At 44.6% G+C, this 281,000-nt stretch overlaps 19 protein-coding genes and 1 pseudogene across 41 annotated transcripts; 9 read left to right on the forward strand and 11 right to left on the reverse strand.

Moving 5' to 3' along the window:
• The first annotated feature begins 7,630 nt into the window (after positions 1–7,630).
• Positions 7,631–32,210, forward strand: sh3pxd2b (SH3 and PX domains 2B). 4 transcript variants are annotated; one of them, XM_040181067.2, is made up of 15 exons: positions 7,631–8,063; positions 10,070–10,150; positions 15,141–15,216; positions 18,814–18,890; positions 21,450–21,541; positions 24,576–24,601; positions 24,893–24,928; positions 25,891–26,022; positions 26,194–26,295; positions 26,974–27,057; positions 28,157–28,274; positions 28,431–28,636; positions 28,727–28,773; positions 28,893–29,018; positions 29,162–32,210. In XM_040181067.2, the coding sequence occupies exons 1-15, from the start codon at positions 7,992–7,994 to the stop codon at positions 30,689–30,691; spliced, it is 2,805 nt and encodes a 934-aa protein (XP_040037001.2). In that variant the 5' UTR covers positions 7,631–7,991; the 3' UTR covers positions 30,692–32,210. The 4 variants fall into 4 exon arrangements, with proteins under 4 accessions (XP_040037001.2, XP_040037003.2, XP_040037002.2 ...); XM_040181069.2 differs by lacking the exon at positions 26,974–27,057; XM_040181068.2 differs by lacking the exon at positions 24,893–24,928.
• Positions 32,211–32,641: 431 nt separating this feature from the next.
• On the reverse strand, positions 32,642–59,819 carry stk10 (serine/threonine kinase 10). Its single transcript, XM_040181066.2, has 20 exons — positions 59,083–59,819; positions 52,800–52,964; positions 48,388–48,436; positions 47,620–47,769; positions 46,274–46,346; positions 45,103–45,297; positions 44,939–45,020; positions 41,844–41,978; positions 40,136–40,453; positions 39,618–40,052; positions 37,621–37,745; positions 36,786–36,909; positions 36,455–36,634; positions 36,205–36,297; positions 35,836–35,965; positions 35,269–35,393; positions 34,917–35,105; positions 34,702–34,827; positions 34,470–34,583; positions 32,642–34,171 (listed from the first exon to the last, which is right to left on the reverse strand). The coding sequence occupies exons 1-20, from the start codon at positions 59,239–59,241 to the stop codon at positions 34,031–34,033; spliced, it is 3,108 nt and encodes a 1,035-aa protein (XP_040037000.2). The 5' UTR covers positions 59,242–59,819; the 3' UTR covers positions 32,642–34,030.
• Positions 59,820–62,351: 2,532 nt separating this feature from the next.
• Positions 62,352–112,888, forward strand: stk32a (serine/threonine kinase 32A). The gene is made up of 14 exons (XM_040181076.2): positions 62,352–62,558; positions 62,682–62,920; positions 64,156–64,640; positions 68,775–68,830; positions 70,030–70,181; positions 84,290–84,463; positions 94,740–94,777; positions 99,183–99,272; positions 101,023–101,126; positions 102,790–102,906; positions 103,871–103,996; positions 105,093–105,221; positions 109,993–110,057; positions 110,282–112,888. The coding sequence occupies exons 3-14, from the start codon at positions 64,589–64,591 to the stop codon at positions 110,397–110,399; spliced, it is 1,221 nt and encodes a 406-aa protein (XP_040037010.1). The 5' UTR covers positions 62,352–62,558; positions 62,682–62,920; positions 64,156–64,588; the 3' UTR covers positions 110,400–112,888.
• Positions 112,889–114,792: 1,904 nt separating this feature from the next.
• On the reverse strand, positions 114,793–142,499 carry dpysl3 (dihydropyrimidinase like 3). Of its 6 annotated transcripts, none has more exons than XM_078106811.1 (15): positions 142,253–142,499; positions 141,565–141,924; positions 130,243–130,331; positions 128,843–129,027; positions 127,266–127,430; positions 127,113–127,174; positions 126,145–126,225; positions 125,359–125,427; positions 124,853–124,973; positions 123,777–123,933; positions 123,308–123,449; positions 121,736–121,906; positions 119,118–119,297; positions 118,152–118,305; positions 114,793–116,534 (listed from the first exon to the last, which is right to left on the reverse strand). In XM_078106811.1, exons 2-15 carry the CDS (start codon positions 141,913–141,915, stop codon positions 116,437–116,439), a joined length of 2,025 nt encoding a protein of 674 aa, XP_077962937.1. In that variant the 5' UTR covers positions 141,916–141,924; positions 142,253–142,499; the 3' UTR covers positions 114,793–116,436. The 6 variants fall into 6 exon arrangements, with proteins under 6 accessions (XP_077962937.1, XP_077962936.1, XP_040037007.2 ...); XM_078106810.1 differs by having other exon boundaries at positions 118,134–118,305; XM_040181073.2 differs by lacking the exon at positions 142,253–142,499 and having other exon boundaries at positions 141,565–142,149.
• Positions 142,500–145,557: 3,058 nt separating this feature from the next.
• jakmip2 (janus kinase and microtubule interacting protein 2) lies at positions 145,558–160,363 on the reverse strand. 2 transcript variants are annotated; one of them, XM_040181081.2, is made up of 24 exons: positions 160,120–160,341; positions 156,392–156,641; positions 155,317–155,571; positions 154,969–155,211; positions 154,493–154,702; positions 154,112–154,210; positions 153,868–154,014; positions 153,625–153,765; positions 153,331–153,387; positions 153,007–153,129; positions 152,773–152,901; positions 152,066–152,149; positions 151,585–151,647; positions 151,250–151,348; positions 150,831–150,932; positions 150,651–150,704; positions 150,495–150,560; positions 150,328–150,396; positions 150,010–150,087; positions 149,771–149,821; positions 149,395–149,547; positions 149,204–149,269; positions 148,851–148,927; positions 145,558–147,817 (listed from the first exon to the last, which is right to left on the reverse strand). In XM_040181081.2, the coding sequence occupies exons 2-23, from the start codon at positions 156,518–156,520 to the stop codon at positions 148,877–148,879; spliced, it is 2,469 nt and encodes an 822-aa protein (XP_040037015.1). In that variant the 5' UTR covers positions 156,521–156,641; positions 160,120–160,341; the 3' UTR covers positions 145,558–147,817; positions 148,851–148,876. The 2 variants fall into 2 exon arrangements, with proteins under 2 accessions (XP_040037015.1, XP_077962938.1); XM_078106812.1 differs by lacking the exon at positions 148,851–148,927 and having other exon boundaries at positions 160,120–160,363.
• A 1,535-nt stretch (positions 160,364–161,898) lies between these two features.
• On the forward strand, positions 161,899–168,345 carry LOC120821939 (sodium- and chloride-dependent GABA transporter 2). Its single transcript, XM_040181082.2, has 14 exons — positions 161,899–162,336; positions 162,437–162,571; positions 162,875–163,015; positions 163,228–163,315; positions 163,821–163,953; positions 164,135–164,269; positions 164,371–164,474; positions 164,719–164,843; positions 165,321–165,433; positions 165,531–165,668; positions 165,969–166,071; positions 166,156–166,256; positions 166,425–166,595; positions 167,387–168,345. Exons 1-14 carry the CDS (start codon positions 162,153–162,155, stop codon positions 167,537–167,539), a joined length of 1,824 nt encoding a protein of 607 aa, XP_040037016.2. The 5' UTR covers positions 161,899–162,152; the 3' UTR covers positions 167,540–168,345.
• Positions 168,346–173,526: 5,181 nt separating this feature from the next.
• slc37a2 (solute carrier family 37 member 2) lies at positions 173,527–182,113 on the reverse strand. Its single transcript, XM_040183257.2, has 18 exons — positions 181,521–182,113; positions 180,369–180,450; positions 179,924–180,014; positions 179,204–179,282; positions 178,956–179,091; positions 177,951–178,027; positions 177,258–177,424; positions 176,826–176,863; positions 176,465–176,620; positions 176,104–176,194; positions 175,940–176,002; positions 175,607–175,692; positions 175,259–175,307; positions 174,845–174,918; positions 174,668–174,746; positions 174,335–174,432; positions 174,149–174,213; positions 173,527–173,804 (listed from the first exon to the last, which is right to left on the reverse strand). Exons 1-18 carry the CDS (start codon positions 181,577–181,579, stop codon positions 173,789–173,791), a joined length of 1,506 nt encoding a protein of 501 aa, XP_040039191.1. The 5' UTR covers positions 181,580–182,113; the 3' UTR covers positions 173,527–173,788.
• Positions 182,114–182,468: 355 nt separating this feature from the next.
• Positions 182,469–187,666, reverse strand: ccdc15 (coiled-coil domain containing 15). The gene is made up of 10 exons (XM_040183258.2): positions 187,243–187,666; positions 186,244–186,393; positions 185,838–185,966; positions 185,224–185,340; positions 184,984–185,100; positions 184,027–184,143; positions 183,815–183,918; positions 183,371–183,562; positions 183,063–183,211; positions 182,469–182,962 (listed from the first exon to the last, which is right to left on the reverse strand). The coding sequence occupies exons 1-10, from the start codon at positions 187,417–187,419 to the stop codon at positions 182,913–182,915; spliced, it is 1,302 nt and encodes a 433-aa protein (XP_040039192.2). The 5' UTR covers positions 187,420–187,666; the 3' UTR covers positions 182,469–182,912.
• A 437-nt stretch (positions 187,667–188,103) lies between these two features.
• psmg1 (proteasome (prosome, macropain) assembly chaperone 1) lies at positions 188,104–192,974 on the reverse strand. Its single transcript, XM_040183259.2, has 7 exons — positions 192,735–192,974; positions 191,768–191,871; positions 190,812–190,957; positions 189,682–189,744; positions 189,206–189,404; positions 188,389–188,519; positions 188,104–188,252 (listed from the first exon to the last, which is right to left on the reverse strand). Exons 1-7 carry the CDS (start codon positions 192,851–192,853, stop codon positions 188,175–188,177), a joined length of 840 nt encoding a protein of 279 aa, XP_040039193.2. The 5' UTR covers positions 192,854–192,974; the 3' UTR covers positions 188,104–188,174.
• A 6,685-nt stretch (positions 192,975–199,659) lies between these two features.
• Positions 199,660–201,949, forward strand: LOC120823158 (uncharacterized protein C11orf87). Of its 2 annotated transcripts, none has more exons than XM_040183260.2 (2): positions 199,660–200,021; positions 200,444–201,949. In XM_040183260.2, the coding sequence occupies exon 2, from the start codon at positions 200,541–200,543 to the stop codon at positions 200,952–200,954; it is 414 nt and encodes a 137-aa protein (XP_040039194.1). In that variant the 5' UTR covers positions 199,660–200,021; positions 200,444–200,540; the 3' UTR covers positions 200,955–201,949. The 2 variants fall into 2 exon arrangements, with proteins under 2 accessions (XP_040039194.1, XP_077962939.1); XM_078106813.1 differs by lacking the exon at positions 199,660–200,021 and adding an exon at positions 200,097–200,248.
• A 3,872-nt stretch (positions 201,950–205,821) lies between these two features.
• Positions 205,822–216,803, reverse strand: mybbp1a (MYB binding protein (P160) 1a). Its single transcript, XM_040183263.2, has 27 exons — positions 216,448–216,803; positions 215,822–215,917; positions 215,458–215,541; positions 215,295–215,369; positions 215,098–215,205; positions 214,741–214,931; positions 214,351–214,521; positions 214,077–214,194; positions 213,304–213,596; positions 213,104–213,214; positions 212,896–213,021; positions 212,538–212,744; positions 212,278–212,386; positions 212,075–212,174; positions 211,649–211,803; positions 211,454–211,558; positions 211,026–211,193; positions 210,590–210,763; positions 210,203–210,360; positions 209,838–209,972; positions 208,943–209,033; positions 208,590–208,721; positions 208,437–208,505; positions 208,225–208,338; positions 207,261–207,362; positions 207,025–207,149; positions 205,822–206,432 (listed from the first exon to the last, which is right to left on the reverse strand). The coding sequence occupies exons 1-27, from the start codon at positions 216,622–216,624 to the stop codon at positions 206,069–206,071; spliced, it is 3,858 nt and encodes a 1,285-aa protein (XP_040039197.2). The 5' UTR covers positions 216,625–216,803; the 3' UTR covers positions 205,822–206,068.
• Positions 216,804–217,126: 323 nt separating this feature from the next.
• On the reverse strand, positions 217,127–221,062 carry tbl2 (transducin beta like 2). Its single transcript, XM_040183264.2, has 7 exons — positions 220,769–221,062; positions 219,896–220,017; positions 219,507–219,691; positions 218,994–219,145; positions 218,486–218,612; positions 218,029–218,181; positions 217,127–217,726 (listed from the first exon to the last, which is right to left on the reverse strand). The coding sequence occupies exons 1-7, from the start codon at positions 220,893–220,895 to the stop codon at positions 217,267–217,269; spliced, it is 1,326 nt and encodes a 441-aa protein (XP_040039198.1). The 5' UTR covers positions 220,896–221,062; the 3' UTR covers positions 217,127–217,266.
• A 583-nt stretch (positions 221,063–221,645) lies between these two features.
• Positions 221,646–230,308, reverse strand: pom121 (POM121 transmembrane nucleoporin). 2 transcript variants are annotated; one of them, XM_078106814.1, is made up of 14 exons: positions 229,653–230,271; positions 229,219–229,428; positions 228,763–228,909; positions 228,151–228,231; positions 227,890–228,061; positions 227,714–227,802; positions 227,553–227,632; positions 226,612–226,733; positions 226,424–226,523; positions 225,867–226,133; positions 224,600–225,686; positions 223,767–224,563; positions 223,423–223,527; positions 221,646–223,129 (listed from the first exon to the last, which is right to left on the reverse strand). In XM_078106814.1, the coding sequence occupies exons 1-14, from the start codon at positions 230,228–230,230 to the stop codon at positions 223,029–223,031; spliced, it is 3,936 nt and encodes a 1,311-aa protein (XP_077962940.1). In that variant the 5' UTR covers positions 230,231–230,271; the 3' UTR covers positions 221,646–223,028. The 2 variants fall into 2 exon arrangements, with proteins under 2 accessions (XP_077962940.1, XP_040039196.2); XM_040183262.2 differs by having other exon boundaries at positions 223,767–225,686; positions 229,653–230,308.
• Positions 230,309–230,976: 668 nt separating this feature from the next.
• On the reverse strand, positions 230,977–233,514 carry LOC120822910 (G protein-activated inward rectifier potassium channel 4-like; annotated as a pseudogene). Its single transcript, XR_013468066.1, has 3 exons — positions 233,508–233,514; positions 231,510–232,474; positions 230,977–231,226 (listed from the first exon to the last, which is right to left on the reverse strand). The product of XR_013468066.1 is annotated as a G protein-activated inward rectifier potassium channel 4-like (transcript).
• Positions 233,515–234,344: 830 nt separating this feature from the next.
• On the reverse strand, positions 234,345–241,451 carry zw10 (zw10 kinetochore protein). The gene is made up of 16 exons (XM_040179595.2): positions 241,156–241,451; positions 240,182–240,316; positions 239,966–240,067; positions 239,650–239,727; positions 239,266–239,425; positions 238,465–238,617; positions 237,975–238,172; positions 237,760–237,896; positions 237,448–237,630; positions 236,956–237,179; positions 236,780–236,851; positions 236,507–236,676; positions 236,145–236,275; positions 235,822–235,953; positions 235,279–235,481; positions 234,345–234,999 (listed from the first exon to the last, which is right to left on the reverse strand). Exons 1-16 carry the CDS (start codon positions 241,258–241,260, stop codon positions 234,879–234,881), a joined length of 2,304 nt encoding a protein of 767 aa, XP_040035529.2. The 5' UTR covers positions 241,261–241,451; the 3' UTR covers positions 234,345–234,878.
• Positions 241,452–242,505: 1,054 nt separating this feature from the next.
• Positions 242,506–247,874, forward strand: mks1 (MKS transition zone complex subunit 1). 4 transcript variants are annotated; one of them, XM_040179597.2, is made up of 18 exons: positions 242,506–242,851; positions 243,131–243,252; positions 243,616–243,671; positions 243,800–243,967; positions 244,152–244,252; positions 244,486–244,614; positions 244,816–244,920; positions 245,129–245,237; positions 245,374–245,430; positions 245,578–245,620; positions 245,718–245,780; positions 245,882–245,952; positions 246,056–246,125; positions 246,251–246,358; positions 246,630–246,763; positions 246,861–246,943; positions 247,092–247,189; positions 247,409–247,874. In XM_040179597.2, the coding sequence occupies exons 1-18, from the start codon at positions 242,775–242,777 to the stop codon at positions 247,510–247,512; spliced, it is 1,698 nt and encodes a 565-aa protein (XP_040035531.1). In that variant the 5' UTR covers positions 242,506–242,774; the 3' UTR covers positions 247,513–247,874. The 4 variants fall into 4 exon arrangements, with proteins under 4 accessions (XP_040035531.1, XP_040035532.1, XP_040035533.1 ...); XM_040179598.2 differs by having other exon boundaries at positions 244,155–244,252; XM_040179599.2 differs by having other exon boundaries at positions 243,619–243,671.
• Positions 247,875–248,797: 923 nt separating this feature from the next.
• On the forward strand, positions 248,798–263,032 carry ap2b1 (adaptor related protein complex 2 subunit beta 1). 5 transcript variants are annotated; one of them, XM_040179592.2, is made up of 22 exons: positions 248,798–248,989; positions 250,610–250,664; positions 250,775–250,880; positions 251,177–251,312; positions 251,536–251,781; positions 253,281–253,471; positions 253,738–253,959; positions 254,209–254,329; positions 254,500–254,595; positions 255,028–255,143; positions 255,397–255,562; positions 256,161–256,259; positions 256,476–256,735; positions 257,073–257,265; positions 257,649–257,690; positions 258,284–258,436; positions 258,814–258,959; positions 259,147–259,276; positions 259,439–259,523; positions 259,719–259,805; positions 260,387–260,541; positions 261,017–263,032. In XM_040179592.2, the coding sequence occupies exons 2-22, from the start codon at positions 250,628–250,630 to the stop codon at positions 261,089–261,091; spliced, it is 2,862 nt and encodes a 953-aa protein (XP_040035526.1). In that variant the 5' UTR covers positions 248,798–248,989; positions 250,610–250,627; the 3' UTR covers positions 261,092–263,032. The 5 variants fall into 5 exon arrangements, with proteins under 5 accessions (XP_040035526.1, XP_040035528.1, XP_040035527.1 ...); XM_040179593.2 differs by lacking the exon at positions 248,798–248,989 and adding an exon at positions 249,032–249,474; XM_040179594.2 differs by lacking the exon at positions 257,649–257,690 and having other exon boundaries at positions 248,855–248,989.
• Positions 263,033–263,373: 341 nt separating this feature from the next.
• On the forward strand, positions 263,374–267,883 carry LOC120821227 (hepatic and glial cell adhesion molecule). Of its 2 annotated transcripts, XM_078106819.1 has the most exons (8): positions 263,374–263,654; positions 264,954–265,295; positions 265,903–266,085; positions 266,160–266,441; positions 266,554–266,647; positions 266,790–266,863; positions 266,983–267,056; positions 267,233–267,883. In XM_078106819.1, the coding sequence occupies exons 1-8, from the start codon at positions 263,570–263,572 to the stop codon at positions 267,371–267,373; spliced, it is 1,275 nt and encodes a 424-aa protein (XP_077962945.1). In that variant the 5' UTR covers positions 263,374–263,569; the 3' UTR covers positions 267,374–267,883. The 2 variants fall into 2 exon arrangements, with proteins under 2 accessions (XP_077962945.1, XP_077962944.1); XM_078106818.1 differs by lacking the exon at positions 265,903–266,085 and having other exon boundaries at positions 263,425–263,654.
• Positions 267,884–268,644: 761 nt separating this feature from the next.
• Positions 268,645–270,911, forward strand: styxl1 (serine/threonine/tyrosine interacting-like 1). The gene is made up of 8 exons (XM_040179603.2): positions 268,645–268,883; positions 269,013–269,074; positions 269,285–269,384; positions 269,541–269,674; positions 269,886–270,031; positions 270,106–270,203; positions 270,420–270,532; positions 270,636–270,911. Exons 1-8 carry the CDS (start codon positions 268,781–268,783, stop codon positions 270,765–270,767), a joined length of 888 nt encoding a protein of 295 aa, XP_040035537.1. The 5' UTR covers positions 268,645–268,780; the 3' UTR covers positions 270,768–270,911.
• Positions 270,912–271,647: 736 nt separating this feature from the next.
• LOC120821226 (transmembrane protein 120A-A) lies at positions 271,648–277,680 on the forward strand. Of its 3 annotated transcripts, none has more exons than XM_040179600.2 (12): positions 271,648–271,866; positions 273,064–273,182; positions 273,422–273,553; positions 273,833–273,892; positions 273,991–274,086; positions 274,806–274,895; positions 275,230–275,295; positions 275,440–275,501; positions 275,867–275,959; positions 276,563–276,627; positions 276,810–276,878; positions 277,277–277,680. In XM_040179600.2, the coding sequence occupies exons 6-12, from the start codon at positions 274,834–274,836 to the stop codon at positions 277,388–277,390; spliced, it is 531 nt and encodes a 176-aa protein (XP_040035534.2). In that variant the 5' UTR covers positions 271,648–271,866; positions 273,064–273,182; positions 273,422–273,553; positions 273,833–273,892; positions 273,991–274,086; positions 274,806–274,833; the 3' UTR covers positions 277,391–277,680. The 3 variants fall into 3 exon arrangements, 2 of the variants coding, with proteins under 2 accessions (XP_040035534.2, XP_077962946.1); XM_078106820.1 differs by having other exon boundaries at positions 271,668–271,866; positions 273,856–273,892; XR_013468392.1 differs by lacking the exon at positions 276,563–276,627 and having other exon boundaries at positions 273,856–273,892.
• Positions 277,681–281,000: the final 3,320 nt, after the last annotated feature.

Genomic DNA, 281,000 nt, shown 5'->3' on the forward strand with positions numbered 1-281,000 from the left:
GTTTACTGCGCTGTTGCGGCACCTTTTTTAGTCTGGCACAAATAATTGGTAGTGTATTTATTCATTAAAGCTTTGTTGCAGTTTATATTTCAGACAAATGCCTGACATTGATATGAAGATAATCAGGGCAGAAATTTAGCTTACCACTAATGCAATTGCGAAATGAAAATATTTGCTACGTAAATAAAATTTCTATGAGATTGCTTGATAAAGTCTTTAAAAAATGTATACTTCCCTAATAATATCATGAACATAAAATGATTGCATTGATTGTTTTGAATAATGTTGCAGAACTGAAAATACATTAATTATATATATATGTGTGTGTGTGTTTGTGCTGAAAATAATGTAATTTACTGTATAAGAAAGAACAAATAACCTTGAGACAAAAATGTATGATCGAGATTCACTGAATTAAAGCCGAAATGTTACATGAGATTGAAATCAAATGGGCCTCTGCTGTTACTCAGTCAAAACTAATTTCAGATGGATATTTGTTTTTGTCGATAGCGAACTCTCTGTAACTTTCAGAGCAACAAAAAGTCAATAAAGTGAGCCTTCTCAGGCGGGTAAATGGGCATGTTTTCAAAAGGCCAATACCAATATTGACAGTTGGGGAACTTCCTGGTCCGACTGCTGCTTCCACGGCGGGCTGCTTCCCAACACTCGCTGCTTTGTGTTCCCATCCACTGCACCGCACATCACAAGCCCCGTGCTTAAAGCTCCGGTTGCCCTGATCTGAACATTTGAGACAGATACACTACTGTATGAAGTGAATAAGTGTGCGGGAAGTGGGAAAGAGTTTGAATCTTAGGATGAAATGTGCACGTGTAAATAACCTTAGAATGTATGTTACCCTCTTGTGTTTTGCAAGAGATATAAAGACCTACATGAAATGTCGATGCACAGATAAACAGTCTCTTTATCAGTTCTTGTTTTCTCCTGCAGATCATTTTGAAGTCTGATCTGACGAGTGGAGATGCTGCTAAGCTTCTGTGTTATTGGAGCTCTACGAGCCGGGCCGTGACTTGCCTACTGTATGCAACATTTCCACGATTCAAGTTCACCGTGCATCATAACATACACAGTGTGCCCGCAGTAATTATGGAACGAAAGTGTGTTAACACAAACACCGAGGCACATGCACCAACAGCTATTTTCCATTCCAGAGTTCACTAATAAGATTCCTATTACAGAAACAATAAATGGCCCCTGGAGATTATCATGAACCGAGTCCTATTAGGAAACACAGACCTCGGGGGCTTCTCGGGCCTGTTGCTGATGTGTGTTGGCGCAAGCGGATGAGACATTTAAGGCATGATTTAATGCTTAATGCAACATTACACGATTGCATCCCGCATGCAAAGGCTGGAGGCAAACTCTGACGTTGAAGGACTGTTGAGCGACGCAAAAGTGAGACGCTTAACCTTCTGCAGAGAGATTTGTGCGACACAGTGTACGCAAGCCTCACCGCGCGGTTCTGGGAGAGGAACCCAAAAGTACGTATGTCTCTGTTTATACGTTATTCTGCTGATGCGCTCTACGGAACACCACTCGCTTCAAAGGTTAACTCTCTGTAATAACTCAGCCACACTCAACACATCCCACTGTCAAAGTAAAAGTATGAAACAATCGCTTTATCTCCCACTGCCAGCCTTCTTTTGTGTGGATATTTCATACATGTACCAGAAAAATAAATAGAAACATAGAAGTCGAAGCTCACACTGACAATTTAAAGAAAATTTGAATGCATGATGACACTTGTACTGGGTATCTTTGATGATGTGCATGAAAGTAAAATGTTGGCTTGCCACAACCAACACATTGAGAAAAATGTTTTCAACCCAGAGGATATTGCCCCAAAATGCCCCAACACCTCAGCAAGCACACTAGCAACCATTCAGCAACTCTGCCGAGCAACGAATCAAATTCACAACACAGCAGAATCAGGACATCCTATTAGGCAACCATAACAGGGATACAATGTAAGCGCCAAAGCCGCCCCACGGGGCAGCAACAACCTAACAACCACTTAGCAAACACCAGTAAATCCCTACGCCACTGTATTCAAGCTAAGGAAAGAGGCACACTGGTTATTTTCTAATTTTAGCTCTCATACTGAGGAAAATCGCTTTTCTATGCCAAAGCCACGCGTTCCGCCCCCCCCCAACTTTTCTCCCAGTCATTCAGGCCTTCTGGCGATAAGCGGCTTCTTTCAATCACTGAGCCCAGCGTGTGTTTGTGCGTGATTGAAATATTGTCTCTGCCTTTTGAGGTCAATGGAGCTAATGAAGATCAGAGACTCACGGCTGGGCCGCATAATTAGTCTTGTGTCAATTTGAAAAAGTCATAGAATAACCGAACAATGGCTCGGCCCGTCTACATGGACCAGCAGTGGGCCAGGCGGTGGGACGTTGTTTAAAATGAAAGACAATGTACTGGATTACCGGCTCTGACAAAGAAATTCCACAGAAATGATCCGTGAAGTTTTCCCCTAATCATCCATCAGTTGTTTACGGTGAGACCATTTCTTTCACCTTCTTTTTATCACGCAGTTTCATGGAATTTGAAGTTTATCTGCATAATTGTCTCAAACATGCTTCAGCGTGAGGACCTTTTTATTCCTAGTTTATTCTTTATCAAATTCAATTCGCGTAATTGTTTATTGAGCCCTGAAATTAGTCTGCTTAACTCCAACCCACCTACACACTCTCTTGACCTGAATGTATGATTGTGAGGGATATAAATGATGAGTATGGTAGATATATACGGCATCTCTGTATAATAGAAACGAACACTCCAGGTCCAACCTTCATGAAGGTCGTATCTGACTGTACGATCATTCCAACGGCCACAGTTTGTCTACGGCTGAATTGTATCACGGTTTTATATCATTTTGTCCGCCCTATTATGCTTCCTCGGCTACGCTGAATATCTCTGCATGATGCAGAACGATTCAGGCAAATGAAACCTGAAGTGTCGGTTGATATTTTGAGTACAAACAGTGACGTTATCTCAGACCAAGAGGTGACCGCAGACTCTTCCAGCCTGACCGTAACGTCTGCCGGGGGCCTGTACCTAAAAAACAAGAGTTCAGGGGCCAAAACGAGGCGTTTATAATCTATAATGACTCAACCACACATGATTGCAAACACATTTTTGGTGCAATTTTCATACTTTTTGGGGTTTTGGAACGAAATGCACCAACAAGTTGCTGCTGCATTCTGGAAAGACACATCTCAGACAAAAACATGACTTTCTATCACGTGACGCTGTGGTTGCAGCCTGGAGCGTACGGTGGTCACCATAACAACAGAGTGAGGTCATGTGATACGCCCGGCTGAGGAACGTTCGGATCCAACCGGCGATTCTTTCGGATTTGACTGTTAAAGCCTGTAAAAAATGATCCAAGCTGCCACACGGGAGTTTACAATGCAGCATTTCTGCTGTCGCATCTTGCATCTAACTGTTCCCTGCGCAGCTTGTGACGTGTCTCACCATTAACCTGGTTATGTGGGTCACAAAGAAAATAGATTAATAAGTATCTTAACTTTCCCAGCTGTCTCACTAACGAACTACGTAGACGGAGAGACATTAGAATTCCTTTACTTGAAATGTGACTAATTACAAAAAGGCGCTTTACCATCTTTGAAATTCCATCTCTGTCGCTCCTCTTGCAGCGATAAGGGGAGTAATGACCATGTATTGTCAACGCTCCATTCTCAGGCTCTCTGGCGGGTCCAGTGAGTCGGAGAAGGCTTGCTGGGAATCGGTACAATGAGGTCAAATTTGTCAACGGCGGTGACGACGACGAGACGTCAATACAGTACAGTGCAGCAGGGGGAAAGACACTTCTGTCCATTATTAATCACCGTTTACAATTACAATAGAGGAAAAGTCATGTAATCATCAAGGTCATGTAGGCAATAAAGATATCTGTGCCAAATTTCATTGCAATCCATCTTACAGTCGTTGCGTTAATTAAGTTGGGATCCAATTGGTGGACCAACCCGCCGATGGCCATCCTTGGTGCCAGCTGGGATAAAAAACACCGGTCTGATCAGTTCTCTGGAAGCGACGTTCTCAATTCATACTTGTATTTCAAACAACATGAATGCTCATGAATAAACAGAGAGCTTCCAAGCTGCTGTAATCTTGCATCATTAGCCTGCCAGGAAACTCCCGTAATGTTTGCTGGTGTGCGCGGCCACGGCTTCAGGGCAAAGGTGGCGTTTAAGGTTATTACGGCTTCAGGGAGTTGTCGGTGGGGAAGGAAAAGAAGGAGCGATTTATAGGGATTAGTTGAGGTGTTGGTACTCATTGAACTCTTGGTTGCCTCTAACACCACGAAACGGGCTGCATGTGAGACCTCATCAAAGGCTGTTTTTGAGTAATGACCCCCACCGAGGCGTCGTCACAGAACAAAGCTGTCACACCGCGGTGAAATTGTCTGTTGTTTTACTCTGTGGGGCATTTTGTCTTGTCATTTACGGTTTTATTTTGAAATAATAACTCCTCTCGTTTCAGGTCACTTACCCTTCCTCATGTGTCACCAGTCTGATTGTCTTCCCTGATTCCTGATTGTGTCCACCTGTTCCCCATTCCCCTCCATGTGTATTAATAGTCTGCGTCTCCCTTTGTCCTGTGCCAGTGTGTTCGTCATTACCCATGTGTTCTACCTCGTTCTGCCACGTCACAGGTTCCTTTTTGTTGTTATTCAGGATCTTCGATCGGCCCAGTGCCTTCACCTCCACGCAGGTTGTTTTTTGGTTTTGCTTAAGTTTTGTATTCCTAGGTTAGATGCAACATTAATCTTTCATAGTTCTTTGTTTTTCCTCCTATAAGGAGTGATTTTGTTTTGAGACGTTGCCTCCGTCAATAGAGTGCGTTGGTTACTTTGATAAATTTAAAAGCCTTTTGTTTTCCTCCTAGAGCGGAGTGATTTTGTTTTTGATAGTTTTATAGCCACACTTCTTCCTGGTTTATTTTATCGGAAGAAGTGTGACCTAGGATAATTTCATAGCCCGCTTTAGACTCTGTCTGGAGGACCTTCGCTGCATAAATAAAGATCTCCTTTCCTACCTGAGAACCCTGCGCCTGCTTCCTATCTTCCTCCCGGGGCTGACAAAAGCCGAGCTTCAGCGCGTCCGCGGGTACATACGCCTTTGCAATGTACAGTATGTGTGTGTGTGTGTGTGTGTGTTTGGAGTTGATGAGGCACTGGAGTGATGAGTAAACATCATTAGTCCTCATCCTGCCTCGGCCGCTGATTGAAGTGCATTATCGGAACACATGTGCCGTCAGCTCCTTTCATCTCAGGGTGAAACACAGACATGATTAGACATCACAGGGACGCATTACCTCGCCGGGATTCCAGCATTAATGCTGAGACGGTGATCATTAGGAGCTCGGCGCTCTTAATGATGGTGTTGGGTCATAGACCAGCCGGCTTTGAGGTTGTTTGTTTCTACGTTGGAAGCTAACTTGTTGCTGTCTAGAGAAGACCTGGAGGCCTACGTTGATGTTGAATTTTAAAGGGGCAATAAAAGGTGTCTTCACATGTCCTGTTTCTTTGGAGGCCTGACAGCATCTTCATTGACACCGGTGTAATATACATTTTTACAATTCTACATCATTTATATACAGGAATTCAAAGAGGAGACTGCCAAGGGAAATAGGGTTAAAACCATGAAATTCTCCCAATTTATTACGTACAGTATCTTAACACCATTGGTTTACATTGGTTACCCTAAATATTTTTTAATTTAAAAAAAGTTGCTTTATATATGTAAGTGAGGAATGATCTTGTTGAATATGTGCTCACATACATGCATTTCCAGAACATCCATAAAAAATCTAGGAATAAAATGCTCCTTAAATTAGGGTCTTAAATGAAATATGGGCAAACTCCTTGTCAGAAACTTTGTAACAAGGGAATAGAGGAATATAACAGAGGAAAGAAACTCGGTAGAACTCAAGGAGAGATGTCTTGCTGGCAGGTGAGAAAATAATCAGAGAAACCAGCCTTTAAAGATATGTGTGGTAAAGGTCTATGACTATAAATATAGAAATGAAGATACGACTCCATTCCCTGTAGGGTAGAAACAGCTTCTTTCAAGTCATTTCTAACAATTTTAAGGCGTGAAGGTAACGTCATGATAACATCCTGGCAGAGTTTTAAATGAGTGAAAAACATCCTTGGTGGTATCAGTGAGTGGAATTGAGTCACCGTTTCCTTCTCTCACAATAGTGTCATTGATACCTTAAATAGTTAAATATTGTCGTAGAAATAGGGCATTACAAAACTATGTTTGTGTTTATTTTCTTCAGAGCACCGTGCAAAGATCTTCCACGTCCGTCCTTCCCGTTACGCTGGACTCAGGGAGACAGAAGCTTTGGGGCGTCTGGTGCCGCTGCAGGAACGTTTCACCGCCATCGCATCGCACCTGGAGGTGCAAACATGTGGCGGCGCCGACCCTTCACCTGTCATATGGCGTCCGAGTCTTTACCTTAATGACAATTCATACGGCCATAAATTATTCCGATAACCCTTTAATGTGACTACTGACTTCCATCATTCATGAAACCATTTCATCTGCCCTGCAGATGTAATCCCTATGACGGTAAATGTTGCTTCAAACTTTTCTGTGGCCTGAAAATGAGCATTTATGAATGAAAAGGTTCACTTCTATCCTATTTAAAATATGGCCTATGATTTACCAATCCTAACGTTTCATCCTTTTTATAAAATACATCCACGCTAAACAATCTGATCCATCTGTTGACAGGATTTCAAAACCATGTCTCAGATTTCCTCTAACGACAGCCATTTACCTGCATCATTCAAAGAATTGTGTATTATTAGCATCTTTCCACTGAATGACAAGTTTAGACTTATGCTTCATAAGGGACATTCCTAGACATGGCCTCATACACCAATCAATAACTCTACAGGTCCCTTTGAATAATTACTATCAAGTTCATTTCTGCTGTTAATTCAAACGGGTTGTATTTCTGATTATCCAGTGGGAAAATAAATGTAGGATGTGATCATTTTAAATTGTGAGCCCCATAATACCACAACATGTCTGTCAAAACAGAAAAAGTTGTATGTAATGAGTAAAACACGCCACAAGATAGAGCTAGTTAGCAACAAAAGTGAACTTCAGTCATAAGCCTGTATATTATATGAAAGCATCATATTACAGAAGACCACAGTTAAAGTTAAAACTTTAAAATGCAAAATAACTCATAACATATTAAATGGGAGGGGGAAATGGCAACTTTGTAATAACAAATGACTCATTTTTGTATTTGAGTGGAGGTATGTAAAATGATATTAATTGTTGATTAGTTACTATCCATAAACGAAATGGGTTTCAGTGAGGGGGGTCAAAGGGTCACCTGACAAAAAGGCGCTGTGTTCTTAGAGAATGCAACAGATTCACTGACATAACTAAAAGCAAAATTCAATTAAAATTCCAAAAATCCATCGTGCCGAAGTCCACTTGGGCGAGACGCAACACTTTCAATAACCATTTTCTCCTCCTTTAAACGCATTAATGACACATCGGTGCGCGTGGGTCTCCGTCCCCGTGGATGCAGCTTTAAGAGAACTCCGGAGAGCCCCGGCGGCCCGGGGCGAGGAGGAGGAGGAGGGGGGAGGCAGGCAGGGAGGGACCGGCTGGGTGGGAGTGGGCGGGCCGGGATAGGCTGGGAGTTCGGTCAGCGCGACGGGACGAGGCACGAGAAGAGCCGGAGGCAGACGAGCTCCTGTTAACTTGTGTCTTCCGCGCGGCGGAGAGAAAACAAAGCGTTAGTTTGCGCCCGGAGGTCACAGATCGCGACCCGCCGGATGACAAAAGAAGCGTCCCCGTGCGAACTTTCCAACCAAAAAAAAAAAAAACGGGCTTCGACCGCTCGTGAGATCCCCAACCGGGGATCCGTTTTGTTTCCCGGTGTAACGGAGGCGTGAGGAAGCAGAGGACACGATGCCGCGGCGCACCGCGCAAGAAGTCCTGGTGCAAGACGTCCAGAAACGGAGAAATCCCAACAAACACTACGTAAGACGACTTTTCTTATCGCTCGGGCTTTGTTTGTTACGACTCGCGTCTCTTCCCCGTCCGGGAAAAGTCAAAACAAAAGAGGGGTGTCAAGTTACAGATTACCGAGACCAACCGGAGGAAACACGGTCGGATGTTTTATCTTCATTATTTGTTTGGGTCTGAGATTCGAACCCACAACTTTTAGAGATCTGTTTTGGTTGTTTTGGATGAGGTCATTGGAGCACCCAAATGGATGTGGCTCACGTGACCTTTGACCAGGTCCGAGTCTCTATACGTCCCAGCGACTGTCCTCCATCTAGTATACCTTCGTGTGTGTGTGTGTGTGTGTGTGGATTCACTATTGTCCCCATTCTGCCACAGTCTGCCGTGCAACAAAAATGACTCCAGAGTGCTTCTCGAAGGCCTTCTGCCTCACGTCTGCCATCACGAAACACGCCGACGGGCAAACCGGTCCAGGCAGCAGCACATCCGCATTAATCCCCCCCCCCATCAGTTCAAATGAGGCACTTTGAGCTTTTCATGCCGCAGAATCTCCCAATTTACTGTACGAAAAAGCACACGCTTCAGGCCGGGAACCAGGAAGCAGAGCTCCTAAGCTCATCAAAGGAGCCACGTTCTCACTTTTGTTACCTTAATTATCTTAAGACACCACACGAAATGTTTTGTTCACGCTACTTCCACAGAGTAGCCGCAGCCGCGTCGCGTTGGGTAGACGGAGACGGTAAAAAGTGATTCGCTTTCAGGGCGGACGAGAAAGAGGAATAATAGAACCATTGTGTGGATGTGTTTTTCATCCCCCACTGCCGCTCTGAACTTGTGTGGGAGACAAGAATCCGGAGAAAGACAAAGATCCATTGCTCTCTTTGCTGCAGAGGAGCTTTGCTCGTCCTGGGGGGGGAATTCGTCGGCCACAGTGAATGCTGTCTGTTTAAAAGTAACACATATGTCATCGTGTCCAGAAGGCCGGCGGTGGGAGCCTCTGCCAAGGCCTCAGCAGGTGTTGGTGTTTGTTCTGTGTGTGTGTGTGTGTGTGTGTGTGTGTGTGTGTGTCTACATCGGTTTGCATTTGTGTGTGTGTGTGTAAATGATGCCCGGGTTGAAGGACCAACAGGCCTCATGGGGAGTGTCAGTGGTCAAGGACACCGAGTTATTGATGTCCCGCGTCTTGTCCACCTGTCTGTTTGCTCTCACGCTGTCCATGACTCTGGTGCTCGCTGTGCACGTGCAGGCGGGACACCTCGATTCTTCCAGAACCCTGGAGGTGCAGGTAATAGTACAAAAAAAACCAGCTCCTCTCGTGCAAGAAAAAGAAGGAAAAAAATCCCATTCCAAAGACAATATGAAAGCATTTAATTGCCAGAATTCTTGTTTCAATGAACCAAACAGACCAGCGGCAACACCCTAAAGGCCCATGTTATTGGTTAAGGTTTTAACACACTGACACAAAACTGTTTGTATTTGATGAAGACAACCCCCCCCCTGCTTGTCTCTGTGGCTCCTGTAGTTGGTCCATCCGTGGCCTTATCTCACTTCACTGCCCCAAAAGAGGGAGGGAGGCCAGAGAAGGTCTGGGAGGGAGGCCAACGGCATTCAGCCAGACACGCCGGGCCAGATTCCCATCAACTGCCTGCCCCTCCCCTCTTCTCATAGCTTACATATATAATATATATATATATATATATATATATATAATGTTGTGACGTTATTTCATATCGAACTCCTGCAACAACGTCTCCGTTGCTGCTGCAGGCGATCGACTTCGTCTTCGGCAGGAAGTGATGCAAATTATTGGGGAAATGAAAGAATCGTAAATCCCCGTTGCGTTGTAAGGATGATGATGACGGCATTGCGCCCCGGATGACGCCCCCCCCCCCCTTCCTACAGGAGTCACCGCCGCTTCCTGGCACCGTGACTCAGGAGCGCTTAGCAAGTGGTTCACTGCTTTGGATCTTTGTCCAACCTTTGTTTGTCTAGACTGATTTTTGTCCTTTTTGTCATCGCAGGTTTACATCATCAAAGTGTCCTGGAGCGATGGAAGTACGGAGATCATTTACAGGCGCTACAGCAAGTTCTTTGACCTGCAGGTATGTGTGTGCGAATGCTTTACTAGTTTTTTTTTTTTTTTAATATCTTGTTTTTATACCACAGCAGGTTGTGCGGTCGCAAGTTCTAACCTTTCCACTAGTGAAGACTCTCATATGCCCCTTTTCCACCAAGGCAGAACTGGTGCTAGTTCTGAGCCAGAGCCTATAGTTTCAAATCGGTTCTTTGGTTTTCCACCACCAAAGCACCAGCTCCGAACCAGTGAAAGTGGGTCTTAAGTAGCACCATATCATTGCTGGTCTAGAAGTAAGAACCGCTTACGTCAGCGGCTGGGGGCGGGGTTACCGTGACCAACAAGACAAGAGAAACTTTGTGATCCGCCATTCTTCGATAGCAGCTAATCGAGCTAACAACAACACAATGGACGCTACTAGGCTAAAAGGCGAGCCGCGCGAACGTGTTTGATCCGCCGTGTTTGGATGTCGATGTAGGTCCGCAAAGCCATGAACATCAGTAGCAAAGCAACGGCCGCCATTGTTGATGATGTTTTCGTGTTTGGCGCCGCCGCGCTAACGTTGCTGGGAAAGATGAGACGTAACTGTGACGTAGGACTTGGCTCTGCGCTGGCTCCTTAGCCTGTGGAAAAGCAAACCGGTTCTTTGGAGGCTCGTCAGTTGAACCGACTCCGAACCGGCTCTAGCTCTGGCTCCGAACCAGCACCTGGTTCTTGTTGGCGGAAAAGGGGTAATAGAGAGCACGCAGTTGGAAAATGTCCCAAACAAAGTCAATGGCGGACGGCGATGAGCGCGAGGACCCACTGCTCCTCTGAATCATTCCCGCGCGTCACGCTGGCAGCGGGGAGGGAAGCTCATTGGTATTCTTCTAGTTTCCGTCCCTCTTTGGAAGGTGATGGATCTGAGGCCTTGGCCGCCTCTCTGCTCGCAGAGCATCGACTCCAGGAAGCCCAGAAGGACGACCCGCTTTTAATGAGCACGTAGTCAATTCAGGCGCAGCCCACAGGCGACCCTAATTGAATTAAATTCCTTTTAATTGATTGGGATGGGCAATGAAATAGAGAATTATAATGTTCCGCCATGTTTCTTCTGTGGCCGCAGAGCGTCGTGTTGACTAGAAGAATGGAAACCATTACGATGTGTGTAGTTATGGACACGGATCTCTGCTGTGGAGTCAACACATTCTGGCTTAAAGAAGAGGCTGTTTGCTCTCAACTGGTACTATTTTAAAAGGGTCTTTAAGTCATGAGTCTTTAAGTGACTTTTCAAAGCTTGACATCTTCGCAGCGGATGAAGAGCGAATGTCTCTGAATGAAATGTCTGTGCGTACTTTGTGACGTCGCCGGAGGCCTTCGGCGTCAGATCGATGGCAGCGAACTAGATGAGCATGTGGTGGATATTTGCAGCAGGGGGATTCCCCGCTGGTCTTTGCCCTTCCATCCCATGCAGCTGCTTCCTGCTGTGTTGACAGCCTGGTGTGGGGGGGGGCGGGCGAGGGGGGGGGGGGTTGACCGATACACAGCCGATCTCTTATCTTGTGTTAGATTTGGCATTCGCGTGCGAGAAGCCACTTTAAAGGCTTTGGCGTTTCTTACAGAAAAGCGGCGCCTGGCGATTATGTGATTTAAAAAAAAAAAAACAGCTTTGTTTGAGCTATTGTGGCGCTTTGACCCCCGCTACTCGGGTCGCTCTAATGCGGAATACGCCTTTTGGCGTGACCTCATCGCTCGGCGTCTCAGGTTTCCAGCTGTAGGACTCGATCCTGCAGCTCAGTCGGTAACGTTTTACGCTGCGTTGGATCCTCCTTTGCTTTTTGCCTTATTCTCTCTTTTCTGTCGACCCAGGAGCCGTTTATATGAAATACGAGAAAAGGACACAAAGTGGTCACACCAAAAAGCTCCAGAGCTCGACAGGAAGTGTTAGTCACCACATCCTGTCAAACACAGCTGAACTCAGCATCCGGGGAGGCGGATGATATTTGTGGAGCACGAACCGCAGACTGTTTGTTCTCCCGGTGACTTCAATGGGATTTCTTCAGCCCTGAGGGTTGTCCGCCATCTTGCTCGAGAGCTTTTTGCTCCTGGTCATCAGCTTTTTTTCCCCCTGGAAGCTCACGCAACAGGCTCTATGTAGCTCCTCGTAAATAGCACCAGGGAGCTAAGCGTCCACAAGCGAAGGGCGCAGCGATCGAGGATGTGATTCGTTAAGAGAGCAAACTGTGCAAACGTCATTTTGGTGCGGAACCTGTGCTTTCCGCCCTCCGTTATAGTGTTAAATTTTTACCAAAAATAGTGATCTCGTATTTCCATGGCGCTTAGAACAGTTTCCGTGCTGCACACGTGTTCACTCGGCTTCCCAGACAAAGTATTCCAGCATCCTCGTGTCTTTTGGAAACAGAATATACTTTCTTTTCTTTTTTTTTTTGACTTGGCTTATTCGCAGCTGCACAGCTGTCACATATTTTCCATCCACAGAATTAAGTCACAGCATTTTTTAAAGGGGTTGCCTGTTGTGCACATTCCACCAAGAGGCGACAATCTACTCATTTCCTTCTTTCACGCAGTAATTATCTGCCAATTTCAGAATGAAATGTGCATCCTTAAGCTGTGTCCTTTTTCTTCCGCGAACAACGATACACAACATGTGTTTTTAGTAAAAACCTTTACTAAGGGAATACTGAAAGATAGGCACACCTTACTGAAGTCCTATTAATAATATTTGTTTTGGGGATCTAGTTGGTGTGGACTGAAATATTGTGAAAGAAAATCAATCAGATGATATGAATTGTGTCAACGTTTTATTGCACTGGAATCGCATTTGGTTCTGCAGATGAAGACGAAACTGTTTCTGCAACTATTCTTCATATTTCAGTGAAGTGAAAGGCCAGAGTTCACCGTGGAACACTGGTTTGCTTTAACTCGCTCCTCCATATGTGTTTGATTATGACTTCTGGGGTTGGAAGTGGCTACAATAAGCAGTGTGGCGGCAGCGGAGTGAGATGAGACCTGTTTTGTTCCTATTGAAGTTAAACCGATAGTTATTTTCGCTCAGCCATCCATCATTACCCAAACCTGCCTGGGGATGACACGGAAAATGTCCTTATTCTCACTACCTAAGACCAGCGGCCCAAGTAAAAGAATCAGAGGACCACCGAGCAAGTTGCAAAGAGAGAAACTATTGTTCTCTGGCATTCTGATCTCTCATTGAAAAAAAAAAGGTCCGTCTCCGATGTTTCCTGTACGGAGCCATTATCTGCAGGCGGACGGTGTGGTTGAAGCGGATATGGACTAGACAAATCAAATCACCCTCAGGAGAAACGGTACACAACAGTGTGCGGCACATTATTGGGCATATTAACAAAATAGTGACGTGACATTTTGACCTGGAAAGATTTATTTGAACTGTAGTCGGTGAATGAAGTGCGTGAACGGACACGTCGCAGTTAAGAGTTGTAGTAAAATTATATTAACTTGGAAAGAAAAATAATGTCTACATTTCAGGGTTTGAACTTAAGTATATATATAAATTAGTATGGAACTGATGAGTTTTGAAATTATTATTTTTTGGCCTATTTCTACTACAGTAATAATAGTCTTGCCTATTTAGATTGATTCACAGTCATTTCCAATAACATACTTGTTTTCCACCTCTCGACTGTCATCCTGCTGCCTGTGGATTACGAATATTTAAATTTTGGTTTTCGTGATGTAACTGGTGTTTTCAAGAGACGTCTATACTTTCTCCAGAGGCCTTTTCTTGTTTGTGTGTCTCTGATTACAGCGCAGATACACGGGTTAAGAGTAGACACGGAGACTCGGGTGTGTCTCCTCTGCACTCGGCCCGGCTCACACATGGGAACAATTACAGCGTGTGGGGCACTGGCTGCTTTGTGTCTGTCTCCCTGCCTGCGTCTGCCTGTCTGTGTACTGTGTCATTCTGAAGTATCTGACTGATAAACCAAGTAGATTCGGGAGTTTTCCCTCCTTTTGTATCTTTTAGAACAAACAAGATTAAAGACTATAAAGTGGACTGAGCCACCGGACTGCCGCCGTTCTTCTCACCGTCGTCTGTGTAACACGGGGGAAGTAACTGCACTTTTGCAGTCTTGTCCAAGGACGAGCTCTACTCATTGATGTTGCTAGACAAGTTGCCATAGCAACCACGCGATTACGCCAGGAAATAAACATCAGAGACGTCAGATAAGCTGAATCACAGAAATCCCGGCATGAGCTTTAATGAACAACCAAACCAATGTTACAACATCCGAGCCCATAAAGGACAATCTGAGGAAAAATCCTTCTGAGATCTCAAATCCAATCTAATCACTGGGAATAAACATAGCGAAGCGCCGACGGCAGAACATTCTTGTCGGTTATTGCATGTTCTGCATATTCCAGAAATGACTCCTTCATACCAGTCAAGGTACAGCTACATTTCTCAGCAGGGGGGGGCGATGAAAATCCTCCCTGGCTCAGACGTTTGTTGTGACCGCTGCGTGTCTCTGTGCAGCGCGGCCGTGACAGACTCGATTTTATCAGGCTGACATTGAACAGACCCTGTTCAGAAATGCACTTAATCTCGTGGTCCTGTTGTAGCAGTCGTATGCAACTATATGACTCAGAAAGACGGAGTCTTTTAAAGAGGTGGAAAAGAACGATCGAGGGAAGCGGCAGATCGGAGTAGCCGCCGCTCTCCGGCCTTGGAAACGCTCGAAACCGAAATGTTCCACTGTGTCAGTGGTGCCTTGCAGACTAACAGCCCCTTTTTGCTGCAACAACATATGCAGCGAAAGGGGAAAACCATACCATCTGCTCAGGACATTCCTAATCATTGGCAGACCTTCCTTTTATTGGCCCGAATTCCTCGTAGGAACTGCTGATTTGTAAAAAAAATCGTGAACCCTTCCTCTCCGGTCTCCGCCGTCCCGCGGTGTGTAATGTAAAGGCCGTGTTTACTTAAACGTGTGGGCGTAAATGCTTTGTCTACAAACAAGTCTTCATTTATTGTCGTTTTACAGATGGAATTGCTGGACAAATTCCCCGTGGAAGGAGGCCAGAAGGACCCTAAGCGTAGGATCATTCCTTTCCTACCAGGTAAGGACAGTGTCCTCCAAGGCCCCTTCAACACACACACACACACATGCAGAACATGCACACGACTGGCGGGCAAACAGAGGATGGATCATTTTCATGTTATATTAAGTAGTTTAAAGTAAAAAATGAAACTTGACGGGGTTTGGGGCTTTCTCCTGTTTATACTAAATAGGTTGGACAAAGATTAAAAGATGAATCCATTTATCTAGAATAGTTCAATTCAATTGTTTGTGGTATCTATGATGAAAACATGCACACAGCAAATCTCTCATTCATATCACTCATTCTGGACACTAACTCACATTCTGAGAATAAACGTAGAGAAGCAAACTATGTTCAACCCGAACAAACCGCTGCAACCGTCAAGAAGAGATGAAGAAATGTATAATTCTGCATCTGCCCTTTTAATCGCTCAGGCAAAAAGCATGTATGCAATTATGTGGAGTTTCGTTGGAGCCTTTGGGTGAAACATTAAACGTTTTTTGAATTTCACAAAAGAATACTAAAACCAAATGGAGCCAATTCACCACATTCATTACGGGCTGTTTTCTTGGCTCAGCTGCACTTTTGTCTCTGCTGAATCATCATTTTGCTTAAAAACCCGACGGGCCAAAACAATAGTTTCTCCTTTTTAGTTTCCATCTCTCTCTTACACAGACAGGTGGCAACAAAGCTTGTTTGGGACGAGGGCTTTGTGCATGACTGGCTTTTTGAAAGGGTTAACGGCCCCGCTGAAAGCAATCCCTCAGGGGGAGTTTGGGAGAAAGCCTCACCCGACCCCAGCCACACCTACCCTACCAGGGGGGGGAGGCAGGACTTTATTTTCTGGCATCGCAGGTCTGGATCTCATTCAGAGAATAGTATGGCGGCATCGGTCTTAATGTGCCGGCAATGGTGGTAAACGACGGTTGTAGCTGGTTGTCATCTACGGTTACAAAGAGGTGTCGTTTGTGTTTTGACATCTCATAATTTCAACTTTCAATCCACTTTCTTTAGTGCGGAACTGGGCCTCTATAGTTGTGTGACTGCATCACTCCAGCCAATCCAAAGACGGGGTTTGTAACCAATTAGATGTAGAGATACCATGGCGACTGGCCCCGCCCCCTTCACTGTCAAGGGCAGCAGCAGCGAGCGCGTAGAAAACATCGTTTAGGGACAAAGTAGAAGTCTGGCCCGTTGACTGAGACAAACCCAACAAGTGGTTTTCCTTTCACTGTTTGGTCTGTTCAGGGCCTTTTTTCCCCCCTTCTTTGGTATCTCCACATCAGCAATGTGGCTTGTCTGCGTTGGAGTTTCTGCGGCCCCTTTTTGCCTGGTGAGCACGTCACAAGCTCGCCTGCTGCATTTTACTCGCTACACAACTACATGAGTGTCCTAAAAAAAATGTTAAAAGAATCTCAAACCAGGACATTTTAAACCCAAACTGTTTTTTTTTTTTTATCCATATGCCGTTTTTCATCCCCACAATCTCTCACGTTGCTCGATTCCTTTTTGATGGGTTCATACGTGACATTTAGATAAAAGTGCTGAATGTGACGTTCGCCCCAGAGGCTCGAGCAGCGCTCTGTAGCACAGCACCAGCAGGTCGGCCTGTGAAGAAGAAGAAGAAGAAGAAGAAGAAGATACCAAGGATCCAAAGCTGCGCTTGTTAAGGAAATGTTTCCCTCAGAATATTACATCTACTGTAAGCTACTTTTCCAGCTCTTTCCTTGGCTCGGGCCTCTCCCCGCCTGCCACAGTAGGCGGGACGGTATGCCGGTCGGGTCAAACGCATCACCGCTGGTCAGAACCACGCACTCTGCAGTCGGGCCTTCTCTGAAAGCTCCACACGTTTTTTTTTTCTTCCCTTTTTTGAAGCAGAAAACAAGCAGAAAACTCCCTCGCTCTCCTTAAGAAAAACAAAGTAGTCCGATACTCTTGGTCGCGCTATGAGACCGGCCGTAAAGTCCACACTGCCTCGGCCACGGGCTCCGAGACCGCAGTCCTCCCTCCCCCCATCCTCCCCCGCCCCCTCCTCCCTTCCTTCGTCCCCAAACAAGCCCTTTTTTTTTCTCGGCTGCAACCAGGAGCCGCCCCGCATACAGAGTGGGCAGTGTTGAGTCAGTGCTTCTCTGCTGACCCCCGAGCGCTCTGGAAAACGGTCAAGAAAGCTTTCTGTTTGAGGCTATGAGAAGGGGGGGGGGGGGGGGGGTTGAAGTACTGTAGGTGACTTTCCAATGTCTCTCAGGTTTGTGTGTGTGTGTGTGTGTCTCCGAAGGTGATTTCTGTTGTGATTTCTTGGTTAATGGAATATAAATTCATAAACAGATTTTACAAAATATAAACAGGCTGTAATGCTCGCGTCATTATGTGGATAAAAAGTTGAGGTTTAATGTTTTTTGATGGTTTCAGAGTAAAGCGTGTGTGAGCAGTCCATCCAATAATGGTCAAGATTTGTGTGAAAGGGCCGGGCCAATATGATACACAAGCAAATCATTAATACCTGTAAGCCACATGCCAATCCAAGTAAACACAGTTGACATAGTTTGCTGTACAGGTGGACATTTTGACCCGATAGACATCGGTGTACCTATTTTCGATGGTAATAACTGTTTGAATACGAAATGGTCACCCTGGTCGTCAAAAGTCACGTAAGCCGCGTAAGTTGGTGACTCTGCAAAAAAACAACTCAAATGCTGTTCAGATTTGTTCTGGCAAAAAATCTCATAAGCCACAAGAACATCCACTAGTTTGACTATCCGAGTATCCTCTCCAAATAGACCCATTTATAGCAAACGGATGCCCTGATCCACCAGGTGTACCGCACATTACACATTGCAGTAAGCTACACTCGACACATTATTAGTGTTTGAATGGGATTTCCTATATTATTTTTTTTACTTTGTTTTTGTCCTGTGACACAGATTCATCCTTCAGCATTCCCGCTCTAAATATTCTCTCAACAAATCCCATAACCCTTTTTGAAGGCGGTGATACGTTTTGTGTTCGGGGGTCTCGACTCCCCGGCAGGTTCATGTGTTCGCGTAACCTGGCAAAACTTCAGTGGCCAAAACCAGGAGAAAATAAATGCTGGCTCTCAAATTCCCAACATGCCATTGAGTTTTAAACGGCCTGTTTCTATCCACTTCTAGTTCTTGTTTTTGGCCACCCACCATGTCTGTGCCTGTTGTTGTTGTTGTTGTTTCACCCTCCAAGATCGGAGCAGGACATTCGCATTCAAGCCGTCATGGACACATAATGTGCTTTCCCAAAATCATTTATTCGTGACTTGGAAAGGCCGGCCATTCCCCTTCGCTCCTTTCCCACCTCATTGTGCTGTCGCTGATATTGATGACCCGACTGTAATGTTGCCTGCATGCTAATTCATTAGCTACGTTTGGTAGAAGCCACTGCGTCCTTATTGTCCCTCTGAGGACTCTTTTTCAATGTGGCTCCTGACGAGAGCATCCAAAACATTGTTTATTGTATGCGATGACTGATGATTAGAATATATTAATTTGTATGCTGTGGAATACTGGGTGCAACACTAGTATCAGATGATACCATTATTCTTTTCATTCTAAATCGTTCTTTTTTTTTTTTCCCGCTGTGTTACAGGGAAGATCTTGTTTAGGAGGAGCCATATCAGAGATGTGGCCATGAAAAGGCTGAGGCCCATCAACGAGTACTGCAGGGTGGGTACATGGACGGTTTATGAAAGCCACACTGAGCATTTGCATCGTCTTTTAGTACTTTGTACTAAAACCAAGGTAAAGAAAAATAACCGTCTTGCCCACGTCGTGTCAACTTGGTCAAGTACAGGGAAAAAAACGCCACGTTCATGCCCCCTGTGTGTGTGTGTGTATGAGCGGTTTCTCTTCAGTACATCTGCGAAAATCACAAACCCTCAGCTTAACCCCTCAGACATTCCAATTCAAATATGTGCTCATATTCATCAGATCTAAGCTCGTGGCCACACTAAAGGAGAGATTGTCCGAATGGATTTATCAGGTTTCCTTGTAACAAAATGCAAATTAAATGTACTTTAATAATACCTCTCGGAGGTACAGTAAACATGCTGACATTTTATAGAGCACAGAGCTGTGTCGTAATTAATTAGTGGTGTTTAAAAACACTGCAGCAGTTAAAACGGAGATAACGTGAAACCCGCATCATGCGGCCCGTTACACGGCTTTTCACCAAAAAGACGAATCACTGAGAGAAAACATTTAAGCACATTTTCAGGCTCCACTGTGGCAGATTTGCGACCATAAAACCGCTAATTGCCGCATTCTGACAGAAATGTAACCAAAGGAGCCTTAATGAATAGAATATGTTTGATGTTCAGCTTCTGAGCAAAAAAGACTATTTACAAAAGCAGTTTTGTGCCCTCGAATTTACTTCAAAGTAGGTAAAATGTGTATTAAAATCAATCTTTAAGGCTTTGGGAGAGCCGTGCAGCTCGACTCCACCAAGTGTCGCCTGGGGTTAAAGGAATGTACAGCTGGTGTAGGTTTAACATCTTTAAACACTTATGGGGAAAATAAGCGTTGTACCTTTTTGGTTTCAACGGGTGTGGATGTTAATGTGAACAAGCTTAGACACCATCAGGTGGGGTTGCTGCAGTCACCGTTTTAAAGATTACATTTACTTGTTCACGATGGTTCATTTTGGGAGTTAGGTGCTGGTTGATTGACGTCTGTCATCAATTTCCGCGGAGTGACGTTGATACAAATGACCCTGAAACCAATGTGAGCTTTATTTATACGCAGATGCTTTTTCGTCCACCCTCACATGCAGCATGTTTGAAAAAGGTGAAACCTCGCGATTTTCTTGAGTCAGCCCTTTTGTTGTGCAGCTGAGGCTTCATCCTGAGTCATACGGAATTTCCCTGGTTGTAAAGTCCTGTGTTTTTATTCGAGTCAGGAAACGTGTTCAGAGAAGAGAAGAAGGGGGGAGGAGGGGGGGATAAAACCGGAGTCAGGGATCGTGTGCATAAACAAATACTAAGACTGCTGAGCTAGGTTAGCTGGAAAGTCACAGTTTGATGTACCAAATGAAGTATCTCAAGTCATTTGCCTTTTTCATTCCTGCGGTGAAATAAACAGACTAATTTTTCACTGTTTTTTTTTTCATCCAATATCATAAACCTCCTCAGTTGGTTTGTCCACATGATTCCCCCTTTTTTGCACATAGTTATTGTGCAAGAATACAGTCACCCTGTACTGAACCATATCGGAGGGAATAAGTAGATCTCATTTCCATTTACTACTTTTCCTTAGAGAGAACACACACACACACACACACACACACACACACACAATTACCTTAATGCTGCCCGCGGTAAAGAACACCCATAAAGTCCATTTGCTGTAATGTACCCCGCACCCCCCAGTCTCCTCCCTGGGGAGAATTGTAATGAGCGGCCGGGCCACAGGCTAACACGAGGAGAGGAATAAATCCAAGGAGAGCCGGCTGCCCCGGGATGCGCGTTCACCTCCGGGAGCAGGGCGGCGTTGTGGGCGGCACGCCTCCTAAATCAGCTGCTGGGCGACCACGGTCTCCGGGCATGGGTGAAGCCACTGCAGGGGGGGGCTTTTGGGGGTCGTGTTGTTGCATATCAAGGCATCAGCATGCTAATGGAAAGCACACGTTCTACTCGGCCCTCGGCGGTGGTACTGCTCTTTTCCTTCAGAGGGAGCTGCTGGCAGCGATCTGTGGCAATAAGGCAAATGTGGCACATGGGACAAGGGCACCTTAGTTGGGGGTTTTTTTTTTTTTTTTTTGGCTTCCCCTCCATATCTGTCAGCCCGGACGTTCTATCAGCCCGTGTTCGACAAAGACTGGGCTCCCTTAAAGGACAGAACCGAAACACTTAGCAGTATTAAAATCAGAGGTAAAGGCCCGAAGAGGAAGCGTGATGAATAGCGTCGAGCTTTACCTGCCAGCGAAGAAAAAGAGCGGGAGAGAGAGAATCAACTCGGGGGTGTTGGCGGCAGTTATTCTGTCTTCCGGTTCGGGGCATCAAGCTGTTGAGGTGATTATCTGTGTCACTGCCGCCCTTTAGTGGCTCGGTTGGAAGAGTGTGGGAGAGATCAGTGTGGACATTATAACGACATGAAAAACCCGAGGGAACATGTGTCTGCACAGGCGGCGCGATCCAATAAGTGTATTATTCTAAGAAGAAGAAATGAGTCCGATTCACATTTCAGAAGTAGAGGAACAGCGTTCATTGTTATCTTTTGTGCCTGCAGGCCCTCATTCAGCTGCCAGTCTACATTTCCCAGTGTGAGGAAGTCCGAGTGTTTTTTGAGACCAGACCTGATGACCTCAACCCACCCAAGGAGTAAGTACCGCGCGTGGGCAAACACACAGTGGGAATACACCTGTCGTAGTTCCCCGCCCCCTCCCCCTCCTCCCAGGCAGGCTGCCGGTAATGAGCATTCATTACACCCTATAATAGAGATGATTTCACACTGTTGCACAATCTCCTGCTTATTCACTCTGGTTATTCTTGCAGAAATACACTTCGTGAGACGCTTTCTTTTTTTTTTTAAAGCTGAGTTTGCAGCTCGGGCTCCAAACAGCTGAGGCTGTACGGTTGCTCTGAAGACGCGTCGACCTGCTCTGTTGCCTCTTGTAAATCATTTTCACGTTTCCAGCGCTGACGGCTGCTGCGTGCCGAAAACTAAGACGTCACTGAGCAACGGACAAAAGCCGGCGTGTTGACAGGCACATGCGTTTTTCCCCGCCGGCCACGTTGACTAATGTGTTGTCGGTGAGGTCAGCGGCACCTGCTGGGCAGTGGAGGTCACGGGTGGCCGCTTTCATAGAGACCACCGTTAAGAGCTCGCATTTTGACCCAGGAGTCTGTCATCGCGCTCACATGAGTGGCACCGGGAGGCGACGTCGAGTTGAGCTACTGCAAATTTTCTATTTTCGTACTAAACTGCAGCGATAAATACATAACATTCGTGTGCACCAATACCATGTCACCATAGGACAAATGGAAGTACTTTAGCATGTTGTACTACTACCACTACTGCTAGCAAACAGTTAATGTTATGACATTCAAAGTAGCCGTTAAATGGAACAACAGCGACTTCAGTGTGCACGCCGACACTTTCAAATATACCTTCTGTGTTCATTTGGCAGCGTGGAACTCGTACTCACTCCTCATACTTTGTTTTGTGCAACTGTCTTAACAGTGTGGGAGTGAGTTTCACCTTGACATTTACTTAAGATGCAAAATGTAAATGAATGGATGCGTTATTACGCGCGTGGCTCCTGGTGCTCCGGGGTGTGTAGACGAAGGGTTTTTTCATAGTGAGATTCTCAACATTCTACACATTGTGGCCTTACAGATGATTTCGACTCCTCTAATAACGTTTTGCAATGTCGTTTTCATCCCATCTTGTGGCAAGCAGCTAATTATTCTCATTAACATTAACATTCTTGGTAATACGGTAATGTCTGTTGAGAGCGTGCGTGCGTCCACTGATGGAGCAGCTGCGGTGTCTCAAGGACAATTAACGGGACGCGTCGCTGTTGTGGGGATTGAATCATCTGCGCATGCGTTTCATGGCCCTTTTTTGGTCAGGTTGTTGATAACCGAGTTTGCTGTATTGCTCCAGCGCGTAACGATGACATCAGAATTGTGTGAATGTGTCACCCAGCGATGTTCCTCCTGTCCAAACGTACCTACCAGCGTGAAACCCAGAATCCTTTGTAACACCTTTGCTTTCTCTCTTTAAGGATTGTGCCAATACCTCAGTGTTCTATGCACATCCAAAAAGAATCCTCTAGCTGTCTAGTTTTAGGATTAAATTCCGAGGAGGTAGGAAACGGGGCGGGGCTTAGGGCATGTGGACATAGGAAAGACCTTGGTTTGTCTTCATTGGAATTGGATTACTGCTTTCTGCCAGTGCAGCCTGTGGCTTGGCTGACTGACAACGGGCCACAGCACATTCATCACGGGCCTGTGAATCTGCACCGAGGAGGAGCGCGTTGGACCTTCTCCTTAAGCAGCAGAAGGAAAGGGAGGAGGATCCGCAGAGGAGCGTTTCAATGTAAAGAGGATGTCGAGAGTTAAACTGGTCAGAAGGGGGAGGGAGTCTGTTGAATAGAGGAAGTGTCGTAAAGAGGAGGAGGCGAAGGAAAGAGAAAGTGGAATAAATTAAAAAAATGAAGAGGACAGCAAAATATAAGAGGAGGAGAAAAGGAGACGAAGGCAGGGAGGAGGGGAAGAGGGTCCATCTTGTACGTGTCCTTGTCCTTCATGTTCAGCGTAGTTTGGCTCCAGGTGTAGAACCAGAACCCAGAGTGAAGATGTCCACATAATCTCCAGCAGGAGAAGGTTGGAGACACGTCACGTCCTTTCTTTAACTGGAACCATGTGTTGTCTCACTCGTCATGTGGCCGCCTCATGACTCGAGGTAGTTTTTTTTTTAATTTCATCATAACCAGAGCAACGCAGAAATCTATTTGTGTGCGATTGGATTCAATCCCGTAAACCAGTCACCGTAAAATAATCACGTTGGGCCAAGGATCCGGGTCACTGGCTTCGCCCCGGTGCGTAACATGAACCCGGTTTCACCTCTTTCCGGAGCCCGGAGCCCTCGGCGCCGCTTCCGTTGGTCCGGCCGGGAATGTCTTTTTATAGTACGTTAATGGGCCGGCTGGTGGATTTAGATTTATGGAGTCTTAAGCCTCTCTCAATTACCAGCTCTGCAGATCGAACAATGCTTTCTGTGCCTGAAAGCATTCCTGTGGATGCGGGGAAACGGGCTTTAGTTGCTAAGGAAGATGACGGGAGGGAGTTAAGTAGACACGGAAGGTGCGAGGTATAAAAAGGAAGGCGACGGAAGGCCATTGAGCCGGGAGCAATATTTAGATAACAAACAATAAGCGGGAGCGGGAGAGTTAAATGAAATGCAAAGCACAGACCACCGTTGACTTTTTGGGCCATCTGGACATTGAATCAGCTGCTGACTGCTGCTGTGGGCCTATTTATCTGGCTAATGTCTAAACCAGAGACAGCGGATTATTGAATTTAACATCAGACTCAATTTCAGAGATCAGCTGCAGAGGCGTGTTGTCCACATGGAGGAGGGCAGAGGGGGCCGATCCCTTTTGCGTGCGTTTGTAGCGTATGTGTAGCTCTGAAGTGGTAACAATAACTTACGGGATTATAGTTAAATCCTTGGTGGAGTCATCGGTGTTGTTCTGGCAAAACAACGTAAACTATTTGGAATCTGACCAACTTCCGCAGCAACGCTACTGGTGATAATATGATAATATCAGTAGTCTAATAAAGTAAATGCATTCTGATTTTTTTTTTAATCTCCTTTGTGTAACGTAATGATTCTTTTCTTTAACAGGGAGCCTATCGGAAAGAAGAAACCAGGTAAGAGAGCTTTTCTTTGTGTAGCAGAAGTGGAAACGGGTCTAGTTGGCACTGCTCACGGCGTTTTGTCATTAAATTGAAAGTGTGGAGGAGAAATAGAAATAGTGCAACGTTGTCTCCATCTAGTGGTCACAATTGACGCCACAGGCGCGTTCTGTCTGAACTCAAATGACTCAAATGTTTTTCCCCAGAGTCACCACATTATTGCATTTATCCAAAACCACCTTTGCCTTCGTTTCACTGTTTCTCTTCACCCGTCTAAAATTCTTAAGTTGTTTTCCTTTCCATTAGGGGTTGTGGAGAGAGCGACTACTTTCCTAAAGCGAGGTAGTAAACCCTTGGTCGTGCTTTGTGTGTGTTACCCAGCGGGTCACTAGGGGCCTGACACCCCCGCCAACCCCCTCCCCTTCCTACCCTGGCCTGGGCAGGTGGGATGGGGCTGTGTTCAGGGCTTGGGGGAGGGGGGGGGGGGGCGTTTACGTTGGTCCCGCAAAGGACCCACTCTGTATTGGTGATCTCCTTCATCCGCTTCCTGTCCGGCTCATTTCTTGGTCGTATTGAAGTACGTTGGGGTTCGGGACGCAGAAACGAAACGGCAGCGATTCGCCGTCACACGTCTGAGCATCAGGAGAAATGAGCCACAGCGGCGTGCGTCTGTGCCACTGGTTGTCTCGTGGGCCGTCGAGTGTTAACATAGATGTTTCCTGGGGTTCCTCCGTGCTAACACTGGTGGCGGGTCTTCGTGGTGCTGATTTTGTTTTCGTGTGGAAGTCGCGGCCATGTGGATGATTTGACGTAACCGCCTTCACTCCCATTCTCCAAATCTCTCATTTCGTCTCCAATCACATCCGCTTCCTTCCTGCGCTTCATCTGTGGGTGGATCTCCATACTCGAGATAAGCCTCTCGCTTTCATTTTTGTTGAAGTGGAATCACTTTTGCCAAATAATGACTTTTCCGTTACTAAATGCATTTTGGCTGCTTTGTAAAGGCTGTGATTAAATTGGCTTTCTAGTCAAGTGGCTTTAAGTGAAAATAAAATCTGACCTTTTTAAAAAGGTCAGTTTTGCTTCCGTCTGTGAGAGCGAGGGCATTTAAAAGGTCAACGTCTCAAAGCCATACAGAGTCCACGTTCATGGACATTCATTTGATAATCCCATTAACAAATATCGGCAAAGACCCTCACAGAAAAGTGAGTAGAGGCTTTTTACACTATTGAGATTTCACCCACAGCCCACCTGACAAAGAGCAGGTGGGACAAAAAAAAGCTGAATGAGCTCGTGTTCAACAGGAGACTCCACCTCAGCAGACCCGCTCTTCCTCGACCAGTATGTGGCAGTGACCGACTACGAGAAGGCGGAGAGCTCCGAGGTCAGCCTGCACGTGGGTCAGGTGGTGGAGGTCATTGAGAAAAATGAATCTGGTGAGTTCCGTTCACTCCCCTCTGGGCTCTTTCACTCTCATCACCCCCATCGTTTTGCGTGTCTTTGACCGAGATGGTGCGGAATAATGAGGAAGCTGTAGACGGACTTGTGCATTTCTTTTCCTTTTAGTCGACTGAATTGATTTTAATGGAGACGTCTTTCTTATTTAGGGTGGTGGTTTATTAGCTCAGACGATGCCCAGGGCTGGGTCCCGGCCACCTGCCTGGAGGCTCAGGATGACCCTGATGACTTCTCCATTCCAGGGGAAGAAGGTACAACGATTTTTCCACCTGGCTGCTTATGTGAAATCCATATATAAGAGGCCATGTAGCATTTACTCAGCTGTATGCGCCTTCCCATTTGAATCGGTAGAAGTTAAATTGTTCATGCAATTTTGACAAACGTTTTGTGCGGCGGCCTTTCCAATCATGTCTACACACCAGTGCTACACACACCGTGCACAGCGCCATGTCATTTGGCATGCAGCATTTGACCCTCGTAGCATATACCAGACATTCAAACTCATAAATAACGTGTGCATGTGACCAAAACGTTGTTTGTTCTGGTGAGTTGATGACGGCCAACCGGTGCGGGTGTTTCAAGCTAGTTGTGTTCACCTAAACTTATTCATGCAAGCAAATCGTTTAAGTTTAAAGCACTTTAGCGTTGTCTTTACTGGACCCTGCCTTTTGAGGTATATTCTACTGGTGTGTGTTTCCTCTAGGCAGCAGCGATCCAATGTGGTTAAAAAACTGCAATTATAGATATACTGGCATACTAAGGCGGAGATTCCATAAATGCAGATGTTGAAAGATGCTGTAATGGGAGTAGAGCACATAAAGATCCACCAAAACTGCTATTCAGTTAGGATTAAAAAAAACAAACCTTGTCCAGATGGAATATGTAACATCCACTTCCTATCTTCCCCACTTACTGTGCTGGGATGGCAGTGCCGCGCAGATTCTGGTCACTGCCGAGGCATTTTGGTCGTCGAAGAACTTTAGGGGATCTGTTCAGCACAGGCTTTGGGCAAGGTGGAGCGCATGCCTCTCTTCTCCCTCTTTTCTCAGTGTGTGTGTGTGTGTGTGTGTTTGTGTGTGCATGGGTGCACATAGCTGTATAACGGAGCTGTATGCATGTTTGTTAGTGCACATTTGCGCATGGAATGTTTGACAGATGAGAAGTCCGAGCATGTAACTTAAATCATTGCACGCAACATGGATGGTGAGTTAATGACTGATTTATTGACACTTATTATTTTTCGGCTTTTTTCAACAAAAAAAATATGTTGCCACTTTTTTCCCAACATTTTTGGCCTACGATATTTTGACTTTGACTGTGATTTAACAAATATTTACTTTTTTTAAAACATTTTTCGACCTGACATATTTTTGGAATTTCTTCTCAAAACATTTTTTCGTTTTTTTTTTTTTTACATATATTACAACATATATTTCCTAATATCTTTGACTTTTTTCCCCCAAACTTTTTATACTGTATAAATACTATATTTATTTGACTTTTATTTCCCTGACATTTTTCGACCTAACAAATGTCTTCTGTGTGTACTGTACCCTCTCACTCCACAAGATGCTGCTCAAGCGTTGCAAACCTGTTAAACCCTCTGACATTTAAAAGAGTTACCAAAAATATTCAATCCAAATTTTGCCAAGATTTGTGCACGCTCGGCACATTTCAGGAGCTAGCAATCGAAGCTTGATGCTTACAAAGAAACCGAGACAACAAAAAGCATCAAAGTAGCATCTCTCAGTCAGACCAAGTCCAGAAAGACTGTATTGCATATATTGTATTATAATTTAGAAGAGTGTTCCATGTTTTAAAGGGATACACACCCTATGGGGGCGAATCTGCACATTTATAATTGTGCCGTGTGCATCTTCTTTTACTCTTAACCAGTAACAAATGCCTCCCCTTTATTATGACACAAAAGGTTACTTTGAAATGCTTCAAGCAATCTAAGTGTGCCACTCTGGGTCTCCCATGCCATTACTCCACATTCACGTTAATTTCTACAACTGTACATTTTATTATTTATTATTCTATTATAAACAATAATCTTCAAAGCAGTACTGTTTTTTTTTATCTAACAATATGTTCTTTATATGACTCCAGAAGAGAAGTATTCAGTGATTTACCCGTACGCGGCCAGGGACCCCGATGAGATCGACATTGAGCGAGGCATGGTGGTAGAGGTGATTCAGAAGAACCTGGAGGGCTGGTGGAAGATCAGGTAACTCCATCAATGACTAAAACAAAAAAACTATTTGCTTAAAAACATTGGATCTTAGATACTGATGGAGAAAATACTTATTTGGCGGAAAAAAACTGAGTACAGGTATCATTCCCACTGCAGCCAGAGATTTGACCTCTCACCCCCCCCACTCAGGTACCAGGGCTGCGAGGGCTGGGCTCCGGCCTCCTACCTGAAGAAGACCGACATCCAGGGCCAGAAGCCGCTAGCAGGCGCTGCTGCTCACGCCAGTGCCAATGACCTCGACGGGTTCTCTAAACAGAACCAGCAGAACAACGCAGCCAAGGAGAACCGAGAAAACAGCCAAAAAGAAAACAGGCTCTCGTTTTTCTCTGAAAAAAGTAGGGAGTGAATTTGAAATAACATAAATGCCTTTTACTCTTTTCATGAGAGGAAAATAACTGATTATTTAACGTCCCATCCCTCCACAGAAGTGGGAGCAAGACACCGACCTCCTCCTCGCAGAGACCTTACGATTGTAAGAGATGCACTTATCTATATGAGCCGATTTGTTTCGCATTGGTGAAATGCTCACCATTCCTTTATTTTATTTTTTTTGCTAAGTTAACATTCCTGTGCCCATCTCACGTTCCCCAGCCACGCGGTACAAACTTACCCAAGCCGCCGATTCCTCCTCAAGTCGAGGAGGAGTTCTACACAATAGCAGACTTCCAGACCACCATCCCCGATGGAATAAGCTTCCAAGCCGGACTCAAAGTGGAGGTGGGTCAGGCACTTGCCAAAGTTGTATTAAAATAAAGATTTTAGTTAAACGTATTTGTTGAAATAACCGTTTTGACCATTCATTTTCATTAAACTTTTTCACCGAAAAATCTGAGACAATGAAAATGTTTTTCACTTACCAGGTGGTTGAGAAGAATAATGGCGGGTGGTGGTACATCCAGATAGATGACAAAGAGGGCTGGGCCCCTGCCACCTTCATTGACAAGTACAAGAAGACCAGCAATGCCCTGCGACCCAATTTCCTGGCCCCTTTGCCCGACGAGATGGAGAAGCTGAGACTGGAAGATGGCGGACCTTCAAATCCTTCCGCGACCGACGACAGCTGGTCCAAACCTTTACCAGATGAGCCAATCGCAGCCCTCGACTCCTGTGCCCGGCCTAAGCTGAGAGATTGGAAGTCCAGCGGCAACAAGGGGCCTCCCTCCATCCCTGGGCCTCTACCTCCTGCTCCAGCAGCCCCCCCAGGCGAGGAGAAACCCGCTCTTCCGCCCCGAAGGGAGTCCATTAATAAGGGCTTCGAGTTGGACGTATCTGAGAAACCAAGAGCTGATCATTCCAAACCTTTGCCTCCTAAGCCCCCCGCTCCCGGGGTCATCGTGCCACTGGTTCCACCCAAAGCGGCCCCCTTCAAACAGGACAAACCACCGGAGGCCAAGAAAGAAGATAAGAGCAAAGCCCTTCTCCTTCGCAATGAAATGGGTCTGGAGTGTGGCCACAAGATCTCCGCCAAAGAGGTGAAAAAGTTCAGTCTGAAACCCGTACCGCCGAGACCAAAATCCGAAGCGCAGGAGGAGAAACCAGAGGCAGCCGGCCCGGCGGTGTTTACGAAGCCGAAGCCGGTGGTCCGACCCAAACCGCTTCCGGCCGCCAAGCCGGATCCTCCGGCCGAGAACAAACTGGACATCACCAACCTCAGGAGCAAGCTGAGGCCGGCGAAACCCGCGGATCCCAGCTGCGCGTCCGCAGAGGTCAGCCATCAGAATGGCACCTCGGGGGCAGCGACCAGCCCCCACCCCAGCGCCCCCCCGTGCGCCCCCCCCTTCCACATCCCCGCTCTCAACAACGGCAGGCACTGCGACGAGCCAAAACTACCCCCGAAACCCGTCAACGGTCACAGCCGCGAGAGCTCACCACCCGCTTCTGCCAAACCAGCGGTGCCTCCGCACAAAGAACCCCCGCAGAGGCCCCCCAGCATGGTTCCAAGGAGACCGCCTCCTCCGAAGAAGACCGACCCATCGAGCCCGACCGAGTTTAAACCTCAAGTCGCTCTGAAAGATATCCTGGATGTGTCCAAGGGTCCGCCGAGCCAACTCAGCAGACCGCCTCCCCCTAAACCCAAAGGGTTTGTTGCCAACAGAGAAAGAGAAGAGCCCAAGACGAATAAAGTGCCGCTTCCTCCCAAGCCGCAGCTGAAGGGTGAGAAGCCGGGCCCGCCCAAGGACAAGCTTCCGCCGCTGCTCCTGGAGCGCAGCAAGGACGATCTGTATTTGGCCGTGGCGGATTTCGACGGGGACGACCAGTCGTCCAGCTTCAAGGTGGGCACGGTGTTCGAGGTGCTGGAGAAAAACAGCAGCGGCTGGTGGTTCTGTAAGAACGTAGGACTGGAAGTTGAGAGCTGGATCCCCTCAAATTACCTGAACAAGAGAGCTTAGGCAGAATGTGCTCCCCAGATTGTGGCCCTACGAACGAAATGAGCAAACTTATGTTTTAAATGAGCAAAATATCACTGCTTTGTAGCTAATTAGCATTTCTTTAAGGGTACCTTTCGTTTAAAGCGACACGTTTTTTGTTATGTTGCATTTTGATAAGAATATTCGACCTAAACCGAACCAGCAATACCACAAGACCTTGTTTACCTTTTTCTATGTTTTCTTTTATATCTCAAATAAACATAAAAAGTGCTTTCCTTTCGTTGCCATATGCCGCAGCTTGTGTCCGTCTTGCAATAAGTGCGTCTCCGCCTATGCCTTCTATTATACCGTGCCTCTATATTATACGCTAAGTGCTAACGTGCTCTATATGCAACAGTAGATGTAGCCCTTGTTGGAATCAACACTAAAATCCTGCGGGAGACAAAGACTGCACATGTGGAGTTCACAGACCACATCTGGGCTTAAGAGCTATTAGCAATCACCAGGGTCTGTCTGTGCCAAGTAAAAGTGTTTTGTTAAGCGAGAGACATGCATATCAGTTTCAGTGCTATTGTGATGCTTTTCTTTGACTGCGTAATTAATGCTGTGCTCCTTTCTTACCGTAGTTTCAGTTGAGAAGGTTTGCACATGTGGAAGGGGAAGAATGCTACAGTGCATTTTATTCCTTAAATGTTTAATATTCGCTGTACAAATGATCCACGATGAGGCTTGAACAGCCGAGCAGACAAGTTGAAAACAAGTGCTCTGGATTCAGTATTTGAACGCTATCATGTTAAAATCGCACCCAAACAGTGATACGTTTAAAGTGTGAGCTGCAGAGCACTTCTGCATATCGGTACCAAATGTCTAGAAAAAGTAAAAGGTTGATGATATTCAGTGATTTGTGCAATCACGTACAGTGTTGCACGTGTACAGTTTGTTCTTCGCCAAAGTTTGGTGCTCAAATAACATCAAAGTATGAACATTGTAAAAAAAAAAAAAACTAATATTTTGCATCATGCTTGACTGGTCTCAAGTATAGCAAATGATTTTTTTTTTATTGTACAGAAATGAAAAGGCATATCTTAGCTGTTGTCACTTTTTCTTTGATGGGCCATCAGGTGTTTTACACTGTACTGATTTGGGGGATTAGAGGAAGGAAGAGCAACAATTAACTGGGTTGGTTAACAGGATTTGCTAATTGGAGTTAATACAGGAGGTTTGGGTGGTTTCTTTTTGTCGAGATGAAAGAAATGTGCAACCATGGCTCTTAACAACCAGACAAGACTACAAGCTGTTACACTGCTTCTAGTTGCTTTATTATAATCCCATATTCCACCCAGGTTAACAATTAAAGAATCATCTGTATTGTTGAGGATTATTTTACGAGGTCAAACGCAGGATGGTTCAGTACAGTGTAAGGCAAATATATGATGGCGTCATTTCAGTATTGTAGTCTTATTTACTTTTTTATTCTGTATTTTTCATTGCATAGAAGCTCATTTTCCTTAAATCAATAAACATTTCTGATTTCTCAGGACGCCTGTCCTACTGTCTCATTGTAAAAGTATTTGTTTTGCACCAATCAATATTTTCCAGATTATTTTTTTTTTTACATATACAATTTGCCCATTTATAACAAATTTACAATATTAGCTTTTCTGAAAAATAGTTTGCTTTTGATACAAATTGAGTAAGTCAAAGAACTTAACGATTCGCTTTTAAAATATGGCTGCCTGTTTCCTGTTAATCTCATGCGCAGTCATGTTAGCTAGACTTGATGGTCTATGCATCAGATAAGCGTAATCTACCCAGATATTATAAAAAAGGTCAATTGTATATGTATGCTTTTTGAGTATAGCTTTAGGTTTCCCACATGTCCCGACAGTTGATCTGCACACAATGACTCGATCTTGAATCAGTCGTTTAATTTCAGAAAGCAAACGCAAATACTCAGAGCCTGCGCCAAAATATATTAATTAGAAAATCTGCCTTTATTGAGAAAATGTACACCAGTGGTTTTCCTTCTTTTACAGTTTCATTCACACCCCCTCCCATACAAACAATATCATGTAAACTGAGGCAGACAGGAAGGCATTCATGATTCCATTAAACATGACAAAAGAGAATCTTTACAACTAATCTAAATACTTCTTAGAAAATGTATGAGAGGAAGAGATATAAAACTGTACCTGATTACTGACCTGGTTCAATTTGAATCTTCAGGCCAATTAAAAAAAAAAAAAAAAACCTAAACCTTTCCACTGAGGAACTTAAGATTCAACACCTACAGCCATCTTACATCAGGCTGAATTGTAACACTCCCATGACATGATATGAAGAGTTTGGTTATAAAATCAGATTTAAAAAAAAAAAAAAGTAAATCGCTTTCAAAATATTAATTTGTAACTCTTTGAAAAATAAGAAAAAAAGTTTTTTTAAATCTATTAAGTTAAACCATCATATAATTCCCCCTCTTAGTGCTAAGAAAAATAAAGCTCTTTAAGCTTAGCAAAGACATACATGTATTATTGCACTTTGGTTTGCAGGCAGTCCATTTACTGCACATAATAAATTTACACTTGGTAAATGTCTTAATTTAAATCCCCTATCCAACCTCTTTCAAAGAACAAAGATTTTGCTTTGGCTTCATCGGTTCCCATCCAGTGTGAGTGAAGTTACAGTAAAATTACAACACAAAAAAACAAAATGCCACAATAGCAACACGCTATGAATAGCAATGAGAATTAAAAAAAATGTATATCCAAGTAATCAGAAAAAGAAACAAACGTGTATCTTGATTTACCCTAATCCCCCATTACAAAAGACAATACAAAGCATTTACAGTGATGGTTGTTCTTGGTCAGTGAAAAATAAATACAATATGCTGCTATACAACTTAGGGACCAAACGGGTCAGTGATCCAAGGCATTCAGAAACGTGGAAAGAAAATGGTCAAATTGTGGGTGCGTCGCAGGCCATAATATTTGGAGGATGGCAGTGATAGTTAAAGGAAAAGTGCGTATGTACGGGCTCACCAGTGCTCATACGAACAAACATTCCTTGCTCTGCAAAAATAAATTGTTCCCATCAGTTTTGGCATCGTCAACTCAACGCCACTGGATTATATTACCGCCGTGGTTCGTCCGGGAGCGGATGTAATCTAAATCTGGTCATGCAAAGCACATGAGTTTTAAATCCATCGAAAACATTTTTTGTAAAACCATAAATATTCACTAAAATGATTTTAAAAAGGACCCAATGGAGGGATAGGTATGCTGCCTTCACAGGTAAAGCAAATTAAAGCTGATAACGCCAGTGGGAGAACTGGTTTGGTGGGTGGAGCCACAGAGGATGTTTTTATGTTGTGGAAGAGTCTTGGTACGGCACGAACTTGGAGAGTCTGTTGGGAGAACTTGGGTTCGGGCAATCCGAATTCCCACCCATGTTAAAGAAAGCCTCCTGTTCCCTTTTCTTCATGTTTAACTCATCTTCAAGGGTCTAGAGGGAGGGGGGTGGAAACCAGAGTACAGATTAAATTATTTTACCAAGCAAACTAGTTTTACATTTCTTGCCATACAGATGGAATATTCCCGTTCCAAAACAGGATCAACTATCAGAGCGTGTTTTAGTATTATGCAAACTGTATTGAATTTGGTCAACTGGGTAAACCGCCTATAGTCAGGTAATGAGTTGTTTTTGTAAAATATAAATAAAAAGACATGTTTTAATTTGTGAAAAATACCTCTTTCATTCATTCGAGCACATTTTACAAAACATCCCGACATGAAACTGGTACCTTCTTTCTGGGTTTCAGTTGGTCCCTCCAGTCCTTCATCAGCTGGTTGTGCGTTTCATCCAATTGCTTCAGTCTCAGAGTCTCATTCTCAACCAACATGTGACATTTTTCATTCTGAAGCACACAAAAAAAAAAAAAAAAGCTCTTGTACAAAATTGCAGGGCATTGCCACATTGAAACAAACCACATGATCTAGAATGTGAAACATGAGGAGGCCGTGGCCCTCACTCACCTGTAAATGCTGCAGCTCTCTGATGTTACTGTCACACCGGCCGATCATATCTCTCATCTGGCTCTCGTGCTTCTGCTGCAGATGAAGCCTCTCGGCCTTCTGCCGCTTGTCCTCCTGCACGGAGAACTAAACGAGACACAAAGGGAGCGCGTTATCGACCGATTCCCTTCTTGCTCCGACGTGTGGTGAGAGCGAAGCCCTCGCCGGGGCCCCACCTGCTTGATCTTCTCTCGGTCCTCCGAGGAGCTGCCCGTTGAGTTGATGCGCAGGCTTTTCTTGAACATGGCCATGCGGGTCTTCGCCTCTCCGCGCTGGATCTTTGGCTGCCGGTTCTTCTCCTGCTGCTGCCGAGCTTTCAGGATCTCGATCATGCGCTGATTGTAGCACTGCATCTGCTCTTGTTCCTGTTGACGCAGAAGGTGGATGAACTTCATGTGTTTGCAGGGGAGATGGGAGAACACACTTTGACCCCGCTCACACCGTGTAACAAACACGACTTTAAAAAAACGGAAGCTTTAACTAATTTAAGCTAATGCGAAATGATAAAATCTACAATTGTAAATGTACCTTCTCGTGCTTTTTGAGGAGCTGGTGCCTCTGCAGGAAGTACTGGTCTTTCAACTGCTGCTTCAATAACTGGTGTCTTTCGTAAAGGTTCTTCTCCTCCATGTCCCACACGGTCGCTTCACGCTCTGATCAAAGTGAGGAGGCGACACAAGGAAAGTCAATTCCGGGGTTCATTAAATAAATCTGATTTTTGCTTTTATCCTATGAATATATATATATTTTTAAGATTTAGACACATGAAATTCGCTGAATCTAAAGCCTTTAAAGTGCTCTCCAAATAGGGAAACTATTACTTGATCATTTACATGGTGGCAGCAATGCAAATCAGATATGCAATCAAATGTTAATATTGGTATATTATCTTGAAATCATTGTGCATTTGATACTAAATACTATACAAATCTTGTATAAATTGGCCCCACCTAATATGTTTTACTCTATTCCCCCATGTGTAGCAAGGGCAGCTCTAAAGTATGCATGAGGCAACACATCCTCATCGAAGACTCCTTCATAAATCACTGTTTATGTGGATTTGTTGGTGCATTTGATATAAATCAACACATGTACCTCTGATTAGCTGCTGTTTCCTCTCAAGGCATTGCCTCTCCGTTTCTGCAATCTCTTTCTTGTTGCTAGAGATGATTCTGCTTATCGTTGTGTCCATGTGGTTCTTCTGACCTGCCAAGAATTTCTCCTCCTACAGTTAAAAAAAAAAAAAAATTTAAAAAAAAGAAAGAAAGTGAACAATTGGCAGAAAAAAAACGAAAAAAAACCCCACTACAACTGCAGCAGTGGGCTCTTTACTCCCCACAACGTACCGACTGATTGTTGAACCTTTTTGTGTAGGTGATATGATCAGTTTTCTGTAACTTTTTTCCTTAATAAATGTCTAAACTAGTGTAGCATAAAAATACATTTAGTCCAAAAAAAACATACATCCTTAGTCTTTGATTCTTGGAAGGAGTTCATCCTCATCTTCAGGGATTCTTTCCGCTCACTCCTGGGCAGCTTATCAACAGAATGTTTTACCTAAATATATGAAAAGAAGAGACATTTGTTGACATGATTTTAACACACTTACACAAGGAGGCAAGCGGAGTAAACCAAGATGGGAAAAAACTGTTACTTCCATGTCTTTTTAGACTGAACACTGAAAGCATCCCCCACAAACTATTCTTCCATGTACCTCCTTTTTCTTTTGTTTTAAACCCTCCTGAAACTTCTGGAGGGCGCGCTCCTGTTCGGCTTTGATGCGTCTGGTCTCTTCCTTGAGTTTAATATGGTGATCACTTTCCATCTTCTCAATAGTTTGCTTTTGGTTCTTTTCCAGGGTCTCCAGCTCCACATCGTAGTGCTTTTTCTTGGTCTGTGACCAACCAGAGGAAACAAGCACAATGTTGGCAAACGCATACTAAACAATCACGACTTAAGAGAGAGTCAGCGTTCAAAAAGGATAGAATTTTGATAAATACATTTAGTGCCTGTGTGTAATGTATATGAAATATGAACTGACTCACATTCATGTCCTGGTCATTGCGTCTCTGCATTTGTTCTCTCTGTGTTTCCAGCTTGGCGTGCAGAGCAGCCTGAGCACGCTGCTCGTCCTTCTGCAGGTAACGCAGCTCCCGCAGCTCTTGGCGCCTTAAACACACGCAGACAGACTTTACCGTCTCATATACGCCAATATTTTATGCACGAGTTTTGACAGATACTTTGTCAATGCAGCAGCATTTATACACACACGCAAAAAAAAAAAAAAAGAGCATTAAATTGGATGAAGTTAAAATTAGTTTTATGACAAGACACTCAATTAATTATGATGTTTAAGTTAATACTGTGGAAAAAAATATGAGGTTATTTTTTGCTCAGCCATGAAAGGGGCACAGCAGTCACTCCCCAATGTGACCGGTCACTTGCAATGTCATATTCCAACCACTAGGTGGCACAAGTATGCACTTTGTGAGCTCCTTGTGAATGCTCGAGACAGTAAATGTGTTCACAAGGTTGTAACTCTACAAAAGAAATCCAGCAACAAATTATACATCTGTATTGCTCTTTCTATTTCAACATCTAGACCCAAAATACAGTCAACTCAGTCTTCACCTAAAGTAACTTTAGAGACATTTATGTGTCTCTTCTTCTTTTGTATTGATAGACATTAGGCTTTTTTCATAACGCTGTCTTAAGGGTACAAAGCCCAAAAGTTCAGGATTTCTAAAATAGCACGTGCAGTACCAAGCAACGGCCACCAGGGCACACGCAGTATCGCTGAACACACGAGCACATGGGGGCGACATCCCCAGAGAACGAAAACAGAAACCGAATGAGGGTTAAAGCGAGAGATGCACATACCTCAGGAATCTCATCTCCTCATCTTTCTTCTCATCATCCCGAATGATTTTGGAGGTGGTCACGCTCACCTCCACGCCGTCAATAAGAAACTTCCTGGTTCGCTTTAGAGTCTTACTTGAGAAGTCCTGAGAGGCGGACGGACAGAATCAATTGGTCAGAGAAAAAAATCATCATCTTTAAATTAAATCAGACTTTAAGTACAAGAAAAATGTTTGTTTGCATTGCGTGTCATTGCTCAATATGTGTTATAGGACGCACTGAAACTCTGCCAGGTGTCTATTGTCCCAGTTCGGTTGACAGTTGGTAAGTGTTGAGACATGCTGGGCATCAAAGTGTGGGAACTGCATTCAGATTCATTTTGTATTTATAAACTTGTGACGCTACATAAAGCAATTCATATTTTAAGCTGTAGGAGTTTCTCTTTTTAATCCAGGAGAAGAAGTCGCTGCGTTGGTGTGCTGACAAAAGCATTGATATTCCTGTTGATCTGGTTCTGCTTTCGCAAGCAGCAGGATGCTCCATCTGTCTCTTTAATGGAGCGTGCCGGGCAGGAAGTAACCACAACCAATAAACACGATAAAGTGCCCCGGCTTCTTCAGCTCCTCACAACAATGCTGGGTGAGGGCCGACTTCGTCCAAGGTTTACACTTTTATCCGAAAAGTCCCATTTGAGCTTTAACCAAAACACAATCAGCCCATTTCGGACATTTGTTGCGCCAACAACAGGCGCGAGAAGTTTTTTTTTTTTTTTGCTGCTCGATCAAAGTTGAATAAACTCCCTTATAGTTTGAACCAGTGAATCAATGTCGATAGATGATACATGTTTAGTACGAGTCGGAGCGGGAACCCATCTTATAACTGAAGAGAGAATAATCGTATCTAACGAAGCCCGTGTCCTCTATCTAAACCTTTACGGACAATATTTACAAAGCTGATATGACCGGGTTTACCCTGCAAACATTGGCTCGCTTAATAACCGGTTGTCATCATTTGTACTTGTTGAATAGTAAAGAGGTGAGGAGGAAACTGAACCGAAACAATGGGATTCATTTGGTTTTTGTCCCACAGTCGTCCATCCACAGCTGAGCAAATAGACAACATACAAGGGCGTCGCCTTGAACAGGATGCTCCTCTGGTGTCGATTCCCTTTCTTCACAACTGACACTTTTACAAAAGCAGCGATCAGAAAAACCCACGCAGCCTCCCCTGCGCACACATGAACCCATCTGATGCTCTCAATCACACGAGTGCTCGCAGCCTCCCGGCCATGGATCAAACAGGTAGGACAATCTTTCTCGTTCCCCAGGTTGCCGCTGAATAATCTGTTCCGTAAAAACCTCGACAGGCCTCAAAACGGACACGGCTCAAAGCGCGCAGCAGATAGGATTTTCATCAACGGCGAGACAATGAGCGGCTTAGAAGCTGCTCCTGACGCCAGCGAACGCCGGACTGCGCCGACAGAAAAGGGTCACGATGAATGGAAAATGTTGCATATTTTGCAGACAGACTTGGGGATGAATGATAAAATGGTCCCGGTCTTCTCAGCTTCCATCTCACTGGGTCCAAAGACAATCAAGTGATGGTCATGTAGTCTACGGATTAGAATAAAATCTCCTTTTTTATTAGGTGTTTGTCAAAAATGCATTATGAGAAAGCTAAATCCATATTCAGAAATCATGTTTAAGAGCATGAACTAGCATGTTCCTCCACAGCTTCCTTAAATGTGATGTAGTGAAAGCCTGATGCAAGACAGGCTGCCCTCTGTTTCGGATCGTTAACACCCACACGCCCCTAAACACAACACAATGCAGTTTCAGTTCCTCTGTGGGTGCTGAGAACGTTTTTCCAAGGAGGGGGTTTTCCTACAGAGGCAACGAGCTACGTGTCCATTTCCCCTCAAAGCAACACTTAATAAATACGGGCCGAGTCCAAATGTCATCGTGTGCATTTCAATCAGGAACCCCCCCCCCCAAAAAATGGAACATTTATAGACTTACCCTTGATGACATGTCCATGCTCTCTGACGCCACGCTGCCTGAATACGAGAACCGATTGTTTATAATCCCCCCGGTGATATAAGGAGACACCCCGTTCTCTCCCGTCGACGCCCGCTCTGGGGTGCGCTTCATTGGGCCACCATTTGCCTCCGACCGACGTGCATCCACTGGGGTGGGAGCAGCGGAGGGCGCGGGAGCGGCTGCAGGAGTGACACTGGGACTCGGGCCCGGAGTCGGTAAGCCTTCAGCGGTAATGGCTTTGCCCTCCTCCTCCTCCTCCTCCTTCTCCACCTCCACCCCCACCTCCTCGGCCGCCTGGACCGGCGGCGCCTCCGGGTCAGTCGACTGTATGATGATGATGTCCACGTCTTCCTCAGAAGCTTCCCGCTGGAGACCTGATGGCAGTTGATCCTCATCCGGGGTCCCCACGGCAACCTTAAGAATCATTTCAATCGCACAATTGATTACACCACATCGAATACAATTTAATTTTCTAAATATGAAGCGTGTAAGGGCACCTTCTCCTCCGATGTGGGGGTACTCTTCCCGTCCTCAATGCCCGAATCGGAGTTGGAGGTCTTGGTCGAGGCCTCGCTCTCAGATTTCTCGGACTCATTGAGGACTTCGTCGGTCAGCTTGTCGTTCAACTCCCCTGGATCCCCTGCAGGGAGGTGCCGTGGTAGAGGAACAGGGACCACCGCGATGGGGCCCGGCTGCCACTCAGCCCCCTTCCTGGGTAGCGGCGTCGGGGTGGCCGTGGTTGGGCTCGGCGTGTCCCCAGTCTGCTCTCCTTCCAAACTGGTCTCACTAGTCTGGCATGGTTCCTTTCCCGAGGCCTTGAGGAATGAGGAATAAGTTAATTATGCGCTCGTGTCACTAAACATTTGATGCAATAAGTCGTTGGTGGTCTATCGAATGTTTAGGTTCCTCTGAGATTGAACTGAGTGAGATAATGTATTTGGGTAAATATATTCAACAGGAAAGTTACTGTGAAGCGTAGCAGGCTGCTCAGTGTGACCAACTGCTCCAGAGTTTATGCTCCATGTAATAAATAATGAAGTCTCCATTTATTTTGAGAAATACTCAAATGCTATTCGGGCATCATGAAAACTAAAAACTCTTTTAAATACAACTGCTTTTGATGTCAAAAGGAATCAAAGGATATCCATTACCAAGAATTATGTGTGGCAAAATTAAGTAGCTGATAATCAAATTGGAAATCCAAGCCAGAATCACTATCATCATTGACTAATATGCCATAAAACATCAGTATAGTGTTTCTGCAGCGATAATTGAAATCCTCTGAAAGAGGCCGCTTCCACAGAAGGTTCCAGCCGTGCGACAGACACATGTGAATGATATGGTCTGGAGTTGTAAACACCGCTGAAAGAGTTATTTCTGAATTATGCGCGCAGCCATCAAACGGAGCAATTCCACTTCTCGAAATATTCCACTCAGGAGGAAAACAATCCCATCAGACATCTTTATGGCTGGACTCCGCCTTCCTAATGACTCTGCAAACACAGCGGTCCGGCCGCGTATGATATATAGGGAGAGATTAGTGTTCAGATAACGGCGCGCCACCAGTTTCCGGTTAACCAAACACGGGAAAATAGTCGGGTCGAGTGTTTTCTGTAAACCCAGAAGACTAAAACTGCAAAGAATACTTCTTCTTACACACAGTGCAGAACAACAGAACAATGAGAAAGCTTCAGGAATTTACTGCATCACAGGTTCTGCGCAGGATCGAGGACGTGAGCAGCACCTATTTTTAAACGTGTGTGGGTGAACGCCAGCACGCCGGTTTCCGGTCCGTTGTTTGTGCAGACGGCAGGAGGTAAACTTCACTTTCGCATGTCACTTTCTAGTCTCTAATCTTGTGCCTTTTGGGGAGGGCTTCTGCAGAATGGACCTTTAGTTGTTTGGCAGGAAGCCCATGTTCGCTCAGAGTGGTCGACAAGCAAATGCTACAAAAGCAGGGGAAGTGTAAACGGTGCAGGCCAACGCATAACTTTGATTATATGAATAAATGTTTCAGAAATACTCAAATAAAGCCACCAATTCATATTTGTCAGATTTGTTTTGTAAAAGTTAGAGTCCCTGCAAGTGTGCGCACTTAAACAAAAACGCAACACACGGACTTCCAGGTCTCCTTGCGGAGACAAACCGATGGAAGAGAAAATGAATGGACAGAAAAGAAGGGTAAAAAAAGTTGACATTTGGTACCACAGAAAGCTCCATGGTGTTGTCCTCCTCGCCTTCCTCCCTATTGTCCTCGATTTCCTCCATGACCTCCGCCTTGGCCTCGGCCACCAGCTCCCGCAACGGACGGTTAGACGTCACCGATTTCACGAAGGGGTGCTGTGGATATTGGACAGATGTGAGATCAATCCATTATCAGTTTGAATACACGGTCACCTGTGCTTAAATCACCTAAACACAACTCGTTTCATCACAATTCATGCATCAAATTCTGAGTATCAATCAGCTCGGAAAAAAGTAAACAATTTTAGCTTGAGCCAAAGTTCCATGGATGCAAATGTCATTAAACCACAAGACTATTGCTCCAGAGTTCGACTGACACTGAACATAAAGTACTATCAGATACATAAACTTGGGAGACTTCCCCCGCAGGGGAAACTCTACCACCTGCCCTTTAACAAGAGTGCAAACAGGGCACTAATAAGCTGAGTGCAAGGGGAATGAAAAGATTAATTAAAAGTCAAGTGCAGCTGATCATCAATTATTCAGAGGCTCTGCAATACCGTGTAATTTAATTAGAACAGCTGACAAAAGGGAAAAGCCTAAAAGTGTCACTGGACCATGAAGTGTGCTCGAGTTGTGATGTGTTTGCACATTTATTGATAGTTGTTGAGTGCAGGAGCTTTTCCTCAAGCACTGCATCACACGTCGGCTGACATAAGTTGGGCTCAGATGCTGGTCACTAGGTATTGAAGTACCACTAATATTGATATATCATTAAATATACAAGGCATCAAATATTATCTGTGCACCTCTTTTTCTATCCACTTAGGTACCTTTAAAAACTCTCGTGCTTAAGATAAACGCAGCTTCTTCGGGTTTATCAAAGGAGAAAAAAGAAACTGATATTTCTTCACTGTTAGATCCAGGTATGTGTTTTTTACAGCCATTATGGGTCAAGATGTGGATCAGTGGAGCCTGTGTCCTCGCTTTTAGGTTTCACGTTGCTTTTTGGTCCAAAGAAGCCTGTGATTTTGGGTCTTACACGCTTGGCTAGGCGTGAAAAGGTTAAATGTGAAGAATACGGCCCATTAGGGGACCAGACGAAGGGGCCGCATGAAGGCAGAATTACCTGTGAACCACTGACAACCGTGTGTGCGAGTGTGGTTTTTACCTTTGAGGATACATTTGAGTTTTAGACCATGAGTGAGCACATTTTTGGGAAAGGGAGGGAATTTTGGTCGGTCTTCACAGGGTGGCTCAAAGGTTAAGAATTCCTTTGAGGTTACGGTTGCACTTCGGGGCAGTTCTGGCGTTACACAAGTAGTCATTTTGGTCTACATGAATGAAATTGACATGACTTTTATTTGCCCAAGTTTTGAAATACCAGTATAATTCATAGACCACACAGAAACTTATTTTTTAACTGGAAAACTGTGTCAAAATGTCTGTTGGAGAAGAGTTTAAAACTAGATAACAGCAGCACCTGTTCACAATGTAACCAATAACAGATTGCTTTGGAACTTGAAAACTCCAAAACATGCAGTTTCTCATGCAGGTTCTGGAGTTAAAAGCGATTCAATAATTTCAGTGCATTGGAAATATCCTTCAATAAAAAGGTGCAGGTCACCAAAAATATATGCATGACGTCTGTTCAGACTTTAGTTATGACATCAAGAAGAGTACGAAGCGATGTCAACCACTATGTGGAGAAACAGAAAAGCATCTGATGTCACCAAAAACAGTGTCGAAAATCCTTGACATGAGAAACTGGGTGGGAGGAAAAGGTATTTTCAGTGTAATGAGCACAAGTCATCCAGATGGTCTCCAGCCAGCCACAGTGTCGTGTTGTAAAAAAGTCTTTTTACCAGCACACATGCGGGACAGACACAAGACAAGTGGTGCAAATGTGTTTCAACTGGATCCCACCTTAGAGACGCCTGATAAATAAAACTTTTATTTACTTTGTTGTCAGTTGCAGACACACACACACACACACACACACATCACAGTTTTGTACCGAAGCCCTTTAACTATGACACATTGTAATCCTCATGTTCACCTCCTGCACTACGTCCGTTTTCCATTTCCATTCCCACCAGCGACCAACGCGATCTGACCTAAAACCGGTCACAGAAGACTCACGGCGACTTCTAGTAAACTGAATGTCATCACTGCACAACCATCTCCGGGGAATCCTATCGGACAGCCGTTAGGAGCAGCAGTCATGATAAACATCTGAAACCTCCAGCACGGCACCAAAAAACGGGCCGCACCCGTCTCTTTCCCCCCCCCCCCCCCAGAGAGCATGTGCGGCGTTCCCAGCGGGCCCGGGTCCAGGGTTTTCTGCTGTGCCTCTCTCTAATTTGCCAGAGGTGGCGAGCTCAGGGTGTAATCCAGACATGCTATTGGCCGAGGGTGGGAATGTAAATAGCTGGAATTCCCTCAGCTGTGGGACACAGACAGGAAACTGTGGCTCTGAATTTTAATAGACTGTGCTGGTGCTTTAATCCACACCCTGTTTACTTTTCTCCCCTTTTTCTTGCTCTGCACTTTTATAATTGATCCTCATATTCGGGTCCAGCGGGGGCCGCCTCATATTAGAAATATCCTGGCATTCTAAAATCTTTGGCACAAAAATCAAATACCATCGCCCTTAAGATGAAATGTTTCAACAGGATGCCTCAAGAAATAAATAATTGTTATTGTCCTGAATGTTTATTCCCTGTTCCTTTCACTCAAGGTCTTTCTACTTCTCAGCGTACTCAATTTCTCCACCACTCTGTACACACACACACACACACACACACACACACACACACACACACACACACACACACACACACACACACACACACACACACACACACACACACACACACACACACACACACACACACACACACACACACACACACACACACACATTCTCCTTGCACTCCTCTACGGGGCACCGCTCATTTCCCTGGCATAGATCACTCCATTCATCTCTGAAAATAGATTAAAAGGGCCCTGTTTGTGTGTTGGAGCCAGATAAGGCCCGAGTGGGGACAATGCTCTATCATATATATCAAAGTGTGGCACTGTGCCACACTCGCAGCGTTGGAATTGCAGATTACCTCCATGAGTTGAGCTATAGTTGGCCGGGTCTCTGGGTTTTTGTCCAACGCTTTCTTCAGGAAATCTTTAAAGTCTTTTGACCTTGAGTAGATACAAGACACGAGTATTAATCAAAATGAAGGAAATAACTGCAAGAAAAACACTTGAACAAAACTTTGCTCACCATTTATGCGGCTGCTCCAGGGTGGGCGGCTCCGCCTTGGCGATCTTCAGCAGCACCCTCATGGGGTTGAGCTCGTGGTGCGGGGGCTCAATCTGGGCGAGCTCAATCAGAGTAATTCCCAGAGACCAGATGTCGGCCTTGTAGTCGTACGGAGCGTCCTTCATGGTCTCGCACATCACCACCTCCGGCGCCATCCTGACACGGAGAAAACACATCTTATTTAAGTATTTGACCGTTTTTATGGTGGGAAATGGATCCTCAGCTTTACTTGATCTGCTAACGAGTCAATAGTCTTTTAAGATGGTGAAAAATGACGGGCACGGCCACGCTTGTATCGATTTCCTGATTGATGATGATCTGTTGTAGTCAAAAGCGTAACTGGCTGCATAGTTGGGGAGAACGCCGGAATAAGCCGTGCTGTGGAGAATTCAAAAGGAATTCAAAGTAGAGGTTTCGGCCTGAAAAGAATGCTGCCGGAATCCTAAAATCAGAAAACCTGCGTTTTTCTAATGAAGGTCTGTGGTTAATACGCGAGAGATTAAAAGTTTGCCCTTCAATATAAAACCGGTTAATTAATATCCTAAATTAAGAATTTCAATGTTTTAAGTATGTCAAAAAAAGACTGCTGAACGTTACTAAATAAAACGTTCTTTTTAAATCATAAAAGCGGTTCATTTTCTGAAGATGATCTTGCTGAGCGCTCGTGTATAAGAGTCATAAATGTGTTTGCCACCCAGTTTATTTCATGCAGTATGCAAACATCCAGCTTCTAAAATTATATTGCTTTTTTTTTTAAACAGGAAATCAGTGCAACAATAACTTCCAGGGTTGGTCTACAAAAATAAGACATCCTGCAGCGCTCTGTGCGTGTATTCAACATCATGCCTTTTTAAGTATTACGGAAGTGTTGTGGGTGGCAGGAACTTTGTTCCCAAAAAGCGATAAGCCCCCCTCATATAGCTTAGGAATGGTCTTTGTGTTGGAGTTTGAGGATTTGCTCTACGGTAAATATACTTTTAATAGCGCGGGCTGTTTCAGTACGTTCCAGACAGACCGTTTTCATTGAGAGGATGTTGGATCAATGTGATTAAATACCTTAAATTAAAAGCAAAACTAAACTTTAATCCACTCGTACCCTTCGTGCTCGGATTTAGAGTAGTGTCCTACTTACCAGTACGGCGTTCCAATGAAAGAATCTCTTCTTTGTAACGTTTTGGTGTTCTTTGCAGACACGCCGAAATCAGCTACAAGAATGAAGACCAGAAAAAAGAAAAATCCATTATTTTCTTCCTTTGTAGTTTGCAACTTTTAAAACCGTCATTACATTGAGACACAAAGCCAATCATTACATTTAGAACGTTTAAGTTTCCCCAAACAAGCTGCCCTCATTTCCCGACCTCAGATTACAGGAGTGTCCTTTTCACTTTGGCCGAACATGGTTTTTTTGGAATAGTACGTGTTTGGCTCACGAGGCAGCAGGCCGACTGCTTCAATTACAAACGGGCTCGTTCTCTTCCTGGTACTTAAGTGACCAGATCGGCTTCTGCAGACTACAATTCAAAGGGATTGGACTTTAGTCAAATATACAATTTGGGGCTGAAGTCCTGCAGAAAGAATATTTAAATTAAAAAGTTAAAACATGAATATCCTGAATGATGGTAACATTGTAGCTAGAGTCCTACCAATAAGGGTCGGCTTTAGAACTACATTCTGGAAAACCGGCTGCATCACTGGGTTTAAACAACGTTCCCCTCAGTAATCACCAAGGGTGTGTGTCTCAGGAAGCTTTGTAATGACTACACACGCCTAAAAGCTCACCGCCAAGTCAGCAACGGAGCCGAATGTGACGAGTGACGTCACAGGACAAAGCATGAGTACGCGGTTTTTAAGTCGCTTGTGTTATCGAGAACAGCAGCATGAGCGGTTCCTTGAGAGGTTTACAAACAGGCGGTTCTGCGTGGAAGAACAAATAAAGTTTGCAGACTGTAAATAAATCACCTGCGTGTTACTGCGTTTAATTGGGTATTATTAGAACAGTGATGTCTGAGGAATGTAAGGCTGTGGAAATGAACTGGAAAATGCAGTTTCCCCTCCAGGGGCCAACTTGTGCTCCTCCTACAGCAAAGCAGGAGGTGATAAAAGGCCTATAATTGTGTAAGAGAACAAACATGAGGGAAAACCTGTAACCCTCATCTGGGAAGTACTTCCTCTTCCAGCATTTTGGCAATCAAATGGTTTCTTCTTCTTCTTGGACGGGACAAATTGTACCCAAATACTATGGTCATAGGTCATATTGTATGAACGCTCTCTGACGACTGTTGGCATGTTTCTCAGACTTTGTACATGTGTCAACTTGTTTAACGTGGCAGCGCTTTGAAAGGCCAGATGTCGACACATTGACTAGCAGCCATCGGGCCGAGGCGGCCCGCTTTCGAGGAACCGCTCGAGTTAAATGTAAACCACGTACAAGCACCTGGAACCCACGGGATCCTTAGGAACACAGATCTAAACACTCACCCAGTTTGATGTCTCCATCCAGCATGAGGAGGATGTTACCAGCCTTCAGGTCTCTGTGGATGATCTTCATGCTGTGGAGGTAATCCAGAGCTTCCAGCATCTGGCGACACACCACTTTGATCTGCGGCTCCGTCAGCCCTCGATCCAACTCTGATGAGGGCGGGGGGGGTGGAGGGGTTACATACGTTAGCAGGGGAATGAGAACACGTCGAAACCCTTTCGTCATGCCCACATTTACTCATTTAGTCCCGAGGGCCGACGTAGTGCGAGAACTCCGCAAAGAGAAAACAGAAGAAAAAAAAGAAAGGTAAGAACTGCGATGATATCAGAGGTTTCTCAGCTTGTTTTGCTGGAAAGGTAATCGCAGATCAGAGGAGCTTCATACATCCAAGTCTTTCCCTGCAGACTTTATTCTACCATGCCTGTGTTTGTTTAGCTGCAGTGGGGGCACGGACCCGTTATGAGGATCACACAGTACAAACAGACCAGGGGGGGAGGACTTGTCTGACTGCTTTGTGCATCGCTCAGACTGCCAGACAGGTGAAGAATGTAGACAAATATGCATTTAACGAATATGCTGACTATTCAAAGAACGGAGCGGCGCCTTATAAACGATAGCATGGACAGGCCGCACCTATTCGACCTGGTGTCTCTACACAGGACTGCTAAAGTCCCTGCTCAGGGGACAGGCGTCGCCCAGCACCGCCGCAGGTTTGGAACTATGTCTCTTGTGACGGGGAGGAAGGTGCAGAGCAGAAAGAGGCTTACCCAGCATGATGGCATCCACGGCACCTCCGGGGCAGAACTCAATCATGATCTGGGAGGAGGAGGAGACGGAGGAATGAAACTTGACCAGCTTTGTGATTATACAGCACAAACAGAAAACTGACAGCTGATAGCTCTTATTTTCAGGGATTTGTATGTTGCAACAGACACAACAAATCACTTCACACGCAACAATTTGTTTTTATCATCACGACAAGGCAAATTCCACATGTTTTGAAACATGGTAAATTAATCATTTGTCATACTGAGGGTAGTAACATTCAGCACGGAGGCACCATGAAGGTTTGGCACTTAATACAAGAGCCATTGCTGAGAACCTTTACGGAACGGCGGCAGTCTAATGAGCTCATGCTCGACAGGAGCGGTTTGCTGAGGAGGAGGAGGAGGAGTACAAACTGGTAGTGCAACTTCCGCAGTCTATTGCTCACTAACATTTATTGTGTTTCTCTTCACTCAAACACTCGACATCAGTGGTCAAAGTTTTACAATACACACACTTTGTTAAGTGAACAGCTGGATTAAGTGTGCGATGAGATGTTTGGCGCACACACACACACACACACACAATGTTCAGAGAGCACACTCCCTAAATGGTGTCTTGTTGGCAAACAGCAACTTCCAACTATTTCATTTCCTCTCCTTACATAGCCGGCCTCTGTGTGACACACACACGCACACGCCTGTTAGAAGAACCTCAAAGCGTTTCATGAAGCCACCCCGGGATTCCATAACAACCCTGTGCACAGCAGGCGATCTCGAGATTCTAAAATGACTAGAACTCAAGCCTAGTGGCTCTAAACAGCAAACACAGAGTGATGTCATTAATATTGACAACACTGTCAAAGCGTCATCCCGGCCGCGGTCAGGGTGTGGAGTTTCACTCCAGACAAAGCCTTCCAAACGGTGCAAACATCCGAGGAACAGATGACTGAGAAAGTCTGCATACCTCCATGCACACACAGCTGGACGCGCGCGCGCGCACACAACACACACACACACACACACACACACACACACACACACACACACACACACACACACACACACACACACACACACACACACACACACACACACACACACACACACACACAATGAGGAATGTCAAGCATGGCATGCAGCTCTCCTGGTCAAAACAATGTTCTTTTGTAAAGTTTGAAATGTCAGTATTGCGTTTTGTCACTAGCTTTCAATTATGTTGCATTTCACATCTTTACAGTCTCACAAAGATCAGGCCTCAAGTTTTATATGTTAAGAAACAGGTCAGAAACAAAGTTCCTTTAAAAAAATAAAAATAAAAATAAAAATGTCTTTGGATATTTGTGTGTGGTTTCACATTCTGATCTATTTCTTTCATTTGAGATTTGTCTAGAAAGATATTACATATTTCCCCCCCTCATCTAGTTCAGAAGAATTACGTTTTTTTTGTTTCATGTTATATCAACATCAGTGCAAACATCCGTCATGTAACAGGCCACTTGCTATGGATTACTTTACAGTAAAAAGACGTTTTTCACATAACCCGGACTAATTTACCTGGTACTTCGGCCACGTGAGACCCATTACAACTTGAAACTTAGATTGTTAACATGTGTTTCCAACCATCTGTCCGAATGAAATCTAGTTTTAAAGCACTCCTGGGTGTGAGATTTATTAGGTATTTCTGCTCACCACTAACCAAACACACCTTATTTCTAATTCTCCTCGGTTTAAGACTAGGCTCGTACCAAAGTGAACCTCCAGTAGAACATTACATTACAGTGCCGGAAGCCACTGGCTTTCGTTTCCCCTCCGTGTCTGTGGCCAGATTGTGTCGCTCTCTGCCTCAAAACCAATCTGTATGATGTGTTTTGCTGGCGTGAAGAATGTTCCCCGACTGGTCCGGCTGCATGTGAAGCATACCCACTGTGGGCTGAACACACACATGCGGGACTTCACCTGACTCGCACATGCAGAGTACAAGAACAAGAGACAAACAACCAAATTGGACACGAAAAACATCACCTGGTTTGGTCAGAAGACAGAAAAAAGGATATAAAATGCTATTTTCAAACAGTGAGGAGTAAAGAATGAAATAAGGGCACATAAAGTCTTAGTCACTCTGTGACTAATGTGTGTACGAGGTGGGGCCAAAGACGACTGCTGTCGATTCGCTCTGCGGTGTCATCAAAATATCTCCTAGCAACCACAGTCGGTGACATTCCGTAGAACCACTGCATGCAAATATTGACTAAGGTATAACATTTGTTTTACAGCGTTGCTACAGTCTTGAAAATTATTTAATCTTTTCATTTGTTACACTATTATATACACACACCATAAAAAAAGTATTTAGTTGGAAGCATGAATCATGGGGAGGAATATCTCAAAGTAAAACCAACGGGGCTGGGAAAATGGGTTCGTTTTGTCATTTGGGCAAATCAACGGCTTAACAATCCTTTTAAAAAAGGAGTGAAAGTGTTCTCCTGTGTTTATGGTCCCTCTCATCTGGTAACAGCTCCCTCTTCTGCGTTACGGAATATGCTGATGTCAGCAGTGGCGTCCCCGCGTTGAAAGGGCCTCTTTTTCTCACGCCGTGGGCCTGGCTGCCCTGCTGCCCTCCAGAGTGAGAACAAGACAGCCCTTCTCTCACAGTCTCTTTCTTCCTCAAATCCTTCTCTTCGGAAGGAGGAAGCAAAACTGGTGGCTCAGTACTGGAATCCATCATCTCAGCCCTGCGCGGTCCACCCAACCGGAGGTTACTGAGGCCCGACCGCCAGCCACTGGGGTAACGGTTAGGATAACACCAGCGCGCTCACGTTAGAAATATTCCTCGGACTTCTTCATATGGTCGTTTTGGCTGCAGGTTTCTTTACTAACCCAGAAAAAGTAGGTTGTTCTCAGAATGGAGGATGAATGACAGATTACGCAGAGAGATTGGACATTTGACAAACAAACAAAGTCTCAAAAGCCAGCAGGACATTCAGTGTGTGTGTGTGTGTGTGAGGCGTTTTGTCAGGCTTTGGGAATGCGACAGTCATGTTGTAATGTTGAGCATTCCTGGAATTTGTGTTATGTTTTGATGGTTTTCATAAAATAGCTGATTTGATCATACATTTTGATAATATTTTTTGCCATTTAAAGTATTAGGTTCCTGCAATTCTATCTCTGGATCACAGCTAAAAAAAATAAATATGGTGTGGCTTTCACAATAAATGATGCATGTTTGGTCTTCTAAAACTGTCTACAAAACATTTTGGGCGTTTTCTGCCAGATCTTTTTTTTGGAGCAAGGGAAGAATCAGCAGAGCTTTAGGACACCTCCACTTCACTGCTAGGTAATAACTTTACTGTAACCTGCGGTTGTGTCGAGGACTACTGGGGCTGCGCATGGCAGGAAGTCAGATCATCATAATAATAGACCTATTTAAAAACGTCTGCTGTAACAGAAACACAAGTGGCTCTTCTGTTGTATCTGTGACAAAAGTAGCTGCAGGAAATGTTTGCTGTATTAGTGAACCCAACCTGTTGTTACCATGGGAGTGTTGTAAAATCCACTGGACAAAAATTGTACATATTACTAAATAAGGGCAACTACTGGGAGACAAAAAAGGCTGCGTCTAAACTTTAAATCAGCTAATAATAATAAAAGCGAAGAATGAACAACCCAACCGAACTATCTTTAGTCTTTACTCTGCCTTGTAATTCCTCAGATATTCAAGGTCGTGCCCCGGCATGAGGTCACCATTATTTTTGTTGGCCAGATAGACCAGAAGATTACAGAGGGAGTCGAATACTTGACCCACAGAGGGAGTGTGGAGAAGGAAAATATCCCAAAAAAACACTAAACTTGAAAAATCGATTCTTGCTGTAACAGCGGGGTGAGGATGGAGTCATTTCTGATGCGTTACGTCAGCCTGGTGGGGGGGTTCTTCTGTCAACCCCATTTAGACAGTCCACTTGTCTTATCTTTCTTTATTCCCAAGAGCTTTTCATATGTAGGATAAATACACCCTGGATGAGACATGGAAATAAAACATCAAGGCTGTCACAGACTGAGACGAGCCTGCCAACATTTAAGAGGTCTGTTTTTCCACTTTCCACCCCGCTGATCGTAAAGGTTTGCGCGTTGTGGCTCTGCGCGGGAAGGGTGCATACAAACTCCTCAACACAGTGGGAAAGCATCCTTCTTGTGCTGATAAGGTCCCTTCAGTACATTATTGACCTTGACCACTTTCCTCATCTGTTTTACTTTATTCCTTTGATTTAAATGAAGCAGTGAGCATTCAGTAATCTGGCCAATGCATATTCAACTTATTATATTCGACTTAATGGTGTTCAGTTGGGGGAAGGTGAAGTCTGTGGTTTGAACTTGACGTTGGGGGGTGGGGGGGGGGGTCTTCCTGAGACGCTTACCCACAGATTGTTGTCATGGTAGAAGGCATCGAGCAGCTTGACGATGTAGCGGTGGTCACATTGGGCCAGGATGTCAATCTCCACGATGTAGTCCTCCAGCTCCTCCTCACATTTAGTCTCGATCACTTTGGCCGCAGCGAGAGCTCCCGTCTCCTTGTTCCTGGCCTGAAGAAACAAAACCAAAAAGAGAGGAGTTGATCAAATTACCAAAAGCATTAAATGCACCCAGCATGTTATCATTGCGCCATCCGGACTCTTGAAGCCACAGGAAATCCAAAAAAGGTCAAGAAACACAAGACAGCAATTAAGATGTTGACATTTAGAGAAAAGAAGAAACAGGAAAGGAAACTCCACACCCTTCTTGAGCCTCTGCGGTAGAAAGCAGAACCACAAAAAGCTCTAAAGTGTCAGTGTGGCTAAATTAAGGCAAAGACATTGAATCCTTGCAATTCTTAGATAAAGGAAGAAGTAAACATGGGTGGATTGTTCAGCGGCACCACAAAGGCGACTCTTATTGAGGGACAAACGGCAAACGCATGATCTCCGTCGCTGCGACACAGAGGGCGTTGTGAAAGTAGGCCGATGGGGGAGGAAGCGACATCAAGGGTCTGCCTGACACGACCACACGCCCAGCGCCACGATTGCAACAGCACCACCGGGGACGAGCAGAGACTTAAAGACAGAGTTCAAAAGGTGAGGCGGTGAGCCGTGCGGCACCGTCAGATCAACAAAAATAATCCAAACTGCAATTGTTCTTATTAGACAATTACAACCCTCTAAAAAGGGTCACTGCAACAGGTTGGAAGCTATGGTGAAAGGTGGCGCGTCAATGCGAGCCACAGTTTAATGTGAGAAACGGAGGACGGATTTGCACGTGGCCGCCGGGTGAACAGTAGAAACCACAACAGACTCAACCGCCTGTGGGGCTGTGGGAAAAAACATCTGAGCAAACACAACGGGCCCGCGGCGACTCACACATACGCCAAGTCCCTCCGGGTCCACGGGACTGTGTGCGTTTGTCAAACAGTGAGAGTCAACAGGACGTCTCCTCGTACTGTTAACAGGCCTGGACAGTAGACGCGGAGACACCCCAGACACTCGCACTCCTCCGCCAACATCTCGGCTCGGTCGGCAAACTCACTGCCTGGGGGTTTTACTTCCAGCAGAAGATGCATCACCGGTACTTGCATGTGCAACCCCGCATGCTAGTCGGGTTCCACGGAAAGTCCAGACCAAAAAAAAAAAGTTTGGTTGCAAGTTTATTGCAACACGACTAGTAATATTAAGGTTGCCGTCCGATCTGCTTCAGAACTTCATCCACTGACCCAGCTACACAAAACACACATACACCTTTACATCTCAGAGGGAACACAGCTGAGGAATGTGCCTCTGGCCTTCAGATGGTTGGGGGAGTGGACAGAGGGCACACGGAGCCTCATGCAAATAAGAATTTATATATATATATATTACACACACACACACACACACAAATAATAAAGTTTTTTTTAATGGTGCCTTATTTTGTGTGGCACAGGGAATTTATTACTTCAAGAGTGTGAATGAATGAATGTTTGTGTATACACAAAAACAAACAAATGCATAGTAATGCAAGAGTTTCTGTCAGACCTTAAAAACATCGAATGGACGATGCATCTTTACACGAAAGAGTACTCATGTAGTTATCCGAAACCGTCTGCTCGCAGGCCACAATCCATGAGCGAGAGAAGCTCGCCGGCTGATGCTCAAGAACTATAGAAAAAGCAGATGTTACAGACCCATGTTTGAGCACACAAACAAACTGTAGACTAACCAAACACATAAGAGCACACACTCCCGGCTTTGTGTGCATGCGTTTGTTATTTAGCACGCTGCCTTTTCAATATCAATCAGGCTCGGAATAATTATGTTTAATGTGTTTTCTGAGACGTTAAAGATTACTGCAGGTGTGTTGGCGTAAAGAAGAATGCAGACGGTTACAACTTCAAGCCGCAAAATAACCTGAAATATACAACATTTGAGATCTTTTTGTACAGATTACGCTTTCTCTGTGCATTTAAACTGGGTTGACAAGTATGGAATAGTTAATCAGAGTGAAAGGACCAGATGACCCCTTGAAACGGGTCACTGAGAGCTTTCCCCGGGGTCAGTCACCTCCAGGGTGAATGGACATAACACATGCTGATGTGTATTTTCAGCATGTGTACAGTGTTGTAGTTGCCACACACACACACACCTTTCAGGGGAATGATAGACCTTTGTCCCGTCATAAACCTGTAACCTCCCCTCCCTCTGAAGGCTCATCCAGTGTAACAGGAATGTGAGCAGCGAATAAAGCCTCCCCTCTGACAGCAGACGCCGGTGGAAGTGATGATCTCTCGTTTAGGTTGAACAAGGTGCACAAAGGAAACATGTTCAACAGCCTCAAATCAAATCTGTCACCGTTTTTTGTTTTTTGTTTTTTTTTATTTAACCAGGTAAAATCTATTGACAACAAATTTCCATTTACAATGATGACCAAGAGGCAGTAGCACAGTACACACAAGCGACACAATGCACAATGACAAACACATGGAAACAAATGGCTAAAAACAATGAGTTTATTAATATAGCTATGTACAGAAAAAAGGCAGGCAGGCAGTTTCCGTTTCAGTTTCATTCACTAAACGACTCTTGCACACAAGTCAGGGCTGAAAAACTGTCTGCATCTTTGGGTAAAATAACTAAAATAACTTTAATCAAAATATGCAGTGAAAACAGCTCTTTTTTTAAGTATACAAAAACAAGCAGTGCTGGCAACAAAGTATTCATTCATATAACATAGTAAATCAAAAACTTTGTATTTTAACTAACCCCAGCTTCAAACCAAGAAAGTTCTTATCAACTCCCAGCAAGCCACAAACTGCTGTTTGCGTGAGAAGGAAGAAAGAAAAAAAAATGAAAGTTGAAAGAAAGTTTTGATCAGCATTGAAAACTTCCCATTTTCAAGAGCTTGAAGTGAAGGCACACAGCAGGTCAGTGTGGCAGGAAATCCTGCTGAGGTCACAAGGAGCCTCAAAGAAAGCATCCCGCCCTTACGTGGCTTTCTTCAACTATTCTTGTAAAAAGATGAAACATGTATGACTCAGAGATTCAGAGGCAGGAATCTCTCAACAGATCCACTTTCTCATTACAGCTTCCAGTACCCGATGCGAACGCAACCACCCACTGACACCGCGTCACGTGAACGCCAGCTAACACGCGAACTTGAAAAAGAGAGGAACTTCAAAAAGTAACAGAAAACAAACACACACAAGGCTCTTCTGCGAGTGCCATCTGTGTGCGTCCACACCCACTGGTCGGGGCTCCTATCAGTAGCTTTGGACCCAGCTGGTCCCTGAGATTAGACCCAGAGTCTGACGATGGACATGCGTCTCCGTGGCACCGCCGCGTTTCTAAATTAAGACTGTGGCCTTTACACAAACTTTTGGGCTTTCCTTTGCAAAGAGGATGTTGCAACCGGTGACCCCTCCCCCTCAGTGCGTTTCTGAGACTTGTTGTAGGGGGAATAAAAGTGGTTCCTCCCGTCAACACTCAACGTGACTCATTCTGATTACAACCGATGATGCCGTTAGAAGAGAACCACACGGTGCACTAAATCCATTGTTGCAGTGTCTCAGTGTCTTTTCACCACAATCCACTCTTGCTGCAGTGACTGAAGTGTTTCACCAAGTTGCAATTGTGTACAGTCTGTGGCTGAGTAAACAAGGAAGCCCTGTAACCCAGTGTAAGACACACACACACACACACACACACAATGGCTTTCAACCCACATGCAAAATGTGACGTAGCGTAACCATACAAACTGCTCGTGTCTATGGAAACACTTTGCCAGTGGCAGCAGGGCAATGGGCTCAGCGGCACGTGTCCCATTAATTAGTGAGGGGAACCATACAACTCTTGTGTTTCATGCCTCGGCTGCAGACACACACACACACACACACTCCTTCCAACAAGTGCAAGCGTGCATAGGCCGACACGCAGACAAACAACAAAAGATATCCTGCGATACATGGCGTGGACAGGAAGTGAGACGCTCTCCTGCCACGACTTGAAGTAAGAGTGACTGAAGTGGTTGTGGTGAAGACTGCGCGGGGGAGGTAAAGTCCAGGACGTTGCGCAACATTTAGAGACAAGTGCGCTCTGTCAACGTCTTCCAGCAGGAATTTGTGAAGTGTTCCAATTGGAATGAGCCAATCCTTAAAAAACTGCCAACAGTGATTAACAACCGATCTGCGTGACAACACCCCAGTGACAGTGAAGATGCAATCTTGTGACAAAGAGCGCTTGAGAATGTCCACAGCAGCTTGTTTGTCTTTCCTTCTACGAAGCCCTGACATTTCAAAGTGATTACTCTGCATTTGGTTTCTTTACTCTGTCACATTACGTGTAAAGATGCTAAACACATTTACAGTGTGGGCTTTTTTTTGTCATGCAAATCCTTTTCATACATGTAGGATAAACAAATAAAGCGGAAAGTATTTGATAACAGAGGGATGGATTGCATCTCTGTGGTATAGACATTTGCACACAGCCTGCGCGATTCATCACTCTGCGAACCCCCCCCCCCTTACGCAACCGAGAGTCGTTGTTATTCTCCCAATAGGCCTTAAACCTTTGGAGAGTCCGTTAGCCAAGAGCACTCGGTCTCAACCAACGCTGTACAGTTAGAGGTCCGTGCTGAAACCAACAAAAAAAGGGCCATGCGAGAACTTTGCACAAACACACATAAGGATCCAGTCGTTTTATTCTGCAAACGAATCCACCGGCTCGCTCACGTGTAGCCCCCCCCAACCCAACCCATCTGATAAGCAGCGGCGGTCTATTGTCATGAGGTATCGACGCCCTCTTCGCGCCTGCTTCCATCACAGACTTTAACAACGGAAAACATGTGCAATCCACCACCCGAGACTTCTCCCACCCACAGACGAGCCGATAACTCGTGGTCCCCCCTCCCGCCCCCCCCGATGCAGTCCCACGGTTTCCCCTCCAGGCCATCGTCTGCTCCCACCATGCGTCCGCCTCCACCTGACAGAGGCCTCCTCCAACCCACTCGAGGAAACAGAAGCAGACACATTTGGATGAAAGAGGGGAATATCGTAGGGGGGGGGGGCGTAGGCGTCCCTCAACACTAACTTTTAAAGAACCCCCTGTGGATTTATACACGTCAAAGCACCTCGTGTCCAGTCGGTCGCTTCTTGGACCAGACAACTCAAAAGCATTTTTGTCTTCATGGCGTACTGGTTGCTTCACTGACTTTTCCCATTGGAATCAAAAGGCTTTCCATAGGACTCCTCACATGCTCGCTCTGCTCAAAAGACGCATTATAGGACTAGTTAGATAATAGCCAGACCTCGGGCTGGGAGCAAGGTTGTGAACGATTTTCTTTTCATTTCAGTGCAAACAAGTCAGCGTTGCACAGAGGGTCGCTTCAACTGCATGTTGTCCAGCTAAATACCTAAATAAAAAGGCGGAAAGAAAAACCCCATATGTAAACACACTAAGTTTTCTGTTGGGTGCAGAAGGCATCACTTCTTCCACTGAGGCGCCAGCTGCGTGAAAGACGCTCACTGTGCTCCGCTGGCCAGCGCGCACACTGCGCGCCTGTGCCCGGCTTCCCAGGAGGGACCGATCCAGATTAATTCATGTCTCAGCGACTGAAAGTGCTGATGCAGCAGGGGACGACTGGACAGAACTGATGAGGAGCAAGTGGGTGGTGGGGAGGGGGGGGGGGTATTTTACATATTAAAAAGTCTCTTTTTACTTAAAGTTTTGATTATTTTAAGTGAGGAAATAGGTAAGAAAAGCGATTAGACCCGATGGTGAAGTGGATCTCAGCAGGAGGATGTGAACAATCCTTGGCCAACATGGCGTGGCATGAACAATGGGCTTTCTTAACAACATGGCATTCAAAAGAAACCTGCCAAGTGACTACTGGAGTGGAACTCTGCAGCAAATTATTGACATGTACTAGTCACCACCTCAGCAGGGACGGGCTGACAAAACATCCACACGTGAGCAGAAGTTTGATCACTCCTCTACAATGTGAAATACGTGCTTAGAAAAAAAGAGCTACAGGTGGTTCCGTCCTCCCGGTGTGACTCATAGAACTTTAAATGTGCGGTATCATTCACCAGCTCGCTTAGTGAAAGTGTCGGGCGACAGGTGAGCAATCGACGACCGAAGGTTGGGATGAACCGGGCGCATGAGCACACTGATCCGGGTGACTTTAAAATCAAAACCTCACCTTGTAGACTTTTCCAAAGGCGCCGTCGCCCAGCTCGCCGATAATTTCCCATAAATCGTTGGGGTCGATGTCCCGGTGAACGTGCTCGTACTGCTTGAGCTTCTTCTTGAGATCAATGGGAGGCAGACGGAATATTTTGCTGAATCTAGCGAAGGCCATTATTTACAATTCCACATTAAAAAAATAAAAAATAAAAATAAAAGTGTCAAAAGGCGCAGAGAACACTACGCACGCGCGTCAATTCAGCTAAATTCACCACTATTTACGGTGCGCGTATCGGAGTGAGTCAAAAGTGAAACTGAGCGAGTTGAGAGCAGTCAGTGTTCTGTCCGAAGGTCGCGCGCTCATAGTCCCCGTCCACGATCCACGACGCGCCGTGACCACCTGCCGCCGGAGACACGATGCAGACCAGTGACCGCCTTCAGCGACTTGTTGCTTCCAAAGTGCTGGAAAAAAAACCCGCCCCGGCTCGTTACTCGACGACCCCTCCCACTGCCGTCATGGAACTGTAGTTTCTTTTTAAGGAACAAGGGCGCGCGCCCATCGCGCTGAGGAGGCAACGAGGAGTTCGTGTCCGGGTTGGTGCGGCGCGTGTCCTCCTCGCGACGACGCGAACAGCTGTGCAATTAACGAGCCTCGTTAACTTTAATTGGAGCTCGTGGGCAAAGCGGCTATTAACTTATTACGACCCCGGTTTTGCAGCTCTTTCGCATCGTACCGCATCGCTGTGACGTCTGTAGTTCTGCTTTTAACAATACGTGAGGGACTCGAATTTGTGTGATGCACCATTACAGTTTTTATGCTTTGGAAGTCGTAGAATACCATAATCAGTGGGTTTCAAATCACAAATGTGTTTGCAATGTTGCTGTCTTTTCATGTAAACCACATTATTTTCTCAACAAACTCGCTCTTCACCTGTGCAGGCGGTGGCAGCGCGCCCTCTAGTGGCGCGCGCAGCTCAGTGCAACGCCACCTGTGGAGCAGGTGGAAACCGACGTGAGAGAACACTCCAGATGCTTGACTTGAATAAAAAAATAGAAATACCATCGTCTAAATGAATATATGAATTCCTTTGATGTAGGAATACATGGTTAATTAATGTAATACTCCATTATTGTAAAAGGTAGTAAGAATGGATCCAAGTTTAATTATGTAATATTACATTATTGAACCCTTTGCTGAAACTCAACAGGAGACTTCACAGTTCAGCAGAGAAGGCTCAAACATCCACACAGCACCGACGTTTTTTAATAAACCCTGTTTATGAAACCCTCAGAGCAAACCATTAACCGGCAGAAGTGGCTCAGACTTTTCCCTTGGATACACTGACTAAGAAAAACCGAAATACAATAAAACAATGTAGCTACAGTGGGTGAAAACCAGACCACAGAGATCAAAATAGTAACAATTGGGTATTTAAGAGGAAAGGCGAAATTACTATATCGTTATTTAGTATAGAGCTGCGTTGAAGACAGTAAGACACCATATTTTCAGTTTAGGTTACATTTTCTGCAATGCAGCATCTGATATGTTAATGCATGCAGTGTATTACATGTTGTAATCTGTTTCATAGTATTAACTGTTCACATAGTGTCTCCCAGATCAAACTATAGGTGGTAAAACAGTGATGCTTCTATATTAACAATCCTACAACCCTATTCAGCCCCAAGGCTTCATCAACCATTACTCTGATTCACGTTTTCCTTAATGAAGCATTTTACATGGAGAATAAGGGCAGAGTTGATACTTTGACTGTAATATTGGTCATGAATGTAATTTATGTAGTACATGATATTCCCATTAGACCCTAACTGTATTAAACACATTGGCTGCTGTCACGTCTTGTTCCATCTCTTTTTATCCACTAGATGGCATTCATTCCCCAGATGTGATCTCCTCACGTCCTCCTGAGCGGTCTCCAATGTCCTCAACCGTTGTGTTCAATAATAGTGGCTTTCCTCAGTGGAAATCTTAATCAAGTAACGCCAAGACTATCTATGATTATCTATGACCGCTTCTATTTTCTGAGCATAACAAAACTAGGACAACATTGGAAAACACGTCAGGCCTCTTCTATGTTTTATAGCTTTAATCCGTTTCTGTCCAGGTGTGATAAGACACTCGTCTCCTCTAAAGGGAGAGCACAACTGCTGATGCTGTCGTACTGCTGATAAGAAGTCGCCCTGCCACTGAGTGGTGCTTGTCACCTCTTTGTTGAGAGTAGGTCTGACCCCCCCCCTTACCTCCGTAGGAAGATGGATGGGCAACACCGAGGGTGTGACGGAATGACCGAGTGGAAAAGGAGGAAGAATAAGGAAGCGTGTCTCCTTTCCCAGAGTTCCGCCGCACCGTCTTTCTCCTCTCGACCTTGGCCTGCTCCATTAACCAGGGGACAGAAGGGACAGTCCTCGTCGCGGACGGTGGTGTTTTACTATTAATGACCTCAGGATTGGACGCACGTTGAGACATTGGACCACAGAATGGTGGCCGAAATACAGCGGACTCCGATGCATATGCACCATGGAGCTGACACACATAACGCAAAGGGGACGTCTTTTTCAGATAACTAACCCACCTCCCCTACTTCTTCAGATAGTTATCCATTACTATACATTTTGGACGTCCAATACAACCACGGTACTCTATAAGAGTATACTTAAGTGCATACTAGCAGTACACTAACAGCTAAAGTAGCCATTGTATCCCCAAGTATGTGAGTATCCTGATAGGTCCAGTTAAGTACAATATTCCAGTTTTGACATCAACTTTATAGAAAGACATTTGATTTATACATAAAACCTTTATGAGATGGTGAGCAATAACTGTGCTCACAGGCCTAATAGGCACAAAGAGTATTCACACATACTAAAGGTTTATTACCTTGATTCCGAATGGGATTAAAATATAGACTCACTGTAGAACACAAGATACATTACTGCATGATTGCTATTTCCACATATGTTTAAGGGCTATCATGAGACGGCAGGCTTGTCTATAAAGAGACTGGTCCTCACCCAGAGCCCATTGTCGACAACCTGCCCTGCTGAAGGGCCCTTAGGCAAAGTGCTATGGTAGATTCCGCTGTGGGGGGTGGGGGGGCGCTGTGCTGCAGCTGATGATGAACCCTGACTCATGGCAACATCAGGAATTCCACGCAGGTGTAAATAAAGTATTGTGAGGCGGTGCCAATTTTAAAGTGATACATGCTGCTTGTTTTCAGGTTGTATTTTAATAGTAGCGCACAACCCGCGGATCTCAGACCACGGCCCAGGGGACAATCACTCCAAGGGACTCACACGGAACTTACTTCACCCGCGACGTCAATCCAGTCAGTGTCTTTGTGGACATTCATTAGAGGATGCAACTTTTTTTTTTAAAGGATTAATGCTGAACGACACGGCGGATCAGCCCGTGAAACCTGCGTCTCCAGAAGGCGCGCGGGTGTCCAGCGCATTGCCCACCGCGTCGATGTGGAGGTCAGTCTCTCACCAGTGTGCGACGCGCCACGCGCCACTCACCAGCCACCCCCCCTCACCCCCCCACACACATACTTATTTTTTAAAAACCCGTCTCTGCTCGCTGTCTCATCTGTCCTCCAGAAGCTGAGGCGGTTTCGCCATCGTACCCCGTCGCAAGTCAGGTCTCTCTGTGTGGTTCCGTTTTAGGGGAGGAGGGGGCGGTTCTTTGCGCACGGGCGTCCCGGTGCGTCGTCGCACGGACATCGAAGAAATGATCCTCTGAGCTGCACTGTTGCTCCCCCTGTGTCGCCTCACCTCTCTGCAGCAAACCGGCCTGGAAGCGGTCCCATGCGCCCCCGACCCACCGGGCGCGTTCTGAGGTAGGTGCCCACAGCTGTCCTGCAGGGATTCATTGTGTGTGTGTGTGTGTGTGTGTGTGTGTGTGCGTGCGTGTGTGTGTGTGTGCGTGTGTGTGTGTGTGTGTGTGTGTGTGTGTGTACGGGGAGGGGGGGGGGGGGGTACTTTCTATTCTGCGCATGTTTAGATGAGGGGCTCCGAGTTCGATGTCCTCTGCGTTTACCTCAGCACTGCGGCTCCCCCACAATAGTTCTTCGACACATATGAGGGAGGGGGAGTGTGGGGGGGGGGGGGTCAAATATGCCGTGGTGACCTTATCACGCAGTTGTAGGGATGACATTCATAAAAAGGGTTTCCCCCTAGCGGATTAAATGTTGCCACGATGACTCGAACTTTTTATATTGATTTCTAAAATGCATCTCAGCTGCTCAGTTCGGTCATTCAATTCCCCTGTAAGATATTATGGGATGTGCTGCGCTTCTTTTTTAAAGGATAAAGCAAACGTAACCGTGAAGCTGTGATATGAATTTTGTATTATCATAGGAGACTAGAAGCTCAGAATAGACACAGGGGTACTATTTTTCGATGCAGATGGATTTATTTCATTTTCCTTTGTGAACGTAGTTTAGTAGTTTCGTGTTACATCATGCACTTTCTGATATGTGTTTTCTTTTTTTGTCTACTACCGCAACAATACGTAGTAACTCGTGAAATGTCACGTCCTGAGGAGGGCAGCCTGAGGGATCCCATTCACTGTACCCAATGCCAGAAAACTATAAATCAACAGACTCCCATTTTGTGCTCTTAATAGAAAAAGCAATCATACCATTCATCACACATGCAGACGCTGCTCCCCCGGGATGAGTTTCTGAATAGAACTGTCAAAATTAAATAATTGATAAATGACAGATGAAGGAAGTAACGAGGAACAGAATGAAGGAGACTTACATGTAAGTCCTTGTAAATAATTTTCCATCAAGTTGATTACTGCCTAAAGTGCCGGTGTCATTGTCCCGTGGAGTTTAAGAGCCACGTTTCCTTTCTTTCCCCTTCGTCTCTTGAGAATATAACGCGTGTCAGTCTTTCCGTTCATCAGCAGATGCCGCGTACGAGCCATTTATACCTCACCGCCTCTATACCTTTCCACTTGTTCCCCCCTCTCTGGCTGCCTGTCCCTCCTCCTCCTCCTCCTCCTCCTCCTCCTCCTCCTCCTCCTGCTGCTGCTGCTGGTGTCGTGTGTCCCCGCCTCCCCTCGCAGGTTGGACCATCAGTCAGCGGAGGGTCACAGCCACTGAAACACAAGCCGCCCGCCTGGCGAGAGTCGAAGGTCTACCATCGTCCGTCCACACTGGGGTGAAGACACGCGGGAGACTTACACTGTAGCGCCACCGCCTCTGTGTGTGTGTGTGTGTGTGTGTGTGTGTGTGTGTGTGTGTGAGGTTGTGTCAAGGTGGGGAGTTGAGAGGAAGACGGGACCCATCCAAGTCAGCAAAACCCAGCCATCTACTGCGTATGTGTGTGTGTGTGTGTGTGTCAGGGATAAGCAGTGCAGCACTTGTGTGTGTGTGTGTGTGTGTGTGTGTGAGAGGGGCTGTTGGTGACCAGGCTATGAGTGCGTCTCAGTGGGAGAGACCGTTGGATGCTGAGCAGAGCTGAAGGAGCGGACCAGGAGAACCTTGAGAGGAGCAGCCATGGGGCTCGGACAGTCCAGCAAGGCGGCGCTCGCCGAGGACACAGACGAGGGTGAGTCCCAAAAGATCCGACGCCCTTGTGGGACTTCTCCTCTTTCCTTTGGTGTCTCCTACTTCTGCCACCCGGAATCTAGTGGAGATGCACAGGGAGCGTTAAACAAAAGGACACGTAGTTTGCAGGATTTACGACTGTTTATCTGCAGCCGTATCAATGTGTGAAGCTGTTTCTATTAGCTAATAAAATGAAGTGCACTTACAGGAAATGGATCTGCTGATCAGGGCGCCCACAACTCTTCCTCGGCAAATGTAATTGAGGGAAATTCCCTTTTGCGGCCACAGATTTAGCCAGCGTGACGTACTGTATGTCCACACAATTAAACACATAGTAGAGTGCAGTCATAATTGATGACATATAACTGATTATGACTTTGATTTCCCTTTTCTCTGTGACTTGGTTAGACAACACGATGTGAATCTATCGATCGGAGGCAGTGCCTCAAATGATCAAAAAGAAATTCCACTCTGTCTGCACGCAAAGGACTTCAAGAAAATGAGTGTTTTATGAGTCGGCGATTTAGTCAGAAGTGAGGCGGCTTTCCTTGGTAGTTTTTTGTTTGTTTGTTTGTTTCCTAGAGGACCTAATACGTTTGTTTATTTTTGTTACATTGTAAATCTAAATGTATCAGTTTTCATTTCAAACATTGGATGGCTTCATATTCCATCAGTCATCAAAACATGTCACTCCACCCGATTCAATCCGTACGCCGTGGCTTTCTCTCCCACACTGGAGGCGACCCCCCCCCCCCCCCCCCCCCCCTCCTTTCAAGGAGGAAACCATCATTCACAGTTAACCTTGCTGATCGGTCATCTAGTGTGCCACTCTGGAAATGTCGCTCATGACGGGGCGTCTGTGAACCCTGGATGTTAAACGCTACAGTGCACCTTACTTACTCACTGCCCCCCCCCCTCACTAAACAGCGAGGGCTGTGGAATAAATAAACACAGAGACACACTGTTATAAATTAGCAAGAGGCCGGCTCACTGCAAACAGTAACAGTAAGTAATCCCCCCACCGAGGAAACCCCAGCCGGACGTAGGCAGCGTTCTCTCTGGGGGGGTAAAGCGGGTCGCTGCATGTTGGCGCATCATGCACTTACCATCTAAGAGAAGCAATTAAGATGCAAAGTGAGTTTTCACTTCAGAAGCATCAGAGGTGGCTTCAGGGTAATATCGGCCACAAGGTGGGATTTTTGTGCGTTAAATTAATGGTAATAATTAATAAATGTTGACGTAACACAAAAATAACCCGATGAATGCAGCTGGTAGGGAAGTTTAGTCCTTTGTCTCTTATTTTCCCTTTGCAAGTTTGCAAAAAAGTGTCTCTCGCACATATTGTAGACATAAAATATGAATGTTAGAAGATATTTAGAGAGATTGTGATGTACATCATTATTTAATGCTGCTTTTTTGGCACAATGTAACCTCCTGCTGCAAAAACTCCTTTTAAATCGTTATAGCTACATTTTTTATTTAAATGAATGTAAAACAAAAGGGATAATTCACCCATACTACTGCCAAGGCATTAATATTTCAAAGTATTATTAAGAAAATATCAAAAGTAGCGACAAACTCAAAAGTACAGCGACAAAAACGTAGTCGATATAATAATATTCTTGTTGCTCGACTTATGTTAAAACTAAATTTCTCCCAGAAAAGGTTTAGAACACATTGTCAGAATATAGACGGCTTTCCGTATTCTGCAGTTCAACCCATATCAGTTGATTAGCAGAAAGGCCCGTGCACGAAGGTGAACTCTGTTAAAGACATGTTTATCTCCCCTGAGGATGACGTGGCTGACTTCCCCCTGAGCTACGGGCCTTTTTTCCACTTTGTGCAACCGGGACACTCTGGTTAATGGACAGGCCTCGTTTACTGCTGATCGTGCTCCCTTCAGCGGCGCGTGGACCCCTGGATTCGGTTTCAGTTCACCGCTGATGCTCCCACGTCGGTTAGTCTGCAGGTGGCTTCTGTGTGTGTGTGTGTGTGTGTGTGTGTGGTGGGGGCGGGGGCCCGACAGAGGGACTCAGTGCGTCCACGATGAGATGGCTAATTCTGGAGAAAAAAAAACGGAGTAACATCAGGAAATTGGTGTCAAGTATCGGTTGAACTGCTTTCTGCAAGTGCCTACTGTGTTTCGTGTTTACATGAGTATACCAAACTCATGATTTGATGGCTCCTCATTTACATATCTTCCCGTTTCAGAACTAAATAACTCTGAAGTGACTTGAGGGTCGTTTCCAAACCTTTTTTTTTTTACGGCTGTAAAAAGTTTTGTAACACAACGCAACTAGACGCAAACCCCGAAACTCACAACAGTGTCCGGCATCCTTTGTCTCTCACATTCATGTTTCAGAGGGAATGTGCTCGGGGCCGAGTGCTACATACAAGGTAGCAAAGTCCAAAAAATAAAGACAAACACAAGCCTGCTGCAGACAGAGCGTTGTCTTCATGCTCATTCTGTCGTTTTCCAAAAACCTGGATTTCCAGGTTCGCACATTGTGTCTGAGCAGACGGGACACTTGCTAATGTCTCCGCTGAGATTCACATAAAGGACAAAACCACCTGTTTTTTGAGCATATGATCGCGTCGGGTGTTGACAGAGGGCGCCATCCAAAGGCCGTTTGGCATAGCGTGGACATACCCAGGGGACAGAGACTGCTTGTGACGGACGGAGAAAACAGACAGCCGTACACGCGGAGAACGGTGTGACGCTGAGGCCACGCCGCGTGGCGCCAGGCTCAGACCCAACGGGCCCGATCATTTCGATGCAGGGCGGGTTATAGCGCGCGTCAGTCCAAATCAAACTGACAGGTTCTTCGGTTTCATCAGTTAGTTCCGGCCACGGAGAGAGACTGTCAGTCAACGCGTCCGCCGTCCCTCGCGCGCAGATTCAGTTAGTCATGTGCCACTCGTCCCTATGGCACATTAAACCATTCGAAGTTCCGCTGGTGAAATATGACATTCGGTTTGCCTCGCCTCCCCCCCCTGTTTTGTATGTCTGCCTCAATCTGTCTCTGTCTCTCTCCGGGACCACACAGGTCTGCCCTCTCCTTCACAACCGCGGCCGTCTCTCTCTGAAAAACCCGTCCAATCTTAAAGCTCAGCAGGAAAAGCAACATGATTATCTGGACGTGTGATGGGCATACATCATCCGTGACCCCGTGCGGCCCACGTGTGTGTAGTTGCTCATTAAAAAGCGGGGCCCCGTTATGGCCATTTTCAAAGTCGTTTGGGTAAAAAGCGTGATAGTGCGAAAGGAGGAACGTACCCGGAGACACGTGACGAACAGCGCACGCAACGGTAACCGCCACATCCGATAGATCTAGTGGCCGCGGGCAGCGCGTGTGTTTTGTGTCTATCCCCGCGTGTGTACTTGTGGTTGTATAAGTGGACACCAGCTGTTCCATCCTCGGGGAAAAGGACGGGCATTGAAAACCTTCTGTCCTGGTTGTCATGGTAGCAAGAAACAAACAGCCCCATCTGGTTCCAATTGGCGATAAATGTTGCTGATAGGTGCAGGGGAGTGAGATAGGGAGTTGCGCTCTGGTTTTAGGTTGTGTGCGTCTGTGAGTGCGTTCAATAGGAATAGAACGAATAGAAAGAGGCCGGGAGGATACGGAGCGGCAGAAACGTGCTCTTTTGTTCAGTGGCAAAGCGCACAACGTGTAGTGTGACGTCTTTATGTCAAGTGACCTGTGGTTGCCATGGATGTCTCCGTTGGCTTTGACATGTTAACCCTCACAAGGAGCCTACTAGAACTCTACTGACATTCATAAGCCTTTATCATTCCTATTTATGGAAGAAGAAAAAAAGGTTATTGGTTGAAATATAACAAATTACGATGTAACTTAAAATATAACGGTCCTCTATCATGGTGGGCTATAAAACAAGAAGTGTCCCTGCTGTCCTCCCAAAGGGAGAATTGTATTCCATCCATCCCATGTAATCCATTTTCTATGCCACTGATATCCAGCATTGATCCTGTTAAGCTGTATATTTGTATGTATATGTATACTTGTTTTGGAGGAGGAAGCTTTACTGTAATTTGAAGAGGAAAACCGCAAGATTTCAGTTTCAAATTTCCGATTTGTACTTAACAGAGATTTTCTGCTCTTCTCTTTCGCAGTAAATTTCGACAACTTCCAGATCCTGAGGGCAATAGGGAAAGGGAGCTTTGGAAAAGTAAGTCTCTGTTTGGAAAAGTTTACTGGAAACAGCTTTGCGATACACACAGTTCATTTATCGATATCAAACCAGTAAACCGGTTGAGTAAAACGTGATACCTCACAACGGACACCACAAACATTTCCAGGAAAAACGTAACACGTAAGCACACGCAGCAGCGACGCACGCTCGCATGCACATGCACATGCGTGCAGCGATCGCAGGCCCTCGAGGCATCTGCTCTCCATCAACAGATAAGCAGTCTAATCACAGTGGACGGCGAGTGATGCGATCAGGGTTTGGCTGATTAACGGGGCCGGCTGGTCCACGGATCGCTGTCTTAGAAGGCAGCAGCCACTGCGGCTTATGGACGCTCGTAACTCAAAATGAATCCTCGAAAATAGTGTCCATTCCCAGTCGTTGTCAAAAGAGGGGCAGTCGCGTACGATTTATATGTGTAATGACAGCAGAACAGATTGCAACAGGTCTGATATTCTGCATTTCACATCAGAGCCCTTTTTCCTCCCACTGATACACAAATACAGAGTGCTGAGTGCAGCTTGAAGGCATTTTCTATGCAACTTTGAAATATATGACTGATGCCAACACGACGTTTCCCATCGCTGAAATGCAAAATATTCGAGTGTGAAAAGTTTAACGCCTTAAAAGCGCCTTAACGGGGCTTAAATTCCTGATCGCACAGATTAAAGAGGGAGTTTCCCTCCAGGCTCGTTGGACCGTTATTGCAATATCGCAGGTTCGTCACAAGCAATAAAGCTTGAGACAAAATGGATGAATAATGGAAAAGACGCCACTATATTGCAACAGTTTGTAAAAGTACATCGTTTCTCAATGTCATTTTATGCATTTTATCATTTATTGCTCGTTGAAATCTGGCAAAGTGATAAATCTTACAAATCAGTTGAAGCATCTTTAAAAGGATGCTGATAGCAACCTTTTTTTCATGATGCATATATTCTATTTTTCTATAGTTTTGTGTGGCAATTTATGTGTTTCAGCATTGGCAGTAAGGAATTCGTTATACTTTTGGACGGTTATGTCTTCTGTTTAGAGTTCGAAGACAGCAACGAGTCCACTTTAACAGCCTTGAAGATGCTGATGAGACTGAGACACACAAGCACAACACCAATAAAGTATTCAGAGCATTCTGACCAGTGGAGTGAAAGAAACTACCCATTATGTAATCTCATCATCAGGTCTGCATTGTACAGAAGAAGGACACTAAGAAGATGTACGCCATGAAGTACATGAACAAGCTGAAATGCGTGGAGCGGAACGAAGTGAGGAATGTCTTGAAAGAGCTGCAGATAATGCAGAACCTTGAGCATCCGTTCCTGGTCAACTTCTGGTAAGCCGGCTTTGAATGCGTGGATCCAAAAGTGCATGTTTGTGTGTCACTTAGCTCTTTGAGGTTTTAAAGCCACTTTTGGAACTTACTTTAGCTCCTCTGTGAATTCAAACTAACCTCCAGCCGCCTTCAATTTAGCACTGATTGACTTTATTAGGATATGCTCCTCCGTTGCTTGACACAAAAAGCTGCTGTGTAAAATGATTTGATGATGATTTCCTGTCCATTGAATCGACCAATCAGCTCCGGGTCGTGTTTGCAGATGCATTCAGGCCGGTGTTGAGCATGCCGAAGGACGCTGTGAGGCCACCAATTCGCGTCATCTCGCCACTTGAAGTTGCTAAAAGGAAAACGTGGTTTGCTCACTGATCCAAATTCAACTTTCATGGGCTCAAGCCTTCGGTCCAAGCAGCTCCTCGTTTGCTTCAGCACATCCGGGGGTCGATGAAGTCTCTGCCTCAATACTCCACTTCTCAGATCAGGCCGCGAGTGCTAATCTAAGATGACTCATCAGGTACTTTCGGCAACCCATTCATCATGATTTAAAAAAAAAAAAAAAAAAACCAAGCTTATTGAGCAGCGGGAGTCGTTCTTTTTGAGATGCCAGATGAGGGTGGCTTGTTACGTTTCCATCTGAAGCTCTTCATTAATTCTTGATAAGCACCACCACTCTGCATCGGTTTGAGAGGAAGCCACCCTGGTTTTCTTTCTGCCTCGCTGAAAGGCGCAGAGGAGGGAATGTCAGCGGAGGGACGAAGAATAGCTCCCACAGTCATGTGATCCTGCTTTTTAAAATGAAATATTTATTGATATTTCAGTATTATTTATCATTTCTCTTCTTGATTAGCAGGTCTGCTTCTTGCTCTCTCTGAAATGTGAGTGATTAAATGGGACACTAAAAGAGGGACTTGCTCTCCAAGCAGCTGCTCCCGACCCTTTGTCCCCCCGGTCCCACTTTTCCATCCTCTCCTTCCCTGCTGCAACTTTCTCCCATTTTAATTCCACATCTACCACTCTGGGAAGAAAAAAAAATCAGTAGCTATCTTTTAATTACCAATTAAATAGAGGGGAACACAACTAAATCCTTCCGCCGTGGGAATGAATGAGAGAAGACCAAATGTACGGTCGGAAAAAAAGAGGGCAGGGAAAGGGAGGGAGGACAGCCACGGAGCCGAGGACGGAGAGACGTGTGCCGTGCAGCCTCATCAGACAAACAATGCCAGTGCTCGCTCTCTCGCCTGATTGCATGCTGTGTTGGACAAAAAAACCAGTTGGAAGTTAATGCATTTGGCAGCGTAAATCCCCCCTTGGGGGGGGGGGGGGTGATTTCCTCTAGAGATGTGCTCGGGTCAGCGCTATGCCCACTCTATCTCTCTCCCTCTCCCCCGTCCCGTCTCTTTCGCTGTGTTGAGTTGGCGGAAGTTGAGGTTTTTAAGCGCTCAAGGTCGGAGACGGGCGAGGGATTACCGCAGGCATACGGACCGCACCGGGATTTTGTTTTTCTGTCCTCTCGTCGTCCTCCTCTTCTTTCACCTTGCTCCCTTTCCCTCCTTCCCCACCTGCTCGTCTTCCCCTCTCGCTGTAGGCACACTTGGACTTGGAAGTCAGGAGCAAAACAGACGTATGAACTTCTAAATAAGTGGTTTTCCTCCAATGAAAAACTATAAAGTCTGATATGGAATGCTGATTTAATCTTCCCTGGCATCGAGCATGTGGTACGGTCAGCGTATTGATGGTAGCGCAGCCCGACCAGCCGCAGTCCCACTGTGAAAGGGGAGCCCTTACTGGCACTGCAATGCCAGATATATATATATAAATATGGTGAAGGAAACGTCGAGATGAAAGTACCTGCCCGCTGTTGGCTGGTTGCGCTGATCACACGTGACGTGTGACGTGCGCCGCGAGGGGCGCGTGGTGGGTTTTTCTCAGCAGAAGGCAAACAGCACGTGGTCCATTTGAGTTGCTGACATATTGAAATGGCATCTGGGAAAACCGTTTGGGTCCTGTTTACATTCTCACAACGTTGACGGAGACATTTTCTTGTTACTTTCTTTCTTTGACTTTGCTCGCGTGGCTGGATTTAATGCGCAACCAAACAGATCGCGCCGAAGACACCAAAAGATTGTTCATCGTTAAGCAAATAGCCTAACTGTGTAGATCTTCAGCTTCATCACAGAATAATAGCGACCCACGACAACTTTGTCTAGTCCGTGTTGAAAGCAGTTGGTTGTGAATTGTTCTATCGGACACTTTTTAACCTGTGTGACAAACACTGCCGTGGTGCAACGACGAGTAACCTTCAGAGGAAAAAACGCACACACACTTAGTAGAATAAAAGCTTCACTCGCTCGGGGGAGTCCCTCTTTATGGCTCAGTTATTATGCAATCCCACTAATGCATTTCATTTCCATGCAGAGCAAAACGTCTTTCAGGGGTGCATTTTTTCCTCAGAAAACCCAACAGAAGTGACGTAATGTCTCACGAAGGTAATGATTTCTACATGAAACTAAGTAATCCCTCCGGGCGCGCTGCCGTAAAAGCTCCGGCACACCAGATATGGAACACAGAATAGTTTAATCCAGACACTATTATTACAAGTGAGGAATAGTAAGAACTGCTTGTATCTGAGGTACAAACTACATCCTAGTAGAATTATGCACATCACACTATTTTTACTTTTAGCCTAAAGGTAGAAAGCAGCACGTTAGCATGTCGGGTACATCGCCGGACATCGAGGTCACCTGGTATACTAAAAGGTCATAAACAGGAGTGGGGATTAAGAACAGTTATTACACCTTAATGAAAAAAACACCAACACGCTCACCTTTTGTTGACTACAACATTTTAAAATGTGATATGTGAGATCATCGTGTTGGGGATGTGTGTGTGTGTGTGTGTGTGTGTGTGTGTGTTCTCAGGGAACTTTAGACACAGACTGATGGGAGCTGTCACTCGAGGGAGGTGATGGGAGATGGGGCGGGAGGACGGTCGGAGGGGTGTCGGCATCGATCCAGCATGTCACAGTCGGAGACGTCGGCCGGCCGCGAGGCTTTGTTTAGAACACGTGTGAAGGCGTGTGTGTAGGCGTACGCTGATGTAGCCTTTTCTGCTAGGGGCGTTCAATCAATGACTAAAAGCCATATATCAACCACAGGCCATTCACCAAAAATAATTATTTTCTCCAATTTAGTGCGACCCACAGCCCGTGGACCTTCCCCTTCTCCCCTCGTTGCTTTTTGGTGCGTAAATTCTGCACGGCGCAGCGACTCTTCTCCTGCTGTGCAAAATGTTCACGTCATAGAGAATTAAATTAAATCTTTCGTCAACGATTTCATATTTCATACCAAAGCTATTAATGAGAATGTTAATTGTTACGATCCCCCAATTCGCGGCAAGCACTAAAAGGTGTTTTTATGTCCCCTTTAAGCAGTACAATATCGCTGCATTTGAATAACTACTCTTTTTAGATATACTTATAGGCTACACTTAATAATACCAACTGTGCCAGAAGCTCTTCTCCTCTCGATTAATTAATCTGCTTTTCAATTCATTCAATTCGTTGAAATAGCAGCAGAATTATTCAAATTAACTGTGTGTCCTTACATGTGTGTCCATACTTGCTACCTTGCGACGAGTGAGCCCCCGTGGTTTCTGGAGACTATGGGGTGGGCCTGGGGACGCCCGTGTCCCTGAAAGCTCCACACTGGACGCTCCCCCCGTCAGACTGACTGGCTGGAGGCGACCAACAGGTCACATCGAAAAGCACGTGTGGCGGACAGCGAGAGAAAGACGAAACGAGACGCAGGGGGAGAGACGGGGAGGAAAACGTGGGACGACTAGAGGGCCCGAGAGAAAGAGAAAGGATGACAAGGACCAAGCCAGCATTAGGCAGAGGGAAGGCAGATGCCAGTAAGGATAATACGAACACAATGTACGAGTGCTAACTAATCCGCAGTCTGTGCTGTTCTTTACTCACCACCCAAAACGCTGGTGGAGGCATCAGCTGCTAATGAAGCTTGAGAACATCCCATCGCAGCTGCAGAACACAGATGGACACAGTCAACAACGTAGTGCTGCTGCCTCCCTGGCTGGCAGATCATTTTCCATTTCGTATTTGCTTATCCGTTTATATTTCTTCATCTCTATAACTGTTATTCTTTTGCTTGTTATTTTCTTTTAGGCATTAGTTATACGTCATAAAAATTGGGATACATTCTTAGGCTTTATTGTGTTTTAATCCTTTAGACAAAATCAAAGTCAGTGATATGATGCCTGGTAAGGCAGAAAATATAATGTTTTGTTATACGTCATATTCTTTTATTTTTGGAAAAATAAAACAGCAGCAGTAGCTCCTGCGCTCTGTCTGTGTCTACACAAGATGCCTTCAGGCGCTGTATCCAGTGTTGGTAAATGAAAGACTTCAACATAAAACAGGCTCCTTTTTAAATCCCATTAGAGCACAGAGCATGTTGAAGGTGTTATATTAAGTAACTTCCGTGACGCTGCTTTTGCACACGACAAACAACTTAATCGGAACTGCGTCCGATTCATTTTGACAGCAGGACAGTGGACAACGTTCATGTTCAAACACGTCTCGCCATGTGTCGCCACGCAGGGAGATAAGGAGAGAGAGAGAGAGTGTGAGAAGCTCTTGTTTCTAGGAGACATTTAGTTATGGCTTTTATTGTCATAGGAGACCACTCCATGCAGAGTGGAGACATGGATGAAATAGCATAAAACAGCAAGCTGAATTAGCACCAGGCCAGTCAGTCCCAGAGGGGGGATGTTGATTTGCAGCTTTAATTTCTAGCGGTGTGTGCAAATCACAAGACAGGATTAATAAGTGCAACAATGTTCACTTATGCAGATAGACCAGTGCTGAAGATGTCAGGCAGGAAGGAGGAGGACTCGGACGCAGAGGGTTCAGCTGATATTGCTTTTTATTACTAACAAGAAAAAACTGAAAATCTCTCTTAACGAGGAAACAAAGGTCGCGATCAAAGTTCAAAAGGAAAAAACTCAAAATCTCTCTTAATGAGGAAAAAGGTGGAGATCAAAATTCAAAAGGCAAAAACTCAAAATCTCTCTTAAACGAGGAAATGTAACAGGGATCAAAAGGACGTGACAAACGTTATCGGACTTGACGTAACTCGTGACGTGAGGGCTGGTGTGCAGGGCAAAACAACAAGACACACTGGCACAGGACAAGGGGCGACGCAGACTATAAGTACCCATGAGGGAGTTGTGGGAACAGGTGGACACAATCAGGAGAGACAATCAGACTGGTGACACATGAGGAAGGGCAAGGGACCTGAAACGAGAGGGAGTTAGTTTCCAAAATAAAACAGGAAGTCAAAAAACAACTGGAGACAGGACAAAAACGCAACTTGACATACAGGTGTGACATTACCCCCCCCTCAAGGCCGAATACCAGGCGGCCTTGGAATGTCCGGGTGTGCTCTATAAAAATCTCGAATGAGATCCGGGTCCACTATGAAGCTAGACGAGACCCATTGTCGTTCCTCTGGCCCGTAGCCCTCCCAGTCCACGAGGAACTGCCTGCCCCGTCCCCGCTTACGTACCGCCAGCAGTTTCCTCACCGTGTAGACCGGCCCCCCCTCGACCATTCGAGGGGGTGGGGGTGGCTTGGGGTTTGGCACCATTGCGCTCTCCTTCGCTGGTTTGATTTTGCTGACATGAAAAGTTGGGTGTACCCTCAGGGACCGGGGCAGACGGAGGCGCACAGCTGCTGGATTGATAATCCTCGAGATGGGGAACGGGCCGACAAAGCGAGGGGCCAGCTTTCGTGATTCGACCTGCAAGGGTAGGTCCTTGGCTGAGAGCCATACTCGCTGGCCGGGCTGGTACACTGGGGCCGGTCTCCTCCTGCGGTCCGCTGCTTTCTTCACTCTGTCCCCTTGTCTGATCAGCGTCTGGCGTGCCGCTGCCCAGATGCGGCGGCAGCGGCGGACCAAGGCCTGGGCGGAGGGCACAGACACCTCTGGTTCGGACTCGGAAAACACAGGGGGTTGGTAACCAAAAACGCAATGGAAGGGAGACATGCCAGTGGCGGAGGTGGGAAGGGAGTTATGGGCGTACTCTACCCACGTCAGGTGTTCGCTCCATGACGCAGGGCTCTGGGCCACCAGGCACCGGAGGCTGGTTTCCAGTTGTTGATTGAGGCGCTCCGTCTGTCCGTTGGCCTCGGGATGGTACCCCGATGTGAGGCTAGCTGTGGCTCCGATGAGCTTACAGAACTCCTGCCAGAACCGCGAGACAAACTGGGGCCCCCTATCGGACACAATGTCTCTGGGGAACCCGTGGATCCTAAACACGTTGTTCATCATGCAGATAGCGGTCTCTTTAGCGGTGGGCAGCTTGGGTAGGGCTAGGAAGTGTGCCATCTTTGAAAATCTATCCACCACGGTCAACACCGTGGTGTTCCCCTTGGAGGTCGGTAGCCCCGTGACAAAATCCATCGAGATCTCTGCCCACGGCCGGGACGGGATGGGCAGCGGCTGTAGCAAGCCTGCGCGGGCTCTGGAGGAGTTCTTGTTCCTGGCGCAGACGGAGCATGCCTCAACGTACTCCCTGACCTCCGGCTCCATGGACGGCCACCAGAACCTCTGCGTGATGGCGAACATGGTCCGACGTACGCCCGGATGGCAGGTGAGCAAAGACGAGTGAGCCCAGTGGATCACCTGTGGGCGCAGATTAATAGGGACAAACAGACGATTATCTGGGCACCCACGAGGTGGGGGGGTCTCACCGTTGGCCTGCTTCACCTTGGTTTCTATAGGCCAGGTAACCGCTCCAACCACACAGTGTAGTGGGAGGATGGGCTCAGGTTCCCTGGCCACGGGCTCCGGGCTGAAAAGACGGGATAAGGCGTCAGGCTTGGTATTTCTTGATCCCGGTCTGTAGGAAAGGGAAAAATCAAAACGGTTAAAAAACAAGGACCAGCGGGCTTGACGGGAATTCAAACGCTTGGCCTTCTTGATGTACTGCAGGTTCTTGTGGTCTGTCCAAACCAAAAAAGGGTGCTGTGCCCCCTCGAGCCAGTGCCGCCACTCCTCCAGCGCCGCCTTCACTGCCAGCAGCTCACGATCTCCCACGTCGTAGTTCCGCTCCGCTGCAGTCAGTCGTCGCGACAGGAAGGCACAAGGATGAAGCTTGTTGTCAGACTCTGCTCGCTGGGAGAGAATGGCCCCGATCCCATTATTGGAGGCGTCCACCTCCACCACAAACTGGCGAGCCGGATCAGGGAGCGTGAGGATGGGTGCTGTAGTGAAGCGCCGCTTAAGCTCCTGGAAGGCTGCGTCTGCCTCGGCGGACCAGTGAAACGCCACCTGCGGGGAGGTAAGAGCATGGAGCGGGGCTGCTGTCGCGCTGAAGCCTCTGATAAACCGCCTGTAAAAGTTAGCAAAACCGAGAAATTGCTGTACCTTCTTGCGGCTATCAGGAGTTGGCCACTCTACTACCGCGCTTACTTTAGCCGGATCCATCTGAACCCTCCCAGGGGCTACGATAAAGCCCAGGAAGGAGACAGTATCGGCATGAAATTCACTCTTTTCCGCCTTCACATATAACCCGTTGTCTAAGAGACGTTGCAGGACGAGTTCAACATGGTTCCTATGGGTGTTTAGGTCGGGGGAATAAATCAGAATGTCATCTAAATACACATACACAAACTGGTCTAAAAAGTCTCTTAACACATCGTTTATCATCGCTTGAAAAACTGCTGGGGCGTTTGTGAGACCAAAGGGCATGACCAGGTATTCATAATGTCCAGACGGCGTGTTGAATGCCGTTTTCCACTCATCCCCTTCCCTAATGCGAACCAGGTGATAGGCGTTGCGTAAGTCCAGTTTGGTAAAAATCTGCGCCTGTTGAAGCTGGTCGAATACTGAGGTCATGAGAGGTAGAGGGTATCTGTTCTTAACGGTTATGTCGTTAAGCGGGCTGTAGTCAATGCAGGGGCGAAGGGTTCCATCCTTCTTTCCCACAAAGAAAAAACCTGCCCCTGCTGGGGACGAGGAAGGTCGGATCAACCCCGCCCTCAGGGAGGATTCGATGTAGTCCTTCATGGCCTGCCTCTCGGGCCCGGAAACAGAGTAAAGACGGCCCTTCGGGATGGTGGAGCCGGGCAGAAGGTCAATGGCGCAGTCGAACGGGCGATGAGGTGGTAGAGCTGTGGCCTTGCTCTTACTAAAAACCTCAGCGAGGTGGTGGTAGCAGCTTGGAACTTGGGTCAGATTGGTGATCTCCGAGTCTGTGACAGGGTGAGTGACGACACGGTTTAGCGTGGGGTTCTTCCCTTGGGGGCATGATTCCCGACATTGGGTCCTACAACCCTCCCCCCATACCATAATGTCCCCGGTGCGCCAGTTTATGTGTGGGTTGTGATGAATTAACCATGGGAACCCGAGGATGAGATGGTGCAGAGGTGAGTGTATTAAATACAGCTGTATGCGCTCCCAGTGATTGGTGATGCGAAGCTCCACCGGTTCTGTAACATGGGTTATAGTGAACAATGCACTTCCATTAAGTGCGCTCGCTTTAACCGGTTTACTCAATGGGTCAACCCGAAGCCCCAGTCTTTGTGCTAACCCCCAGTCGATTAGGCTCTCATCTGCCCCTGAGTCAATCAATACCCCCAGCTCTAGGTTCTTATCCCGGTGCTTAATCCTCACTGTGGTCAATCGGCGTGGAGTAGGAGTTACTTCGGCGACTTGACTCACCGACTGGTTGGCCTTTACTGGACAGGCGGTGATGAGGTGGCCACGCTCGCCGCAGTAAAAGCATCTGCCCTCCTGGTAGCGTCGCTGTCGTTCCTCTTGAGAGAGCCGGGCCCTCCCCATCTGCATGGGCTCCTCCTCGCCTCCGGCGCGGGTTCTTGAGAGTCGCTCAGGGGAGGTTTGACGCGATGCGGCGCCCCAGAGCGTCGGGGAAGAGCCAGGTGCGGCGGGTGTCCCTCTGGGCCCACGCTGCCGCCTCAGTTCCTGTAGGCGGTTGTCGGTGCGGATGGCGAGGGCGATGAGGGAATCGAGGTCCAGAGGCAGGTCCAATGGGACCAAGAGGTCCTGGATCTGGTCGGAGAGCCCTCTCAGAAAAACATCGTAGAGGGACGTGGTGTTCCACCCACTCTCCATCGCCAGGGTGCGAAAACGTATGGCGTATTCACAAACGGACTGTCCACCTTGCTTTATCTGACTGAGCTCACGAGCCCTTTCTCGGTCTGTTGCCACAGGGTCAAAAACAAGTCTGAGAGCGTCGGCAAACTTCTTTGGTGAAGAGCAAACTGCCGAACTCCTAGCCCACTCAGCGGTGGCCCATGCCTTGGCCCTTCCCGTGAGATGGGACATCATGAAGGCAACCTTGGACCGTTCTGTGGGAAAGTGCATCGGAGAGTGCTCGAAGTGCATTTCACATTCAATGATGAAGGACCTACTTTGTCCGATGGTTCCGGAGTATCGTTCCGGAGGTGCCAGCCTCGTGCACGCATCTGCTGGTGTGGCTACGGGAGGGGGCTCAGACGGCGTGGGGGGTTGTTCGGGAGAAGCCGCGGGGTTCCTGGAGAGCAAGGTGAGAATTTGTTCTACCTGACTGTTTAGGAGTCCCACCTGCGTGGTCATGGCAGTCTTAAACCCCTCCTGGCTTTGAGCAAGTCCCCGAACCCCTCGATCGAGGTCAGCAACAAGGTCTTCATGCTGCGCCAGTCTTGATGCTTGAGCGCGCAGCGCCTCCGTCAGCTGGTCCTTCTCTGCCGAGTCCATTCTGGCCAGTGTGTACTGTCAGGCAGGAAGGAGGAGGACTCGGACGCAGAGGGTTCAGCTGATATTGCTTTTTATTACTAACAAGAAAAAACTGAAAATCTCTCTTAACGAGGAAACAAAGGTCGCGATCAAAGTTCAAAAGGAAAAAACTCAAAATCTCTCTTAATGAGGAAAAAGGTGGAGATCAAAATTCAAAAGGCAAAAACTCAAAATCTCTCTTAAACGAGGAAATGTAACAGGGATCAAAAGGACGTGACAAACGTTATCGGACTTGACGTAACTCGTGACGTGAGGGCTGGTGTGCAGGGCAAAACAACAAGACACACTGGCACAGGACAAGGGGCGACGCAGACTATAAGTACCCATGAGGGAGTTGTGGGAACAGGTGGACACAATCAGGAGAGACAATCAGACTGGTGACACATGAGGAAGGGCAAGGGACCTGAAACGAGAGGGAGTTAGTTTCCAAAATAAAACAGGAAGTCAAAAAACAACTGGAGACAGGACAAAAACGCAACTTGACATACAGGTGTGACAGAAGAAGCAGCACTTATTAGACCTGTTGACTCTACAGGGTAAAACGTTTCATCCATATACTGTGTGTGTGTGTGTTTTTACTTTTTACATGTAGGCATATATCTTTTGTAATGTATTTTTAAGACTTTATTAAAGTTTATTAAAAAGCAGCTAACTCGACAACAACAGATGTTTGGTAGCGATTTAGTAGGTAAATTTAGTAAATGTATCCTCATACAAGGGTTCATGTGATATCTGACAAATATATTCTTCACAGGAAATCATTTCAGGTTTGTGAAAAAGATTATTGGTTCGGTTTGAATAATTATGGCTGTACATTTACTGACACTGATGAGCACAGCTTGCATGCATCTGTGTGTGTGTGTGTGTGTGTGTGTGTGTGTGTGTACACAAATGACAGTAATCACAGAGTTCAGTATGCGCCTCACTGTGTGCATCGCCACACCAGGCCGCTGACCCTTCTGCACGCCGGCTTCGTATCCAAGCAACCGCGTGGGAGACTGCGGCGAGTCAGTCACTCTTTTGTTCTACTGGCCTTCGACAATGACAGTTAAGCCCTTTTTAGGGGTTTTAACAGCCTCGGCTTTCTGCTGGAAAGTCTTGTGGGGCAGAAAAACACAGAAACTCAGCCGAGCGTGAGAGCTGGTTTTTCCACTCGATTAACTCGAGTGTGCTATCGATCGACCTGATGGACTGGGAGTCTCCTTGATGCTCCATGAGCTGACCAATATGATGATGTTATAATACTTTGCATTTCCAGAAAAACATCTATTTAGACCTTTATTGCCAGTGAATATTGTAGTAACCAGTTGATAAAAAAGCTGATATAGTACATAAATAATAACATAATTAAAAAGGAAGTAAATAATACTTGTTAGCAGAAGAAAAACAAGATAATAAAGAAAAAATGTAAGTCTAATTACGGTCCCTGACCTTGCAGGAATTGTCTCACGCTATTATCTACTAGCATTTATATAAATAAACAGCCCTTTTCATTGAAGAAGCAGCAGCTGTTTTTCCATCAGCAATAAAGTCCTGTAAATGCTTGTGGCAGCAGCTTATTAAGGTCTTTACCACCTTAACTACTTCTTCTGGGTGAGAGGTATTTGCAATATATACTTGTATGGCTGTGTGTGTGTGTGTGTGTGTGTGTGTGTGTGTGTGTGTGTGTGTGTGACAAAGAGAAGCAACCCTGAAAAGAGAGGGGAAGAGTTTAGATGATTAATAGTACAATGGGGACCACACATTCTGCTGTCCATTTTTTCCACTAAGTAACTCATCTCGGTTTCGTTTTGTTCCTGACTTCTTTTAAGCTTTAAATAAGCCAATTTTTCATGAACATTCATCTTTGCGTTTAATAATACCTGTGGTACATATGTTTGCATGTTGTGTCTCACAGTACTGCCCTAATGCTGTTGTTATTTGAAGATATCATGTTATAGGGACCCAATATAGAGATACGATCCTGTAAGGGAACTTAGTATCTCCCCTTTAAAATACTGCATATTTGTATGTTTTAGTAGAATAAGCTACGAGACATGTATGACATTCTGATTTAATGATCGATGAGCCTTGTGCATTAGATATTCTCGGAGAAGCAATAGCCACCATCACATTATGCTCTCTCACACCCACATGCTCATATAAACTTAGCCAAAAACTTTAGTTTAGTGTCCGAAGGCGTGGCCGAGTCTTTTCTGCTTGCCTGAGTGATCGATGGCATTGCAGCGGGTCCCATCCATTCAGCTGTACTGTATCAGACACTTGGGGAGGGCCGGCCTCCTCTCATTTCTCTTCGTCCCCCCCTGAAAAAAAAAAAATTCATCAGTGGAGAACAGTTTGTTGGTTGTGCATCTGGTAATAAAACATCATTGTATTTAATGCATGTTTTGACTGACACCGAGGGCTTCAGCGCATATGCGTGCGTGCATCTCGTCACGCATTCTCGTATCTTCAGGAGTATCTACAGATAGCCTTTGCACACCCGGAGGCCGCTGGCAATCAGATGGGGATGTTGAGCGCTCTCAGCATTATCTGAGCCTCAGCGGACCGCTTTGAGTCAGCTCAATCAGCCCCCACGTTCACCGCGTGCAGAAAAGCACCAGCTCCAGTTCATTGCAGACGGGGGGGGGGGGGGGGGTCCACCGACGTGGCAAAAAAAAAAAAAAAGTTGATCCAGTCACTGAGCGCTGAGTTAAGGCAAAGACGGTGCTCCTCACAGAGAAGTGTATCTGGACTCCGGAGTGGGGGGGTAAACATGCAAACTCTATGTATTCCATTCATTGCAGGTCAGGAGCATGTTTGCTGCAGCCATTTAAAAAAAAAAAAAGGTTTATTGTGGAAGAGAAACCAATTAGCGCGAGGCTTAGCGAGGAGAAGAAGAAAAAAAAACAACAACCACTGTGACCCCAAATGGGACACTCAGCATGTAAAAATCAATGATGTTTTGTGCTTCTCAAATGGAAACTCGGTGGTCCGCACGCCGATAAAGGCTTGCTCTGCGCGACAGTGCTTGATGGATGGCCAACAGATGGGTGACCATGAGTACAATTACCACATTACAGCTGAGCTGTCAAAGCCGACGGTTCAGTTTCCCCTGTCTGTCCTTAAATCACTTACAGACGTAAAGAACATGTTTTATTTGAGATGGTCCGTTTTAATGAAATGTCAAGACACTAAAAAACACGTTAGCCCTTAACGGAGATAGAAGCCGGGCAGAGAGCCGTCAGTGTTGCAGAGTTGATAGAGAATAAATGAGCTCCTAGATTTTCATACCCGCATAATAATCTGTTTGCTGATCACTAATGTAATCACAAGAGAGATTATGTTTCCTCCCTGTTAACTACTCACATGTGATTCTGCTGTAAAAAGCAGAAAGCAACACAAGCACGATGCAACATTGTCGGTGATTTTAAAGATGTCATTATTTTTAACTAAACAGGTTCTTGTTGAAATATTTTTTAACAAGAGGCCTCGCAACGATCAGAGCCACTTGTGTAGGAGATGTTAAAATAGCTTCTCAGCCCTCCAGCCACGGCGACAGGATAATGCACATGACCTAGCCAACATATGGGTGCTCCCGCTGCCTTGAGTAACATGTGACGCATGCTCATCCTCTGTGAGTCAGAGCGGAGCGGAGCAGTATCTGCCCTCAGAGGCTCCTGAGGCTGTTTTGTCAGAGATCATTCATGGGGGTTGAAACACCAATGGGTGAATTTGTTGAACCGTTTGTACCCAGTGTGTACACGCGGTCTCATGCAAGGTTGCATCTCATGCATTTGCCTGAGGAGCACGCGGCTTCCATCAGTTCAATTTGCACTTGACATTTTATTTTCTTGCTGACGGCTATAAGTGTTCAATCTACAACGTTGCAGCATTGCAAAAAAACAACAACTTCTGTTCAGCTGGACTTCCCTTCCAGCCTGGATTCCCCCATTTAAAAATAAAGCTGGTTTTGTGTTATGGTCCTCTTTTGGGAACCCTTCTCATGTGAGATCAGGTCTTCTGATGTCTTACGTCTTCTGCCTCATTGAACTCTTATTTCTCTTTGGCTGTGACCTTCTGTAACTTCCAATTATTTGCATTTCCCTTCCCTTTAACCTTCCCTCTCAGCTGCTCTGCTTCCTGTCACCACTCGTATTTTTAACTCATCCACATTTTGGATTCCACCCCGCCGCCCGCTGCATGATTGCCTGTCCCTCTCTTCACTCTAACGTCTACGCAATTCAATTCATCCCCACCTGGCCTTGTCACCCTGTCACTCTGTCACTGCTGACAGCCTGTCTTCCTCTGCAGGTATTCCTTCCAGGATGAGGAGGACATGTTCATGGTGGTGGACCTGCTCCTGGGAGGAGACCTGCGTTATCACCTCCAGCAGAACGTCCACTTCTCAGAGAGCACCGTCAAGCTCTACATCTGTGAGCTGGCCTTGGCGCTGGGATACCTCTGTACCAAGCGCATCATCCACAGGTAAATTCCTCCCCGTGAAAGCTTTTTGTAGTGGAACATATTGTAGTTTGATTAGCAGCCTTTGATAATGCAACAGGATCGGTCAATCCTTTATTTCTCCTTCTCATGCTACAGTACGTGCCCCCTCCCCCTCCGTCTGTTCTCTCTCTTTGGTTCTTCACCGCCCAGCTGTGATTATTATTTACCCCGGTGTTCTTTTCTCCTTGGCTGTCCACTTCCAAATGATATTCTAATATGACTGCTCCACCACCGCGCAGAAAGGTCAAGCTGCGTCGACACGGAGCCAACGCCTGACACAACAGTTTACCCTGAGCTGCAGACCACGACCATCCTAAAATGCACCAGTTCTCTCCCCACTGCTGCGTAGAGGATTGAATTAATTTGTAAAAAAGCAAGCTAAGTGCTTTTTTGGGCAGGAAGACGTGCTGCTGTGGCAGAGCCTGCTTACACGGCCAAGAAAGACGTGGCTGTAGCCCAATATTATTACTTAAAGTGACTCAAAGTGTCATTACAGCCAATGACAAATGCCAAAATACTGTCCCTCTTTCCAATACTGGTATCAGCTAACAAATATATCGCTCGTATGGGGACAATGCAAATGCCCTGTCTAATACGAAATATTTTCTCATTTACGATGCCAAATATATTTTCAGCTGATTTTTCCAACAACTCAGACGGAGGTCGTCCAACGAAGGTCGTCACCGTAAAAAATAGAATCTTGGAAATGATAAAAAAACTTAAATGAGCAGGAAGGACATAAGACACAGAGACACATAAAAAACGACTGCACGCAACCAACAACATGATGACATGGCAAGTAGCCCATGAATGATGCTTTTCTCCAACATGTGGCAAACATGTGAAGTCAGTGTGTCCTTTGCTGCATTGACTTACTCCACTACCATGATGACCGAGTAACAAGTTGGACATATTAAACATATTACAGACATATTATCTGGCTTTTTAATTCTGAAAAAGAAAGGAGAGAGAGAGAGAAATCTGACAAATTATTTATTTCTGTTTTCCTTGAGTCCAGTGAGGGTTTCTGAATATTTAAAGGATGTTTTTCTATTTTAGTGCCGTAGAGGACAGACTTGATGCGCAGGTGTTGTGGGCGTCTGTTTTGACGGAATCAACATCTCTTGAATCTGCATTCATTAGCTTCAAATGGGAAGAGGAGCTGAAAGTAACTCTCAGCTCATCTCCGTGGAAATTGAATATATAATCATTTACTCCCCCAGATGTGGACACGTTGACGTTTGGTGTGGCGAGCGAATGCACCCGAAGCCTTCAGAATGTGTTTGGTGTGCATGTGTTATGCACCTGTGTGCATGTGTTTAAATGCAGGATGTACAAGTTCTTCCTACGTTGGTCTCTGATTATTTTGATGATAATAAGGGGAGTAATGATGATGGCATGGCAACATGATGAGATGGTAATTATGCTATTGCAGGTTTGATCACAGCGATGACAGAATATGCTTCTGCTAGTAGAAGTAGTACTGGTGGTTTGGCTCAACATAATGTACATTAGTTCCGCCGCACTTTATTTAAGACAAATCGGTCCGATTATGAACCTTTAACACTGATATTAAAAATATTAGTAAGTCCCTTCGAGTGTGTCTAACTACCATTTGAATACTCAGTTGTTGACTCTATATTTCTATAGAAGTATACACACATGGTGTATTTACAACCACTTGTCCACTTTACTGTCATTTTCTCTCTTTTCCAATTCCCAGTCACAGTCTAAGGACACTTAAAATTTTATCAAGATCAAATTAAAGAAGGTAATGGCAAACAAGGCCCCTTGTTTCTAATGCATGTGTTTATGTGTTGTGCAAACATATTTTATATTATTTAAAACAAGCTGAACATTAATATAAGGGTCATCAAAAGCAGATTGCAATTTGTTTCAGGTATAGAGAAGAAAGTATACATGACGGTGTCCTCAGCATACAAACTAACATGGAAGTGCTCGGCTGGAAAATATACATATTTATGTTTAGTTAATGATATTGATACTTATGGGATACCTTCATTAACTGTTTGAGAAAAACACTGGCAAAAATATCCTGCCCAGGTTCTAGGAAATATCACAGTATTTTTGACAAACAAAAATCAAAATGAATTAATCCAAAAACAAATAATTAAATTAGTTTAAAAACAGCTAAATACAAACATGGGTTTTCTGTAGTCGTGTACAGCTGGGATTGAGTCGTGTCTCCTTCTGTAACTATGATGGGATCCTTAATAACAACAGACATCTCCATGTTTAATATTGCCAATTATTTTTAATAATGAGCTCTTATACTGTATGGCGAATTGACAATCTCAAGGGAGTGGGCACATAACAGCAAGGACCTTAACAACAACAGCTTACCTCATCTAGCCGGAGCCTGTGTGGAAACTCAATACAGCAGCGTCATCATGGGCCATGCAGGAGCCTCAGAGCATAAAGTATGACGCAAGGTGGAAGTTCAATTACTGTGGGAATTGGTTTTACAATAAAGCCTACACAGTATGTGAGAAGTATTATAACACTCATTCTCAAATCTAATATAAGAGAAAACATAAAACCGTCGCAATAACCGGAGGTGTGCTTTGAATGAATGATTGAATACTCGAAGTAAAAGATGAAATGTTTGTATATGTGGATTTGTTTATAGTCATCTGGAAATTCATCACGCAACCATTATGCATATTACTGCAGTCCATTTCTAGTCTAAATAATCTGTCACTCGTGGGGAAACATATTTTGGTGTGCATATTTATATTTTGAGACGCTCTGGTCCTATTTTGATCAACGTCAGCAGTGTCATATATCTGATTTAGCTTATTCATATTGGTTAATTAGTGTTTTTAACCTTTAGATCTCTGAGGAGTTTGAATTTTTGAAAACAGAAGAAGTCTTTAGAGGCTTCACAAGTCTCTCCAAACAAGTGGAAAGATAAATGTTAGTGTGTGAGAGGGAAAGGCACATGTCTGCGTCTCCGTGTGTGTGTGTGTGTGTGTGTCCGCCTCACAACAGCTTCTCTCACGTCGACAACAATTATCTGAATCCTCAGGTGTATTTTGTTACTTCCTGTAATCCTCATAATGGAGAGACTTGCATGTTGACAGCCAGCAGACACACTAAAGTCGATATTCCTCACTGCGTCGTTTAGGAAACACACTTCCCACTAAAGTGGTTAAAGGACTAATCGCTCCTGACAGAGAAGGATGGACATCCTGCAGACACACGTCAGTTTCAAGTGGCGGTTCTGGTTCATTAGTGAATCTCATAATGCACATATAAAACACACACACACACACACGTAGCTTGTAGTTCTCTTCTTTATTTAGTTTGATCTGAATCCACCAGTTAATATGAGACTATGTACTTTCAACTTCAGCTGTTCTTCACTGATCTTCACTGATCTGGTTTCCTCCGTCTCTCTCAATCACACACACACACAGAACACCGTGCTTTTCCCTCATAATTCCCTATAATCTTTCATTATCGCTCTCCATTGCTGATCCCCCCCCCCCCCCCCTTGTGCTGTTTTATTATCCTCGTGCTGAACTTATTTTTTTCCCTCCTCCATCCTCATTTCGCTGGTGGCCGATCTTTATATTTCTCCGAGGGAGTGACGAAGGATCGCTCGCCTACAATTATCTAGATTGCACATTCATGCCCATCTCCTCTCGAGGCCTTTTCCAAGCTGCCAAAAGGGAATATGGTTTTAATTCACCTGCTTAATTGAAAATGAAAGAATAACAAAACAGTCAAAGTGGGTCTTACGGATGGTTCTTAAAATGGAGATTGCATGGAGGCAGAATAAATCATTACTCTCCACGAACTGCTCAAAATGGCAAGTCTTTTTCCCGTCTCCAAGTGAAGTATTCTTTATTCATGGAGCGTGTTAATGTTTTATTTCCCGGGTAGAAGAAGAAAAAAAAAAAAAAAGGCGGGGTCAGGAGAAATGATGCTCTCGTATTTCATAAAGGCAGATTAAGGTGCCAGCTGGTGCCAGCTGGTGCCAGCACTCTGATTCCCACCACAAAATGGTCAATTGAACATTATCGTTGTCGGAAAATCTCCCTGAGCTCAACCCGGCTCGCGACAGAAAATTAGCAGCCTGCGCTCGGAACAAAACAGATTGTTTACCAGCCAGTCTTCTCCCATAAGACAATTAATTACCTTCTTGTGTATCTAACTCACGCGTCTGCCTGCAGGTAAACACAGAGAACTATTTTAGCAGACAGTGACGTGTCTAAGTAGTCAGAATGGCGGACACGGGGACATGCAGGAGGAGCTACAGGCCGAGATACAAAAGACAAAGTGAAGAGAGCCTGATATGTTTTGCAACAATGAATTATTCATCGCGGGTGATTGTGATGAGATTTTCGCGGCCTCGGCTTTTCAGTGCCGACTCGCTCTGTCTCCCCCCCCCCAAAAAAAAATCTGCTCCAAATTAACCCGGCTTCCGTCAACTCGACGCACTCGGTGTCTGTTGATGAATAAGGGATGAACATCTACCGGCGTCAAGGTTCCTACTGTCACTCACACACACACACGCACGCAATGTTTACCCGTGTGAGTAGACAAGGCGACAGACACGCATGCATGTACACCTGTGCCACTCTCCCACCTGTCAGAGCTGCTTTTCTTCAACGGCAATGAGAAAAGGGTGAGCGAGAGACGCAGCAGTTGGCCGGTTCGGGAGCTGTTATCCTCTGTGGGTCTCGTTGGGCTTTCAGTTCACGTTCATGGGTACTGTGAGATGCATGTACTGGTAAAATATATTATAACATTGTTTTGTGCTAAAGCCGTGTCTCAAGTGTCCTGTGTCCTGTGTCGACCCTGACGCACAAAGAGCAGCATGATACAAAATGTTAGTTTGCAGCTGCGCACTGAGAAGAGAGGACGGTCGACTCGATCTCATAGACGCTTCAAAACAAAGGACTTCTGTTCACGGCCTTGGTTCATATCTTATTCGGTACGAAAGTTCCGGATCCACGTTTTTACTTTATGTCAATTAATTGTGATTTGCACCGGCCACTGGGGAGGATCTTGTGTGTGTGTGTGTGCTGCCTTCAGCTTCACCTGGGTTCTTATCTCAACCTGCTTTGCAGCTTCTCGTAACTGGCACAAAGAATCTCCTTCACATGTGTATAAAAACTCAGCGTTGTTACTGCTCGGAGACGCCATTACGCCGAGCGCTGAGATACGTGCTGGTGTGTTGGACCTCCTGCCTATAGGCAATAGTTAGAGCCAGATATCTGCGGAGAATTGCTCATGCAATCCAATTCTCTTCTAAATAAATGTTACCTTTTTGACTTTAATTGATCAACGTGTTGCGATCCTTCTCATCAACCAACTCGACAGTACTTACGACTGAGGGATTTTGACAGTGTGTCTATTTGCGAGTTGCTATACACAAACCGTGTGCTACCGAGTTCACATGTGTGTGGCTTGTTTTTGAGTGATAGAAGTAGCTTCGCGGGGCTTCCACAGCTTCTCCTTGTTGCTATCGCAGTTGCTGTTCCATCCTGAAGCCCGCAGGATTATAGTCAGTGTGTTGTGCGTGTCAGTAACACTGAATTCATCCGCTTAATGATAACCAGATCTGAGAGTTGGGTCAATTTGATTTCTGATCTCAATAGCTCCAAACATCTACATTTATCTATATTACATATATATGTGCTATGATTGCTAATAGCTTAGTTTCCACCTCTACAAAATGTACTCCTGTAATAAAATGCTTTAGAAAGGTCCTCTTTCCCCTTTGTCTGGACCCCATCGTGGTGCATTGGCAGGAATGTGTGTGTGTGTGTTTGCTCCGATATTGACTTTACATACGTGGTGGTTGGATGACTTGTGTGTGTGTGTGCGTGAAACCCTCTATTGTTTGGTGTGTTGGTCCGCTCCAGTATCAGTGCGGTGTTGTATAACCAGGTAACGGCTTCAGTTACCCCTCTTCCCCTGATAGAAAGGTGTAATGAGGCCATTAGATCCTACTAATGACTTGTAGGGTCAGTCAACCCCGAGAAAAGCCGAGGGGATCGGCTTGCACACAGTTCTCCCGGCCTTTCGCCTCACTTTTTTTGACGACACTTTTTTTACCTTTTTTCTACTGCTTCCTTCACTGCTTTTACGCTACTGCTCTTTATTCTCTCTCTCTCTCTCTCTCTCTCTCATAATTCACCCTTCGCTCTCTTCATGCCTTTTCTCCAAGTCGTCTCATTGACTCCCCACTTTCAATTTGTTCGTTCAGAAAAGCACTACGCATTTATTTTTCTCTCAAAATAATATCACTATCGTGTCTGCATCTCTCAATGTAGCTTGTATCTATTCCTCTTTATCTGTCTCACTCCATGAAGCATAACTGACTTACTCAGACTGAGATCAACCTCCTCCTACTTTCTACCTATCTCTCTCACTCTCTCTCTCTCTCTCTCCATTCATGTTGATATATTTCACACATGTGTCTTTCTGCGTCTCTTCTGCTTTTGGTGAAGTGATTCAGCCTTTTTGATTATCATTATTATCGCAGTGACCAAAAATGACTTAAGATCACAAATTTCCACCTCATATTTCACCCGACTGACTTCATAGTGTCTCAGTTAAGAGGCGGAATTCCAGTATTCTTCGTCACATACAACGGTTTGACCCTTTAACGTCGTCCAGCTGTCACCTCAAAAAGCAGATGGTTTGGGTGTCACCTGGTCAAACAGTCTCATCTTCACGCACGGCTTGTGTGACCGCGGCTGCAACAGACCCGTCTGTTTCTCAGCGCTCACGCATGTAGCGGACCAGTAATCCAAGTTAACGGACAAAGAACAAAACTAGCAGACCCAGGCTCTCACAAGTCTGAAGTTTGAATATTAATAATTATTTTATGTCAACGTTTGTAAAAAAAAAAAAAAGGAAAGGATCGATTTCAGTTTAAAAGATGATTCAACTGAATGCAACTCGACCCACTTTAGTGCACAGCCACCACAACGTGGAGCACATTCAAGGTGTCGGAGCCAATCTGATTTTATTGTTATACAAATACATTCTGTTATTCTCGCATCTTGTAAGGATGCAATTTCAGAATGTCTGTGTCCGTCAGATATTCAGCTTGTTTCTGCAAAAATAAATCACAAAAGGCATGACTCATCTGAAACGTGCAACTCGCCCTGATAGAAGTTGTCATCTCCCTTGGACCCGAATGTCAATGGAGATGGCGAGTGCAAAGTTCAAACAAGCTATGGAGGAAAAACAAGCTTGATTTTTCCTTTTTTTTTGTCTTTACAGTCACTTTCACTTAGTGTTAAATAGGATTTGGTTGTTAAATATTTATATCATAACTGCTGTACGTATTTGAGGTAAATGTGCATGCGTCGCTCTTAGATGCATCTTCCTGTCGGTTTCCTGTCCTCTTTTTTCAAAACGGACCCTTGCTCTTTAATGTCCATTGTCAGAAGAAAAGATCCGTCGTCATCACCTCTACATCAGTAGCTTGGTTATTACCATGCGCCCACGGAGCCCTGCTGCTTTACTTTATCTTTTGAGCCAGTTATCTCAACCGCTCCACGTCCCGCGGCTTCACAATGGCGGCGTGGCCTTTAGCTACGAAAAGAGAAGTTTACTTTTTGGTCTTTTTCCTTTTTTTTTTTTCTCGCAGCGACACATTCCCCTCCTCTCTCCCCCCCTAGTGCCGTGCTTTGAGGCAAATGTCAGCTAATTAAGGGTTACACGGTCGACCTTCCTCACCCCCAACTGGGCCCGCCACATCCTCCCCACTAAACACAGGTCAGCGTGGCCTTTGATATGTTAAATGTTGCCGGGCTCCTACAGGGCAGTGGACTCAATTAGAGGAGACACTGTTGAGCACTGAGGAAGCACGATAAGTCTGCCACAATGAGGACGTGTGTCTGTTGCAGTGCGACAGTCTCCGACTCAGTTGTGATTCGCCAGAACGCGCAAATTTCCCAACCATTGCCCATTTTGTTCCACTTAAGGCCAACAATCTTGTTCCGACAAACATACTGAAATCAGCTGCTGGCCTAACAAAAAGTTGCATATTGACCTCACAAGCCCTGGTAATCAACTCAAAAACAGGGAACTTCTCTCAATGTCTTTATCCTGCAATGTGTTGTGCGATTTTAATTTCAGGGTGTGGGCAGTTCTCCAAATAAGTGCTGCCTTTGACCATCGTGCACGAGTGGAACATTCGAGAAGGGCCTGAACACTGAGTATCGTCTCTCCGCTGCAAAGCGCCTTTAGAGCCGCAGGGATACGTTCCAGAGACGGAAGAACAAAGAGAAGCCGAGAACACGCTGTGCCCCTTTCTACCCTTTGGTCTGCCGCTTAACAAGAAACAGACAGTTTGGATGAAAAACGCTCCCAAATGTCTTCGGACACGGTGGAAATTAGAATCAGACACTGCAGAATACTTAAAGTGTGTGTGCGCAAGAGTCTCTGTTTGCTTGTAAACGGACACAGGTGGGGGCAAAGTGTATGCACGCACAGACGTCCTTTGGAATTAGTGGCCCAAACAATGTCATGAAAGAGAGAGAAAGTGTCAAGGACAGACATAAATAAGTGAAAATGACAAAAGAAATGAATGATTTTGCTTTGAATGGAAGTAAAAGGCCAGGAGGGAGGTCATTAAGCACTAAACTGCTCTTTGTAGTGGCTGACGGTCCTTTAAGGGCATTTGTACTCCGGTGCCTTTGTGACAATCTGGGAAAACTCAGTGTGTGTTGATGACATCTGTTTCAAAATGAATTCTCTCTATAAATTTACCTTTTTGTATTTCCAATACAGAGCAGAGCATTTCAGAAGCAACAGCACGTAACTGTCACGAGAAGAAAGGGTAATTCAGAGAGGAGAGCATTTATTGACAAATATGTGTCAACAAAACAGCAAAGGAGACGCGAGTGGCTGAACGTCACAAAAAAATGCATTGCAGTGAAAGTCGAGTGAATCAGAACAAAGTCTGCAGGCTAATGACTCATTCTCCCCGGCTCTGATGTGTTGAAAAAAAAGCTTGTCATTTCTATTAAAGCAAATTATTGCAGTAGCAGAAACAGAAAAACTTGTACTCGATGAAGTAGAAGTAGAAATAAGGCCCTTTTTGGGGCATATTGAGAATTTGATGCCATCGGTTTTTAAATCCCATTTGGTTTGATATGGGATTCCAATCAGATTCGCGGATGTGTCTTGTTGCGGTCGGATTTCAAAGTGTCTTCTCCATCCTCTAAACGAAATGTTTCCTTCAGCCGGTACTTTGCAGATAAGTCTCTTACTGCGCATTGAAGCACAGCCACAGTACACACCAGTATACGCAGCGTCCTTCTGCACGCCATTAGGACTTAGGTGGCGTCAAAGCAAGTAGGTAGTAGATGTAGAAAACAAAGAGAGAGGCAACGGGAGGAAGCTGCGAGGAAGTTTATATCTGGGTGTAGTACATGTGGATTTCTGTCACTTGACTCAACAAAACAGTGAGTCAGCCAACTCGCACATTCATCCCCGGAGAGCTTTTTTATTTGTCGATCCGTTCACACAGGTTTGGGCATTCCTCTGACACACAGGAAGTGTTTCGTTGCGAGCCTTGAGCAGCAGAGAATGCGGCTGGTGTAAAACCCTGATAACGGATAAAAGCAATGTAACCTCCCCGGCAGGACAAAGAACAGGGTTCCACCTACAGAAACTCAAGCGTCACCAGCGCCGAATGACACATCCGACTGCCGCCCACACGGTTTTGTTTACAGGTAGACTGTGTGGAGTGTGCTGCTGAAACACTGCTGACTTCTAACTTCATACCACAAATAGACATAAAAAATCGTGTCGATTACTATATAAATGCACACTTTAATAATGCACCTAATGCGTGACGGTGTGATGGGACTTAAAGGTGTCATCACAGTCTGACACCAAACAATATATTTGGTTGCTGTGAGCTGTTCGATCCTTCGACTGGCCGAATGGGGTAAATAAAAGTTCTCACGTCTAAACAACCAAACTGGCTACAAAGTCTCAGAGTTACACTTCACACTTCATTTTAATTCCCCTGAACAGACAGATGCAACAAAACTCTGCACAGAGTACAAACGCCTCCGTGCAGGCTCGACGCTTAGCGTTTTCATATTCTTACTCCACATTTTATTCTACACATTCTATTTCACAAATTTGCACGGAAATGATATGCAAACACAATCTGTTCCTGATTATACTCACTAAACAAAGAGACGGACTAATTCCACCGTTCCACTAATTATACCGTTTCTGTTCTCCCTTCCAGAGACATCAAACCTGACAACATCCTGCTGGATGAACACGGTGAGATCCTCTTTCTAATTATATTACGTTTCCAGCCACCGATGCGGAGTTGAGTGGGTGACATTCAAAGTCCAGCACAACAAGATTTGGCTGAAATTTTACAATGTTGACCTGAGTTGACTTGGCGTCCCACATTGAAGACGTAACAGCTTCTGACTCAGGATTTCACCGTACCTCAGACCTCTGGGGTTACTCACAGATCAAAAGGAGCAATGCTCAGCGGCAGGTTGCACCGCCGGGGCTTAAAAAGACCTCGCGGCATAAACTAAGAAAAGCCACCTAATTGTTTTTCATCATTGCACAAGGGGATCTTTATTTTCTGTCCACGCGGCGTTGGTTGAAGCTCTGTGACATTAACTCTGTGTTCTTTTTTTACTGAAATGTTGGATGAAATCAGACGGAGTGATGTCATCGGACTGTGGAGGACTGGGTGATATTAATGATGCCTCCTTCGCTGGCCGCCCTCAATGATTGATCAAGTCTACTAGGCTTTTTGTCCATTTCAGTTTGACATGAATAGAAAGACACACACTGTGTGTGTGTGTGTGTTGTGTGTGTGTGTGTGTGTGTGTGTGTGTGTGTTTGTGTGTGTGTGTGTGTGTGTGTGTGTGTGTGTCAGAGTGACTTGTGCATTGTAAATACAGCTGACAAAAAGACTGGCTACAAAATTAATTCGTCAATATGTTAATCAAGAATATGAAATTGCTACAGGTTATGACTTGTTATCGAGAAACGCACATTGGGTCGCATGGAGAATAAATAGTTTCCACCGGGTCGACATCTAATTAGTTTTTCCTGGACTGACCCTTGACCTTTTATGAATTATTAAAAAGATGTCCATGCAGGTCAAACAGAGGAGTGCATATTCCAGTTCTCAGCGATTTTGTCTCCTCCAAAAAACATATAAATCCAGTCGGAACTACTTCCCAAAGAATGTAGCTGAATATATCGAGACACCCTAAGCTCCTCTAAGCTTTGCTTGGAGACAGGAACATCCGTCCCATCAAAAGCAATGCACCCTATGAGTCAAAGAGCAGGTGGTTTAATGGGGATTTGGCAAAATAACTGTTTTCTTTGTGTTCTCAGATTATAAAAGCAATGCACTCACTCAGCTTCCAGTGAAGCATGAGAGCACGACAGTGCCGTCCGAGTGCAAAATAAACCATGAATCAAGTGCTCATCTGCTGTATACAGACTAGGCGGCAACCTCTGCTTCAGAAAAGTGAAGCAAACGCAGAACTGTCATAGGGGGAGGCTCTCCTCTGCTGGCAAACGTATGTCTTATTGAATAGAAGTCTATTAAAAAATAACCCCACTTGATTTATTACCTCAGAAAAACATTGTAGGTGGGAGTTTTTGGTCCAAATCTCTAGTTTTAAGTCTTCTACAATACAACATGATGTTCATAATGGTCCCATTTAGAGTCAAATAGATAGAAGCAAGGTTTGCTGAGTCACTCACACTAAAGTGTCCTTGAGTTGTTTTCATTTTAGATGTTTTTTCACAGGTAACGAGCAAACTATAGAGAAGCCTTCATATTCCCTTAGTTGGAACTACATCATAAAAACCTTTCTTTGAAAAATAACCCAAGACCAAAAGTGCCCTTTAACTTTTGGCCAGAAGGCTACACACACACACACACACACACACACAGGCCTGTGATCTGGGAGGCCACAGGGCAGCTGCTAAAGGGCTGTGTGGGATGACAGCCCTGCTGTCGCTAAGGCAGAGAGAGGGAGGGAGAGAGAGGGAGAGAGAGGGAGGGAGGGAGCGGTAGCATCAAGGATACAAGAGGAAAGAGGAAAGTGATGAGCAAACATTTCTGGAGAGAAGGATTTGTCAAAGGAAGTCTGAGTAGACAAAAGAAAGTAGAATATATGGAAAGTAGGATGATAAAGATGGAGAAGAGGAAGGCAACTAACCCTGATTTCAAAAGGACAACCGACGTCCACCTGTGCTTCCTCCCTCTCTCTCTCTCTCTCTCTCTCTCTCTCTCTCTCTCTCTCTCTCTCTCTGCACTGTATGTGTGCGTGTCCTTTCAACTCGACAAGCACTTCTCGCCTCCGCGTGCATTCCACCCACACTCTGTTTGCTGATGCAGACCTGTAGTCTGCCCCTCTCCACTCAAGTCTAAAACAACAGTGGGTGGGGGGATGTGTGTGTGTGTGGGGGGGGGGTGTTACGTCTGCACTCCATGTCCATTTTGCAAGCTCGAATCGACCCGTTTCCCCCCCCCCCGTGTTCCCCCGGGAGCCGAGTCATAGAGAGAAAAACAATTTACTTACGGGGTGTCGTTTTATTGAACGGCATCGCCCGTCGTCTGGGGGTTAATGACTGCGAGCACGTACGCATGCTTCATAAGAGAGCGCTGCATTAAGAGGCGACACTGTGCGGGAGGGAAACCACAGCTTTCTCCTCCTCTCAGCATATTGGAAAGCTGCAGAAACAACACGAGCCTGCAAGCTAACGCGGAGGCCACGATGCATCGGAGAGCGCTGAACGTCTGCTGTGGCTTCATTGCTGCGACTTTGTCAAACAGTCCAACGTAGTTTAAGTCATCTTACATAAAGCTGCTATGCAAATGTTTGAAATGGCCGACATACTGCAAAGAGAATAGAAAACAGAAGAGACAGGCAGCAGCGTGACGTAACCCGAGGACGAAACCGGACAGTAACACACATTAGACAACTGAGTAAAGCAGGTAACTGCTCAGCCACCTCAAAGTTCAACACGGATGACAAACGGGAGTTAAGCTTTAAGCCAAAGCTTTTAAAGCCAGAGATTTCATTCGATTTTTAATGGAATACTGCCACTCTGAACTGTTCATTCTCTTCATTAAGTGCACATACATGAGTAAGTGCAAGGGCCTACTTACAAATAGTGCAATAAAGGCTTTTAATACAAAAAAGAAAAATGCACAGTGGGTTGCCAGGTTACCAAACATTTTTTTCCCCCCCAAAATATGCTGATAACAAATATGCAGGATACAAATTATTTTAATCGACTTATGAAAACTAAAACTTTTGTTCGCTACTGTATTCAAGCTTTTATGTTACATAACCAGTAGCTGACGACTGCCTCTTCTAAAAGTCAGTGTTGAGCCCCGGAGCTCCTTCTTTCTCTCCGCGGGGGATTCACTTTTTGAATCACCAGTCAGGAACCACTGTCTATCACATCCGTCTATCACAAGCGTTCCACTCTGCGGTGACGGAGCCCCGAGGAAACGTCCTGTACGTTTTCCATAATGCAGATTTGCAAACTGTGTCATAGCTCATCTTTTAATCTCTCTCTGACCCAAACCAGTTCTCTCTGACTGTGTCATGTTTGTGTCCCGCTACCATTACCACATTTCTTAAACCACGACACGGCTACACACCGAACCACACTCTGACTCTCGTCATTGCGTATGAAAACACCAAAAGACGCTTTGCCTCACTCACGCTTACCACTCCTGGTCCTCTGTCACAGTCATCTGGCTGCACTAACAATGGTCCTTTTCTACCTGCAAAGCACCAGCCAATCTCCTCCCTGCACTAACACGCTACGCAGTTAAATTCATCCGCCGCAGATTAGAACGCATCAGTGTGTGAGCATAGTTCAGGATTTATCCGACGCTAAAGGACACAGAGGGCCACAGAAAGAGGGAGACTTACAACAGCAGCTTTATGGAGGGAGGAAAAGAACGGCTGAATAATGAAGAGGACAGTTACCAAATGGGAGGCAAACGGAAAAGAGAGGAGGACGGTGATAAAAAGGCAAACAGAAAGAAAAGGTGTGGTAATGGAGATTGATGCAGCGGAGGAGGAAGGCGAGAGGGGATTTCTATGTGCAGTTCCCTTATCTTTAAAGTTCAGCGTCGGTGGCTGCTTTATATATACATATTTATTCATTTATTTATGTGTTTGTGAAGTGATTGAGGACGTCCATTCATCCGAACAATCACCCTGCGGCAAAACCTCTCCAGCTCCGTCTCACTCAGTATGACAAACACACACACACACACACACTTTCAGCTCATTAGCGTGTGCTCAGTGTGCATGTCGTAGACTCTGGGCCATCTTGCAGCATGGTGAGACACAGGTCAATGGTTTGACTTTGACTTTCATTGAGGTCGCCGCTTAAACCCTCACAACACACGTGTTTTGTTCCGTCAACAAAGCCGGAGTCCATTTGCATTCAATACCGTTTAATGTCCTCAATGCATTGATTGTCAGCGTGCAAAAAGGACAAGGCATCATTTCTATTATGTTGTCTAATCAAATGGGATTAGGGATACATGCTACGTGTACCCTGTGCTTGGAAAAGGGAAAAAAGCTAATGTTGATGGACAGTAGGATTGATGGGCCGCACACAAGTGAGCATGCTCCGTGTCCCTTTGAGGCAACATCTTCCCTCTGCTCTGCAGGACACGTCCATCTGACAGACTTCAACATCGCCGCCATTGTGAAGGAGGACCTGAAGGCGACGTCCATCGCTGGGACCAAGCCCTACATGGGTAAGAGAGCATGCTTCACCAGAAAACTTTAATGCCAGGGACATCAAGTTCAAGCTATATGGGAAACATCTGTGAACTAATATCTTTAATTTAGAGAAATGATGGGACATTATTCATAAAAACTCCACTGAGCCTGCTTACGTTTGCTAATCCAAATTCCACATGACATTGAAGGGATATTAGAGACTAACTTTGGTAAGCCCTGCCTGCGGGACACATTAGAGGAGACAAGTGCCAACACACCCAGCACATGGTACAAATACCGATTCTCACATAAAAACACATCTAGAAATGATTAAGATTGATAAGGGAAATGGAATGATTTGTTATGGAATTAAATATGTATTAAGGCACATAAAGAAAATACAGGAAAAAACAACACTGGAAATCATTTCTGTACAAACCTGTAAATCTCCTGAACAAGGCAGCAATTGAGAGAAAACGCATTTCAACAGTTAATGCCCTGAAGCCAAGTTCACAGTTTGACATTTGTTGATATTAATAACCGGCCAGGAAAAGGATTCAGGTACAAATAAGTGGGCGGCTATTGACCAATAAAAGGTATTACTTTGCTGAACCTTTAATACTTAACATTTATAATATATCGAGACGTTAAAACCTTTTCTTTGTCAAAATGTGTGCGTAATAGTTCAACAAAAGTATGTGCATGAGTCCAAAAACCTGAGAGAGGTGTTTTAAAGAAGGAAAAACAGCATTCATCCTTTTGTTTTCTGCCCTCCTCGTGGCTCTGTAGTCCAGTAGCGGTCAGGTCGATGAGGATCCAGTTCCTGGGAGATCAGATAGGAGCTTAACGGGATTTTCATGGGGGATGTGAATAACGAGGCCGCCGTGCGGTTGTGTGTTTTTTGTGCATGTGTGCGTGCCACTGCTTTTTACTTAGTGTGTGCTCGTGGTGCAGAATGATCTTATGTGGTGAGTACGCCGTGGTGTTAGCTGTAGATTATGTCTCACGTAGACAGAAGTGATGAATGACGGAATCTTTGATTTGATTTGAAAACCACTTTGGTGAAATATTCATAACAGACACATTCTGATTCTACACTCGCTCCAAATTATTGATCCCGATAATGAATCGCCTCCGGCAAGAATAGTAGACTCTATTTCTCCCACAACCCCAACAACCACTTTATGAGCTCAAGCTGGTCTGTAGAGACATTTAGAAGTAACATACACAACATGCGTTATACCGTCTCACAAGCTTCCTTCAGACATGCAACATTAGCTGTAAATCTAACAGCTAGACTAAAGTTAGTCTCATATCTACAGAAGCACCCAAGGTCAAACCTGCTAACGTTCCAATAGCCCTTCCAACATCTTCAGTACTCAATGCCAAATGCATTTAATGAGTGATAAAGTGGAAGAGAAAATTCCTGAGGCCATGTGCTGTGAGAGGAGGGAACGCGGGTCCCACGCAGTGCTGATGGTCATTAATTAAGGCTTCAAGTGCAAAGTAGGTTTTAAAATCCCTCCGGATTCAGCTTTTTTTTTGCAACTATGTTTGAATAAAGCCATTGTGGAACATCGGCGTATTAAAAGAGTCTAAATGACAAAATAGACACGACTTTAAAGGCCAATAGTTAAAATAAACTAAATGTCCACAAAGCAAAACGAGGAAAAGGGATCAATAACACACAAACACCAAAGCAAATCTATTCTAAATCTATTATCATCCCACACCTGTGTGTGTGTGTATATTTGATTGTGTTGTGTCACACCTTCTATGTGTCAGCTCCTGAGCTGTTCCAAACCTTCGAGGGGTCCCACCCGGGCTACTCCTTCTCTGTCGACTGGTGGTCGCTGGGCATCACAGCGTACGAGCTGCTCAGAGGACAGGTGACTCTACCTTTCTTCATCGATTGTGCGATTACATCTGGCCGTCTGGCACACTTCACTTGGGTGGGTACTTCCTAAAGAAGACATACAGCGAGACCTCGGCCATCACAAAACCAAGGGGGGATGGAGGTGTGTGTGGGGGGGGTGGGAGGGGGGTAAGCTGACCTTACTGAGAAAGATGCCTAAATGTTTAGTCGCGGTGTGAGACGAATGGCTGCTGCAGAATGAGCAAATAGAATGAGTTATTTCAAGAGTCACATAATTGGAATAGATTTTTTTCTAATAGATTTTGTTAAATACTTACTTTAATTGCACGCCGGTCCCATCTGGAGAAGTTTAATCCTCATGTCATGGAATCTTGGTTATAAATAAGGCCGGACCTTCAAACTAACTGCAGCTGCAGAGTTCCTACTCTCATATTTCAGGGGGATGGTTACACAAACTACAATAACCTCTGTCTACACTGAGAAGGACCCAAAACACCTGAAACTGATCTGGAGCTGGCATGTAGAGTTCCTGATATCATTTCTATTTATCTATGTAGGCATCTCAATACCCTCCTCTCACCTTTCTCCATGAAACTGTTCAGTTATTTTACCTACGAACTATCAATTTTGCTCTTTAAAACAAATTCTGACCCACTTACGTCGTACTCCCACTGGAATATATTTAGAGCTCAAACTTTATCTCACGTTCTGTCCTGTTTTTTGAGCTCAAAGCACCATTTACCTGAAGTCTTCTCTCATACCTCTTAAGCTTCAGTCATTCAGGTAGGAAACTGCTGAGCAGACTCACCCAGAATCCATTTAGGGGGACATGGACGTTTTTGTTAGTTCCTGTTTAATCTGCATCTTCTACAAACTCTCTCCTAAACTCCTCTTCTCTGCCCGTCGCCCTCACATGCCCCTTGAAATGTCATTTTATTTCCCCGCCTCTCTCTCCGAGGGGCTTTCAGGTGCACCGTTCCCTCTTCAGCGGTTTCACTACTACAAAAGTCATCCTATACTTTATCTTATTTTATTATCTAAAAAGAATGCCTCGTGACACCACGACATACATTTCCAAAGTTGTACAAATGTATTGGAACACTTTCTGCCTTCTCTCACCTGAAAATCTGACTGTAAAATAACCTATGACTGTCTTAGCCGACACCTTACGTGTGCCCTGTGTGGGGAACGTAACTGACATCACGCATCAGTCTTTCCGTCAAAGCCCCTCTGAAGAATCATCTAATCAAGCCGTAACGGGGCCAGTTGTTCACCTCAAATCAGCCTCATCCAGCTGTGTTGGCTCGCTGTGTCGTTCTCCAAGTCGAGTGTCTCTTACCATCCACCCTCCCCTCCCCCCCACAACCACCGGAGGGTGGAGCAGGATTGGTGTGAAGAACGGTCAACGAGCTTGCCCTTGTTTTCTGAGTCACTGCAAGCTCAGTGGTGCTGAAAGGAAACGGGCATAAGTGCTTTTGGGAATAGTTCCTCATTTTCTGCTTCCTCTATCATTTTTTGTGATCAGTGCAGGAAATGGGTTCACAGAAGGGGAGCAGAAGAGAGAGGAAGAAGAAGTAGCTTAGAAACAAATACTTTATCAAAGCAACTCCCCCAGGCAGCGCATGGCGATGGATACGACTCCTCTGCAACGTGCTCTCCTCTTCTCCTCCTTTCAGAGACCTTATGTGATGAGATCCTGTACACCTGCTAATGAGATCCTCCAGACCTTCCACAAGGTCCACCCCAGCTACCCGGCAGCCTGGTCTTTGGAGATGAAGTCTCTACTCAGAAAGGTTAGCACGTGGACGCGTACTGAATTCACCACACCAGCTACGCCGCACCTCTCACCGCTGTACTCAGCAAACCAAAACCAGAACACGAGCAGTCGGATCGGGAGAGACCGGCCGCTGGGAATGTGTAGCGGGTGCCAATCCTCTGTCATCTGTGTGCTGGGGGGAGAGGGTGACATTGGACAACAGATGTGTCTTTGAATTAGGTCCACCACACATTATACTAAACCTACGCTTGCCAATTACCCCACTAGCAAACTGCCAACATCATACCAGTTTCCCCGGTAGGATCTTTTTCACGAATTGGTGTTGCTTCTAATTTCCTGCGACACCAGCGCCTCATTTCACGATGTCCGCATATTGAATGGTATTCAAAAAACAGGAGTTGTTGTGTTGTGACTCACGTTGTAAAAGCAATTCTCATTTAATGCAACTTGCTTATTATTATTTGATCAGTCTGTTCTCGATTCAAATTAAGAAGGACTGTTATCCTTGTGACACTTACAAAGCCAGCAGATGCACCGTCACTGTAGCATTTTGGGGGTTTTTTTTGTCTTGCCAGCGATCCGCTGCAGTCAAACTGTTGCATTGCTTCGTGCTCAGACTCCTCGAGCATCATTGGCATTCTAGTCGCATGTGTAAATGTGTGGGAGAGAGAGAAAGAGAGAGAGAGAGATGTATAGAAAGTGAGAATGTAAGGGGAGTATTCCATGCTCAATTTATTTGTCCTTCACAGTTCACAACCACTAATCACCATTTGATTCCTCCCTGTACGTCGTTTTTTCTGTTTCCAATCCACACCTCCTCCTCAATGTCCGTCCACCTCCAGCCCCTCTGTCCCCGTGTCCTCATTCTGAGACACATACTTCGGGGCAAACATGTGCTCCCGTCTCGGCGGGACATCACCTTTCAAGCCGTGCCTCCCCATGGACAATTATTCTTACTCTGATTCTTTTGTCCCTCTCAGCTGCTGTGCATAAATGTCCAGAAGCGCATTTCGTGTCTAGCAGAGCTGCAGGATCTGGACTACATGTCACCTGTCAACTGGGACGCTGTTCTCAGCAAACAGCTTCCACCGGGCTTTATTCCCAATGTGAGTATTCAAGATAAACTGAGCCCTGCCTCGGTGTGCTGCCCAACAAAATGCTCTGAATAGAATCGCTCTTCCGTTCTGACATTAGGGAAAGAAATGAAGCTCTCAGTGACCATCAGTGGATACATTATGATGTATGACGTCGCCATTTCCTCACATCTACAGCAAAATGGCATCAATCACTGAAACTCCTCTTCCTTCTATTATTCTCTCACACCTATTCACATAGCGGCACGTCCCCTCAAGGTGACTACGGTGCAGAGAGGGGGGGGTCTGAACTACCTCCTCCTTATCTGATCCGTTCTAGTGGGTCTGTAGACACCACCCCCTGCTGGGCTGAGCGGGATCTCCCACTGAGAGACTCGGACACCCAGCTGCAGAGACAGACGTGGTGGCGGGTGTGTATGTGGCCATAGAGCCCTGCAGGGGGGGTTCCGGAACATTTCGGGGAAGATATTGTTGGCCGAGTGACTCGCTTCTGTCCACCTTGTGGTTAAAAGAATACTTTCACAAATTGGATGCTTGAGCTGGAGAATTTTTTGACATGTATTATTTATGTTTTCGCCCTAAAGACGGCTCTTATAGTTTTAGTAAAGCAAGGTGACAACGACTTTAAGTCCTTTGTGCCGGCGCTCGGGCAGAATAATGACTGGAAGTGCAAAGATGACTCGATGATTTTCTCAAACGCTAAAGTCTTCTGCGCCTGCAGAGCAGCAGGTTTCCCCAGCGGGCAGCGCTGGCAAAACAGCACAGAGGATCGATGCGGAATTGACAGTGTGTCTCCATCTAATTATAGGCGTATCCTCTGTGCCTTATAGACTGCTAATATCTACACAGGAAGAGAGAACTCAAACCTTTATGTCTCATTTCCTAACTTCCCAGGATGCAGTCTGCTTTGTTTTTATCGGATTTCTGCGATTTGACCCCTGAGCATTGTTTGAGTTTGATCCACCACAGTTTTTCCTCTCAATGTAGGCAAAGACACATGCCACAATTAGAAGATAGCAAGTGATACACAGTTGTAATGTGCTGTTCAGGAGATTTTTCTTTTTCAGAAGCAATGGTTTTGAAGAAACGATCATTTATCTCTATATAGAGGCGGAGACTAAACTGTGACCCCACATTTGAGCTGGAGGAAATGATCCTGGAGTCCAAACCACTTCACAAGAAGAAGAAACGGCTCGCAAGAAAAAACAAGGAGCAGGGATCTGACGGGTCTCCACAGGTAAAAAAACCTTCATTAATCGACCAAGTGTCTCTCCCTGTGTGTCATTGTTCCTCGCAGAAAGATGGCCGACGGTTCCATCCGGCTTATTTAAAAGGGAACACATTTCCCCTCAGTTTGTCTATTAAATGTGTCCACTGAGCTATTGAGAATATTGAGGGCACATTTTTAGAGCTGTCTCCTCCCTCACCTTGAGCAGAATGAATGGTCCGTCTGTCTGACGAGTGCACGGGGAAGGCGAGGAAAGCAATCACCTGCAGCCCCGACTCTGGCTCCATTATTTTACTCTGACGATCCATCTCCATAAATCAGCTCTCGTCCTCTGGGTGTTCATGAAAAGACAGAGAGGAAATCACTGAAAGGTTAATTTGATCAGCTGGTCAGGTGAGTCGTGGGAGGATCTTCCTTCATCACAGCTGACTACGCTGCTGTTTTTGACAGCACTTGACTTTCGTGCACAAATACATTCAAATACAGAATACGGGACGTAGTATTTGACACGTTTGCTGCTGGGCCGCCTTAGAGGTCAAAGAGCAAGTGGAGCGGTGTGGGAGGGAGAACCGTAGAAACATGCTCCTGCCACGAGAAAGAATTTAGGGACACGCCTTTAAAACCAACAATAAGGTGCGTTTATCAAAATAAAAAGGACAAACCACAGCATTGTATTTCTAGGATTCTCTCCATTTTTCTTTTTACTAGAGGTCATGTTTTCATTCATGTGCTCCTCCTACCAGTAATGGATGCGCTCTGTCTGGTCAGAGTCCAACAATAACTCCGTTTGTATATGCATAACATAGCTTATTGTGCACACGCACACACACACACACACACACACACAACCAATGTCATTACAAAGTTAATAGGTTTGGACTGTCTCCCACTATTCTATGGGACTCTTTTCTAATAGGAGGGAAACAATTTGTTGGGTCCTGAGTCTGCAGCACACACTTTGCCGGCTTAAAATAAGAAGTGAGCGCTTGCCCAAAGTGCGCCATGTTTAAATGAAAGCTGACGGCTGCTTTTGGAGACCTGTGCATATATCAGCGCTATCTCCCTGTGCACACAGGCTGCTGCCTTTGTAACTCTTTGGCCCATTCATTCATTCATTCATTCATTCATGGGTCGATGTGACGCAGGGGGGTAGAGAGGGTGCGTCAGGGAACCGCAATGTTGGCAGTTCGAACTGTTCGAGCCAGTTCGGCTGCTCCATGTCACAGTGTCCCTGAGCAAGACACCTAAGCCCTAATTGATTCCTGGGCAAAAATGTTAAAAGCCATGTAAGTTGCTTTGGATAAAAGCGTCAGCTAAATGACCTGTAATGTAATTCAGACAAATGGAATAATGTTAGTAGCCTTTCAGTAAAAAGTGTGAATGGCCACAGAGGATGTGACAGTGAATGGTTTGCATCTCCTGATTAAATTAGATTAGATTAATGCAGCACAAACTAGGGCTAGAACTATTCTTTCACAGGAAAATGGAGAATGCAACTTCGAAATGGTTTTAAACGCATTCTATATTTATTTCAGATCAGTGAGGTTTATAAAAAGTAAGTAGCAATAATGGTTACGATTTTATTTATGAACTGTCTTGAAGAGATTACAAAGGATTAAGGAATCTTTTTTTAATGAGATGGTTTAGTCCCCTTATAGAGCCCGACCAATTTGGCAGCTTAACATTCAAAAACACACTCTCAGTAATCTGTTCTCCCCTTTTAAACCTTTGCCCAAAACCTCAGCATCACTTTTACAGATGTTTTCAAACTAACTTTTAATTAACTATAGTACTAAAAATGCCTCAGAGCGAGCAGGTACAAGATAACGAGGAAGCGGGGACAAGATCACGGGGACATCCGCACTCAACCAAAAAAAGGACAAACAAACTATCGGCCTTTCTGACAGGGAGAATATTTAGCTTTATAAATACCTCTATTAGCTCTATAAATATCGGTTTGCTTTTGTGCAAGGCCATTTCCATATCCATTTACGAGGGACCACTGGGGCCACTTGTGATGGATGCACATAAGAACGCTTGAATCTTTATGTGTGCGCGTGTGTGTGTGTGTGTCCATGAAGCAGAGAGGGAGATGGTTTGTGAAGCATTCCCGAAGCACAGCAGATCAATTTTGAATGAAGTGAGCCCGTTGGCTTAATGCTGCCCCGGCCAGCTTCTCACTCATTACCGCGAGGCTGCTCTGTATTCTTTTAGCATATTCCTCCTCTCCAGTCCAACATTATTTCTCTCCCCTTGTCATCGCACCCTTTCGACGATGCCGTTTACGTGTCACTATCGGTCGTCCCACACGCACGGATACGTTTCTCTTCTTCTTTTATCTCCCTGCCTCGGTGCTCCCGCTGCGCTCATGATGCAGCAAAGAATTAGCTCAATCGAATCACTGATAATAAGCAACAGGAAATTGGAATTGAGCTGTGAGGACAAAATAAATGGTTGGCCTCCCGTCACACAAACACATCTCTTCCCCACATCGTCTTTCCCTGGAAAACAAACGTCCTTCAGCCATTCTGTCTGCTAGCAACAGAGCTCTTTTCCCTCACTTCATTCAAGGATTACGTTCTTTCAATTTGAGAACATGATACATTGATTTACGGTTTACATTTTGCAATCTTTTTCACCTGTCGCCCAAATAGCCCTCGCTAGCACTCCGATTTATTGTTATTTCACACTCGGCTTCCTCCATGCGCTTGTGAAACATCTGTAAAGTCTCTAATAGACTAGGTTTCTGCTGGTGTCCCACTGGCTTGTTGCTGGTTCCAGGTGGCCACTTAAATCAAGAGGACGCATCTCCGTGTGACACTAGACACCAGTCAGAGCTCGTCTTCATGCAGGAATACCTTCAGAAGCCTTTAAACAGCTGTAGCGCACTCGTTGTAGATTTTAAACTAAATGGCACGGCAACTGAAAATGATGCTGTTTTAATTATGTGGACAGGAGCGCTCCTCCTAAGAACATTTTTTCAATATTCCCATTGGGGTAAAAAAACTAAGGATAATTACTCTTTGCAATATTTCTCTTACTGAAATCTGCTTTAAAATGTTGCGTACAACAATGGTCTGAAAACAGCGTGATAAATGCATAAGATGTATCTTGTACTTTCTATAATAGAGCAAATTGAGTCAATGTATTATAATTTAGTGCACACTTGTACTTTCTTCTTCCAGTGTGGCTCCCTGATGGTTTGTCTCATTAAGTTGAAAGTTTAATATAAGCAATTAGCTTCTGAACTGCCTTTTTAAAAGCAACAAATAAGAAAAGAGAGAGGGGGGCGGCAGAGAGAGTCGGTGATGCATTGCCTCGAGTAAATGTTCCTTTTCTCTCTCCAAGGCCAGTAAGAGTTTCACTTTAGTCAGAAGTGCCTATTGTTCAACCTGTGATTGCTGCAAACAACAAAGTCTGTTCCCTCGATTTTTGAAACACGATTAAAAACAGCGACGCCAGAAGATCTGCTAACTAAATCAACTGGGGGAAAGGTTTATGCAAATGTGGTGCTTTTATTGTCAGGTTTGATCAAGCCTTGAGATGTAAGGACATGTCATTGTGAAATGAGAAACCCTCCATCACACTCAGCGCCTCCTCTGTCACATACATCGCTGAACTTCACCAAATTATACGCAGTGTTCCTCCCTTTTTCTCTCGCTGCCTGTTTGCTTCTTTGTCCTCTCAGTATTCTGCATCATCACCCGCACACCAACACACCCTGTGTTCTCAGGCTCCGGCTGGATGATTGGTGTCTTTGCAGTTATGTTGACGATTTGTCGTTTTCCTGCTGTGAAAGGGTCCCTCAACGCAGAAAACCGACTTGCTGCTGCACGCATGCGAGATAATGACATAATGCAGACTGTACTCCTTCATCCCTCCTCTTTCACTTTTCACATGGACACACATACACACACACACGCGCGGCGGCGCTCCCTCTTGGTTCCCTGCCGTAATTTAGTTGATGGCTTTTGGTCTGCGAGTGGCGGCTGCCTCGCTGCGACGGCACCTGCGCACAGAGCCTCTCTGCTGGGCTGTGGGACTGACTGCTCCGGGCAGGGAGCCAAACATGTCTCTCCTGCAGGGGGTTTTCAGTGAACCTGGACGCGACTGGGGGGGTGGGGGGTGTTTTGGGGGGGAAACGGCTTTTGAGAGGATTAGGAGCATGTCCTCGGATGCACTAACCTCAGCAGAGTCGTTCTGGAGAAGCATTATGTAAACTGAATTTCATTGAGCCTAGATAATGCACACAGAGGTAATATTGGTCGAAACAATCATCATCTGCACAAGGAAATGAACAAAGCCTTCTGCTCCTTTGCTCCATGTTCTGGTTTTATGTCTCTGCTGGTCTGTCTCCGAGGCAGAGACACGCACAGTGCAGCGCACTAATAGTGACGTATCTCTATGATCTCACTCGTCACTGCCTCCCAGGGACAGTGACAGAGCACCTGTCCACTTGTCTCTGTATACACTACACAGGCGTGTGACGACAGTCCGGCATGAGAGAGCCGGATTTTCGAACGTGATTAAGTGGGGAAAAATATGCATGAGTGCGCAGAGAGCAGGTGGGGACATCAGACCACAAGTGTCCTCTGAAGTCAGGTCAAGGTACGTGAGGAGAGTTGTGAGTGCGGTCTGCTGCAAGTCTCCGACCAGTGACACCTAAACGGCTGTGTGCACATCGATGGGATTAATAAGGACTGAAGATTTTGTTGTTGCTTTGCGGGGATTGCCAGCAGCTGAGTTTATGAAGTTCTGTGTCTTGTTGTCTCCCCTGCAGAACGGTCAGCTGCAGCAGAGATTGGATAATGTCCACAGAGACTTCATCGTCTTCAACAGAGAAAAGTAAGAAACCTGCAAAACGGCGTCTCGACAGCAGCCAGGCCTATTTTTTAAAGTAAAAAAAGTCCAAAAGTCACAGTACATTTTGAAATATCTGTAAAAATGGCTAACTTTGGCCATTACAAGTCTATGGTAAAGTTAAAAATGATAACAAAAACCCAAACTACTATTCTGTAGCCATCACAGGCTAAAGTTACGTCCTAACGACGATGTTCTTTACTCAACAGATCAAAGAGAGCGGTGGACTCGGCGGTCTCCTCTGAGCTGTCCACGAGCGAGAAGAACAAGGCGATCGAGGACGGCCAGAACAACAACGTCGAACCGGCTGCATACTTATCAGGATAGCGCGCCGTGACCCCAAACCTAATCCCCCTTACCACTTGCACCTGCCCACAGCTTGTAGATCAGCAGTTCACACAACGACACACACCCTCCTGTCGGCACAGGCACTCATCTCTCATGTTCCTTCCCCCCAAAACAACAACACATCCAGATCTGCAGATGTGCGCCAGCGTAATGGACTCCTTGAGGAGAAGCCATGCAAGGCCGAGGCTTTTTTTTTTTTTCGCGCTTTGCCGTCGCAAAAGAAGGACGACTCTCAGCAGAGTGTCACTGGTGTCACACTCGTCTACATCACTCCGGTGCTCAGCGGTCCGCTCGGCCTCCACTCTGGGCGGCGAGCTGAATTGGAAAGGAGGTCAACCCCCCCCTTTCCAAAAAACGAGGAGGAGACAATGCCCCACCTGCTCGGCTGTTTCACTGATAATGGGTGACGTGGTTGTCGGTGCGTTGCGCCCACGTGCTGCCGCTGACTCGGGCGGGACACTCGGATGACTGTTCTCAGTCGGCGCATTCGGTTGGTTCCAGTTATTTCAACACGACAGTGGTTCTCCAGTGCGACGGAAATGGACCCGACGTGATGGCGGACTTGAGCACGAGACTAAGAGTACGACGCGTTCAATCGGAGAGGTTAATAAAGGTGTATTGAGGTCTTTTTTTATTTTTAAGAGCGCAACCACAGCTTCCTCTCAGATAGAAAATGAAGAGCTGAACTGTAGGCTTGGGCATGAATGGCTCACTTTATTATAGCAGCAGATCCATGGTTGTAGCGGTCATTATGCTTAGCTTAGCTAGTCAGGCTATCAAAGGCATTTTGTGCAATGTCCCAGGGTGCGAGTTTTAATTTTCCTTCTAAATGCTCCTAGTTACTATTGAGTCAAAACTAAATTTGAAATGCATTTGGCTCAAAATGTTTTTACGGTTAACCTTGAGGATTCATCCTCGACCTTGGACGTTTTATGAAGTCGCTGACGTTAAGCCCACCAGGTGTGGCGGAAAGCTCGGGGTGAAAAAAGAACATTACTGATCAGGCTGCGTATGACCAGCGGGGTCCTTCGATAGACTTATAAAGCCATGAAAATGTAGAAATAGGTTGACGGTAGGTGTTATATGTTTTGCACTGAATCTTGCTTTGCACATGCTTCCTCATCAACTGCAGCATTTATGCACAGAGAGACTAAAAAAATCCAAAGCTGTGAGTGAACACTAATTCCCTTAGGGATGTTTTTATAGATAAGGATTAAGCTGAGTCCTAGATAAGGTTTATTTTCAGTTGCTGTATGCGTTTGAATTTGTTTCTGTCCAATAATGTTTGTGCCCTTCCTTCTTTTGTATTGAATACAAACCAATAACCAATTACATGTGCCACATGTCTATACAGTACATTTCTATTCAATATGAAATGCCCCCGTAGGGTGATACATTCTGGGAAAACGTTCTTGTGCAGACGGTATTGAACAGTTAATTTAGCCCCAGCTGGATAACACGGCGAGGAGGAATCTTACTATCGATGTTCACATTCCCGGTTGTTTACAAGAAAACACAAATTAAGCAAATTAACACCAGGCCAGACATTGCGCCTTTGTTCATACGATTTAAAATGTACTCTGTCTGAAACTATATGTCTAAGAAACCACACCTGCCTCTGAAGCCTCAGAGGGATGCCTTACGACGTAGAAATGGCACACGGCTCGACCCGTCAATCTGAAACCGGAGCTTTTTCCACAATCAGTAAGTAAATGTTCTCTCCACTAACGTCTGGTCATCCTACTGACCTCAAGCTTAACTCGATCCTTCAAAGTCTGCGACACTTGTTATAATATTTAAAATCGATTGTTACTGTTGGCACTTTTCTATTGGAAGTTGGTACAACTTTGTGTTGTTGTTGATGTTGTTGTTGTTGTTGTTGTTGTTGTCATTGATGTAAATTTACTGATCCAAAAGTGGTTCCCTGTGTAGGTTATGGGATGTAGAGGGCTAGTTTAACAGGTGGAGTGAGCCGGGATACACTCAAATGGTAATTGTGTTACTTACTTTGTCCACATATAACAGGTACCAGAGGAGTTGAGTTTATCGTGACATAAACATCTGATGTGGACGATTCAAAAAGTGAATATTTGAATAATACTCGACAAATAGTATATTTACCCAGGTAATAACATTTCTTCAACAAAACACCCCGACTTTAAAAACGTAAGCCGTGAAACCGGTTTGTTCCACACATGTGAAGTTCATTCCAATTAAGGTTTTGTTGTCCTTCAGTTGTCACTTTGTGTTTATTGTATTGAAATGTGATGGAGTTGCAAACTATTAAGGTGTGCCTTAAAAAAATGACTTTCTTTCTCTGAACCAATCCGACACCGCGTTGTGCTTTATTTCACTTCACGTCTTTCTGAATGACCATATTTTATTGGCTAAGCATTATAAGTAAAATGGGAATAAAATTATTTAAGCAAAATCAGAAACGTGGAAGGATTAAAAATAAGCCGAACTAATACTTGCATTTGTGATCTGTATTTTGCTTGTGTGTCGCTCCTGCTCTCCTCAGCATTGTGCTGCCCCCCGATGTCAACGGACATGTAGTGCTGTTATTCACACAGAGCCAGATGGTCTCAGTATAGACACCCATGGCTATATAGAAAAATAATATGTAAAGTTATGACTGGGCCACAAGGATGAGCGAAACGAACACATTTCGAATAATACGAGACAAATGGAGACGGAAACTTCGATGGCCGCTGTTTATCTTCCTACAAATCAGGTCTGATTTGGCAAAAATACTTCACCCGCTATCTCTTTTTCCAACGTGTCCCAGCGCTCTCCCTGATAACGCGCCCTCAGCAGCAGAGATGCTTTTGTGATGATGCTGATATGCTCACACACACACACACACACACACACACACACACAGTTGACAGATTTGCGTCCACTACTTCCCGAGATCATCTAGAAGACACGGCCCCCGTCTCTTAGCTTAAGCTGCACATCGATGGGAGACATGAGGGGGATTTCCAATGCTTCCCCAATGTGCTCTGTGGAAACCCTCAGGAAAATTGAATTGAGTGTTCAAAATATATTGTTATCGGCTCTCTGTCTCTCTCTCTCTCTCTCACACACTGTTATATTTGAGAAGGACTTGATCACAACTAATACACATTATCCTCCCCGGAATTTCTTCTTTTGTTGCCTACCTACTAACACTAACAATCACAGCACAAACCTCCCCAGTTTGCTGGCTCATCTCTTGTTCCAAACCTCTTCTGCATTTTTACGATCGGCCACTTGGCGTGATTGCTATGATGTCATTGGACCTTTACTCACCATTGAACAACGCACGAGGGACCTTGCTGCAGTGTTGTCCGCACAGCAAGGTTGAGTGTGTGTGTGTGTGTGTGTGTGTGTGTAACTACGACAACACACTGGGGCTAAACACTTTACGTGTCATTTATGTGATTTATTGTTTTTCCGATGTGCGCTCACCTTACCAACCAGTTCCATTGGCATCCGTGATGGGCTGGAGAAAGGATGCAGGGAACCGCCCTAATGGTTATGCCTAAAGCAAGGGAAGAGATGGGCCTTATCTTTACGGCCTGCCGGCCTCTTGACATTCACCCAAGCAGCTGTTTGTGTGCTTATGCGCATTCGTGCGCGGTGCACTGATGTGCATTCATAGCTTCATGTTTAATCCTCTCTGCAGGTTCTTATTATAGTTTTTCTTCTTTTAGCATTGCTCCCCGCAATGTTGGCAACGCAAATTACCAGACGACTAAGTAGTCTAAACCTATAGCACTAGAAAATGTGGTGTTAGTCTATGGTTAGAATTGACCTTCAAGTTTAACTCCTCCTGAAACATCAAAACAATAATGCTATTTGAGTGGAGGTTTTCTTCTGCGTAGTGTTGCTCTGTGCTGCCGTCTAGTGGCCAGGTCGTGGATTGCATCAGAATTGGAGCATTCTATACTTACTGCTTATTTAGTGGGTTTAGGCATTAAGCATCCTTTTTTAGTGGGCTACATGTATTTAGATACTATTCAGTCACGTCCATGAAATGGTTTTAAGCAATACTGGTTTATTGGAAAATGAGTAATGGTGTTTAATACAAAGTACCAAGACACTCGACATGTAAAGCTCATCTGCCTGGATGTGTTGAAAATACTGCATATAGAGTTTAAAATAAATGTCTTGGCTGCTTCTGCATATATAAGAATAATTTGCACAAATGAAAAAATTAATTAATTAACCAAATTAACGTGATAAAGCCTTTTTGTAAATCTAAAATGTGAATGGAATGCTAATGTAACTAGAAAGAATATGCAGCATTTCAATCAACACTCACTGTAAGCTTACAATTATTTCTCCTAATTAAGACCATAATAAGAAAAATGAAATACAAATCAAGTCAGTTGCAACTCATGTTTATTCAGGAAACAAATCATTCCTCCACAACACACCTTATTTTTTTTACCTGCCATCTCTGGGTTTTGACAAAACAGTAAAAAAGAAACAGCATAAAAACAATAACAAAAGGTTGTAAAACTAACATAAATACAGCATTCGTGCCTGCCTCAGACTGCCCCACCGCAAATAAAAACGCCATCTCCTTCCCCCGGCAGTGGGACAGCAAACAAATAAAAGCTTCCCTGACTGCACCGCAATCCTCGGCCTTGCCAGCAAACAGACACACAAAGAGCTCCAAACTCCCCTCAAAACCATCAGGTCCAGAGTGCTTCATGTAGACTAACGTCGCGTTCAGGCTGTTGAATTAGTGTCGGTCAGAATTTCATGAGAGGGCCGTGAGGGGATCACAAGGGAATGATGGTCTTCCTCTCGTATGGAAACAAGAGCCCAGTTCATCAGGGATGAAAAAGTAAAGCAAGAGGTGAAGTGCTGTTATCTGAAAGCAGGTGTTTGTCGCTTGTTCATTTAATTGCATCTGGTTTTCTTCATTGCCCTCAATTCTAAAGCTCGTCATTAAAAGTTATAGCTGAGCTTCAAGGGACTGTTTTTTTTTTTTTTTTTTTACTTCTTGTGAACTTTTTTTTTTTTTTTTTTGTTAATCTTTTTATTTTCCTTATCTTGTTTTCAAGATGTTTTCAGGATGACAAGAGCAGCCAATAAGCTAGAAGCAAATGCAAAGGACGGTTTCTTACAACGTTCACCACAGCCGTGATGGAGTGCGGGCAGTAAAAACAAAACCTTCGGAGATGAAGAATGCTAAAACCCTTTCTATTCATGTGGCTGTCTTCCATTATTAACATCAACAATTATTCAATCGATACAACACGGGGATGGTATTTATCAAGCATCTCAGAGGAGAGGAGAGGGGGAGGTGGTGGGGGGTCACCCACGTTGTTCCATGACCAACAGCGCTCCTGCTCCTGAGATTTGATAAATACCTTTCCCTTTTTCCGGTAAACGCAAACAGATTGCGACGAACATCATTCACAAAGCTACATTACATCTACCGTATGTACAATGCCATCTAGAGCTAATCAGTGGTACTGCACGATAAAACATGGCTAATGTGGGACCTAGTGTTGCAGACTATGGAGGAAGCAGGCTACTGAAAAGGGAGTGACATTGACAGCCAAACAGGGTGAAAGAACCACAGCGTCATTCTGAGAACGGCAGCATCCGTTTTCCTTTGAGAGCCGAGTTTGTTTGTATTCTGGTGAATTTGATGGTGAGCTGTTTTACTGGTGTAGTTTCTCGTTGCCAAATAACACAGTGAACGTGTTTGTTTGTTTTTTACTGCTTTTTACTTGCCAAGAAGAAGTGAGGCTAAAGACCGGGTCGTGTGTGTTGTGCTTTGGTGGTACCTTTTGGTGGCAATTCTCAACCACGTTAATACAAACTCCCCAGGAAAAGAGATGCTGTTCTCATCTGAGCCAGGTGTAGCGTTGTGACAGGTAAGGCGTGAGGATTCAGTGTTTTGCTCTTTTAACTAATCGTGGTCCTCTGCATCTGCTCCTCCCTCCCACCCTCCGTCCTGCACTCTGGCTGCTGTCGTTTTCTGGATGCATCCCCTCGTCAGCGCCGCTGTTTAACTGAGGGACGTGATGTTGGAACGACCACCAGGGGGCACTACGATACGCCGGCCAGCAGGCCTGATGGGGATGTCATCTGGGGTGATGGGGGGTCCTGGAACGAGAGCAGAGGAGAGAAAGATTGAAGCGGGTCACTTGGAAAAAGGCGAAGAGCTCGCGAGGCAGTCGGAAGAAAGAACGAGGGTGGAGAAAAAGGCCGATTGAAAAACGGGGATGCTTTTAAAAAACTGTAGGATATCGGACAAATAGACTCAAAAGAAAAATTGCTTCAGATGCTACGGTATGATTTGAAATTCAAAATTCATGGTTTTCAATTCAAGTTCCCCACTATTATCTTTTATTTGTAGAGAACAAGGTTAAAAGACATGGATTTCCATAGACACACTTTTATAATACTAGCCTCCATGAACTTGTATTAATGTCCCCATCTGCATGTTCATCAGTAAATGTGTGCGCATGTGAGCTGAGTGCTACTGACACATTATCAGAAGAAGCTACGGTTTGAAGCACACTGTTTCCGAAGGATGAGCCAAGACCTCTGCTGCAACAAACGAACAGCCGGTACATAAATGGAAAGTTGAATGATGTCAGCCTGTGATACACAGTATCTAAGCAAACAACAGAGTGAATCCACTCTGCAGGTGGTGGCCCTGGAAAAACCTAAATAGATTGACTCCTTCTGACATACGTGCATGCACAAGAAAACACACAGAATCCTGAAGAAGTCTGGCAGACCGAGAGCAGCCTCACTCCAGATTCGTGTAATTAGACGTGTAAATTCTTTCCGGCGGAGGTCACCGTCGTTTTTAATCGATGAGGTATCACACATGACCTGCGCTTGTAAACACGTGTTTCTCATTAAAGCCAAAAGTCCGGACACGGACACATTCACCGTCAGAGATGGAAACAAACGCCGTTCATCCGTTTTGAGGTTTTACCGTGTGCACAAAGTTGTTACTGTTTGGCAGCCTGACAAAAGCAATTTCTCACATTTGTTCAAATCAAAAGCTGGTCCATCGCCATCCATGCGAGCAATAACAAGACTGTCACTCAGCAGATCTGCACAATGGAACAGATGTGGAATGTGAATACATAACTCTAACATAAGATGGGCTTTCTTAATAAACCAATGCACAGATGCCTGGACTGGAATCTGGTAAGCTGTACATTTTAGGCTTTCAGCCAAAATTCTAATCCAGCGTGATTTACAGCAGCGCTCATGTCACGGTGTTCTAAAGAGTGAAAACAGCAGTTCTGGTTGAGAGGCTTGAGATATTGTATGTGAGTAATTCAGTGGGAGAAATATGAGAAATATGAGGTGAATTTCTTACAGATGAGTAATTACACAGAATGACCGATCTCAGTTAGGAATTAAAATGTTGAGTAGTGCAAAATAATAACCACAATTTGCTTAGTACAACGTGTATTAATCAGAACTTCACCAAAATACTGAGCTTTTTTTTTAGACGCTCATCAGAAATGTCAATTGAGTTACCATCAACAACCAACTGTTAACTCTAGGTCTACAAAGAAAACACACGACTGTTGTCCCTCACAGGCCGAGGTCCGGATAAAAGGGGCCCGCGAAGGCAGATCGCGTTCCGACCGTCTGCCCGAATCGGCACAGACCACCGAGCGGATGAGGGGCCGAGGGGCCGAGTGGTGGGGGTTCGTATTAAGAAGCTGGGCTCACCGCATTGTGCAGGGTTACCTGCTAGACTAAATCCAGACTGGTGCAGGTTTCTGACGGGCTGCTTGGTGGGGGAGGTGCGCGCCGAGGCCGAGGGGGTCCCACCGCGGGACAAGGAGAACTCGGACACGGGGCCGTCGTACATTCCCCTGGGCACCGCCCTCAGGACCGCCAGCTGGACGGGACAAACACACAAAGAGAGCAGAGACGGCGGCGTGTCAGGGCCGAAGGAAAAAGAAGCGAAAGACGTTTTTTAGTGTTTGGTACCACAGATTTTATGTTACCAACCAAGTCCACACCTGTTTTGCATTACATGTTTCTCTGTGTCTGAAATATTTACGCATTTTTCAAAGCACAATCAGTTCCAGATTTCACACATCCACACACAAACACAGACACACAAACACGAGTACACTGTTTTACAGGCTGCAGGGCAGGAAGGCCGGTATGTTGCGCATTGACTGTCAGTCTGTCTGTCGGTGACTCAGAGGACTCTTGGAAACTCTGCTGCAGAGTTGAAAAGAGACATCTGTGAACAAAGAAAGCCTCTACGGAGATAAACAGCGCACTGTTGCCACGGCGACGCGTTCTCATCACCAGCCAGCTGCAGATTGTTGAACAGTGAGACTTTTGGCCCATGAGATAAGAGGGAGAAACAGTAGGGTTTATCTAGTCACAAATCAAGTGGTCGAATGAGGTGGACTCATTACTGAAAGAGATAAGAAGGACCTTTTCTCCGATGAGCAACCGAACAGTGAGTTCGATTTCAGGACAGTAACTCATTTCCAACGGATTTTGGGAACTCTTTCAACGTATGTGGTAAGTCTCTGGAAAGTCCCCGAGTCTGAACCTCGGAGGCTGATGTCAGGCTTCGTGTATCTCCCCCACATTTGTCTTCCTCCCTCCATCCTTCCCGCCCTGTGTTCTCGCCAACATCGTAACTCCAAACCTGCCACGCAATTAGGCCCAAGTAGAACCAGTATTTACCTGCTTCCTGGCTTTAATGCGCTTGTAGGCAAAGTCGGGGAAGGGAGAGCAGGGAATGAAGCGGCCCACGCCGGAGATGATGTGCATGTTCCCGTCTTCCAGAACGATCTTCCCCTGGCAGACGACCACTTGTGGGGCGCCGCGCAGCTCCATGCCCTCAAAGACGTTGTACTCAGCAGCCTAAAAGCACACGTATAAAACAATTGGATAAGAAGGCAGCAAATAGAACTGTAGGGGCAATACAGCAAAATACACAATGTCTGAATTTGCTGTTATAGAGTAAATATATTAACACACAAACGCATAACACATACACAGAATAATAATCATATGCTAAGTTCTAATCTTCAATCGATTTTCATCTAGATTTGATCAATCGAATTTCATAAAATAATTTAACAAAACAATAAAATGGAACATCCTGTAACTTTCCTTTAAAGGACGGAGGGATGGAGGAGGCGGCAAAGTCAAACCACAACAGGGGAAGCTGTGAGAGGTGACGTAGAGACAGGAAGTGGAGGCGCAAAGCCTCCTTCTCCTCTTCTCTTCCTGAATCCCACACTCGCCCCCATTCTTCATCATTCATCACCATGTTCCTTACACTTGTCTGTTTGGCATGTACGGGCAGCTGCCACCATCCAGCTGGGGTTTCCCTCTCCTTCCCTTCACCCTCCAGTTGTCTGCCTCCTTCATTCATTCATCCCCGCTGTTGTCCCCTCGTCTTCCTCTCCTCCTACACATTCTCGCTTGTTTTACGTGACCGCGAGATTCCTCCAACCCGCGGCCCAATTTATCCTCCTCCGTATTTCCTTGGTGCCGGCTTTCTTTTCTCCCGACATGTTTCTGATCCGTGAGCCCCCCCTCCCTCCCCCTCCCCTCATTCCATTGTTTCTTGTTTCCTCTGCACACTGCCCTGTTTTCTGCAGCCGTCCAAGTTCAGGCCTGGACAGGACATAGCTAAGACGTACCGCGTGCCAAGCATGATGTCATGGCTGAGCCGAGTGTGTCCCGGAGTGGGTGTGCGTGCGCGTTGCTGCCTGTTCTTGTTTACGCCTGTTTATGTGTCACAAAAACCCTGTGTATTTCTGTGTGGACGACGACAACCGATCCACGCCAGATGTGGGCTTTTTGATGACAAATCCTATTTATTTCACTGGAGAAAGCATCCACCAACACAGTGTGCTGGTGAACAGGGCCGCTCCGGTCTGGGCCTGTCAGACTGTCCATTGAGGTAGATTCTTGTGGGAGTGGGAGCTGCCGTGCTCCGCTCCCATGTAAGAAGCCGAGGATCCTCTGTGGAGAGAGCGTGTTATCGGTCCAGTTCCCTCCGTCTCTCTTTCCATTCCCCCATTTGGAGGTGGATCAAATGTTCCGTCTCTCCCGCTAAGCAGCTGCCGTTGGGTCTTTAATGCGAGGCAAATTCGAATCTACAGACTTCTCTTCATCGTCATCATCATCATCATCCCGGAAAGCCACTCACACATGTCGTTTCCTCGTTTGTGTAATTTGCAGGCTTGTGCGAGGTCAGTCGAGCCTTGATTTCCTGTGGAAAGACTTCCCCTGCAGCCGAGTGGTCTCTCTGGGATCTTCTAATTTCGGTTTAACGGTCGAACCCTCATTATGTAAATGCCTCCTTGTCCCGAAAATCTGCCGTTGCATAATACAGCCTCGCATATTTCCAATGTAGCATAACTTGTTCTGCGGTGGACAGTCCATCACGAAACACTGCTAGCTGAGATGAATCAGTCCGGCCGAGATGTTTCCCTTGACGTCGCGGCTGTTTTCTGCTTGTGAGACACGTGGTCGGGCAATGATGCTCCAGATCTCTGAGGTTTGTGGAAGTATTTGAAAACATGTCGTACTGCTGCGTAAGCCCGTGCAATCAATGACATCCTTTAAACCCACCATGGTTGTTCAGTCATGATAAACACGTTTGGATAATGTGGTAAAGCGAATGTCATGTGTGGTGAAGCGAATACCGCTTGTACAGCTCGTAGCTTCGTTGTTGATTTACTGTAATTGGAGCGTTTTGGACACTGTTTGCACCACTGAGATAAAGTTTGTAATATTTGAATCAACTTGTGCATTTGCACGCCCCATATTTTACCTGAGAATACATTTGGTCATTGCTACCAGTTTCATGGAGATAGAGACTCGACTTAACGGCGAGAGCTGGTCGTGTGGTTAGTACGGCATGAGATTGTTATTAGCAGTGAACATCCACTGAGACTTCATTTCCGTTCAGAGGAACTGAGAACTCTCTGGAAGCTATTCAAAAATGTGCTCTCTCTCTCTCTCTCTTTTTTTCTTTCGTATTTTACACGCGCGCGCGCACACACACCGCCACAGATGTGGACACTTTTCTCTTATCTCATGTTCTGCTTTATTCTTTCACTAGAGATCAAACCCGTTTAACTGCATTTTTTTAGTTCTCAATTTTCTCCCTCAATGTCTCATAGTGATGTTTTCACCTGGGCCTCCATGTATAGCCGATCCCAAATGGGTGGACGCCATCAAGGTTACTGCCGCAGCAACAAGAAAAAGTCCTTCTACATGTATGCACTCAAGTTACCTCGGACAATAGAGTAGAAGGAAAATGACGTGAGCTGTGTACCCACCGAGTTGTGCGTCTTGGCGGTGATGGTGCGGATGGAGTCGGTGTCCCAGATGACCAGGTCGGCATCGGAGCCCACTGCGATCCGACCCTTACGAGGGTACAGGTTCAGGATCTTGGCTGCGTTGGTGCTGGTGACGGCCACAAACATGTTCTCGTCCATCTTCCCTGTGGTCTGGGAGTTACATGGACAAGGAATAGGAAGTCAAAAACCTTTTTGCACCTAAAATTCGATGCAACTGCGACTTTACTTGTTGAGCATTGTTTGGCGGTTGTGGATTTCAGGGTAAAGGGAACTGTGTCCGAAGCCGTGCAGATTACAGCTAATCCAATTAATACTGCAATTGCTTCACTCAATTGAGCCGATCGAATTGATTGTTTACAGAGACCGTTTGAGATGTGAGGTGAATAAAGCTACTTTCTCTCTGACTACAAACCACAGAATGTCTTTGATGTTGACTGTAAATTATTTACATATTTCAAATACTATTTTAAAGTCGAAACGCTTATGCACCTGAACACCTCGAAGTGTGTTTTTGTTGTGTGTTCTCACTTTACATCGGATATTAAGAGCAAGATATTAAAGGAATATTGTATCTTAATCTGGCAGATTTCAATTTGAACAATGACTACTTTTTCATGTGGGTTATGTATGGCGCTCTCACCAGGAGGCGGCTAGCTTAGCTTAGTATAAAGATTGGAAATGGCTAAATACCCTAAAACATGCAGCTGCAGGAAGCTTGATTATGACTAAGTATGGGCGTGGGCTCGGACTTTAAGTAAATACCCAAAGGAAGTTTAATAAAAAGCCAGCCCACATTTTACAGGCAGCACAGCTGTCTAAAGCTAAATGCTGTGTGTCTGTCAGCAGAACGCTGATGCAGTGATAACGAGAGCGAAGGAAGGCAGACAAATTAGTACAAAGAGTGCTGTGTCCAAGGGTGAAGGAAGGGACAGATGTGGAGATAGAAAAGGAACACAGTTACGGGGGAAGACATGAGAAATTTAGAGAGAGTAATAACCAGGCAGAATAATGCCAGAGGAAATAGGGAAAGACAAATATAAGGAAGGAGACAGAGAACAAGAGGCTTTTGGGGGATATTTCAAATGCAAATATGAGTTTTAATCTTCTGCAGAAGTTTGATGTTTGCTTGACTTCGGATTGAATGAGAACGTACGGAATATGCTGAATGACGTCCATGAAAAAATTGTAGCTTACAAAGACCTGCTGGGGGAGAAGGGATTCATGTGCACAGTAGAACAGTAGGTGTGCAAAGTAAAAAAAAACAGCAATGTTTCAAAGTCTGCGAGTCCTTTTCATAGAAGTTCTCAAGACGAAAAAGATACATTTTCTTCTTTGTACAGTTTTTTATTTGTTTCGCTTAAATTCTTGCACGATGAAACTGAACCAGACCGAATCGACCAAAAGCATCAATTCTGTTCTGATTAGTCAAAGCGGATAAGTGTTGGTAAAGCGCCATAAAGCCAAGGGTGAATATTTATGTGAATCCATCATTTCTTTTTTTTTCTTTCTCCAATTAAAAATGGAAAAAATAACCAAAGACGTAGTCCTCACCACAGCTTTATCCCAGATGAGGGTCATCCTCTCCTCCACTCCGTTAAGACCTTCTGGGATCTGAGTGAAGTCATCCTTCCCAATGGCCTTCTGGGCCACGCTGAAGGTACAGTGAGCGCTGCCAGTCACACTCAGGTCTCCACTGGGGGACGAGGAGACACACAAAACACAAAGATGGAATCACACCAGCTCAGCACCGTGTGCGCCGGGAATCACAGGTAAATGCGTTTATATCATTTCACACGACTTGTACAACAAGACCAAACAAGGACCTTTGAGTTATGAAGTTTAGCTGCTTCCAGATCCGAATAACTTACCAGAGAAAAACCCAACAGAAATCAGGGTCGGGGAATTACATCGGTCATGCTTTGGTTGTAGCTACTGCACAATGCTAGGTTGACCACGGAATTCATCAGTAATCCATCTAATGATGAACCGCTGTGGCGGTGGGAAGAGCTGCGACACGCACCTGGACAGCAGCGTGTTCAGGTAGTCTGGAGTGGTGGGATCCGGGCTGAGAGGAGGAGATGTTACAAAAGAAGCCGCCTTGGCCCAGTTCTTGCTCCAGTAGTGTGTCCCGTCGGTCCCCAGGCTGGCCGTGATTGGCTCCCCAAACACAACGTTTCCTAGGAAAGAAATAACGACAAAAGCCCCAATGAGACGAATGTGAAGCGAATCAGATCGGTTTCAGTGGTTTTTGGAAAATCAAGAGTTGCGCCGTTGAAACCTGAGTGTCTGCAGCAGAGGAACAATGCTGCATCTCTAAAGGAGCCAAACATCACCCCACAAAATGAACCAGTTTCCTGTTGGACTAATTGTAGTTTATCTTGCTATTCTGGGAATGACGAGTGAGAGTTGCTGGCGGTCCTTTCTGGTTTAAATGAGGAAAGATGATGGGGAGTAGTTCCAAACCAAGGTGTTGTCGAGCCCATAAAGGCCCCTACATGGTGTCCAAGACCAAAAGTCTTCCTGAGGTCATCCCGCTAAAACCTTCTGTGGCATTTTGCCAAAGACATCCAAACACAGATTCTTCTTCTCTGCCCTTTGCCGTTTCCCTGTTCCTTTCTCAAAAACTGTATATTTCACTTTCCATCACAGCCAGAAAGCACCTCGGTTACCCTCTGCTATTTCCTGCGGCTGTGAGGAATGGACTGTGTGACAGCTTAAACCAAAGAAAAGACCTGAATGACAAATCTGGAAATTCCTCTAGGAATAGCCTCTTTTTTCATTTTGTCCAGCAGAGCCAAACTCGGTGTACATCAGCAGCTTTAGGACGGACGGGGAAATCATCTTATAAGGGCATGGAGGTGCGGTGATGTCCTGGTATGTGCATTCGAAAAGTAGCCGGAAATCAGAGGGGAAGACGGCCACAGCAGACGTCAAATATCAAATGAATTTCCGGAGCAAATCAATTGGTTTTAATTGAATTGTTTTGTGAGATACATTTGCTTTGATGAAGCCTCGAGCCAAATACACATTGTATAAATAAAAATAAAGTGGGCAATATTCTGCCTTGTGCGGATGGGTCTAAACGCTGCTCTTTACCTTTTTTCCGGGCCTGTGAGATGATGTCAGCAGCACTCTTGCTCATGACTCGGGTCACGTAGAGAGGACAGTTGGTCTGGCTGGCAATGGTGATGGCGCGGAACACCGCCTCCGCCTCCAGCTGCAGAGGGGACACGGCATTGTAGTTGACTTGGAAATGGATTTGCCACCAGGAGTAAAAATTAAATATAAATAATAAAGATTGTTTGAAATACTCATTTTTGTGGAAGCTTATCATTTTAGCATCATCAGATGCATGAGCTAAATGGTTAAGCAGTTGCCAATAGAGCCAATGTGTGCCTTCCTATCTTCTTCATGTGCAAACACTTCCACGTATTACTGTGCTCCAGTCTACAAGCTCAACCTGGATCCAATAAGCAACAAATTAAATCCAAAAAAGGACACCAGACACCGAGTAAGCACTAATCCCACTTGGTCTCCGCTCTGTAAAGTCCTGTAACCAAGCTTTTTGGTTCTTAAAGCGCTGCTTAATGGGGCGGTCATACCTCCTCTGGCCTGCTCAGCACGTGTCCCTCCGGTCCAGTGATACCCATCTGCAGCATGCGGGCCTGCTCCTGTGGAACAAACACGCAGAAGGGAGTTAGTCATGATGCAAAGATGCTTTGAAAAGAATCATGCAATTCAAAATATTGTATAGAGTATTTCTTCTATATTTAAATTTTAAACATTTTCACTCATGAGACATAAACTTTGAAGGAAGTCATTTAATTTTTTTGCCCTTCATGTAGTTATGGAGGACAATTTAAGCTTTCCTCAAGCGGGCATCTAGTGGTTATGAGAGTTTTCCCTTGTTGTCTGTACAACAAATAACCACGCACTGATCTAAACAATGTCTCTCTATCTCATGGGCCATGAAGAAAAAATGTAGACGTGACATAACCTTGGATTCAGGAAATCAGACTCCATAAAAGCCCAAATTTAAGACTGGGATTTGCGATGTAACAGATCCGACACACACACACACACACACACACACACAGTGACATAATCCAGGTATAGTCTACAGCTCTGACTAATACCAACCCTCTCAATCCACCAGCTAATTCATGGTCATCACTTTCGTTTGTGTAAACCTCACCCACGCATTACTTTCCTACAGGAAACACATGCTGCCTCTCAGCAGTGACTGCGTGTTTAGTCTGTAGGTAGAGGAGATGCGCGGCGGTGAAGCTCGACCCGACCACTGAACGTACATCACACGTGAACGTAAATCACACCAGGACACAAGTAGTTAAGGGAAGAGCCGTGTGTGTCAGTTTACTTGTCTTTACCTCAGCGATGATCTCGCCATTTTCCGCGTGGACCTCGGCGATGCCGCCTCTCTCCGCCAGGAAGGAGAAAACTTCGTAGAGCTGGAGGAGGAAGACGCAGAAGACGGTGAGAAAGTACAGTGGCGCTGTTTGTATGTTTAGAAACCTGCTTTTGAAGCTTTTTTTTTTTCCTGTCACCCTTAAGCGACAGTTTACAAAAAAGCCCGCAATTTACAAGACGTCCACCACGACACGCTGCAATTGCTGCGTGTGGTCTCTCCAGAAACGGTTAAACCCTTGTGGGATGACCCGCCGTCGCTGTTATGTTGCCGCACCACAGTTCCTCTGTGAGCGGCATGACATCGGTTTTCGAGCTAGACTATTTCAGTTGCCTCATGTGGTCCTCAGAGCGTCCGAATTAGCCACGGCTGTGCATGAGAAGCACGAACAGTCTCCCCTCACACAGTCTGGACCTTGACCTCGTGCTTTTGCATTCGCCAGCTCGACGTACAGTGTGAACTCGCTGTGCTGTGCATCGCAGGCTGTGTGTTACATAGGGACAGTACATTGGACATCCTGTATGTATGAAAGAGGAGGCAAACTGAAGGTCGGCCTTTACTTACTGCGTCAGCAGTGACTCATTTAGACTGATTGCAAACGCTCTTATTTCATTACCTAAATGAAGTAATGATATCTAAATCAATCACTGAGTTCAGCCACATGTGCTTTATAACAAAGATGACGCATCACAAGCCGAGCCAGTGGTTTGATATTGGATACGTTTCCTAAATGGACTTGGTCATGGCTGTTTACACTGGCCACAGCCCAATTTCATTTTTAAAGAATGGGGCGGGGGTGCCGCGGTCTGTGTGAAGCTAATATTAGGGCTTCGGGAGTCTGACATAGCAAAGCAAGCATGTTAGATAAGGAGACGTGAGGCGAATTAGCTCTACTACTTCTAAAGTGTTACTAAGTTAAAGTTGGTGTACCTCACTGTTGCTCATCTGGTAATAGTCCTTGTAAGCCATGTAGACCTGGAACGAGTTCACACCTGCAACAAAGACAGACAAGGCACGCGAGGAAACGTGAGCAACGCTAACCGAGCCTGACGGGTGTAAAAGCGGTGAGTGGATGTTTGTTACCTTTCTCCTTGATGAGACTGTCCACCTCCTGCTTCACGCTGTCGTTCCAGTGGGTGATGTCCACGTGGAGAGAGTAGTCGCAACAGGTCTTCTCATCAGCCCACTGCCTCCACTGATCGTAGGCCTCCATCAGGCTGCACCCGGGATCTGGGATCACGTGGTCCACTGCAGGGCAGAGGACAGGGGACGGGGGACAGAGGACACGGGGGACGGGTAGATGTCAGGATTTGTCTGCTGGTGTTTCTACTTTTTCACTTGTTTTGTTTATCTTGCGTAATCCGTCTGTGTTCCAGCGGCGCTCCGCCGGTGGGGGCTGACCATGTCACATTACATTCTCACAATCTTTGTCCTTGATGAATTTGGGGGCATCTCAACTGTGAACTATTTTCAGACTTTTTGTTTTTGTTGTTGTTATATAACCCTGTTATTTCTAATTCCAATAATTCCAAACGTAAAATTATATTAATTTAATAAGTAAATATAATTATGCTCAAGCACCTGAAATCATGAACAAAAGACGAAATAGAGGAAGAAATATTAGATGCGCTGTTTTCTAGAATTCTTGTCTTTTTGCAGGCGCAAGGTAAAAGTCTGTTTTCACTGAAATTATTAATAGACACTTAATCCGCACTGTACACAACAGGATCACCCTGCACAATTATCCTGCTTCATATTACTCAGCTGTAATAAAATAAGACGGCCTGCTGGCTCACCAGCTGACCGCCGTCTTTATCTCATTAAACATGTGCCAATCTGCTTATCTGCTCTTTGCATGTTAATAGCACAGAACTGGCAGTAACACAAAAATAAAACTATTACTATCTAAACCATCTGAACTACTTATGTTTACCTTCACGTCAACACAACATCATCTAGAGCAGTGGTCCCCAACCACCGGGCCGCGGACCGCTACCGGTCCGTGGCCCATTTGGTACCGGGCCGGGTCTATTAATTATGTGCGCTCGTCCCTCTGACAGGTTCCCCACGCGTCACCAGGCGTTTTTCTTCACGTTTACAATTGTCCTCTTACCGTGCGCGGCAGATTCGCCCACCAGCGAACACAGAGCGCGCGACTACTACACCTCCCCACCCCCCCCCCACTGGAATCTAATCCCCCAATCAACGGACCCCATGAATGGAGCTTACTACAGTAGCAGGTCTGTTGGATGTGAATGCCCCCGTTGGAACAAAGCCAGCTGAAAAGAACTTAATGGTATCAATGAGACCGCGGCCGATGGCCGTGATAGCGTCTGGTCCGACAGCCACATGTGGCAGCCGCTGTACACCCCCATGCTGTACATAGACAAGGAGCAGGATGCAGACAGACACTGAAGCTGTATCCAGTGACGCTCCCCTCCCCCCGCCTGCCCCGTCCTGATCCAACCCCCTTAGACTAAGTCTTTTGTAGGGTCCTCTTTTGGACGGCTGCCCAAAAACAGCCCAGGACGGCTTCCAATCCCTTTCATTTCTCCTCCTTTGTTCAGGTCTCCGCCTTCTTTTTTTTCTCCCCCCCCCCCTCTTTCCAGCTACGGTTTCCAGCTCAAACTCAGTTGGAGAAGCTTTCCTTCGCCTCTTACCGATCATGGTCGTGCCCCCGGCGAGCGCGGCCTTCGTTCCCTGAGCGAAGTCATCCACGGTGGTCGTTCCGCGGTACGGCATCTGGAAGTGGGTGTGGATGTCGATGCCGCCGGGGATCACCATCTTCCCGTTGGCCTCGACGGTCTTCACCCCACCGGGAACAATCAGGTTGTCGCCGATCTGCCTGTGGAGGGTATTATAATTGGATCAGGCTGATGCACTTTCAAATGAATCAAGATGACAAATGAGTAAAGCGAGCGTTCCTCAATATGATATTATTAGACATCTTTCTAATCCATTTAAATCCTGGGCAAATGTTTTTGACTTCAGACTGGCCCCCAGAACACCGCCCGCCACGCTTGAAGCCGAATGTTGTCACCGTGCCAACACACAGAAGAAAAAGCCTGTTGTTCAGACTTTATGGAGGGGACGCGGCAGAGACAGAGAGACAGACAGGAGCCGGTGTCTCTGCGAGTCTGCCAGCAGCCCGATGGTCCAGCAGGCATCTGGGTGTTTATTATGCAACACCAGGCTTTCTATGGGTACCTTTCTCTGAGCTGCCTCACTAAAAGGACAAACAAGGGCCGGGGGGGGGGACAAATGAGCCTATAATGGAAAAATCGAGTGAGGACAGGACAGACAGTGACAGAGGGGACTAACTCAGGGAGACACAGAAAGTGGGGTTGACGAGGACCCGCTCACATCGCCTCAGCTCGGCTTTGACCCGAATGGAACAACTCTTGATTTGACACAAGTGCACATACATTTGGTTTAAAGCGTCCACATGTCAAAAAGAGTGACGCAACAGAGTTTTACTCCTAGTGTCTCAAGGTCGTTTGAGAGAGGCGGCGTAACTTTTCCCTGCCCGTCTTCTAAGGATTCCAGTCATAGTGAAACACATCTATAATTACTCGGATCTTGTAAGAAACATTTGAGACAATTTAATATTTTCATATTTTTGTCCATTGCAACTGCATGCAATTATAAAAAAAAACATCTTTCCTGGATATTTGAGAAACATGGACTATATATTCTAGTAAGTATTCTTATGGCATTACTTACTGCATTTACTTCTGCTTTACATTCAGTCAGACGGATCAAGATTGACACTGTGGCTCATTGCACAGATGAACGTCATTCTTGGGGTCACAGATTTCGATTGGGAGAATGTTGACAATAAGGAACCACAATTGACCCGGCTGACCCATCAAATATAATCCACATTACTTCACATGCTGAGAAAAATGTGTTCTAAAACTATTCTTTTAAAAATGAATTTCTCCAAGAATCTGCATTCAAATAAGAAATATGCTGTTTGACATGAGGGAGGCGCAACAGATGAAAGCAAATGGATTGCAGCAATGAATAAAAGCAGAAAGGAGGACAGAGGAGGACTCACTTAATGAGGCCATCCTCCAAGTAGATATCGGCATGGAAGGACTGGTCATCATTCACGATCCTCCCTCCTTTGATCAGAAGCCGGTCGCTCTGTAGAGAAAGGGATGGGGGGGTGGGGGGGGGTAAAGGACAAATACATTTTTATGATTTGATGCAGTTTTCTGTCCAACAAAGACCCACCTTGACTTGAAACATTGTCAAGTAAGCAAGCAAGCAAGCTTCATTAGAGGATGATCTACCAAAGGCAGATCATTTGTTGGACAATGGCTTTTTATTTATCTTAAGCAGGATCATTTCCTCCTTCTTCCACCCAGAGGAGACTAACAATGCCATGGAAGAGAAAGGGCATGTTTGTCGGTCTTGTCCTGTGTAAACACACCACATGCACTGTGTCTGTGGACCCGTCAGTGGGTCGGCCTGTCGGCCTCTCCTTGTGCTCTTGTGCTTCAAAGTGCTCGGATGGGAGTGACCCGTATCTGCAGCGATGTCTTCTTGACCTCGTTGTTAGAGGACTTCAGCCAGTAAGACCGAGGACCATCTAGCGCTGTTCTTCAATGGAAAAGGACCAGTAAATCTATTGACAATGCAATGACAATTGCGTGTTAATGTGAATCCTGATTATTATTTTAAATTAAAAGCGGTATGTCTAACGTAAGGGAGAGCTCCTTTTCCCTATTGCATCATCTCTGTCAACGTTCTCATGATATCTGCCTTCCAGCTTGCAAGGATCACATATGGTGGTGCGAATTGAATATCAGGAGGTAACTTTAAAATGACTGCACGTGGTGATAACCATTTGAGAGGCTGACATTTTGCTGCTGGTAGCAGAATCAAAGCTGCTTTTATGGACTGATCATGGATTAACATCTTAACCATGGTCATCCAGCTTCCATTACGCAACAACTGTGGTTGTTGTTCTCTCCATTTATCCCACAGACCAAACGGCAGTATTATATCAATATTGCTCATTGATCATGTGACGCAGGATATTTTTAATCCGCAGGAAAAAAAACAACAACCCCCGACTGCTGAATGTGAACGGTGCTCTAAAATGAAACTACAGAGCGTTGTCGCCCTGTGAGACGGCCCTTCAACTTTACATTCCGTAATATGGTCTGATCTGGCCGTTGCCGTGACGCCACACAGCCAGACACCGAATCTGCTGCTGCCGCTGCACCGCGGACCGATTTTAGCAGGGCGTTGGCATGGCAACGGATGACTGGGAGGGAGGGAGACCAGAGAGGACAGGAGACTGGGCGCCTGGTTTTTGCTGACTTGTTGGATAGCTACATCAGTGAGCAACGCGGCTGTCAAACCAGGTGGAGGGCTACGTGCAGAGAGGGGAGTGCAAAAAGGAACACTGTGCAGGATAAAAAATTCCCATTATAAAAGACTGCTACAGACATATTTATCCCAACATAACATGTGTGCAGGGATTTACTCCCCTGACAGTGAACCAAGTGTTTCATCACTATAAAGCACTGTGGCCACTCCCTCACACGACACAAAACAACTGTTTTGTTTGCATCTCGGATGATACAAAATATCTACTGAGCTCACAAGCACGAGCCAAGTGTGGGTTTGTGTGTGTATGATTTAGATGGTGACGTAGCAGTGGGAAACAGAGCCCGGATCTTTCCCTGGAAACCACACCCTGTAGCACATTACAACACACAGTCATCAGCGTTTGGAGCCCAGATCATGCTGCAGAGCGCACGGCTCAGAAACTGTGGCTCAGTAGCTCAGAGAGCATCTGGATGACTGTGGCCTTGTTTTGTGGATGAACTGGATGACTTGGAAATGATGAAAGTCTGCACCTTACCGAGAGGTGAACCTTTATTGATTTCTAGGATGTATTTCATTCGTGCATTTTATTGCCACGCTTGTTTCTCTCCTGGTTTTTTTGGAGACCTCTTGGAGCGATGGCTGTCGTCGGCTGCTAGCTGTTAAGCTAATTCATGCGGTGTAAAGTGCCAGTGAATAAAAGGGTGTTCTAAGTTCAAACAACATATTAATTGATGAAAGTGTGTGCTGTAATATCCAAAAAGGAGGATGCAATGTATTGACAAGCATCACAATTATTTGTGCGATTGAGTTGTTGAATCATAATCGAGGCAAATGAAGATTCACAACACTAACACTGCAGCAATGCTTTGAGAATACTCACAAAGAAATAACATGCATCAAGGAATTGTGGTTCACATTCACAACTGTAGGTTAAATATTTTTGTTTTAAAATCAAGGAGAGAATCAGACGTATTTATATGATTTATAATACTGCAGTGAGGGGTGTGCCCTCATACATGACTACCTTACTGAAGTGCTTCAGCAGCCTCTCTTTATCCCTCACACACACACACACACACACACACACACATTTTCCTCTTCCAACTCTCCCCACTGGCCTTCAACAGCATGCAAGAGAACACAATCATTTGACAATCAATACCATTTCCATCACAACCCGGCAACTGTCAGTCAGCTGTCTTTAGTATTCCATTTGAGTTAATGCATCTGCTAGTGCCATGCATAATGCATAATGTATAATGCATAATACTGTGACTGTGGACTGTGTCTAATACTTGGCTTGAGTTATTCCCAGTCAGTGCAAAATCAGATGTTAACTGTCCAGCATCTATGGATTACCAAGCTGTGAAAACACTTCGTTTGTTTCTGTATTATTATCAGAGTATTTATTCTGGCTTTTCCTAACAGAACCTACGACAAGCAGACCACAACCTTTTCCACAGCTCAAGTCATTCAACCACCAACATTTAATAGAAGTGAAAAAAAGGCTGATTTTCCAATAATGTCACTGTTACTTATTCAATGTGTGCTAAAATACTGTTTATTGTTTGACAATTCATCTGGGATTTTATTCAATTTTCCATTTCTGCATTATTTTGACTATTAATCATATGATGGACAGAAGATGAATGTTGTGTCAAATGGAGGATGTGACCACGGATACTGGAGCCTTGTTACTGCTTTTTCTGCCGCGGCTCATTTTGCCATAATGGATATTGATTTATGTTGATTCTCTCCTGCACCTCATCCAGATTTCCTTTTGGACATTGATTTCAACCACTTGGAAACAACTGAGTCTCTACCTTGTTTTAAGATGTTCAGATGTATTCCATCCCTGTTTTACACAGCTCTGCCCAGACAGCCTGCACACTGGGATTTGCGAAGAAATACTTGGATCCATTTAGACATTATATGACTGGTTTGGACTGGCAGAGGCAACTCTCAAAACGGGACAAACCCATTGACCAGACATTAGCCTAAAAATGCTCTTTTCTTTTCTTGCTTTCCCCGAATAAACAGCTGCAGCAGCAGATGACGTAGAGATGCAATTCAAAGTGTAGAAGAGAAACACATTTCTAATCTACACTTTGCCATGTGCAAGGCAACAGTAATGCTCTTGATGTTGATCCTGATTTATTCTGACCTTTCAGGGTCAGTGACCATGACCTTGTTTGTCAATCACATCGCTGTTACAGTGCCAGGTTTTTAGATTCACTGGATGAGCTTGTGCAGTTTCCAGTTATTCCCCATGAAGGAGCCAATATATTGACAATACAGACATTAGCTGTAGGTAACTAGCTTTAGGAGGCTAACTAGCCGTATACACACTAGTGATGTAACAATTGATCTGGATCAATATACCAATTAAATGGTCTGTGATTCAACATCATCATACATCATTAGGATGGAACTTTATTTTGAAGTTCTGAGTCATGTTGAAATAACACATAAGGAAGATTAGTGCTTTTAGCTTATTACTGGCTTATAAAAAATTGATGGCTTGATAAAAAAATGTAATAGCCAAAACAACACAAATGTTACCAACTCATCTTCCTTTTCATTAGCGTACTTGTTTGCGTGTGATTGCATGCATGACTGTGACCTACTCTTGCCGCTGGGTACACAGCAGAGGATTTGGTTTTCCCACAAATACGAACAGTTGGATAAGGATTAGCTCGAACACACGTCACACAATCACAACTGAAAACAACCACGAGGGCTTATAAAAAGCTCCAAAAGGATCCAAGTTGCTGCAATCAGAGAAATGTATAATCATGCATGTTATCAGTCTAAACTGACACAAGAATTACAAACTTTAACTGTGAGCTTCCAGTTCCTTAACTGTTCCAGGTACATTTTAGAATTGGGGAAAAGGTTTGAAATGCATATCTTCTCCCTTGAGCTGACAAGCTTATCTATTAAAGTATCTCGCAGACGACGTAAAGTTTGGTTCAAAAGAAAGTCATGTCATTCAACAACAAGGAAAAACAAAGCAGCCCTAGCTGCGCAGGACGCTGTCATTTTCTCTTACACAAGGCAGCGGCAGTGATCGAAAATAGACGACAGGATGTTATTCTTGAACAACTACGCTGATATGCACTGACAACTTTTTTCCACTTCCACCAGATCGACTGTAGGGAGAAGCTCATAAACTGGGATGCAAATTGCTAGTATCCCCTCCAGCAGGCTTAATAAGCCGGGATGTTACATGTCTGTGAAACGGGCCGTTAGTGGAGACCTCCATTAGCGGGTAGGGAGATCCTTGCGTGGGTGAAAAAGCAGGGGGGGCAGGCAGGGACCAGAGGAAGAGGGAAGTCATGGGGAGTCTGCCGCTGCTTCAGCCCTGTTGCCTAGCGCGCAAAAATATTTACTCTTTACCCAAAACTGCACAGGATTTCTCTTTCACATTCTGGGAAGGCAAAAAAAAAAGAAGAAAAAAAAAAGAGACTTATCAATCTAAATCAATCGCTAAAGCCCCCGCCACCGGAGGTCTTACAAAGACTGAGTGTAATAGGCTGGAGCAGTGTAACAATGTTACCATGGCAACACAAACAAAAGACAAAACCCAATATGGATCTGATTAAGCCAAACAGGTTGAATTATAAACTCCCTCATTCGAGACGCCTGAGAAGTGTGTGTGTCTGTGTGTCTGTGTGTCTGTGTGTGTGTGTGTGTCTGTGTGTCTGTGTGTGTGTGTGTGTGCGTGTCAATTCCCCACAGACCAAACAGCGGCTGTATTTTGCTGCCACCACAACTGTATGCTGGTCGCCATGGTGAGTCGCACGGCAACGCCTGGGTGGTCACGGGGTATGTTGTCTGCAATCAAGCCCACTTTGCTGCCGCCGACGTGGGGATGGCACACTCTGGTGTGGTGGAGCCCAGTTTTGTGGTGCGTCAATGGGGTGGGGGGTGCTGGAAGGGGGGGCGCAGCTTTCCTTTCCAAGGGCCTTGTCCAAAGATGCTCATTCCAGCTGGAGTGGATTACTGATGACATGTACCAGCCTGGAACAACACTGGGGCCGCTGTGAGCGGGTACGAGGGAAGAGAAGAACCACGCCTAAATCTGACAGAGCCGCTCTGGCGGGGAGCAGACTCGAGGCAACAGCTGGTTTGGAACGGGCAACCGTGGAAATACAGAAGGAGAGTCTGTGGGGAGACGGTGGAGGGAGGGGAGGTGGGGGGTGGGTGAGCAGTATGAACGCCAAAATTATTATTCAAGACATCCAAACTTTTGGGGAAGCTGGTAGTCCGTTCACAGAGCGGGGGGCTCTGTTCCAGTACATAGGTCACTTCAAGACCACCTTAAAAAAACAAAGTCCACCAAATTAATACGAAAGTTAATGTTTTTGTCCATTCCCCCAGAAGGACACGTAGGAGTGTTATCTCTGCTCTGATCAAGGTCAGGTTGCAACTCAGTGGAGCTCTTGGAGGAATTAAACAATGTCTGGACCCAGATAGCAAATATCTTAGTGCCATCAAACTCAATCACGTTGCATTAAACTATGAAACTATCAGGACTATGAGGAGACAGATCTTATCTTGGTGAGCCATTACTCACTTACACATTTTTGTGCAATCAAACATCATGTGTGTTTGGACATAACTGTCATGGCCTATGAAGGTTGACACCCCAAAATTGTACCCTAAGAGAAGGTTATAGAAAAAAAAGCACCCAACCTCATTAACATTTCTATCCCCATAATACAAATTCTGCTCTATTTAGCATATTATATGTATTATTAAGATGGGCTACTTGAAGAGTAAAATGTGCTGAAAATACCTGACCTGAAAGACCTGCGTCCCCTCAAAAAAAACACCCAATGGTGACACATCAGCTGAGGAGACGAGACAAAGGCCGAGCAACACACCCCAGACTGCAGCCTGAGCTGCAACAATGAAAACTGGAAGGCAGGCCTTTCAGACTCACACACACACAGACGGAGAGAGAGAGAGAGGGGCTTCTCTGCAGCAGTACCACAAACCAGCATCCAGCCGGCTGCCCCCCGGAATTCAACCTGCAGCCCCCGGTGCTCCGCCTGGAGTCTGAATCCTTCTCCCACCCTTCATGCAAAGACACGAGCAAAGCCCCACCACAAGGCCTGCTCAGAACAGCTCATCACAAATGGGCGTGTTTTTTCCTCCACCTCTCTTTTTTCCTCCCCTTCGCTGTCCCCCTGCAACCCCCCTGCAACATGAACAGGAGCCGCAGGGGACACATTTAAATGCATTAATTATTTTTAAGAAATAAGGAAGGGATGCCCACGGATTGCGCATACATTCACGCTGCTCTGCCTTCCCTTCAGTATTCAGCCTACAAGTAAGCCGCAGGGCTGTAATCAGGTTATAGTATCATCAGGATGCTTTGAAGTGTGTCACTAAACACGTTCGAATCAAAATGGCGAGAGGGATTAACGTTCCTGATCAATAGCAAGTGATCAGTTGGGGGCCGAACAAATCTCCTTAAGACAGAAAAAGGCTTAAGACACATTTGTTAAAAAAAAAAATCAAAATGATTGTAATTGATTCACGCTTATATGGTTGATGGGTTTCTATTTATTGCTGAATGTTTATAATGTGTAGCAAAAAGCGCACCAATGCAACGTGGATAATGATACGGATGTAACAATGAGAATAACAAAACGTCACCACAAACTCACATCTATACACTTCAGAGAGCCATCGGTCCCCGCAGACACATCACAGTGATTTGTATTCACTCATTTATTTTTTTATTTTTTTCATGGGCGAGCCGGCTCGGCGCGCGCACGGTGCCGCTCAACAAAGAAGATGCGGGACACCTTTAAGAAAACGCCTCATCTTCCCCGCCGTCGCTATGGCAGCCAGTCGTGCCGTTTCATAGTGCGTATTTATATTTCCTCCGGCGACTTTCAGTCCGGTCAATGCAAAGAAAAGAAGAAAAAAAAAAGACGAGCCCCGAGTGTCACCGGGGGCCTCGTTCATATCGCGCTGCGTTAGAAGAAATTTTAAAAAAAACCACTGCAACGCAGCGATTTCTGCAAGTTCGCACAGCCAATGAAGCGTTAATAACTCTTTTACTCACTGTGATCTTTGGGATGTTCTTTTTTCCTTGGTAAGACATTTTTCCTCGCACGATTCCACCTTTTGAAGTCAAAGCTTTTTTTTTTTTTTTGAGAAGACGGTGAGAGGGGGGGGGGGAGGAAAAAGGACGCTATTCCCTCTCGGATGCTGCAGCGGCCCTCGCCTGGATGGGAGCTTCAGGGAATGGTCGCCACTCTCAAGTCAGTGCGATGCAAAGTGCCGTGCAGAGAGCTGCGGGAGCGTGCGTGGCTCGGTCACACAGCCGGGCCCCTCCCTCAAATCGGCTCAATTGGAGGGGAGTGATGTCACAATCATTCCACCGGAGGGCGCAGTGGAGCAGCTGCTGAACAGCCCTGCAGACAGTTGTCTGCGTTACTGAGCTGACGCACTTTTTTTCCTTTTTTTTTGCAGATATAAAACACATGCACGGTATTAGTCATTATTAATCAATTAATCAGGTGTTTGTCTTCCTTGACAAGAGAACGAGTTAATCCGAGCCGTCTGGTATCGAATGCAGCTTTTTGTGGACTAATCTGCTTCTGTCACAGCCGAAGTCACTCAACGGAAGGAATTGGTCAGAGTAGGAGGCCAATAATAAAATACTTAGTAGAAAGTTGCAAATCACCTGCAAAAAAATGTTTTTAACTCCCACTGTATGCAGTTCAACAGCGATGAACTGAATGAATATACTTTTAAGATAATGATGTTTTAAATATGTAAATATTCCCTTAAATTACTCCGTAACTTTTCTTTGGTAAACAGAAATGTTCTATGAAAATATAAGATTACGGTTTGTAAGAGTAGAAAGCTTTACATGTAATTACCTCAAGATTTTGTTTTTGTGGAAACAGAAGAGGAGCAAAATGGTGTAGCAGCTGTCACAGAAACGGCCCACCACATTACACACCCCACATGTCGCCCCCCCCCCTAAAAACACACACACACACCCTCTCTGCATGCCCCCACCCGGCCATGTGTCTCTATTGTTTGGACCTAAAGTGGATCCCCTTTATCCACCAGTCGTTTCCACCACCACTTCCCTCCCCGGCACTAATGCACCCATAATGAGGTTCAGATACATACATGTGAGTGTGTGTGTGTGTGTGTGTGTGTGTGTGTGTGTGTGTGTGTGTGTGTGTGTGTGTGTGTGTGTGTGTGTGTGTGTGTGTGTACTACTACCATCAATGAGAAAAACAGACTTTTCATAGTTTTCAAAAATGATAGTAGTGGTTTAATAATGAATAGATTTGAGCCATTTTGAAAAACCATTTACTTTGTGATTAATTTCATATTCTGACAATCTCATATTTAATTGTCACTGATTGTCTTCGTCCTCCTTTTGGCTGCATGAAGACGCATCTCCTGCCCGCTAACATGTCCTTTCATGGCAGTGAAGCAGTACGGCATTACCTCAGCATTCCCAGGCCTTGCAGAATGCATCAACAACTCACATCAAGTTCGCAGACCTGCTATCAGTGCAGGCCGCATTAACCAGCTGACACTGATAGACAGACAGGGGGGCAGACAGATCAAGGATGCAGAAAAAAGAGACTCTGCTGGGTCATCAAAGCTTCACCAGGATGAAGAAGCACCTCGGTCGCCCCAAATGGAAGAAAAAACTCCTGAACATTCCCTTCGATCCCTGAAAATGACATCAAATTAAATTACTCAGTGACACGCGCAAGATGACCCTGATGACATCACTGTATTTTCTTTGATCAGACGATGCTCCCCCCGAGCTACAGAAGATATGAGATTATGTTTACCGGCTGAGAGGTACTCCTTATGGGTCAACCTATAACTACTGGCGCTCTCTTTCTCTTCCAGAATCTTACAGAATTACAAGGTATCGTTTCAATTTCTGCTTCGATAACCACCAAATTATGAAGAAATCCTTTATAATTGGTGTATGAAGACCTCCTTCCAGTCTGACTACAACTCCTGCAGGATAACAAAGGCGGTGCCCCCCCCCCCCCCCCCACCCCCCCACAAACTCCCCTGGGACTGTGGCTAACCACTCCCCACTTTACCCCCCATTACAGCAGATGATCGAACTAATTGGGTGACCAGACGAGAGGAAACAAATAAAATACAAAACCACCATAGTTATTCTTTATGAATTTATTTTGTCAAATAATTAAGTAAGTAATCCAAGATGTAGCCGCGTCCTGAAGCATACCCTGTTTTACTGTCTGTTCTACTCTTCATGGGACCATCATTTACCAAATGAAGATGAAGCTGTGTTGAAGAACACTTGTGATTGAGATCATAAGTTCAATATTTAGTGGGGTGTTAAACCAAGTGATAAGTAGGGTCCTTTTCTTTGTCGCCCCTTGCTGGCTGGCAAAGAAAATGCAAGTTCAAGGCGGAACCGCGTTGGGTTCATCTTTCAGGACTGGAGATTGTCACCTGATAACTACAACGTCAACACAAGCTGAATCATTTAATAATATAACCTAATAAAATAACCACACATTAACCCAAACAACAAATAACAACAACAACTACAGCATTTTTATGTCAACTCCATTCTGCATTCTTTGACAACGTGAAAGTGGTAAATTAAAGCTCCAAAAAGAGACACCTTTGCATCTAAAACGGTCATATTTTCCACCTGTCATTATTTTGCGCTGAGAGGCTTAAACCAAGTTGTCATCCACACTGTCAGAAGAGTAAGCACGTCACTGCTGTCAGTCTGATGTCCTCAAACACTCCACAAACAAAGCTAAAAGAAGTGCACAGTCAAACTGTGTCTGTTGATTTCAGCTGAATCATCTAGTGCCTCGTGAGGTGCAATGTTGCAGTTCAGCCTCAATCCCCTGGAGGGGGTGGGGGGGATTATTATTATTATTATTAGGTGATGATGTGAGGATTCAAACCGGTTGGTTCAGGCGTGTGCAAACAAACATTTGTCATCTCAATCAGTGCCCTTAAATGAGTCGTGCTGTCTCACAGGAGGTCTGTCACTCTTCTTTTTGCAGCTGTGATGAATCTGCCAGTGCAGCAAGAACAGCAGCAGCCTTGTTTGGCTCATGCGGATGGACTTAGAGCGGAGACGTGTTTAAATTGTACAAACTTCAAGTGGGACGTAAAAATAAATCATGAATAGCTGTTGCAATTGATGGTTGTCTTTTTTGACCGTTTTTTGTTAATGACATAAGACTGCAACACAAATTGTTAAAACTCATAACCCTGTACTGGTGATGTTTCAAGCGTCGTACAGAGAAGCCTATACGCACGTTAAAGACCAAAAATCAGGAAAAACTAAGTTAAAATAGGACACGGCATCCTCGGACATCCTGTGAAAAAGACATGTAGTCCTGTCGTAAAGATGAACGTGTGATTTTGGTTTTGATACGACAGCATGTACCAAGTGTGTCCATCTCCTGCAGTGCATGTAATTGTCATACAATGCTTCCTCTCTATTCTTTGTAGGTTATGTCATTAGTAAAACTGTTGCTGCAAAAGCAACACGTGTTGCATTTTCTGTTCATTGAATTTTTCTGCTTTGGAAAATCTTGTCTGTCTTCAAGACGTTAAACAGTAGCAAACACTGTAAGTAACCATCATCTAATTTTTCAACTTTTTTGGCAGGTACTGTTTATTTTCCCTAATTCATTTGAGATAAAACATATTAAAAAAAAAAATCTTTGCTGTGAAAGTAAATGACCTGGGGACCTATACTTGTTAAGAGGCTGCTGTTATTTAATCAGCATTTAACATTTTTAATAAGGTTCTTCGATCTACAACCTCATGTCATACAATCATACAATGTGTGGTCTCATCCACTTTGCACTGGTTCCCAAATGCATTGTGCACAAATACAGCCTCTCTCTTATGGATGATGGAGAGATTCAAAATGTGTAATTGCGAAGGTAACAGTCACAGCAGCGACAGCAGAAACCAGCTCCTCATCCTCATGCTGCCATTCACGCCAAAGTTGCACCCTCCTCACCTTCTCGTCCGGCAGGTTCTGCAACTCTTCTTTGCCGCCGCTGGTCCTGATCTCCACCCGAGGGGACACGTCCCCTCTTCGCCCTTCCGCACCGCGGGGGATCTCGCGGTCACTCGCCGGGCTGCGCGCCTGCGGACCGGTCTCCCGCCTGACGGTCCTCGGGGTGCGGGAGCCCCTCTGGCCGACGCTCAGCGCGTCAAAGTCGATGGTTTTACTCTCGAACGCGCCTTCGACGCTGCAAAACAAGCCGCCGTGTTTCTGCCGGGCCACCGGGTCGGCGGTGCCGGGTCGGGCGAGATACACCGGCAGGTCGTCCTCCGCCTTGTCCCCGTTTCCCCGGCGCTCTGCCATGCTGGAGCGCTGCGAAAGTCCCCGAGAAAAGGTTAAAGCGGGGCTTTAAAGCGGCGTGTGCGCGCGCGTGCGTGCATGCGTGATGCTGTGGAGAAGCCTGGGCTGTCAGGAGTTGACTTAAGCTACGACACTGGTGCCTGGTTACATAAGTGCCCGTTAGATGTTCAAATAAAAAAAACGACTTCTTTTTTATGATTATGGACTGAAATGTGCCGTTGACCTGCAGTAAAAGGGCCCGCAGACCGAGGGGCCCTCACATGGAAATGTGCTGACAGCTGTCTGGACACGTGTACCTTATAGGCCTACTTACTACTGGCTGGTTTTTACAAGAACTTACCTTTATTGCGAATAATAAACCAGTAGTTTGTTTCAGCTGAATCTATATTCCCACTTCTAATAGTCTGCAACCTGATGTGGAAATCAGCTGATTGGTTTCAGGTGAGCACTCGGCAGGTGAGGCGAGATTCCGGCGTCCGGTCGGAGCTGTGCTCTTCGTCGCTGTCCCTTCAGCACCACTGAAAATGTTTCTCTCTCTCTCTTCCCCCGCTCACCCATCATCCACAGGCGGAAGCATCTCAATCCAAAGGAGAGATCTGATCGCTCCCTCACGCGCCAGGGGGGAGACAGGGGGGAGACATGGGAGGAGACAAGCAGCTCTCTCGAACGGGGAGAGAGCGCTGAGTCAACACCGTCCCTGCGTTAACAGGAACGCAGGAATGGGACATCATCACCTTCCTTGGGGTGTGAATTGCTGATTTGGATTAAAAGTTGAGAGAATAAGTGCAGTTGAAAGGGTGGCCTTGGTTTCACTGGGAGGTTTTTCATCAGCTTAATGACAGATGAGTGTCGAGTTCAGTCTCATAGAGAAAGCACACGGGCCGTTATTTGTCTGACCTCTGGTGCATTACGTGCGTTATAGTTCTTTTGTGTCACACCGGGTGACATCGCCGTATTTTACCGATTCCTAGACGTTCCGAGCACATGAGTTGAGTTGCGGATGGAAAAGGCAGGAAAAAAAGAATGATCAAACACCTTTATACGTTCTGAAAAGATGTCTCGGGGAGGATTTATTTCAGGGTTTTGAAACAGAGTAAAATACGATAGCTTGAATTCCACACAATCCTCGCCGAACACCACTGTCGCAGCAACTCGACGGGCCGGCAGACAGCGATCCTCACACGACAGTGATTGAAGCCTCGAGGTTTGTGGACATGCCTCAGTAATTCTATGGTGTCCTCAAGAGTTTCTGTGTTTTGGGGGCTGTCCGTCCTGTCCTCCTCCACTGTCTTGTGTTTAGACAGTAAATCGTGCTGAGGGAACGAGGGATACAACAGCATTCCCATCCGCATGTAAACAAAAGAGGCCACTTTGTGTTTTGGCTTGCAAACAGTCAAACACCGGCGGGATCAGATGACTTTCGGGAGGATTCGATATTGTGTGAGAGAACAAGGGCAGCGCTCAAAGGCTCGTCCAGATGTTTGTTTTACTGTGGTCTGGACAGAGCAGACTGACTGGGAAGCCTTGGAGCCATCAGCTCACACAGTTCTCCGTGTCAGTGGTGTCATCGTAGCTGCAAACCACACCAAGAAAACATCCAGTTCTCCCTCAAATTCATTCATGGCGGGTAAATCGTCTGGCATTTTTTTTACAGCAGGCAGTATGCTGCTTATCATATAACCCCGAGTTAACGAGGCCTTTAAAGAAAGCAGGACGCCGTCCTCTTAAAGGATGGACGTAAGCTGGGCGGGATAGTTAAGTGAATGTACCCCGTTAGACTACAGCTCAGATGATTCGTCCGTGCATCCAGGCCAGATAGCACAGACCTGGGCAGATCCAGTCTTCCAGTCCTGCGTGGAGCGAGCGAAGGCTTTGGGGAAGTGGGGAAGTGGGCCACTGTTCCACACGCAAGTCGATGGGAGTTAATTCAAATAGGAAATGCATACGGTCTGACAAGTGAGCTCTGCACCGGCGCACCCCACTCAGGAAATGTGATGGAAGTAGCGTCAATAATGACTTTTCCCAAATTGTCACATCCCACCCTTTTGCTTGTTGTATGTATTTGTGTTGCAGTACTGCATCTCTGTCAAAACAAAGTGTTATTCAGCCAAAAGGGGCACTTCTCACGACTTGGTACAGCAGGATAGAGCAGCAGTGACCAGCAGGACTGAAGCTTTGGCAGCATGCACGGGGTCATCAGGAGACAAAGGCTCACATTCAAGACTCTTTTTCAGATGGACGAGCCTAAAGTAGCCAAATAATAAAGGAGCGGAAAACAGAGGTCAGGAAAACACACGTGCACACACACGGGTTGCTTTGCACTATTACTCATAATGCTGGAAATCCTTACATATGTTCAAAAAGAATAAAAGGAACCAAGTGAGCTGCCTGTCTAACATGTTTAGCAGGAGTGTGAGCCATGAACTCGCTGTTGCTAAGCAGCTGAACGGAGCAGATCGGGCAGCTGCATCCGCCTGGGATGGTTTGGCTGCCGACCAGCTGCTGCTCAAATAAGGTTAAAGAGCCTCTGCACCGTTAGACATTTCAATCATGTATTCCTTCCAGCAAGTCTGGCTTTCTAACAAACAATGACCCAGGAGTTTCACTTCATCTTGCATGGCTCGTGATCATCTCCAGCAGGAGGCACATGTGTCCGTAAGTGAGTGTCACTTGCTAAGCTTGCTAACGTACCTCCCAGCCGCTGTTCTCCGGCACACTTGGATTGTTTGGTTGGTACAGCGGACGGAAGCAGCAGTAAGCACACATCATTGTAATATAATAACAGTTGGCGAGGTTGTATGAAACATCTTAGACAATCATTGTCTGCATACATCAGCACTTTTAGTTTAAATGTTTAAATGTAAAAGTGTTCTTTACAATGCCGTACAGGCCATCACTATAGATGAGGGGGTCGTATTCAGTAAATCCCACAAAAACAGCCATGGTTGTTGCAGACCCGCCTGACGGAGATCTGCATTCAAATGAGTGCTCTGTTTTCTGAGTTGTTGCAAAAGCGTTTTAGCGGAAACTCTGTGCTGAAAAGGCATTTTTTCCACGCACATCAATGTCTTTTGGTATTATGTGTTCAGGGTGATGAGGAGAGGACGGATGGAAGTGCCCTCGTGACAGACATCCTGTGGCCGGACTGGACTAAAACACAAAACCCGGCCTGACCCCTGTTCTTCTCTTCTGGCTTGGCAAGGACGGTCAGGACTAAAGTGAAGAGACAGACTGTTATCATGGACGGATCCAGCTCCGCGTCCCGCATTGTGTCTACTGAAGCTCTCAGTTTAGGTTTTATGATACTCGTCGTAATACATCTCAAGTAAAATAAATGAAAACAATAAGTCGTAGTGCTTAGCGCCAGTATGTTTTTGTGGATAGAATACTATCGATCTCTGTCAGCAAAAAATACTACTACCTATGTGTATTTCTGTGCATCGAGTGAAAGGTGCAGATAGCAGCCACAGCTCATGGCCTATTTCGTTTTGAAAGATGAGATCATAATCCACTTAATCCACAGGTAAATGGTAGATATGACTATTTAACATGAAGAATTTGTCAAGTTGCTTCTCTAGTAAATAAAATGCTCACTTTGAGTACAAAACCAAGCACACCTGTAATAAAGATGCAAAAAGAAGACAATTTACTCAATTACCTTCTTTTATTAAGGTCAAAGGCCATGTTTTGTTTAATTTTTTTACAGCATTACTCCTTTTTTCTGTCTGTTTAATAATGGAGACCAAAGTAGGAGGAAGGGTTAAAGTCTCGCTGGAAGACAGGCGGGAATAAGATAAAAAGAATCGCTCTCTGTGTACATTACGCTCTATGATAATAAACCGTATGAAAAAACAATTGTTAAAAGGGAACATACAAGGGGGGAGAGAGGGGGAGGACGGGGGGCGGGGGTCCTTTAAGGCAACTAATCAGCTGAGCTTGCAGGGCCGTAGGCTCAGTCGTCCCCCCTGGCAGAGTGAACGGAGCGGCTCACAGTTACTGCCCGCTATGTAACGGGACGCCTCGACACACTACACCTGTGAATGGTGGGAGACGCACCAGCTCGGGGACGTGGGGGACGAGGACGGCCTGCTGGTAAATATTGCAGGGCCGGTGGGCAGTGGGCCGGTGATGAGAGAAGTGGAGCAGGTGTAGTGTTGCATTCACTTTCTTCTGTTCCATTTTGGGGAAGCGGCCAATTGTCTTTACGAGGTTTGTTAGTATTAAAGACATTTTTGTTGGTAAAAAATAGGATAAGCTTTGTTTGGTTATAATGTTTTTTTTTTCCATCTTTTCTGCTGCTTCTGTCAATTCTTTAGTACATCAATGAGGTACAACCGACCAATCATTCGACCAGAGTTGATCACAACACTTAGTGAGCTAGTTTGAAAATATTCACAAGTCTGTTAAAGGTAATAGTCTGATTGTGAAACTTTAAGGAGTGAATGCAAAGTCGCTGAGGTGAAACCAGCACCCACCGGCTGGCCAAACAAACAACATTTTTTAGAGAGTAGTTTAATAAATACAGTAGTATGTGTGTGATAAAGGGCAGGACGAGAAGGGAGGCAAAAAATCTAATTTTTCCACATTCATTTTTCATTTATGATTCTCAAAGAAATACGAGTTTATCTTTGCAGCCGTCACCACAATATAACAGAGCAACGTATACCCTTTTTAGTCATTTATAAACTACACCAACTGCTCAAGCTGCTTCAGAGTGTAAAATAAAACTTCAACTATTCAATGAAATAAATGGGGAGACTAAATAAAATAATTCAGCAACATGTACATATCAACAAATATATATATTACAGTACATAATAAGCAGTTAGTTCAGTGGAAATCTTGGGACACAGTTTCTTGGTGGTGGGAGCTGTAAAAAAAAGAAAATGGTCACCAGTGAGTTCAGTCTGCTGGCTTTTGAGATAAATTAAGAAACGGAGTGAAAATCTGTGGACGTCCACGCTGAGCGGAGCCGGATCAGAGAGTCGTTTCGCCCATGATCTGTTTCGTCCTCTTTTTACCTCTCCCCTCGAGTCGGCCATGTTTGTCTGCTGAAGACGCCTTGATCCTAATGTCCCGCTTTTAGTGCCTCTTCACACCAGTCTCTGCCGTGCAGGTTTCTGCTCTTTTCCAGGTTTAACCCGTCCAAGCAGTGCATGCAAGCACCATTCTGAAAAACTGCTGCAAAGGCCGGCGCCTCCCGTAGTGTTCCTCGTAATAATCTGACCAATCACGGGCCCTGAGTTGGCTCGCCTCCGTTCACCAAGAGGTTGGGTTCATGACGAACGTCCTTTCGGGGTTTGGAAAGGAAAGGGAAGAAGAGAGAAGTTGTGGTTTGTTGGTCTCCTTGTTCTATCAGTGGCTCTGTCTGTATTCTCGCTGTGGCTAAATGTTGGTGAATGATATTATTACCCTGCATGGCAGAGAAAACATTTCCCAGGCTTTGGCTTGGATTTCTGTCAAAATATGTGTTGGTGTGAGTGTGTTTGCATCTGCATGCGTCTGTGCATGCGTGTTCGTAAACTGTGTGTATACATCTATATGTGTCTCCGTGCACCTAATTTCGCACTAATTGTGTGTCACCCCTGCAGCCTGTTACAGTCTCCTTCCAGCTGTTTGGAGAGACAGTTAATGTCCAACACCGCTCTTTAAAAAAAGAAAAAATTTGGTCATCCTGTGCAGTGTCCTGAGAAACCACCCCCATTTAAAAAAAAAAAAAGGTTAGAAAAAGGAACTAAATCTGAAGTGTAAACGTCCACAGCCAACACAAGACACATCCACCGATACTGACAGCAGTCACTGATGTGAGGACATTAGCAGCCACTGTTACGCACGTTGGTCCACTATTGTCCAGAAAATAAATAACACCGCCGTCCCAAACAAGATCTCCAAGCTGACACACCACCTGCGAGACGGAGAGAGAGGGGTCACAAAGAGGTAGAGGAGGCCAAAGGACTGAGACATTTAACAAACACTGCACATTATATCGGGTCAAGAACTGAAATTGTATTATTCTAGTGTTTGGAAATTTTCTGGTATACTTTAAGATGTTTTTCTCTGATGGAGTCGGGGAGCAAACCGGAGATGAAAGGTGAAAACAAGTGGTTCTCTGTAGCTGCTGGAAGGTGTAACAAATTCGAAACAACTTCCCGACGTGATAATATGTCCGCGTTGTTCTCGAAGCTTGTGCTGCCCCCACGTGGCTACAACTGAGAGCCCATTTGCAAACGCAGTTGTTGTGTGCGTGAGTTTAGAAATAAAAGCAAAGGTGGTGACAACAAACAAAAAGGGTTAGAGGGAGCGACGATGACGTTGACGACACCGTTTGCCCTCTGAGCTGCTTGGGAACCTTCCGGTGAGTAAAAAAACGAAATGCGGATGAAACGTAGAAAAGGAAAACCTGAAGGTTAACAGGAAAATGCCACAAGGGAAAAATGTTTGGAGTTCAGAGAGAAAGAAGGAATGACGGTTGAATATGTCAAAGTGAATGCGAGGTGAAGCTACAAAATGGGCAGGAGGGAGAGTGAGAGGACCAGGGTCAAATACATAGTGCTTCTTCACGTGGGCAAACAACAAATGAGCACATCGTCTGCAAATGTTCTTAAATTGGTTTGTTATCCCTTGAAGAAAAAGGTTAATCGGAGGATTAAGTACAGGCCAAGATAAGTATTTAAATCCTGGTTTGTGTAGACTTTATTGTACTGCTCTCACTTGCTGATTTGGATTATTTTCAGATGAATAATGAAAAAATGTAACTCTTTTAAAAAAAGCAATATATGAGCGTGAATAATGCAGCAGAAATGCATTTTTGAGCAGCCAGTCGGGCTCTGGAGCCAAAGTACTCAAACTCTTACTCTTTAATGTAAAAGTATTTGACCGAGGTCCAGATGGGAGATGCTGGTGGACTGAACTTTCAACTCAAAGCCCTCAGGACTCACCTCTGCTACGGGACACGCCAAAGACTTCAAGGCCAAAGGATGAAGGCAAGAGAAAAGAACAAGAACAGAAACAAAAACTGGAGAGAGAAAGAGAACGACATGAAGAAGGGACAAAGAAAGTGAGGGGATTAGAGGCACAGTCAAGATATGTTAGTAACACACAAGTAAGCGGGAGACAGAAAGAGAAGTTCACTGTGCAGGGACATTTAATAATTTCAGAAAAATAATGTGAAATACACTTAATATTCAATTTGAGATTCAATCCAGAAACCTGAGGCTGAAAAATTCTATTATCTCATCTGGAGTGTGAGTGCACGTATTTATTTTACAGAGAGTCATGAAACAAGGTCTACCTTTTCCTCCAGGTCTTTAATCTGTCTCCTCTGGATTTCCGTCTTGTCTTCAAGGTCCCGAATCCTCTGCAAATAGTCACAGAGAAAAAAACAGATCAAATACCTTTATCCAAGAGAGATGTCAAACAAAACGCACAAAACCCACAGCCGTATAAGCACACATAAAACCGCCGGTAGGGACGTGGACGCACCTGGTGCGCCTGGTGCAGCAGCTCCATCCTCTCCTGGAGGATCTGGCAGTCGAACTCCCGACTCTTCCTCAACATCTGCCTCCTCAGCTTCTCCACCGCCGTCCGCAGCTCGTCCTTCTGAAGTTCATCCAGGGGCTCGCCGTACTTTATCACCTGGAGGACGGAGACAGGCGTCGCACACAGGAGATGCCAAACCAAATAAACCTGAAGACGTACAGCATGCGCGTTTAAAAGTCATTTGTGAGCTCCCGGTGACCTTTGACCCCCGGATTCTAATCAGTTAATCCTCATTTGAGCCGAGCGTGGCTTGAAAAGGGTAGCTTGAAACGTACAGTAGTGTTCATAACAGTGAGTTTGTAATGTTTTGTGGCAGCACCTTGTCCTGCTGCAGGGCGTTGTACAGCGTCGCTTCCAACTCCTGGATTTGCTGTAGAGAGGGAAAAAAAAGGATTAAATGTACGACTTTGTAATAATTTACCTACATTCCCTCCAAGCCATAACTAAACCGCCGGGAAAATACATTTGCACCTAGTAGGGACCTGAATTGGAGTCTCTACATGGGAAACAAACAATCCTACAAAGCGCTGCATACATGATACACAAACACACACGGACCATGTAAGCCTGGTCCATGGCCGTTTTCCTGTAGTCCAGCTCCTCTTCCAGATATCCTTTCTGTTTACAGAACATCTCCTGTACGGAACAAGCAGGACAGAGACAGTGGTTACTCGATGGGAGCATAATACTTTATTTACTTGTTAATCTTTTACTCAAACCGGCCCTTGTGTGTCATTGTGCAAAATACGTTCCAGATATCATTTACAAGCCTCCTGGAAACATGTCGCCCTTGACTAAAGCTGCTGGGAACCAGTTAAAGTAAGAATACAGCATCAGAAGTCAGAGAGGTCAAATCCAGAAAAAATAAACCCTCACCATCTCAATCTCCAGGTCCATCATCTTCTGGTGCAGCGCCGCCTCCGTACCCTCAATCTGTTGAATCCACTAAAAGGGCAAGAACCAGCAAAATGCGGCTCAGCACAAACTTTCCTGTGAGGGACTTTTTTTCTATGTAAGGACCAAGATGTGGTTTCCAAACTTACCTTTTCTGCTAGTGACAAAACAGTGCTGGCCTGAATAATGGCCACTTGCTCTTCATTTCTTAAATTCTACACAAAAAGGAAAGAAAAAAAACAGCTTTATTAATATCGTGTCGGTTTTGGCATCACATGTTGATTTGCTGATTCCGTATGAAATACCCCGTTGTCTCCCAGGATATCTAGGAGTTTGATGAGATCTGGTATGCACACGTCCTGAAAAAAAAGAGTCAGACGCACGCAAAAAAACGTTTATTCAGAGACTTAAAAAGACAAAAAAACATGGATGTTTCCGGTCCCTAGTTTAGTGCAGCCATGAGAATGGTGGAGTCCACTGCGTACCTTCACCCCTTCCTTCATGCAATAGATCTGCAGAGCACTGACTCCCTCAGAGAAAGGATGCATCCTCAGATGGTTGAATGGAGGGGACTTCCTCTCGCGCTCCTACAACAACAAAAGCATATATTAGATGAAATATAAAACTGGACTCTGTTTTGAACCTGGATGTTTTAAAATTAAAATTCAATTTTTAAATAGCTCCCTGAACAATCCTTGTTTGCACTGGTTTAATTTTTTAATGCTGATGTTTAGGCAACACATCCGAGCATGCGGTTCTCCTCTTTGACCACTAGGTGTCAGCCTCCGCCCTCCCCGTCTGCACTGAATCTGCACTGCAGCACAGACACAACACAAAGGCAACGGGCTATTGGGCGTCCTGTCTACATGGCTAATGGCTACTGTAACGGAGGAAACTCAATCACCTCCAGCTCCAGTATCCTGAACTCTAACAGTTCATTCTGATCTCTGGAGTCTTGCAGCTCCTGCTGCAGTCGACTGCAGTCCGACTCCATCTTTTCCAGCTGGACACCAAAGAGAGACAGAATGAATTAGACGGGGAGACGCAGGTGTCCACAACATTAGACGTATGATGGTGATGCAGTGGCAGACTAAAAAAGCTGTGAGGGTTTAAATACTGCTAAATACAAAATGCACCACCTGTGACCACTACCACAAATAAATATTCTTTGCCATCACAAACACCGTAATAAAGACGCTGTTTGATTGTTGTAAATTGGACCTATGGTTCAAGTCTAACCTTCTCATAAAGCTCCTGGTTCCTTCGAAAGAAGAGCTGCTTCTCCTCCACCCATTTGGAGTCCTGGCAGAGGACGGAGACACTTAATGCATTAAATCACATTTGGTTTCAGGACACATCGCCTGTTAAGCAAAACAATAAAGTCAAGATCTTCAGTTATGGCAGAGAAACAACGTGTCTGAGGATTGGAGGAATCTCTAGACATTAATAGAAAGAGAAAATATTGTTTTTTTGTCATGTTTTAGTTGAGTATCTTTATTTTCTGTATATTTTGGCCTTCAGCACATGCAACATATTTCATATACCCAGTCCTGTATATTAACCCAAAGATAAAACATTTTAATTGGCTCCATACTGTGTCCTACCCTCCATAATATCAGCTCATTCTTGGGCGTATGATACTCATGATTACATATTGTGTGGTATTGCTGTGGTTTTGTTCACCACACGATATTTTCAGGCATGTGCTTGTGTGTCATACCTGTCCCTTCAGGGTGAGTTCCTTCTCCAAGTCCTCTATTTTGGCTTTATACCTGAGAACTTCTGCTTGGAGCTGCTCCTGAGCCTGAAACGTGAGCAACAAGGACTTTCATTAGCCAACCCGGTACTGTTTAAGTGGGGGTGCAAGAACCCAGACGGTCTGTGATATTTCCTGCTAGGTTATGCCCCTAATGTTTGTTTTTTTCAATTAACCTTTTGTGGGAATGTGCTGCATGTGGTGTGATGATAGGCCGAATGGTTGTAGACTTTGGTCTTTTAGACTTTTACCCATGTGCTGATGAGCCACAGAAATCTTGGTAGAAATTGGACCGATGGTTTAGGAGGGAACGACAAAAACAACGTGAAATCTAGTAAGGACAAAATATATGATCCGAGAAGCTTTTTTGTTGAGCGCGTCAGGTGAAAATGTGGAGTCGTCTTTCATATATATCATTCAATGGAATGGCGGCGTTACCATGTGGCCAATTGGACTAGTACTTATGGATAAGCATGTGAACATCCAATGCAGTTCTTGGGCAAAGTTTCATGTTTCTAGCTTGCTTCAGGTCACAGGAATTTAAACCCACAATAGAGGACAACAAACAATAACAATAGAAAAACTGACAAAAACTAAATACACAAGTTAATTTGTGTTCACAAATAGATTCAACAGGAATTTAAGAATGTTTTTTCTCAAAGTATATCTACCCTGGCCTCCATCTCAGCATCCAGAACGCCTCCTTTCTGCTCCTGCAGCAGGGCGTAGGCTCGCTGCAGCGCCTGATACTCCCTGGTCAGCTGACGGAAACGCAGCTGCGTCTCCTCGTTGGCGAGACCCTTGTTCGACACGCACACACACACAGGTCAGAGGACCCGCTGTAGCTGAACGGGTATTTAATCAAAGCAGAACGCTGTAAAAACAAATGAGAGGAAAGTTCTCACCTCCTCCAGGTCTTCATCTGGAGTAGCAGGAGTTCTGTCCATGCGGAACGAAGCCACTGAAGACGTCTCCGAGTCCATAGACTCTTCATCGTAGCCAAAGAAGGTGTCTACTACGATGTGCCTCTGTGGAAGAAGAAGAAGAAGAAGAAGTGGAAGGATTTACAGGCGTAAGAGTTGAATAGTTAGTTTCGATATTCAGAGCAATATGGTTGAAAGAAATTTTTCAATTTCTTTCTGTTTTCAAAGAATACACTGTCACAAAATGTGTATAGTAGAATATGTACCGAACCGAGTGCACTTCAAAAAGAATATAACTCATTCTACCTTTATTGGCCTCGAACTTCTTTTATGCCTCTTCTTTCTAAGCAGTTTTTCTCGGTCCTGAAAAAACACACAAACGGACATATTTTCCTTCTTTTGCTTTGAATCAATAAAAGGAATCGTTCACTTATTTAACTTCAATGTCACATCTCCAATTTCATAGCGTAATGCTTATCATGTGGTTCGTGATACTAACACTGGCAGGCCAGTTGGAAGGTGGTTAATCATCTGAAAAACACAGGCGCCTGTTCAAAAGTCGGATCATTTTCAACCTCATCTCGTGAAAAAACGCCGTACCCTCGTCAGCTCATCAATCATGCTCTGTTGCTCCAGGACTTGAAGCTTGAGAAAGGCGATTTCCTGGTCATCGTGCACTTGGTCCAGGTCATTCAGAGACTTCAGCTTTTTCAGTGGAGGGTGGGCGCTGATCTTCTCCTTCTGCAGACAAACAGCACACGGTGAGGAAAGTCCTGTTAAGTCACAATATCCACCTAGAAATTAGTCCACGTGTTTATGATTGCAATGTGACTTTATGCTGACCATCTCGTGGTTCTCCTTGGCCAGGTTCTTGAGTTTCTCCTCCAGCTTCTGGATGGTGTGAGTCAAATCATCGTTCCTCTTACTCAGCAGCTTGTTCTTGTCCAGCAGTGGCTTGCACTGCTTCTCTGACTCCCGGTTTCGCTTCAGCTGGTGGGGGTGGGAGGGCGAAGGGACACAGGAATAGATTGTTACTGACACAAGAGAAAGCAGAAGATCCATCTTTGACTAATTCATTTTCTCCTACCAGTTCGCTCCTCTCATCCACCAGCAGGGAGTTGCGGTCCTCTAATTTGCGTATGGTTGAGTTGAGGTCAGCAAGGCGCCTTTGATTTCTCCTCAAGTCCTGAAACAAACACATTAGCAAAAGAACTTAAAACATTTCACAAACTCAATCCACAACCAGGGGTGGTTGGAGACACACGCGCAGTTCAGACTGCCTTGAGTCTGCATGAGCGGCGAGTGGTGATTTTAAGAGATGGCCTTAAATATTGTTACACAAGTCTTCTTGCATGCTCAGCCAATGCGTTACATAACTAGCGGCAGCACACCGGCGCTTTAGCTTTCTAAAGGGGCGAAAATCATTTTTCATATCACTGCTATCTCCCGGCTGTTCCTTTCTACTTACCGGGCTACCACAGTGCTCAGCTCCATCTCCAGCTCTGCCTGGAATCTCCCTCTTCGGGCTCCCCAGGCCACACTCCGCCTCCTTGACGAGGAACAGCTGTTCGTCCAGCGCGTCCTTCTGAAGCTGCAGCTTCTGCAGGAAACCCGCTGTGGACTCCAGTTCCTTCTCCAGACCAAAGATGGTGCGTTCTTTAGATTTGATTTCATCCACCTATATTGAAGGAGAAGGAAATAATGGTGTGTTTGTATAAATTGCTATTAAAAAAAGGACACTAATTGCCTGTGAAACTGAATATTTGAACAGTGTGCATCTAAAGAGGGATGTTAGAATTTAGTTTTGATGCAAAAACACAAAGAAAGAATAGAATAACAAGTTAGAGTGCTGTGCAGATATTCAACACCAGGCCGTACTATTATTTTGATCAATACTCTGCAAACTGCAATCATGTGCAATTTATCAGTGGTGACTCTGCCTACCAGTCTGCGGATGTCTCTCTCGCTGTCCCACTTGATCTTGGAGATCTGCTCCTGGTGCTGCTGGTGCTCCACCCGCAGGTCGCCGGCCTTCATCTTGTCGGACTGGATCATGTTGCTGAGGGCCTCATCGGTCTGCTTCTTCGAGTTCTTCAGCTCCGCTATCTCCTGCAGGAGCTTCACTCGCTCCTGGTCAAAGAAGCGGCGCGCGTCCTCCTTGGCCTCCAGTGTCAACGCTGTGCGCACCTGAAGAAGCGGGACGGCGAGAGAGGACGGGTTCGGGGTTGAGCGGGTCCGGATCTCTGCGACCCCCCCCTAAGCGGGTGAGTAATGAGTATTAATTAACCTCACCTTCTCTCCGCTGCCATCCCGCATGGCGCTGAGCGCGGCTTTCAGCCTCTGGTTCTCCTGGTCCTTGATTTTGGCGTGGCGGGCCAGTTCCTGCTCATGCTGCCGGGTCAGGTTCTCCCTCAGAGCCTGGAGCTCCTTTTGCTTTTCTTCGTGCCACTTGGCCCGCTGCTCTGTCAGCGTGGCAGTGTGGCGGTGCTGCTCCTGCTCCCGCACCCGCTTCACCTCCTGAAGCTTGTCGCGCTCCAGTTTGCTGACCTTTGCAGGGGAGACGGGGCAGAGAAGGATGCAGGAGTGATGATGACAGTATAGCTGCGATGGTACTCCCGGTCACTGTCTACTCTCTGCGCTTTATTTTCATCTTCATGTTATTGTGGGAGGTTTCATTGAGGTTAAAAGGTTATAGACAGTGTTTTTTTTTTTCTCTAGTGAAGTCTGGACCCAGATCCGGGCCCTTTATAGACTTGACGAATTGCGCATTTGGAAAGTCCAAATATTTGGTTCACCCATTGATAGAACAACCCGAGAGGTCCAAAACCGGGGACGGAAAAAGGGCCACAAAGCATCACTGGCTCTGAGGATTACTCCCCATGTTTGTGATGATGATAATGTACCAAATGGAGAGGTGTCTGGCCCCTCTCCTCACAGACATGTTAAGGGTTCTCTTCATGTAACAAGCCGCAAACTGAGCAAAACAGGCGGCTCCGTCAAACATGAACCATACTGCTGGTGAGACATTAACACGCACATCGCATGCGTGCTATACGGTGTGGCTGCGGATGAGCTCCTTCCGCAACCTTAATTAGTTTACTGCATGAATGCATAGTTTACGGTGTAGAACACAAACAGCAGCTTTACCAGTAACAGAACTAACATACGGAAACACAAACATGCCGTATTAGTGTCGCATTTCACAAGACGTACTGTCACCTCTAAGTGTATAGTCTCAGTGTCCAAAGGCTGCTGTAGAGATTATATTTCAAATCCAATAGCTTTTTGATTATAAGTCAGAATAATTTAAGCTTTTTAGAGGCATTTAGGTATAAATTGAGCTACGATATTGATGTATATACAGTACCTTGCATTTTTCTTGGTGTAGCTCTATCTGAATGTCAGTCAACTTGGACCGGAGATCTTCATTGGCCGCCTGAAGGGCAGAGATGAGCGCTTCGGGCTTCTCGCTCTTCGGGCGCCCCTTCTTGGCCATTGGGTCAAATACTAGTGAGGCTCTTCTAATGCTTTCATTGAGACTTCACAGAAACGATCCAAGGCGCTCGCAGTGGTTTCCAATTCCTCCTCTTCCTCATTCTCCTATCAGAAAAAAAGGGCTTGGGTGTGGAGGGGGACAAAGACAGTGACACAGTGAGACATAGTGCAGGATCAATCTGCTATATTGCACCTTTATTCATCTTTTAATGTTTTTGTAGAGTTGCGTAGCATGAAAGGTAGGAAAGATGCGTAATCTTAGTCATGCATATCTCTGAATACACTTACACTATAGAACAAATAAGAAGAAGATAAGAAGAAGAAGAAAAGGAAATAAATGTAGACAGGAAGTATCAGGAAAGGGATAGCCAGGCCTTTCTAAATAATGAATACGGTGACATCATTGGCATGAGTCGAGAGAAGTGCTTTTATTATCCGTTGTCCTCGCTCAGCACTTCCGTCCGCACCAGACTGCATGTAAATAAGAGGCCTATTTTAACACACAAAGCCAAAGCAGGCAGTTTATGAAGGGGATCTCGTAGTACCATACTCCAGTCTTACATATTTACAATGTACACATTTAGTTTTCAATGTGGCTGTACGAGACACCATGTACAACGGCTAGCGTTAAAAAGTGCCGATTCACCGATCCATCACTTTATATCATCATCGTGTAAGGCCAACAACCCGCACTACGACTACTAACACAATATTAACCCACAAACCATCCACAGCAGCTCTGTACTGCTCTGAAGGGGCAGATAGATATGAATTAGTCAATCCTATTACTGGCGTATTTCGTTTTCAGCCTCCACTGTGAAATAATCCGCTGGCTGGTCCAGTGAGCGGGACATGAGCGGGCGACGCTCGGCCATTCCCCGGATGGTTTGTCTCAATTGTCTATCTGACCTAATTAGGATTAAACAGGCAGTTTGATTTGCATGGTATCTGACGAGAGAGCTCAATGGTGTTTGTTTTGGGGCACACCAAAAGGTCAAAAAATGTCAGAAAGTCGAAAAAAATTCCATGTGCAATGAGCAACATGTGCTTCACGTTATGCTAAAACAAGCAGACCAAACAACAAGGATTTACACTTACAAAACACGCTGTTAGGTCACCAAATCCCTGTTAGCTATAGCTGAGCAGAACACTGAGGTGAGGTAAATATTTAAACCAACATTCATTACTGTGTTTTCCTCCGGTCGCCGGAGCACACTCCTAAAAAGGAAACATGTCATCTTACTAGTGATTAAGGAAAATACGCCGGCCTTGTGGTTCTGTTTTGGTGTCCACCCCGTCCTCGGGGAAACGTCTGGTCCTCAGCTGCTAAACGCTAGTTCGCTAGTCCTTAATGTTATTATTAGGTCATGTGTTTGGCCACTTCAACCAAATCGAAGTCCCCCTTTCAGTCTCAATTTAATTCTGACAATAAAAAATTGGCCATTAGGCTACTAGATATTTGACATTCCTCGCCAGCCCGATCCGTCCGCCATCGGGTTCTGAGCAGGGAGGGTTCATTTGATTTATCCGCGGTTTTACACTGAAAAGAGATGTTGATTACAGCAGCGACACGGTTAAAATTGCGGTGCAAATAAAACCTACATTTTTAAAAAGCAAAATGGAACTGCAGAGAACTGTAGAGTTGAGTGATAATTCCCTTCCACACGAAACGCACACTGGCACCATGACCCACTTATTGGACATGAATTTGGGGCGTTGAAGCTGGAGTTTCGGATGGCCCTCTGCGATCGTACGGTAAAATCCATTGGAGGCTTTTTTGTTTGGTTTCAATGACAAACATTTTTTTGAAAACTCCCCATCCTTTTTTTGATTATCTGGACTTAATGGCAATGCTAAATTTAGCAAGACATGTTTTTTTTTTTTATCAGGACCTGCCATCTGTCATCCACCATCCACTCAAACTGTAAAAGCCATACTCTGCCCTGCAGTGCGGGTTAGTATCAAAGGTTAGAAATAAGCTTTGGTTGCTTTTTCGGATGTTATGTGGAGCTCCAATAGGCTAAAAGACTTCAATACGCCTTTTGGGTGATGCTGTGTTGAGAATACCCGCCAGGCTGAACATAAGTCACTTTTTAGTAAAGCAGTTCACGAAATCTTGGTCGGAATGGCGGAAGAATGCAAAATGCAGCGAGAGGGTCAGCACCTTTTTGTGTGGACTTTGCATGTTTTCCACACGCTCTCAGGCCTCCTCCCACAGTCCAAAGACACGTTAATTGGTGACACTAAGATTGCCTCTAGTGTACGATTGGGAGAGTGAATGATTGTCCATCTTTGTTAACGCTGTGATTCACTGGCGACCAGTCCAGTCATTGGGTGTCAATCATCACCTTCCAGCTTCTTAGTTCCAGTTCAATCAAACAGGCAAATGCTAGTCAGGATGTTCCCATGTGAACTGGGGTGAATTATATCAGCACAGTGGATATACAAGGCTTAAGGAACCAGTGGGGTAAATGTCACAACTGATTAGATGAGGGAGATTTTTCCACTGACGGTAGATATGCAGCGACACATAAACACACAATGTGGAATATATTAAATTGTATGACAATATACATTTAGCAGTGCAAAAATACTTCATGGCCGGTAGAAATGAATATTACACTCACACATCTGCTCATCGGTCCCTGACCATCACAGAGTACCACTTAAAGATTAAGGCCATATGTCAGGATCATATTTAAATCATACATCCTGACACCATAAAGGTCATTATTGTGACCATTGAGCTCACATTCAGCGGTGTTTGATATCGAAAAGCCCGACCACTCTTTTGGAAGTCAATCTATAATCTATTAACTTGAAGGCAGTCCCTGTGACACCTAAACATTAGTGGGACAAAAGCCTCCCCAGCAGGAGTTGTGAGTATGGGGCCGGTGTAGTGACACCCTCGGGCGGCTGCAGGCTGCAGACCTTGTGTCCAGTCTGGAGGCCCCTGCCAGCTGTGGAACACCAGCATGCTCCTGTACAGCATCACCCCAGCATCCTTTCAAACCAAACAGGACCAGTAACGTGAAGATAAAAAAAATAATTACACAGGTCCCCCCACAAACCGACTCCGCCAGCGGGCCTAATTATATAGAGAAGCCTTTGCTTGGAGAGAAAATCCCCAACAGCTGGGAGCCTCTGTGCAACAACACGTAGCCGGGCCCACGGGCACCGAACCACCACCACGGGCAGGATGCTCGATGCTGCGGGAGCATCGGACTCCTTTTTTTTTTTTATTGAAGCCCCCACGCAGCTCCGTCCTCGTCATCTTCGGATGGCTCGCTGGTTGGAGGCCGAGCTCCATCACTTCCGACGCTGCACGAGCAAAGACATAAGGCTCGTTTTCTCCACGTTCGCGGTACATTGTGCGCGTTTGCAGGCTTCTGCTGCCCGACGCGAGGGAGGGGAGTGTGGGGGGGGGGGGGGGGGGTTCCGGCGGGATGAAAAAAGAGCCCGGTGCGTTTCTCCGCACGGCCGCCGGAGAGGAGCCGACCTCAGGCCTGCTAGTTCCCGCGACTCCCGCTGCAGACGATGTTACACACACACAAAAAAACCCACAACGGCCTTATTCACGGACATCTCTCCTTCGCTTACCTCGAACTCGATTGTCGTCGCGCGTCGGTTGCTAATCTTCGTGAAACCGTGTCCATGACATGTCCGTTTTTCACGCTTTTTTAAAAAAGGAATCGGGGAAACGATCGTCCCTTGCAGCATCAGCAGCAGTCAGTCCCCCCCCCCAACCCCCTCAAACACACACACACCCCCCCACCCCACCCCCGCCCGTACAATGAAGCAGCGATGGCCGGTGGTGATGATGCTGGGAGCCCCGCCCTCCTGTGAGCTCACAGCCGGCTCCGGCGCCGCGTCGCGCCGCAGTCCGTGGGAACGCGGCGCGGAGCGTGACGGGAAACGCTCGCTCCAAGTTGCCGTAACGTCGCTCGGCTCTTGTAACTGGGAAAACGTGGCTGCAGATTGTTTTATTTGCAACCATTGCGTTCGCATGCACGTGTTAAGAGTGGTGTAGTTGCCCCACGTGGCCTCACATTTTATAAAGCCTATATGTTTCCTTCAATAAGGGCTGACTGAGATTTAAAGACCTTGACATTATTTCAGATCATACCTATCATTCCTACTTCTATTGTTAAGTTTGAAGAACAACTGAGGCAAACTGTTCTTTTTTTTTTTTATAATGTCTTGGTGATGTCTTCTATTATTCTAGGAGTTTTGCTCCGAGGGACCTTTGTCTCTTATTGCCCTTTCAGTGGTCCTTTTTTGAAAACCCTTTATTGGAAATGGCATCTGTAAAGACAACTCTCTAAAACCTAAACGCAGGAAAAATAATGAGAAATAAGTGGTCCTACATCGATTTGTCTATTTAAATCACTGTGCGAATCAATTTGTTCCCATAACATTCTACAATTGATTTTATGCTTTTAAAATTCAAATGTACTTTCCTGGAAGACCCCGTCCAATGCACCCAATGCACCTGCAGCTTAAAAATGTCACTATTTCCTACATTTATATCACACACTTTTGGAGGGGTAGAGTACTTCGTTAATTAATACACAAATAGACTAATTTGTTGTTTGCATTTGGCATAATATCCATATCTGTAACTTTCGTAAAATAACAGCAATATGTTGATTTATTTTCAGGTGGCAATGTTGTCTTTGCTTTGATGGTTGTTCAGGTACAATAGTCTTATATGTTTAATGTTATGTTGGTGTGAAGGTTAAGGAATAACTTTCAGAATTAACCTCAAAATATATGTGATGAACTGAGTGAGCGGCACCTAACGGCCACTTCCAGCATTGTCGGTATTGGTTTCTACTTCAGGATACCACAATCTGACAAATTAATATTTAGCCTACTATAGTGACCCTTTTGTCTATCAAACGTGAGGTCACCTTAGTTGGTGTTAGTTCCTTTTGACGCGTGAAAGAATGTTGTTTCCAATGATCTTTAATTGTAATTTAAGTAATTTAAGTCCACCTTTCCTGCTCCAAAATAAAAGGAATACAACACTGTTTACCACTGACACCATCAAAAGATCCTAACACATTATTCCACGCTCTTCCACGGGAGAACAACCGCTGGCCTCCAAAACATCAACACCTTTGGCAGATAATCCTGCTGATTGGAGCGTTCGGCCTGATTGAAACATCTCTACCCCCCAGTGGTGGGAAGTCAACAATCCGAACCCACTGTACTTTACATAGAATTCATAGTTGTGTGCAGGAGGCATTTTTCTTGTGTCGTCCTTGAAGCGAGTGCTTCTCGTCACTTTGTTGTAATAACTCAACTGAATAGTTTGAAGTGGTTAAAGAACCACGGGTGGTAAACATTACACTAATGACGTTTGAAAACGGATACCTCCCCAAGTTTCTTTTGCGCCCTCCCCTATTAACCATGCACGTATCCGGAACGCATTTAGTTTAAATAGCGGTGCATCTTCTGTTATGAAAGCATCTCCATGTCAGCCAACAACATCCTCACGTGTTCATTCACACACAGTCCTGTGTGACAGTCGGAGAGGTCGCGCACAGTCAAAGTTTTAAGTCTTTGGGTAAAGGACAAGGTTGCCACTCCAGACTGATTCAAGGAATTTAAAGGGAGAACAGACGACCATGAAAGGAAATAATGGAACCTGCACAGTTTCGTCGGAAAACAAACCTCCACCGACGCCTAAAGAGTCGGAAGGACGGGGTCATTGGGGCAGTAAAGCCGAGTTCATCCTGACCGTGATGGGCGCAATAATCGGACCTGGTAATGTGTGGCGGTTCCCCTACTTATGCTACAGGAACGGCGGAGGCGAGTATTCTTAAGCAGCTGTTGCTTATATTACATACATACATTTGCGTATACATATAGATCTATTGTGGCATTAAGAAGTAAAACGTGTTTTTCGCAGGCGTGTTCTTCATACCATACACGTTGTTCATGATTACGTGCGGAATACCCTTATTCTTCCTCGAGACTTCCTTGGGACAATACACCAGCCAGGGGAGTGTAACGTGCTGGAGAAGAATTTGTCCGCTTTTCCAAGGTAACTAAAATAATATTGTTTCCCCCTGTTTGCAAACTTTGAAGGAGATCGTGGTGTGAAAGCCGTGCGTAATTACGCACGGTCTCCTTTTTTTTTTTTTTTACGATATCCTTTCTTCACCGATTGTCTGACAAAACGGTCATTTGTGCTTGGATTTAAATAAAAATCATGTTCAATTGTTTAATTTTCAAAGTCATTTATGTTTTGCACCTGTAACTTTCTACCCCAAAAAGCTGTGTTTAGTGGACAATAACAGGATATTATCATTTTGCTAACCTCACTTGTATTTATTTTGTTTTTCAGGCATGGGCTATGCCAGTCACTTAATCATAGCATTCAGTGCCACCTCCTATATCATCATCATTGCGTGGGCCTTCTTTTACCTGTTCTTGTCCTTCAGCGCGGAGTTACCTTGGGCGTCATGTGGACACGAGTGGAACACGGGTATGTCCCCTTGTTTGAAGAATTGTTGAAAACGATTTTTTTTATTCCACTCCACTCACTCACAGTGTTATGCAACGCTAGTAGCTGTTGCTGTTAAACGCAAAAGGATAGAAGATCTCGGTCTTCCTTGCTCAAATGCACGTTTTAAGTTCACCTTTAACTTTGAAAGTAAGCATTTTTTTGATTCCCAGCGTTTTGTTTTCTGGTACTAGACTCATGTCTGGACATCAACCATCCAAATCAGAGCCTCAGCATGACATCCAGACGGAATACCACTCTTCCTGTTGTGGAGTTCTGGGAGTAAGCACAAACAAGTTGAATCAAAAGCTAATTGTCCTTTCAATCCATCCCCTTTCTTTCTTCTTTGCCCTCTTTCTCTTTTCTCAACAGTCACAGTCTGCCAATGGTCTGGAGGGACGGGGGGTGGAGATGTGCACCAGCGTGCAGGAAGTTTTGTAACATGCAGCACCGCCTAACACTGCTTTGCCACTAGACGGTCATCTATGAAGGGCCCTAACGTGTTGTGGGGTTTTGCAAGTTTAGGCATCATGAGGCATCATGTTTTCTAAGGCTTCCTATTGGGTACCTTTGTAAATTATCTACCGAAACACATCCAAGACAGCCATTTGGCTGTGTTTTTTTCTTCTTACCTCCCCCCAGGCCACCTCTGAGTTTCTCTCCTGTTGATTTCTGTCACTCCTCTACCATCCCATGCTGCTGTTTCCCTCATCTTTCCCCAACACCTGTATTTGCATTCGTTTCGCTCTCCCTCTCAACCCCCCACCCTTGCACCTTCTCTCTCCAGGCGCCGGGTTTTGAAAATCTCTAGCGGCATTGAGGATGTCGGTAGCTTGAGATGGGAGCTGGTCTTGTGCCTCGTCCTGTCTTGGGTCATCTGCTACTTTTGCATTTGGAAGGGCATCAAGTCAACAGGAAAGGTGAGCTAGACTGAGCAACGTTCACATGTTTCACAGTTTTTGTGTTCAAGTCTCCCCTAAACAATGGTGTAGCTTATATATATATATATATATATATATATGTATATGTGTGTGTGTGTGTGTGTTACACTGTAGGACGGTTCAAATAGGCTTTACCTGTCTGTTTCATTTTTCATTTCAGGCGGCTTTCTTTACAGCCACGTTCCCCTTTGTTATGCTCTTTGTTTTGCTGATACGTGGCGTAACACTACCGGGCGCAATAGATGGCATCATTTACTACCTGTACCCTGATATCTCCCGCCTTTCAGATCCCCAGGTAAAAACACACGTCGGTCCTTCGGCGGAGAACCAATAGAGGGTTTTCCCTACGGAGAGTCATCACGCACATAAACACAGTTATTTGTTTGACCCGTTCAGGTGTGGATGGATGCTGGCACTCAGATCTTCTTCTCCTACGCCATCGGCCTTGGGTTCCTAACCTCTCTTGGGAGTTACAACACCTACAACAACGACTGTTACAGGTAATGGCGAGCTAATGTGGCAAAACTCCCCGGCTTGAAATACGTCTCTGAATAAATGTCAGCGTTGGCTGTTCTTGGCAAAATGCGGCAATTAAAACCTTGTGATGGTATATCTACGCTTAAAACACATCGGAGAATTACGCGGAATGTGTAGTAACTAAATCTGATGATCAAGTTTGTGGTCGTAAAATGAGCATTTACTGGTTACACATTTACACTAAAACTGTTTTCTCTTTTCTTGCAGGGACTGTTTCTACTTGTGTCTACTGAACAGTGCCACCAGCATTGTGTCGGGCTTCGCCATTTTCTCTGTTCTGGGTTTCATGACCAAGGAACAAGGGGTGGATATCTCTGAAGTAGCCCAATCAGGCAAGTACCGTCTAAGGCAACTAAATAGTGAGACACTTCCTTTACAGCTTTTTAGGGGAGCTCGTTTTGTAAATTGCCAGACGCAGCTCCCTGCAAAGACACTACCTGCTGAAATGTGGAAGTTCTGCCAGATGTTGCCTTGTTTCTTGATCCTTATCCCCTTATTGTTCCAACCTAAGAAGCTTACTGAATGTTACCACCACTGAGGATGATTAACTCCTACCAGCAAGCAGAGCTAAACACAACAGCAGAAAGAGGAACGAGTCAGTCACAACGTTAATCATGATCTTTATTGTATGAATCACGAATCCTACTTTTTGTTATTTTGGCAACAACTCAGAACCACAATTGCATCAAACTCACATTTGTGACATCGCACGTAGACATTTGTAACTGAGCAACACTGCAGACAAAGAGTAAACTGTCAATGATTCCCATATGAAACGGTTAACACGTGCTTTCTGTGTATGTGTGTAGGCCCGGGTTTGGCATTCATTGTCTACCCACGCGCTGTAGCCATGATGCCCATGCCTCAGGTTTGGTCCGTGTGTTTCTTCCTCATGATCATTCTGCTGGGATTGGACAGTCAGGTAAGGCCGAACCTCTCTGAATGAATTCATAAATGAACAAAGTAGTGAATGAACGAACAACATCCCGTTTCTCTTCCCTCTCACCGGTTCCGGGCAGTTTGTTGGCCTGGAGTGTATGATGACGTCAATTACAGATTTGTTCCCCACTTACTTGCGCCAAGGCCATAGACGCGAGCTGGTTCTGCTGGCTATCTGCAGTGTCTGCTGTTTGCTGGGACTCTCCCTGGTCACCGAGGTTTGTTAGCAAAACCCTTTACCAACATATTATTTATGATACTTAATGTGCTTTAGAAACTTCTAACATACTTTTTCAAAAATGCACAAACAACACATAAAGAGGATAAAAACCAAAATGGTTTGTTGATAAAATATTCACAGCGCTAAAGCTCACAATTGAATACATAAAATATGTTACTGTTAGAGGAAAAGTGTGCTAAACTAATAAGTAAGGCTAAACAAATCATGCCGTCTTTCCACTAATCGAACAATATTATATTACTCCTGATGTAGCGGTTACCTATGCCCTCGTGTTTAGGGAGGAATGTACCTGCTCCACCTGTTGGACCATCACGTCTGCAGCGGCACCACCCTGCTCATCCTCTCCCTTTTCCAGTCAGTCAGCATTGCCTGGGTGTACGGTGAGTCAGAAGAACACGCAGTGTCGAGACTAAAGTGGCTTACGACATATTTTAACAGGGCTAATGTCTTTTCCCTTCCTAAAGGTGCTGATCGTTTCTATGGCAACATAACAGACATGATCGGGTACCGTCCGTACCCTTTTATGAAGTACTGCTGGCGCTACATCACTCCCTGCTTCTGTTTTGTAAGCGTTCAGTCCTTTCGATCGCAGATGTTTCGATCAGTCTACTGACTGTTGTATTAGATCTCAGGTTAAAGGTTAGAGTTCATTTAAGTTAGTGTCTTGTGTTACAGTTACTGGCACAGACTGTCACATTTAACACTTATCAACCTTTGTCTCCTCTAATACCAGGGCACCTTCATCTTCTCCATCGTCAAATACACCCCGCTGAAGTTCAGTAGCGCCTATGTTTATCCACTCTGGGCCAACATCTTGGGTTGGTTCATAGCCACCATCTCGCTCTCCCTCATCCCTCTGTTTATGGTTTACAAAATAATCCAGGGAAAAGGGACTCTTCGACAGGTGAATATACGCCTCTTGCTTCCCTCTGCATTGAATAAATTCTGTTTGGCCCAATTTTGACACATGTTTGGTAAAACTCTTAACCTCTTGTATAGATTAAGGTCTATTTGTTGTTTAACTTTAGATTTTCTGTATGTGATGGGCACACTCAAATATGGGCTGTGCAGCTCGGTGTCTCTCCACTATTTCCCTCTTGGATTTCTCTCCTGGAATCACCGGCAGGATTTATTTCCTTTGTAGTAAAAACCCTCAAACTTTTACTTGTGGTTGTAGAATGTGATTCCCTGCTTAAAGGAATAATCCGGCATTAGTAACTGCGTATATTTGATCTGTATTTGCGGTATTTACATCACATGCTGCTTCACTTCAGGGGAAAATACTTTTCACTCCACTATATTCAGCAACATTGAAGTGATTTATGTTTACAATAATAAAAAGCCAATGTCGTACACGTTAGTCTGGTATGGGCTGTTTAGCACACAATGAGAACTTTAATCTCTGAGTCAGTATCAGAGTTCTTCTACACTGTCTCTTTTGAGTAAACCCACCAACGCTTTCAAATCTCCCCTTAAGCTTTTCATAAGAGTTTGCATAAGAATATCAAAACTTTTTAGTGTATCACATTTTTTTTATAGTGCAATCTAGTATTTTGGGGGGATTTCAGTAACTTATAAATACTGATTTATGACTAATAATTGATGAGAAAATATTACATTGCAAAGAAGCACTTGTGGTGCACATAAAGTAATGAGCAATGCGTTTTAACTGAATTTTACCGTTTTCTTTTTCAGCGTTTCTTGCTGCTGTGCCAGCCGGTGGACCTCGCCTTGGATCAAAAAGGTTTCTCCACAAAGGGCCCCGCTGCCATTACAGAGCTTAAACCTTTATCCTATAATGTGGAACTCACTCAGGGAGCACAGTTGTTAGATTTCCATCATGAGTAATGCAACATTATGAAGTCATTCCAAAACATGTCTTCTGCCCTGCTTTCTGTACTCTGGCCAGCAAAGACCCCGACGGGATGTTCTAAACCAACTTAGACTAAACTACTTGGACCAATAGTTTTAGTTTTTTAGTTTAAGAATACAGGTGCAGTTGATTCATTTTCATTACTGTTTTGAACTTTAATCCAAAATGTTTCTCAGAGCAGCCTGATGGATACAGGCACCTGCCTTAACCTCACAACTAAGTGTGGGTCTACCTGTAATGTTTTCAGACCATCTTTTTCAATATAATTGGGCAGGAGTATTTCCAATCCAATTTAGTAGAGATGGATTTTGTTTTCAAAGAACAGGACTTGTGCCAATGCACATGCCTGGATCACAAAGGTCAGTTTGTTGATCATCATCTGCCGTGTTGCATTTTAATGTGTTTTGTATGATTTCCTTCCTTTTTTGTTAATTTGAGTAGTCTTATTGTACATCCACTGTATATGTTTGTCTTATCTTTAGTGGATATGGAGATGCTGCAGTATATTTGTATCTAAATATTGAGTGGAAAATATCCGCCCTATAACGTGTTATACACACACACAAACGTCTTCATATAAACTCTTTAAACTGTGATAAGTGCCTTGCAACTACACATTAAGGTTATTTTACCTTGATACACAATACTTTAATTGTAGGTTTGTACACCTGATGGACTGTGGGTTAACCTGCTACTATTGTCATTACCTTTTTAAGTGGTATTGTATAATGTTTGTTTTGCCCTCGTTATGCAAACAATGGATAAACAAATACAAAAAGGATGGCTGATTGTGAAAGTTAATGTCATTCGGGTTTTTTACGTCATATAAAAGGTAGAACCTTGGCGTCTTGGAAAAGCTGTCATTGAGTATCAACTGTGACATTTCTATTCAACACGGGCCCCAGAATACAATCTTACAGTGAGTGAACAATATTACAGTGAGACTTGTCAAGCAAGCAATTAAATGGAATATTGAAAAAAGGAATTCATCGAAATTGTTTATTAAACAGTCAAAAATCGCACCAACAAAATATCTTTTTTGAAAAGCTTAAGAGCCCAGATTGCCTACAGAGTAGGGCAGCTCTTCCAAATATCGTCATTAAGATTGACAGTTTAAATCTATCGACGACGACCCCAGCCGTGTCCCACCCGTGGGCCTCACAGCATCATCTAGTGGGCCATAAAGGAACTGCCATAAAAGGGGGCAGTTTTATCAAAAAACCCAAAAGGCCAAATGATGATTGGAGAGATGATGGTGATTTTTACCTTAGTAGCTCCTCTCTTATGGAACCAGCTCATAGCTACGTATACGTTGGTGTCCAGGTAATGCATAGTAATGCAGGCTTCACGCTCTCGTCTCACCGGGTTCCACGGTGTGCTCGATAAACAAATTGAGGGAAAAAAGCTGCATGGGGCTTCGCGAGTACCGTTGGTAAAGTTGTGGATGAGCTGAGAGAAGTGGAGACACACATTTCAGGAGCCGTCCCATGAGCCGATGTTTTCGGTGGATATTATTGAAACAAAGGATTCTGTTTCTGTCTGCTAATAGAAACACGGCAGCTGATATGGAATTGTTATGAGAGTTTTATTTCTGGTTTAAAAGTACCCTAAAATGTTACTAGTGCAAGACAAAACACAAAATAAGAAGTAATACAGCGTGAGAATAGCGTCTATTGGGTGTATTTCAGAGCCACCGAAAGTAAGCAACGGCGAACACACTGTTTAAAAAAAGAAATTAGTCATGAAAGTGTGTGAGTAAGACAAAAACACAGAAATTATTAGCAGTAAAAAGCCTCTGCGACATGGGAGCATCTTCTACTTTATGACTTGAGCGTTTGAATCGTGACTGAGAGCTGTTATAAGATCACAAAACTGCTGTTTCCAGCTCAAGAGATTGATTTCAAGCATTGATTCAAATCTAATGTAGATAGGCATGACCATTGTTAATACCCAAGTAATCTTCAACCAAATCGTTTTCTTGGAGAAGGATGAGAAGCAGTGAGAAACAGGGTGAACAAAATCCAAACTAATTCAGGATGGCCGCAGGGGACAGGCCAAGGTGTGAATTCAACACCTTCTGTGGAGGGCGTGTGAGAACACGAAAAAATTGAACAGAGTTGCTGCAAGTAATTGCCCCTCTTTTGCTCCAGCACACCTTGCTCTTCTGTTTCGTGTCGGACCAGTGACCAGTTCAGGACCCAAAGTCAATCCATCACGTCCTCATGATCCCCAGAGCACATTCCAGCTCCACCAACGCGTCTAACGACGCACTGCTGCCGCGTCAGCATGAATCACATCAGGTCAAAGAAGCAAAATGTAGGTGTGAAAGAATGTATGACTGAAACGATTGTGAAGTTGATATAAAACGTCTCCAAAGGCCGTCGGTTTCTACTGCTCATGTGTTCATAGCTTATTGTGTCAGGCGTTTAGAACAACAAATGCTAATTGATTGTCTTTTAGGTCTGGAGGAATGATGTCGCGCTGAAGATGCCGTTTCTCATTCATGAATGGCCATAGAATCTATTGAATGACCCTCTGACATCATTTGGTGAGGTCTCTTGGAAGAGTCTCCGGAACACGTATGGTACCATCATCTTCCATGTCAGGATGTGGTAGAAGAATGAATGAAGAGAAGCTCGGTGTGCGTTTCTAACATATCTTTAGAAATTGAGAACTTTGATTGCACTTTAATTTATAAACACTGTTCCTATGATTACATCTGTAAAGTGTCAGCAAGGGCAAAGTAAAACGTGACCTTAACTCAGTAACGTTAATGGGCAAAACGAAGGATTCTTCAACTTGTGTATTTACTTGTGAGGCAAAAAACAGGAGGGCGGTGTGTTGGTTTGAAGCACTTCAACTGGAAACAAGTACTTAAGCTCCGTTAATCTCACCGCGGCTCTGAAGCTTTTTGAAGGCGCCCGGTCACATGTCTCTGACATGTTATAACTAGACGCCATCTACATGCGTGCACAGGGCTTTACAGACAAAGCCAAAGCAGTGAACCATGCAATTACTATAATCGTGTCATGTCCGTGTTCTTGAGCAGCGAGTATTAAAAACTATAACTCATGTCAACATTTGTTTTGTAATCAATTCTAATCAAAACTCTCTAATCAGAACTATTTAGATTGACTTGACATATCTCGACATGTCAGAGACAAGCCGGCGGCTAAAGGGGCCAATGCACAGAGTAAAGGGAACCTGACAAAAGGTGAATGATATTCCCAAAAACCTCTGCAAAAGCGTCAAAATATAGAAGATGCCGCAATTATAACACTGACTGACGAGGATGAAAGGGCATCAATTCTCTTTGAAAAACACCCCAAGGGGTGCGTGTGAATGTGTTTCTTGTTTGTTTCTCACAGTCGACGTGTGAGAGTTGGCAGCCACATGCCGTGAATGAACACTTTAGAGAAAAAGAAATTAGTCAGACAAAAGACATTCTCACCTACAAAAATTCCATTCAAGGCTGTGCACGATGGGGAAACAGACACAAGGTCCCCAATTATGTTTTACTGTATCACTCGAGGGTATGAATCGTGACTGAGCTTTAACTGCTAAAACTGCTGTTTACTGCTCGGGACAGCTATAAAACATCGATTGTGATCTTTTGTAATCCCGCTAGGTTACCACCGTCGATTTCATTCAGAAAAAAAGACTTATATGACAGTTGCAATACGTGAAGAAGCAAATATTTTCTGCAAATATCAACTTCTGGTGACACACAAACTCTAGTCTTTCATTCATTAACAGCATCTCCAGGTACGCGGAGGAGAGTCAGATCTAACAGCACTTTGAACAGGCCTTAGTTGGTTCAACCACATCTAACAATGGTAATCAGATCTAGTATTTACTGTAAGCATTTAGTGAAAGTTTGAGTCCATTCCTTCACCGAAAAAGATACCCTAGTGTTGTACTGTGATACACTGTCTGCATGAATTCAATGACAAAAGATCCAGGACAGACAAAAACAACACACCAACCCGGCCGTGACCCCGAGTTGCACATCGGCGCTCCCGTGTTTCCGAGTTTCCGGGTTTGCTTTCCAGCTCACGGAGCTCTGATGACTTTGTAAACTCACCGAGCTCACGTTCCCCTCGGGGGGGGGTTCATCTCGTCGTTAGGACACAATGTTCCAAAATGAGTGGTGAAGAAATGTGGGAGTGAAACGAGGGTGGAGTTGATATCAAAACTGATTCGAAAATAAATGACTTAAAACATTTTAGCAATTGGTGGCATTTAAACAACTTTTAGCAATGGTGGTGTGAAAGATTCAGATCAAAGATTCAGATCCATTTGCGGGACAATTGACAATGTGAGTTTAGCAGAGAGCCAGATTACACAGACTCATTAGGCTTTACGTGCACATGTAGCTACACAACTCTCCTGCAAAGGCTCTTCAATGGCTGATTAGACGTTCAAGAAGACAAATAAAGCTAAATCTTACACCACAAGCATTTTTGGGACGGTGATCAAAACTGGGAGGGAATTTGTGGAGATTGTAAAAGGAAGACATTGTAAATAAGAGGTGAACACATTATTGACTTGGAATTGGAATTTGGGCTGAAGAGAGGAGAGAACAGGCTGCCCTGACAGATTCAAATAATTCACCTTCACCTCAGTCAGAAAGGCTGATCTCTCTCTCTCTCTCTCTCTCTCTCTCTCTCTCTCTCTCTCTCTCTCTCTCTCTCTCTCTCTCTCTCTCTCTCTCACACAGAGGCTCATTGTCTTGTGGCTCACGCGATAATTCAAATGTTTGTGCCAATGTTTATAATCTCAAGGCGCATGAGACGATGGTCCACCTCCAAGGTCACCTCCCGAATTGGTTCTTTTTTTAATACTCTGTGGTTGGCTGAGACCATGTTTTTGGGTCGCAATCAGCTGCTGAAAAAAACAACGTAAAAAAGCGAAGTAATCAACTTTAGCAGTTTCTATTCGTCATTGTGTCAGATGTTGTTTTATGGCTCGTGCCACGTTTTCGCACCGTTTTGTTTTGACACCTCCCCCCAAATGTTCCTTGAATCTCATTCCACAAGACGATGGGTTGACATCAAAGTGCGTCCACGATGCGCCCGCACACGTTTTGACATCACTTGGCGTGCAACAAATTCTCCTCGAGGTTTGTTGCTCTCGTTGCTGCAGTTGAACACGGAGCAGCTCACGCCGATAACGTTTCTCAGTAGAGTTATGCAACCTCACATCATTCCCAGAATTACTCACTCCACCTTTAAACCGAGCAGATCTGCCACATACAGGAGAGCCCTGCACAGGTCTTGCAAAAAAAAAAAAAAAAGATTTTCTCCACCCACATCATTAACTTTTTGGAGGTCCCTCTCTTTCTGGGAGGTGGCCTGCGGGGGGGGGGGGGGGGGGGGGGGGGGGGGGGGGGGGCTCAGGGCTGGAAGAAGTGAGCGCTGCAATAACGAGGTTTCCTCCTGCCCTCTGATGGCTGGGGTCTGTCAGTACAAGACAAACTATACATAATAAAGTACACTGCTTATATAAGCCGATATTTAAGTGTTTATTCACGCAAGTCTGTCATACCACATTTTGGAGCATATCTGAATCAAAGGGAAAAGAAGTGTTCCGCTTTTAATAACATTGTGAATGAGGTCATTTGTCCTTGTGGAGGCCTGTGGTCACGATGTCCTTCTAGTACGTTCTTATTACTGTCATTGACTACCTTTTTATAGAGGTTGCCACGGAGAACGGGGAGCAGGGAGTCCAATTGTCATCTGTGTAATTTGCCGACACCCGTCCCATTTTAAGCACAGTTTTAGGCTGATATTCATAATTTGACCCATGTGCGTAAATGAGAGATGGAAATATAGGAAGGCGGCGTCAACTTTCTTTTTGTTGGTCAGGCAAAATGTGATTCAGACATTAGACGAATCATCCCCTCAAAACATAGAGGTTATTGTTATATATTGTTTTTATGCAGTAACTAGGGAGACAGAAATTAAGAAAATGCACACACTTTTTAATGATAAAAGAATATTAAAACAAGTTAAAATCGGTAAATCAGTCATTTAAAAAAAAGTGTTGTGTCCATAAAGAAATATTTCTCTTTTAAAAGAAGAAGGCGGCCTTGATCGTCAGTTGTAGTGCCTCGAATCCTCCACTGGCGGCTCCAATGGTTTCCATTCAGTGAAGTATATAATGTCCACCGAGGTCAGTTTCGGCATTTTCTCCCTCTTTTCTCAATTTTGGTTCTCGGTGTTTCAGATTTCTTTGAACCTGGAATCAAAAAGATTTGAGAATGACTATAAACCATTTACAATACAATCACGTCAATCAATAAGCCGTATGCCTAAATGTGTCGAAGTGACTAGGATCATGTTTTATGTGTATGGCAACATCAGGGTTGACCTACACATTCTAATGAAATCCTATAAATAAACACAGGCATTTACTGAATTGTTTTTGAATAAAACAGTGGAATCATGTACCAAATCGTTCATCCTCAGCGATCGCTTATCCGGCTACTTGAGTTAGTACGGGACTGATATCCATTTGCAGTATCGGTACATCTCTATGTAATATGCAATGAATTGTGAGGCCCTACTGGTGTGCACACTCACCCTCTGGCTCGGGGGACACGTCGACACCAACCAAGAGCTTCTTTGTAAACGAGCCTGGACAAAAACTTCGGACAGACCAACAAACAAGCAGCGTGTCACTCAGGAATGAGGCAGCAATGAGCATGTCGAGCCTTGCCGTGTTGTGGTGTGAGGGAGTAAAAGATGAAGATTGAAGGGGTTTCTCACCAGGCAGGCTAAGAGGTCAGAAGTGATGAGCATGTAGAAGACGTGGTTCCAGCCAGTGGGAGAGATCAGGCCGGCTAGCAGAGGACCCACCGCAGCTCCTGCAAACAACACGCCGACGGTTACATCGCTTTAAGAAGTCACATCGAAAACAGAACTTAAACGTGCAGTATTTTCAGCCAAATGTTAAACACAAATAGAAGGAAGATGCAGATGGATAAACAAAGATGATCCAAACATCTTAACAGTTCATTCTTGTCCAAATTGTCAGATATAAAGTATTGTTTATTGTTATAAAGTAGTGTTTAAAAAGAGTCATGGAAAATAACTCCATACCAACAGAACCAGTCCCGTCAATAATGGCCGTCACCGTTGACAACGCCCTGGAGTTTCCTCTCAGACTCTCATGGGTTCCCTGTTGCAACAAAGAGACGTGGGAGATGTACTGAGATCTTTCATTCGACTGCGAGCAGTCTTACCACAGGACGTTTCCCATGATGCTTCAGGTCTTACCAGGTCAGCAGATACGGCAGTAGTGATGAGGGCATACGGTCCGTTCACCAGGCCTCCGCACAACAGCAGCATACCTTCACAAGGTGACAAAAAGATAAAGAGCGTTAAATAGAAACTACACAGTGAATGAACTTTCATAGGCCGTCTGATGACTCACAGCTAACTCATCAGATAGATGTGGTCAATGTGAATAAAGCAAACAGAAAGGACTGTCGATTTAAAAAAATAAAGGAGACGAAGATCCAACTTCTTCGTTACTAAAGTGTAACATTGGAATCACTTAGAACGGGTGGAATGCAGCAGCACATGATTGTTTTCCTAAAATCCAGTGAGGTTTTTTCTTTTTTAACTTTGGCTCATTATAGGGAGTAAAAAACGAAATGTGGAACAACAAGAAAGGGAAGCAAGTCTTACCGACTGTAGTAGCCAGGCTCCTTTGTCCAATGTAGTTATAGAGGAAAAGCTGCAACATGAACAAGACAAGAACACATATCACTTTTGCTTTAATCTCCTTTTTTTTGGTTCAAAGCATCAGCTGTATCCACACATACACGACAATCAAAGTTGTTTCTCTACTTCTTTCCTTCAATAATAACAATAGAAATTAAACTAGTATAATTAAGTCACTACATGCATTGTCAACAGACAAAATAGTGTTTATGATTAACACAATGTGACACAATCAGGCTTTGGCAGCAGGAGATTACAAACACTTCATCTGTAGAATGTCTGGAATTGCTGGATTTATGAGACGACGCTCACCATCGGGGCCGCAGTGAGCAACATGACGCAGCAGGTCGTCGCTCTGCCGCCCGTGTAGTCGGACACGAGGCCCGCCGTGATGCCTCCTGTTGACACACAGCACGTTGAAGCCAGCTCACGTCTTCCTCACGGCACTGGGATTATCAGTTGCATGAGCTCAACCAGTCGGATTTCCCAATGATGTATAATTAAACAGCAACGGCAGTAGTAGATATTAACTTCAAATTAAGGCTTTTTGTTTTCCGGCCTGAACTACAGAGGCGTGTTTGCATTAGATATTTTGTATTTCTTTTTCCTTCCAGTCAGATCGTCATATGCTAAATCAAAGCTTACCCACGATTCCTCCTACATCAAACAGCGTCGACATGTCTCCTGCCGCCTTTGCATCAAAGTGTGCTGAAAATAAAAAAAAATACAACTTCAGTCAATTTCAATTCAAGTGGATGAAACTACAATGTAGAATACTTGTCTTGTCGTTTAAAAATATAAATACTGACCAACGTTGGAGATGTAGAGAGGAAGCCAGTACAGGAAGGTGTAGCTGACCAGCTTGGCAAACAGCAGGCAGAGAGAAAACTCAACCACTCCCTTGAGAGAGACAATAAAACACCGTCAAAAACTTTCCTGCAAGTCCTTAATTATCAGTGATATGATTCACAATCAACCGGCCTTCTTTAGTGGGGGGGGTGTAACGATACGACGAGACAAACCTTTGACCCCAGGCTCAAAATAAAGCGAATCACTGTATGAATCCAAGTGAGCAGACATCCTTTCTATCAGTTTGGCTCTACTCGTCCTGCAATAGGATTATGTCCATGGAAGACGTTTGGATGGTGAAAAAGAGGCGTGTCCACTCACAGGGATACTCAGAGCCCCGCTGAAGCTGATGGCCTCCGTGTGCTGCTCAACAGCCTCTGCGGGCTCGGCGCTGATGGAACCGTAGGCCACTCGGTCGACATGGGACGAGTTATTGGTGACAGACTCGGTCTCGTCGCCGTCGCTCTCCTTCTCACTCTGAAAACAGAAAGCGGAGTCTCGTTACGGACCGGCAGAGTAGTTCTGTCATAAACACGTCAATCTCCACCTGTAAGCAGAGAAAGCAGAGCTTCTCATGCTGCCGCACAGCTAATTGATTGTTTAGATGTAGAAAATGCAAATATGGGTACTATTAGAAGTAGTCAGAAGGAACTGGGCAGGTAGAGGTGTTTCTTTTACTCACGTGATGCTGGGGAGGAGTGCAGTTGATGTGTTCGGGTTCTGAAAAAGAGAGGAATTAAAAAACAAAAACTATATTTGACAAGATAAGGGAACGCTAAAACCACCATGAGTCATTCTCACACTTCAGTCTGTACTGAGGGAGGAAATGAGTAACCAATCTTTTAAATTCTTTAAAAACACATATTCTTTTATTTACCCAGCCAATACTTCGCACATTCTTGCAAATAACTGTATAGTTCTCCCACTTAAGGAACAGAGAAATTTACGTATTTTTTATAACTACATTTTTTCTATTACAAATGTCAACAAATGTTCACTTTACAAACCAGTCAAACACGATCCTGCACATGCAGATTCAACCTACGTAGCAAAGGCAACCGCCTTCAAAATAAGAGTCTTTGGATAAACACCCACCATGAGAACAAAAACTTACTTTCAACCAGGAAGAAAAAGCACAGGATCCCAGTGGAGGCGATAATGAGCCCGGGGACGATGAAGGACAATCCCCACGCCGAGGACACGAAAGCTCCTGCGATGAGGGAGCCCAAGATGTTTCCCACAGAGGTGTGAGAGTTCCACACACCCATGATGAACCCACGTCTGATGATCAAAACACAACAATTAATCAATTAGCCGTAAATTGCATTTAAGTAGCAGTTCAACATTCTAGGCGAGACGCTTATTCGCTCTCTTTCTGACTACTCGGCACACACACACACACACATAAATCGTGTGTGTGTGTGCCGAGCACGACGCTATAGTGATGTTCGATGTTCGATGAGTGAAGCAGAGCGGAGCAGCTAGCCTCGCTCTCCACCTCTCAGGCACATCACTCCACCTAAAAACACTATTTGAAGTTTTTCATTCCTGTCTGTGTGTGGATCAAACAAAAAATAATCAATGTGATAACTGCACATCGTAATCCCTCAGACATGCTGCTGGAGATTACAAACTTCGGAACAGTCAGGTTTATTTGAGGGCCAGTTTAGATTCATGAAGCAGGTTGGACGGGTTGACTCAAAACGTGACAAATGTGCACGTGGGAGTCAGGCAGCCACAAAAAGAGGCGTCTACTGCAGCAAAGTCAGCAGGACTGAACGCGTGTTGCACACAGCGCAGTACTCACTTCCCCTTTCCAAACCAGTTCCCGATGCACGCCACCACTGCAGGCCACCCGGTGGTCTGCATGAGCCCGTTCAAGACCTGCAGAGGGAAGCAAGCAGACAGCATGTGTTAACTTACTGCATCAAAGCCTCTTGATGGCGGTTCCAGACCCGAAAAGTCTACTTAAAGAGGGAGGAGAAAGAGCCTTGAGTCTAAACATTCCCACACGCAGCAGACATAAGCCAAAAGGCACGCTGCAGCTGCGGGTCATGTGATAGATTAGCCGCAGTGAGATCTTTACATTGCATACGTTGTTGAATTCACTTGTGGAATTTGACTCCATGGAACGGTCATGGGATGGTTTAAACGCTTAAAAATGATCTATGCGAATGTCAGAACAAAACACACTTCTGATGAAACATTTGGATCACAAATAAGCTTTGAAACTGCAGCATTATTATTGTACACAGGAAGGGAAAGTAGCCGGTGTTCTAAAATTGGTTTCCTCCCTCGTCCCTGAGGTAAGTGGACTCTCACATGACTAAAACCTGCTCGGCGATATGGGTAGTTATTACTGGAAAAGGGGAGTGTGGAGAAAAAGAAAGAAAGAAGTGAAACAAAACTCTTGTGAGTGTGAATCCACACTAAGACCAACGTTCATTTCCTACAGAGTCGAGGCACAGCAGTGGAACCTGTGGAGGGTGTGTGTGTGTGTGTGTGTGTCGGTAGGGTGTCCATTTGTTGAGTCAGCAAAAGACAACTCATCTGATCTCTGTGCTTCCCTCTTTCCCCGCTAATGTGAGTTAGGTTCGCGCAGCGGTTAATCTTCAACTCAACCATGAAGAAAGTGACAATTCATCCCGTAGCCGTTTCTGTGGTTCGGAGTTATAATTTCTTTAACTCAACTACAGGTTGTACAAAGTGGAATCGTCATTCAGTCGCCAGAATTATGACGTTCATTCATGGGTTGATTTGGATTTATAAACAGACAGGCAACTGAAGATGTGTACAACTTTGCGGTCTTTACCTGGATGACGGAGTAGTACCACAACGAGTGGATGTTCAAGTAGAAGCCGAGGCCAAACAGACACGTGAACACTCCGCTCATCAGCATCCCAAAGCTCAGGTAGTAGCGCAGAGGCACACGCTCTCCAAATATCCCGCTGTTAACACGAGAGATGATCGGGACTCGACAAAGCACAAACACACACACACACACACACACACCCACACACACACACACAAAGATGTCTGCCGGCAATGGCACATACTAACCTGAAAAACATGCCGATGGCATAGGCAACCAGGAAGGAGTTATCCAAAACGCCAAACAGGGTCTGGTAGTTGTTCTGGTCTGGAGGGACGACACAAATGAAACGGTTAGGATCATGGAAGTTTCAGTTGTGGGGGAGGGGGAGGGTGGGGGGGGGGGGGGTAGAGCGTCCTTTACGGCTGCTTTTAAGGAAAGTACCTGTGCAGTGAACAAGTGGGTCAAATGTCACACGTGCGGAGGGAGAGTCTGTGATCAATAGCTTGAGTCTTGTGCTTAATTAAGGAAGCCCTCTAGTTCTAGCTGAGGTGATAACATGAACACAGATGATCCCCGTAACAATTCCTTGAATAAACCACACAGCAGGTCAAGGTTTATGTTGATAAAGTCTTTTCCCTGCTGGACGACCGGAGAAAGTTGTGTCTCAATTCCCAAAGAAATACATGTATATTTATGTGAATATATATATATATATAATATATATATGAAGTGCTTTAGAATATTATTTCTGCAGTGTATAAAATCGAAATACAAACATCTGCCTTTATGTATCGCATTGTGGAAGAACATAAGCGTTTTTTAGTATTGCCTACTCACTGTTTTGAGTATTCTTTACTTCTTCAATCCCACACACTACAAAGAGGTTCTGCAAATTTCCACTGCTGGTCTGCATTATCTACTCGTGAGTGGTAGTGTCAGAGTTGATAACAAAATAAAGGACTTACCAAAGGGCGCCCAGTCACACCATGTAGCATTGTTGGTGAAGTTAAGGTCTGCAGGTCGAATGACCAGGGAACAGTTTCTGTGCAGCTCACTCTGATTATGAGACAGAAAGATCAGAAGCATGAACATAAACCGAAGAGAGGTGAACGAGGTGAAAACAATCTTCCCTTTAAAAATGTATGCATTGTTTGTCAGTCAGAGACCTAAAAGAAAAGAAAAAAAGTCAGTTAAACCTGATGAGAGTTCAGGTAAAAACCTTCTGCGGTGAAAATAAAGTCTGCGAATGAAACATTCCGGTGCTCTCAACTGTTTATTCATTACATTCCTAATCATTTTACTCTTTAAGTCATCTTCCAAACTCCAATAACACGCTTCTATTGACCCACGAACCCCACGCGTTCCTGCAGAAGCCCCGTGGACAGAAGGAATTGAATTGTCCCCGCTCACCTTCACGATGCTGATAGGTTTCCGTGAAAGGTGGTAGGCCGTGTAGAAGAGGAAGGTGAGGGTAAGAATGAAACCGCGGTACCTGCAAAGACAAAGGATGACGGAATAAAAACAAGAACAACAAATAACAAAATACTTATGACTTACAAACCTGATATCAGCACTATAAGCTGTGTTGGGACATTTGTGTAGTGCTAATAAAACTATGATGAAATATTAGAAACATCAGGTTTTACTCCTCTTTTCCTACCAGATGAGTCGTCTCGTGGCAGCAATATTTTGTGAACCTTTAGGACGGGCCCGACCTGGTGTTCAAGTATTCTTTTATTGTTGTTTTGCTACTGCTAATAGTATTTACTTCTCAAAGACAGGATTTACTGCAAGGCTGTTGTATTTGTTCGTAAGATGGCGAGGCATCGTCACGTTTAATCAACACAAACAGGCTCTGCGAGTAACACTGAAAGAATAACAAGTGCAAAAGCATTTAGTGGAAGTACTGGTAAACTATCGTGGTAATTGATTCATCTTTGCAGTCAACTTCCAAGAAAAAACTCAAATTGATTATTTTTACTGGGGGGCAATTTGAAGGTATCACTTTGGGCTTAAGGAAAACGAAGCCCAAAGTTAATATATCAAGTTTAAGTTGGGTTTTTTCTGGTTGGGATGTAGTTGTAGTTTTTTTTGAGGGGGGGGGGGGGGGGGGGGGGGTCTTGATTGCTTGATTACAGCAAAATGCTGTTAAATGCTGGTACAAGACACTGAGGTTATTATTATGTAAGGTCACGGGTATTTTTTCGAAATTCCTTACATTTCTTGATTTGATGCAACAAATCGATTTGTTAAAGGTCAAATATACATCGATAATGGAAGCAAATCTGAAGTTCCCATTTTTTTCTTTCACATAGTTTAACATTACTCTTGATTTATACCTCACAACCCTAACGAGCACGAGACACGCGAAAACAGCCCGTAATAACGCGTTAGTAACGCGTCAGTGGGTTAAAACATTGCAGGTATATTATATAGTAACATTACAAATGCACAGAATGTGTTTATCGACGCGGCTGAGCAGATCATTTACAGCCCGGGAGAGATAAACACGGCACGGACCAACAGTAGCACCACAGGGGACAATATGAGGGGACAACTCACCAACTATCCCGAGAAAAGGACGTGAGCAGCCGGATCCCGGGAGCCAGCGGAGTCTTCATGGTTCGGTAGAAACTTGCGTCACAGTCGGAAATACAAAAACAATCAAAGCCCAGACATGTCCTCGGGGGGGGGAGAAGGCTTCAGGTTTCAAACCATTCCAAAATAAATAATAGATTTTAAAAAATGTTTAAAAAAGCTCCGGTGGTGGGACGCTCAGAGGCAACTCGCCGGGCGTTTGTGGCGTTTATTACCCGGTCAGAAAGCTGATGCTGTCCGCGGATTCCAGCCACTAACTAACGTTACAACCGTGAAGCAGAGAAGCAGCCTCTCGGTGCGACGTGGTAAACATGCAGCACATCTCCATTCTGCGCCGGCGGGGAGTTTATATTCAGGCCGGGAGCGGGTCCGCGGACCAGCCCGCCTCCACGCGCGACTTCAGGGAAGGGGAAAAAAAAAAAAAGCCGTCGGACGGGATAAAAATAATGTTATTATTTGCCTGTACATGTGTTATTCCATAGGATATTCCAGTCGGGAGACTTCCGGAGCCCATGTGACCCCCCCTCCCCCCCACCCATCACTCCGGTTACGTCACCGGAAACAGCGGCGCGTGAGGAGTGAGCAGGTAGTACTCCCCCTAGTGGTGAACAACGATAGTGACAATTTAATAGTCACAACAAAAACTAACACCTTTCAGACACACAACATAATTTATCTGACCGCTTTGGATACTTTGCAGATTTTGATTCATGTAAAATAAATCTTAAACTTAATAAATAGGCTTGCGTTATTGTGGATTAATCTACCCGGCTGTATATACACTGATTTAAATGATCTTCGCTTTTATCAGCTGCAACATTAAATTAATGAATGCCGTTACATTTTGACTAAAGTAACAGATTTGAGTTCTACTGGACAAAGACAGTCTTCTGCTGCTGAAAAATACAAATGTTCCCCGTCAGAGTTTTATTATTATTATTATTATTATTATAATATACAGCCATTCTCAACCTGCAGATGAGTTAAGATCCTCATCAAAACAAATACGATTCAAGACGAACATCAGTAAATGAATCAGCATTTATCTATAAATACAGTTGTGTGATTCTTACATTAGCGGTTGTCATCAGTACTCAGTATCAGTATAGTAAAAACTGATAAAAAGGCCAGAGGTAAAAGTCAGTGGATCACCGAAGTCTTTAATTCCTGATCTCTGAGTCAATGTCTTTTCAAAATGTTCCATGAAACCTCAGTCCGTCGTGGAAAACATGAAAGCCTGCACAACATTATTGGAATCCACCTCATCTTGACTCATATGCACACATCATGGAGGGAGACAAAACTGACACCAGCCTTCTCATCTGACTTTGTTTGACGAAGAGAGATCAGCTGCCTTTAGTGTAACTCCAAACTCAGCATTGTTGATTGTAACGCCTTGGCGTACGCTGTGGAGGAGACAAACGCTACAGTCAGTTCTTCTTCATGTTCTCACGATCCTCCCCACCCGGAGGGGAGGGGGGGGTTACGCGAGCGTGCAGCGCTCACCTTTGGGATTGTTGTGGAACACGCAGTTGTTAGCGCAGGTGTCGGGGTGGGAGTCCCAGAAAGACGACGCGCAGCAGCAGAGAGGAGGAGGCTCCAGCTTCTCCTGAGACAGTCGCTCCTTCATCTGAGCTCTGAGAGCTTCAATGTACCTGTCGGGAGTTACAATCACTCTGTAGCTCCGCTCATTTGGTCCAGGTGACCCAGAGTTAACCATACTGAACTTATAGATATAAGATAAATTCACTTTATCAGACCAAACCGCTTCCTGTGGAGCACCAAAGGCTTCACACATTTAACACATTTATTACCTCACAGCTACTTTCCCTTTCTCCTCTCTTCTTCTCCTTCTCTGCAGATGCTCTTCTCTCTCCTCAAGCTTCAGACGCTCCAGGATCAGCAGCTCCCTCTCCTCCAGCTTCCGCTTGGCTTCCGCGAGCCGCCGATCCCTCTCCAACCTCCGCTCTTCCTCCAGACGAACCTGTTCTTTCTCGGCTTTGATCCTTCAGGGGAGACGGGGCCACGTTAGAGGAGGCCGATGCTACAGAATCACTTGAAATGTACATTATCACGTCACTTTTTTATCGTATACAGAGGAAGAAGGTTTGAGGCATACTTTGAGCCAAATAGGCCGTGCGTCGTAAAGCTGATGATAAAAACATTGAACGGCGATCGCGAGGTACAGCTCAACAGATGAAGTCGAATCACACCAATAGGAGGAAACGGTTTAGAAGAAAATACTGTGGCCTCGTCACCTTCTCGTCCTCTTCAGGTGTTTCCTGTTCTGTTTGTTCTCCTTGACTTGCTCTCTCTCAATGTTCATGTACAGACGTCGGTGCATCAGGAACTGAGACTGACGCTGCAGAGCGAGAGAGAGAGAGAGAGGTGCTATTTGTAACATCTGTTGAGACGGGAAAGGGCTTCCAACATGTGAAGGCAGCGCTTCATGCACATGTCCGATGTCTACCTGTCTTTTCAGTTCTTCTTGGTCGATAAGAGGCCACAGGGCCTGTGGGACTCCGGCGTCGGACTTGAAAGCAGGAGACTGCGGTTTCTCAGAATCCCACATGGTAGGTCCACTCATCTGAGGCAAACAGTCGGATAGATATCGTCAACAAATCAAAAATGTCTCTTAATAAAATCTTACCACAAACAATCTGCCGCCTCCCTCAAAAACCTCCATTAAAGCTCTGTACGTCACAAATAAGACAATGTGACAAGACTTGTGTAAACTACAGCATATAGGTGTTTTTGTGAACACTTTAAAGAAATGAAACTTGTTGAACTATATTTTAAATGATTGACCTCCTCGGTAGGAAGCAATGTGCTTATGGCAGAGAAGTCAGAAAGCACAAAGCAGACGGATGCACCAATGCACAATTTACTGGTGTCGTTGTAGTAAACTGCAAGGCCTTAGAGGAAAATGGAAGGCGTAGGAATACATATCCCTCAACCTTGTTCCCCCGCATTATGCCGTCAGTCATGTGTGGAAGTGAAACAACACAACTTGTACCGTTAAGTTTAGTACATGTTATGTACTTATAATTACATTCTGTCCGCTGTGTAAAGACTATATCAAGATCATAAAGCTTGAGCTATTCTGGTTACCAGTTGACCTGAGAGCCAACTGAAAACACTTTTCACCGCGTTTAAGGTGCTGTGCTGCCAAACTGTCTCATTTGGAGAGAAGGGACTCATTCAGCTGACCTGGGACACAGCTACTTTTAACAACTCACGTGACATCCAGTCTATCCGGGCGCTCGTACCATGTGATGACAAAGTTTATATACATTATAAATATGATGAGGAGTTTTTGAAAAAGAACAAACACAGAAAGGATAATAGAGAGTTTTGCTGATGAACAGTATGTATACAGCAGAAAGCTTGCTTGTGAAAATGCGAAATGGTGGCACTGTTCATTAACCTTCTGCTGCACGAGGGGACATTCATGTTGACCAGAGAAGAAATGATCATTCTCCTCTTCCTCAACATACTCCTGCTCTTCCACTTCTTGTTCTGCTCTTAGCACGCGAGTTCCAGTCTGTTGGGTGCAGAGGACAATGTGTTTTTATTTCACACTGACTTTGCAAAAACACACTCACACACACTTATAGGAACAATGTGTTTTTCAAAAGAGGAACAAGTGTGAGAACCAGACGCTCACATGTCTGGTTGGGGAGATGTTCCATTCGCCTCCGGAAAGCTCGGACGTCATTTCCCCATGCGGGATGATCCGACAGGCGGCCAGTCTGAGTCGGACCTGCCTCATGCCTCCTTTAGACTGGAAAACAGTGGGAATAAATAATCCCACAGATTAATCACAGTCACATTGTTCCATCACTCACGCAGGGAAACAATGCAATCATCTCGACCGACAAAGGCAACAAAATTATCACCTGTTAAACTACTACTGATGCAAGACAAGTTTGTTTTGATGGTTTAAAGTGAAGTTAGGGTCTTCGCAATGGAGAAGAAAAGGCCACTGCTCTAACTATCCTGCTATGTTGATTTCAACAGGGATGTCAGTTCCACTCTCGTTCTATTTCTAAAGTTAACAAGGTATACTTTACTTACTTATTACTAAGGTAAAGTATTTGTCCATTTACTTTAGTTTATTTTTATTTCGATCCATGGAACACCAATTATTAAAATAAAAATCTGTGACAAAAAGAAAAGTATTAGATTGCAAAAGACTGTGCGGAAGTGGCTTTACCAAAGTGCACACAAAACACTAAATACCACTAATATTTCTTTGATTTAACACCAATACCATCTTACCTGTTGAGAGCTCCTATCAGTCACCCTTTGTTGTGCAGCACCTCCCGCAGACATCAGCCTCTCGCCAGCAGACACACGCCGAGTCCAGACCTGATGCTGCTGCTGTAGGACTCTTCCGTGTGGTTTCACCTGCACAGAAACACGCAGTTTTTCAGCCATGTTTCACAGTCACCACGGAGTGCCAAAACTGGAAGTAGGATGGCCTATTAATCAAACAACATAACACTTATCAACACTAATATTAAATCTGGAATTTCCCCTTTTCTGGATAAAGCAAAGCTTAATAGTGAAGAGCACACTTTACATACTAACTATGTAAACAACTAAGGTTGAAAAGAAATGAATCTGAATTAGATTGTACTTCATTAATGCTCTATTGTCTCGGTGCTAAAAATGTTATTTATACCTCTGAGTCAGTCTGACGCTGCAGTCTCTTCTTGCGGTCCTGAGCTTGCTGTGCCACACGATGGCGAACTTCATCTTGAAATCGCTGAAGACTTTCTTCGGCCTCCCTCCTCTTTTCTGCCTGGATCTCCTCAGTAAGCAAAGCCAGGGCCTGAGACAAGACATGTAGGAAATGCTTGAGGAAACATCCAGAGTATCATAGGACCATCGACGATTAACATCAAATGAATCATCAAAACTATTGTTATTGTTCATAAATTATTTTAACATGTTTGCAATTTAAAATTTATTTTGTCACAATGAAAGTATATAAAAATGATGGATTTTGTATCAAGACATACCGTAAGCATATTTACTTAAGGACTCTATCTTAGTTATAACCCATAATGAGGTACTTGTACTCTACTTGAGACATGAGACCATCCATTGATACTTGTTTCAGTGCAAAGCTAAATTTATACTTTTTACTGTACACGATTAATATAAAAAGGTATGGTTACCTCTCACGTTGCATTATATAACGCACATTATTAGAAATCCAAAATATGAATGACATTAACTTAACGTTAGTTTTGTTGTATCATTATGGATTACGTTACCCAGCAGTTTATAGTATTAAAACGTATAACGTTAAACCAGTATAGTGTATAAAGTAATTCACCATAATAATAATAATAATATCACCACTTTTAAAAGTTAGATCATTATTTTGCATCACTAATTACAAACAAGTGATACAAATGAGCTTTTCTTTGATTCTGAATGGGTCATTCTGAATGAATGAACTTACTAAATTACATTTTAATGCCGACACTTTTACGATTGCAGAACTATTACCTGTAACCAAGTAGTGTAATACTGCAGTATTGCTATTCTCACTTCCACAACTGATTAAAACAATTATTTTAGCATAACTCATCACTGGCTAACGGCTTCTCAACAGCCTGGCAACCGACAGCGTCAAAGCTAGCTTAGCAATAGCATTAAATGCCAAACTCACCGACGGGTGCTGCACAAAGTCTTGTCCGGCCTCCACCCAGGCTCCCACCGCCACCACTGCCGGGTTTCTGCCAGCCAGCACCCGGTTGGCCCCTCTGGGAGCTGGGTGCTCCTTACCCCGGTTCACCGAGACTTTGCACCGGCAGCTTTTAGAAGTTAGGAACCTTCCGGCACTCATTGGTAACGTTAGCGTGCTTAGCCTGATGCTAACCTTCCACTTTATACAGCTTCTCGGTATCCGAGGGGCTCGGTTGTACGCTGACGTGATGAGACAGCGAGGTTTGTCGACGGTTCGACGTATGAGCAACCGAATGGAGAAATAAAAAAACCCACCAACTTTGTTTGTTGACGGAAAAACGCCAACTGACTTGTTTGAGTTTCGCTCACTTCATCTTCTTTGAATTTCCAGCGTTGGAAAAAGAGCTTGCCGGCGCATTACCGCCCCCTACCGGGGAGGGAAATATACACCTGCACATAAAAAAATCAAGGCCCACCATAACATTTGAAGTGTATTTTGATTGCAATTGGTTTTACTTATACGTGAGCAAAATATTGAATGCAGGAATTTTACTTTTACTAAATCCGCACAATGTAGGTATATTTCATGTATTTTTGATGCTATACTGACCGCGTTCATTAAACATCTGTGTAATGAAAAGAACAGAGAGGTTTACAGATTATGAAGAATGCCCAAAGGCAAAAAAACAACAGCAACCTATGATTTATTTCTAAAATTTGTCATCTGTAAGTTCAAGTGACCGAAACACAATTATAATTCTCCCTGTTACGGGACTCCGAATTGAGGGCAGGAAAACAAAAACAATTAGGTAAGTCAATAAACCACTGACATTCACAGAGAGGCTTTCTTTACCTAATTTCTTTATTTAAAAAATAAAATTAAACTGCAGTGCATAGAGTGCAACATGGGCATTTTCAGATATAAAGATTACTCTGGATGTTGGTGGTTCGGGCAAACTTGCGGAGGATGTCTATGCTTGGAGACGGGTCCAACTGAAGAGAAAAGAAAAGCCGCAGAGCAACGTGTTAAAAATGAGGAGAACAGGGAAACACTGTCGATGCAGTTTAGTCATCATCTGACCTTTTACACGCCTCCTCCCCCTCAGATGCAAATAGAAAAGCAGTTCACCTGTATCGACTCGCCGAGCTTAGTTAGTGCAGGCTTGAAGGTCTCCATGGTGACGGAGTCAGGGCCGGTGACGTCACTGTAACACTGGTAAACTACTGTGGCGATGCGGTGGACCTCGCAGTGGTTCAGCACTGAAGAAACAAAAGACGAATGAAATCATCAGAATTGCTGAGGACTCAATAGTTTGACTCACGGTCCTTAAAGTTTTACGGTCTCATGTTCTTAACCAGGACGACGAGTCTCTTTGTTTGGACTTGCAGTGTCTTTAAGAGCACGCACGCACAATAAAGTTACGCCGTTTGGTTGATGAATTCATAAAGAGAGTTCATCACACGCGTTAGTGAAAAGAAACGGACTACAGAGCTTCTACTACTTGTTTTATCAATAATCTCAACATCATTATTAGACACAGAGGATGAATCACAGCTCTTAACGTCCCCACATGGCGTCTGGCACTAGAAAAGGAGGCAATCATGCTCAGAAATAATGAGGTCCACTTATTTCAGCTTTCTGTATTGTATAACGGCACAATGCATCAACATAAGTACATTTTCAGTCCTGCAAAAGAAGATTAACTCCATCTGGCCAAAAATAGTCTTAAAGAAGTCGACATGGAGCACACAGCTTCCACAGAGGTGGAGAGATGATTGTAATTTTCATTTGAGATATTATTGATGTTGTTTTAGATGCCTCTTTCCTTCACGAAAAAAACCTTCAACGCATTATTATTCTCTTCTAAAACGTGGTTGTCACGGGGAGTCATATCCCACCCGTTTCCTGTTCATTTCCCATTCTCAGTGTAAAGTAACGGCAGTACCTGCAGCTGGGAGTCCAGTGATTATGTTGGGTTGCTCCAGTGACCGGCAGACAGGCTGACCGTGGAAAGCGCCGGTGTGGAGGGAGCGCAGAAAGGGGGCGGAGCTACAGCACAGGTAGTCGGCTGTCTTGTACTCCGCCACGGAGCTGTCCGACAGCACGGTCACGTTCAGCTGTCTCCGCTGCAGGCAGCCAAAGACCTACGGGGACAGAAACAGGCAGAGGCCTCGCTCAACATCGCCTGTATTTTATTTAGGTCGTCCCTGGAGAGAGGTCAGATCAAACGAGGGGGGCCACACAGTCTAATGTTTATCAATCGAGGGGCCCTTGACACGATAAAGGTCGAGAGCCACTGGTGTGGACTGCCGTGAGAGATATCTGCTCGCAGGTCGTCCTGAACTTTCTCTGCACAACATCATTTCATTAATTAATCATTTAATCAAGTTCCATCCGGCGGATTTGGCTGTGCTAACCAACCTTTTCCGTCCACTGGAACAGCTGGTCTTCTGCAACGTAGCAAGTCACCTGGCACATCAAGACCTACGGGGAAAAGAGAGCGGGAGGCATGTGATGCAACATTGGAACATACGTGGATGATGTAAGTGTAACTGAAAAACAGAAAAGGCGGATTCTACTGTCGGATGACAGATTGAAGGCAGGCAGCATTGAAATGGAAATATCATGCTTTGCCTGCAGCCAACAATCGTCTTCATTATCGATTTATTAGCCGATTAATTTCCTGGAATATGTGTTTGCTCTATGCAATATAAAACCGGAGGCCTCAAATAGCAAATTAACTATGATGCAAGACAAAGAAAAGCAGTAAATATTTACATTAAAGATCTTGGGAGCTAAAACAATGAAACCATTTTCAAAAGAATTGCATATTACCTCTTCCTACTTTCTGTATATTAACCAACTTGTCTTATCATTAGAGCTCTATGTCATATACACTGTGACACGGCCATTCCCACCTGGGTCCCTCCACTACTATCAATAGTTTATACGAGCACAATACCAGATGTATACTTACAAAAAAAAACAATTTCCAATCTAAAGACCCACCTAAATCATGAAATATCAAAGTGGTATAACCAAGATTTTACTGGCCAGCAATCTATAAATTGCTGGGTGGTTGCTGTGGTATCTGCCGTGCACAGCTGCTAAATACTGCGTGAAAGTCTTCTCTTTCAGCTCCCTAAATTCCTGCAGGCGTTGCGTGATAAATTTGACGCTCCACACACGGCCGTTTATCTTGATTAAAATCGCGTGAAAAAAACACCAGGCTGCGAGGGAAAAAATGGAGGTTGACCGGCAGTGAATTTTGAGAAGCTCAACAGTCGAATAATCTGCTCGTACCAATTGACCTGCCTTATATTATATAATCAGGACTTATTCACATGCACGTACTGTATAACCAGTCGGACCACGAGTCCTTACAGGGTTTTTGGGCACATAGTATACTGATGTGCGCCGAATATGCAAGAAATGATCAGATGGGTTACAGTGGATCAGCAGCCAGCTCATTACAGTGAATGCTCAGAATCGAGTCCGGCTTTCTGTGGGATGAATCAAACACATACTGCTTTGCTCAGTGTGTCACTCACAGATGGATTGTTCTTGTATCTGTAGAAAACACATGCCGACTCCCCGCCTGTTAGCCCTGTCTCGGGCCGGCTCCTCTCGTTCCACATGGACGCATGGCCCACTGCGTCCCAGTTCTCAGAGGTGAGAACGTACACGGACAGGAACCCTGCGAAGACCGATCACAGGTGACAGGATTTATATTTACTTTTTCACAGGCGTTGTTCTTTTTATATATATTTGTTTATTAGTTTCATTGTGTTATATATGTTTTATACATAATAGAATATCTCACACTCTCTCTCTCTCTCTCTCTCTCTCTCACACAGAAATTATTTTTAACACATTTGTATAATGTTGTTTTTATCAGGCTTAAGAAAAAAAAAACAGTATAGAAAGATTATAAGAAAAACAGAAGCGTGATAATGGGAAGGAGCAACGCACGGCTGTGCGGATTCCGTGGTCGGCGTGGCAGCTTTAAAGACATCAATCATCTTGTGATGGATATTTTCTATTATATTCCAAAAATGTTATAGAGATCACTGAATCACTGGATTAGTTGAAAAATGTCATCAGCGAATTAATCGGTGAAGAAAATACTGGGTAATGGCTGCACTACATTTACATCCTGCAAACCAATTGCATTAAATGAAGCCATCATCAATGTTATTAGTCATATGCACCAATAGTGCATAGAAAATATTGATGCAGTTCAGCAGCTTTATACATATTAATAGAACGTGTAGAATAAAAAAACGGGGTGCTGATTTTTAGAGATTAATATGTTAACAAATTGGGTTACTTACTAACCAAAGTATTTTCATGTTTATTATTATCTTTGTGTTATTTCAGAGTTAAAGTCCCTTGACCACTTTACCACCCATTTCCTCTGAGGGAACATTAAAGACTCCTCTGACCGGTAATAATAGTGGGAGTTCTGTTGGAGGGACTCATTACGGGTAACGTAGCGGCCTCTTACGGGCAGCGTTGTGTCCCACGGCGAGGATCAAGTCGGAGCACTGCAACTGGTTTCCAGACGTCAGCGACTCAGAGATTTCGGGGCTCCAGTGCAGCTTAACCTCCCTGATCAATGGGGGACAAGTGTTAGAGCAGGAGGAACGGTCAGGAAAATACTCATTTCCAGATGTTTATAGTGAATTCCATTTCTGCTCATAATTTACTATTAAATAAGTAATTAACTAAGAATGATATCAATCCTCTTCCGACAATATCACAAAACGTTATATTGGCTCAAGTAAGGTAATTATAAGTTATTTTATACTGACCCACATTTCAGAAGATAGTACGACGGCCTTAAAACTGACACTTGTGGAATACTGAATTAAATAGAGAGGATTCTTCTATTTAGGCTGCCTACTTTTATATAAATGGGGTGGACAGAATAACGAAACAACCAGTACTAAAGACTGCAGTTCAACAGCATCCAAAACCAAAGGCAACAGAATGATCCCGATGCTTCATCAACAACTATCACACTAAACCTTAATTAAACCCCTTTATGCTGGTGCGATTTACGGACTTTTCTTTAAAAATATCTTACATTGCTGGTGAAACACTCAATCCCCACACAGGCTGGATTAATTGAATATGTATGTGATTCGTAACGTTAATATGAAATATGGAGCGGGGAGTGGGTGATACTGAAATGTCATGTGTCATGTTAGCTAGCTTGAGCTGCCGTGTGATGCTAACTCAATGCCAGTTAAGTTATGGCTTTTGGGACTAATGTAACTAGTTGTAATTGCGTGTATGAGGAGCACAGTCCAACGTTACGTCCACACAGTAATTTCAATAATAAACGTTACGTTAACTTCACGGGATGAAGTCAGCCATTAATTGGCGTTAGTCGTCTAACGTTAATATTTGCATCCTTTCCTGACTCGATGCTAGAAATCAATGTTATCCAACGGCTAACTGTTAGTTACCTCTTTTCCTCCAGCTCTCTGCGGATTTCTTTATCTTCCTCGTTTTCGTCGAGCTCCTCGTCGTCTTCCTCCACGGCCCGAGAATACACAGACAAGACTTCACCAAAAAACGTCGCCATGATCACTTCATTCAGTGGAGGGAAAGCGAAAGTTTAGCTAGCGGTTCGAGACCTGTACACACATCCACTACCACTTCCGCAGCGTCCCTTCAAACTAAAGCTTCTCATCCGGTGTCCTTCAGAATAAAGACCGCATTTCGACATACTAGATACTTAAATATAATAGGATAAGACTGTATCTGTGGGTAGAAATAACATCGAACAGAATCAGAAAGGCCCTAGGAACTACCTAATTAATTAAATAAGTAGCAAAGTGAATGTTACAAAATATGTTTATGAAAACTATATGTACCTTACAAAATCACTCAATATAAATTGTGGAAATGTACACAAACACCTTCAACTCCAGTTGCTCTACACAATCCCCTGTGGGGTGATCAAAGCTATGAGCTGCATGCATGAGCGCTGCCTGTCAAATGTATATCAGCCAGAGCTGCTCATTTGAATCAATTTATCACTTAAGGCCTGTGTCTCTCCAGTGGATGCATGTGGTGTGTGGATATACAAGGCAGATATGGTCTTGAATATGGCACATGATTAACATAGGAACGCCTCACATGCTATTTTTGGGGCCCTATGTCAATTATGGGTTAACTTGGCATACCACGTGACTCCACCAGCTTCTTCGTGGTAATACATAATTAACATGGGTGAACGAAAGCAGGAAAACATACTTCTCAGGGGATGCTGGCAGATCATTCGGTTGTAGATCTGCTGGATGGAAACTTAAGCCAACTCCTGTTAGTGCAACGAGACCTCAAGTTGACTGCAGAACATCCATCCTTTCCATTGTTTTGTATAATTTATTTCACAATGCCCTGGGAGAAGAGGGACAAACTGAGATGTGACGACATCAGCACGGGCTTGAAGAAGTACTTCATCGTCGCCGGAAAAAAAACGACGTGGTGCTGGAAAGACAAATTGGATCGCAGGGCAAAGCCGGGGGTCGAATAGAGTGAGCTCTATTACCAGGGCAATGCCACAATGTAGCAGGTTTTCCTCTCACGACATGGAGCAACTTGCTAGGAGGAAGCTCCAGGCTGCTGTTATTATAATTGATAGTAGAAGGAGAGATATGGAGAGAGTGAGAGAGATGTTCTGTAGCTTAACAAACACTGAAGACTCTCGGATCAAGACAACAAGGGTTGGATATCAGGACAAACAGGCAAATGTCACAACGTCATTGACTATCAATACAGGGAAGAAGACAATCAGAGGACCAAATCTTCCAGAATGAGTATCTCTTCAGATTGGGATAGTTGCTGGCTCCATCTCTCAGTGTGTCCTACACTTGGGTCAAGGGCACCAGAACCCTCCCACCGGTTTAGACTGCCGTGCTGTTTGGCAGGGACACTCAGAGACAATGAAAGTGGCTCACTTACAAAAAAGCACCCTATTCTTTTCCTGTGCAATCTAACCTTGAAATTTAAAGAAACGCTGCCACGAGGTGACAATTTAACTGAAGATTGGCTTGAAAAGGAGCTCGCAATCGAAATATGAGAACAGACGAAGTGGTGGAGCAGTAACACCATGAGGAAGAAGGCAAAGCCGCAGGATATTTACACAGCCCTCATGTCCCTTAAAAAACTAACTTTGTAACTGACAGATCACCGTTGGTTTTACTAAAACTTGAGCTTTTTTTAAGCGTTCATCATTACATAATTAGTTTCTTTATTAGCAGTTGTCACAAAGGGATAGAATATTTCACACACACACTCATATTCAGATGCGCCCACCTACACACCCTCACACTCAATCGTAGGGGTAATTTAAAGTGTTCGCTCCGGCTGAGCTGCGTGTCTGTGGATTGTGGGAGGAAAGAAAAAAGCGCCGGGAGGATTTCCCACGCAGACACACGGAGAGAACATGCAAACCCCGCACACGGAGAGGAAGAGGATCAGTTGCTTAGGAACCGAATTGTTCATCAGCTGAGGGTGTGATCACTTCTGAGCAAAGTGTGGGTTTAATCATGTGAACTTGTGTGTGAACGCTTGCAGGGCTCTGACGATGCTCATAGTGCCTGGAGGTGGGTGGAAAAGGTGAGCAGCTGCTGCCGCTGATGTGCCTTCCTCCAGCTGAAGAAAAGATCGATAGAACAGCCGAAGTGAACAAGCTGTGAAGAACACTCATTTTTTTAAAGTTATTTATAAAACTAAGGATTTGAATAATTTCCAGAAAGAAACATTGTGGAAATTAACCATTTAATGGTGCCAAGTCTTCTTATTATAAATCTAATATTTAATTGTTTTAGATGTTTTTAATGATTTTTACAATGCGGCTGCTAATCCGGTCAATGTTATCAATCTGATATTGCCAATATTGGGAATAATGATACATGGAGAAACTTAAGCTCAATAACTATAACATTTAAATGCAGCTAAAGTGTTAAAACATCACAGTGCAATATGCTAGACATAGTGGTGGAATGTAACTACTTTTCCATTTGAGCCGTAGTATTACCGTTTTCTGATTGCATGAAATATGGGAATGTTGTACTTCTCTGTTGGAAATGTTGTTCTTCTTTGCATTGGGATCAAAAACAAATTTTGAATTAATATTTATTAATAAGAATTTGTCTCCTTCTGAGAAATACTCTGGCTGATATTCCAAGTGAGCTAAAGTATGTATTTATTCAATCTCGGATGTTGCGGTCACGTTGTGGCTAATGCAGCGGCCACGGTTCAGTTCGTGTCATTTCCCTCGCTCTCCGTCTCTCTCTCTGAGGACAAGAGGAACAAAGCAGGGAGGCGGCACGCCGTCATTTAGAACCCTTAAATGTAAAATCCTCAAATGATAAATCCACACATGTTATCACACGCTAGCGCTCAGTGACGGGGTCATCATGACGGGGAAAAAAAGAGAAATCTGTTTGGGGAGAGACATTTCCTCTCCCCGTGCCTCCTCCATTCTTTCCTGAAGTCATTTATTTTGGGCACAAAAGGAAAGTTGGCCTGTCTGTGTTGTGTGTGTTTGTGTGTGTGTGTGTGTGTGTGTGTGTGTGTGGGTGTGTGTGTTTGTGTGCATGAGTGCATGCATGATAAAACTGGATTTTGTGTAGTTCATTAGAAATTCTGCTGACAAGAGGCTTGGTGTGAGCGTGGAGGGAATATCAAGAGGATTGCTGCTGCCTGGAGATGGCCTGCAGCTTTAAAGATACCGGTTCCCTCTCATGGAGATACAACACACAGACACACACACACACACACATATCCCTGAGTGGACAGCAGCGTGTACATCAATATATGCTTAGCATTCAGACCCACAAAGCTTTCTCATTACAGTTAATAATCCTGATTAACGCAAGCTGCCGTCCCAGAGGCCCGGCACTGGAGGAGAATGGAGGGGCTCAATAATCGGCAGATACATGATGCGTCATTAGGAAGAGAAGAATGTGGTAACAGTTATAGGCTATAATGAAACCAACAGTGGTGGAAAGTAAGAAAGGACATTTACTGTACAACTTTAGACGTCGACTTTTAAAAGTGTGATATGTTGACTCTGTTACATTAATCTGATAACATTAGTTCTAGTGACTTGCTCAGTGAGATTCATAATACAGAATGTAATCAACAATACAAATTATGAAGTCTTATCAAAGGTTAAGATAAAACAAGACTCCTATGTGAAAAAAGCATTTTAGTCTAAATGTAAAGGAAATGTCTTCCACCCTTACCAGCTGCGTTAATAAAATGATGATGACATTAATGCATAAATGATTATGATCAAGTAATCTAAAATATACTATTCTGAAACAGACCACTTTGGATAATGCACACTATTCATTTTGGCACTTTATGTAAACGCTAAGTAATACTTTTGCAGAAGTACCATTTTATCACTTGTCACTAATATTTCATGTTATTGCTACTTTTACTCAAGATCTGAGCACTTCTTGGAAACTTATGTTCTTTATTCAGATCCATAAAAAACATATACTGCTGCTATAATAAATATTTTCTACAATCGATCAAAGGACTTAGTGTAATAAAACCCACAGAGAATGATTCCCTGCAGCTCCACGGCGTGTTTTCAACGTCGTTCAGCTAAACTTCACCGTTGCAGTTCCCTTTCTAATCAACCTTGTTCCCAGCTTCAGTGGGCAGCGAAAAAGAACCCCCCAAAAAAAACTGCTGTTAGGCCGTTGTCACGCAGCTCGCAGTGTGCAGGGGTGTGAAATTGGACAGGGGTTTAAAACTTCTCTCTCAAACCCTATTTTCATTCCTCACACAACTAGAGGGCAACATCAGGAGGGAACTTCAAGGACACGCTGCCTGAATGTGTGCACCGTGATCTCCATTTGTATGATTAATCGTGGACTAAAGATACACGGCTATAAAGCTCTTAGACTGACTTAATCTGTTTAAAGACGGCTGGGCTCGTTCTGCAATGTTACTCCGGGGTTCCCTGCCACGGCGGCGAAGGCAAGCAGGTGCTTTAACGTCGACCAGTTTGACCCGGAAAACTGCTGCAGACCCGTATGAATATTAAAATAAGTGCAATAATCACTCTCCATTTAACATGTGCCAGGATTTAAACTGTGCATGAATAGTTGTATAAATCTTTCAGTATGCACTCATCTTCAGTGAGTTCGTCCTCTCTTCTTCCGAGGCCATTCATTTTTCATGGAGCCGCGCTGATGATGGAGTATCTCCTCCAGTATCAGGTTAGGGAAATTACTGTGAGGATCTTAAAAGCTTCGTGGTGCCAGCACGAAGGGAGAAACATTACTTTTATTTGATTCAATTGTACTCTTCGTTTTTATGCATCAACGCAGTGTTTGCGTGGAGCGTGCAACCCTCCACAGGACATGATTCACACGACAGAGAGTAACATGAATATATAAAGATAATTTCAAGACTCAATGTTAACTCATCATAGCTAACGATCTTAAATTAAACATCAGCTTAGAACGGCTCCTCCATATCTAACAGGGAGCGGGTTCTCTTCACAGAGTCCGTCGTGTTGCACCGCCATGTTACTACGGCGGCCCAGAATGGACAAACCAAACAAGAAAATTGGCATCTATTGGATAGTAAGTTTCAAAATGTGTTCCCAACATCATTAATGCACGTTTTAGCAATATCTGTAATTGCAAAACAAAATAGTAAAAAAAAAACATAAACCTGAACCGTAAACATGCTGCAGGTTAGAATTTAGAAAAGGCCCGTCGAACTTAATCCAGGGTTTTGCAGCCTTGTTCAGTATCGACGTTCATGTCTGGCGATGGAGTTGATTATCTGCAGGTGGTCGATGTCTTCTTTTAGGTGCTGTGGCAGCAGCTGACGCCACAAGAATCGGCAAACATCAACATCAGGATGGAAGGCTCCGACCTGCGGGCGTGAGCCGCAGCTTGAATCCATCGGAGTTGTCCTGAAGAGGAACGTGCCGAGCATTACGTCACACCTCCTCATGCCTTTCCTTCTTCACAGTGGCCCACAGACTGAAACATCTCAGTGAGTTGATTGATTGATATTAGCTGATGCTGATGATGAGTTTGGTGAAACCTCAGTGTTCTATGCGAGGGGGAGCGTGTTGTTTCGTGTATGATTAGATTAGTATGGTGAACCTGATTTATCCGCAAGCTATATGGTTGAGGGAATAGTACAGATCCAAGACAAAAGTGAGGGAGAAACAAAACGCAATTACAAATCTGTCTCCGACTCCAGCACCAGGGACAGCGCAGTGGATTCATCAGCACGCCGTGTTTCAGCGCCACGGCGGGGGACGTAGGTTCCAAATTGCCCAGACCTAAGTCAGATAAAGGACCGATGTGTCCAGCAGACTAAACCCCCATTCCGCCCCGGCACAAGGGGGCAAACTGGCCTCTGGGAAATTAGGAAAGAAATTGCTGAAAGGGCCTACATTGCCAACCAATCCTGGAGGTCCAATTTGATGGGCAGATTTGTGAGTTTGAAGGATTACCGGACCACGAAACACATGTGGTTGAAATGAAAAATAATGTTTGTTTTCTGGGAAAGAGAAGAGACATGCAAAATGTCCCCGATGTTTTAAGGTAGGTCAAGGTGTGGCCTCGTTTTAGATCCTTCAATGCTCACACTTCTATATCTGGAATTCATGTCGCACCGCCTGCAGCGATCTTCCAACCAGGAAGGAGCTGAACTCAATGTGGTTTAGGTCTAAATTAAGGGTTTTCTAGTTTGAATCATTTCACCAAGAGTAAAAGGTAGATTTTAATCATGGTAGTATTCAAGAGCAGTTTTAATGTCACATCAATCATCATTATTTTCTTAATTCTTGATTCCATACTAGTTGGAAATTTGGATTTAAGGCATGTTGCAACCATAGCAGGCGACTATGAGTCTATCAGTGACAATCTTTATGGTCAGAATGAGCAACGCTTGGTCTGGAATGAAAGAAATACAGATATGAGGATGTAATGTGATGTCACATTTCAGTTTGGGAGGTTTTTTATTTAAAGAAATTGTTAAGCGGGAATTTAAAGGGAATGTTAAGCGATTCTCAGATGTTAAGTTGTGATTCTTAAGATTAACTGTGAAGATTCTGTGAAGAAGAAGTCTAAACGCACATGAGTTTGTTTCAAATAAAAACACAACAGGCAAACATTACTCACACCCTGCATAGTCTTAAACGCTTTAATTCATGCAGCGTTTGACTGGCCGCACCCTAAGGAATTCCAGGGAATTTACATTATTCATTATTCGTTTAAAGTATAAAGAGAATACACATTTATTAAAATGAGGGGCACATAATCACCGCCTATATGTGGACTACATTCAATGAGGACAAATAGAACCCTGCCAGCTGGCTAAACGGGACCTTTAATGCAGCTGCAGCTCCACATTCAGATGCTGAGTGGAGCAGCCGAAGGTGGGAGGAGGGAACGTTTTACAGGGAAGAACCAAACCACGACTCTTTTCGCGTTTAAGGAAGAAAAAAAAAAAAAAAAGAAGAAGAAAAAGAAAAAACGCCCTTCGATGCCACACGGAGGGGTTTTCCCTCAACACCTACAGCACTTCTGTCCTGGTCGCAGACGCTGCTGCAATCAACGCGTCCTGAGCGATCGGCGCTCGGCAGCAGCAGCATCAGCATCTCGTTGCATGAAATGCGTCACCGCGACCCGCTTCTCCCATTTACGCACATCGGCTCTCCACTCACGGACTGCGCTCCGAACTGACGATTTCATCCGGTAAGATTTCTCTTCGTTTCAATGTAGACGCGCGGCATTGCGGCCGGGCGTTAGTGTGCCAAGAAACCTGCTTTTGCGGAGGGCAGGGGATGGATGGATTGTGTTCGGTCGTTATCTCACAGGCCTGCACATTACAATACATGAAGCGTTGTCCCTACTCCCCTGTGTGTTGAAGTCATCGAAACGGTTCGTTTCCTTCTTCTTCACAATGATCATGAGCTCTGAAGGTTGGCAGTTTTTTTTTTTTTTAATCTAAAATTAGGATTTCGAGATGTCGTGTTGAGTGTTTGGCACCGGTCCTCCTGCTGGAGCTTGGACCGCTTAATGGGTGCGGGTGGGCGGATGTCCGATTGATCCGATGGGTACCGTCTCCAGCCGCAGCTGGATGAGCGCATCTCACGGCTCTTTGTCTTTCGGTGCAGGTAACCACATGGTGTCACCACGCTGAGCCCCGGAGAGCAGGTAAGAAGGCTACTGGGGTCACAGAGACCAGCGCGTCCGGAGACAAACGCGGAGCGGATGACGGCCAGAACCCCCGAGGCCTCCGGACCGTCGGTGCCGTTGCACCGCTGTCACGGGGTCTTCCAGGCCCGCAACGGCACCTGCGCGGAGCCCATCAGCTTCTTCCCGCCGTTCTCCTCCACCCTGGCGCTCCTCGTGCTGGTGGCCGTGCTCGCGGGGATCGTCCTGGTCTCCCTGGCCACGTTCCACTTCCACAAGAGGAAGCTTCGGAAGAGGAAGATCCTGCGCGCCCAGGAGGAATACGAGCGCGACCGCCGCAGCCCCGCGCGCGGGGAGCCCGCGAGGCCGTGCGTCATCGTCCGACCGGCGAGGCGCGAGGAGCGACCCTCGTGCCGGGACGCGGAGACCGGGGACGCCGGGGTCGCCGCGGCGGGGGGTCGAACGGGCGCCGCTGCAGACGGCTCCTCTTGACTGTTCACTTGGTGCCACTTCAGGGAACGAGACTGTGGAATAAAACAGGAAAAGCAATAAGGCACAAAGAACTCACAGCCCCGTCTCCGCCGCGTGTAGGTGAAACAGTTAGTGCAGAATAGTCGACTGCGTTGGCAGGTAGGATAGTCACGTGGGCCACTCATCTTCCCTGTACACTATTCGGCCGACCGGTAACTCCTTATGGGGCTGTATAAAGTATTTGCCTGCTTTGACTTTTGGACCTCTTCCTCTTCCCCGGCCTAGAACGTTTAGACCACAGAGATGTTTAAACTTTTAAACCTTCCAGAGATGTGACACACACGGTTGTGTTTAAATTATTTAGAGTTTGGTGACACAACACAGACCACATTGGCTCGCTGATCTTCCTTGGCATGTCTCTCTGACACACTACCAGTATGTAGTTAGACTATAATGGATGTTGTGGTGCTGTTAGGCAGTGCAAGGCTGCATATAGGCTGTAGACTATGGCTTATTTGTTTGGTTGTATGTTTTCCTTCAATTAAGTGACTTAGCATATTTGCCTCAAGTACTGTCCTCCGATGTCAGTTAGACATCTGTAGGTAGCTCTAGTTAGCCTGACAGGCTGCAAGATTCTTTGCTGTAGTGATGCACATTTTATTTATGTGTCAGATAGTAATTCTTAGCGCTAATACAGTATTTTGATTTTGGAGTATTTAGGCTATAATGTATCCTCTGACATGTAATGAATTGAGAATCCTTCCAACAGAGGGTTTCATTTTAAGCCCGTCTATTTATTTTTTATTTTTTATGCTTCATGTTGTATCATGGTGGGTCGAAGAGCAGTGGGGTCTCATTTATTATATGAATTCACTATAAATGTATGTCATTATGAGAGCTGGAATGTTTTACAGTATCGTCATCTTTCTGGAGTTCATATAATCTGCCTTATCAAAAGGAAATATGTAATATTCTAAGTTTATAAATAAATACTTACATTATGTTCAGCCTTCAAATGTGTCAGTTGCGTAAAACACGTGTCGCCTGTTGACTGTGAATTAAGGAACATCAGTTGGCTGTAGCTATAAATCGATTGGTAAATAAGTAATAGAATACTGCATACATTACATTATATATATATATATGGAAATGTTTGGATGGATTTGCATCACCTCACCCAATTTACCCGACAAATGTCCTTCCTAAGGGAGGTGGAATTTGCATTGAGGATGCAGCATTGAAGAGACCACTTTACCAAAGAATCATTGCTTACACAATTTCTACGGCCCACGTGCCCATTTAAACTACATACAGGCCAAATGGAGAGCCACGTCTATTGAATACACAATCAGATCCACTGCATATAGAGCGTCTCCCACATCGGCCCCATCAATCTTCCGCTGGAATTTATTGACATGAAGGTTATTCATAGAAGTATCACCTCTAATCCTAACCTCTCCCACGTGATGACACCCGAGCCTGTCTTGTTGGAGGTCAGTGGAATTGAATGAGCATTAGTCAGTGTGTTGGCCAGGTACCAGGACACCATGTTCCTAATCGTACCCAGCAAGATAGAGTCTTGGGAATATGAAGCAGCCTTTTGGCAAGGCTCCTGCCCTGAAAGATGCAATGACAGACTGCCTGTCTATCTCATTGGCATAAGTGCAACACAGCGAAAGCATTTATCTTCGCAGGAAACTTGGAAATAAGTCAGCGAACGATGACTAATGCGTTTTTCATTCAAACGTATGTTTTCTCCGGAACAATTATAGGCCAGGATCCGTAACATCTTAAGCGTTTTCACTGAATAAATAAATGAATGAGTGATTTTCTTTGGCAACAACACGGTACATTAATGAGACATTCGCATTCAAAGCCACCAAGACCAGATGTCATAACCAGACATACGCATTACATTGTCGTATTACAACCGTCCAGTGGAAATAGACATACCTCCGTATTACCTCTCCGTGAGATACTTTCTCCATCTGCTAAAAGGTGCAGTTTGGATTGGAATGGATGAAGGTCAGTGGTTTCGGAATGGATGAAGATTCAGGGTGAAGGGATGGATGGAGGTCGGGGGTGATCACTTGCTGGGATGGATTGAGGTCAGGGATCACTGACGCATGGTGGCTGTGAGCAGGGGAGGTCCGGTAGGAATGTAGAAGGTCAGACGTCGGCGGTTGGGAAAGGACAAGATGACGGGGGGGGTCATTAGTTGTGGAAATTAGTTGAAGGACTAAGGGTATTTAGTGTCACACTTAAAGCTGCTTTAGAAAGAGAGAAACAAAAAGGTGGAGCGACTTTTGTGCGGCTGAAGTTGGCTTTGGGAATAGCCCAGTTATTGTGTGTAGCCTCATTTAGAATTAATGAGGCCAGTTCAGTGTTGTTGTCCCACGAGGTTCTGCTCCTCAGAGCTGCAGGGAGACTTACATTGGTTGGCCAGCGAGTGGATCAGGTCCCCTGAGGCTGTTTATTATAGTCTTGCCATGGTTGTGGGTAATGTGGATGACACGCCTCAGGCATCTAGTAGTCAGTTAATACAATTTATAAGCAGCGTGAGCATTTGCGATCCAACGGGAATGAAATCCCGGTCTTGAAAATTGCTCAAATATATATAAAGCTTTAATCACTTTCCTTAACCTTCATTTATTGGCCCACTAGGGTTCGGATTGGTGTGGAACTCACAAGCTATATCTTGTTTTGTGAGATGCGTTTTGGATTTTTTTTAATCATTTTTTTTAATCAAATCGGTTGAGCACTCAGTGTATTCACGTTTTCTCTGGAGAACAGTACCTTTTCAGTCTGCTACAGCTATTGATTTCTCTTCTCAGACGCGCTGTGGTTCACTCTCAAACTTGTGTGCTCTTCTTGCTCGCTTTAGTGAGTACCATAAAATATCCAGTAGGAGTTTTGTGCACAGTGAAAATAAACAAACGCAGTTCTCTAAATTATTACTACTGGAACAGGCAGATTTGTGCACAGCAGGTGTTGAACAGGGGACTGTTTGAGGCTTCGCAGATTTGGGCCTCCTCCAAAAAAAAAAAAAAAAAAGGCACAACTCAACTCAGGTTGTTCCTGCAAGGCCCGGGCAGGAAAAGTACCAGCTTGACTAATTAATGGCTTCCCGGTTATGCACGCAATACAGAACCAACACTAACAGTCTGCCAACCTGCACACGGTGGAGCATCAGAGCATCCCACACTTTGACAAAAACAACAACACGGGTGAATACTAAATATTTCCTCAGGCGACGGGGGGCGGGGTTGAGGCTTTCATGCAGTTACATCTTACTCATATCGATGAGACTTTGTCCTCGACTTTACGGCCCACTCAGGTTATTCCTCTGGGCTGCATTAGCAGATTGGTTCTGGGCTCCGTAGCTGAAGTCACACCAATGACAAATGACAGTTCATTGTCGGGAGAGGACACCGCTGCTCCCATTGTCACCCATGTCGTCAGGGTTCCGGGCGGATGATTTGTCGCCGCCAGCATCCGTTTATATGCAGGTCCAAGCTGTGGCCGAAAGATTAGCGTGCCGGGAACTGAGATGCGTTCTTCCAGGGCCGCAGAGGCTGAATAACAGATCAGGTATCATTTTTTTCCAAGCTTCTCGTTGGAGCTTTTCGACGTGATCCTGAGTACGTCCGTCCCATACGTACGAAGGCTTTCTTCATTCTGTCATTCATGGAGTTTGCATCATTACGGACACAGGTGATGGAACACGGCACTGTGCGATGTTGGAGCGCTCGTAGGGCCTCTGAAAGCAGACTTCATCAACAGTGGGTCAACAGCAACAAGACAAAGAGATGATTGAAGCCAGATTGCTTATCTGTTGGTCAGGAGGGACCCCTTTGAGACACACAAACACACAAAGCAATGTGATCTATGAATGATTTATGACTAAAATACACATTTAAAATGATTAGAGGGGGCGGGGGCTTGTTGCGCTTATTTAGTATTGTGCCACAATTGCACCACACCTGTCGAGTAATGCACTAAACACGTTGGTTATAAAATGGCTCCTCTTGAGACCCACTACTGAAGGTTCCTGAAGTGAAGGGGGGCTTTAAGAGGAGATAAACTGATGGATGGGGCTGCCACCTACCTGGTATTCCTGTGGATTTATGGCAGCATGGCTTAATGTCCTATATAGTGATCCATTTGTGGAACACTGCATCATTTTTTTCCAACAGCTGAATTAGGGTTGTGTGTGGTTGCTCACCGTAGTTTATGGCACACAGCACAACAACATCTTTCTAATAAGAATCTAATGTCCGCCCACACGTGTGACCAAAAACTGCAGCCCCCCCCATTTTTTCCAGTAATGGTTTTTAGATTTCGCTGTCACAAACAATAAGGTCTGCTAAGAAAACCTGTTTTTTTGTCAATGGGAAAATTTAATTTTTTCATTTTCAAAATTCTAGCGAAAAAGAGATCCTCTGCAGTCAAAGGAAGGTGGGACACAGACAACTAATGAATAATCATGTTACTTTGCAGCTGCTGGATGTGGGATTAAGCAACCGTTTGCTTATAAGAAGGCATCTGTGAAAAGCATAGCAGGTCTGCAGATTTTACTGTCATTTTCTTTACCCCACAGTAACTAGAAAATATCAATCAAGTAAGTATTTCCTGCAAATTATGGAGGGATTCACAACCTGGAGATGAATTGTGAATTTTTGTGCGATTCCTCCAAATAATCAGATTAATAAAATAGTTTGACTTTTTATCTGCTATGACAGTGGACTCATCTGTAAAATTGTAAGATAATGACAAAATATCATTTGAAGAAGTGATGACGAATGCTCACCTCGCCGTTTCTTTCTCTTGAACATTGATTCACAGACCGCGTGGAACCGTTTCGGAATGGGAAAAGAGTTTTGATACATTCCAGAAAGAAGTGAGTTTATTATGGGGGGACATTTATTTTCCTAATTTATAGCCATCGGCCATAGAGGGAAAAAAAATCTAAATACAGGTCTGATACATTTGAAGTATTTCAATATGCACAACACTGTCTCATATTGAAACATACCAACGTGTTGCTCACACTGAACCGACGGCAGAGTTAATAAAAAAAGAAAAACAGATGAACGCACAGCCTCTAATAAGAAAACATTAAAACAGTGTCCACTTTACATTTTCCCTCCTCCCTCTTTCTTCTGCTTGGGTTTCTTCTTCTTCTTGGCCGTCTTGCTCTCAGACGGCGTCGTCTTGCTCTTCTTGGCTGGGTTGGGCTGAGAAGCCGCGCCGTCGGCCGGTCGCTTCTGCTTCGTTTTCTTCGGTTTCTTTTTGACTTGTCCTTTGTCTGCCGCCGGTCTGGAACTCGAGGTCGCCTGGCCCGCCTCTGCCGCCGCGGCGGCGGCTGCTGGCTCCAAGATTGGATTGTCGCGCTTTTTACGCTTCTTCGTTTCTGGCAGGAAACCTTTCTCCTTCTTCGTGGGACCTTGCGGCACGACAGGCTCCTTGTCGGGCTTTGTCTTTTCAACTTTTGGTTTTCTGTGAAGGTGGACGCAAGCGGGATCAACACGTTTAACAACACATTTTAAACATGTATCGCATGCTGACGCCGTGTGCTTAACAATTGTATGCAGAGTTCTGTTTATTTATCGGTTATATGATTTTGTCCTACAGTCACTTGACTGAATAGTGATTTACAATAATTACTGCTGCACACTGAGGATACACTAGTGTTGCTAGGAGACGGGGGATTGTACAGAGTAGATTTGTTGTCAAGTGGCTCGTACGAGTCATCCAGCAGAGCCTGATGCATTTACCAATTTTATCATGTTTTGAATTTGACACAATTTACGAGGTTGAAACCGGTCGGAGGAATAATGTGCAACAAGCCTGCCATCAAAGCCCGGTTTGCATATTTCATTACTTCAAAGCAATCTTGGGTTTGAGATCCTTTCTATAAATTACACACTGCAAATTGAATTATGAAAAAGGGAAACTGGCTTATGTTGTGTGACTGACACATGGTTCATCCACCAGCTGGCAGGTTCTTTTTCTTCTCCAAATTGCTTCCCAAAATCACTCTCTCTTCAACAACCAACACTTTAAATAACCGCATCACACTATAACTCACTGGACTCCAAGGAGTTTCATCACGGCCCAGTAGGTGTCCTCCAGCTTTCCGGTCTTCTTGAAAGCGACGTTGCTGGTCAGGGACTGCAGGACCTCCTTTAGGGGCTGAAGGTCCACAGACAGCTTCTGCAAAGAGCAGGCAGCAGAGAGGCAGAGGCTTGAGTCTGGACCGACGCCACAACAAAGGCTCCTCTCTCCATCCGGAGGGGACGCTCAACACGCGCAGGCCACCCCTACCTGACGGTGAACGCTCCTGACCAGGAACTGACTGAGCTCCAGGGCTTTCAGCACCTTCTCCTTCACCTCCTTGTTCTCGGTTACACCGACCTGCTGAAGACTCTGTGAGGAGAAAAGACACCGGCGGGGTTGGACCGTTATCCTTAATGGCCTCATCATCATCATCATCATCATCTCCCTCCTGTTTGATGGATATGATGCATTTTGACACACGGTTACAGGAATGTTTGTGAGTGTTCCAGACCGCTGGGCCACCACAATAAAAAGCGCTCAACGTGAAGGCAGCGGTTGAACTTTACGGATGAGATGTGATGACGAGGCGTTTTCAGGTAAGCAAAAAACGGTTCCACAAAAACTAGATTTAGACCCTTTATGTTCAAGACCTTTTGTACATTTGATAGAAAAACCCTAATGTAGTTACCGCTGCTAAACAACTATTACAGTTCTAAAGTACATAAACTAAAATGTTTTAATTTTTTTTGTTTAAACATTTGTTTTAATTACATGTTAATAAAGCTCATTAAAGCAGCTGGTGTAAAAAGACAAGAGTTGCTTTGACCTTTTGTTAACTTCTGACATTAGCATAAGTCGAAATGTCCTCCCCTCCCGAGTGTATTTGTTATATTAATTCATTTGGCTGCGATTTGGAGTGTTTTATCCCTTAAAAGCCTGAGCAGGAAGAAAGAATCAGCTAATGATGCTCCTCGTCTGCATGTGTAACAATTACGTAGTTTTAATATGTCGGATTCAGATCGGTGTGCTGCCCACACAAAATAAATCCATTACTACTTTGCTCAGGTTCTTTTAGAGCCGTATGAACATAAGCATGGAGACAAACGCCGAAACAACCACAACAACAATTCATAGGAGAAAGTGACGGAAATGGACAATCAAGCGGCAAAGAAAGTGCGAAGCCTCTATGAACCGAAGCACCCCGGGGATCACACAGGCGGTGTTGACCTACCGCTGCCAGCTGACCCGAGACCGTCGCACACAGCTCCGTCCAGGGAGCGCCGCTCAGCAGCTGCTGAACCTCCCTGCTCTGCATCGCCCGCAACATCAGCATACAAGCTTGGCCCTAAACACGCACACGCACACAACCCTGTCCATCAACAGGAACGTACACAGGGCTTTAACAGTCCGACGAGCTGGTAAGAACCGGAGGGTCTCCTATACCTGTTGGTAAACTCGGGCTCCAGATGTGATGTGCTGCACAATAGTATCCAACAGCTTCACACACAACACCTGTCAATATAAAAAACACACAGGCGGCATCAGTTACTGCTCGTTCGGCACGCAACGGTTACTGGGAGATGCCGCTGCACTCACAGGGAACCTGGTGAACAGGTCTGTGAACATCTGGGCGCTCAGGGGGCTCTTCCTCTTGCCCATGAAGTTGCTGAGGGCCCCTTTGAAGACGTTGGCGACACGGTCCACATCCACGTTGCCCATGAAACTCAACTGCACAAAACATCAGGTGTCGGATGATTTATTTATTCGTACTCATTTCATGTTAAAGACAGATATTATTTGGCTGATTGTGATGCTTCTGGTGTGAAGCGGGACACAACGCGAGATGCAAATGCATCGGCAAGACTTTCCAGGGATCTAAACACAGCAGCAGCCAAGGTCGAGCGGTGAATGAATGAACAAAACAAATGAACCCGTGTGTGCAGACATACGTCTTGTGCTGCAGCCCCGCCGGCGGTCGGCTCCTCTTTGGCTTCAGCGGGTGGAGCTCCCCGCAGCACTTTCACCACGTACAGAGATGCACTGCAAGGACAGTTCAACCTCAGTAAAATACTAAATCTCCTGAGGTAAAAATGATGTGTTCAGCCTGGAGATTTCAGTCTTGACCTTCAAAACTGACTCTTGGATCAAGTATTCTACTGGATTTCAGTCTTTTATGCTGTCGAGGGTCCTCTTGACAAATTTCATTTTTTATTGGAGGATTTGTTTTATACAACCGGAAAAAACACTAACATGGTTCAACCAGACTGACAACTGCAAGGGCAAAAAGACAAAGAACCATCTGAGAAATAAGTCAATGGTAATAGAAAACTGAAAGCTCTGCATCAAAATGTGCAGATATCATTTAACCACTATTTCTTTCCCCTGCCAGATGAATGTTGAAAGAATTGAATTTCCCTCAGAAAACCATTTCGAGGGAATTTATACAGGAGGTGCTTAAGATAGGAAGAGTGGATTGCAGTTTAATCTCAGTACGTCATCTTTAATTTGTTTCTAAGAGGGGGGGGGCGTCATTTATCTCTGCCAAGGTTGGATTGGCTTTCTGGAAGTGTTTTTCAACAACATTTCATTTCATAATGAGAGATATATATATATAGCACAGCTTTCATTCCTTATATTACCAAGTTATATGTTTTAATACAGAGATTGTAATGGCAGGTATCATTTGGTGCTTTAAAATTATTAAATGAATGATTCTTTCTGCATCATTAAATCCTGATTTCCCCAAATGGGATCAACGAAAAGTCTTTAGTCAAAAATATAGCGTTGTGTGAGAGCTTAGCCTCATGCACTGTTCAGCTGCCTCGTTAGAACAGCGAGTTGTACCTGAAGTAGTAGAGACCGACGCTGGACTCGGACAGCTTCTGGGTTTTCGTCATCAGTTTGTCCAGCAGGTCATGGAGCTCCCCCTCTCTGTCGCCGGCGGTCCTGCAGTAAACTTTGGACCTACACAGCTGGTTCCTGGAGAAACGACACACAGTGATTTGGTTTGGGGGCTTTGAGGCTGTATTGCTAGTTGTTGATATCTGCATGTGCGATACATTGTCAGCATCTCAAATGCCCAATACCTCAGAATTAAGACTCAGACTTAAGCGCAGATTTTGCAGGGGAAAAAAAAACACAAGCGTTCTAAACATTGAATTAGTGATGGATACAGACGCCGTGCATCACGCCACGCTGACGTGCGCTACCTGAAGATATCGGCAACTCGACGGAGGAAGTCCTGCTCCTGCTGGTCGCTGCCGGAGCTCATTCCTCTGTTGATGATGGTGAGCAGAGGCTCCAGCAAACAAAGGACAAGAGGGCTGCCGGCCTGCCGGGCCACGAACACTTCCACCAGGTCCAAAACCTACAACGAGCAAAATGGGTGAGGGAGGCACAGCTTCGAGGCTGGTGAAATGTGTACCTTTTTCCACTTTTGGTCTCGTCTTTTTACTGAGAAAAGCTGGGCTAAACATGTCCTGGAGCTACATCTGTAGTGAACACACAGGTGAATATCAGGCTAGCAGACTCTGGTGAAACCAGAAAAAACAAATACATTTTCAAAAAAGTGTTCAGTTAAGTCCCGGATCGGTTACCTTGATCTTAAAGTCTCGGACCAGTGTCTTCTCTTTCTGAATTTTTGTCTTTTCATCTTTTTTAGCCTCAGCGTTTTTCTTGTGCGCCGAGAACAGCGTCGCCAGGCCCTTGTCCAGCGCAATCATGGCGTCGTCATCCATCTCTTCATCACTGCTGCCGCCCTCCGCTGTGGCCTGGATATACGGCAGGACACAGGACTTTAACGCGACGCATAGTGGGAACCGACACACACACACGTTCAGTTTACTTAATTCAAATAGGCTCTGCATAAGATAACAAGATATATACTAACTCGGTTAATTGAGGACATGCAAACCTAAAACATCCCATTTTAGAGCTTAAAGAAGTAGTAGACACACATCTGCTCGGCTACGGAGGCTACTACGTCCCTGGCAGATCACCGAGCCCACATGAAGACCACGCCCGAAAACCCACCAGAGCATTCTGCCCGTGCAAGACCTTCATCAGCTCCATACGGAACTGTTGGTCCACCTTTCCCTCAGCCATGTCCCCCTCATCATCATCATCATCCTCATCATCGTCGTCATCGTCCTCCTCCATTGCTTCATCAGAGTCATCGTCTGATTCATCCGACTTGTTACCCTATTAAGTCATAACAGCACATGTTAGGATAGCAAATATGTTTCCTAAATTAGTAAAAAGATCATATTTCTTAAGTGTAACAGTATATAACAGACTTATTTATTAAGCAGACTATGACAAGAGAAAATGTTTGTTTTACTTCATGTAGCCTTTGTGTAACCAGGATATTTCCCATTATGATTAAATAACCATTTCTTCTAAAGCGTACTGGCCAAGAAAGGCAGCAGCACAAGTTCAGAAGAAGCAAGAGGGGAACTGACCTCCATCTCATCATCATCTTCCTCATCTGGGTTTTTCGTCTTGTCTTTGTTGTCGACAGTGACGACCAAAGCGCCGTCCTCCTCGTCCTTCTCCGGGTCCAGGACCTAAAAGAACCCAAACAAACATCAATCACTTAAAAACTATTCTAACAAACATCAGTGAGGACTGGCGCCGAGCTCGTAGGCGTTACTTACATCCAAGATGGCGGTGAGGGCCGTTTTGGTGACATCGGGGCAGATGGAGGAGAAGACTGTTTTGCAGACCAGTCTGATATGTCGGCTGTGCTGGGACAGCAGGGACAACAGGATTTCCACCATCACATCCACCCACTCGGGCTCCTCCTCCTGCCCTGCACCAAAAGAAACAAAGCCACATTCACACGCTTACACACAGTCCAACCCAAAGTCAATTTTGTCTAGTGAATTTGTTCTTCTATTGCAGCAGTTTCTTCCACACTTAAGTCAGATTAAATCTCGAGGGTTTTTACATCTTCTTTCATAAACATAAAGTATAAAGCTGCTTTAGATCTCAACGAGAAGCAACAGCATCAGAGTTCATAGAGCGTTCACACTAAAATGTGAAAAGCAGCTGGTGCAGCTTCATCCGCCATGAGGCCTCACCTGGTTTCTTCTTCTTCTTCTTTTTCTTGGCATTCTTCTCCAGAGCTACGTCCACGCAGCTCTGCAGGTCCTTCATGATGTCCACTAGCTCTTCCGGCGCCTTTCAGGAGGAATGTTTTTGTCAGCGGTCTGTTTTTTGTGAATCAATAAGGTTGCAATAACAACAGCACTGCTATGGGCATGGGTCTGGAAGTATTCCTCACCTTGAAGAGGTAGAATCCGACCAGCAAGAAGAGCTGCTGGAACGCGCCGCTCCCTGGAATCGGGCCTTTCTTCTCTTTTTTCTTCAGGTTTGCCACAGACTCCAGCATGCTGCGAGGGAAAAACACGCAGAGGCGCAGCCGTCAAACACGTTACGTCACTCAGGTAGAGCCGAAACAGAAATTACTTGTACAAAAAGATCAAAGTTGTAAAATCACAATCACTAGTGTGGCTGTAACAATCTGGTACATCGTTGTCCTACCCGTCCCAGGCCTGTCTCTGCTCGGGGGTGAAGGGGTTGTAGCACTGGGCGTATTTCGGCTGGCTAAGCAGCAGTTGAGCGTACTGGGCCATGTGGTAGATCCACATGGTGCCGTCGGCTGTGATGCCCACAACGCGCCTACGGTAGGACGCTGCCCCGTCGGACGGGTCTTGGTCCAGAGGCATGAGGTGCAGGGACAAGAGGAGTCTGGAGGAGGGCGGACAGACGCCAAGTCAGTAACAAAACACATGCAACAGCGAGAAAACCGGGTTAAACTCTAGCTAACAGGTGGAACGAGGTCAGATTCTCTATTACTTTTGCGGTTTGCCAGAACAGAAATCTGGCATCAGTGACTTACCCAAAAAAGGAACTGACAAGCGGTCCTCGGATTCTATCATCCAGTGGGATAGACAGCTTCCCCAACGTCTCTTCGATGTCCCGCGATCCTTTCTTGACATCGAAGAACGCGTGGAAAAAGATAAATCTGGAAAAGAAACACCAGCTGACGACCTTCTCTTTATCCAACACCGGTCCCTCGACTTCGCTGACATAGTTGCAGGTCTCACCTGGCCACACCCATGATGAGGTCCTCCTCCTTCTTCACTTGGTTGTTGTCGATGATCGAGCAGAGCCGAGAGACGATCCACCTCCTCAGGCTGAATATGGAGTTCTCCTTCCTGAAGGGAGGCAAATAAACGGCGACATCACATTTCCATCCTGAAAGATAAGCCCAATGATAAACACCCCGACCGCCGCGCTCACTCACTGTTCCTCATTGTCCCTCTGCCGGCGAGCGCTGAGGTCCAGCAGTTTGTCCAGCTGAGGCTGCAGGAACATTTTCTTCAGCCAGTCCACGTACTGCTGCAGAGCCGCGGGCTGAAGGTGCTGCACCACCTTCCACGTCGGCGGCATCAGCAGGAAGCCATTGGTGGACAGCAAGGAGAAGGCCACCATCACTGTCAGCTGCTTGTCGGCATCCTGACAGCTCTGCAAGAAGGCTGAAACGTAGGCGTCCATCTCTGGCGCCAGCTGGAAGCGGCTCCCTTTCTGGGAAATTTTCTGAAATGACATTAGTCAAAAATGACCAAGAGGGTTAATACGTACAGTATAATAATAAAGTACACCTGATCGATGTTAAGCTACCATCCACAAAACAATGTGCACTTTTTTTTAATGCATTAAATACTTTTCAATGGTTTAGTGCCAAACAAAGAAGGGCAATGAGGATAATGCAGTAAGTGCTTTGGTTGCTATGATACGAATGATGTGAAAACATGACTAAGAGTACTTAATCTGGAGCTGACGAAGGCTGGCACTCTTAGCGAGAGAAGACAGACGTTGCTCCAGCTGAAGTGGCAATTTGCCAAAACCACGAGGACATTTTGAGCTTACATTCGCTGGGGAAAGTAAGAGTAAATGACAGGTTCTTTTGTCCACTGAGGACAATATCTGTGGAAGCATGGAGAGATCAACTCTGCATTTGGTCTCGCATTACATTTTAGGACATCGCCCCGGTCACAACTGGATGAGCCCACTGACCTGCGAAGACGCCATGTGCTCAGCGTAGTAGGCCATCACCTCTCCAGACAACACCTCCTTCAGCTGGGCTTCCGACAGAAGGGGCAAGGCGCTCCCCAGCAGACGGTAGCACAGGTAACTGGACAACAGCAAGGGACATGAATGCATTTCTGAGCTGGGCTACGGGCCGGACAATAAGACATCAACAAAAAGACAACACAAGCAGCGCGTCGCTTTCCCCGCCCTCAGCTGCTGCAGTTTGGATGAATGCTTCTTAGCCCCTCGCTGCACTCACTGAGTGGGCCCCAGCGGCTCCTTGAGTAGCATGCCGTTGACGATGGCGTCGTTCCAGAAGAGCTGGAAGCTGTCTTCCTTCAGTGAGAGCTTCAGGAGGTCCAGGACAACCGGTGGGAGGAGACACTCCTTCTTTGAGGACTTGGCCGCCATCTTTAACACCTCTGTCAACCTGCAGAAGACAATACGTTGTTCAGATCAAAGCATTCGCATGCCAACATGCGGCGAGCGCATACCAAGTCAACATTTTGAGTTCTAATTGAGCAGCTAGAATGCCAGCATGGCAGAAAACATGTTTATTTGAGATTCAAACTGCTTTAGATATGACCAATTTACCCTTTAACTTGTGTGATGCAAAAAGCGTGGGCTTGAGTAGCACAGGAAAACTTACTTGGGAATGTTGTCGGCGTTGATGATGGTGGAGAAGCCCAGCAGCTTCTTCAGTTTCTTGGGTTTGAGTGTTCGCGGAAAGCGCCGCAATGCTACCAGCAGCAGCTGCAGCTGCTCCGGAGTGCTGAACGCTGATGCCAGGTCAGTTTGCAGGGCGCTTAGCAGCACCTCCTCAAACACCTCCTCTGGGATCTGACGGACGGTGAGTTTGCAGAACAGAAAAGGCAAAACGACAAGAAGAGAAAATAGGTAGATCAAACAAAGGCTTCAGTACTAAAAGTTCCTTGGTGTAACCAAAGTCAAAGATCAGATCTAAACCACGCAGCAACCAGCGGTGCGACTGAGCAGCAGCTGTCACCTCATTGAGGATGTCCGTCATGGTCTGTGTGGGCAGGTCCTTCAGGTGTTGCCTGTGTTGGCTGAGGCTCTGCAGGAGCTGCACACATCCCAACACCACCTGCGGCTCCTGCAGGAACACAAAGACGAGAGCTCAGAGGCCACCAACAACCCTTCACTGTTCAGGTTCTTCGGCCCCCATTGGGGCAGACCGCTTACTTCAGCGATGCGGCCGGACTGATGGAGGGCGAGGACGCCAAACAGGTTTCCAAACGCGGCATTTCTGAGGAATTTCTAAGAAACACAAAGCAAAAGCCCTCTACTTAGAAGAGCCCATTCGTGAAGTTTTTCGAGCCAACAGAGTAAACATTAAGACACTCACCTTTTTCGCTGTCTGCAAATTGTGCTTTTGTTTTATTTGGTTGAGTATACTTTGCAAAGAGATTTGTTTAAATGCACCCAAGACCTGAAAAACAAGACAAAAGCTCAAGTCGTGCCAATAAATGTTTCATTTGTCAACACAAACACAAAGTGAAGAGCAGTCAGCGCTTCAGTCAAAATGAATCACATTTTAAATTGTTAGCAGGGGTGGTTGATGGTGAAAGCAATGGAAAAGGCCAAAAACAGAGCTTTGATTTAAGATTATTTCACACAAAAAGGTCAGATATAAGGTGAAGATGAAGTCAGCCCGAGACATCCTCTTGGGTGGATGTACTGAACTGGTTTCTGTAGTCGTCTGCACTCACCTGCCCCAGCGCCAGACTGAATCCGGGTCTCGCAGCCTCCCGTGTGTGAGCGAGTCCATCCACCAGCCTCTTCAAGGAGTATTCCAACTCATCTGCCTGCAGGGCACCAATGACAACACACCAAGATTCACCATTTGGGCTCACTTATGATAACACTGTACGGATAACCTGACACGTCATAACCGTCTATGGAATAACTTCCTGGTGGTGGTTTCACAGCTGTAGTTACAAACAGACGTGGAATGTAGCAAAGTTCATTAAGTGAAGTACTCTACCAAGTAGATTTAAAGTCTGTGTAGTTGAGGGGGGGGGGGGGGGGGGTTTCTACATAAGCTCAGAAGAATATTATTACTTTCTGATCATGTGATTTAGTTCTCAGATTTCTAACATGACATATAAATTAACTAACAAATAGGATGTTATTAAACTATTCACCGTATGTCAAGTTATTGAAATAAATATAATGTAATTACATATATATAGAATGACACATATTTAGGAATAAACCCATCAGCATATTTAGTAATGTCACTGGTTTATTTACTACTACTTTAATAACTTTAATAATAAGAGGATGATCACGCTGGGTTCTCGTACAGTTACTCGGCGGCGTTAATCCGCCTCACCTGGTCGTTGGTTTTCAAGTACTGAATGAGGTTCTCCAAAGCCTTGAGCCGGACCTCCTGGTCCGGTTTGGCCAAGTCCCAGAAGAAGTCGAGGAACACGCGGTTCTTTTGCGGGATTCCGGCCGGTTTGACCGGCTGCGGTGTCGTTACGGAGAGCTCCACCATGTCTACAGACATCTCTTCACGCCACCACAACCTCGGTACATGCTGCAGAAGGAGGAAAGCACGTGTGTCGCTGCGCGACTACCGCTTCCGGGTCAAACCGGGTTCTTTTCAATTTCCCCAAAAACTTTATTGAAGAAGACAAAACAGAGAAATTGTTTTACAGAAATATGTGAAGACTAATACTAATAATGATACAACTACAGAACTTGAGTCTTCTAGTGCTACTGTAATATACTTTGTTGTATTTCATCATTTGATTCTATTTCTATTTTATATATACACACATATGTAAAATTTGTAATTCTAAAAAGGGCTTTTAAAAGGCACATACAGTTTTATAAAAAAAATAAACGGATGAAGCTATTGGTATTTTTTTTTCAGCCAGGCGCTGTTATTTTCCAACAAACACCAAAGTTATTTTAACTCATCGGATATTCTGTTCTGTATTGAAAAAAACAGACAAAAGAGAAAACACTTATTGGAAATGCAACAGGACAAAAATACACTTCAATTGTTCCATAAAAAGATATTCTTTATTAAAACAGCATGCAAAATCTAATTATTCCCGGAACAGATCATTGAGCAGCAGAGTTGAGGCTGCCAAATGGATCAGCAGTCAGTCCGATGCCATCAGAGTCCTTTCTTGGGTTTCTTTTATTCGACCGGAGCAGCCTGCACATTGTCCAGGGATCTCTGAGCCTCACTGATCTGCTGCTGCAGCCTCTGCTTCATGGCCTCGTTCTGGGCCTTCTTCAGCATGTCCTTCATGTCTCTGATGGCCGCCCGGTAGCCCGGGGCGTTGTGAAACACTCGGATGGCCTTGTCGCCGCTGCACGCCAACAAGCGCCCGGTAATGTCAAATCGGAGGTCGTTGATGTTCTCGCTGTGGACGCCGTGCATCTCCTCCTCCAGCTGGCCGCTGGCGGCGCCGTACATGGCCACGTTACAGCCGTCACTGATGGCCACCACCCGGCCGTCAGGGGACAGGGCCACCCGGCTGCCCTCGGACGACGTGCAGGGCACGGTCTTCAGAAGGTACGGGTCTTGCTGCTTTTTGTACTCCACATCCGTGTCCCACAGCTTCCACGTACCGTCTTTGGAGACGGTCACCATTCTGATGGATGAAAAGGAAAGAATACGCTAAAAGAGATTCTTTGATTTATTTGCAATCAGCCGGTCAATTCAGAAGCTTATTTATAATTCTCAGGATATAAATTGGTTCTTTAAAAAAATGGAAAAGTGTAAAAACATTTTATTATACAGGGTATACATTTGAAAGGTGCTACTAGTACACAGACAAGCTACCCGTTTCCCCGTTACCAGACAAATCTACAGTAATTTGAGATATTTGTCAGGTGGATCTAATGTCATATATGTATATGAGTGAGTACTGCTACTTTTTAATCTTGCCTTTACCTGCTCGAGTCATTGGAGAAGGCGAATGAGTGAACTCCCGCCGAGTGGCCCTTTAGGTCGAACGCTCGCGCCACCTCTTTGAATTCTCCTCCCTTCCCGAAGCAAACCTCCCACACCTTCACGTCAGGAGTGAAGCCACAGGACGCTACGAACCTGAGAAGCCCGCAGTTACATCATCACACAAAGATCAGCGGGAGAAATCCCACGAGAACACAAGGGCTTTGTGGCGGTTTCCCAGCTAAAATAATGACTTTTAAAAAATAGGTTTTCCAGAATACTCAAAATGCAGTGAGTCGGAGTATGAAGTATTTTATGAATCAAGTAAAAAAAAAAAAAAAAAAGGAAAAATTGGTCAACATCAAAGAATTCAAACATTAGTACATCAATCACTACTAGACCTTTTTAAAAACCACAGAGTCTTAAAAAAAATTACTTTGTTGAGATGACAAAGACTGACCTGCCACATGGGGAGACGCACGCGTAAGAGGTGGTAATCTGGTTGGTGTTGATTGAGGCCAGCACGTCTCCTTTCAGGTCCCAGATGTGGATGCTGGTGTCGGTGGAGGCGCTCATTATGAACTTGCCTGCGGGGAGGGAACACAGAATCGGATGTTGTTGGCATTGCGCGTGTTTTAGAATGGTTGGAAACATTGCATTAATGTTAAAAAGAAGTCGTGTTGTCAGCTGGCGGCTCAGTCATATGTAGACGTGAGCTATGGAAAGAATGACAGCACAGCTATATTTACAATAATGTCATTGCTTTACCTTGCTGGCAGACATTCATTTCCAACAGGCAATTGGTGAATCTAAACTATTCACACTATTACAGAGCCAAAGCATCCGAATGATGCAGAATTCTTATTTTCTGCAAAGTAATATTGCCTTCAAGATCATAGCTGATAACAGCTTTGGTTTTCCTTTAGAGAGGACTCGATCCATCCCTTTAAAATACATTTGGTTTGTACCTGTCTCTGCAATGCCTATGTTGAGGATGGGGGCTTTGTGTTTCTGTGGGAAGTCCTCTGAAGATGCTTTGAAGGATAATGTGCCGTCCTCCTTTTTGATCATTTTGAAGATTCGGATTGTATCTCCATTGGACAACCAAGTGATAAACGCCCTGCAGAGAAAAAGGAGAGAGTTGTGATTATCATGCTTCTATATACAAAAAAATACCTCAAGATGAAACCAGCGCCATTTCTGTTTAATAAATGCAAAATTCTGTTTTGGTTATAATTATATATATATTTATATATATATATATATATATATATATATATAATGATTTGGGGAGTAGTTGTCAGAGATAATCCCTTTCAAAGACGCAAAGAGGAACAACATGATAAATCAAAGTAGCTGAAGTTGTTTTGATGATGATGGTTAGTTTGAAGTTAGATAGATAATGCTTCATGTCAAGGAGGCTCTGCACGAGTACAATATGAGTAAGAGAGAGAGGGAGAGGGAGAGGGAGGGAGACAGACCTGGAGTCCGGGCTGAAGCGGACTAATGTGGCGGAATCCAGATCCACGTTGGCCCTCAGGCACTTGTGTTCCCGATCCAGGAAGTCTTTGGTGCTCCAGATGCGGACGGTGCGGTCTTCGGCGCACGACGCCAGGTACTTCCCGTTACTACTGAAATCCAGGCACGTCACATTCGCGCTGTGGCTCTGAAAAGCGTCATGAGCACAAACCAACTTGTGTTTTAAAAGATCGACTTTGCAGGAGGAGCCTGAAGGGAGACGATATTTGTTACTGCTGATTTTTTTTACGTCAATAAACATTTACATGACCAACAATCCTCGCCGTGCTCTGAGGCTCTTACGCTGAGTGAACGTGTGTTTTTTACAGCGGCATCGGGTGCTCCACTTTACCTTCAGCGAGGCTGCCAACAGCGGGTGACTAAAGGTGTGCTGTGCAGCTTTATCTTTGCGGGTCCGCGGTTTCTCCTGCTTCGGTTTCTTGGATGTAGGGCCCTTCGCGACGCTGCCCACGGCTGAAAGACAAAAACAGGGCGCGATGGCACAAAAACATTTGAACTAACAAGACAACTGAATTGCACTGCACTAAAGTCTCGTCATTATTGCGGCAGGTCTCCGAGGCACAGGACAACACACAGTAGGTGATGGACGTAGCGATGACATGTATTTTAGATCTTCTAGCATCTGTAAAAAAACAGTAAACATCTAAAGAAGTAATATGGATGATAAGATCAGACAATAACATCTTTTATAATATTGTTGCATCAGCGTAATGATCCTACTGCAACAATATGTCTCTTTCTGCCTTTTGATTGTCATTCGTGTTGAACCATTGTGCACAGTTTGGTTTAATCTGTACTAAACAAACCCTTCAAGGAAAACAGCATATATTTGAGAAGGGGACTTAGAGTGGCGGTGGTGAAACACAGTGGTCATTATTCAATTTCCGCTAAACGTGACATTAATTAATAGTAAACGACTTGACACTGAGCGGCCGTCCCATTGGTCTGGTCGTCAGTGTAACCTTCGCTGATTGGCCAACGACAGGTGACAGTCGCTTTAAAGTTCCTTTAGTTTGTCGCTTCGTAAGTCCATGTGAAGGCGCAGGTGACGCCACATCAGCCGGTGCTCGCACTCGTTACGAACCAACGCACCTGCGTGTGCGTGTGTCGAGGCGTCAAAGACCACAGGAGCGGTGAGACTCGGGAGACGGTGACTCACCGCTCCGGCTAGAGTTACGTTAGCTAACGTAACAATGTCTCTTACCGGCAAATTCCGACGCCTGCTCTATTTCTTCTCTTATTTCTTCTTTCCGTTTGCCCACCGCCAGTGCAACCAGAATAACCAGTGCACCCAGTAACAGAGTTACGGCGAACAGTGCGGCAAATTCCATGTCTAAAGTTTTATGCCACGTATTTGTAAACTGCTAACGTCTTACTTGGCTACAATGCGCATCTGAGGGAACTGCGCATGCGCCAAGCTCTACATGTTTTCTTCCTTGTTGGTTTAATCGTCCTCCAGCGCAACTTAGTGGACTGGAGGGTTAAAGCCCTGAATGAGAAGAGGACATTTACTGATCAGGATGCAGCAGTACCTGATTAATTGAATCCCAGGCTACATGCTGTAATTAGACTGCTGTAAGGCAGTTATTTTTGTTTGCCTTGTGCAGTTATGTAATTGTAATCAATTACATTTAACGTGTAGTTTTTACTTTTTGATTACATTTTTTAGATGGTTATAGCTTATTCTAACACTTTTTAGTTTTTATTCCCATGTCTCTATGCCTTACCATATATTGAACTATTTTATTCTAGATAATGTATTGTGACTACTAAACAGTTTGAGCATGTGATTGATTCAGAGGAAACAATGTTACATTTAATTATACATTTACTGTGTTACTAAAATAAAGATTGAGTGTGTAGTTAATGGTTACCTCAACAATGAATGCAAAAAGCTGCTCAAGAATCTCTAGAAATCTAAAATTTGAAATCCCAGAAAAACATTTGCTTTTGTCAACAGACATATTGCACTTTTGACCATTTGTATTTAATAGCACTAAAAAGTAAACTATATTATGTATATCAACTAATACAATTGTGGACATCATTGAGACAAAAAATATAAAAATGGGATCTTAAAGTTTTTTGTAGTTCCATGTCCGAATTTGTTTATTAATTCAGAATTCACGATCAAAAACCTGCATCAGATACTGCTCACTTTGGGCAAAAGGTGATTAAGAACAAAAATAATTTTGATAAAATAACTGACGGCCGACATTAATGGTTTACTGACGTGTTGGTTGGACAATATCCTGTAACTCATGGTGCAAATGAAAGACATTACCGACTACAAAAAGAAAACAATCCCTGTATCATAAACAGACTATTTTTGTAAATGGTTAATATTTAGCAATAACTTAATAGAAATTTTACAGAAGTGAGGCTAATGTTTGCGCGACGACAGTTAAAAAAAAAAAAACTAATTGGATTTATTAAGGTACATCTGTATTAACAGCAGTTAAAGTAAAATCTAATTAAATCGATCAAGTCAGACTTATTTTTCAGCGAAGTAACACGGATTCAGTGCCTGGAGTAAAGAGGTAGTCTGGCACAAACATCTCAAGGATTAAAAGAGGAGATAAAGATCACATTCTTTTCACAGACGTGAAGTTGAACAATTGGCTTTGGTTTAGTCAGCACAAGTTAAGAGTAGTGATCCTTATCACATACTGACCTGCTAATTAAATCAGTGTTGGCAACCACTTTATAGATTAAAAAAAAAAAAAAAAAAAACACACACACGGCCGTCTGTGAGGACTCTGGGAATGCTTATAATGACAGTGTGAAAAAAAAAAAAAAATTACACAAGTCTGCGCCCCAACTATATTAAGACATTAACAAAGTCGCCCTTTAAGTGCAGGAACACATCATTCACTTACAGGGTCAGAGAGCCAATTAAAAAAATAATTTAAAATGCAAATGTCTCAGAACTTCACACTGCAGTGTTGTGTACCTTATCTGAATCAACTGTACATGTCACACCATTCAGACTCGTTCAGATAATGCACTCAAAATGTTCTGTAATATACAAACCAGTGAGCGCTTCACGTAAAAAAATAAATGTCTGAGCCACGATCTCCATGTCTCAACATTCTCCTTAAGACAAACCAATAAACTATAAAGAAAAAAAAAAAAAGAAAAAAAACTTTGGATATGCTTTTGTTCAAAATTAAACCATCGAGTTGTCTTTTCTCCCCTTCAAGTACAGTACATCGTTATGGAGCCGGTCTCCTCACTGCTACGTTCCCTCTCTGGGTCACCCAGGCGGCATCAACTCAAAAACCTGTGTGCTCTTCCTAACTCCTCAGCCAACGTTTTGGGGCAGCACGCCCCACCGGGGAGGAAGGGGGAAGGAAGCGGAGGGCACGATGTATTGGGACTTAGAACAGAGCAATAGGAGCCTGATTAACCGTAGCGGCGACGGCTGAAGTCCTCTGAAAGCGGCGCTGGACGCATGCGGCGGGCTACTTCTTCCTGTTGTGTTGCCTCCGCGCCTGCAGCCTCTGGCGAGCGCCGGATGGCTTCGATCCCGCTCCGATTGAGAAGGAGGGAGCCGCCGGGGACCCTGAGGATAGAAAAGACATCGTACACGTCATTTCTCACAACTAAAATGATTGCCCGTAGTATTATTTCTTAAAAAGAAGTTTAGGAGTTTATAACCAAAGGGGAAGGTTTAGCCCGTGTAGTGAAAACCATAACAAGTCATCTAACAGCTTCTCCTAAATCCCCAACGGCCTTTAGCCCGCCGTAGAAAAACACATTGTTGTGTTACCGGGCCGTTCGGTTTGATCACGGCTCAGCTCACGAACGACAAGTCCTATTAAAAAAAAGGAAAAGGGGTACGCATGGATGACTTACCAAAAGGAACAGCGTTGAAGCTTTGTACTGGAGTTCCAGGGCTGCCAAAGGGAATTGGACCTGCAGCAGAAACAGCACTCTGGCCGAAGGATGGGGTAGACGTCCCTGCAGGGAAAACAGTGCACAACTTAAATAATAATTCCAACAATGTAATTAACTATCAAATGAAATAAAAGCTGTGCTATATGGGATCTATATTTTAGACCACAGGAGGGATTCTATGAGGCATAAATGATCCATAATTGTGTCTCAAAATCAGAGTGTAGGTTTTGCTGTGAAATCCCAAATCTCCCTGTAGCTCACTTAACATGATAAAATAAGCAACAACAATAGACAGTGCTTACCAAAAGCTGGTTTGTCAGTAGCAGCAGCACCAAAGTTGAAGGCTCCCATCTGTGGTGCCGGATTATTGGGGACCGGGGTTCCAAACTGGGGGCATGGCATAGCAGCACCGAAGTTAAACCCACCGGGGGCTGGCTGGGCGGGGCCGGCGGGCGCCAGCTGAGGAGCAGCACTGCCGAATGCGAAGGTGGCTGAGGGGGCGCTCTGAGTCTGGCTTGTTGCACCAAAGCTCGGCGCAGCAGAGGCTGCGGCCGAGGGAGCCGTGGTGACACCAAAAGCGAAACCAGCAGAGCTGGCGCCAAACGCTGGTTTGGTTGTGGTGACAGCGGCTGCTCCGAAAGGGAAAGGAGGGGGGGCGGTGTTGGGAGCAGGAGTGGATGAGGCTGCCCCGCTGCCTCCGAAGGAGAACTGTTTTGGTGCCGCCGTCGCGGAGCCGAAGGTGGACTGCGCTGAGGAGCCAAAGGTCGCCTGCGCAGCGGGTGCCGCTGAGGAGCCGAAGGTGGACTGTGCCGAGGAGCCGAAGGTCGCCTGCGCAGCGGGCGCCGCTGAAGAACCGAAGGTCGCCTGCGCAGCGGGCGCCGCTGTAGAACCGAAGGTCGCCTGCGCAGCGGGCGCCGCTGAAGAACCGAAGGTCGCCTGCGCAGCGGGCGCCGCTGAAGAACCGAAGGTCGCCTGCGCAGCGGGCGCCGCTGAAGAACCGAAGGTCGCCTGCGCAGCGGGCGCCGCTGAAGAACCGAAGGTCGCCTGCGCAGCGGGTGTCGCTGAAGAACCGAAGGTGGACTGTGCCGAGGAGCCGAAGGTCGCCTGCGTAGCGGGCGCTGCTGAAGAACCGAAGGTCGCCTGCGCAGCGGGTGCCGCTGAAGAACCGAAGGTGGACTGTGCCGAGGAGCCGAAGGTCGCCTGCGTAGCGGGCGCCGCTGAGGAGCCGAAGGTCACCGGCGTAGCCTGAGTTGCTTGAAACGACTGCTTTCCAAAGGAGAAGTTGGACTGGCTGGTGGCGCCAGCAGTGGTGGAGGCCGTGCTGGCCATGGCGAAACCTCCAAATGTAGTGGTGGTTTTCTGGCCAGGCGCCGAATGAGCAAAGGGAAACGCCTTCTGGTTTGCTGCTTGAGGGTCTTGCTGTGCAGCACCGAAAGAGAAGGCGCCGTTGCTGGAGGTCGTGGTAGCGGCAGCAGCGGGGGGAGCCGCGGTCGTGGTGGTAGCGGCTCCAAACTGGAACGGGCTCCCTGTACTGGGCGCCTGCGACGGGGCCGAGCTGGAGCTCGTCGTGGATGGTGCCGACCAGTTGCCGAAGAGGGATTTCACGGCTGGCTGGGCTGCGGGCTGAGTGGCGGTGATGGAGCCAGTGGTGGCTGCGGAAGTGGGGAGACTGGTCATGCCGGGGAAACCGGATGATGTAACGACGGTGCTGCTTGTAGAGCCACCAAACATCGAGGACGCACTACTCAAAGACAGCGTAGAAGCCGGGTTCGTGGTGGTGTAGGGGGGAGGCTGTCCAAAGCCGGCGCCCGCTGTGCCAGCGCCAAAGATGGGCGTGAAATTACTGGCGGGAGGTTTGCTCTCAGTGGCTGACGTAGCTGCGGAGGTGGTGGTGGTATTGGCGGCGGTGACAGAAAAAATTGGCTTGAACCCTGAAGCCAGCAGAGGGTTGGCGCTGCTGACGGACGCCAAGCTACCGGCTGGGGCGGTGACCGCAGCGGCAGCCGAGTAAGAAGGTGAAGAAGCAGCAGGGGTGCTCGCTAATCCAAACAGGTTTGATCCCGTCACAGGTGGAGCGCCGCCGGAAGCCTTGGAGACCTGACCCAGCACGTGGGCGAAGGCAGAAGAGGAATGGGAGGCCGGAGGGAGCTGCGGGGTCGCCACCGGAGTAGAAACCTTGAGGGTTAAGCCCCCGGACAGCACCGGAGTTGATGTTGCAGACACTACAGACACAAAACAAATGTACGATCAGTACATTACTACTCTGTAGTTTTGAGCTCTGTCTCAAATCAACCGTTTTCTAATACTGGATTAAAAATGTCTGAAGTCAAATCTCCTATAAGGTAACTCCAAAAGACGCCTGTATTCCACAGATGCCATCAACCTCAGTTCAGTGGTTGTACCTGTGGCAGTGTTGGCAGCAGATGTAGCGCTTGACGGAATACTGATCTTCATCTTCAGGGCCTCCAGCAGCGGGTTAGAGGTCGCGGGGGTCGTGCTGGCGCTGCTGATCGGGCTGGGGTCCAGGTTGATGACTGGGATGGCAGAGCTGGAGGCTGTGGGCAGAGGAGCTGCCAGCAGGCTGCTGAGGGTGGTGGAGCTGTAAGAGGTGCCCAGCTGGGAGGTAAGGGTGGCTGCCGGTGGGGCGGTGGACTTCTCTGGCTCAGGAGCTGACCAATTACAAAAATCAAAAGGAAGGTCAGGTGTAATGGCCCACACATACCAGTAAAAAAAAGAAAAAAGAAAACTGGCTTAGACATCTTCAAAACAAGCAGCTGCTTTGCAACACTAAATACATAAACCTTTGAGTCTCGAGTTTCCTCCGGAAGCAGAAAGACATTTTCTCAAAGCTACATTTCCAATGAGTCTGAATGTGTGAATGCGGGCTAACAGTGCAGCATGTCTCAAAAAGTGCAAAAGAAGTGTTGACTGGTGTATTGCTGTGGCCCCTCCCACTCACCGGGCGTCTCCAGGACCTTCTGGATCTTGCTGAGGGCAGCTTTCTTCTCTTCATCCAGGTCTTTCACAGTGATGGTGTAGCCCAGCTCCGGAGGCGGGGGCTGCAAATCAGTGAACACAGACTTGAGAAGAGAACTCTAGGTCACGGTGACACAGGACTACATGGAAAGGCGATGCTCCACTCCTTACCAGAGATATATGGTCATCCCGGTTGCTGGACACCAGCTGGATCTTCCGTTTCCTCTTTCCACCGCTCCCAGTGGAGTCAGCTGAGGTAGTCAACGGGACCTTGGGTACCGGAGTCAGTTTGGCTGCAACATCGTGGTACAAGAAGGACAATGAAACTAAATCACACTAAAAAGGCGTAACATAGTGTCTAATTCTATGCAACCAGCTCCAGTGTTGTCATGATGGGGGGGAATTCAAACGTAATACTACTTACAATACCAGGTTTCGAAACCAGGGATTAAAGTTAAGATCCTGGGATTTTTGATATGAAGATAAATATAACTAGGATGCGATTCCCACAAGATGTTTGTGACGGAAGAAAATTGAATCAAATTGAATCAATCTGGTGCACTTTGAGAGCCGAGTTATAAGGCTACGAAGAACTTGGTGCTCTAGAAAACAATGTATTCAATTGAGGCAAAAAGTCCAGCACGATTTCTTTCAAGAAGAAAAAAAAAATGCAAGGTCCAGATGTGAAAAGCCGACCACCATAACCACGACCTTCAGGAATCTGAATAATTGTTTAGTCTGATCACTGCATTCCTGGCTTTTGGTACCATGTTGAACTCGCAGGAGATTGCTGATATAAGACTCTTGCGTCAACAGCTTAACACGGGGATACTGCTGTTAATCAGGTTAAGCGTTTCACAGGTTAGCTCCATGCTGGAAAACGTGATGCATAACTGGGTCGAGAAGGGGCACAGATCTATTTATCCATTTGTTTTTAAGGGATATGAAATTACTAGTTCAAATAAAGTAGCCTGTAATAGCCACTGGGTAAAGTAACTTCATGCAGCTTTAACTATTGAAAAAAAAATAATATTAACAGTCCTGCTTCTTCAGCAGAGCTATACTACTAAGCTCGAGGAAGTCGTTTGCCTTTGGCGATAAACAGGACTTACAAGTCACAGGTGCCTTGTCTGAGGCCGTCTGGTCTGACCTCAGTGAAGAGGCTGCACGCGGAGACGGCCCGTTGTCCTCTCTGGCAATGAAACCACAAGTTACAAACTGCTAAATTAGTTTCAGTGCTTGGATGACTAGCGGGGATCCGGCAGAGACGTACCTGGGTCTCTTAGAAACTCCCTCTGGAGTCTGCGGGCGGGACGATCCGGGGCTGGACAGGGGGGAGCTGGGTGCTGACCGCTTCTTCCGCTGTGATTGAAAACAAGGAGGTTAAGCTTAACACGTCCCCTCTGTGTGTGCAGGGCCGTGTCGACTGTAACCACACGTAGTCGTTACCTGGCTGAGGCCGAGGGAAGAACTGTAGGAGCTCTGGATAGGGTTCCTCCTTGTGCCGGGGGTTCCTCTTGGGGCGTGGACCCCACTGCCAGAGCTGATGGAGGACGTGCGAGACCTCTTCATGATGGAATCTTCCGCCAGGGAGGGTACCCCTCTTTTCAGGTTTCCTGGCCTGAGGGGGGAAAACCATTTCCACCTACATTAAGGCTGCCCCAAATACAGTCAGTAAAACCACCGCTGCCATAGAAAAATTAAACTCACTTGGGGACCAGCTGTGACGGCGCCCCGTTGGGCAGAAGTGTCTCAAAAGCAGAATGTGTACTTCCTCCGCTGTCATTACGCCTTGGGAAAGGAGAATGGAACACCTCAATGGAGCGCATGCGTGAACAAGGTGCAGACCACTACTCAGTTAGAATATATTGATGCATGTACAACAGGAAAGCTGAAAAATGTAAAGCCTTTTTTGAGAAATGTGAGAGGTTGCCATCTCAATCTGTTACATCAAGACATTCAGACATGTTCCTTAATAATAGTAGCCTACGGCATCATGCGGACACAACAATGAGGCATACAGAGCAAAGCATTTAACTAGAAATCCATTTATTATTTATTGCATATGCAAGATTGAAAAGTGCTATATGGGAAGCATGCTCGACACATCAGCGAAAGAACCTCCTGCACAGCGGTAAGTTTTAAAGCATAATCTATGCCACGGATTTATATTATATTTTTTTGTGCATAAGAGATAATAGATGATACAAGAAAGATGTATGAAGGTTTTACAAGCCCCCTGTGGGCTACTCTTGGGATGGGATTTATACTGTCAAACGGTATTTAGTTTGATGACACCAGAATCTGATTTTAGCTTTGTACCTTCTTTTGCTTTTCTGCTCAGTTGTGAAGCTTTTGTCTTCATCTTCCACCTCTCTCTTGCGGCTTTCCTTCAGCACCTTGAGCACGCTTTCTCTGGAGCAGGGGTCCACTGGGGCCATGGGGAGCCCTGCACAACTCTGGTTTAAACTAAAAACAAGAAAATAGAGGAGAAGAAAAATGCACTGGTCAAAGTTTGTTCATTCAAACAGCAACGCAAAAGCAGCACAGTTGACACATTAGGCTTTTGTTAAGCACTGGACATAAATCACCAGCAATGTACCAAACCTTAGCGGACACAGTGTCAGAGACACTAAACACAAAGAGCTTAAAGGCAGAACATGGAAAGTAATCACAAGTTCTGAAAGCATACTTTGGAAATGGACAGTTAAGGACAAAATCTTAATAACAGTGTAACTCGTATGATGGCAGACAAGGTGTCGCCATGAATGTAGAGACCTGGGGGAGCTGTGGTGGTCCGGCCGGGCGATCTTCACCGTAACGGGGCTGAGGGCGGCCGGCGAGTTACGGGGGCTGAGGATGTTCTTCTTCCTGAAGCCATCCCACCTGACGGGAGGCAGGACTCCCACCGAGGAGACACCTGGCTGCTGCAGGGGATAGTGTCGCTGGGGGGTGATGGTGAATCTGCCTGCTGTGCCCAGCGGCTCCCTGGAAAAGATAGCAATGATATAATGCAAAAGATGCATTTAGACAATAACGCTTCTAGAATTGTCTGCGTCTGCACAATACCCAGTATAGGGTCTTACTCGACTTAACGATTGAGTTGATGCGGATACTTCATAAGACTTTTGAAGTTAATAATTCATGTAAAAGCATTTAACGTTAACTTCTGGGCGCAACGGCAACGTGGTTTGGTTATCAAATCGACTTACCCAGCAAATGACAGCCTCCTGTTTGGGGTGTAGACAGCATGGTTGGGTCGGGACAGTTTCTCCCGCAGCTGCTCTCGGGGATTTCTACCCGCTCTCGGCCTCACGGAGTCGGCGGTTGGACCTTCGGGTTTTCCGATGTAACTCCCCATGAGGAAATCCCGAGGGCTGAAAAGAAAGGAGTCACTTGCCAAGGATTCCCTCCGATAAATCCCAGTTTCAACGAGCCTTTCTCTAAAGTTTCCCTCCGCGTCCCGGAGCTCGGTTTTGTTTCTGCCGCTCTTGGTTCTCCCACGCGAGGCCACCGACACGCCGGTCCCCCACCAACTCCACAACCAGCGACGCAGCGCGGGTGGTAGGTTCACCCCAGCTCGGGGATTGAGGCCTAACCTGGCGGGAAATAGTTCCCCGCTGAGATAGCAACACACAATACAAAACAATGCAAGAAGAAAACTCACAAAAAGAAACGTAGGAATGAAATAAAGAGCGAGACTAACCACGCCTAGAGCTAGGATAATCGCTAACGTTAAACGTTTCTCTCTAGGTGACATGGCGGCAGCGCGCCGCCGGAGGACTCTCATATCCCATCATGCTGCTCTTCTGACGCTACTTCTTCTTCTTTGGTTTTAGGAAGGCGGGGGGTCGCAGCTTTGGTGATGCGGCGCCACATACCGAGCTGGAGTTAAAGATGATTCATAAAACACACGAATTGTTTCAATATAAGTGGTTATGATAATAACTCCTGTCAATCTTAATCGATTTCTGCTCAGTCAGTTTTCGGTTTCTGATATTTTTCGTAAGTAATATCGGAAATGATAGATTGTTGGGTGGTCAGACTGATACTGTTTAGATAAACTTTGGAGTTGAGAGGAGGAATGAAAAAGACCAGAAAAGCAAAAACATAAGTGGACCTTGAGTTCAGATCTTTTTTCCACACTACTTATCACAGATAACGGCGTTAAACGGGTTTATTTTGATTAACCATAACGTAAAGTATTTAGTAATGTCACAATAAATACACATTGCTAACCTTCTCATGCATACGACAGAACAACATACGTTTTGACAGCCCTGAGATTAATACTCATGAAGTTTGATTGTAATCATTTATATTAAATGGTTAATACTAAATATTTCGGTCTTTGTTGATATAACATTTCTTTCTCCATAAAAACAATGAAATTGTGCTCAGTCTTGAGCCTTTTTTTTTATAAATAAGCTTCTTTTTCAGAATTGTTAGATACATAAAAAAAATGCAATACATCTTTTTCTCCTGGGGAATCGCACAAGTCACAAACACTTACTCGCTTTATTGAATGAACGGACATTCCTCAAACTAAAAAATTGCCACTTTAGTGTACAAATGCACTTTTATTTTAGCCAAGTTTCTGAAACGCAACCTGTCGTTTCTTTGCCGTCTCTTGCGCTGAGTGGCAACATTTGGACTTCAAAGGTTTTGTCAAATGCCCCGTAGTCCACACAAAAAGCCCCTTTCTCCAAGGAAAGGCAAGACTCAAAGCGGTGACCCCAGAGGACCTCGTCCTCCGTGTAGGATGTCCTGGCCTGGCATGTCATACCTGCATCACAACAGAGCATCAGAAGGTCAGCCAACTGTCACTTCATTGGAGACCTGACTAAACTTAAGAACAGCGTTAGCATCAGGGCGTATGTGATGTCATATATATGTCATAATGTTCCATCCACATTGACAAGGGTCAGAGTAGATCAAAACATCTCTCTGTCCTAAGGATTAAGTTTAAGATTAAGGTATTTTTACGAGCTGCGCCATTAAACCCTTCGCCGACCCTTCTTTTGGGGCAGTAAAGGATTTAAAAACGTTATGATTTGTCCTCTACACACCTGATGCTTCCACGATGCCCTCCAGGATGACAATGATCTCAAAGGTCTCCCTCCTTAAACGCTCGGAACCCAACTCCCAGAATGGGCTGCTTTCGTTGATGATGTGGGTGATGGTCTGGGGCTCCACCAGAAGCAATCTGTCCCCCCCCGGTGTCGTAGCCCAGGTTGATTTCCGACTGCTCCAGTGGGATGAACTCGCCCTCCTTGGTCTGCCTGGATTTGATCAGCTTGGCTCGGATTTTGGCGTCCACCATGTGGCTCGCTCTCAAATCTCCGACGCGGAAGAGCATGCACAGCTTCTCGTCACGCTCACATATGACGCAGTGCTTGCTGAAGATCAGCGTCTGGGCTCTCTGCTGCGGGCGGGAGATCTTAACAAACATGCAGCCCACCATCAGAGCATCGGAAAATGGAGCCCAGGATGGACTGGACCGTCAGGAGCATCGTACCCGCGGGGCAGTTTGCGGTCACCATCCTGGAGCCGTACCCAATAGTCCTCTGGCTCTCCAACGAAAGCAGCAGGACAGAGAGGAAACTGTCAACATTTTGGAAACATGCCTTTCACTCTGGGTCGTGAACATGCGCAACGTCGTCCCGCAACCAGGCGCCGAAGAAGTAGATTCCGCCAAAGGCCACCCATGTGAGAGTGTAGCACATAGTGAAGACGAGAAGGAACCAGCAGAACCTGAGGTCCACTATCGTGGTGAAAATGTCTCAGATGAAGCGGCTCTTGTCCGCGATGGGGCCCAGATTGACCCTGCACTCGCCGTCCTTGGTGACGTAGCGTTGCCGCAGGTTGCTGGCGGTGACGTGCAGCGAGGGCTCGTCGCCCAGGAGCTTGCAGCGCTTCTTGTGACTCTTGGCGGCGTGCGGCTTCTCGATGGCGGACGCGGGAATGTTGCCGCTGCCAGTGGAGCCTCTCGATTGCCCGGCTGCCCCAAGAGATGTCTCAAGTCGAAGTGACCCTGAGCAAGACACCTAATGCCTAATTGCTCCCTGGGCAAAATGTGAAAAGCCACGGGTTTAAAGTGTAATGTAAGTCGCTTTGGATAAAAGCGTCTGCTAAATGACCTGTAATGTAACAGGAGGTCTCATTCGCCTGAAGTGGGGTGAACAGTGTCCCAGTCGCTGCGACAATGTATTACACACGAAGGGATTAACTCTAATCTTCAAAATGAATTGGAGAAACACCATGGAAGACGACGGATTTGAAAAGATTAGAAGAAATTGCCAGGCTTAGATAGAGAATTATTCAGATCCAGATGAACCGTGGTGAATTCACATGTCTCTTTTTAAACAGTGCAGTAATTATTGTATCACAAGAATAACAAACATACAAAAAATGTAAAGTTTCTGAGCCAATCAGAAGGACAGGATTTAGGGCGTCTTCTTTTTTTTACCACAATATCCTGGATTTACAGCATGTCCAAGTGCTGTGATTAGTTTTGATTTAGTATCCACTAACGTGTGTAAGTTTTATCCATACATAGACATAAGCGGCAAGAAGGAAAAGATGTTTACAGACATACTTCCTTCATGTCACTAAAAATAGTAAAATGCTCCACTTTTAATGTAAACTGTGACGTGCACATATACTTAATATGATCCATAAATTAGATCTATTTATATACCAGAAGACGCAGACCGAGCCCCTCTTTACAGCAGGAAACTAAAATGACCTTTACACAAAGGGACTTAGTAGAAGACTATATTAGTCTATTATAGAACAATAATGAATGAATAAGGAAGGAATAACTGCTATGATGCTAATAGATGCGCTCCTACTTGTATCGCGTTCTTGGCACTCTTCCACTTACAGCAGTGCAAATGAAAGCATTGTCATTTCTGATGTTATATAAATTAAACAATCAATCAGTTAATGGGGAAAATAATCAACACAAAATTATGCAAGATTCAATTACAAAATAAATAAGAAAGAGTCTTAAAAATAGGATTGCGAAATTACAAACCAGTAAAACAAAACAATAAAATACATACAGTGCATTGTCAGCTTGTTTATAACACATGGACAACTTAATTTAGGCTCTTAATAGATCAGAAAACTACACTCTTGAACTACTAATTTGTTGTGTATAAAATACAGTGTTGATTACTTCCAACATATGTACACCTCAAATTAAAGCATTGTTATCAACACAATCCAGATATCTACCACTGATTCATCTTCTATAAGGGTGAAAAATAGAAATAAATAGCATACCTTTAGAGCACCCTTTAAGATGAAGACAGCTGCTGCCAGCACTCCACTTCCTTGCTGCAGACATGCAACAGGTTGGATCCGATGAAGAAGCTCTGCAGTCAGCGAGGACGCTCTGCTGTGACTGTCTCTGCGGCTGCAGCTCCACAGAACATGAAACTATAAAGTTTAAAAATAAATTTTACTAAAATATCAGTTTTCCTTCAGTTTCAAACCATAATTGTCCCTGATTGATCCTGGGAAGCAACAAGGTTTGAGGAGCATGAATGTGTCCTTCTCATAACATTCACGTCCCTTAGGTGCAAGTGAACACTTTGGTGTGCTGGTGTTGCAAAGATGAGTTCAAAGGTGCTTCAAATCATAGAGATAAAACATTTGGTGGACTATGAATGTTTAGAGCATTCCACAGAAGCACAGCTTATGTGATTGATTTCATGCATTCAGAATGGTGAATGCAGGAAATAGTTAAGATTTCTTAAACATTTATTCAGTTATTGTGTAAAAATAAAACCATGTTACCGTTAGTATTTGTTCACACATGGTGAAGGACACATTGCACAACAATAATGTAAAATGGCTGTCTGCTAAACTCACCAGTCAAGAATAAAAGGTCTGAATCAGGTGTGTGTTTTGGTTTATTTGGACAAGTAATAAATACATAACAGAAGAGTTCAGTTTATTAGGTTGAAGGTATATTTAACTAAATGGTCTTTAGTGGCATTAAAGCTAAAAAAAACAACTCAAAACAGACGAGCTACAGATGCGTTTGATGAACAATGTGTAGCAAAGTAAACCTTAGAAACAACGTCAACAGATGGGAGGTCGCTGGTTACACAACCTCAGTGGGCTTTGTGGTGGTAAACCACTCAAGCTATAGGGCCGAGGATGCTGGGGTAAAGGAGCCTCTGATCAAAGAACCTGTGCGGGACTAATTGCAGTCTGGACACTGAGAAGGAACGTATATACCGCAGATTGAGGTATAAGCTGGTTTCAATCAATCAAGCAGGGCGACCATGTTCTCTGGCAAAATCTGTTCGACCACACATGTAAATGCATAGGTTACAGCAAGGGAAAATGGAAGTGAACATAGGCATAAAACTTATTTTTCTCCGAGGAAAACGTGCTGCAGTCTCTTCTTTTGCACCAAGTGTTTATTTGATTTTGGTCAAAGCCACAGCTCTCCTCTCCGTATTCTGAAACAAGGCACGGATCAGATTCTTCAACTCCAAACTGGAAAACTCAGACGCCAGCGGACCTTTGCCGTCAGCCCACCTGTGGAGAGGAACCACAGAAGACGCATTATAAAATGAGGAGCGTAGAGGGGCCTTTGCCGTAGCCGCTTCAACTTATTTTAAAGATGCACAGCATTACTTTAAGAATTGAGCCGAGCAAATGTACCAATAAAACAGCGGGCATAACAGGAGATCACTAATTAACCTCAGTTAACTAAAGTCTGGAAGACAGTTGAGCAGAAAAAGCCTGAATATAACCACAGATTTAAAAAAAACTCCCTGACGGTGTTTTTATTTACTTTAACCTATTGATACTGACCTGTCGACTATCTCCTGCAGGTTGGCCCGCAGCACAATGACCAGCTCCTTGAAGGTAGTCCACTTCCTCACATACAAAGGCACTTCCTCCTGATACTTTTTGTTCTTGTTTTCCTCGGCCAGAGGGATGAAGACCAGCGGACCTTCCTCAACGATGGTCTGGCACAGAGTGTGCAGGTGCTCCCCGTCCTCGGAGGAAATATCCTGTAGACGGTTAGAATGAGAAAGGAATCAATACGGCAATGCTATGCGTATACCATTTCTTGGTATAGTGGAACAACTATCTAGCTTTTTAAAATCAAATGTGTTAATCTCACAGCCAACATTCACCCAATTCTTTGGGTTTTGGACTGCGAAATTATAAAAATCAGCATACTCATGCTCATCTTAATCCCAGACCTGTTTAATAGTTAACCTGTTTAACATTTAAAAATGTTTCAAATCTTTGTAATTTTACCAAATCAACTCCTTTGTATTGGTAATAAGCCCAGACCGTCTTCAGAAAGAGGGGCTATTTTGATTTTCAATTTACAAAAGGACAAACCTCCAGCATCATTATTTTGGCAAGGACTTCGGTGATGGCGGTGTTGAGGAGGTTGCCCATGGCCTTACAATAGATGCTGACTGGAAGGACATCCTGCCACACTGTGCCCAACTGCTTCAACTGATGGATGACCTACAATCACACGGGCGGATGATCAAGGAGTTAGAAGCAGTGCTTGCATGAGAATATGAATTGAGCACCATTATCGCTTGAACATTCAAACACAATGCAGCCTCTCAAATCAATGCAGTGTATTTTTCAATACACTCTCATTATTAACAACAAACAAACAAACACTTTATTTTCACAACCTTTTCCCTCACCTGTCTTACTGCTTTGCTGGCTGCTATGTAGTTGTCTTCATCATCCAGGTTGCAGAAATTGTGAGCGGTGGAAAGTCTCTCCAGCAGCTCAGCTCTCTGGACGTTCATCTGGGCCAAAAAGCACTGAGCGCCTGGAGGAAAATAATAAAAGGGAGCTCAGCACATCTCAAAGCACTCTGCAGATTTGCATATAAGAGATGCATAGCTAAAGGACTTTAGCCTGCTGGTGGCCCACAAAAGAAATAGTGACCCGTTGTCTGTTGACCATCGACGGCCGAGAACGATTGTTTTGCAGATTCATTTCTGCATTAAATTGTGATGGCACACACTTTGCTATTGCTACAGTAGAACTGTTTATTCACCAAGCTTCCTGAATCCAGGCACCATGTCAACAAATGTTGTGATGCCCTCGCTGAGGGGCTGTGGAAGGTGAGCTCTGAAATGGTGGCCCAGGGTGAGCAGGTGGTGGGCCAAGTACATGCAGTTGTTGTGCTGGATGGCCGCCAGGTGAGGGAACTTCAGCAGGTTCTCCCTGGGTGGAGAGGTAGAGAAGAAACAAAGAAGGTAACTATTCACACCTTCAGGAGGATGAGTTTGATCTAATCATCTACGCTATCTGATGGAAACACCCTTACTTGTGGTACGTCGGGACGACATCGTAGAACAGCTGGAAGATGTTTCTCACGGTAAAGAAGAGTTGTAATGCGCTGAAAAGAAAACAGGAACACTGGATATCAGCTTCAACCCTCCTTCATTTAGGAACGTTGGACTCCCACAGAAGACGGCAGAGTCCCCAGGTACTGAAACGTACCATTGTGTGGAGCTTCCAACGGCTTCACACAGGGTGCCGAGCGCCAGCTCCATCAGCTGCTGCACTGACTCGCTGATGCGGCAGGCCGGTAGACACAGACTCCACGCAGACAGCTGCTTTGTGTTCTCCATCGTTATCTCGTCCTTTGTGGACCCTTGCTTCACCTTCAGCTCCGACGCCGGAGCAGGCAGCTTGGGCAGACGCAGGTTGTAGACCGACGTGATCTGACGGAGGACAATTGGGAGGGAAATGATGGAACTGATTACAAGTAAACAAACAAAAAGCATCCGGAGAAAGACCCTTTCAGTTTGCAAACAACAGGGGTAAAAGGAAGAGTGCAGTGAACTACAGTGAATAGCGTTTTTGTCATTTTGAATGAATGATTTCCTCGAGAGTAAAGATCTTGTCACTACAGATGCCCCCGTATTAAGAACCATCTCAAACATTTGAATCACACAATAATGTTGATACATAACACAAAGACCTGCATACTTTGATGGTGTTGTGCATCTTGGAGGTCATGAGCTTGCGTGCCGCCACAATGACATCTTTGCACTTCTTGGTGGCAAAGTGGCAGTTGACGTCCCTGGCATATTTGAGCAGCTCTGTGGAATCTCCCTGCAGATACTCCATCTCCTTCAGGGACTTCTCAAACTCCTCAGTTTCCTTGATCACCTTGAATGCATGCAGCAAAAAAAAAAAAAAATATATATATATATATATATATATATTTTTTTTTTAGTAAAACTGACTACTGTACGTAGAACATAATCACACTAAACAAAACTGCTGTTGGGTCCATACAGTGTTGTACTTCTCCAGCTGGCTGCTGTTGGTGGGGATGGAGTAGATCAGACACTCGTGAATGATGCATCGGGAAATTTCCTCCCAAATCAGCTCCCCCAAAATAGCCGAGAGCTTTCTATCGCCAATGGACACATCTGGAGAATAACAACAATTACTACACAGTGACATTAAGTGGCACCTTTCACTGCTATATGGACCCGACTGTACTGTACCAAGTAGGTGTGAGTGCAGCGTCCTGAGCACCAGGAGCACTTTGCTGTAGACTTGCGAGGGAGTGGATTTCTCATTGTGGCTCTCCTCCAAACACTGTAACGCCATGATGGTTCCCTCACCGGGCTGCTCCGCTACCCTCACCGACAGCGACGGGTACATCACCAAAGGCTTCAACACGGTCTTCAGCAGCACCTGACCTGATCAATAACAGCAGTAATCAGCACTGAGCCGGTTCTCATCCTGGATGCATTGGGCCTGAGAGAGATTGATGGATTAAACGGAGCAATGCCCACATCAGTTGTTAAGTTACACAAAGTGCGGTTATGCAAAAGATATGCGTTCATACATTGTCCACCACAGATCACTGATCAGTTACAGTTTTCCACTTTGCAAAAAAAACAAAACTTAACCCAGACCAGTGTGTGCACGGTATGAAATATGCAATATAAACAGACTATGACACTACTGCATGTTTAACAAAGCTCTTACTGAAGAGTTTGATCTTGTGTTGAAGGTCTCCCTGGATGGCCAGAGCTTGCAGGACGCAGCACAGCAGAGCAGGTGGCTTCGCTTCACTGTCCTTACTGCAGGCATGGCTCAGGTTCAGTTCCACCTTCAGGAAGGACTTCATACCCGCAGGCTCTGGTGGACACACGTGCCAGTCACTACTAATGTATTTCCCTCAGAGCCATTCTCAGTTAAGTTGGCAGGCAACTTAAACACATTACACTTCTATTTTTACATTAGATTCTACTTTATTGTCATTGCACAGAGTACAAGTACTGAGGCAACGAAATGCAGTTAGCATCCAACCAGAAGTGCAAAATAGCAAAAAGTGCATGAGTATGTGCATATGTAAAGTGTAATAAGTGAATAGATATGTACAGTAAGAAATAGATATTCAATATGAACAGTAGGAAATGTATATGCAATATGAACAGTAAGAGGTATTGTAGGTATAAGTACGATTAATACAGTAATAAAAAATAAAAACATTCTGGTGCAAATGTTCAGTGGCTGGAACAGGGTGTGGCAGTCAAGCCAGGGTGGAGGGGTGAAGTACAGTCACTGAGGGAGAAGTGTGTGTGGGTGGGTGGGGGGCAGAGTTTAGTAGAATGACAGCCGCAGGGATGAAGCTGTTCCTGAACCTGCTGGTCTGGGGACGGAGGAGGGAAAACAGTCTGTGGCTGGGGTGAGAGCTGTCCTTTTAGACAAAGCTTCTAACTTAGCAAAGTATTGAACAGGCAATTGCATTGGTCCCATTTCGGTTGCAAATACTGAAATCTTTACCCTTCGATGGCGGTATTTTCCAGATGACGAGGCGCTTCCATTCATCTCCCAGGTGGTAAATTAAGTTCTCTCTCTGCACCGTCAACTCTGAGCTGAGAGCACTGAGCAGCGGCAACTGGGAGCTCTTCCAGCCCTTCAGTGAATCCACGCCGGCTCTTGCCTAGAAAAATTTAAATCTGTCAAATCAGTATCAATCATGATACTTACGCATTCATTTATATATATATAAAAATTTCTAGGGTTATAAGTGATGGTGTACTTTCATGTGCTAATAGCAGCTGACAGACTGTTACAAGATTTGTCCTGTACATAAAGAAGGATATAAATCAGCCCGAGTACAGAGTTAAGGTACGGTTGAGTAGACGTAAAATGGAGAACTCTTACTCTTTCCAACTCGTTGGCCGCATCAACATACTTTTTTTCCTGCAAAGCTTTGTTGAACTCCTCCATTGCACTGTGAAACTGAATCACACAGAAGATATTACATCCACAGAAACATTCAAACATATGGACGATCACAACACCAGAATCTTTCCTTGTGTAATTCGAGAGAGCTAGACTTGTATATAATATATTTATAATATCCACAATCTGTCTATCTGAGATAAATTAAAATTTTCTGATGGTAATTTTAATGTAATGAAATTAATAGTAAGTGTTAAATAACATTTCACTAAACAAAATGTCATGTACAATGTACCTCCTTTAGATGCCCAAGCATGGTTATGATGACAGTATTTTTCTCCAGCTGCTGCTTCAGCTTTGCATACTCAGCTACAGCCACATGGATGTTCTGCTGCACCTGTGTCAGCACACACAAACACCAGTTAAAATCTATGGCTGCTGCAAATACACCTCAACTACAACTGCTGCATTCCGCAATCTGACTCTGACTGATTGACAGTTTCAGACTCACCTCGGACTCAATGCAGTTTTTAAGGCCATCCATTTCTTTGGAAACCTCATCAACCTGTACCATTAGCTCCTCTGATCCTTGGAGACTAGGGAGGAAGTCACTGTACCGCTTGTTCATCATGTCACATACTTCTTCCTATTTAAAAGAAACAAAGTAAAGAGTTATGAGATTGATTGTAGCGAGATGGACCTTTTTCTTCAGGCCAAGAGAATTGGTTTGTGTGGTTTTTTTTTTTATTTTTAAAGCAAACATTGGGGAATAGCTGTAAGTATATTAAAATAATATAATAACCAATTCAGTTATGTGTCAAAAAACAGAACCAAGAGCAACAATATAACTTTAACAACAATAAATCACGCATTTAATTGAGGACACTGTAATAAAGAATAGCAAAAAAACATTGCATTTGAAAGAACAGAATGATGGCTCCGTTGACCAGTTGTTTGTAGCACAACTCCTCTCCATAACATGCATAACCACCATCAAATCCATAACGACCCTCAAAGGGGTACTACACTTTATAAACGTCACCATGACAACGTTCACATGTAAAACTTGTGCACAAGGCGTTGGAGGGAGTAGTCACTCAAAAAATACTATGCAAAATAATATGTTAAATAATATTAATACAATAACACTTCAGGACAGGAACGTAACACGAGTAACGCTAAATGCTCTTTTCTCGAGGATTCAAATAGCGGTAACGCTCGTTTAATTGGACGTAGCAGAGCCACGTAGCCACAGACTTGCTCGTGGAAATGCACCAAATGAAAATAGCTGGATAGTAACTTAACGTAAGCTAATGTAACGTTAAATGTCTATTTGTAGCTGCATGTTATTTCACGGAGCACCGCCAAAGATTTGCTCTAAAGATTTCACGCCGTTCATTTGTTAACGCTAACTGCTAACGTTGCTTCAAACTTTACTTAACGTTAGGCTAACGTAGCTAATGCTATGCTAGCTAGTAGATTTACCTTCGTATCTTCCACTTTGCGAGACATTTTGCTAATTTTACCGGACAGGTCCTCTTTCTCCAGTTTGCCAGAGCTGGCGAGCACTTCAGTCACAAACGACGCCATGCTGTAACAACACAGTAACGTTATAATGTTTCACTAAAGTGTGTGACAGGTCACCACAACAATTCAGAACCCGCCAGGCGGCCTGATTGGCCCCGCGATGACGGCGACGGGATCCTGCGCCCGCAGGAGGCGCGTCAGCGGAAGTTGAAAATCCCTGATTGTCACGTGACAAACGTATGCCCAATCAGGCGGGGATAAAAATACTGAGAAGAAATAACTTTCTTTATGATTTAGTCAGGAAGCGGAGTGCAAAAGCAGGCCACCACATTGGAAGTTTTGTAGCACTGCAATACTCTAATGAGACACACAACAATACCATACGGGGAAAAATACTGAAATTGTTACTTTACATAATTGCTAGACGTCCAGATCTGGAGGCAGGGGGCAGAGGAAGAATGTTCACTGCAGAACAAGAGACCCATATAGTCAACATGGTGACTGCAAATGATTCCATAAGGCTACGAGAAATACAGCAGTGCATAACTGAAGATGACACCACCTTTCAAAACCTACACAATGTGAGCATTTCTGTTTTATGTCATGTACTTTCCCGCAACAGAATCCGAAACAGAGTCCCTTCTGAAAGAAACAGTGAAGGTGTGAAACAACAGCAATATGACTACGTGCAGGTAAGCTATAGTATAATTGGTACTGAATCTGGAAGTGCATGCTGTAGTGCTGTGCATGGGCCTGCTGTGCTGCATTTGTTTTGTCTTGTCCAGAGAGTGATGGAGCTGGAGGCAGATGTCATGGGCTGCTTTTTGTGGATGAGGCAGGTTTTAACCTCCCTAAAACCTCCCTCCTCTGCAATGTCTTCCATGGTTGTTGTAAAAAAGGTGCTCATCTGTGGTCTTTTCATAGTGCTTATATCCTGATTGAAGTGTTGACAATTAACCGTTGAAGTGTTTGGCCAGGTGGCACATGTGTTGGCCAATTAGCTCTTGTAGTGTCATTTTGAATGGCACTGTTTTGAAAAGGCAAACGTGTGAGATTGGTCAGATTGGTGTGTCTTATGCAGAGAACCATGTTCAGTGCATTTAAAAAGTGTCATTTTCAATTGCAAAATGTGTGTAAAGCAGAAAATGTGTTTAGACTTTTGGAGACATGAGAATAGGTTTTGCTCTCTGTGTGTCAGTTTAAATAATTGTGCTGTGCATGTCATTTAGTGTGTTAGCATTTGGAAAAAACTGTATTACATCATCTTGAAATGAAAAAAACGCCTTGACGCTAAAGTGCGGTAGGTGGCGCAATGTGCCTCAATTGGTTTCTAATCTACCACTAATCAAAGAAGAGAAGAAGAAGAAGCAGACGAAGAAAAAGAAGAATTTTAAACCGTTTTCTCTTGTCGTTTACTTTTGCAACATTTGCGAGCAGTTAGCAAATACATTGTGTGTGGTTGGTTGTTCCAGAAGCACAAAATAAAAAGAAAAGTGGCTTTTTGCCAGCTTAGCAACCCACTGAGGACAATTCAAACCAACAGCGTTTGAGTGTTTTACCTGCTAAGTGTTAGCTTAATGGCTGACATTTGGAACACGGATACCGGTGAAGCTGTGTATCGTTCCCGGGATGCTATCAAGAACCTGAGAATACGGTAAGTAGCGTTAGCTAACGGCAACATCAACATTCGTTAACTTAGCTTCTCTGCAAAACCTCTGATGTGTCAATCTTCGTATTCATATCCTCGCTATCGAGTCCAAAGCGTCTGTGGTTGTCATAGTTACGACGGCTGATGAAAAAAGGAAGGCGACGACACGACAAGACAGCTGCGTTTTCCCTTACTTGCTTCAACAGCGATATATACTGTTTTCTGAACTCGTAAAAGGTTTACGTATAACACGGTATTTTTTTATCCCTCCCTCCCCGTATTTAGAGTGCGTGTAGAGAGGGTGACCTCCACAGCTGCCCTCTCTAAGCATCTGCAGCAGCAGGTTCTGTCCCAGCCAGGCGGAGGAGCCATTGAACTGGAGACCCTCACCTCACGAGGCCAGACAGGTACAAATATTTGCATCCTGGGAGAAAGCCTGATAGTGACAATGATGGTCAGTCTATTATTATTATTATTATAGATCCTAAGTAAACATTTGGATTCTCTGTATTTCCTTGCGTGACTTCCAAACTTTCAAATTAATAACAGACTTGTCGGTTTAATAGTCGCTCAAACTATTACTGACAGCAATTTGTTTTTCCCTTTTGGGAGGAAATGTGTCTCTAACTCAAAACACAGCATGCCTTGATTGTATGACTTGAATGCAACAGATATTGTGTATGAAAACTTTTATACCTGTTTTTGGGTCAATGTTTTCTGGGCATCATTTTTTATTAACATTTTAAATTAAATTTCTGTTACTCTGTCAGAAGGTGATAATGAGGAGGAGTTGGAGGTGGGCTGGCAGGAGAAACTCTTCAGTCAGGTAGCACTTGAGCATTCAGTATCCGTTTGCGTATTGTAATGATTCAAAAACTGTTAAAGGCTTAAGTTATTGTTATTACTTTAAACCCGCGCCTCCTCACCTTCAAGCATCTGTGTCTGTGGTCCCAGTATGAGATGGAGCTGTTCCAGAACGAGTCAGCCTGCCAGACCCCTCTGGACCGTCAGTACCACACAGAAGTCAAGGCCCTGAACAAGGCCAAGGGCCGACGCAATAAGAGGATCTTCACATACACCGATCACGACCGCTACACCAGCTGCCTTGCACTCCAACAACTGGTAGGTTATACTGTTACTCCAATGTCAACACAGTCATCCAGTAGTTTGCGTTATAATGTTATAATTACAGACATTTTCCACATATTTTTAGGGTTTTTTCACAAACTACTGACATTGTATGTTGTAAGATTAACTCGTAAAAATGTGTTTGTAAGTAGCTTCTTGTTGTTTTTGATCCTGAAAGCAGACTTCCAGTGACTTACTGAGCACAACCAAATCCAGCCCCACATTCCTGGCTGAAAGGATGGCCAGCGTGCGACACAGACGGCAAGACAGACGCACCATGTGAGTGAAGCTGACTCACAACCCACATTGTCTTGCATGTGGAAATGCAGTTTGCATATTTGCAAAATGCACATGTTTAGATTCTCACTTTGAAACTAAGTATTTGTCTCTCCAATGTAAACATACAATTTCATTAAAAAGCGTTTATCCAAATGCTGCTTATTAATCCTCAAAGACAGTTCTTGTAATGTTTGATAAAGTCATTTGATAGGATGGTCCGCTGTATTTCTCAGGGATGGCAGTGTCCCGAAGTCAAAGATTGTCAACTGGGAGCCCACAGCGGAGTTTGTGAAGAGTAGTCATGTGGTGAACAATGCCATGCAGACCATGCATATCATGGGAGACTTAGCCCCCGCTGGAAGGTAAGACATTACCATTCAGTCCACTCTTGAGGGTTCTAACTTGCAGCATGGACGAAACAGACACATCTGGTAGTGTCAATGACCATTTTCCACCTGCTCTCAATCTGCAACCTTTTGTTCCGGAAGAACTAATTCTGCCCTTTAGTCATCTGTGAATGTTGTGTGATTCAGCTGTGATTGTTTGTGTATTGGTTTTCTCAGGATGGGCCAGAAAGAGAATGAGTATTTGCTGGTAACCATAAAGACAGATGGCAGTGGAACAGTTATTGTAAAACCTGACTTCAACGACGACAAAGAGCCTTACAGGCAAGTTCACTACGTCACATCGGACTGTTGTCTGCATTGATGATGGATACCAAATCAACGTGTTTTTAAAATAACATTGTGACCAGCTAGGCGATGTGAAAGTTAAAGTCCTCCACTTAACTCCGGACCAACATACATGTCATTAGAAAGGGATGCTTGTTTTTGACAAAATAAACACAAAACCTTTCTGCTGTGTGTTGTTGTGCAGGATTGTAACAGCGGGGGACAAGAGGGAAGTTTGGCGCCTCACTGTTAAGAACATGTGCACCCCCATGCAACCAGAGGAAAAGGAAAGGGAGCAGAACGTGTACAAAGACGTGAGTTCGTCTCCATCATGTCTCCTTTTGGACAAGAGCAGATTTTAAGAGTTCACCTTTTAATGTTTGTGTTCATATAATGGAGTCAAACAAGTTGTCTTTTGATGTGGACACGTCCACTTTTCTCTGACTCCAGCTGTACGTACGTCACAAGGAGTACCTCAACAGCCTTGTTGGACAAGACTTTGAAATGGTAAGTTTGTCCGTCAACAGACAGATTTTCTCTTGAATGAATCCGATATTAACAATAGATCAACTAAATGTTAAACGAGCTAATTAACACTTTTTATGGCGGTCTGTTTGGAAAAGGCTTTTTTACTCACTGTCGTCTCTCCCTTAGCCTCCTGTAGGTATTCTGCGGTACATGATGAATGCAGAGATCGGTGAGAATGATTGCTGCCATCACTACTGTTTACTATACATGTTTCTTAAAAGTCCGTCTTTCGCATTTAAATCTCCTCTTTCTTCTCTTTTACCTAGTCTCAGCTAAAGGCTTTGAATATGATAACTTATACATCCACTTCTTTATGGAGCTGCCGAACAGTAAGTCACACATGGTGTATGATACCATTCACATCGGGACACTTAAGTAGGTTGAAACCTCTTTAGAATCCGTTAAACTAAATTCAAATGTTTCATTTCAGATTGGTCCAGCTTGCCATTTCAGACTCTCTCAGGGGTAACGCAGACGTGCCGGGCCAAAACATTAGGGAAGGTGTGTATACATTTTATATATATATATATATATATATGAATATATTTTTCAGGACCTTCCAACTGAGATTTGTTCAACTCTTTAATGTTCTTTCTGCCAACAGGAAAACGTGGCTTTCTTCAGTTACCCCTTCAGCTTTGAGGCTTTCTACATGAGTGAAAAGGAGAGCGAGGGTTAGTATCAGCCATTGAATAATGGGTTTAAAGAATGCGGGTCATGCATCTATTAGATGCGAGGGATTTTGTCTTCGCATTAATGATGAGATTGGACTAATAAAGGAATTTCATCCTGGTTTCAGAGTCGATTCCTCAGTGGCCGGTGATTTACTTCAAGGTTCTTTCTCTGGACTCCTGGCAGCGCTTTCGTACCGAAGGCTATGGCTACCTGCTCTTTCCTGCCGTGCCTGGTATACTGTGTACACTGCTAAGCTGTTGGGTTAAAAATGGGGCATCATTTTGTTAATGTCAGAAAATACAAAAACATACAACGTAGACAACAGCGTAACCCAGAAATCTCAAATGTGTGTCGATGTTGATGACAATTTTGTGGTTAGACATTTAAACGCTGCCCTAATCACACATTTTCCTACAAAACCAAGCATTCCCAGCTTCTGTAAATCACCATTTCATCAGGTCTTTGGTCTCATTTTCTCACATTCCACGTGATGTGTGTGCCAGGGAAACAAACCATAACGTGCCACACGTGGAGACCCCTTCAGACGGGGACAGTCTCCGCACTGAGGCGCTTCTTTATCGGAGGTTCTCCAGAGCTTGAAGACCACAGCTACGTCAGAATACCAGGGACCTTCAAGGTAGGCCCAAACCTCTGTGGATGCTCTAGTAAACGTTAGGTATGCTGAAGAATACTCGTTTTTCATTCGGTACTCAACACAACGTATACGTCTGTAGGGAGAGAGGCTGAGTCGCTTTGGCTTTTGCACTGAAACAACAGGAAGTGTCACCTTTAATCTGCACTGCATCCAGCAAGCCAGGCAAGTACTCCTTCATTATGTCAGTATAGGTGACAACAGTTGTTGTTTGTGTCCATACTGCAATATGTATAGTATGCATAGTTTTCATTCCCGGTCCAGTTGCTGTATGACGTTGGTTCAGTGAGTCCTTGTTGTTTGTGTTGTTTAGGGCATTTGTTGATGCCACCATGTTGAAGAAAAGGAGGCAGAACGTTTTTGACCAGCTGGGAGGATTCAGTCAGCAAGGAGCTGTTTGCACCATCCTCGGTAAAGACTTTTACTCAAAAATGGCTTATTAGCTATTTGTTTAAAGGCGTAGTTGTGTGAGAAATCAGTTCTTCAGAAAAAATATTCAACAAATAGCAAGATGAACCCGAGCACTTTCAAACACTTAAAAAAATGAACATTAGTAAGCAAATGTAGTTAGTCTCCATCTATTATCACTTTTTCAACTATTTTCAATATATCTGTTTCTTTTTCTCCCAGAGGCCTTCCAGAGGGCCAGGAAAAAGATGCAAGATGCTCGAGAAAGTCTCCCCAGAGACCTCGTACACACCACCTCCCAACTTCAGGTTGAATCCTCTGCATAGGTGTTATAATGATAGAACTGTCATTCCATCAAATACATAAAAACGCGTAAATGAATTACATTTACTCTGTAAGATTGTACCCACATTACCAGCAATTAAGAGTTGCTGTTTACAAAATGTCACATTCACCCCTATCGGACTATGATGTACTATTAGAAATAAATACTGTCTTATTGCTATTTTTTTGCTATTGCTTGTAAATATAGATGTATTTTGTAAAGAATGAGGAACAAAGCTAATATACCTACTATGTCTGTTATTCCCACACATGGTATTGTTTGTACACTCACTGTTTGTTAAGATTTGAGTACATTTTCTAGGAACAGTAATGCTTGCGTAAATAAAATATTATTTTAAAATTGGATTGTAAATATTCCATTGTTCATTTCAAACTTGGAATCGATATTCAAAGTAACATAAATCGTTTTGTATTTGAACAAATAAACAATAGGTATTTTTTTTCTGTCATTATAGCAACTTTTAGTCAAGTGTCTTACTTTTTATATCATTAAGTACTTCTTCACAATAGCATATATTTTAAGCGACTTTGCACTTCTACCAACTAATACAGATTAAGTTACTCGTTCGTATATAAAGTAGTGTAAATTAGCCCCATTGTTACCAGCTGCTAAACTAGTGATGTCTATATCACACACTTTTGTTAAAAATGTAAGTGCCATTATTTTCAGTTCCATAATAGTTTAGCCATATCACATTTTCGACTTTGAACCAGTTATACATGGTTTTATGGTCAGACTTCAGTTGTTATTTGTATGTGGGCGTGGAACAGTCCTTTCTGCAAGTACAGCTCCTTGTCATCTCACTGGTAAAAAGGAAAGAACACATCACTCGTGCTGGCCTTCCTCATCTGGCTTCCTGTTTGTCTCTGGTTGATTTTAAGACTGTATTGCTTCCCTTTCCATACTCCAGTTAGAGCACTGGGGTCAATTAATCATATTCTCCCCACAATCAAGACACAAAATATGAGCATTTGAGCCGTTGTAGTAATATATTCAGCCCCGGTGGAACATAGTTAAGGTAATTGGCCACTGTTAGTTTAAAAAACAAAAAAGAGTGTAATCGACAGCTCCCTTTTGCCATAAACCTTCTTCCAATTCCCACTCTCACTCATGACATCATTCTGATCCCAATCGAGAAGCTCCATTCGTGCTACGTTCACCGCTGTGGGCACTCGCCGTCCCTTAACCTGTAATGTCTTGAAGAAGTTGTGTTTGATTGTGTGTATATATGAAGCACTCATTATTTAAGTCCACATCATATCATTATGTATGAAAGTATTCTACAAAGCATTGGGTCAGTCGAATCAAAGGCTCAATTTAAGAGGGAAGTACTCCTGTTTCCGATGACAGCGAACGTACCATCCCAGTCCCGAGTCTCCATCTTCCTCAGCCTGGCAAAGGAAGGGTCCAACCTGCGTCTCGCACTCCCATTTCCACGCTGACGTACACTCCATCAGGTATTTGAATTATTTCAAAGTTCAACATTTCCATAACGGCGTTGCTGTTTTTGTCTGGTTTCCGGTCGAGACACACATGACGTAGCTAACGTTAGCGTTGATAACACAGCTCCCTGTCAGCGAGAAGCCGTGCAAACTGGGCCGCTGGTGACTTTTTTTTCCCTGCTTCGATGACAGACCCAATGCTCTCAACGATGCAAGTCACACCCGAATGGGACCGAGTTTTTGCCCGACGGTGCCGCTTTTTTTCGTGCTCGTAACGTTCGCTAATCGGCGTCGCTCGTCGCGCCAACCGTTTTAACTCCCGACACTTACGGTTAGCATGCAGCGAGCTAACTTTAGCCGCGGAGAAACCGCTGTGGTTTGAATTGGTTGTAACGTAAACGTTAGCTAACGTTAACTGTCTCGACGCAGAAGAGAGGTCAAACATCAGCCGGCCGGTGTCACGCACAGAGCTTTGAGGGAAATGCCACGATTTATTTAAGGTTTGTTGTGCATTTCACATGGGAACGGATGTAACTGACGTCAACGTAGCATGTAACGTTACTATCGGATTTTAAGAGATGTTAGCTAAACTACGTTTTCAAGCTAACGTTAGCGATAGCGAAGACCTGTGATTTAAAATGACACATACCGTTAAATCCATATAGTCATGCATTGACAGTATGCCAATTTAAAACGACACTAAAACACCAGCGTATACTTTATTTTTTGTACGTTATTTTTGCCGGATTAGCAGAACGAATGTGTAAAAACAAACGGCATAATGTTGATATCACGTTAAAACTATGTGGACAGAAAAACCATCAATACCATATCAAAACCATACTTTGGAATTGCTCAATTATTAGTCCTCTATTGAAATTGATAGTAATAATTTGTCACTTGATTATAATGAATCAATGGGTTTGTATTTCATATCTTGCAATAAAATGTCATAGACGTTTAAAGAAAGTGAGATGAGAATTATTCCACACTAACGGCCTTACCGAGCAGGGCAGAAATCTGACTTGTGGGAAAAGTGGTATCCTGTGAGAGCCACATTGAAATACACTGTGGCTCTGCAGTAAAACCCATTATATCTTTGTTATGGAGATTACACGGTTCTATGCTTTGTGTTATGCACTTGGTTTAGGCATCATCACCCTTTAATTGTGTCCAAATATGTCAGTTTTTACTTGGCTTACAAACCTATTTTGCTGCCATTAAAAAGTGAGATGAACCAATACACAAGGAGATATGCAATGCAAATGCAGTCTTTTTTAATGCCCTGGAAATGAAAAAATATCACTATTGTTGTCCTCTTTTTTACTTAGTAATCAAATACAGTCTTGATCCAATTTGAATCAGATACTTACTATAAGTTAGAAAAGCAATTTTAGCCAAATCAGATAATGTTGAATGCAGTTCATAAACTAAATGATGTAGAGCATTTTTTAAATCACTACACCACTTAATCAAATCAGATTATAGAGGAAGAGACATACAATTAAAACAAACAAACGAACATTGAACTAATACATCAACTCATATGTGAACCTGTAAATTGTGTTAGGGTTGAAAGGAATCATTTCTGCAGATGTAGCTGATGACATAATGCAGTGTGTTTCTTCTATGCAGACGTAAAGGACCACAATCATGACGGATTCCAAATATTTCACGACAAACAAAAAAGGTGAGTAAGGAGGGAAGTGGTGTTCAACTGGTCATCAGTCAAAAACTGTGTTACTAGGCATCATATTCCAAGTGTGCTGGTGCCAACGCATGTTGTGATTCGTCTCACAGGGGAGATCTTTGAACTGAAGGCCGAGCTGAACAATGAGAAGAAGGAGAAGAGAAAAGAGGCAGTGAAAAAGGTCATTGCTGCCATGACGGTTGGCAAGGATGTCAGGTGTTTAAATTTTCACTGATTTTGAAACTTCTTGGATAGATGTTACCCCATTAATTAGCCTGGGAAGCCTACTTTCTAGTGCTGCTAGCTTCCCATTACAGACCCAGACAGCACTGTTACGTGAACATAATTATATAATAATAAATGATTAGCATAAACGATAAGCGGGTGGTACTCTGGTAACACTTCTGAAAGAGAATAAATGAAGAGTGTCTCTTCAGTTAACTTTATCACACAGCTCACAATGTAAACATATGATCAAGAGTCTGACTGAGGGCCTCTCGCTTTGTTGTCAGTTCTCTGTTTCCAGACGTGGTGAACTGCATGCAAACCGACAACTTGGAGCTGAAGAAGTTGGTCTACCTCTACTTGATGAACTACGCCAAGAGCCAGCCTGACATGGCCATCATGGCCGTGAACAGCTTCGTCAAGGCAAGTCCCTAAATCAACTTTTCACCTGACTCCTTGGAACAAAATACAGCAACTCCTTCAAGAGAATTCACTTCAACTATTGACGTTTTTGCTGAATACACAAATGAAACATTTAAGGTCTTAGAATTGCTCTGACTTAGTCATGGAAAGTTATAGAAACTCACTTTAGGATCAAATCTAATCTCATTAAAACCACCACTGCCTTTCTCGCCGTGTCCTCCAGGACTGTGAGGATCCCAACCCTCTGATCCGAGCCCTGGCCGTCCGCACCATGGGCTGCATCCGGGTGGACAAGATCACGGAGTACCTGTGCGAGCCGCTGAGGAAATGCCTGAAGGACGAGGACCCATACGTCAGGAAGACGGCAGCGGTTTGTGTGGCGAAACTTCATGACATCAACGCCCAGATGGTGGAGGACCAGGGCTTCCTGGACTCCCTGAGGGATCTCATTGCCGACTCGAACCCCATGGTAGGCTTACGCTCTTTTTCCACCGCAGCCATATTGCTTCAGCTGGTGACCTCTAGAGTAGGGTTGTCACGATACCAAAATTATGACTTCAATCCTATACCTGCCAAAATATTACGGTACCCGATACTTACGATACCACAAATAGGATAATGGAATATATTTATCTATGATAGTAATAAATAAAACATCTGTAAGGTTCCTTTTTTACCTGGTATCTGTTTGACTGTCTGTGGGATGAACAATGCTTAATTTTTACTTGCATAGTTTGATATTCTCACATATTTCCTTAACTAAAAATAAAAAGGATTAGGTGAAGATCCACCCTCAGGCTCCACAAGCATGTAGCCTATTGCATCAAGTGTGTATTATTTGGTACAATTTTGTGTGCTTTCTGACCTCATGATCATATAGGCCCACATGAGTGAAATTGTAGGTTATTTTGCATTTATATATTTCTGCTGGACTATTCAGGAACTTATTTGGGGTCTTGCTTTGTCTTGTGTTGCTTGATGCTTGACTGTGTTAGGAAAGTTGTTGTCAAGCTAGCCAACAAAGCTACAGGGCTGCCAACTCTCACGGTTTTCCCGTGTGACACGCGTGTTTCCATGTTTTCACACGCACTCACGCCACACATCCAATTTATTACACAAAAAAAAAGAAATCTGCGCTGGTTCATCTAAACAGCGCATCTATAACCCGATTCGCTGCACGTAGCGTAACTTATACCCACCGTCGGCCGTGGCTACACCCCCAACGTCTCACTCCAAGGTTTAGTGAAAAGTATCCCTATAACATTACAAAGAAGCCGACTTGAGAGCACTTAATACTAGCATCAATATGCTAGCGTTTTATAACACGCTTGCTAACATTGCTAACGAGATGTCTGCTAGCAGCTAAACTTACTTTGTTTATGACAAACTAGCAAGTCAACAATTTTCCAAACACAGTCAAACATCAAGCAAGTGCAACACAAGACAAAGCAGACGTCCTCTTATACCCGGACATTTCCTCTTTTCGAGACCTAAAAAATGCGTCCGGGTAAAAGAGGACGTCTGGTCACCCGATCTAAGCTAGGTTAAGGCTAATCTTGTTAGGCTGTATATGGGTGAGCAGTCTGCTACATGAGGGCGCGTCTCCCCAGATAACTCGCATGTGTGAGAGCTGCGCAGTCAATGTGTGCAGGCAGCCTGACACGGAGCGGAACAGTGAGTGCGCTCCAATTGCATGCTTTTTTTAAAGTACCGGTACTAAAAATATTCAAAACCGTATTGTTTTCAACGTATGGGTACCGCGATACCTTTCTAGTACCGGTACACCGTGCAACACTACTCTAGAGTGATCTTTTTTTTTCTTCCTATATGTGTCAGTTTTTTTGCCATTGCCTTCTGTTACTTCCAATAGAAATTGGGGAAATGTGTTTCACAGAGATGTTAAAGTCCCTTGATGAAATCCCAATGGGATAACAAATCCAAAGTCACAAAAATACCTCCGTCCTTCAGGTCGTGGCCAACGCCGTTGCTGCCCTCTCTGAGATCAGCGAGTCTCACCCCAACAGCAACCTGCTGGACCTCAATCCCCAGAACATCAACAAGCTGCTGACGGCCCTCAACGAGTGCACTGAGTGGGGACAGATCTTCATTCTGGACTGCTTGTCCAACTATAACCCCAAGGATGAGCGCGAAGCCCAAAGGTAGCATTCCCTCAGGCCAAAGTATCACTGGCCGTCATGTAGCAACTACTGATGATTTAAGAGACGATCCCTGAATACTGTTGCGCCTGCCGATTTGTTTCTACCCTTTTGGGTGCTGGGGTACATGTACGGAACTTAAATATGTCATTTATTTAGAATTCTAATGTGCTAGTGTCTTCTTAGCAAGTTTAGAAAGTCCAAACTGTGTAACAGCAGACATCAGATGAGCATAAACATACCGTCCTCTCCGTGCTTCCCTCTCAAAGCATCTGTGAGCGCGTCACTCCCCGGCTGTCTCACGCAAACTCAGCAGTGGTCCTGTCAGCTGTCAAGGTGCTGATGAAGTTCCTGGAGTTGCTGCCCAAGGACTCCGATTACTACAACACCCTGCTGAAGAAGTTATCCCCACCACTGGTCACCTTGCTCTCTGGAGAGCCTGAGGTCCAGTACGTGGCTCTGAGGAACATCAACCTCATTGTTCAGAAAAGGTGCGTGATCGCAAGCGTGTAGAGTTTTTTTTTTTTTTCATTTACATGTTGTTCATTCGTCACGCCCCAGTTTATAGTGAACTGGTACAATCTGCTCTTGTGAATGTGTAAAATCTAGTCATTAAGTAGAACATTTTTCTGATGTAATTTAGACCAACAAAAAAAAACATTGTCATGTATTGAGGCCAATTTCCCCAAATTCCACTTGTTTCTACAGTCCAATGTGTAAAATTTCTGCTTTGCGTGCAGACCTGAGATCCTGAAGCAAGAGATCAAAGTGTTCTTTGTCAAGTACAACGACCCTATCTACGTGAAACTGGAGAAGCTGGACATCATGATCCGCTTGGCCTCCCAGGCCAACATCGCTCAGGTAACCTTAATATGAAATAACATGGAAGCTTCGTGAGGGGGACAAACTTGATGCTACTTATTCAAATTGGAACAAAACCAATAAAATGTAACCACAACTAAAAGAAGCTTTTAGACATGTGTGGCTTACACTGACGGTGTATTACACTTTTGATCTCTTTACGCTTCCAGGTGCTGGCTGAACTGAAGGAATACGCCACAGAGGTGGACGTTGACTTTGTGCGTAAGGCTGTGCGAGCCATCGGACGCTGTGCCATCAAAGTGGAGGTAAGAAATGCTTCTCGTAGCACAATAATCTGAACTCCCTTCAGAATTGTCACCAAGACTTTGTGCAGTAGAAATATCATAATATCAGAGCTCAAAATTATAATACATTGATCTCCCTGATACTGATACTTTTCCTTATGTGTGTTTATTGAACAGTTCGCAAATGAACAACATAAATCATGGCTTTAAAACAGTTTCAACTATAAATATTTATCTCAATCATTTATGCTGCTCAGTTTATGCTAATGTGAATTTCTAGGCAAAAGGTATTTTAAGACGTTTATCAGAGTGAGAGAACAAACACATAAACTTGTTTTCTTGACGGATAATTTTACTTGTCAGTTGAAATTGATGACAACATGGATGTCTCAAATGTCCGTGCAAGGACTTAAAGGACACATAAAGTCACAGTGACACGGTTTCTCTCTGCAGCAATCAGCTGAGCGCTGTGTCAGCACCCTGCTCGACCTCATCCAGACAAAGGTGAACTACGTGGTTCAGGAGGCCATCGTGGTCATCAGAGATATCTTTCGCAAGTACCCAAACAAGTATGTTTCCCACTGGACCCCTGAGAACTACTGCACACAAACAATGAGTCCTTCACACATACTGAAGTTAGTTAAAATAGTCAATTTTTGTTACTCTCGCGTTTCTAGTCATTCACAAGATGGACTAATCAATCATTTAATGCAGTCTGGTTAATGTTACGTATCATTAAAGTTTTGAGCAGCACGTTACAGAACCAGATGACCGTACATCTCTCAAGGTAATTCTGACCATTGAGACTCTGCTTTACTTCAGGTATGAGAGCATCATTGCAACGCTGTGTGAGAACCTGGACTCTCTGGATGAGCCGGACGCTCGAGCCGCCATGATCTGGATTGTTGGCGAGTATGCCGAGAGGATCGATAACGCCGATGAATTGCTGGAGAGCTTCCTCGAGGGCTTCCACGACGAGAGCACCCAGGTGGGTCCATTCATTTCACTTGAGAGGGATTCAGCCCTGTTGAGTTTGGACAATTCCTGCTTTTGGAGATATGTCCAAAGATGTAGAGATCATTTCCACAATTTATGGTAATCTTGTTCTTATTGACAAGCCAGAAGTTTAGCCAGATTATTAAAACCATTTTATGAGCGAGCGTACCCAATGCAAATAATGATTCTAATGATAATGGATGGCGTTTGATCATTGTATAATAATCACAATATTCTGATGATCGCGATAATCCAAGAAACAGATCAAATAATTATAAAAGAGAACTGCATAAGCTCTAGCAGGTACATGCTCTGTTAACAGCCAGAATAAAAACTAAACTACTAGTGACTTACACTTATTTATTTATTTACTTATAGTTCATTCCCTGACTGCATTGTAGATGTTTCTTTAACAGCTGTTATCAGCTGCTTTGTCAAGAAGCTGACCAACAGCGTGGTCATACTCCGGTTTGGCTGTTTCCAGACTTTGCTCGTTCCCGCCTCCCATCTGGTGGATGAGAAAGGGGGGTTTGGGAGGCATTGTACCCTGAAGACAAGGGTAAAATAAGTGTGTGTGCTTTGATTAACAGGTCCAGCTCACTCTGCTGACCGCCATCGTCAAGCTGTTCCTTAAGAAGCCGTCGGAGACTCAAGAGTTGGTGCAGCAGGTCCTGAGTCTGGCCACGCAGGTGAGCGTCGTCATTCATTAGGGGGAAGTGCAGGTCGACACCAATTTAAGGATTTGCTAAATTACTGATGGATCTTGTTTTGTGCTCTTTTTAAACAGCCCTGTGAAATATCTGGTTTTTTTTTTTTTTTGTGGCTCAAGGTCCGCTAAACTGATAAATTATCATTCCTACTCCTACTTTTCCGGCACACATGTTGAATTCTCTGCTCTTCTGCAGGATTCCGACAACCCCGACCTGCGTGACAGGGGCTACATTTATTGGCGTCTGTTGTCCACCGACCCGGTTACCGCCAAAGAGGTGGTGTTGTCAGAGAAGCCCTTGATCTCTGAGGAGACCGACCTGATTGAGCCCACCCTACTGGATGAGCTCATCTGCCACATCGGCTCCCTGGCGTCCGTCTACCACAAACCGCCCAGCGCCTTCGTGGAGGGCAGCCACGGAGTCCACCGGAAACACCTTCCTGTGCAGCACAGCAGGTCATTTGAATGGGCAGCTTCCTTGTTATTAGTGTCATTCGGGTCTTTTACAAAAGGTGTGCGCTTGACACGCAAGGCGAATGAGTTCTTTGGTCTTAAATAATAAGCAAAAACAGAAGTGTTTATTTAGCAATTGTAAATATATATAATACATAAGTAGTAATCTTTTGTAAAAAATAAAAAAGCTGGACTGGAAGTTGTATCCCTAAATGTCCTTATAATATGAAACCCCTGCTGCATGACTAATGAGGATTATTATATCTTAATGCATAAATTACACATGTCGTACCTTTGACTTCCTGTCTCTTACCTGTACTGCTGTGTCCCCCTATGACAGCATTGACACTGGTGAGAGCCCAGTGAGCAGCGGGCCAGCAGCTGCCATGGACCAGCCACACGTGATCCCCAGCCAGGGGGACCTGCTGGGTGACTTGCTCAACCTGGACCTGGGCCCTCCGGTCAATGTGCCCCAGATCTCCTCCATGCAGATGGGGGCGGTAGACCTTCTGGGGGGAGGCCTGGACAGTTTGGTGAGCTTGAACACACATATTTTGCTTTTGAGTTTAAAAAAAAAGAAGTTTGAATGATTTAGTAGTCTTAAATCCAGAATAAATTTGTTCTAAACACGTACGTTTTTCCGACATAAAGCAGTATTAAGCCTCGGTGTGTTTTCCTTTGTTGTTTCTGTTTGGTTTTTTTCGGCTTCTTCAAGCTGCTGGACTAACTGCACTCTGCAGATTTTAAAGGCTTATTTTAACGTCTGACATGCGATGCAGACTTGCTACCTGCCATAAAAGTTAGGGCTGCACTATTTGGGTTGCGGTTGCTAAGAAATTCTCTCTTTCTTTGTTTGTGTGTTTGGTCGGTCTGATGTTTGGATGCTGTCTTTGGGGGCCTCTCTTCTCTCCTGTAGCTGGGGGGTGACCTGGGCGGAGGTGTTGGGGGAAGTCCAGCAGTAAGTCAAGCCCTTTTGTTTGCCAGTCTGCCTGTCTGCATTCTCCATGCTTGCTGAATTAAACATACAATATTTTATGTTTAATATGTTATTTTGTAGATATTTTTCTTAACAACCGTTTGTCGACTTCCTGAAATTATTCCCGAAGTTGAGAACCACTGAGACCAAAACGCATGTTTAAGCCAATTTTCTGACCTGAAAAAATCATTCCACATTTTTTATTTGCACTCATCTTGGACCAGACGGGTCTTCTGAATGTCGCCGCCAAGTGTCCCTCTGAGCAGCTACTCCTGAGTGGAATGTAAAAACAATGAGGCAGCCCATGAATAATATATATATATATAATATAATATGTTAGTCATGCCGTCGCCAAATTTCTTCTTGAAACAATGTTTTAAATGAAGGTTTTCCATAAAATAAAACTGTTTTATGTTGACCAGAAAGTGACTTTGGTCTTTAGGCTTTTCTTTGTAGGTTTCATGCAAAATGAAAGTGATGCTTTCCAAAATAATGGTTTCGTATATTCTATTTTGTGTGTGTGTGTGTGTGTGTGTGTGTGTGTGTGTGTGTGTGTGTGTTTTGTGGGACTTTAGGTGGGACAGAACTTCATCCCCTCATCTGTTCCCAGTACTTTTGCTCCGTCCCCTACACCAGCTCCGCAAGCTGTCAGCAGTGGGCTCAGCGACTTGTTTGAGCTTTCCACCGGCATGGCCATCACCACGGGAGGACACACAGCCCCAAAATCAGTGAGTTCACACCACTTTAGTTTTACCTTGTGATGGATAACACACATTCAAGTCAATCACAGTTGTATAGCTCTCAATAAAACACAAAGCAGTGTGAGACATTATCAATCAATCCACTTCTATACAGAGTCCTCTGCGTTGTCAATGGCAACCGCTGAAGCAACCACAGACGCTTTCGGCTAGTTCTCCAGATACACCTGTTGCTCTGAAGCGTTTTTTAATCACATTAAAACGCAACGTCATTTGTCAACTTGCACATTTATTTTTTACCAACCTTTGCTATGCATTTAAGTGCAGCGTTACAAAGCTTTGAATGCCAGTGTATGTACCATCAGTAGAAGTGATTCCCTTGGTACTTTGGTCTATTTCTTTACCAGGTTTGGCTGCCTGCAGTGAAGGCCAAGGGTCTGGAGATCTCTGGAACCTTCTCTCGCCGCCAGGGCCACATGTACATGGACATGACCTTCACCAACAAGGCCCTGCAGCACATGACTGACTTCGCTGTCCAGTTCAACAAGAACAGGTCGGTGGGATTGGCCACAGAAAAAGTTGTGTTGAACCGCAATACTGCTGCAATCGAATACTGTTTTTCAGTAGAGCTGGTGTATTGGACTCCTTTAACTTCTAACTTGGTGTACCACAGAAATTGGCTGAAAACAGGTGGTGATTGTTATTGATTGTTGTTATTTTTGTTTATGTCATGCATGTAGTTTTGGGATGATCCCCACCAGTCCTCTGCCCGTTCACACTCCGCTGATGCCCAGCCAGACCATTGAGGTCTCTTTGCCTATAAACACCATTGGGCCGGTCATGAAGATGGACCCACTCAATAACCTCCAGGTATGTAAGCTATCAATCGCCATTTAAACAGCAGTGCAACACATTCAAAAGGCACTCAATATTATTTTGAGCACAATGTGTTTTTTTTATCGGGGAATTGGCGGTAAATGTCTTACCCCCAAAATACCTAACGTCAAACCTCTTTTGTTAACTTATGCCCAGGTGGCTGTGAAGAACAACATCGACGTCTTCTACTTCAGTGTTCTCATCCCTCTCAACATATTCTTTGTTGAGGATGGGAAAATGGGTATGATTGTTAATAACAACTTAATAAAACATCAAATCTATTGGCACACCACAAACAATGTATTATGTGTATACATAAAATTAAACATGAGCATGAATCATTTTTAGTTTGTATCGATCATCTGATAGTATGTTGTGTCTCACTCACCTTGATAGGTTCCTCATTTTGACAACCGTTTTTCTTTTTCTCCTTCAGAGCGACAGGTGTTCCTGGCTACCTGGAAAGACATCCCCAATGAGAATGAGCTCCAGTATCAGATAAAGGAGTGCCACCTCAACGCAGGTAGGCCGAGTTTAACAGCGTTTCTAATGTTTTGTTCAGAGATGCACCGACTCCATTTCCAAAATCTCTTAAGAATTAAACTGAATAGTTAAATCAGGGTCTCAACACGCCACACCTGGCAGGTGAATGGATGAGCTCAGCGAAGGACAAATGATCACTAACAAGGATTTAAACAACTTTTTAAACAGCGATTCCTCAGCGGAACCTCACCTCTCTCTCTGTGTGTTTTCTTTCTCCACCCACATGACTATCTCGGAAAACATCCTCTCCCTCTGTACCCGAAGGACTCTTCCAACTCGCTCATAATTGCGCCACCATTAGCAGGATGGGGGCGGTTCTTAGCACGGTCCGGTGTTGTAGAGACCTGGTCAGGTTTACTGAAATCCGACGGGTGCAGGTCATAGTTCACAAAAGATCCACCCGGTCAATTCCTCTCTAAACCCTTAGCGAGTTAGCTCCTGTGAATCTTAGTGTTAGTGCCCATAGTGACTACAGTTCCTGTAGTGATCACAGCTTGTTGTGCGTTTGTTCAGTAATTTAGGTGTGTTGTTCACTACTTGACGTTGGTTCTGGTCTTACAGACACAGTATCGGGCAAGCTGCAGGGTAACAACATCTTCACCATTGCCAAGAGGAACGTAGAAGGCCAGGACATGCTCTACCAGTCCCTCAAGCTAACCAACGGCATCTGGATTTTGGCTGAGCTTCGCATTCAGCCCGGCAACCCCAACTATACGGTAGAGTGTTCAGCTTATTGAATATTTAATAGAATTTCCGTTAATTAGTTAATGCTGTTTGTCTATAAAATGGGAGAGTACTTCCTTCCTCCAGCTGTCTACTTGATTGTTTCTACACCACAAGCAGAGAATAGATGATTATCCAGAACAGTGATTAGTTTTTATTGAGTTTATTATCTAAATAGCCTGCAGGTTACTTGAAATTGGTCCTCTCGTAACTTCTTAGACAATTTGTTGTTGGCACTTTTGGTTCAGCCCACTAATTTCCTCAATTTTGTGTTGATGAAGAATTTCAAACGCTCTCCCTGAAGTAAAAGGCACAATCCTTACTGTTCAGCCTGCGTGCAATCCCGCCTACTTCTGAAGTACATTAAGCTTCTTCATGACGGATTTGATGAGGCTCTTAAAACAGCATCTTGGTCATATTTGAAAGGTTAGTGGGAGGTTTCTCTTATTGTTCTGTCTCTTTCCACAGCTGTCTCTCAAGTGTCGGGCCCCAGAGGTTTCTCAGTACGTCTACCAGACGTACGACTCTGTGCTGAAGACCTGAGCCGCTATCAACGCTAAGCAGCTCTGCTTCGTCCTGATGACAAACTGCAGTCTGTTATCATTTTCTGCCATTTGCAGCTAACTGCCAAGACAACGGAATCCAAACAGTAAATATATGATGGAGACTAAATAATTTGTGTTTTCTTGTGATCAACAACGATCTCAGCTAAACTAAAGCGGGTGTACGTTGTACTCAAGTGGAGCAGTACAGACGCTGTGGATGTTTCCTTTATTTTGGCAGTTGAAAGCATTATTAAATCCTCCTCTTAAGTTCCCATTTCCCATTTTTACCCCCCAGAGTAAACACGTCTACCATTCCATCCTTAACTTAGTGTCGTAATGTTGTGAAGATGTGACTGATGAAACTGTCATGAGTAGGGGGAAAAAGTTTTCCATGAAGCTCCCTTTCTTTCTCACATTCCTTTTGGATTTGCTTTATTTTTTATATTACCTCCAGAATAATCCCAGTGTTGCTTTGTTCCTATTGGCATTAACAGGTAAAGTATATGGTAGAAACCCACAATGTGATACTAACGTCTTTCCCACAGCGAGTTTCCCTCCTGACGCTCACAATAACGTGCTTACAAATGATATATACATCACATTTATCCTCTGTTTTTCCTTTCATGACTTTAAGCACGCGTTACCGCTTCTTGTATTTAACGTGATTACTTACAATTTGTGCAGCGTTTAGATATAAACTGCTTCTTCCTCCATAAGTATGAAACGTCATAAGAACTTGACATTCCAACAGAAAAAGGTATTTTTTCCAAACATCTTTCCGTTTGCCTCGAGCACTGTTTTATTCCCTTTTAAACTCAACTGCACATAAACGTCTTCTGAAGATTTAGACACCATTTTTAATCCATTGTTTTTGTTTTATCGTTTAATAGTTCAATTTAAAAAGCTAAAGAAATACATAAACTTCCATGGACCTGTTCTGACGTCATAAAGGACATTTGTGCTCCATTATAATGTTAAAACAAAGACAGTAGCAAGTTTATGTCGAGGAACACAGTCAGTGGAGCAAGAAGCTTTTGACTGAAAAGAACCCACAGAGCATCTGATTTTAAATTAAACACAAACCATTAATGATCTGTCAACACATCAGTGACGCTTTCTTTTGTTCATTTCACATGTGACTGTTTATCGGCCCGTTTACTACACGTAGTTCTCCACGGCTTTGTGCACCTACATCGTCATTCCTATTTATTGTGCATCTACCTCCGTGTGTTTCCTTTTTAACCGGCTTTATTGTTGGCGTGGCTTAAATTCTGCAATGTGCTTTAAATGTTTTCACCTTCTTTTTGAGGCCAGTGTTTTAGTTCCCTTCACTCCATCGTTGACCTGGAGCAGCCAATTTCCCACGACCAAGCGATGATGCAAAACAAACGACCACGCTTATGTTTGAATGACCTCGTGTTGATATAATCCTCCGACGTTGGCTTTGTGTGTCTGTGCGTGTGTGTGTGCGCTAATAGAACATTTCCGCTAAGGCCAGGAGTTACAGTGTAGTCAAGTGATGGTGTAGTTTGTGTAGCGAATACATTTCAATGTTTTGGTATTACCCTAGACAGGAAAGTAAGCCTGGCCTCTATGTATTCCGCTGAAAAGATGTTTTTGTGTTGGTGACACTATTTTCCTACATGTTTTCAAATGTGCCTGCATGAGAGCCCATTGTCGATTTTATTCTTTTTCACTTAGGCTGTGGCTTTGCTCCAAATCTCCCCCAATCCCCCAACTTCATGTTTTAGATGTCACGTTTTCAAGCAGCGCTGTCTCTAGCACTCCCACACATGGAAGTATATATCCAAATCATTTGCCAGCAACACAAAATGTATGGCGAGAGCCGTCATAACGTCATGGCTGTAATCCTTTTGTAAATTATTTGTCAGTCACAGTACCACCTCTTATGTCATTAAAATGCCAAACTCATGATGCATCACTGTGTCGACTGTGTATGAGGACCAACGAGTGGGTTAAGGGAACTTAACTTGAGTTTAAATCTGTTGATACTCTGCTAACATGGTGCACATTACAAATTAATTATGCAAAATTAAGTGCATGCAAAAACGTTGAAGTGAAGTCTGAGGACGTCGTGTCAGCTGGTTGATCCTCTTGAACCAAAATGGACGAATGCTATACTGTATTATCTCAAGAGTAAATTCATACTTCCAGAGGATGCACTTCTGCATTACCCCGTCACCTCGCCTCCTCAGCAACCACAACAACGATAAACGCTGACTTTTCGTTCTAATGGTTAAACGACCATTAAACAACATCAGTTATCGTTGCAATAAAACCGGAATGCAAACGCAACGCACATCCAGACACACACACTTTTGTCCTTCTACAGTGGCGGTTGAGAACAACATGTACTCAGTCCCAGCAGAGCGTCAATGAAGGACTGTTCTCCGTCCTGCCCGGAGTCACCGATCATGCTGCTTGTCTGGGGGGAAAACAAAGCCTGAGACCCAAGATGAAGGCGGAGAAGGAGGCTCCTTCGATATCCAGAATCACTTCCCAGGTTTTAATGCTCGTGTGTCTCGGTTCCTTCAATTCAAGTAAGTCACTTTCAGTCAATTTCTTTCTTTTAAAATTTGTTTTTGTTTTCAAGTTTTGCATACCAATGCTCACTTGCAGGGTTTACAAGCTGCAGAAATGATTTTAGCAGAAATGCAGCGTGAATCCGCACCAACCAGCTGGATGAAACAGTTGAATCAGTTTCCGCCCAGTAGCAGAATATGCAACTAAACACTCACACTTTATTAGCAGGATTCTGGAAGAAAATATGCAAAACAGGAGCCAACTGTATGTTGATTTTAAAGTTGCATATTTACTATGAATATAAATGGAACATGTGGAGTGATGCAATATGTTATGAGGTTAGTGGTGGTTTTTGCAGTGCCATGATTAATATTGTGTACTAATATCGGATTATCGACCTCAGACATCACAGAGGTAGTATTTGTTGTTGGATTGCATGACACTGCGTGGGGGCTTTTAAATATGTTTGCCCACCCTTTGTAAGCAATACAGTAATTGTGCCTACAGGCGGAACCAGTGTTTTCAGACATTCAGTAACTTGCAGCTGTGACTCATCACTGCCCTGCTATTGTTGTTACTAGCAGCAGAGTCACTGAGTCGCTGTGTTTCTGCAAAGCCAGCGTGGCATCTGGACTGCTCCCAGTGTTCTTTTCATGAACTGCCAAGAAGGAAATTTGAACAAACAATCCCCACTTTTGTTGGCTCGTGCTGGCCCATCCCAAGAAAAGACAGCTGTTGCCATGGTAATGTAAATTTGCCATGCAAACTGAATTCAGTATACAGCAGAGATGGGCCGTGGTACCCGACTATTGTACATCATTCACTGTAGTTAAAAAAAGTACAATAAAACTGACATCATTCAGTGTCAATGCATGTAAATCAAATTGCTGTCAAATTGATTACAGTCAATATTCTGCTATAATTTTCCATTTGCAGATGTGCCATAATTAAAACTTTTTCGTGTGTTAAATAATACAAAGGTTTGTACATTTGTCCGTCTTAGCTACTTTGTTTAAGAATTCAAACTTTGCCAATAAAATGACTCAAGGTTGAAATAAACATGTTGCAGAGTTCCTGCAGATGTATTACCTTGAGTTTACCTAATAAATGTTGCCATAACAGTTGTACACATCCCAGAGAAATATGCAGGTAAATTCCTCTTGGTGTTTCTTTATTTATTGTGAAATAACAATGTGTATACATGTGAATAGCACTTGGACAAATAAACTCCTGGCAAAAGAGCAGTGCTCTCCTTTCCTTTTAGCTATGGACTGTAAACAATCAATTGTTGACCGCTCTTGTTTGCTTCTCTTCAGTTGGGGCGCTGGCAGTGAACATCACCGTCCCCAACACTCTCATTAGAGGCACAGCAGGGGGGGAGGCGCTGCTGTCCGTCAGCTATAGTAGCTCTAGTCTCGACCTACCGGTCATCAAGTGGCAGCTCGAGAGGGAAAAGTCCGTCACCGTCGTCCAGTCGATCGGAACCGACATCATCGGGACCCTGAGGCCCGAGTATCGCGACCGCATCCTGGTGTTTGAAAACGGGACTCTGCTTCTCCACAACCTTAGACTCTCTGACGATGGAACTTATGACGTGGAAATCTCTATCACGGATGACACCTTTCCAGGAGAGGGCACCATCACGCTCACTGTGGATGGTGAGGAAACAAGCGTGTCATTTGCACACTGAATGTAACGGGCAAAATCACACCGATTTCTCCGAACCAGAAAACATTACTTCTGTCTTTGGCGAAGGCGGAAATGCAATTAGATTCTTGTTGAGCCGAAAGTGGACGACGGCAGCTTGCAGGGATGTGCCTTTAGTATGATGCTTTGCTCCTGAAGGTGAGACCCCAGATTACCTGGGTGGACACCAGGTAGGAGAGCAAGAGTGGGGCAAGCGTGAGGCCTGAAGGTCCGACAATGAATGTCTATGCAGACAACTGACGAGCAGCCGGCGGTAGAGAGGCTGCAGCAAACCTTTGGACAATCTTGTGTTCACTTTGTCCTCTAAGAACAATAAAAGCTTCATGGCGACAATAGCGGTTGTCTGAGCAGCAGCATCACTGGTTGGCGGTACAGTGCGTACAGGCCTTTTTCTAACCAAAGAACACTTTGTGTGGGGAAAACTGATTACAGGCTTATTTACTGTGGCTGGATTGTCAGCAGTTATGACACAAGCTGCTGTGCTTGCCCATTAACCTCCATAAAGACACCCTGTGTATTAGCTCATGATTACTTCTAATCTCTCCAATCCCATTTTAGGGTGGAAGCAATGCATCAGCGCTGCGCACATAGAGGCCCTTGTGAAGGTCACCTGCATACGGAAGAACATTAGGAGGAGGCGACAGTTTTCCACAGCTACACACTATTTCCTCCCACTCTGCTGCCGAGAATACAATCCTGTGTCAGCTAACGGCCCTCAAAAACACAGAGAAACAACCTCTCGTATGCATGTTCCTCCTCCTTTTGTGTCTATTTACATTTTGAAAACTACTAAATCTGCTTTCATCTTCACCTAGAGTCGATATCCAGGCCCTACATCCACATGGAAGCTTTATCGGTACTGGAGCTCAGTGAAAACGTCGTCCTCAACTGCTCCCATGACAATGGAACCAGGACTGCATACAGGTGGTCCAAAGGCGGAAAGCCACTGACCAACGTGACGAGGTTCATGCTGTCGCCGGACCAGAAGTTCTTGACCATCACGCGGGTTTTGATGGCAGACGATGACATCTACAGCTGCACGGTGGAGAATCCCGTGGGAAGTATGACGAGCCTGCCGATCCGACTGACCGTCTACAGTGAGTGATCGTCTTTGTAGATTTTGTTTTCAATTTTATGCTGTCTGAACATTTTGGTAAACTCCCGAATTCTGTTAAGTTTCTTAAACTGTGATTTTTCATATGCTACCAGGAAGAAGTTCCCTCTACATCATCCTTTCCACCGGAGGCATTTTTCTTCTCATCTCTTTGGTGACAGTGTGCGCCTGCTGGACGCCTTCCAAAAAGTACCAATTCGCAAACATCTTTTTTTTTTTTTTTTTAATCAATCCTGATTTCCATAAGACTAAGAAAGGCACGTCTGGAGTGCAAATACACAAACATTATAACGGAACATTAATGCATTTAAAACCCTTTTATCTTTGCTAGGCAAAGACGTCAAAGATCAAAGCATCTCTCCACTTTTTATGACCACTTGGACCAGTCACCATTCAGTCAAACAGGTACCGTATACTTATACAGAATAAATATTCCACTGATGGCGATTAAAAAAATAAGATCAGCTAATGAAAAACACTGGAATGAAAAAAGACATTTGTCGATGTTTTATGCTTTGCCGCAGCTGATGTGCTGCCAAAAAGGAAAGAGCATAACGGGATAAATGCTGTAACTTCACTTTACATCCTGCAGCAAAAGGTATCTCTCTCTCTCTCTCATCATCTCTTGTAGCTCCCCAAACTAAGACCAACCCACTGGGCTGTTGTGGATGAGTGATTATTGAACCTCACAATAGAATCCACAGTAGAACCTTGTTTAACTGGACGATTGTTTGCAGAGAACACATTTGGGCTGATGGCCGTCCTGTTTTGCAGGATCCTTCAATGGACGACTCATCCAGCAACAGTATTGGATCCCCGGAACTGGAAAACCCTCCGTGCTACACCAGTTCCCCCGACCACAGTCTGACCCCGTCCAACGGGTCCCCTGCCTGCTCCTCCCACAGGTGTCCCTGAAATAACCCGTCAGTCTAAACGCTCCCCGCGCAGCAGGCGGGAGGTCGGTCCTGCTTTGTGCTGCTCCCGACACGGGGAGGCGACTCCCTGCACAGGGGCCGGGAATTTAGGAGAGATTGCCTTTCAAGAGTGGGGAATTTACAACAATGTGATTACTGCCTGATGATGTGTTTTTATTAAAGTAACGGGTAACGTGGATGTAGTTTGAAGCCCAGCCTGTAGAGTCATTCAAAATGATCACCAAACCACATAAAGTTAGTTTTTTTATGATTAAGTGGTTTAAAAAGGAGAAGAAATGCAACTTTGTTTCTCTTTTACAGTGTTGTGTGTGTGATTTTGTCTCTTGTGTTGATGAAGGGAAATCATGCTTTGTAACATTTTGTTAAATAGTGTAAATTACTATTTTAGTTTTACTAAATGATTTAATTGCATTTGTAGGTGCCAGACAGAGCAAAGACCAGTCGAGACTATTTCAATTTTATACATAAATAAAATGTTTCTTGTACTGTTTCCAGTGAGTCTTTACGTAATTCACAACTCAACAATATGATGGTTAATGCATTTCTGCTCCCTTCATACAATTCTGATCTAATGCAAATAGACAACTAAATAATTCTGGTTTAAACTTAATTTCTATAATAAACGTACGGCCTGTTTGAAATCTTTGCAGAATAATCACACCAGGTGACTAATAGTGTGAAATCAACATAACGCGCTGAAAGCAAATCCCCTCACATCATTCCATTCACAAAGTGAAGCAATGAAGCTCAAGCCTGAGAGAAAAAGGCAGGATTAATTAGTCAGTAAGCACTTTGAGGACAAGCATTGTTTGGCAATAAGGATAATCCATTAACACCGACTAAAATTACATTGCACCTTCAGAGAACACGTCATAATATTATTAACATAATTTTAGAATTGGACTATTTTAGTTGGGTGAGGTGGAGTTCATGTTTGAATATTTACAAAATATATTCAGCTACAAAATTACCCAAAGACAGTTTATGGATTGTTTCTGTGTAACCTGACTTTTATTATTTAGAGGAAGGAAGTGGTTACATATATTTTTAAGCAAATATACTGTACTGTGTGAGATTGTAAGATTTGTTTATCTGTCCAAACGGCATTAACACAGCTTTCTATCAGCCTAAGGAAATAAATAAAATGCAACTAAAACTTTCAGCGACATACGTGGTTGGAACATGTATTAGTTGTTTACATGGTTGAGAAATGGCTACCTGCGACTTTAAGAATCATCACCAGCCACCAATGAGGTTACTCGGTTGCTTAGCAACAGAACCCAAACACAGCAACCATGCTCTCAGAAAACAACTTAATTTGCTCATTTAAAACACGTTAGCAAGCGAATTATTCACATTTGTGAAAGGCTAATTTAGATTTTGTGCAATGGCTAAAATCAGCTTGTGTGCACCATTTCAACTCTTCAACCTCCTCAACCAGTGCAGCTCGGTGTCACGGCTGGCGGAGATCAACTACCTCTGTTTGATAGGTAAGATATGGGCCGTAACTTTTAATGCTGGACACTTGGTAAGAGTTGGATTCTGCTTGATTTCTCTGCTTCGATTCAATTAAGCTTTAGCAGTTATGTGCTTGTGTGTCGGTATGTTTTACTTTGTAGATGCTCGAGAAACCGATGACTACAGAATGAGTCACATCCCGACAGCTATAAATGCCAAAATGGTACAGATGTTATTGTATCCACATTTTCGTCATTCACGCTTGTCAGTCCAAACGGTGGACCTAATAGTGCGCAGACAGTATATTTTGATAAAATCTTGGGAGTTAATACATAATATATATATATAATTTTTTAACCTGTAAAAATAACAGGCCTTGCAATGCTGCATTATTTCAATGAAATATGAAAACGTTCTGTGTGCCTCTTCGCAGGATTCAAAGGGTACGTTTCTGCTGCCAGAGGATGTGGAGGTTGACAGTATGCAGCAGGTGGTGGTGTATGACAGCAACACAAGCGTTCTGCAGGGACGAGGTGACTGGACACGTTTCAAAGTACCACTTGGACATCTGTATTTAGCATGGTCTCCATAAACTGCCCTGGCATTAGGAAGCTCGTAGTGTCAATGTGCATTTCATCCACAAGTGTGTAGATTAACTTGCATGGGTTTGCTTCTCACTGTGATTGCAGGCCGAGTGTTTAAATGTGCCCAGGAACTGGCCAAAGCCAGCCTCTCCCCGGTCCTCATAGTGAAGGGAGGCTTTCAGAGGTTCTCGGCTCTGTACCCGTTTTTAAGAACGGAGAAAATCCTCTATACCATCACGGTGAGACGAAGCGCACCGGATGCACCTGGGGGCTTTGTACACAAGCATTCAGGTGGTACAAAGTCTGGACAAAGTTCAATCTGGACTCGACAAAAATCACTGTCCGACCTTCACTCCAGTGATTTGTTGTAGACCTTTTTCTAATCCAAACATCAATTAGTAATCAAAGTTTGACGTTGATACAATTTAGTTTGTTTCTGGACTTTCTCAGGAGCTGGAGAACCTGAAGACCTATCCGGTGGCGATCTTAGCGGCACTGCTGTACATGGGGGACGAGAAACAAGGCATGGACCCAAGCATCCTCAAGGACCTGAAAGTCAGCGTCGTCATCAGCATCTCGGAGAGCAACAACGTGGAGTAAGACGTGATCGGATGTTTTGAAATAGCTTTAGAGAAAACTGCATTGGGTATGATTTTCTTTTTTGGCCCAGATCCATACGGGGGAACACGACCGTCACTAACTTCCCGGTGGCTGACTCGGTGGAGTCAGATTTATATTCAAGTCTTGAGCGTATTTGCAGTGTTATCGGTAAGTTGTGCTTTACATGAATAAATCCTTGTGAGTATTTAGGGTTTCCTATAAAGATTTAAGGTTTTAATCACTACAAACTGCAATGATGAATAAAAAAACAAATATATGAAATGAGTGAAATGAAGCAGGGTGTTACAACTGAGAAGTTTTGTGCAGGTTCCATCAGGATTTTAAAAACGTACTATAAATAGCCATCTATCCTCTTGTTTTCAGGTAGACACATGGTCACGGGCTCTTGTGTCCTGATGGTTTCCAGGAACGGCAGAAGCCGCTGCAGTGCTGTGGCCATCGCCTTTCTCATGCACCACCTCAAATACACACTGGAGGCAAGTGGAGTTCATTCAGTTGCGCATCAGCGTAACATATGTGCATATAAAGTATAACATAATATTTGCAGGATTTAATGTCGTCGGTGTGACTTTATTTTAGGAGGCCTGGAAGTACGTGCTGAAATGTAAACCCAACGTGAGACCAAACACAGGGTTTCTTCAGCAGCTGTCTGACTGGGAGCTCCACGTCATAGGAACAAAAGAGACCGATATCTATGGACCTCACTTTTAACAAAGCAAGATGTCGTGATATTTCATAGGGGAAATGAAGGGGAAAGAGTTTATGTATTTCTTGGACTGTGACACCTATTTGGGGTTTCTTTTGTAAATTTGTTTAATTCGTGTTTTGAGTGCCAATAAATGTTCATTAGCTCCAGTTCAGTCCTTACATGGCGATGCCAGAATGGCTTACAATACCGGGTGTAGGTCGATGCCCATCTAAGGTTACGCAACATCGGCTCTAAAAATACAGCCCACTTGGGGAACATATTTGGGCATTTCAGCCAAATATATTGCACCGAAATGTTTCCTGCATGGGACGGAGAACCAATTATACAATCTATTTCACTAAAATGGTTTTGTCTTCATTAATGCAGTTTCACACATGAGGGTTTGGAGGTGTGTGACTACAGCTTGGAAACAATAAGGGGATCTTTCTGCACTCAGGGCCACGTGCTTTGAAATGAACCGAGCGGGCGGTCTTGGAGTCTTCGTGGTGATTGGCTGAAACTAAAATCTTTAAAGCTTACCACGCACGTTGGCACAGGTGTGGAGTCTTCTGAAGAGGGCCATTGTTGGCATAAAACCGGACGTTTTGAAATGGCTCGAAAAAATAAAAGCCCGAATGTGAAAATGCAGTTACTCAAGTACCTCAAAATGTATCCGGTAACATACAACACCAGTAACATTATGTGACTAAATGTTTTTACCTTTCGCCAATGTACACAGCAACAACTTTTAAAAGACAATTAAATTCAAGAAACTATATTTTGATCCTAGATTTTCCTAAAAAAATAATTGGTATAAATATTTGCCAGAATCAGAAAGCGGTTGGGAGATTGTCCCTCATCTCCAACGTGCTCTAAACTACACACTTTTATTGGCTTTTATTATGAAGGGCATTACAGGAAGTAGTACTTCTTCTTTGGTTTATCATATGACAGAAGCACAGCTGTTGCACAGCGGAGGTTGAATGTAACCAAGCGTCTGAAGTTTCTTTTAATTTATTTTTTTAATTAATGTTATCGTAGAAAATGTTGTTCAGTCCCACGGGTTTCCCCGAATGTTTACGGGAATGGGAAGATTTGGAGAAAAACTACCATCAAATCCAGGTGAGTTACACCGAGGGGAGTGAGCCTTGCTCGGGTAAGCTAACGGTCACAGGAGGGTCTGAGTGGAGTCTGACCCCGTAGCACGCAACGGCCGATAAATAACGCAAAACAAAGGTCAGTTTAAGTTAAAGTAACCTCGGGCTGTAACGTTGAACCACTTGATAGCCCCGAATGAACATCCAACGTTGTTTTGTACCGTTAAAACTCCACCAACGTCACATTTCAGAGGTGAATAAAGTACTTTATTTTACTCCACTAAGTTAGCTGCATTAATTAGCCGCCTATAGCGCCACTGTCCGATAATGGGGTCCGCCCTGCCCCACGTGATCACTGACCCCACTGTTGTCGGAGGTCATGTGGAAAACAGTGCTTTTGTGTTTTTGTATTGTGAGGAAATCTAGCAAATCTAGTTTTGTTTATTTTCACGAGGCTTTTCTCTGGATTCAGGGAGATTAATCCGCTTTGTAGAACGTTTCAAAGCATTGTAGAATTGTTCTGGTATAATAATGCAATACGTATAAATAATATACAAGCTGATTGGTATACTTCTTCCTTTGGTGTCAAACAAGGTCATGTTTCTTCTCCTATCCTGTTTTCAATATATATTAATAACATTCTTCTTGAAATTGAGGAACTTGAGTTGTTGCACATTTATGATATTGATTTATAACACGTTTTACGTTTGTTATAGGATCTTACAGATGAAGGTTGTCAATAAGACACAGATGAGAGATGAATTTGTGGCTTTTGAGGTTGGAATTGAAATTATGATCTTTTATCAGTTAAAAATCTTGGTTACCTATTTTCAACTTTGTGATCTATGTGTCCCATATGGAATTATACTTTTGCAGTTGGATTTTAAATAATTTAGAGTAACGTAGTGTATTTGAAACAAAGAGCACCGTGTTCGGGCCTACTTGGGCTCATTGTTTGGATTCCTGGACCAATAAGATGAAAATGTGGAGTGTTGTGTGTGGAATTGTTCCTTAAAATGTCAGAATAAAGGGGCAGTGAGACTGGGCGTATTTTTATGCATGACACAATGATGATCATTGTTATTTTGCACGTTACGCTGATAATAACTGACAACCCGTTTCCAAACGGTAAATGTGTTCTCATCACTGGCATCTCTATGCTGCATTCATGAAAAACAAAAATCAAGCACAACTGTAAAACACAACTTTTTCCCGCCTCTAGGACACCCATCGTTTATACAAACAGAAACTTGAGGATGTGACAAAACTGCAAGACAGTTGCTCCGGTGCCATCGCCCGTCAGAGGAAGAAACTAGAGGAGCTCACTGCGTCACTAAGAGAGTAAGTATCCGTTTGTTGGGAGTGTTTTTTAATTCTTCTCGGCCAGGACTTAAAGAGCTCAGATAATGTGTCTGATCTGCTTATTTGAGTTCAGTCCAAATCTGATAATAAGGCATTCAGTGTCTTTTGTGTTTTTAAATACCCTGGTGTACTGTATTAACGCCCGATCCAACCGATCTTGTCAGTGATTATGTCGGCATAATTACAACCACGTCACAATATTTTTCTTCCACTGTTAGATGCAAAGAAAATCATCCAGCAGCCAAATTAAGTCCAGAGGACGTGGACGCCATCGCTGAAATGGAGGACTCCATCAAAGAAAGAGCAGACGCTTTCTCTGAGATGGAAGCTTTTCTGCCAAAAAAGAACGGGTGTGATTCTGCCATATGATTTTCTGCTGGTACTCAGATGACAAAAAGCAGTTTCATATTAATTGTCAGTATTTTTTTTCCACCACAGTAAACATGGGAAAGTAGCTGAAGTTGTAGTAGTTAATTGTAGCATAAAAGTACTGGCACAGTACATCAGTCATACGAGCTAAGGAAGCACACATTTAATATATACATATATATTGACAATATAAAACCACAAAATGATGAAAGTACCCGGGATGTCTGCATTGTGAATGACTGACGTCTATTCCTGTTTAGGTTATACCTCTCTCTTGTTTTAGGAAACGTCAACGTGACCCTCCTGAACAAACAGTCCAAGTGAGTCCAGCTGACGCTCAACTTCTTCCAGCCATTTAAACCCCTTTAAGAAGACGGCGTCGTGTCAACGTCACGTTAACCTTGTTTCGTCGTTTCAGATTTGCCTACAAAGACGAATACGAGAAATTTTAACTGGTCCTCACGGTGATCCTCTTTGTGTTCTCCTTCACCTGCCGCCTTTTGTTCAGCTACAGGTACGACTCTCCAAAACCTCGTCTGTGTTTGCAGAAGCTCTTAGCAGGGCACTTGATGCGGGATCAACCACAGCGCCCGTTTCTCATTCAGCGGTGTGCTGACACTATAATGTAGCCGTTGTAACGAGGGGAATGTCCTGACAAAGCAAGGATTGATTAATGGCCTATTTCCTGGTTAAGTCAACAAGAGAACTGACACGGGCGAGTCTGACTGATACGGGAGTGTGTGCTGTTGGCGGAGGTCGACTGATTGTATACATTTTTGGCTAGCGTGCCATGTCTGTGGCCGTGCATTACATTGTTGGAATATGTTCTACTTATTTAAAAATGAGATGTGATGTTCTGCCCAGGACTATTTCTGTTGCGCTTCCCGTTGCAAACGCCAATCCTAAAAAACATAATATAACTATATAACTTTAATATTCGTGCCTAAAGCTTGGGATTTCATTTCATGAGTGATGACTACACGGGTGGCTTGTTGGGAATAGAGAAGGTGAAACTGGTCAGTCAGTTAAAGCAACAGTTGATTTCTCTTGGTTTTGTTGTATCTATTTTGTGGGATTATTTTACAGTCTCACTGTCGGCTTTCTGCAGAATCAGCTGTTCCCCGCTGCCGCGGCTCTTTCTCCTGGAAGATGAATTACTTGGTCTTTTTGAACGAAGTTTCTTTCTGTAAAGAAAATTCAAAACATAAAATATTTGTTTATTTTGGGTTTCAGAGCCTTGGATGCCCTGTTCAACTTCCTGATGGTGTGGTACTACTGCACACTCACCATCCGCGAGAGTATCCTCATCAGCAACGGCTCAAGGTCAGCGACAAACTTACCATCCTCACTCTTTTTATTATTCTATTTTAGATGAGTGCCGATAACCATCAGTAACACAAACCTCACCCATGGAACGGATGTTGACCGCGTACCACTCCTCTGTACGGACCTGCCGTATGTTTACTCCCGTCAGCTGTTAGCTCGGTCGATAAACAAACGCACAACGGCTAGTTCTCTCCTCCGATCCACACAGGAATACATCAGCACAAATGATATTGGGCTTATTTGACTATCAGAACGGGAGATTAGCCGAGGAAAGATGTCGGTCCACAGGTTCTGCAGTCGTGTTCACTTCCTGTCCTCCGTGTGCTTTCAGGATCAAAGGATGGTGGGTTCTCCATCACTATGTGTCGGCCTTCCAGTCCGGAGTCATGCTCACCTGGTGAGTGATGTCATCCACGTTTTACGCTGCCACGACACAGGCACAAAATATTCTAATGATATATTTGAGCTTTATGACTTTCAACTTAAATGTCATGAAGTCACAGGTTTGAGCTCTGCTCTAACCAGATGTGTTTGTTGGCAGGCCTGACGGCGCCCTCTACCAGATGTTTAGGAATCAGTTCCTGACTTACTGTCTATACCAAAGTAAGAGATTCAAACTGACTGACCCTTTTAACTGTTTTGCCTAAAGATGCGTTTTTATAACCTAAAAGCCTGTAACTTCATCCAGACATCACTTTGCTCATTCAAGATTTGTGGCAGGAGATTGAAAACCTTGCAACGGTTAAAAATGTACAACGACAAATGAAAACCACGCTATGCCAGTTTGAAGAATAAAGCAGATGTTCTTTGAATGTGCTTATTTCTATTGACACATTCCCAGAGTGGACCTGTAACCTACTTAAAAACGGCTCAAAATGTGTGTGTAGTATCAAGTTCAGACAGTGAATTATGTTTGCCAACAATTACCCTCTTCCTTTTTTTGATATTTCATTTCTTTTCCCATGCAGGTATTGTCCATTTCCTCCAGTACTACTACCAGAGTGGCTGTTTGTACAGACTCCGAGCTCTGGGAGAAAAACACAACATGGACATTACAGTCGGTGAGTTCATTCCAAACCGCCGCCACTCACTTTAGATTTGTTATCGAATGAGTGAAATTATTCAAGATGAAGCCATTGACTTTATTCTGCCCCAAAATTATATACAGACGTTCATTTTTCTCAGACGACGAATCCAACCGACCTTTTGCAGACTTTTCATGTAGATTCTGCAGCAGGTTCACATTTTTGCAGCAGGTTTTTGAGTAGAATTTCTTATAAGTGAAATAACTTTGATCCACTGACTTCATGTTGCACATCGTCACGTCTAGATTTAGATGTGTTCAATACTTTGGATTATTCATCACATACCTGCTGCATGACAAAGCTGTCAAAAACTCTGATTCAACGTCAGTGTTCCGCTCGGTACAAAAGCTAATGTTGTTTTTATTAATTTCAAAGAGATCCTTGAATTGTGTGTTCATGTGAAGAAAATAAAAAATATTTTTTGAATTTCAATATTATCTTAATTATAACAATTTACTTTTTTGCCCCTCTCCTCATCTCCTCTTCTCCTCTCCTGTCCTCTAATCTCCTCTGCTGTCCTCTCCTCTCCCGTCCTCTCATCTCCTCTGCTGTCCTCTCCTTTCCTCACCTGGTGTTCAGAGGGTTTCCAGTCCTGGATGTGGAGAGGGTTGACTTTCTTACTTCCTTTCTTGTTCTTTGGTCATGTGAGTAGGTTCCCTCTTAATAACATCTAGGACTCACTTATCAAAGAGTTTATAAACAATCAATCATGTTCTGAAGATTAAAAACTGCTGACCAAAATCTGTGTGGGAATCTCAGTTTGTAAAAAAAAAACTAAGATGTACTTTACTTTAATGACTGTTAATTGATTGTTCCTCCTCTACAGTTCTGGCAGCTCTATAACAGCGTAACACTGTTCCAGATGTTTCAGCTCCCGGAGTGTAAAGAGTGGCAGGTCTGTACACTGGAGACAGCAATATCATAGCAGTTCTTAGTGAGTGGCCTAAATCCCCCCTTGTGCTAAACTTTTCTGCACGCACAATCGTCTTTATGCAACAGGAGCTATCATGTCACGTTTCTACATTGATTTAATTTCAGTTGTTTAATCACAAGATCCAATTTTGCAAAACAAACACCCACCAAGCATTTACAAAAAGGAAAATCTGGCCTGTATTTTCCACCTTGTTAAAACCGGCTCTTCCATTTCCACCTTAACATCAGGACCAGTGGTCAGGAACAGTGACAAAGCTTTTATTATCTGATGCAGATATTTTGTTAACGTTGACGGATACAGATGGTTGCAATCTTTGTGTCTCTTGTTCTGAGCTTCTTTTTGTTCCCGTTGCCGTTCAGGTTGTGATGTGCAGCTGCTCTTACTTGGTGCTCTTCATGGGAAACTTCTTCACCACACTGGGAGTGGTTTACGAGAAGTACATGAACAACCCGGACAAGAAAAAGAGCTTATAAGGAAGCGAATATCCAAACATGCAGCGTTAACCTCAGCTCTGATATTCTCTTTAGAGCTCCTTAGCGATGGCCTGATTGTCGCCCTTGTGCACTGCTACTTTCGGCGATATCCTAAATTCATTTTTGAAGTGCAATATGTTTTACGCGCAGGTCACAGACATTACTCCATTGACCTGTCAGGATTTTAAGTTTTAGAACTCCCATACGGAAATGTTACTGAATATGGAAATAGCTGCTGCATTGTATTTTATTATTGCATAAAGTGCCAATAAAACACTCCCAAGACCCCCTATGTGTTTTGTTTTTACTGCAACTATTTAAGGTTATGAGATCTTTTGTAGCTACAATGTGTCTTCACTATATCATCACCCCAACAGCGCTTACAAACTCTTAACACAACTCATGCTCTATAATCCAAATCTCATTTATCCAGTCAAATACTAAGAACTTCCCATATACTTTTTATACAGCATTTGTACAGGTTCCAACCATTAAGTGATAAAAATCGACCGTTCTGAAGCATTTCGTTCAATTCAAGAGGACTCCACTAGGGGGAGACGTTGAGTTACGATAGCTGACAGTGAACACAACCCGGGTTCCACTCTTGAGAACACTGAGTAGACAAACATCATCGCACTTAATTTAAGGTCTCGCTTTATAAACAAGGCGTCAGCGACAGAATCTCCCAGAGGCATCACATCTCTCGAGGGTGATCACGGTCCGCCATCTGGTGCCGCGGCCCGGTGAGGTGTTCAACGGCGCTTATTGTTCATGTGCCACCAAGAGGGATCATCAATTTCACTGAGTGAATGTTGATAATCAGTGAGTGGTTCTGCTGTAGTTTGAACAAGGCCTCAGTGCGGGGGCCGGACTCAAGGGCCACATCTGTGGTCCGTACTGATGGACCCGCCCCCTTTATGTAAATCTGGCCTCCTTTCTTAAATATATTACTGCTAGTCAACATTAGCAGATTGCTTGCTACTTTTACCCTGTCATTATACGGTCACATTAAAGGAGGCTTTGAGAGCCTGTGAGGTGGTGTTGGCCCTCAGTGGGGATTTGAGCTTGTAGGGTTTTGGGGAGTGCTGTGGTCCCGCTGTGGGGGCGGCACCCTTTGGGGTTTCTATGGTTGAGAGGGATTATGGAACATCTAAGTGACTCATGTTAATGTTTAGCCGCCCGTCAACCAGCTGCGACGGCGAAGCTGTTACTGTTTTTACCTTTTTTACGCGTTTGTGTGTGTGTGTGTGCGCGTGTGTGTGTGTCATCATGACAAAACGTGTGTAGACACCTTCTGTTGATGACTCAGATTCAGTCGCCATGGCAGCGAGAAGCAGTACCGGAACTTTACAGGTGTGCAGCTGAGATTAAAAGGAAGGTCGAGCACTAGGATGGGCGTGTCCGAGCGAGGGTGTCAGAAGCCCCCCCCATCCTCCCCCCGGCCCCCCACCTCCCCCGCACTTTAGGGCCCTGATCCATGCAAGATCCCCTTTGCAAGATGTTCTGGATGTTTGTTATTTCACTAGTTCTCTCCCTCTTTGCTTCATGTGATAAGGCGATGTTGATGTTTTACAAATGAAAGTCCCTCATCCCGTTGGCTCAATCAAACTTCTGTAACAACAATAGTGACGTGTAGGGACATGTAAGTGATAAAACTGTTAATAGCCTGTACGGGTTAACATTTATAATGTTTTCTCACAGTATATATCATCACGCACATCCTCACACGTACATCACCCTGTTCTTAGATGATGCGTGACGTGTCATCACAGTTCATCTACAGTTCCACCTCCATCACCTTGATATTGGTTGGTTATTTTACGTATCTTTGTGCAAGAAGAAGTGAACCACCTTGAAATGCTGCCGTAGAGCTTCATAGTGTCACATCGAGGACATAATGGACTCAAATGGGGTGGTATTTAATTCACCTGTGGTGTCTTTTGAGCAGGGCGCAATGATCGGATCTTTGTGAACACTGTTGTCATTGTAACTTATAAGAAAAGAACATATTTCAATAAAGCCTGTTCTTTTTGAAGCCTTATGACTTAAGTACCTACAGTAGAACACAAAAGAAATGTGCACAAAAGATCAGAGGGAATAATACCTGCACAATGTGAAAAAAGGGAAATCACCCTCCCTCTCTCAATTTATTTCAAGAGAACCTCCCCCCCCCCGCACCCGAGAAGTCTTGGGTGAGTTAGTGCTGCAGGGCCAGTGAGAGCGGGACGAAGAGCGAAGTGAACGGGCTGGTAGGATGGGAGGAGGAGGAGGAGGAGGAGGAGGTATTCTCCCAGCCTGCACCTCTTTCATCTTTCTCATTAAAGCGTTGAGCAGTGGGGGCTGTCAAGAATGAGCCCAAGGACATGGGGATCGGGGACTGGGTCTGAGCTTTGCATCGGGAGGGTGGGGGGGGGGGCAGCCACAGCAAGTAGCCCGGGACGCCATTGTCAAACCTTCACCTTAAACTTAACCCACCTCCCCTCATGGGACGCAGATAAAGACCTCTTATCTGTGCTCACCTTCTCTCCCCGCCTGGGAAAGACCCCGAGCGGCGGTAGGGAGGATGAGGGGGGGGGGGTGTTCTCTGCTTGAGTGAGGCCGAAATGCACAAGCTTTGTCTCGGAGAGCACATGTGAAAGAGAAAGGCAGCTTCAATCTGGTGCGAGCTGATTACAAGGTGGGCGAGGAAGAGGAAGTGGCTCATGATAGAAGAGATCTTTGGTTTTGCTTCGGCGATATTCTGTATTTATCTTTTTTGGGGGGGGGGTGTTCTGAATTGTAATGTAACATTCAGGTTGATCCTTCTGGATCATCAAAGCTGGCTTTAATGCACAAAGTTTAGGTCGTGAGCACGTTTTTCTCAGAGAATCTGAAATTGGGTGAATTTGGCTCTTGCTGCAACGTGCTGAATTTGAATCCACTTTTCAATTGCACTTTTTTCAATTGCAAAAGCTGATAATGTGTCAACGTTGTGTTCACCTTTTTTTTCCTGCTGCGCCCAAGTGGCAAAAAACTGTTGATGCAGGTGTAACGTCAGAGAGAAAACTAGATTGCGGTGAGAAAATGGCATATGTGGTTGCTAATTGTCTAAAATGCTAAAACGTAAAACATAATATCTGTGTAGTTTACGGGTTTCCATGATATCTGCTACCAGCCATCCTGAAACAACAGACTTCCTCATCAGCCAAAAGGATGAAAACGTCACCCTGAGAGGTTTGGATGAATCCAAGCAAGCCTGGAAAGGTGTTACGGCCCATGTAACATAAATCTGGCCCATCAACTTTTGCATATCCCGCAGTCTCTCTCTTGTGCAGAGTGGGAGCCGCAGTCGAGACCCACACGGGCCAACAGTGCATCGCGCCAGTCAGCCGAGAGGAAGTGAAGTAAATGCATCCAAGTGGAGTAAATGATTCAACAAAATAAGAGTCATAAAGAAAACACAGCGCTGTGCTCTCGCTGCTCTGATGTTCAGATCTTCCCCCCCCCCCTCATTAGCAAAGTCCCACGACAGCCACTCCGTCACCTCTTGGAAAATATGAAGTGAGTGGCAAATTAAATATGCATATTTAATAAGAGGGGAACGTGATTACTTCCACTTGTTCGAAAAGAG

This window comes from Gasterosteus aculeatus, chromosome 7 (genome assembly GCF_964276395.1).
Source record: "Gasterosteus aculeatus chromosome 7, fGasAcu3.hap1.1, whole genome shotgun sequence".
Taxonomy (NCBI): Eukaryota; Metazoa; Chordata; class Actinopteri; order Perciformes; family Gasterosteidae; genus Gasterosteus; species Gasterosteus aculeatus.

Coding starts and splice junctions, on each gene's coding strand:
- ap2b1 (XM_040179592.2), top strand. CDS start 250,628: ATGACGGATTCCAAATATTTCACGACAAACAAAAAAG. Junction 251,782..253,280: donor TTGCCGACTCGAACCCCATG/GTAGGCTTACGC, acceptor TCCGTCCTTCAG/GTCGTGGCCAACGCCGTTGC. Junction 257,691..258,283: donor GTGTTGGGGGAAGTCCAGCA/GTAAGTCAAGCC, acceptor GTGGGACTTTAG/GTGGGACAGAACTTCATCCC.
- LOC120823158 (XM_040183260.2), top strand. CDS start 200,541: ATGACGGCCAGAACCCCCGAGGCCTCCGGACCGTCGGTGCCGTTGCAC.
- sh3pxd2b (XM_040181067.2), top strand. CDS start 7,992: ATGCCGCGGCGCACCGCGCAAGAAGTCCTGGTGCAAGACGTCCAGAAA. Junction 28,774..28,892: donor CTCGCAGAGACCTTACGATT/GTAAGAGATGCA, acceptor CACGTTCCCCAG/CCACGCGGTACAAACTTACC. Junction 29,019..29,161: donor AAGCCGGACTCAAAGTGGAG/GTGGGTCAGGCA, acceptor TTCACTTACCAG/GTGGTTGAGAAGAATAATGG.
- pom121 (XM_040183262.2), bottom strand. CDS start 230,230: ATGAGAGTCCTCCGGCGGCGCGCTGCCGCCATGTCACCTAGAGAGAAA. Junction 227,803..227,889: donor CTTCCCTCGGCCTCAGCCAG/GTAACGACTACG, acceptor TTTCAATCACAG/CGGAAGAAGCGGTCAGCACC. Junction 223,130..223,422: donor CTTCAACGCTGTTCCTTTTG/GTAAGTCATCCA, acceptor TTCTATCCTCAG/GGTCCCCGGCGGCTCCCTCC.
- styxl1 (XM_040179603.2), top strand. CDS start 268,781: ATGGCTAAAATCAGCTTGTGTGCACCATTTCAACTCTTCAACCTCCTC. Junction 269,385..269,540: donor AAGCGTTCTGCAGGGACGAG/GTGACTGGACAC, acceptor CTGTGATTGCAG/GCCGAGTGTTTAAATGTGCC. Junction 270,533..270,635: donor ACCTCAAATACACACTGGAG/GCAAGTGGAGTT, acceptor ACTTTATTTTAG/GAGGCCTGGAAGTACGTGCT.
- mks1 (XM_040179597.2), top strand. CDS start 242,775: ATGGCTGACATTTGGAACACGGATACCGGTGAAGCTGTGTATCGTTCC. Junction 243,968..244,151: donor GCCTTGCACTCCAACAACTG/GTAGGTTATACT, acceptor TGATCCTGAAAG/CAGACTTCCAGTGACTTACT. Junction 246,126..246,250: donor GAGTGAAAAGGAGAGCGAGG/GTTAGTATCAGC, acceptor TCCTGGTTTCAG/AGTCGATTCCTCAGTGGCCG.
- psmg1 (XM_040183259.2), bottom strand. CDS start 192,853: ATGGCGACGTTTTTTGGTGAAGTCTTGTCTGTGTATTCTCGGGCCGTG. Junction 189,745..190,811: donor GATACAAGAACAATCCATCT/GTGAGTGACACA, acceptor TTTTCCCCGTAG/GTCTTGATGTGCCAGGTGAC. Junction 188,253..188,388: donor AGCTCGGCGAGTCGATACAG/GTGAACTGCTTT, acceptor TTTTCTCTTCAG/TTGGACCCGTCTCCAAGCAT.
- stk32a (XM_040181076.2), top strand. CDS start 64,589: ATGGGGCTCGGACAGTCCAGCAAGGCGGCGCTCGCCGAGGACACAGAC. Junction 68,831..70,029: donor GGAAAGGGAGCTTTGGAAAA/GTAAGTCTCTGT, acceptor TCTCATCATCAG/GTCTGCATTGTACAGAAGAA. Junction 84,464..94,739: donor ACCAAGCGCATCATCCACAG/GTAAATTCCTCC, acceptor TCTCCCTTCCAG/AGACATCAAACCTGACAACA.
- dpysl3 (XM_078106810.1), bottom strand. CDS start 141,915: ATGGCAGAGCGCCGGGGAAACGGGGACAAGGCGGAGGACGACCTGCCG. Junction 127,175..127,265: donor CAGTCTCATCAAGGAGAAAG/GTAACAAACATC, acceptor TCTTTGTTGCAG/GTGTGAACTCGTTCCAGGTC. Junction 125,428..126,144: donor ATGGCGAGATCATCGCTGAG/GTAAAGACAAGT, acceptor TTTGTTCCACAG/GAGCAGGCCCGCATGCTGCA.
- tbl2 (XM_040183264.2), bottom strand. CDS start 220,895: ATGGAATTTGCCGCACTGTTCGCCGTAACTCTGTTACTGGGTGCACTG. Junction 218,613..218,993: donor CATAGGCATTGCAGAGACAG/GTACAAACCAAA, acceptor CCCTCCCCGCAG/GCAAGTTCATAATGAGCGCC. Junction 217,727..218,028: donor TTCTCCAATGACTCGAGCAG/GTAAAGGCAAGA, acceptor TTCATCCATCAG/AATGGTGACCGTCTCCAAAG.
- LOC120821939 (XM_040181082.2), top strand. CDS start 162,153: ATGAAAGGAAATAATGGAACCTGCACAGTTTCGTCGGAAAACAAACCT. Junction 163,954..164,134: donor GCATCAAGTCAACAGGAAAG/GTGAGCTAGACT, acceptor TTTTCATTTCAG/GCGGCTTTCTTTACAGCCAC. Junction 166,596..167,386: donor GAAAAGGGACTCTTCGACAG/GTGAATATACGC, acceptor TTTCTTTTTCAG/CGTTTCTTGCTGCTGTGCCA.
- jakmip2 (XM_078106812.1), bottom strand. CDS start 156,520: ATGGCCAAGAAGGGGCGCCCGAAGAGCGAGAAGCCCGAAGCGCTCATC. Junction 150,933..151,249: donor TCAGGATACTGGAGCTGGAG/GTGATTGAGTTT, acceptor TTGTTGTTGTAG/GAGCGCGAGAGGAAGTCCCC. Junction 149,270..149,394: donor TGCTGCACCAGGCGCACCAG/GTGCGTCCACGT, acceptor GACTATTTGCAG/AGGATTCGGGACCTTGAAGA.
- LOC120821227 (XM_078106819.1), top strand. CDS start 263,570: ATGAAGGCGGAGAAGGAGGCTCCTTCGATATCCAGAATCACTTCCCAG. Junction 263,655..264,953: donor TCTCGGTTCCTTCAATTCAA/GTAAGTCACTTT, acceptor GCTTCTCTTCAG/TTGGGGCGCTGGCAGTGAAC. Junction 266,086..266,159: donor ACACAGAGAAACAACCTCTC/GTATGCATGTTC, acceptor ATCTTCACCTAG/AGTCGATATCCAGGCCCTAC.
- zw10 (XM_040179595.2), bottom strand. CDS start 241,260: ATGGCGTCGTTTGTGACTGAAGTGCTCGCCAGCTCTGGCAAACTGGAG. Junction 238,618..239,265: donor GAAAATACCGCCATCGAAGG/GTAAAGATTTCA, acceptor TGTGTCCACCAG/AGCCTGCGGGTATGAAGTCC. Junction 236,276..236,506: donor GCCTGGATTCAGGAAGCTTG/GTGAATAAACAG, acceptor ATTTTCCTCCAG/GCGCTCAGTGCTTTTTGGCC.
- mybbp1a (XM_040183263.2), bottom strand. CDS start 216,624: ATGTCTGTAGACATGGTGGAGCTCTCCGTAACGACACCGCAGCCGGTC. Junction 213,215..213,303: donor CAGAGGGACAATGAGGAACA/GTGAGTGAGCGC, acceptor GCCTCCCTTCAG/GAAGGAGAACTCCATATTCA. Junction 209,973..210,202: donor CGAGTTGCCGATATCTTCAG/GTAGCGCACGTC, acceptor TCGTTTCTCCAG/GAACCAGCTGTGTAGGTCCA.
- slc37a2 (XM_040183257.2), bottom strand. CDS start 181,579: ATGAAGACTCCGCTGGCTCCCGGGATCCGGCTGCTCACGTCCTTTTCT. Junction 180,015..180,368: donor AACCTATCAGCATCGTGAAG/GTGAGCGGGGAC, acceptor TCTCATAATCAG/AGTGAGCTGCACAGAAACTG. Junction 176,003..176,103: donor TCTCTACATCTCCAACGTTG/GTCAGTATTTAT, acceptor TTTTATTTTCAG/CACACTTTGATGCAAAGGCG.
- LOC120821226 (XM_040179600.2), top strand. CDS start 274,834: ATGGTGTGGTACTACTGCACACTCACCATCCGCGAGAGTATCCTCATC. Junction 275,296..275,439: donor TCCGGAGTCATGCTCACCTG/GTGAGTGATGTC, acceptor GTTTGTTGGCAG/GCCTGACGGCGCCCTCTACC. Junction 276,879..277,276: donor CGGAGTGTAAAGAGTGGCAG/GTCTGTACACTG, acceptor GTTGCCGTTCAG/GTTGTGATGTGCAGCTGCTC.
- stk10 (XM_040181066.2), bottom strand. CDS start 59,241: ATGGCCTTCGCTAGATTCAGCAAAATATTCCGTCTGCCTCCCATTGAT. Junction 52,965..59,082: donor CCTTTGGAAAAGTCTACAAG/GTGAGGTTTTGA, acceptor TTGTTTCTTCAG/GCCAGGAACAAGGAGACGGG. Junction 36,910..37,620: donor GAGGAGATGAGATTCCTGAG/GTATGTGCATCT, acceptor CGTGTGTTTAAG/GCGCCAAGAGCTGCGGGAGC.
- ccdc15 (XM_040183258.2), bottom strand. CDS start 187,419: ATGAGTGCCGGAAGGTTCCTAACTTCTAAAAGCTGCCGGTGCAAAGTC. Junction 184,144..184,983: donor GTCCCCTCGTGCAGCAGAAG/GTTAATGAACAG, acceptor TGTTTGCCTCAG/ATGAGTGGACCTACCATGTG. Junction 183,563..183,814: donor CACCTGAAGAGGACGAGAAG/GTGACGAGGCCA, acceptor TCTCCCCTGAAG/GATCAAAGCCGAGAAAGAAC.